Here is a 272,988-nt window from a genome sequence, read left to right on the forward strand (position 1 = left end):
GAGAAAAACAAGTGTCCAAGAGTAACGCTGAACACCACGCTACCACCACCATGCTTCACGAGAACATGCTTCGGGTCCAATGGGAAGCTGTACGCAGATATTTGAAGTTCAACAGTTCAGCAAAAAGGTCATATTTTGATTAGTTTTATTTCTATTAAATATGGGATTTTCAATTTGATGTTTTTCCAAGCGTTACTCAAGTCTTTATTAGTTTTAATGTTATTTAGTTATTTATTTCGGTATGGTTCTGTTGCTAGTGCTTTATACAATGATTTATTTTTAGACTTCTATTATGGTTATATTTCTACTTTCTTTGTTTTCTGCAGCTTTCCTTTTTAAAAAAAAAAAAAAAAAAAAAAAAATTCACAATTTTCCAAGTTAAAATTTTTTATCGTCTCAGTGTCCAAGGAGGCCATCAGTAAAGGAAAAGCAGCGAGCCGGCCCAAAGAACACACGTGGCCCCGATGTTGGCGCTGCCATGGAAACGGGGGCAAGCCAATTAAAAGCATCGTCAGTGCAAATAACATAATGGCCTGTAATCAAGCCAGCAGGAAGCCAGCGGCAAGGGCTGCCGAAATCACTCATCACCATAACAACAGCAGCCGGTGCTGAACACTCAGCTCACCTCATCGCCTCGGCTTTACGGCTCGGGGAACGTACGACCTCAAGAGCGTGACAGAATGATGCTCGCCGTCGTGACAGAATGATGCTCGCAGTAAAGCCTGCAGTGTAAGGGCTCCAGTGATCGTGAACAATGTGAGGCTGAAAAAAAGGTCACAAGGTCATCTTTGTGAATGACCTTTCTCTGATGAAAAAAAATGATATAATAATAATTTCAGAATTTCAAAATGACTTCCATCAGATTTGATATCCATTACAAAGATGTCGTAAATTATATGAGGTGTATTTTTAACATCAGTTTTACCTGGTGGTTTATCATTTTTACAAGGTGAGATTAGATTGTTATCAACTTTTATAGCTAATGGTGACATTTTATTATTTTTAACCATGTTTTCTCATGTTATATAGTATAATAGTATGGTGGTTTGGGACGTGACCCCAGTATGGCATGGCAGTACAGTGGTTTGGGACGTGACCCCAGTATGGCATGGCTGGATAGCGGTTTGGTACGTGATCCCAGTACGGCATGGCAGTATAGCGGTTTGGGACATTACCCCATGGCAGTATGGTGGTTTGGGACGTGACCCCATTACTGCAAAGCAGTATAGCGGTTTGGGACATTACCCCATGGCAGTATGGTGGTTTGGGACGTGACCCCAGTACGGATGGCAGTATGGAGGTTTGGGACGTGACCCCAGTACGGATGGCAGTATAGCGGTTTGGGACGTGACCCCAGTACGGCATGGCAGTATAGCGGTTTGGGACATTACCCCATGGCAGTATGGTGGTTTGGGACGTGACCCCAGTACGGATGGCAGTATAGAGGTTTGGGACGTGACCCCAGTATGGATGGCAGTATAGCAGTTTGGGACATTACCCCATGGCAGTATGGTGGTTTGGGACGTGACCCCATTATTGCAAAGTAGTATAGCGGTTTGGGACATTACCTCATGGCAGTATGGTGATTTGGGACGTGACCCCAGTACGGATGGCAGTATAGAGGTTTGGGACGTGACCCCAGTACGGATGGCAGTATAGCGGTTTGGGACGTGACCCCAGTACGGCATGGCAGTATAGCGGTTTGGGACATTACCCCATGGCAGTATGGTGGTTTGGGACATGACCCCAGTACGGATGGCAGTATAGCGGTTTGGGACGTGACCCCGGTACAGCATGGCAGTATAGCGGTTTGAGACTTTACCCCATGGCAGTATAGCGGTTTGGGACGTGACCCCTGTACGGCATGGCAGTATAGCGGTTTGGGATGTGACCCCAGTACGGCATGGCAGTACAGCGGTTTGGGATGTGACCCCAGTTCGGCATGGCAGTACAGCGGTTTGGGACGTGACCCCATTATGGCATGGCAGTATAGCGGTTTGGGATGCTACCCCATTATGGCATAGCAGTATAACGGTTTGGGATGTGACCCCAGTACGGCATGGCAGTATAATGGTTTGGGACGTGACCCCATTATGGCATAGCAGTATAGCAGTTTGGGACGTGACCCCATTATGGCATAGCAGTATAGCGGTTTCTGACGTTACCCCATGGCAGTATAGCGGTTTGGGACGTGACCCCATTATGGCATAGCAGTATAGCGGTTTCTGACGTTACCCCAGTATGGCATGGCAGTACAGCGGTTTGGGACATGACCCCAGTACGGCATGGCAGTATAACGGTTTGGGACGTGTTTAGGATGTCAGATAATGAAAAAAAGACTAACAATTGCCGATACATCAGCAGGCATTAGGGGTCTCTGGATCTAGACTACAAGACGTTTAAAAAAAGTGATTGTGGAAGAAGCGTGTTGATACCGAGACACATTAACATAGTGTTAAACTTTTCCCATGCAATCCCAAATCTGCTGAATTCCCCAGTGTAAATTCCGTTCGGAATATCGTGTGGTCATACACTAGAGACGCAGAGCTAATTTAGGACAAAGCGTAGAAAGAACCTCCATCATTCCTGCTCATGATGTGCAGTGACACAGTAATGAAGCAACAGCGCAGAAACACAGAGGCAGCAAAAGGAAGATACGACTCCATACATCATCCTGACAGTGTGTAATTTTAAAATGGTCTTTCCGGCTACTTTGAGATGGAGGTTCCACTACCGGGCTGAGTGGTGTGAGCAGACGTTTCTCAAGGTTACCCAGAGACCCTCCAGGAGCACTTTAGTTAAAAAGTATTTAATAAATAAAGTACACTGTTAGATCAAAGGGTTCCTTGGATAATTCACCCAGAAGAACGTGGACGTATTTGTTCATGAGGACGTCATCATTTATTTTATTAGATTAATTACAAGACCTCGGATTTTATGGTAAACACTTTAAATGATCGATTATTTTCCTACGACAGCGCATCGCGACGCGTTTTATGTCTTACCTGGCAACCATTTGCGAGTGATTAAACGAACGTGTACATTTTTGTCCTTTTAAAGTTGCATTTAATATCGTCAGATGTCCGTCGCTCGTGTTAAACCGTCGTCCCGTCCCAGGTCGGAAAACTTACCGACGGTTACAAAGCGTCGACACTGGAGACTCCTTCCTTAAACGTGAAATGAATGCCTCCTTACAGAAACGTTCACGATATCGTATCAGGAGCGTCGCGATACGATATTTCTGTCATATCGCCCACCCTCGGCTGCCACGACGCCATGAAGTTCAACCAGCTTCGTTTGGGAAGATTATATTTGACACACTTTCACACACTGGAATGATGGGAATATATATGTTTTATTCACATATGTACAGCTTTTAAAGGTAAAATTATAAATCGCATAAAAACACCCCATAAAGTCCAAAACGGAGATCAATCAATCTAGGTCATATCCTGACTCACTTTTCCTCTTCTTCGCCGTCTGAGTCTCTTCTTCATAGCCGCTTGCGGATCCTTCTGTTGCTGGAACGGCGTGCGAGTGTGTGACGGGGAAGGTCTGACCCGGACCTAGGACCTGTCTGACCGTCATGTTTATGCGTGACGTCTTAAGGTAAGCAGAACACACCTCCCAGTCTTTTTCGCACACGGTCTGGACGTCGTCGTCGTCGTCCGGCTCGTCCTTGCCGACGCGCTGGTCCAGGCAAGAGGGCAGGGGGTGGCCAGCGGGGGCAGGAACGATGCAGGGTACAGCGTGGTACAGCAAGCGACTGGAACCCGACATCACCATGATGTCACCGCTGCGCATGAACATGGCGGTGGGTGCGTCCTGCCGTTTAGTCCCGCCCAGCAGGAAGACCGCCGTCTGCCCGAAGCTGAGACGAAAGAATCGCTCAGATCCGAGTACATTTACGCAGTTTAACTCTTTTTAATATCAATTGTATTTTCACTACAATATATATATATATATATATATATATATATATATATATATATATATATATATATATATATATATATATATATATAAATGTTACCGAAAGTTATAAAACCCTCACCTAAAAGACACAAGAGGCGGCGTATGATCGAGCTCCGATTCGTCCACGTGGATGCCGAGAGAGGAATCGGAGCGATAGTAGTTCAGGATTCCCGCCTCCGCTTTAAAGTTGGGAAAACCGCAAGCCGCTGCTATTTTGTAGGACAGAGAGTGGAGGTCCTCAGGGAAAGGAGTGCAGTGATCAGGAGAATAGTTCTACACAGGGAAGAAAAGAAAAAAACAAAACAAAACAAAACAAAACAAAACAAAACAAAAACACAGCATGCGGGTGAGATTTCTGTATCTGTACACTTTCATTGCTGTTGCTCTTCACCAGGAGTCTCTGTCCTTCAGCGAAAAGGAAAACAAAACAGAAGTGCTGATTAAAATTCGCAGGTTGTTGCCAGAGATCTGGCGGTATTAAACCGAGATCAGGGTTAATGAATCCTGAGTGCAACTCCTGACTGATGTAACAGAACAGAAGCCTAAACGTAATTAGCATATAAACGAGACAGACGAGCGGCGGCTCTCTACAACTCCACACCAAATGTCCTGAAAGGAGGAAACAACGCTAATCAGATTTAGGACAAAGTGCATTCTCTCGGAGCGGAGCCGGCTTCGATAAAGGCCACGGTTTCCCCTCGGGATAATAAATCCGCACACGCGTTCACGTTCTCTCTTTCTGTCGGTTCTTTTGGACCTGGATCGAGCCGGAACTTCGCCGCTCGCGTCGAAAATGAATACGGGGTTTCCGAGTGGCGCGAGCGTATCATCCGGAGATGCTACGGCCGTTCGCGGATGGATGGATGGATGGGAGCGTAATTACACATGGGAGGGATGGCGTTACTCTGTCCCCTGTCAATCAGAGCTGAAGTAGCCGATCGGAGGCTTCTGTGAGCTCGCGTATGCGGAAGAGTGCAGATAGTGCGTCGGTCGAAAAATACGTACCGGCTTCACAGAGGAAGCACGAGCTAGCGGTGTTTCACAAGAAAAGCTAGCCAGGAAGTGTCACAGGACATCCGATTGAGACTAGAGGACAGGAATCGTAGTGGTTTAAATGAGATTACTAGTTCGTTTATATTTGTTTCAAAGCAGCTTTTTTATTTTGAGAAATAGATCCATTTTAAATGTTTAAATTTATCCCTAATGAGCAAGCAAGAGGAAAAAGCTCTTCCCCGTGCTGTAGCCTTCACTATTCAAGGTACCAACAAACAGCCTGCACCGTTTGATCGGAGTAGGCGTGGCAGGTCATAAAAGACCAAAAAGTTCGCTCAGGTACTGCGGCACGAGACCGTTCAGTGCTTTATAATTCAATTTTATAGTATTTTATACTGATTAGGAGCCAATGCCATGCAGATAAGATAGTGGTGATATGATAGCGGTCGTATCTTCTGGTTCTAGTAAGGACTCTTGCGGCCAGATTCCGGACTAACTGGAGCTTGTTAATGCTCCTAGTGGAAGATCCAGACATTAAGGCATTACAGTAATTTAACCTAGAGGTGACAAAAGCACTAGTGAACTAGTTTTTCTGCATCGTGTAGTGTTGTTATATTTCTTACCTTAGCAATATTTCTTGGATGAAAGAAGGCTACCTTAGTAATATTATCAACGTGAGCGTCAAACAATATAACCAACTATATTTGTTAGAAAATATCGCAGGCAGGTACGAATGCAAATAAAAACTGCGTGAGCAGGACTACATAAAATACAATTATGAACTAGAGTGATGTAGCTGAGGTTGAGGAACTGTCAGAGCCACAATTCATGGCCACTTCAGGTTTAAATTCAAATACAGACCCAGATCTGAATGCTTGGAGCAGATGCAGGTAGCAGTACCTTCGTATCCCAGTTGTAATGGTAACCCAGAGTCACCCAGCGGAGTTTCTCCAGCAGAGTCCTCGGCTCCCTCTGCCCTTTCTTCCTGCACAAAACGACAGCTAACGTAAATACATCCTCGGTGAGAATCTGAAAATACCGAACGGTTTCCTTAAAAGTGATAGTATTAATATCCTCACTTGATATTAGAGTGTTTTCACATACACAGTCTGGTGTGTTCTCGCTCTCTTTAAACACGTGACATGTTTAGGGTTACGGGTCTTGCTCGAGGATCCAAAATAGGTATTGTGGCGGTGCTGAGATTTGAACACGCAACCATCCGATCATTAAGCCAATTCCTTAACCACCGAACAGCCAGAAATCACATCGATCGCGGGTCTGACAGCGTCCGATCTAGGTAGTCTCTATCCGCTTCCAAGTATACTCTAGTGAAAAAGCGACTCGACTCTGAATCGACTCGACTCTGAATCGACTGCAGGAAGCGATTCAAAAATGCTGGGTGTTTTGATTGTTTCGTAGACGCGAGCTACTAAACCGAGCCACGGGACAGCTGGACGAGCTGTGAATATTCCTCCGGAGTATTTTTCTCCGTGTATTCACCTAATGCTGCCGACGCTCTTCTCCCAGATGTTCTCCGTCTCAGCAGGTGACATGTGCATGTCCAGGTTACACATGTTGGGTTTCTGTGTGTACGTTTTCAGACACTGTTTTACCCAGTAGCGCTGTGAGCCAGGCAGGAAGGGATTGGAGATGAATATAAACCCTGAGAGAAAAACGAATTTAAAAAATAGACCGTTAAAGTGGATAATTTTGATTTTTTTTTTAAAAAAAGAGAGAATTAATTAGTTAATTATGGTGTCAAGATAATCCAGTTATTGAGATTTGGATTCAGTGAAACCAATCAGAATGAAGAAAATCACAGAACCTTCTCCATACTGTTCGGCTCACGAGATGTAGAATCATTGACGTTTCAGTCGTCAGAAAGAAACTTCTGGCAATGTGTCAAACATCAGCAAGCTCAGTACCTGGATATCCCTGAAGACCAAACGCTCTCCACTCTTTAACAGGCTGAAGTCCTGCCCTGAAAGCAGCCTCATCGCTGACACTCCCATGGTTCAATTCGGCTGCGTAAACCTGCACGTGATGCAAAGAGGAACTCGTGTTTATCTTGTATATAGTGAGCTGATTTCCAACCAGAAGAGCTGTAGTAATTTAGTCATTCTGAACGTCTCGTCATAGTTCAGCATGATAAACAATTCCCCAGATGTAAGCCGTGTCTCGAATCACATACTACGTCCTGTACTTTTAAAGTATAAATCTGTCCTATATACTAAACTAGAAGATAAATAATATACGGTAAGATATTCACAAAGACTTGTATGTCAGATGTATTACATAATCTGAGCCTAATAAGGTATTGTTTAACAAAGAAACACGTTGACGTGGTGAAGTTTTCTTTAAGATGTTTATTTAACGTTTATGGAAGGAGTCTCCAGTGTCAGAGCTCAGTACGGCTTCCGACAGAAGAGTGCACGTCAAGAGAGGCTGGTGAGAGAAAGACTCGAGCTGCTCTATGGCAAGTGAGAACAGGAACTAACTTGCTTCATGGATGTTTTACAACATTAAATGCAACTATAAATGGTTAAAAAGTATGCCGCTTTGTTGTTTAACAAATTAAAACAGTGTAATTGCTTTGGTAGAAGACGATTTGAACACTTCAAGACAGGGTCTAATAGAAAAATAGGCAACTTTGGGTCATCACAGCAGACAGAGTATTTTATTTCTTACTTAATGTACACACCCACCCACACACACTCTCTACTGCCATCATTAATAGCCATGGTAGACTATTCCATTAGACTACCATTACAGACCACTAAACCACATTCAATACTTTTTAAAAGATGCACTACAAATCTATAGTAAATTCTGCGGAAGTCTAGAAAACTCTACTCCACGCTCGCGCCTGATCATCAAAACAATCCGCCATTGGAGCTGTGCACGGTGCTAAAATCAATTCGGTTTAACGACTCACCGTTTCATTTCCCAGTTTCTTCGAAAAATCAATGACTTCACTAAAATCCGGAGGCGGATTCCTCCGTTTATAAAACTTAAACAGTTTTCTAAACGCATCCTCCCCCTGCTCCACCATGGAAGCCGCCATCTTAGCAGCCATCACTGACCTATGAACTTTCAACTCTTGGCGTCAAAACACAGCAATATTTAATCGCAAAACGTAATATATCAATCCCAATCCATTTTAGATTCGATTCATTTAATTTTTGAATTGGTGTTAAAAGCTAAACGTAATGAGAGAAAAAATAAATAAATAAATTTAAAAAAACAAAAAAACTTGTATGTGTCACGTGATCTGGGTCATAGGTGAATTTGCCCCGCCCCCCCTCAAGGACGAACCATGGCGGCTTCTAGCAAGAAGGTGTTTGAGCTGTTTGTTTCAAAAGTCCCATGGACTGTCGCAACAAGTAAGCGGTTAATACGCGCTGCTGATATGCTGTGATTTATGGTGTCTTTTTCTTCTTTTTTCTTTGAAAAAAATGTGTTAAGTTATTACGATTATTCAGACATTGGCTAACCGGCTAACTGCACAACCATATGATTCACTTACCGTTTCTTCTAAGAAGGCGTACTTATATTTTAACACCCACTGCGTAAGGTTTAATTCCTAATTTAATCCGAAACAAGTCAATACATTTTTTTTCAAAAAATATCTAATGTATTTTTGTAGCAAATAATTCGCGTATGCCTTCGGGTCGTGAGTCTCTGACTCCAGGCATTTAGACATGGGAGTCGACTCTCATGCTTTAGAAGCTTTATAGTCGATTCAGTGCAGTGAACAAAGTTGTTATTGATTTTAAAAAGAAGTATCTGTTTTGTATTTTACGAGATCATTGCCGGTACGATGTTTTACTTTTTGTCATCGATGATTGGGTAGAATAGTGCGTGGAATCGACTCCCAAGACTTTGAATCACAATCAGAATCGGTTCATTTCTGCAATGAACAGGCCATGTGTTTGACAAATACGAACTGTGTGCTGATTGGTTAATTTCCCGTCGAGTCTCATCTGCTAGCCAATTGTAATAGAGCAGGTGGGATTTGTAGGTCTTTAGATGGTCCTTAATTACTGTTTCATATGTAAATATCATCACTTGTGTACAGCTTTACAGTTTATTTCTGTCCTCGTTTCAGAGGAGATAAAAGAGTATTTTGGGCAGTTTGGCCAAGTGAAGAAATGCCTTCTGGTTTTTGTAAGTATATTGTTGTTGTTGTTGTTGTTGTTGTTAAAAAGTCATTATGGTTGTGTATGTGACATTTTCATGGCGTATTTTTATTACCAGGACAAAGACACTGGCTTTCATAGGGGCTTTTGCTGGATCGGCTATTCATCAGAGGAAGGACTGCAGAACGCACTTCAGAAAGATCCTCACGTTATGGAGGGAAGCAGGGTACGTAATCTCAGGATAAACCACAAAACGTTCCCTGTTAATTGTATAGAAGTTCAGTATCAAACAAAAAAACAACACCTCATAAATCTATTATTTTAGACCAAAGCTGTAGCACCAACAGCATACATTCATATGTGTAAAGGTTTTAAAAATATATATATAAAAATTGGTGATATAAACTTGATAGTGTAATCCGTAAATAAAATCGCTGTAAATCTCCTTATGCGTTCAGTTTATTTCGTTTATTTCCCAACTAACTAATATTTTAGCGAATACCACATTTCTCATGTAAATGATTCTGACAGTGATTTCCGAAGAAATCAGTTCGTATCCGGCTCAAAAAATTAGATGTATTAAAATATCATTTTGTTTGGGATGCTTGCCTACAAACTTGTTGTCAAGAGAAGCAACATGTGAATATGAACACACAAAAAAAGCTTTATATCTGTTTTTTCTTTTGGCTTAAAGAAAATAAATGAGCAAATCTGAAACACTATTTTACCCATCATTAGTCCACAGCCTCCAGAGATGACTCCTATTTTCAGAAGGAGCGTTGTGTAATAGGAATCGCACACGTACTCCGTTCGGATATGGATAGAATCCAGACTGCTTCCTTTCATAGGAATTCGAGTCATTGATTTATTCTGTCTGAGAATCAAAGATACTGCAATGACCAAAACGGACATGCTTACTATGTAGTGTACTTGTATAGGGAATAGGAACTGTTTGGGATTCTTTACTCCTTCTGCACTGTATGTTTTCTGTTTTGTCCTGTTTTACTAAAGCACCGTAATATGGAAATTACTGCTTTCTCTCGCTCTCTCTCTCTTTTTTTATTTTTATTTTAACAATTGTATTGATCGACATTTGTACATTAATATTGATTTTTTTCTTCTTCTTCTCCAAATGCAGCTCCAAGTACAAAAGAACAGACGGCCATTTACGGGGAGAAAACCAAACAAAGAAGCTGATGAAAGCTGAACAGCAACATTGACTCTGTAATGTGAAGATTATATAATTATTATTATTTTTTGGTCCATTATTATAACTTATGTCTATGAAATTAACATTGTCTTTGGGGAAAGGTGACTTTGCAACTTTACAATAAACGGGCTATTGACAGAACACATGTATGTGGGGTTTGTTTTGTATAGACGCTGTTTTGGTTTTTGCTTCAGTCAAAGAAATTACATACAGAAGACACCTTTCTTTTTAATGAAGACACACTCATTCTGCATACATTCTTAGACAGGACTATAGGATAAGGAAAATAAGCTATTACATGGCTCTGTATGTACTGAAGCAGAAATGAGAGTTAAATGCTGCCATAGGATTCATAATACCTGGAAGACTGAGTGCATTTGTGTAATGTAATACATGCAACGTGAAATCCAACGGTACTTCAAGCACTGTGTAGGATTCTGCCTCATCCTTAATGTCTGGAATCAATAACAAAGACCTGGTTTTATACTGTGTGTGTGTGTGTGTGTGTGTATATATATATATATATATATATATATATATATATATATATATATATATATATATATATATATATATATATATATATATATATAGTGTATGTACATGTTGAATTCTCAAATCTAATACATGATGGACACTACGCAAATACGTTAAAGAATGTGTGGGATCGTTGACGTGAAGTTTTCTGATTAAAGTTTATGCAAGGAAGTCATGTTGTCACAGTCAGAGGTCAAGCTGTAACTTTTTCTGACATCAGCAGGACAGAGGAGTTTACATTTTCCTATTTGTCTATAGCTGTTTATAGCTGCTATAATGGAAGTATTACAGGGCCTAACTTGATATACCGCAAATTACTGCAGTATAAGAGGAATAAAGCACTTGAGGTCATGCTTTTATAATAATAATAATAATAATAATAATAATAATAATATACAGTACCAGACACACTACCATATCAGTCTCACTGAAGTTCTGAGAATGAAGCACCAGCCAAATAAACATATAAAAAGGTCTGGAGGGGGCTAATACTTATGGCAGGTGGTAATAAAAGGGCCAATTAGTTTGTAGTAGGTTATATTACACGCCTATCAGTATTACTTTCTGTTATTTTATTTTGAGGACGAACATAAATATATTTTATTGCGTAGGCTATATATGTAGCTACAATTTGAACACATTCACGCCTGAGGTAAAACTTTTAGCTCGTATTTGATGTCTTGAAGACACAAGCATAGCCTGGTGCTTGCCTAATTCTCTTTTAAACCTCGTTTTTAATTATAATTTGACACCTAAATGTGGCCGGGGGGGATAAATAAATACCAAACACGTAATGTGTTTCAGTATTAGCTAAGCATGCTGGCGGAAACGGAACGGCAAAGACACTCCAACTCCCATGATGCGTTGCGCGTGACGGAGGCGGAAGGACACAAAAACAAATGCCGGCGAGTGAATGACAGCGTGTGGACGCGTGCAGCCCAGATGAAGGTGAAATACCGAGATTAAAAAACAAAAGAGGACTGTTTACACTTATTGAATCAGACTGTACTGCGACAGAGTCTCTGGAGAACGAGTTTGGGGTACGAGCGTCTTTTATTTTTGCGACAACTGCTTGCATAACATAACAACATGCTGTAGCTGTAGTGTGTTTGCTTATTATTACGAGATGAGGTGCAGGAACGGTACCATCTAAAGTGCTTTATTTTCCTGAAGTGATTTTATTCCTCTTAAAACCACAGTGAGATGCCAAAGATCATACTGTAGCGTCAACAAAGCGAATTAGCCCCGCCCCCCAATGTTATAAAAACGCTGACACTGGAGACTCCTTACTTCTATAAACATAAACATCTCCTCACACGTCACTGTTGTACTACTATACACGTTTTTAGGTTACATAACAGCAAATTTTTGACTATATCTATTATTTAGTTTTAGTATACAGTGCGCTCAGGAAGTATTGGAATGGCATGGATGGTTAATTTTTTTAAAAGATTTTTTTTTTTTTTGCTATAGACTGAAGACATTTGGGTTTGAGATCAAAAGATGAACACGAGAAGAGAGTTTAGAATTTCAGCGTTTATTTCCTGGTATTTATATTTAGACGTGTTAAACGTCTAAATAGAACACGGCACGTTTTGTTTCAGACGTCTTGGAACACGCGACTGACGGGCGTTTCGTGTTACCCAGATGTGTTTCACCTGTGAAGGCTGCGCTTGTTGTTAAAAAGGATAAGCCAAGATGAAGATCGGAGAGCTGCCTATGGGAGAAAAGCGGGGTATTTTGAAGCGGAGATAAAGAAGGAAAAGCAATCGAAGGCACTGTAAAAACACTGTGCGTAGCCAGTACAACTTGTACGTCCTGAACGAAATATTAAGTGTTATTCACTTTAATTTACTTCAAGACTTATCAGTTCAGTTTTATTTATTTGTATAGTACTTTTAACAATGGACATTGTCTCAAAGCAGCTTTACAGAAAAATATAAGCACAGGTTATAGATTTTACGTGTGTGAATTTATCACTATCGACCAAATCCGGTGGTGAGGAAAAACCTCCCAAGATGATTTGAGGAAGAAACCTTGAGAGGAACCGGACTCAGAAGGGAACCCGTCCTCATCTGGGTAACGACGGATAGCGTGAAAGTAAAAGAACGCTTGTTATGGTGTTTATACGAAGTCTGTTTTGCTGAACTAGTCCATCTGTTATCTGTTCCAATACTTTTGCTCACCTAAAAATTGGATGATCTGACACAAAGGATTCTGTGTTAAGACATCTAAATGTACATATCAGGATGTAAAAGCAAAATGTAGGTTGTTAACAGTATACTTTTGTTGCTAAGCAACAATACGGGTACTTTTTTTTGGAGAGAACGATGGCTTAAGTGTAATACTGTGACCGTACTTGTACAATTACGTATATGGAGTGAAGAAACCCTCCGTTTTATAAAGAAAATGAACCAACACATTCCGACCAATCCGATTCCAGACTTTAACAGCGCTGTGGTATAATATAAACTTCGATTGTAAACAAATTTGTCATTACAGTTTGTTTTGTTTTTTCAAATTGCGTGTGTTTTAAACAATTTAGCTGTGAGTGATGTAAACAGAACGTGTTTAGAGAGTGGCGATTTATCGTTTGGTTTGTTTGCTTGTCGCTCGTTGCAGTGTCTCACATGGCCGTGCGACTGCTGAAAGTGTCGTCGGTTGCGACTACGCTCATCGCCTCGTCCGGATTTTACCTGCACTCTCAGAACTTCGACCTCAACGACCTCAGCATCGTCAGATTCGGCCGAGCGGCTGCTGCGGTAAAAATAACACTAACTAACCCTCGGCTTTCACCGATCAGAGACGGAGAGCATGATGCGCGGCGTGTGAGTGTGAGGAACATTGTTAGGAAGAAAACGGTTTGTTCAGTTCAGTGGTGTTCTCACTGTGTCAAAAACAGAAGTAAAACAATAAATAAAGATCAGTTCTGCATATCGGTTATCGGGCGCATGAACATGCAAATTATCGGTTATGATAAATCAGTATCGGTCGAGCTCTACTTCTAGTCGTTTGTAATGTGTCGATTTTTAAAGCGCGTTTTGCTAACACGGACTGGAACTTGTTCACGTTTTAGACGGCGGTCATCAGTTATGACTATCTCACCGCTCTGCGAGAGGTTCGGTACGGGACAGACGAGTACTGGAGCCTCAAATCAGAGGTAGGTTTTCAGCATTCGCTCCTGTAATGATGTCTCACACACACACACACACGCGCACACACACACGCACACACACACATACACACACAGGGCGTTCATAGCTGTTTAGTTTTTAGCTTTTAGTCAGTTTCCTAAAGAGTGAAATTTTGAAAAATAGAATAAAAAGAGAAAACAGCGTTGTGTCTGATCCATAACCTTTACATGATTTCTACTAATATTTATTTACCTGTTTATTTATTTTGATGTTTTATTTTCCAAGGCCACATTTTGGATCATTTTGCAGTGTGGAATTTACTACCGTGAAAAATATATATAAAAAAATACAATTTAAATAGAAAACAGCGTTGTGTCTGATCCATAACCTTTACATAATTTACATTATCTATCTATCTATCTCTACATATATTGGCACCCTATCTATCTATCTATCTATCTCTCTGTCATCTGTCTATCTAGCTAGCTAGCTATCTATATATCTATCTCTATATGTATTGGCACCCTATCTATCTATCTACAAGTATTGGCACCCTATCTATCTATCTCTACATGTGTTGGCACAGTATCTATCTATCTCTACAAGTATTGGCACCCTATCTTTATATCTACAAGTATTGGCACCCTATCTATCTCTACATGTGTTGGCACAGTATCTATCTATCTCTACAAGTATTGGCACCCTATCTTTCTATCTACAGTATATCTACAAGTATTGGCACCCTATCTATCTCTGCATGTGTTGGCACAGTATCTATCTATCTCTACATGTATTGGCACCCTATCTATCTCTACAAGTATTGGCACCCTATCTATCTCTACATGTGTTGGCACAGTATCTATCTATCTCTACAAGTATTGGCACCCTATCTATCTCTACATGTGTTGGCACAGTATCTATCTATCTCTACAAGTATTGGCACCCTATCTATCTCTACATGTGTTGGCACAGTATCTATCTATCTCTACATGTATTGGCACCCTATCTATCTCTACATGTGTTGGCACAGTATCTATCTATGTCTACATGTATTGGCACCCTATCTATCTATCTCTACAAGTATTGGCACCCTATCTATGTCTGCATGTGTTGGCACAGTTTCTATCTCTCTAACTATCTATCTATCTGTCTCTGCATGTATTGGCACCCTATCTATCTGTCCGTCTGTTCGTCCGTCTGTCTGTCCGTCCGTCCGTCTGCCTGTCCGTCTGCCGGCCTGTCTGTCTGTCTGTCTGTCTGTCTGTCTGTTTGTGCATGTATTGGCACCCTATCTATCTATCTATCTATCTATCTATCTATCTATCTATCGTTTTACTTTCCAAGGCCACATTTTGTACTGTGGAATTTAACACCGTGAAAAATATCATTAATTATAATTATAAATAAAAATATATAAAGAAAATGAAGAGAAAGAAAAAAGCAGCTAAACGAATTTGTTGGTTTCTCTGCTATTTTTTTTTGGTGACACTTTCTTCTTCTGAGGACAATAATGATTAATGTAATGTAAAATGTTTAAAAAAAATTTTTTTTTATGGACTATTAAAGCCACGCCTAACAGATGGAGACAAGGAATAAAATTTAAATAAATAACAGAAAAGCGAAAAAGTTTTGTTATAGTATATCAAATTGTGGTCTGTTTATTATTATTATTATTATTATTATATTTTTGATCCTGAAAAAAAAAATCAAAAAAAAAAAAGTTGGATAATTTGACTATCATTTACATAAACTCCACCTTCTAATGTTAGGCCACACCCCCTACATGGGTCAGATGCCATTCAACTTCAGCTGCTTCCTGTGTTTCTGCGACGTCGTTTTGTACGTCGTGTTTAACACACAGGTTTGATGCCAAACTGACTGCTGTAAGCTGTAAGATTATCCCGTACTCGTAGCTCCTGCGCTAAAGTAAAGCAGATTTTAGACACCAAATATCTTTGGGCTGGGAGGAAATCTGTGTACGTTTTATTTTGCTGCCTGGTCTGATCGAGGCTGGGGAAAGGTCAGTGTGTCTGAGCAGCCGGTGAAGCCTGACGAGCGAAATTCAGCCGTTCAGAGTGTGATAGCGTACACACACACACACACACACACACACTGTTTCCCCTCGGGGCCTGCTGTCAAGCCTCACTACACTCGCTGATTAGAATTAATGCAAGCCCCTGGTTTGATATAGAGAAGAGATTTGCCTCGTAATTATTATGAAGCCGTAGAGGTGATCCAGTTCGCTCGGTCGTACGATTTATTTCCTCGTCACAGCTGGAATATTAGCTATGAACAAATAAACAGATAGATGACCGCTGTTCAGGCGGGCTTAGAAAGGACAGATCCGACATCCGATACTTTATCACTACACAGAAATGTATTTCCTGGAAATATCGCGAGAAGTGCTTGATAATTCCAAATTGGCCAATTATATTTTGTCTACGAGCTAAAAATTTGCTCTCATGATGTTTTCTATATTTCACGTATCACGTAAGTGCAATTATTCGAGCTGACCGGGGTCGTCATAGGCCGGCGTACTGTATTTAAGCACGAAATTCAACATTCATCCGCTTTTAGGTAAATACATACAGTATGTTATAGGCTAACATTTATTCACATGCTCATTCCTCGGTTAGTTTGTGAGTTGAATTCTCAATTCTGATTGGTCAGGAGGTGCTGATTCATTTTCAATCACGGCAGCAAACTACATTTATGTAATACTAATAATATTATATTAACGCACTTGTTCCAACACAAATTTTCAGCTCTTGGCCAAGAGGAACAAAACCCTTCAAGACGTGCTGGTATGGTTATACGTTGGGATGGTAACCGAGACTGTGCTTCATCACGTCAAACCGTCCGTCGTTGATTATTCTCCTACTGCAGCACAACACCGAGACGTCCTTGTGATGACGCTCCTTCCGCACAAGATCTTAAATACACCCGTTTTCCAGCAAAGACACGAGCTGCTCGATCTCTAGCCCTTGACAGATTTCTCCCGCGGCCTCGTTTTTATCCGTCCGTGTACCTCGCGCCATCACGCCGTGAGCAGTGAGTAGGGGATTGCGGGTCGTGTCCCAGCTGCCGTGCCGCTCTGACGGCCCATGCCTTACGACTGCTCTTGTAATGAGGGCCGTTCCACGCAGTTAACCGTCCCTCGGCTCTCCGAAACCCGGGCCAGCTGCTCCTCGTACCTCTGAAAAGACTCCCGGAGACCATTAAACCATCGTCCACGCCTGTATTGTGTTCATCAGATGATGCGAAGTGTCTCGTGAGCAGGATTTAGCTTCCGCGCCGACCTGCTGTGGCTCATTCATGCGCGTGACGATGACGGGTAGTACTGTAGAAGGCCGAATGACGGCGGTTTTCTCGTCGTTAAGACGCACAACTTGTGTTGTTTGATGTAGTATTTTCACGAGTTATGGTCTGTTTGATTCTTTTGTTTGATTCTGTTGTAAATTGTCGCATTTAGCTCGACACAGCGCTCTTTCCTTTGCACACACATCAGAGAGAGTAGGCAGCCCTCTCGATTGGCAGGTGATTACCTGAGAAAAGTATTTTAATCCCGGCTTCACGCCCCCTGCTGTGTTTCCCTCACTCTATTTTACCGTCGTGTCATTGCGGTGTGTGTTGCTGTGTGTGTGTGTGTGTGTGTGTGTGCAGGGCTCATCAGCAGTCTGAGAAGAGAATCTTCCCACTGGTGATTACGACCACTGTGGAATAAACATTGACACCCATGTTCCCCATGCCAGAATAAATCTGCCGTCTCTCTCTCCGTCCACTTCCTCTGTACAATAGCGATCGTGTCGTATCTGCCGGAGCTGAGCGACGGCTGCTCTCCGGCCTGCTCTGATTACCGAGCGGGGAACACCTGCGGATTTAGACGACAGCGAGGCTTACACGCCGAGTATGAATAACGCATGTGGCAGAGGTAGGAATCCAGGTGCTCGCGCCACTCTCCACACAGATGACGTACGGAATCCGCTTCCGCGTCTCGGTACGGAGTAAACAACATTCCGACCAGCCGCTGTGGAGTCAGGAGTCGTGGCGATTCGATTCCTTCCATTCCATTTCCGTCTCACCCCATTCAATTCTGTTCTGTTCCATGCCAACCCCTTTCTGTTCCATTTAATCCCATCCCTTTCTTTACCTTTCCATTCCGATGCCCATTCTATTCCGTTCCTTTCCTTTCTCTGTTTATGATACCTATTTCCGTGACATACTATTCTATTCCAATTCATTCCTTTCCATTCAATTCCCAGCATACTCCATTCCTAATTTGGATTCTAAATTCATTTGCCGGGCCGTAAAGTAGTAAAGAGAGTAGTAACAGGTAACCGAATGAGTGCCGATGCGTCTCCATGCCATGCGATGTCCTCCAGCTTCTTCCAAATGCTCCTGTGAGCTGACGTTCTCTGAGCTTGTAGTTTTCACTTACTAAGGCATGGCTTGGCACCAGCTGCTCTTCCCCAGAGAGACGGGTTTTACCATTATTTCAGGTGGAATGCTTTCAGACTTGGACAGGCTGTTTGTATTTGTTTATGTGTAAGTATCTTGACGTGTGTGTGTGTGTGTGTGTGTTTCCTGCCCATCTGCTGTAGCCCTATCTCTGAGTCCTTGACCAGCCCTCACAGAGCATTAGCACAGCAAATTAGCCTTCAGCGAGGGGTTTATTCCGCACGACTTCCCCCCAGAGAAGCGCTGATGGGCTCCTCATGGCTCTCCTGCTCCAGCCGAGCAGAACCGCTGTCTGAGATTCTGATGGCTGGGGAGCGACTGAAGTGCGCACGCTACAAGGGCATCGCAAGACATTTCTCCTAAGTGCTGCTTATCCACCATACACACTTCCCCTCGGTGCAGATAAGCGTTCGCCTCAGTTCCGGGGTCTAAACTGGTTAATAAAATATGGTTCATGTTTTGCCAGTCAGAGGCGTGGCCTTAGTGTGTGTGATAAAACTGAACGAGGCGTGGCCCCTGTGCCTGTCATCAAAAATGAAGCTAAACAAAGGCATGGCAGGTAACGCCTCTGTATGCATAACACTGGGACATATCAAGTCCAAATAAAGGAGGCGTGGCCTCTGTGTGTTTCGTTCAGTTTAAGAAGGCGTGGCCTCTGTGACTTTCAGTCCAAATAAAGGAGGCGTGGCCTCTGTGCATTTCATTCCGTTTAAGAAGGCGTGGCCTCTGTGTCTTTCAGTACAAATTAAGGAGGCGTGGCCTCTGTGCCTTTCAGTCCAAATTAAGGAGGCGTGGCCTCTATGACTATCAGTTAAAATTAAGGAGGCGTGGCCTCTATGACTGAGGCGTGGCCTCTATGACTATCAGTTAAAATTAAGGAGGCCTATCAATCGAAGGGAAGAAGGTGTGGTCTCGTGCCAGTATTAAAAAATAAGAAAGTGTGGCTTATGTCAGAAAAAAACAAAGGAGGCGTGGCCTCTGTGGCTGTCAGAAAACAATGGAGGAGTGGCTTCTGGGGTTTTTAGAAAAGAATAAAAGAGCTGTGGAATCTGTGCCTGTCAGTGAAAGGGAAGAAGGCTTGGGATCTACGTGAGCCGTAAAAAATAAGGAGATGTGGCTTATGTGTCTGTCAGAAACAATGAATGGAGATGTGACCTCAGTGCCTGTCAGTCCAAATTAAGGAGGTGTGGCCTTTATGGTTGTAAAAATTTTTTTTATTAAAATGAATTCAAAATTGGGAAGACGGTGGCTTAGTGGTTAGCACGTTCGCCTCACACCTCCAGGGTTGGGGGTTCGGTTCCCACCGTGGCCCTGTGTGTGCGGAGTTTGCATGCTCTCCCCGTGCTGCGGGGGTTTCCTCCGGGTACTCCGGTTTCCTCCCCCAGTCCAAAGACACGCATGATAGGCTGATTGGCGTGTCCAAAGCGTCTTTAGTGTATGAACGGGTGTGTGACCGTGTATGTGATTGTGTGCCCTGCGATGGATTGGTACCCCGTCCAGGGTGTACCCCGCCTTGTGCCCCATGCTCCCTGGGATAGACTCTACGTTCCCTGTGACCCTGTAGGATAAGCGGTATAGCAGATGGACGGACGGATGGATGAATTCAAAAAATTCATGGTACTGTTTCGTTTTTAAAGACCGAACTTTTTAAGAGGTAAAACACACTATGAATCACGAGTCGTTTGAGTCGTTAGACTAACGATGCCTTTTAATGAATCATTCTTGTACTAATGGCTCAGAATAGTTTGAATCATTTCATCAAACACTATTATAAAGTATACGGAAACGTACGTGTCTGCCTGTACAAGGTGCCCTGATAAAACACCTCAGAACCCCCCCCACACGAAGAGTCATTTGTTTCTCAGCGATATCCCACAAGCCTCTCTGGCGCTCTCCTGATCTGGCCCCACCTTGTTAATTGGGGTGTTAAGCGGTAATTCATTAACTCCCTCTAACGGCCCCGTGGGGGAGCAGCGGCACTGCCGAGGCCGATAATGAAACGCCAGACATTTTTCCGCATGATTAATGGCGATGAGTCGAAGGTCGTCAGAGCCTTTTTATGATTATTTTTTTTTTTGCTCTTTTTGATTCACCTCAGCTCGTCCCTAAGCCACAGGATTCATCATATTAAGTTACACTCCGAAGGAGGAAGTCGGAACGTAAAAAGGTGATGATTTCATAATGAGCACCACTGACAGCAAGCAGGATGTTTCCATCAGCCTTGTCATTCCGACTTTATCAAACGGTCTGCACTTCCTATCGTAATGGAAACCATTTTAACGATTAATTGCAGTTCTACTCGGACTGGTTTCGCATCTCAAATAGGCCTGTTTTGGGGGAGAATGCTTATATTTTGAATCGATGGCTTTACACACACACACACACACACACACACACACACACACACACACACACACACACACACACAAAAACCCCTAAACATGACTGTTAAATCCTCTTAGATGGTCGAATATGGTGATGATGGTTGTTATTTGGTTTAAGTAACGACATGGAAAAGTATGTCAGTGATGGCAAGTTGCGGTGGTGTCGTTAGCCAATGATGTCCGACTCTCCACGTTGAGCCAGCTTCCAGAAAGAGAAAATATCTCTCAGACCGTGCGAGTGGAAAGGTGTTCTTCAGCTCCAGATTGTAATTTAATCCTGAAGGCTTGTGGGAATGCAGAGGGAAAATGACGACAGAAGTGGATTGCATGCATGAAGGAACGACGTTGTTCTCGTCAGTTTGCAGGTCCTCTCCGGCCCCCGGAAAACCCGAGCGTACGGACGGCGTCCGTTTCCGTTTCCTTTCCCCGGCTCTAACCTGGACTCCGTTCTCACCGCCTCGGGTGAAGAGTTTTAAAACATATTTTTGTGCTTTACTTTTGTGGCGTGTCGCGTGTTTGGTTTGTTTTTTGTCGTGCATTTTAACGCCGTCTCGGTGAGAACGCCGGCGCTGTCTGAAGGCCTGTGGGGAACTGTGAAAATAATTAGAGGCTGATTAGATGTTTAGAAGAATGTTCACTTCAAGAAGCGAGAGTTCAGAAACTGCAATTAACTGCTAAATTACACTGAAAGGCCACCATTAGTGCAATTTTACTTTATTTAATTTTTTATTTCATGTTTATCTGCCTTTCTCGTTCGCGCCGGAAAAACGAGACAACCGAATCCCCTTCCTCGCCGAGTCGAGTTTCGACTCCGTCGAAGGACGACGGGATCAGAGCGTTCAGAACATTTACGGGGCTGATTTATTTGGGCTGTAAATTAAACATCGACTTATCAATTCTCGCCTGTTAGCGAAAACTCCATTGTAGTCCAGGCGTAATTACGTTCACAGATATTGAGTTTTATATCAACTCGATAATTACCTTATCTTTTATGCAAGGAATAGGAAAAAAAAAAAATAAAGACCCCCCACCAAAACCTCAGGACGCGTCGTTATTGGAAAATAATCAACGAGGCGATGGTTATCGACGCAGCGGCCTCTTTCAGCAGGATAATGCGCCGTGCTAGACCGCAAACGTTACACAAAATCATCCAGGATAATGCAGACCTTCTTCACTGTAGCATTTTCTCTCTCAGGGACTTCTGCTCAGGGAATTGAGCGTCTCCACGGCTATTAGCATGTCATTAGGGCTAACGCGAACAGCTGATTCGCAAATTAAATGTAGCTTACTTAGCCTTAATGAATAATGCATATCACATCGGCGCGGACCTGCTGACACGCAAACATTATCGGAGGAGGGACGCGGAGACGCCACAATGTCAGACAGGACGAGGCCGGGACGTCACATTCGCCGCAAATTTAAACGGTATTATTATGAGTCAGTGGTAACGGAAGTTTCTTTCTTATTTATTTATTTATTTATTTATTTATTTCCCCTGCCCGCTGTAATGTTCCTGTCACTCATCTCCGAGTTGGTCAGGTCAAACTCGGAGCTGAACGGACGTTATGCGAGGGAGAGGTGGTGAAAAATAGAAAACACTTAGCAAAATGGCTGATGTTAGCTAGCAAAGTGGCATCCATTTCGATGAAACTGGCAGCGCAGCAGAAGGACACTCATGTACAAATGACTAAGCTTTCAAAAAGAAAGGGATTTAAAAAAAAACAAGTATGAGTTTGTACCAAATGCTAACTTTTTTCAGTTGACTTTTTCTAGAAAAAAAAAAAAGTCAATAGCAATTAATTACAGGCGTGATTACAAAATGGTGGCGTGCAGTAATCCACTGATCGAAGAATTACCCCCTACACCAGGGGCTGTTAATCAGAACGAAAAGAAAAGAGAGAAAAAGAACTAATACTTAAACGAATATAAACACAACTTTCTGTTTGTTTGTTTAAACATGACTCTCTTCGGTTTATCCAATCACGCGCGTTTTTATGTCAGTTATTTAGCCGAAGGCGGCTCACACGTATTTAGGCTGGATTTCAACGTGGGAACTCCGCTACGAGACACAACACGACCGCTTCGAGGCGATACCGCAATCGCGCCCGGGTCCGAGAACGTCTTGAGCGAGGTGGGGAACTCTAGCGAGAAAGCGATTTGACTCTGAATCGACTCGAAGTGAATCAAACATCAGCGAATCAGTGAAGCGTCTGCGAATCACTTACCTTATATATAGCGCAACACTTCCCGACCAATCAGAAGCGAGGACTGTAGTCTAACGCTGTATTCCGGGGGGGAGGGGTTTGAGGAGATCGTCCCGAGTTTGCAATCCTGGTTGAGGTGATGTTCTGTGGTTTTTTTTGGGGTTTTTTTCCTAGTCGGATGTTGGAAATTACGAGTTTACGATGTCCTGAAATTTCATCAGTAATTCGTCACAAAATTCCAGTTTATTTGACACAAAAAGCAATAAGATGCAGTTTTACGAGTTGGGGAGAATTCGAGAACACGTGAGCTGCTGGGGGAAAAAACCCGCCGTTTCATTTGCGGCCTCCGCGCTGTCATTAAACGCCACTTTGCTGTTGAGAAACGGTTTAAAAAAAAATTAAAAAAAAGGTTGCCAGGAGTCGCACAGATGTTGTGTTTGTGCTCTTCTTTTTAAAATCCCACCGATTTAAAGAGGGAGTGAAGGTGAAGGAAATGAGCATCAAGCGAGGACAAACAGTGCTGATTTTCTCTCAGCTTCTCAGCTGCACGGAAAAACCCGAACCGCGTGTGTTTATGTAACGCGCTTGATTTAGAGCTTGTCATTTTAATGCTGTATTTAAAGAGCTCAATTCACAGCACATCTGGAACACGCAATCATGCAAATGAACATCTGATACAGTACGTGTGCTTTCCTGTTCTCTCGGGTTTCAGCAATGATTTAGAGTTATAGAACTTCGTCCTGAAATCGGTCGTTCCTGAAGGAATTCTGACAACGCACCGACATTTCCTGCAGAAGGTTTATCTGATCCCGCTCACTCCAACAGAAGGTTTATCCGATCTCGCTCACTCCAACAGAACGTTTATCCGAACTCGCTCACACTCCAACAGAAAGTTTATCGATCTCGCTCACACTCCAACAGAAAGTTTATCGATCTCGCTCACACTCCAACAGAAAGTTTATCCGATCTCGCTCACTCCAACAGAAGGTTTATCCGATCTCGCTCACTCCAACAGAAAGTTTATCCGATCTCGCTCACTCCAACAGAAAGTTTATCCGATCTCGCTCACACTCCAACAGAAGGTTTATCCGATCCCGCTCACTCCAACAGAAAGTTTATCCGATCTCGTTCACACTCTAACAGAAAGTTTATCCGATCCCGCTCACCCCAACAGAAAGTTTATCCGATCCCGTTCACTCCAACAGAAGGTTTATTAGATCTCGCTCACACTCCAACAGAAAGTTTATCCGATCTCGCTCACACTCCAACAGAAGGTTTATCCGATCTCGCTCACTCCAACAGAAAGTTTATCCGATCTCGTTCACACTCTAACAGAAGGTTTATCCGATCCCGCTCACTCCAACAGAAGGTTTATCCGATCTCGCTCACACTCCAACAGAAGGTTTATCCGATCTCGCTCACACTCCAACAGAAAGTTTATCCGATCTCGTTCACACTCCAACAGAATGTTTATCCGATCTCGCTCACTCCAACAGAAAGTTTATCCGATCTCGCTCACTCCAACAGAAGGTTTATCCGATCTCGCTCACTCCAACAGAAGGTTTATCCGATCTCGCTCACACTCCAACAGAAAGTTTATCGATCTCGCTCACTCCAACAGAAAGTTTATCCGATCTCGCTCACTCCAACAGAAAGTTTATCCGATCTCGCTCACACTCCCACAGAAGGTTTATCCGATCTCGCTCACTCCAACAGAAGGTTTATCCGATCTCGCTCACACTCCAACAGAAAGTTTATCGATCTCGCTCACTCCAACAGAAAGTTTATCCGATCTCGCTCACTCCAACAGAAAGTTTATCCGATCTCGCTCACACTCCCACAGAAGGTTTATCCGATCTCGCTCACTCCAACAGAAAGTTTATCCGATCTCGCTCACTCCAACAGAAAGTTTATCCGATCTCGCTCACACTCCCACAGAAGGTTTATCCGATCTCGCTCACTCCAACAGAAAGTTTATCCGATCTCGTTCACACTCTAACAGAAGGTTTATCCGATCCCGCTCACTCCAACAGAAGGTTTATCCAATCTCGCTCACACTCCAACAGAAGGTTTATCCGATCTCGCTCACACTCCAACAGAAAGTTTATCCGATCTCGTTCACACTCCAACAGAATGTTTATCCGATCTCGCTCACTCCAACAGAAAGTTTATCCGATCTCGCACACTCCAACAGAAAGTTTATCCGATCTCGCTCACTCCAACAGAAAGTTTATCCAATCCCTCTCACTCCAACAGAAAGTTTATCCAATCCCGCTCACTCCAACAGAAGGTTTATCCAATCTCGCTCACTTCAACAGAAGGTTTATCCGATCTCGCTCACACTCCATCAGAAGGTTTATCCAAACCCGCAGGTATTATTTTTGCGTGTACCTTCTTGCCATATGTTCTACTCAATACTTTAGGATCTTTTTCCCAGCTTATAAACAAATTAGTAACATTAACCACAGCAACCACGTTACACCGCACGAGCAATCGCTGAAGGAATGAAACACTTGGGGGTGTGCTGTTATAGAAAATAAACCACGATGACTGGTGTGATGAAGCTGAAGTGTTTTATTCCGCTCACACCACACCATTTTAGACAACGATTCTGACTTTTTAAAATGAATTAAATCACGACACATTGTACTTTCTATCCATTTAAAGCGACATCTTAATGTTGAAACAGATTCCTTCCTGTACGTCACTTACGTTCTGTCGGAAATAAGCTTGCGGCTTTCCCTCCGACACTGGAGACTCCTTCCATAAATCCTAAACCATAAACAAACACCTCCTTCACACGCGTTTTTAATCCGTTCACGTGGCGCGTCTGCCGTCGACGTCCCCACGAACGAGCCGTTACCATAGAAACGATGACGTATTGGAATGCGCGCATTGATTCTGACCAATCAGAATGGAGAATTCTACAGCACCGCGGTTCGGATTTATTACCCTAATGCTGCATGAGGACAACTTTAATTAATGACGGGATTCGTTTTAAGACTTAAAAAAAAAAAAAAAATCTTTGTTTGTTTAATCCAGTAAATACATCAGCTGTGACTGGAACTCACTGATAATCACGGGCGGACACATCAAGGGCACATCGTTGCTCCCCCCCCCCCCCTTCAAGATTTTTGATTGTAAATATTGTTAGAAACACTAGATGGCAGCACTGTCTAAAAACCCCCCTCTCTCTCTCTCGTTCTCTCTCTCTCACACACACACACATGGAATTGTCCAAAGTCCAAAGCAAACACATCTACAGTGTAAATGTGAGCGCGTATATAGGTCATGTCCTTCGAGGGCTTGAGTGTTATATATATAACGTGAGGCTCTCTTGGGGAAGTATGGCGGGGGCGGGGGCCGGGGGGGGGGAGTAGAGCGTTTAACGTTTCTGTTCAAGAAATGCTGACAAGCCCCTTTTTCAAGCCGCGCACATAAATACTTAATACAGCTGTCGGATGTGTACCTTTATTGAATTTAAACCCTTTTCAGGCTTCGTCTTGCGTTTTTTTTTTTTAATTCTTCCGTATTCTTCCAGTAACGTGACGAGCTGCGCGAAGTTGAAACCAAAGAGAGGCTCTGTAACGTAAGTGATAACAGGAACCGACTCGTTTCGTGGACGTTCAGAGCGTTTAAACGTAAGTAATACGTGCCGTTAGTGGAAAATAACCGGAAAAGTGGACCGCTGATGGTTTTCCTTAAATGAAGCCGTACATCCTGAAGCGTTTTATGCTTTACATATCGTACCGCTAAAAGGTCTCGTTTACCGACAAACATCAAAATCGAGCATTTCCGGCGTGATTTGTCGATGCTTATCTTGCTCCGTTTACGGCGTCCTTATGTACGGAAGTACACAAACGGAACTAGCGCTCATCACACACGGCCATTTCGAGCATTAAGACGAAAACGCTTTTTTTTTTTTATTTTTACGACTGCGCTAATCGAGAGCGCTCTTTCCTGATTTATGTTTAACAGATGGTTAATGGTCAATTCTCCACAACGCACCCGCGACGCGTCTGTGAGCGGCGTGCTTTACAACAGAAGGAGATGTGTGCGTGTAACCTTGGACGCGACGGAATTATTTAACCGAACGCGTCAAACGTTCGGGTTTTAACGCCGTATTAATGTGTACCGGATATATAGGATAGGATTCCGGGAAAGGAATGAATGTGCACGTACTCGGTGCTTATCTAAAACATTATATTAGATACAGGGCGGACGTTGTGAGCTGTGATCCATAGTCTGAAGTCTTGTGCATCCAACCCGAGGGTAAATGTCCTGGATTATCAGAGGAGCGTTTCAGTGTTTCAGTGTTTCAGCGCTCCAGTGCGCATGCCTAACCGACTCCGAATTACTGAAGCAGGAGAATAAAACGCAGAGCATGAAATTAGCTGTGGCTCCGAGCTAAATTGCTCCTGTTCATTTCTCCTCTCTCTATCTCTCGCTCTCTTTTTCACGTGACGTTTTTTTTTTTGTTAATCTGGTAAATGTAGGTTCAGTTTGCTCTCAAAGAATAACACTAAGCATGGCATGATGCTCATGCAAGCTGCAGGTTTTTGTGGAAACTAATTATTCTATTTGTTTATTTATTTATTTATTTGAAAAGCACAGTCGAGGCAGCACATCCATCTGCACTCTCGGAATTTATTAACTCGGAGCTCGGCTGAAAAATAGGCAGATAATTGGCCGTGATGGCGCAATAAAGCACTCAGTGTAGGATCTGGCTTTTAGCTACTCTCTACGTTAATTAATAGAGATCTCCTATGATGGGAAATTTTGCAGGAGTCTTTTAAAACCCCATTTACGATCCCTGACTGCAGAACAGCCACGCTGACCAGAGAGGGAGGGAGGGAGGGAGGGAGAGAGAGAGAGAGAGAGATTTACTGCGTTTTGAAAGTGTGCATATTTAATCGCACTACAGATTTCATTAGCTTTGAGTACACGACCTGTCAGGAGGCTCTAAAGAGTGAAATCGGCTGCTGGTGGATATCACAATAATGTCGCACGGATAACATTCTTCCTCCTGGACCTCACGCATCTGAACACTTACAGAAAATTCACACAGACATCTAGTGTGGTGGTTTATAGATATGTCTCACATATTCTCACGTGTAGTGACTGACTGTGATTTAAAAAATAAATAAATACATTTGTCACACGATTCATTTATATCCACATGTAACGATTCATTTCTTATCACACATGACGATTCGTTTATTTTCATAGATAACGATTCATTCATCTCCACACGTAATGATTCATTTATTTTAATATATAATGATTCATTTATTTCGACATATAATGATTCATTCATCTCCACACGTAATGATTCATTTATCTCTACACGTAATGATTCATTTATTTTCATATATAATGATTCATTAATTTCGACATGTAATGATTCATTTACCTCCACACATAATGATTCATTCATTTTCATATTTAATGTTTCATTTATTTCAACATGTAATGATTCATTTACCTCCAAATGTAAGGATTCGTTTACCTCCACATGTAATGATTCATTTACCTCCACACGTAATGATTCATTTACCTCCATACATAATGATTCATTTATTTCCACATGTAATGATTCATTTACCTCCACACGTAATGATTCATTTACCTCCATACATAATGATTCATTTATTTCCACATGTAATGATTCATTTACCTCCACACATAATGATTCATTTACCTCCATACATAATGATTCATTTATTTCCACATGTAAAGATTCATTTACCTCCACACGTAATGATTCATTTATCTCCATACATAATGATGCATTTATTTCCACATGTAATGATTCATTTACCTCCACATGTAATGATTCATTTATCTCCATACATAATGATTCATTTATTTCCACATGTAATGATTAATTTATGTAATTATTCTATTATTTATTCATGTAATTATTCATTTTTCATATATAATTATTCATTTATTTCCACATGTAATGATTCATTTATTTCCACATTTACCGAATCACTTCTTTCCACATGTCGCGATTCATTTATTTCCACGTAATGATTCATTTACTTCCACATTTACCGAATCACTTCTTTCCACGTGTGATGATTCATTTATTTCCACGTAAGGATTCGTTTATTTCCACACGTAAGTAATGAGTATTATTGAATGTTTTAATTAAATAAAGCTCTCTCTCCGTGCTCTTGGAGTCCTCGACGCTCTGAAGTGGCTTATTATTATATGCGAGTTAAGAACATGACGCTTTTTACGGTACAGGACCGGAAAAAAAAGTTGCTGCTGCTAAAATTAGATCTGTAACAAGGCCAGATATTTAGCATTTTTACTGTTTGAATAATTTACTGACTCCAATAAATTCAATTAAATTCTTTTTTTTTAAATAACAAAAAAAAAACCCCGCTGTCCCAACATTGTCTTGATGGCTAATTAAATAAAAAAAATAAATAACTTTAAATTAAAAAAAATAATAATAATTTTTTACAGTGTTTTAAAACTGTATAATTTACAAGGTTTTTTTTTAAATAAACCATTTTATAAGTGTTTTTTAATTTTATTTTTAAGAATGTTTAATGAATCACTGTGTGTCTTTTTAAACTGTGTTTGGGTTTTAAATTTTTATTTTTATTTTTAAGAGTGATTTTTTTTTTTAAACTGCATGAATTCTTAAGTTGAGTAACTGCTTGACAAATTTTATGTTTTTATTTATTTATTTATTTTTGTTATAAAACTTGGATCAAACAGAGCCATAAAAACACAGTGCGTAAGGAGATGGATGATATTGATCAGCTGTATATAAAAAAAAAAAAAAAATCTCTATCATGGCCCAAACACATGTGCTGCTTCACATATCTGCCTTTAGTTTAGTCTCCTGGGGTTTCAGTCCATCACCGGACTTCATTGTAGTCCATTATAAGCCGAGGAAGGAGGGGTCAGACGATCCGGGAGATATAAATGGCGGCGGTGACTATCAGACCTTTAAATTACAAATCATCCTTGAGTGAACGGTGCGGTGATGGAGGGAGGGTTTCGTAATCACACGTCCCCGCCATGCTTGTGAAGCTTTGTACGTTAAGGCACGTTGTCTTTTCACCTGCTTAATCCTTCATGTAGATGGTTGCAATGTGTGTGTGTGTGGGTCAGGAGGAAGGAAGATGGCGTCTCCGCTCTGTTCTGCAACGCTGAAACAGGAATACGTCTCCTTCTAGACTTTTTTCGCCGTGGTGCTCGTTCACAGCACGGAGTGGAACAGTAAATCAGTCGCTGGTTAGGTCGCAGCAGTGCATGAAATGGCCGCCGTAATGAATTTCCGCAGAGAAACATTAGCACGCTCGTGTCCGTGTCGCACTCAGGTGTAGAGCAGGTGTTACAGCAGCTTTCTCTCCCAAAACACACAGACTAATTAGCTACTTAAAAAATAAAATCGAATGCAGGGATCGTCGGATTTTACCGCGCGTCGTTTCAGACCGTGGAACGACGACGTAGCGTTAGCGAATGCTAAACATAGCATTCAATGAGCAGTAAAACACTCGGCGTTTATGCCGTGATAGGAAAATAATCAAGGACGACGCGATGCAAATTCCTGTGGTGTAACCTTGTTATGTTCTCGAGACTCCGCGAAAGCGTAAACTCCTCCTGTCTTGAAAGATATCAGACAGATGTCAGATGGCTCACGGCTCTGACAGCAAGGAGATGTTTATGGAAGGAGTCTCCAGTGTCAGTCCTTCGTAAAATAGCCGGATGGCTGTTTTACGAAGGACTGACACTGGAGACTCCTTCCATAAACTTCCGGCTGTTTTACGAAGGACTGACACTGGAGACTCCTTCCATAAACTTCCGGCTGTTTTACGAAGGACTGACACTGGAGACTCCTTCCATAAACTTCCGGCTGTTTTACGAAGGACTGACACTGGAGACTCCTTCCATAAACTTCCGGCTGTTTTACGAAGGACTGACACTGGAGACTCCTTCCATAAACTTCCGGCTGTTTTACGAAGGACTGACACTGGAGACTCCTTCTATAAACATCCGGCAGCCCAAGTTGTGATTTGTAGCCGCGTTAATGTCGGAGCTGATGTTATAGAAAACGAATCAACACCTTCTGACCAATCAAAATCCAGACTCTAGTAGCGCACCGAAGGCTTTAATTCCGTCCGTTAATAACAGCTGTGCGTCTCCGATGCAGGAGGACATGTGTCTCCTCGCGGCTCCTCGCGGCTCCTCACAGCTCAGATGCTTTTAACAACCGTATGAAGGTCAAATCTCAGACGTTCCTGAAGGTCATAATAATCTCACTCAGCTCTTCTGTCTCTCTGTTTTCGGAGGCTCTCGTTTGAAAGGCTCTTCCCTGAAGAGGTTTCCCGGAGCAATTTTAAAGATTAAAGGGAATTTTCTGTATTTCTGCTTCATAATACAAACCTCAGGGTTGGCTAGCATTTTATTTCATGCTTATTTAAAAAAAAAAAAAAAAGGAAATGGAAAAATACTACATGTAAAAGTGCACTCATTGCCTGCAGTGATGAGAAACACTGAAATCGAAATTAAGAGTAAATAAAACCGAAAAATTGAAATAAAAAAACGCCTTGCAGTTAAAAATGTTAAGTTTTACAGCTGAAACGATGTTGTTTGATGACCATTTTTTTTTTGTTGTTGAAGTCATACAATCCGTAATGAAATTGTAAAATGTAATATTAAATAATATATATATATATATATATATAAAAAAATCAAATTGATTAACAAGCTGAGTAACTAATAAGATAAAACAAAATAAAATACTTTTAATAATAATAATAATAATAATAATAGACTGAGTCATTTAATATGTACTGCCATTGTCACATTTTATTCTAAAATAAAATCGAATTTATTTGTCCGTTTTCTAATAAATATTTAGTGCGTTCACTCTTTTTATCTACTTTCTATACAGCACTGTTTCCAGCGAAAATATTTTTAAGGATTTGCTGCTTGACGTGCTTAAATTTAACTTCTTGAAATGTAAAAATTCAGAAATGAGCATGTTTATTTTCTGACGATGGATATATTTACTTGTTTGCTTGCTTGTTTATTTATTCATGTATTTATTTATTTATGCAAATATGGCAAATATGGTTCTGTTGGCAAGTTTTGCCTAAAAATATGTCTTAGAAACTGCTGCCTGACGTGCGTAAATTTAGCGTCTTTAAAATGTACATTTTGCGAATTCGATTTGTTCGTCTGTTTCAACGTGTCACTACTATCTTCTTGGCACGTGTTGACCGAAATGAATTTTTTTTTAGTTCAGAAACTGCCGCTTGATGTGCTTAAATTTAGCTTCTTGAAATTTAAATCGCTAAAAATTTATTTACATAAAAAAAAAATAAAAAAAAAAATGTGGCACTACTATTTTGTTGGAAAGTTTTGGCTCTCTCTCTCTCTCTCTCTCTCTTGCGCTATATATATATATATATATATATATATATATATATATGTATATAATATAAACCCTGAATAACAGCTGTTAGGAATGTACGTTTCTTTTAGTCTTTTAGCGAAACTATCATGCCTGTTAGAAAACCTAAATATTGTGTATTTATATTCACGTATCCATTGTTGCTTGTTGTACCTTTTTTTGTAACTGCTATTTGGCCAAAATGTCCGTTATGCCGCTAGAACAGTATGTAAATACTACATATTGATGTTAAAGGCGTTACGTGTCTATAATAACAACATCATCGAAGTAATACGAATAATATCCGAGTTGAACGCGTTCATATCTGCGTGTCCGGTCAGCGGAAAGTCCCTTAATCACTTATTTAGAGTGCGCTAGGGTAGTGTACATGCTTCACTGGGTGTGACCTCGCTGTCCAAGTACACAAAACTCATTATTTATCCTGAGAGAGAGAGAGAGAGAGAGAGAGTTTAATTTAGTCTGATCTCTTCAAGTTTCCTTTAAACGAGGCAGTTGGAAGGAAAAGCGTATCGATTCGACTTGCAGAGCGAGTGAAGTGTGGGTTTCCGGATGATATCCTGTGATGTCTGATCTCATGAACGTTCTGTTTGCGTTTCGTTATTAAGGCGCTTATTAAAAGACGTGCGGATCTTTCGGACCGGTCTTCATGATCAGTAAGTGTCCCGAGATGTATGTATTAATATATCAAGCGGTGACGCTAAATATTTAAATATTTAATCCGTCACCGTGTCCACAATGCCGCCATGTCGTCGCATATTTAATTTACCGGAATGAAGCTACACTATCCGTCTGCGTCCCACTCGATTAAATCCTCGGCGCGTCTCGCGTTTCTTTCCGATCGCGCCGTTTGACCTCGTCGTAATCAGGCTGACTCGGCAAACAGGTCTGGATCTGACGACGGCGAAATCGCAGGGAACTTGTCGAGGATAATCCGGCAAGGGAAAAGGCGGAGTCTGTTCTAACCAATGTCATGGATAGCTGAGAGGATGCTAAACTGCATGACATCGTAGGTATCGATGTAGAAACGTTCATTTTCATGGTTTCGTTACCGGACACGCACCAGCACTTAATGCGAGGCCCCCTGGTGGCTCGGAGGTCCGAAACGACCGCTCGATACCACTTCAAACTCGAAACGCTCCCGATCATCTCCATCAAGATTCAATCCTGCTACTCAGGATGCAAATGCAGACGTGGTTTATGGTCACTCGGGTTTTCCGTCGCAACCCCCCCCCTCTTTTTTTTTTTTTTTTTTTTTCTTTTTTCCCCAGATCAAGCTTTACAGGTTTGAGCGCGACACGAAGATCATCTAGAGCTTATCTGTATCTCTCAGCACAGATAGCGCTGTTCTTCCGCTCGACTAGATGGGATCAGAGCTACAGGGATAAGAGCATCGGCGTTCCACTCGGGCGACTCATTACTTTATGTTAATTTGTTGTCACGGCCAGGAGCAAGCCAAACAGACCCCACAGCCCTCCATCTGGCTGCACAATTTCAAGCCGAGATTGGAGGTGGCCGAGTGTGTGTGCGTGTAGTGGGGTGAAGAATAAGAGTGTCTTTTTAATGGTCTGGTGTGCATTTATTGACTGCTGAGAATTCCCTGAGATTGGGCAGCCTCTAAATTGCCTGCTCCCCGGGGTTATTGATGAAGTCACAATGTAAAGCAATAATTGCCTGGCAATGCTAGATGCAATTTCTATGAAAGCAAATTCCCCCCTCGACGTCCAAAAGGAGCGGGCGACCGAAGCGGCGCGCGGCACACCAGGCGTCTTTTCACCGCGTACGCACGTGACTGCGGAAGAAGAAAAGCTCCGTCTGCCAGCATTCCGTAGCGCAATCTGATGAGCTGATGTCACAGAAACGCATAAAAACGTCGCGAATAAATCCCATCCCCTCACACTGGAGACTCCTTCCGTAATAAACATCTCCTTACAGTAAACGTCAGCATATCCCATATTTTCCTTAAAGTACAGCACATTTCTAATATTCATTATTAGTCTTAGATTATGTGGCGCATCCACCGTTCGAGTCCTCGTGTAAGTCGTTACTATAGAAACGATAATTACGTGTGTTTGCAGGTGTATGTTGTTTTACCGTTTAAACGAGTCGTAGCAGCGCCTCTCGCCGAGGTGTGATAGCAGGGACACATTAGAGGTCATTGATTAGCGCTTTTGCCTTAGGGCCAGCTTGCTATACGAGTAGGAAGTCAATGTAAAAGTTAAACTGAGCAGCTCGGGATGCAGTAGCAACACACCGTCCCGCGCTCGGAGATTATAAAACCGGCGGATGGACTTCTGGTTTTGTCTCAGGAATGACCCTGAAATTTGCTTCTTACCATGGAGCTAGAATTTGGCTTAATTATAACTCGTCCCCCTGATGAATCGAGTTAATTAGGGGTGTAAAGATTTACTAAATCAGTTTTTCGGTGATAGTGACAGGATTATTGTTGAACTTCTAGTGAAAGCGGCCACTGTATACGCGCTAGTAAAGGAGGTGTGGCCTCTGTGTCTATTAGTTACAGTGCAGGAGGTAGGTCCTGTTCCTATGTGTCTGTGTGTCCATGGTTCCAGTAAAGGAGAAGCGGCACCGGTCTCTGTGGTTTCAGAGGTGTGTCCTGTTTATTGCTTACAGTGAAGGAGGTGTGGCCTATTTATTAGTTTGTTATAGAGGTGTGGCCTATTTATTATTTACAGTTTACAAAGGTGTGGTCTTTTTGTTGGTTACAGTGAAGGACGTGTGGCCTATTTATAGGTTACAGTAAAGGAGGTGTGGCCTATTTATTGGTTACAGTTACAGAGGTGGGGTCTATTTAATGGTTACAGTGAAGGAAGTGTGGCCTATTAGTTACAGTGAAGGAGGTGTGGCCTTTTTATTAGTTACAGTGGCGGAAGTGTGACCTATTTACTTGTTACAATGAAGGAGGTGTGGCCTATTTATTGGTTCCAGTAAAGGAGGTGTGGCCTATTTATTGGTTCCAGTAAAAGGAGTGTTGCCTATTTATTAGTTACAGTGAAGGACGTGTGGCCTATTTATTGGTTACAGTTACAGAGGTGTGGCCTATTTATTGGTTACAGTTACAAAGGTGTGGCCTATTTGTTGGTTACAGTGAAGGAGGTGTGGCCTATTTGTCTGTGGTTACAGTAAAGGAGGTGCGGCCTATGTGTCGGTTACAGTTACAGGGGTGTGGTCTATTTAATGGTTACAGTGAAGGAAGTGTGGCCTATTTACTGGTTACAATGAAGGAGGTGTGGCCTATTTATTGGTTCCAGTAAAGGGGGTGTTGCCTATTTATTAGTTACAATGAAGGACGTGTGACCTATTTACTGGTTACAGTTACAGAGGTGTGGTCTATTTATTGGTTACAGTGAAGGGGGTGTGGCCTATTTGTCTGTGGTTACAATAAAGGAGGTGTGTGTAAAAAAGTTTAAAAAAAAACAAAAAAAAAAACCAACAACAGACCAAATGATCTCTGAAAGATTATCCTGTATTTTTGATATAAAGTACAAATGGGCTGCGGTACAGTGGTATGATAGACAGCAGCGTATGGTGATTATTTACGCTAATGATGAATAAGATGTTATGTATGTTGTGTGTGTGTATGTGTGTGTGTGTGTGTGTGTTATATGATGGCATGACTGTGGTTATTTTGTGCTCCGGAGAGGCCGGATAGTGTTAGAGTAACCTTTGCCTGCTCCTATTAGTGCTCTGGCAGCAGCGTGCTCAGAGGATGGCTCTACAAAGCTTTTTCAAAGGCCATCTAATGGCTTCTGCCTGCTGTGGAAATATGTCATTAATGCCTGTGTCGCTTATTAGGCTGGACAGACCTCGGGCATTGTGCCGCTCTGTGTGCGGATGAAAAGGATGGAGGTGGAGAGACGGAGGATGCGATGGAGAGGAGAAAACAGACGCGATGAGCGAATTCGGGAATTTATTTTATTTATAACGAAATAAATACGAAAGGAAGTAAAAAAGCATCGTGTGTTGAGTTTCCTATACTACGTCATAACCATGATGGTACGCGACAATGGCGTAATCAATCATATCACGATACGTTTTTCTTTTTAGGATTTATATGCATTCGTTTTTTTCGTCACAAGCTGATTGGATGCCACCGATTTTGATCTTAAAATCAGTCTCTCCAGGATTTAGCGATTTTGCGATCGTAGAAAAGAACGTAAAATCGAGCAAACTCCACAATATTCGGAGGGGCTCGCAAATTAGCTTGGAGTTTCTTGTAAGTCTTATTTCACCCTCGGGGCTTTCTGTCTTCTCTTCTGTCTCATCCTGGTCACCTTCACGAGCTTCCTCAGATGAAATTAATCATGTGGAAGATAATCATGCGCTCAGAAGTCTCCTCTCGCGTCCCCTCGTCCCGCTGCCCCGCTTTTCCGTCCTTCCTGCAGCGACGTCCTTGCCTTTATCGCTTCCTCCTCCATGTTCAGTTCAGCGTGTCTGTTACGTAAACGCTGCACTCGGAGACGTCACGGGTCGTGTTTGCGACGGGAATTTCACCCAGAGTGCGCGTGACGTGATACTCCGTCATACGTGATAGGAGGTGCCTCGTGGTGCTTCTGCGCCGATTCCGTCCTCCACGTCGACCTCGTACAGTACCTTGCACATTTGTCCAACATTTACCATTTAAAAAAAAAAGTGCTGGAAACATTAATTCATGAGATTTGTGGGAATTAGCCATTTTTTAAAAGCTGCTCTGCTGCCCCTAGTGGAGGAACTGTGCGTAACACTTTGACCCCAAGATGGAGAATTTGTTTGGCAGGATTAAAAAAGGGATCATACTTTATTTTCTTTCCTTTTCCTCCCACACACACAGAGCCTTGGGTGGAGTGGAGCTTCTGCAGCCAGGCTTGAGAGATGAGAGATCATTACTGTTATTAGCGCCTCGCTCCTCTCTCATTAGCTCAGCCTTCCTCCTCAACCGCATAAAGCCTGTTTGGGCCACATGTTTTCTATCCGCCGAAATGAAAAGTGTCATCTCATCTTCCCTCATAATTATCCGCCATCCGTCACATCCTGTCGGCGCACACGTGCGGCGAGAAACCGGGTTCTCGTGAGCACCGAGCGGTGGCAGAACGCCCAAAAAAAGGGAGGATTAGGATTAAATCCTGGCGCTCTACTATACATCGTGTTCGGATTGGTCATAAAGTTTCAAATCGAACATGTTAATGGATTATACAGGAGGCTTTATTTTGTTTGTGATTATAACCATGGAGTCATTTAGAGCTTGTAAACTCTTAAAATCGCAATAAATTGGACGCTTTTCCGTTCAAAAATATGTATCAACCCTTCTCAGGCCACAATCTCATTTCTTACAAGTTGTTGTTTCCTGACAGGATGCATTTTGCTCCTAAACGAGTAACAGGGTACGAGAAAAATTTCAGTGAGTCAAATCATTTGACTCGGCTCACCGGTAAGAGTCGATTCTTTCGGCTCCTGAATGACTCACCGATTTGTTTTTGTTTTTTAAATCTCTAAACGGACCAATTTTGCAGTATTATGATGAGTGATCGGTCTTTTTGCATTACTGTGGTCAGTGCAGCTGCAAATCCCAGGTTTTTATAATATTAACGCTCTAATACTTTATTGTTTCTATGGTAACAGCTCATTCACAGGGACTTGTGATGGACGCGCCACATAATCTAAGGTTAATAATAAACGGATGTTGCCATTTAACAGCGAAAAATGTATAATCATCGATTACGGTTATCATTCTACAACATTAAATGTAACAGTAAACGGATAAAAAAAAAAAGTGTGACGTGCCATTTAAAAAAAGTTTCCTACGTTTAATAAAGTAATTGTCGGCAAGTTGCTGTGGAGTAAGAGGAGTGAGACAGTTCAGGACACCTCATGTATTTGAGTCTCAACATTCACCTAAATGAGTCGACTCAAAGAACCGACTCCTTTGTGAACGACTCGTCGTCACGGCAGGCCGACGTTTCCGTATCGACACGATCTGCAGCAGTTCTGGTGTCTGTCTCACGTCACAACGATATTTCGACGCTACATGACGTGCGTCATGATATTTAGGTTTGAGAGCAAACTGCGAGCAATACAGTAATACCTGTTCGCTGAAATGAGTTATTTAACGTCTCCAAAAAATGTTCAAAATGTATTTAAAATTTTTTAAAAATTAAAAAAAAAAAAAAATTAACAATGAAAAAGAAATACAGACTCGTTAATAGGGTTATGAGGTCATTCTTTTGATGTTAGGGATTTTTTTTCCACATAATGTAGATCTATTCTCCTGATTAGTTGACGATGACTAGTTAGTATACGGACCAGGACGTACACACACACACACACACACACACACACACACACACACACACACACACAAATATATATCTATCACTCCCACACACACACTCCAGGCTGTTTGAGCATAATTAGCTATGTGAGGTCTTTGTGGTTTGAGTGATGATTTGAATGAGGAGCGTTTGAATCACAAAGGGAACGCCTTTTGTCGGGGTGAGGGGTTAACAGAGCTCATTTCACGCCACTTTATTCGCTCGGGTCCCAGAGGGACGTCCCTGTGTGAACGCCATCAACTCCACCAGCTGGCACCGACCGGCGTCTCAGACCCGCACCGACATCCCCGAGTCCCATTCAATCACAATTTAGGACAAATGAGACCACTGTGTGAGAGACACATGAGAGAGAGAGAGATGTTTGGGAATTTCACAGATTGTGTGTGTGTGTGTGTGTGTGTGTGTGTGTGTGTGTGTGTGTGTGTGTGTGTGTGAAGGTCCACAGACGCTCGGCTGAGAGGCTCAGAGACCTGTGCTGTGCGAACCGAGGCACGTTCATTAAGGTGGGGCAGCATCTCGGTGCTCTGGACTACCTCCTGCCCGAGGAGTACACCAGCACTCTGAAGATCCTCCACAGCCGAGCTCCGTCCAGCACCATGCAGGAGATCCAGCAGGTCATCAGAGAAGATCTGGGCAAAGAGGTCAGCTTCTCCATTACTGCAGACTGACACTGCTCTGACATCTCAGTGTTCAAAAAAAAAAAAACCCCAGCAAAAACAAACAACCAGAATATCATAAATAAATAACAATTCTAAATTTTATATATATATAAATTGTATTTTAAAATTCTAATATAGTGTAATTAGAAACTGTTGAGAAGCGTGTGTGCAAATCATGTTTCTATTATATTTACATATATTCTATTCTATTCTATTCTATATAAACATGTTTATTTCCATTTTAAAGTAGAATAAAAAAGTAAAAAAAAAATTTAATTATTACATCCATTTAAATTAAAAGATTAATAAAAATTATTTAAGTGCAGAGTTTTTACTGATCACCCTGAAATTCCAATATATTATTATTATTATTTTTATTAATAATAACAACACTAATAATAACAATAATAATAACACAACAAAGCAACAGTAATAATAATAATAATAATAACAATAATAATAATAAATAAATATTATTATAATTGCTTATACTGTATAATAACAGTAATTACTACAGTGATGATAAAAATTAGTCATTAATATTTTACAAGATTCAGTGATACACTGCTTTAATTGTTGTTTTATTTTTTTTTATCATAATAATGTTATAATTAAAACATTTTAGTATCTTAATACAAAAAAATCTAAATGGTACAAATATAATAACGCTATAATAAGTAATAAAAACAATTACTGTAATAAAATAGTAAGAAATATAGGTCATCATTGTTATGATGATAAAAATCGAAGTTATTTTAATGCTGTATGATAATAATAATAATAATAATAATAGTAGTAGTAGTAATAATAATAATAATAATAGCAGCAGCAATAGCAAATATAACATAATATACTTACATATTATAAAAGCTACTAATTGTTAATATAAAAACTGTTAAATATAAAAATTTGAATGAAATATAAATTAATATTATACTCAATGAAAAATAAAACAGTTTTACATTGTCGCATGCTAAATTTCCAGCTGCTTTAAAGGTATTTTTCATACAGTAGCTTATATCTTATCACATGACAGAACATCTTTCTTTCTTTTTTTTTTTTTTAAACTTCTATTTTCCAAATTTCTATCATCGTGACCGCACATCTCTGCTCTATATGTGACGTGCGACGTCTGTCGTGGATCGTCACGGTTCACGCTGTGGTAAACGGCGGGAAATCAGAAATGGCGGGAAAAAACGTCCTCTTCCGGCAGCCATTTTGTTTTTGTTTGCGGGTGCCCCTGTGTGAGAGGGCTCTGCCGCCAGAATGTTTTGACACGCTTTTAAACTTTATTTGGTTGAGGTAATTGTTTTGTTGCGAGGATATCGCTCTCTCTCTCTCTCTCTCTCTCTCTCTCTCTCTCTCTCACTCTCTCTCTCTCTCACTCTCTCACACACACACACACACACACACACACACACATTTCATGTAGATGTCACTTGCACCTTGTACTTTTCCAGTTTCCTTCAAACGGCCTTGAAGGACACACACTCGGTCGTTAAAGCGCGTTCGCGCCTCCCGCGACCTTGACACGTCTTCTTTCTGGCGTCTCACTGAGATGATCACGTCTTTGTGCTTTTATTATTGTAATTATTAGCTCTAATAGATCGCTCTTTTTCCGCTTCCCTTCCCTCCTCCCATGTCTTTTTTGTCACACACACACACACACACACACACACACAGTGCCTTTCTGGCTGCAGCATTACGTAATCGCAGCCCGGTCACAACTGGTTTCTGGAGGTTTTGGAGTGTTTTTCTTTTTTTTTCTTTTTCCCATCCTTTTTTTCTTTCTTTTTTTTTCACTGAGAGTGTGTGCTATGTAAGGAAAGGCATTTTCAGCCGCTCGGCATTGTGGGTCGGGAGGAGAGCGGGCGATGGACCCATCACGGCTCGTTGAGCTCGTCTCAGCCTGAGAATAATCTGTCTGTCTGAGTGCCACAATAAAAGTCTCTCCTCTTCCTGATTTTTAAAAATTCCATCTTCTCCTTATTGACGTCTTGTAAACACGACAAATCCTTGTTTTTTTTTTTTTTAAATATTATATTTTGCTGGTGTTAAACAGACTGAAAATCATTATTCATGTTGAAAACAGCCTCCACAGGGGGCATCGTTGCTGCCACAGCTTTGGGTTGGGGGGGAAAAAAAAGAAAAGGCACCCCACTCAAAGGTAACCTCCAGCATCTTCCTCCATGCTTATGTATGAGCAGTGGCATGACCACACACGAACACAAGCTGCTGCTGTGTCCTGGATCCATTTAGATAAGGAATTATTGATATCGCAGGAATATTTTGCAGGAGCCAAAAAAAAAAAAAAAAGTCGTCTCGGGTTCAGGATTTTCCACTCCCTCACTTCCCTTCACTCGATTTTAAAGCCGTGGATATCGTTTCCGTCAGACCTTCAGCCGAAATAGTAACGTCAGCCTGCTCGGAGTTTAGCTGTCTGAGAGTAATGACTGTTCTGAACAAGAAGAATAAATAAGAAAAAGAGCCAGAGCAGGAATATAATAAGAGAAACACGAACGTGAAAAAAAAAAAAAAAAAAACGGCAATAAAAATAGCAATTTTAGCAAAAAAAAAAAAAAAAAAAATTAAAGTAGCGGAAATAACAAAAATTGCAATTACAACGGTAATAAAAGAAGAAGAACAACAACATAGCAAAATTTGCAATGAAATATTATAGTAATGCTAAGAAAAAAATCCACGTGCAAAACTACAAATAAAAACATTAAATAAAAGCGAAAAAATGATAAGAAATACAACAAGATGCAAGAAATACAACAAGGTGATATAATAAATATATATATATGAAGGACAAACAACAAGAAGACAAAGATGAAAAGAATCGACTGTCCATCACCACCACAACAACAACAACAACAATAATGGGGAAAATAAGAATTTGGTCAAATCTAGACGATCTAGACGTTTTCAGCCTCTCAACTACATTTACATTTCTCCTCCTTGTGAAGAACAGCTCGATTCTTTGAAATTCTTTGAACCTCTTTAACGGCAGAAGTTTCTTGAAGCGGTTCCTCAGACAGTACTGTGCTGCGCGTAATTAAAACCATCTCGTTTAGCGTGCTTGTTAAGTGAAGCGCTCTTTTGCACACTCGCGCTGTTGACTTTGCGGTGTATTTTTAGCAGCTCCATTGTGACGAACGTTTCCGAGGCAGCAATTTGCCGTGCGAAGGAGAAAGCAAGCGGCGCCGGACTGATTATATATTTTCCCCGTGCTTATGGAGCGCATTGTCTTCGTTCCAAGATCAGAGCAGCAATTACAGCCGCAGATTTTTATCACTCAGCGGAGGCATAAAGCTTTACGGCTTTTTATAGATTCCTCCGGAACGTCCTGACGTTACGCGGCACGCGCGGACACGGCTCGGACTTTCATCTGTCGCGCGTCAGAGCCGATCGGGTATTTTCTCCAGATCGCGTTTTGAATTTCCTGTCCGTAGCCGCGCCCACTTTCCCACTTTTTGCTTAGCATGTGACTCTCCGTTGAGTCGTTTTCAGAGTCGACATCACGTCTCGAAGCGTTTTGTTCCTCTTACACGACGGCGATTTACGAATCGCGATTTTTTCATCGATAAAAGAAACGGCGCTAAAGAACGACGAATAATGGTACTTTTTTTTTTTTAATCCGTTTGTAGTTACTTTTAATGTAAATTGCTAAATCGATTCCGAAGCACGTCGGGTGTTGTGCTAGCAGCAGCGTAACCGGAAACTAATTACGGAGGATGAACGTTCCACGACATTTAAATGTAGCTATAAATGGATAAAAAGTATCATGTATTGGAAAAGAATCAACTGCGGCGTGGTAACGGTAACTCCGTTTCATCACCCCGTCGATTCTTTCCCTCTCACGACGCTGAAAGTATTTTGATAGTGTTTAAAATGTTCCCGTGAGACATTTCGGTGACTTTGCAGAGCACAGCGAGGTGTGTAATGACAGAACGCTCGGTGTTCAGTCAGCGTAGCTGAGCTAACACTCCATCCGAGCAGGTGGATCAGACCTTAACACTCACTTAACCTTCTGGGAAGAACCCATCAGTCACTTCCTTAACCTCCATCTTTGTTTTTTTGGGGTTTTTTTTTTCTTTCTTCCGAGTGTAAAAAAATAAAAAACTCGCCCCGAGTTCTTCGGTCACGGCGTCCTTGAGAGAAGAGGAAGAGGAGGAGTTTCAGGGAGCATTTTTGTTCTTTATAGTGAGTGAAATAAAGGCTTATTTTCATAATGCTGTGCAACCCCGGTGGATGGAAGGCGTGTTCCCGGGGTGCAAAGTCATCACGCCTCGTCATCCGTGCCGTCATTTACACCGCGTTATTCCATGCGTGCATCTTAAACCGGGATGCGATCCCCTGTGAGGTCCTCGCTCGAGACTTTCTGCTCGTATAAAGCAAAGCTGCATTAGTGCAGAGCAGCAAACAACAGATGGCAGACGAGCTTCAGCCTCCGATCCTCGAGTCTCTGCCTGGTTATATAACGGAGACGTGCGGGAGACAGGGGCGTGTCCGCGGGAAGCTTCTTCCCTCGCCGATGCCGCATTTTCAATTACGCTGCAGCCAGCTGAGCATGTAAATGTGCATGATTTCTCTAATGATGCGCAGGACGTGTGGATTCATACGGGGCGTTTACTTCAGCGGGCCACCACCAGAGCTTTGGCAGCTCACTTTCAGGGCAGACCGATGCATTAAGTCTGCTGGCAGCTGTGATTAATCTCTCCTCTTTCTCTCACACTGTCTCTTTCTTCATCTCTCAGAGGCGGATCCGTCTCCCCGCGCACGTGGCGCGTTACAGTAGCGCTTTCCGAAGCACGTCCGGCGATATTTTAACGTTAATGGTAATAAATCCTTTAATATTTCTTTACAGGAACATCTCGACAACTCCGTGAAACAAATAGTAAAGGTTCTATAAATGGACTGTACATGAATACGCAAGTCTTGTCTTCCTGACATTCCTAGTAGCTAGCCGGCTAATCAGCTAAGCAGGAACGGACTCGTTTCGTCAACGTTCCACAACGTTAAACGTAACTTTTTAAACGGTTAAAAATGACACGTTCTTTAATCAATTACAGTTCGTAATCCCTGCCGCGATCGTTGAGGAATAAAACTCTTCTGTTATTGGACAATAATCAACTACAGAGTGGTAAAAGTAACTCTACTTCACACCCAGTCACGCCACATCACACTATCATCGATTTATTTTATTCCCCCCACCCCAAGTAACCGCTCTCGTTACAGTGGCACGTGTAAAAGGGTGGGATATATTAGGCAGTAAGTAAACAAGCAGGTCTCAAAGTTAACATGTTGGAAGCAGGAAAAATGGGCAAGCGTAAGGATCTGAGCGACTTTGACAAGGGCCAGATTGTGATGTCTAGACGTCTGGGTCGGAGCATCTCCAATACGGAAGGTCTTGTGGGGTGTTCCCGGTATGCAGTGGTTAGTACCTACCAAACGTGGTACAAGGAAGGACAACCGGTGACCCGGCGACAGGGTCGTGGGCGCCCAAGGCTCGCCGATGCGTGTTGGGAGCGAAGGCTAGCCCGTCTGGTCCGATCTCACAGAAGAGCTACCGTAACAGAAACGGCTGAAGAAGTTAATCCTGGCTCTGATAGAAAGGTGTTTCTTGGATAAAACTATATATAAAGCAGGCCAGAAGATCAGTTACATTTGTTCTCGTTCGAACGAGACAGACGTGTAGCTTACTTACTTACTTTAACAGAGCAAAGAAGCATAGAGATATAGGAAACTTCAGCATTTAGTGACGGCATATGTAGTGAGAGATGACTTTCCAATCTGTGTGCTCAGCTCACAGCTCACAGAAAACGCCACAACGCTGCACTGTGCAATATGCTGCTCAACAGGAGCGAAGCCAATTCCATAAGGCTTTGCTTCTCCACGTGGAACATCGACTCAAGTCTTAGCCTTTTTTTTTTTTTCATCACAGTACAAGTTCGAATATATACATGGCAGGTTATGAAGACGGTTGTGGGTGTCATTTCAAAATCACACCCATGGTAGACAGAACTGCGAAGTGAAGTTGCCGTTGTTGGGACGGAATTGATTTGTCCACGATTGAGCAAACAGAGCAGTGTAGTGTGCAGATTTGGCCATGACGTTTTAAGTTGTTTGTCTCGGACTCGTACTAGGACAAACTCTAAACGAACCCACGATACGTTACGTGGTATACTTTTCCCACATTTAAAAAAAAAAAAAACGTACGAAAAACCGGCGATTTAAAAAGCTTCATTTATAAAGTTTCACCAGAAATCAGAAAATTGAGACCAGTGAATTAAAACAAGTAGCAACTTTCACCAGTTGAACATAAATTCAAGCATAAATCAGGTTATAAAGTTTGTCTTTAACCTTAAGTTGAGTGTAACTTGTGTAAAACTAGTGCTGTGTAGAAACTGTTGTGCGACACACCCGTAACTAGTAGCGATCGTAGATCAGAAGCTTGTGGCTGGAACGGTACTATACCATATAGACTGCACTGGAGCTACAAGGCTAATGTAGCTAACGAGGACTGGAAGCTTCAAACGTACTTCCTAATTAGGCCCAAATTTGACCCGATGGTGGCGCTAGAGCGTTGGCAGCACATGGCCCAAATTTGGCCAGAATGTTCCTTAGACCCGCCTCAACCGGTGTGCCGAATTTCACAACGTTTTACCAGACGGTTCTATGAGCTGCCAGATACACCCTTATCCAGAAGAAGAAGAGGAAGAAAAGGTAGAATAACAATAGTTAAAATATTTAACGTATATAGTTTAGACGTAGCGTTTACGTCTTACGTTTGACCTTTCGTTACAGCGAGACTGGAGGCACCAGAAAACAATGCCTCACTGAAGGGCGAGGACGCAGGACGTGAAAGTCGAATTTGCTTCTGGTAGCGGTTACCCCTTGCTTTGACTTTATCTAGGTGACTTTGATGAGTAAATTTGAAAGCCTTGGTCAGGTGAGCCTATAGAAAAGAAATGGGCGGGACTTAGGCCTCATTGGTCTTTACAAAATGGAGGTGCTGCTAGTAGCAATCAAGCCTGACCTCATTGTTTTCTTTTTGTTTCTTGGAACAAAATCAGCAGAAAGCTCTCTTGGTGATCGACACGTGCTAGGATTTTTGGTTGGATTTTTTGTTTTTCTTTCTGTGTGCTAGGGTTTTTTCGTTCGCTGAAATGTTGCCACCGTGCTACTTTAGTAAAATTAGCTCCAATTTGATGTTCATCTGTGTACGATCGGTGCTTTTAGACCGACGGCTGTTGATTTTACCACGTGTCCGCGCGTGTTCATACGTTTTATAGCGCGATGATTTACAATCCAGACACATTAGTCTAATGCAGTAATTCAGCTAGGGAAGCTCACTGAGGTAACTCATCACACAGGGCATCTCCGATCCTGTCCCCCTGTGCACTTAATGTTCAGGCGGCGAAAAACGAACAGCTCGGACACAATCGGAAAAGATTATACCGCTAATGGTACGCTCAAATACGTTATTTACACGTGCCTCACGTGCCTTTTAAAAGGTATTTTTCACTTTTCTGGCGTCCACTGGTTCTGGTTGTGGTTCTGGTCTGAATGGCAGGGTTTTAAACATGCTTGATGTTTGGTTAAGCATTTTGAGAATGCTCTGAGAAAACAAAACAAAAAAGAGAGAGAAAAATCACTCCGTAGTTCCACTACGGTATATATACCATATAAAAGACTAAATTCTTGTTTTTCCGGTAATCTCTCGTCAGAAGGCTTTTGTAAACCTCTGAATGTTTCTCATGTTTGAATGTATAAAAAATAACATGTCATTTATTGTTTCTCTCAGAAATATGCTGCATCACGGGGGAGGGGGATTTTTTTTTTTTTCTTCTTGGAAAATCTTAGGTAAAAAAATGTATTCGTATTGAGAAAATACTGGAATTTTTACGTTTTACGTTACAAATTCTTTACAAACTGGACATTTTGTACAAACTTTACATCTTACAAATGAAAGTCCCTAATATTATGGTAATGTTATTTTATTTTCATCTTCATGGAGTAAAATTATTGGATTTATTTATAGCTAATTCTTTTTTGTCTTATGTTATTAAGTTTCTATATATTTAAAAAAAAAAAAAACATTTGACAGCTGACACAATTTTGCTTCAAGTTAAGGCATTTATTTGCTTAAATTCGATGGTCCACCCCCCTTGCATGATCTAACAAAATTGACTACATTTCGAGAAGTTTGCACATCCAATTTCAAGTTATTAATGGTCACTTTAAAAAGGGATCACGGCTTTTATGTAGCTTTTACATGTTGGTATGATGTCCGTGTTACTACAATAAATCAAGTTAGCGCACGTACGGATTTCTTTTAAATGAGTTTAACATAAACCTGCCGTTATGTACCTGTTTAAACTCGGATATCGTACTTCAGTGGAAATCCTATCCTTAATGTGATGCAATGCATGAATGATTTTTTGGTTTGTGAAAGGGGGGGGAAAAAAAGAAAAAGTGTTTTTATATTTGCTGTATGAAATTAGGTTTTAAATTACGTTAGAAGCGGTACGAAGCAGAGGTGCCAACATTTACGGTTTAGCCGTAGCATTTAAAATTTTGACCTCTTGCTACAGAGATACGTTACACCTGAGAACTCGGCTTTTCTCTTTTTTTAAAAAAAAAAAAAATAATAATCTGTCTCGTATTCCTGCTTCGAAATACTTGTTAAGCGGGATTACCATTTAACTCCGCCTCTTCTGATGTTCCGATAACAGCCGAAATCTTAAATCGGAAAGTCTTTTGAAGTCTTCTTGATTTTTTTTACTAATTGTGACGAGGAAGTTGCTGGTCCAACTTTCCACACGCTGACATTTGGAAAATCAAAGTGGAAACCATTTGGCAGGGGTTGATAAAGAAAGGGGGAAAAAAAAGAGTCTGTGTTGTGGCTTTGTGATACACAGAGATGGGACGGAGGTTTTTCCAAATGGTGATAAAAATGAATAAAGAGTTGGCGCGCTAGTTCAAAAGATGATAAATACCATTTGGGTTTCTCTTCTATAGCTCGATAAGAGATTAGAACATTAGCATAAACACGCCGAATTTCTCCCTCATATCCCCTGCAGCAGAATGTTATCTCTCCATCTCTTCAGCACGAATATCCGCTCCATTAACAAGCTATTCATCCACTGTATATATATTGGCACCGCGCTGAATAGGAGCGTAGCACGGCTAAAAGTGATTGCTCTTCTTCTCTGTGTGAATGCGAGCGCGCCGAATGAAGTCAAAATTTATTGAGAGCCATGTACCATCGCCGCAGTCCCGTACAGAGCGCTGATCAGATCAATGCCTGGATTAGGACGTTTTCTCCGAAACTCAGCTATCCATTTTTGATTCCGTGTAAAAAAAAAAAAAAAAAACCCGGCCTTTATTTTAACAAAGAAATCCTTTACGCTGTGGATTGCATCACTTCCTACGATTAATAATGTCACTGAACGGTCCTTTAAAACAGGCACGTTATAAAAAACAAAATAAAATTAAAAAAAAAAGCGTGATGAATACTGTATCTTCTTCCGTAATGTACCCCCACTGCATCGGGGATTATTTTCATGGAACTGCATGCCACATTGTGTTATTCCTTAAACAATGCGGTACTTTGAAGAGTCCATGTTTTGACTTTTTCCCATCATTAGAGGGCCAAGCACGGAAGGTACGTAGGCACCCTATTGTTATTCTACCTTTTTCTTCTTATTATTATTCTTCTCGATTAGGGTGTATCAGGCAACCCATAAAACCGCCTGGCAAAAAGTTGTGAAATTCGGCACACCGATTGGGAAGGATCTAAGGAACATTCTAGCCAAATTTGGGCCGAGTGCTGCCAACGCTCTAGCGCCACCGTCGGGTCAAATTTAAGCCTAGTTCGGAAGTACGTTTGAAGCTTGCTGTCCTCGTTAGCAACGTTAGCCTTGTAGCTCCGGTGCAGAAATAAGGAAACAAACCTCATGCACTGAAGACATCTTTGCTGATTGATTCTGTTGCCTTTTTTTTGTAATGTTGTGTGTCCTTTCTTCACCTTCTCTGAAATGTATAGTAAAAAGAAAAGCACGATTGATTCACCGCAAATGCATAATCAAACAGCACTCCAGGCTGTGTGTGTTCCTAACCAGCGTCCCGATGATGCGGAAAATGAAGTCAGGTGACGTGAAAAAGGCCGCCGGAGTCAGAATCTCTTCCCTCTTTTATTTATTTATTTAATTTATTTTTTTTTATCACAGCTTGCTAAGTGAATGCAGCCTTAAATGCGGCGTGCTTATTTCACACACTGAAAAGAATGTGTTTAATCTTTAAAGTGTGAATCGTTTTTATTTTATTTATTTATTTTTTTATTTTTTATACCCACTCTGTGATTACAAGCAGCCCAGCTGTTCCTACTTCCTTATTCATACGGTGAATTTCCGTGACTTGTTTTACGGTTTCTCGTAGCCCGGTTTAGATTATAAACAAACCCGCGTCGTTGTCGCTCAGCTGACACTTCCCCGCTCTGCATGCAGAGGTCGGAATATTTTCTGCATCCCCTCCGTCGACGTGCCGCTGCTTTTCATTCCTGCTCGCTAATCTGATCCGATGCTCGGCGGGAGAGAGGCGACCGGCACAAGATGCTCCTCTTGAGCTGAGTTAAAAAGCGAATTATTCACCCTGAGGACTCGGATGGTGATCGATGAAGTCCCGCTGGTACCCTGTGTGGAAATGCACGCCATTAATCTGTTTGTTTCAGAAATGCAAAACTGCAGAAACGCAGACTCGGTGTCGGAGACTTGATTGCACTCGAGGCTCCATAAATCCACTGCGTTCCTACGAGACGTACCCCATCTCATGCCACTTCAATTTCTCGACGTTTTATAGGTTGGAAAGTGTTTGTGGTGGCACGGCAAGGCGACGTCCAAGTCTTTTTAAAGTAAAGCAATCAAAGCGAAAAGAATTGCGCGTGAAAAGTGATCAGACTTATCGGAAGTTCCGAATACATGCTGGTAAAATTAGGGTGGTGGTATATAAGGAACGAAATGCACGGGGTTCTGCCGTTACAGGACAATCATCAACAACGTGGTCATGTGATGAAGTCCACGATTTTCCTATAACACCACGTCCCAAAGTGTTTGATTCCTTTTTATACCACAGTACATTCATAGACAATTTTCAAAGTTTGACTTGTTGAAGAATTAAACATTCAGCCTGAATCCTTTGTAGATATTTTTTACTGTCGTTAGTTGGCGTTCTCACTTGTTATAGCAGCTATAAAGAGCTGTTCACTCACCAGCATCTCTTCAAGTTAAAAAAAACAAACAAACAAACTGCAAACTCCTGTCCTGAAGATTCCGGAAAAACGTAGTTACAGCTTTAGCTAAAAACATCTTGGGTAGTTTAAAGAGTCGAAAGTTTGTGCCCTCATCCTTTCTGACATGTTCATCCACCAACCGTACAGATGTAGTGATGCACCAAAAAGTTTTACAACAAATATATGATGTCGAGCAGGAGACTGTTTGGGTAGAGTTGTAGCATCCTGAATCGTAGTTTAAGAAAATATCAGTCATACCTTGTAGCTTGTAAAAAAAAAAAAAAACCTTTCCTTTATTATTATTATTATTATTATTATTATTATTATTACTATTATTAATTTTCTGTCCTCTTTCAGACGAAATAATGTAACGGAACTTGTTTCTCCTGCTACAATTCCTCTCGACCGCCGTGTTTTCTTTCACGTTCACGCAAAACCACTTTTCGAGTTCGCCAAACCGCGAGTAGAACGCTTTGTACCGCGGCGAGGATGAATTCTCAATTCTGATCGGACAGAAGTTGTTGATTAACATTTTTATAGTAACAGCTCATTCGCAAGGACTTGTGCAGTGGACGCGCCACATGAACCGATTAAAAAAAAACAAAAAAAAAGCGTGTAATTGTTGACGTGTGAAATTTTCCGGTTTGAAATCGGAATCTTCTGGGATGTAAACTCCAGCGTCAGAGGTAAAGCTGTATGTTTTTCCGACACGGGAACTTCACATTCTTGGCAACGTGATAAGCTGTGTGTTTTCTTTAAAAAAAAAAAATGTCATCAATAACAGGTTTTTCTACGAAAGCGAAGGAATGTAAGGGATACCAGGAACATCTTATGACATCTTGTTGTTGTTGTTTATTAAATACAGAATAGTTAACATTGGAAAATTGCCTTGATATATAAGCAGCGGAACACAGTTACGGCTCAGCGTTTAGGAAGATATCTGCCGTACACTGTTGCTAAAACCTTTTATTACCCAAAACAGACAAAATTATTAATGCTATTAGCAATAAAACCAGTTGAATAATAGACGAATACATAATAAACCAAAGTAAATTGAAACATGCTACTATGTTGTTGTTGTTGTTTTTTTTAATTAGATGAATTAAACGTGCTTGTTTAATGTTTAACATCGAGGCAGAAATTCGGCGAGTAAAATCCCTCGGGTTAACGTACACGAACGCGTGTAATGAATAATCTACGTGCAGTGGTTAAGAAAACATCTGTTCACAAAAGGCAAGGACAGGGAAGCGTCGTAGATCTTGAGTGCACTCATATCTCATAAACTGAAGCTCTTTTTACCCCGACGCTTAATTCATTAATTACGAGTAGGACGCTGAGGCTGACGTTACGTCTGGAAGCAATGAGATCATTGGCCTCTAAAAGGTGTTCAACCAGACAGTCTACAATGACTTCATACGATTTCTGAGGAATTTTTCTCACAACCGATGGAATGTTTGTGTTTTTGTTTTTTTTGTTTTTTTCCTCGTTCGTACTGGACCTGTTCAAGCTGTTGTGCTTTTATTATGATTGATAAGAATGACCCTTTTGTACTGTCGTATGATAATTTGGCCTGGTATGCTTTCGAATATTAAAATTCATCTGTTAAAATCCCTCGTGTCACTAGGATGCAAAAATTTTACATATAAAATGATCACAAGCGACTACTTCGGGACATTTATTTATACGGCCGTGCTAAATAGCCTTCCAGCTTTGATGAACATTTAAGCCAAAAAAAAAAAAACACCCCCCAAAACCCCAAAATAAACACTACAGACACAAACGTTTAGTTATAACTGTCAGTTCAATAGTTTTCGGTATTTTTCGTTATCTATAACGTTTTTGCATCCAAAAAATGAAAACAATTTCTTGGTCGTTTTCCGGAAGAAATCGAATAGGAATGATTAAATATGAAATGCTAAAAAATATAGACACTTCCTTAGACAATTTGCTGAAAGTCGAATTGTTTCTTAGACAAACAAACAAACAAACAAATAAATAAAAAATTCAGAATTTTTTTATGTTGAGATTCTTCTTTTTCTTTTGTTATAATGATTAAAAAGGGATTTGAACAGTGTTCGACATGGGCGAAAGTCATTTTCCCCAAGAAATCAGCGATCTCTGTATGATTGATCGAAAACTATGATTATATACCATGAAAGTCTTGGAGAATTTATTATTATTTTTATTTAAAAAAATTTTTTTTTGGTATTTGATTTTAGAAAAAAAAAAAAGAAGAAGAAGAATTACAAACCCCACGTTTGTCCTGAACTCTGATCTCTCTAGTTACCATGCGGGAGTCCACACGAGAGGCGGAACCCGTGTTCGGATTTTCAAGCATGATTACAGCACGTTTTAATTACAGCTCGGTGACAACGTTAGCGGATTGAACCCCCACCACCGCTATTACACTGTCGCTAGCGGCACGGCTAAAGAACATAGTCCGTTGCTTCTGATTGCACGTTACCTCACACGCCTTTTGTGTTGGGCTAGTTACAGAACTCCTTATTATCCAGCAAACAATCCGTTCCCTGGCCACTTTCCGACAACAGCCACCGTCATCATCCCTCATGAATGCACGCCGAGATCAAACGCGGATCTTCTGGAAATGTAAACGAGGACGATGTTCCGAGGTCGAGCGCTGGAACGGACGCTCTCGTTGAATTAGCATTTCCACCTTGGCTTTCAGCAGACCCCGTTCGCTTCATCGAAGTAAATTCTTGCCAAACGTGGTCTCCAGTTTATACTTCCTGACGTGTGAGGATGCGAAAGCAAACAAACCTTTTTCAATCCCGAATGCTCCAAATGAAAACATCGGTATTTGGCTACTTTTGTCACCTCGGCATTTATTTTTATCACGTTTTGTAATGACTTTCCGTGAGACCCCTCGCTCTGATGGATGTGCTATCGAACGCCGGGTCTAAGAGCTACTTAGAGCTTCCTATTAAAGCCTCGCCGTTTTTCCGCCGTGGAGCCGAGCTTCCACGTCTCGTGCGCCAGAGAGACGATTCCCTTCGAGATCTCGGCGTTCACTGTCTTCTTCACTCTTTTGCTAAATTATTAGCATTAAAAAGAGTTTGTGTACCGACGCTGTCCTCCGGGAACGATTGAAATACAGATGAGGAAAAAGGAGGAACACGACAAGCGACGCTAACGTAAAACTGGATCAGAGACGTTTCTTTTACATACTTTTACTCGTCTTTGACAGGACCTGTACGATATATTGCATACTATATTACCTGTGATTAGCAGCTGTACTACTGTCAGATCTACTGACAGTGAATCAACGTCTTCTGACCAATCAGAACTGAGAATTCAGCAGCGCTGTGGTGTAAGAAACCTAGCGTTAATACATAACCTAAGCCAGATTACACTGTATGTATCGTGTGTTTAAAGACAATACACTGGTGGAATTTATCATTCAAAAAAACAAACAGTGACATTACAACCCGAGTGCTTTAAAAGCAGCTTTTGTTACCCGCATCAGTTTCATTAGAAATCTGATTACCATCTGACTCACGTAGACCCGCTTATCAAATTACTTAAGTGCGTGTAAATGTCCGTATTCAAATCTGATCAAATCCGATTTTTGTTGTTGTTGCAGATCAGATATCGGCTTATTTCTTACGTTGTTTGGAAGAGTATCGATAACGCCTTGAGACAGTCTGCCTCGTCGTCCAGAGTCATGGCTGCGGGAACCGCTAACACGTCATCCTCGGTGCAATTCGTAAGAGGATCGGCTGAAAAGATTCAGGCCTGCTGGAGGCAGGGAGAACAGGGCAAGGTTAAGCTACGCACAAATTGCTTTTTAAAGCACCCATCTGTGTTAAGCTGCCCGTGTGGGTTTGTACGATAACACTCGCCGTGGCTTTTTGATTGCTGGTGGAAGATTTCAGTGATACTTCTGTTTGTTTTTTTTTCTCCTGGTGATCTCGAGATCTCATGAAGGAACGTTGAAATACATCGAGAACACGACGCACAGTCTGTTTGTTTATAACTGCCGAGTACCAAGTCGGGACGCACCGATACGGTATTGTTATCAGGTATCAGTCTTGAGCCGTACCGTCCATCCATCCATCCATCTATCCATCCATCCATCCATTTTCTACACCGCTTATCCTTTTCAGGGTCACAGGGAAACCTGGAGCCTATCCCAGGGAGCATGGGGGACAAGGCGGCGTACACCCTGGACAGGGTGCCAATCCATCGCAGGGCACAATCACATACACACTCACACACCCATTCATACACTACGGACACTTTGGACACGCCGATCAGCCTACCGTGCATGTCTTTGGACTGGGGGAGGAAACCGGAGTACCCGGAAGAAACCCCCGCAACACGGGGAGAACACGCAAACTCCGCCCACACAGGGCCACGGTGGGAATCGAATCCCACCCCTGGAGGTGTGAGGCGAACGTGCTGACCACTAAGCCACCGTGCGCCCCCCTTGAGCTGTACAGTTTATTTTTATTTTTGTTTTTTTGCATGACATAAAGCTAAAAAAGAGAACTTTAATAAAAAGCCTTTGGGGCTTCAAGCCAGTTTGGACCGTTCTTTTCTTCTGAAAATGATAAACATCGGACGTAGTAATTAATTTTATGGAGATAAAGGCGGGTGGTGTCACCTTTGGGTGGAATCGGTATTTCTTATAAAGTTATGCCCTTTACTGAGCATAAGTATACAAATATTTTTTTAAAAAGGTGCGTATTTTCTTTCAAACGTTACCAGGAAGGTAAAGTTAACGTTTCTCCTTAACAAAGAAACGACATTAAGCTTCACAGAGTTACACGCAGTTTTGTCAGGGTGGCACGGATCAGCTTGATTCAAAATTCTAACAAGCGTTGGGATTTTAAGAGTGCACGTTGGTAATAATACTGTAACAGTGAAGGAGGACGTGTGTAATATACTACAAATCTGGATGAAGATTATGAAGATACGAGTTTTCTAATGAAAACCAAAAATGGGTTTTTTTGGGCTCCCTAGGTGATCTTTTACCCCTGAAGTACCTCGTATGACTCAAATATTCCACCTTTGACATTCTTGATACGTATTTCGTACGCTTCGGAATCTCTACCGTCAAAGATGCTCCACGATCGTGTCATTAGATGTCACGTAATCCCCGGACTACCACGGACGATTTCTTTCCCGACGGTCTATCACGCGGTTATTCTTCCCCATTTCACATTAGCGTCATCTCTATTGCGTGCCCTATCAAACTCCATGACCAGAGCTCCAGCTCCATGGCTCAGAACTTCACGCGCTTGTAGAATGCCAAAGATAAAACGTAAACGACTGACACGTTCCCCGGGATGGCTTTCTTTGGCGAGGCTGAGGGCAAATTAACGTTCTCGCGCATCGTAATCAGGCGCAGTGCGTTACATTTTCACTCGAAGTAGAAATGAACAGCTTGGCAGAGAGCCGATTTTATGAGAAGTCCGTTTGTGGAGCACTTGCGGGACCTTTGATACAGGATGGCCTTTTATTGATGGTAATTATTGCACAATTAGCTGAATGGGATTAGTGTGAGCTGGACTGTACACTTAAAAGAAAACAAGGAAAAATCAATTCCCCATGCACCAGACTCACTTAAAATGGTTTAAGGTGGCCTTGAAGATGCTTTACCTGCTACTATGATCCCTGGTCAGAAGGGTGTATTATTCACTCTGAAATCCCTAGATCCCACAGGATTCTCATCTCCGTGTCTGGAATGTCTCCACAACAGACGACAGGTGATTCGGCTCTTCGTCAAGGCCATGGGTGTTTTCTCCATGGTGTCTGAAGTTCTTTAACAAAAAAGTCTTGCGATGGTCTCTTGAATGGCATCGTCACACAGAAGCCGACGCCTCGTTTTACTCTCCGCCGTACATCCTGAGACGCTGGCATGAATAATGCAGATGTGCTAACGTCTGAGCTTTAACATTTTTGACCCCTGACTATGATGATACAAGTGAAACCTGAAAACTACACCTTTCTGCCTTTTTAGTTGAATCAGATTATGAGCCAGAAGACTCAGATTTACTGTGATATCCTGACCTGACCGGAGACATTTAAATACTCCCCCCCCACGTGATCAGGACAATTTTATCCTTGTGGCAAGAATACTTATATAACATCGTCATTTTGCGCCAAGCTCTGTTCGAATCTTCCCGCAGTCCCGATCCCAGCTGGAATTACTCTTGGTACACCAGCGGTTGGTTCAGAGGTCACACTGTGTAATCAGGTCATCACAGACACCAACAGATTGCTGCTCCTTCAAGTGTGGCTTTAGATAAGCCTAAGCAAAAAAAGCAGGCGGCTCAGAACATCAGATCATTTATAGAGAAGATGGACCGCTTTATTGAGACGGACAAAATGACTCAAGAAAGGAGGGCAAGACGTGAAGATTATACTTGTGTGTGGGCGGGACATGACCTGGACTTGCCTAGCGTACTTCCCTGAAGGCCTGTGAGGAGTAACAGCGTCGGTTATTCTGCGAACATGCCGAAGTAACAGCGGCTGCCTTGGTCTCTGTGTCTCTCGGTAGGACGAACATATTGCATATGACACAGAACCGGGCTTCACTAATGACTACAGCTCTCCAGGGATTCCTTCTTAACCTCCCCACTGTCTAATTGCCTCCATTACCCCAGTCCCATGAGGGGAGGGGGCTGCATGTTCAGAACATAGAGACTCCATGCGGGGCTGCATTGCTGCTCCGGAGCTCTCTTTCAACGCTGCGTGTTACTCATTTGTTATAGTAACATATGGTCTGATTTAAGCTTTGTTTGAAATTGATTAGTATTCCGTGCTTGCCGAGAAGCTCAAAGCTTGCGATGAATAATAACACAGAGCAGAGAGGAGCTAATTTTATCCTACAGGTAAGTGATGCAGGAGAGTGAATCTGCTCAGACTCTGGGTCATTACGCATGAAGTTGCATAACTGCACGGGGTGAGAGCCTAAACGTGTGCTCTAGGGGTACCTCCCAGCTGGAAGCCACTGGGATCAGACAGCATCTGTCAAAATGTGTGGCTGTTTCTTCGGGGCAGGGCCTTCATAGGCAGGTGGGAACCAGCCACTAAAATTCAGAGCCCATCTGCCTGATTATCCACCATTCTACTTCAGGGTACACCCAACCTGTCCGTGGTGTGTGTGTGTGTGTGTTATGCTGCAGCGTTCAGCAAGAGTGGGCAGTATGATAATATACCCCTGGGAGTACCATCGGTAGTTCAAGAACGATTTTTTTCATCGAATGATTTAGATTAATTAAAACAACAATTAGAGTGGTCTAAAAGGTACTAAAACATGAGAAAAAAAGATACAAAAGTGTCCGATCGGTCAACCTGGTGGTCAAAAGCGGGCACGGTTTGTATTGTTTTCGCCGTTTTCACATTAAAAAAAAAAAGTGCGTTAAAATATTTAACACAAATTTAAGTACTTAATAGGAGTACCTTAAATAAGCTTTCACGCACGCATAAGAGAGAACCAGTAGTGCAGTTTAGTCCCTTTTCTATTTCTAAGCTGTTAGTCAACCTCAGAAAAACGACACATTGTGGTCCTCCAGCCAGATGTCTGGACTTTTTCGTACCTGTGCAGACTGGACAGATACCGTCTAGGTATCCCACGACTTTGGTGAGATGCCACCAGGTGAACCAGGCTGAATTTAGCTCCTGCAATGTATTAGTTCCTTCACCAGGGTAGATACTTTTTTGCACCCCAGGAACTACAGTACTGCGATGAAGCTTGCCATACCGAACACTGTTTATTTGGCATAGCTACCAGTCCAGAATGGCGACGGATAACAGGTTCCTGGCGCGAGACACGTGAATCCAGCCACAGCGTCTTCTTTGTGAGCAGCCGAACATCACAGGACAGGTGACTCTGCTTGGAGAAGAGTGAAAAGCTGTCCTCTTTTGTATACACAACAAACAGAAATGCCATCCTTCCACCTCAGGCTTTGGATGTCATGGATGGATATGACCAATGTTGAGACAGCAAGAAGATTTGCCCCTGCTGAATGGGTGGGAACTTTTACGATTTATTTGTTGTAGAAAGCTTATATCTGCAGTACGGTGGTAATGGGAACCAGGAACCTCTACAGGAACCGTGTAGTCCAGAATCCAGCTACATAAGGCATTTTTCTACTGAGGCTAAGGAGCTGTTTACGTTTAAGGATGAATTAAGGAGGAATTTTTAAGGAGGAATTAAGTGGTTCAGTGAGACAGAACTACAGCATAGTTCCTGGAATCTTCTGGTTGCACCAGGATTGCACCAAAAAATTTTCCATCCTAGAAGAGTCGAGTTTCAGCCCATCAAAAGGCAGATGGCCACAAAAAAAAGGCCGCATTCCTGCCCTGGTTCTTTTAATATAATCACCAAATATAGGATAGCAAATATTTTGTGGAAAGTTTGAGCACGGTGAGGTTTGTGAAGTGCTCAGAAAAAGCCTACGCTTCATTCCGTCACTCACTTGAGTTTGTGAGGCTTTGACAGGCGCGTTTTCACAAGTGCATTCCAGCGTAGTATAGTCTGTTTGACAGCTTCTCCATCTGCAGTGAGTTTGGCGAGGCAAGTCCTACGTCTCAATGCCAAACAGTGTTGCTCACCTGGCGATGTGAAGTGAAAACACAGACTGACTAACACCACATCAATCACAGGTGCTGATAAAATCCCACGTGCAAATTTGTGAACGTGTTTCACATAGTCCTCCGATCAGATTCTCAAGGTCGTCAAACCTAAAGTCGATTGTAGGGTGCACAATGACTAGGGCGTTGAAACATTTGGCACAAATATGTGGAATTTGGCCTCCAGTCCAGTGCCAAAGGTTACGACTATAGGGTTTTTGGTAACTGCATAAAATTGCCACTGACAGGAACTAGTGATATTCAGGAGTGTTTTCTGATTGGACAATATACTGTGAGGAAAAATATTCTGTTTCTTGGGGATCTTTGTCTCATCAAAAGCAGCACTTTGGGCCTGTTTCCACCCCTGTCCTGTGATTGGTCTCTGACTCATTGTGTTCTGCTCTTAATTAGCTTTGTCTGTTTAAAATCGAAAGTCTTACCGTGCGTTAGTGTCGTCCGCTTTCAAGCCGTTTTCCACGTTTCTAGTATTCCGTGTTTCCCCGGTTTGGACGGATTGGTTTGGACTACGAATCTCGGATCCGCCCCGTTATTAAATCTTCCAGCTTGTCATTATCATTGAAAAAACGGCCATCGAGACTTTTATGTCATAAAGATCATTGCAGCCGATGTGAGGAGGTTAACCAAAGGAACATAGTCAATCCAGGTTACGATGTTTGTGGAGTTTTGCAGGTTCTCCCCCTGGTGCTCCAGATTCCTCCTTGTCTTCTAGTTTCCTCTCACCACCCAACAACATGCCAGTAGGTGGATTGGCTTACTCTAAACGTGAATTAGTGTATGTGTGCTACCTTTCGATGGACCGGTGTCCCAGTGAGGTCCTATTCTCGCATCACGCCCAGTATTCCCGTGATACAGGCTTTGTCAACTTTTGTCATTCCTTGTCAGAAGAAGCCCTTGTAATTGTTGTGTTCACGTGTGTGAATGTGTTAGTAGTATTGCAGATGTATCATTTGTTCCCAACGTGGACATTTTCGGTACTAAAGTCATTATCTCCCCCCCCCCCCCCCCCCGAGAACGTTCCAATTGAGATTTCTGACTTGTTCATGAAACATCTCATTCCGCAATGTTTGACTGAATTGTCCCCTGACAGTGCCGTGGGCTGTGTTTTCTTGCCTGGTTGGATGTTGGAGTGCTGGATGGCTGAGTTCCTGCTGTTCCCGCTGGGCCACGCTGTCTGTTCAGATGGATGGCCTACAGTCACATGGGCTGTGTTCGAAATGCCCAGAGAAGCGGTGAAGCCAAGCTTTATGATTGATAAGTTTGTCCTCTTTCCTTCACGGACATAAGAGTGGTGGTAGGCCATGGCTTTTTAAGATGCTCAGTCTTTTGGAGAAATGCAGTGGATGGAGCAAAAAAAAAAAAGGGTGATGCTGAAGTCAGTTCATGATGTTAATCTTTTAACATTTAAATGTGTGAAGGTGACTTTCCAAAGCCTATTGCTGTCTTTATTGGTATTAGTTTAGGGGCGAAATCAGTGAGCGCTCACCAAGTGGTGAGATAGCTCGGATAGAACTTTTTTAGCAAGCTAACATGCTAACCAGAGACCTGGATAGAGATGATCAAACGGCATCTTTGGTCATTTTGCATCTTGGAACAAGGGACAGAGTAACTTAGTAGAGAAGGTGTAAACACGTAGACATTCAAAGATTAAAACTCTGTTAGCATGAGTTGTTTTTTTCTTTTTTAAACTTGGTAACTGCTATAATTATGATATTAGATTTCATCAATAACTAGAAAGCAAATCGAGAGATGTGGTTTTTGATAAATTAATCCGACTAGAACTTTAGCAAGCTAATATGCTACTTTTCTCTGGTACTTGATCTATTAGCTAATTGCTATAGCTTATGTAGACACTGTTTGAACTTAAATGAGGCTGTGAGACATTGTTGTTTGGTTCTGTACAGACTTTGTACAGGTCATAATGTGCTTTCATTTATTATTCTTGCTTTTTTTTTTTTTTTTGTACACTTATTTGACTTTTCCCAGAGGTGCGTTTACCCAGTCGGGAAAAAAGAAACGGTCTAAATAGAGTCACTCAACCTTCATTAAGTGCTGTTCACACGCATTCAAAGGTGGGTTGTGTTTGGTGACCGGCAAAGTGCCTCACTCATTTAGTAAATAACTAAGATTTCACAATGTTTCATGCGGAGAGAGAATTGCTCGCTCGTTGTATTGACTCGGCTGATACTTAGCAAACGGTGCAGCCTGCCGATGCCCGGAGTGCATTTATTAATGCTTTATTATTTCCCAGAAATTAGGGGAACCTGGTGTCACTTCTGTGTGGTGGTTACGTTACCAGTACCTGTCGTGCTTCGGGGAAATATTTTCACCGTCGGCAGCTGATGTCGTGAATTATGACGTCTTAATATCTTTGTAATGATCATGCTTCCCGTGTTTTATTAGTATCATTCACAAGTGCGTGCACAGAAGATGAAATCGTTCCCTCTTTTTACGTCTACCTGCTAACCCTGAGCCGGTCAGCCAGTGGTCATGTGATCATGTTGGTACGTATCTAAATTAGGGTCGTTCCACCTTTGTGTCTAAGATACATCGCTAGAACCGGCGTTCACTAGTTTATACACCACGATTGGAATAAAAGAAGCACATGAACACCAATAAAATGCACAATGACGCACTTTCCTCTCATGACCGCAGCCATACATCATTAAACAAGACCTAGGACTTGCAGGTTGTACTTCTTCGTATGTTTTCTACGTTATATCTTATTAAAAGATCTTTCTACCTATTTCCCGCTGAACAGCTGGACGAGTTGTTCGTGAGCTTTGAGGAGAAGCCACAGGGGGCAGCGTCTCTCGCTCAGGTCCACAGGGCCGTCCTGGCTAACGGCACGACGGTGGCGGTCAAAGTGCAGCATCCGAAGGTGAAGGCTCAGAGCTCCAAGGACATCGTGGTGATGGAGGTGAGTGCAGAACGAGAGCGCTGACTAATTCACCCTCTCTGTCACAGTCACAAGCTCACATACACACCTCCTGAAAGCCGGGTCTTATTCACCACACATTAGTATTTAAGTAATGGACCCCATCAGTCACCGGTTGCTTTTATTCTTGGGTTGTTCTTGAAAATGGCCGTCCAAGCATGACCACACAGTTTCATCCGTCTTACTGACCTCCTGATCACTTCATTTGATTCAGGACCATCTACGTGTAATTAATTGGTTTAGAAATGTAACCAATATGTTGTTTTTTCTTTTTTTTCTTTTTTTTTTTACTTTCTATATATTAACCCCGCCCCCGCCCAGGGTCCCTAAAACCTCCAGGAGCTATCAGTAATTCTCCGTTCCTATAGTTTTACTGTTGATATAAATACCTGAATTTTTTTTAAAAAAAAACCAACCCATCATTGTATATATTTCTTATCAATAACATTTGAATACTTTCCCTTTAATTTTTGGAATTTTATCTGAACACCTAGCGTAGATGAAAAGTAACTTTAACGTATAAAGAACGAGAGTGTACTAGTCAGTCCTTGTTCAAAGAGGATTAGTTGTGCTATCCATATAAATTACTATGGATTTAATTGGATATTTTAACTATAATTATAATAAAAGAAGTAAAAACATGCAGAAATACGTGGGAATCTCTGAGATTTTTAAAAAAAAAAAATGTTTTCAGTTGTTTTCGGGTTGTTTTTTTTTTTTTTCATTTGAATAAAACTACAGTATACTTTATATAGTTTATAAATGAAAGTAAAATCTACAGAAACCAATGGGGTGGAGGGGGGGGGGGATTAGGATCTTTCAGACTTGTACTGCTTTTAATTGCTATATATTTTTTTAATCAATAACTTGCATACTTTCATGCAATATTTAAATGAATTTTTTTTTAAAAAAGCAATTTTTTTTAAATTAAATTAATTTTAAAGAATTATGTGTAAGAGTATCTCTATAAATTGATTTAATCAGATATTTTTAAAATATAATTACTAAATGAAGTTCAAATCTACAGAATCTGCTGAGTCATTTTTTATTCTCACGTTGTGTGTGTGTGTGTGTGTGTGTGTGTGTGTGTGTGTGTGTGTGTGTGTGTGTGTAGTTCCTCCTGCAGGTGGTTCATTGGATCTTTCCAGACTTTGAGTTCATGTGGCTGGTCGAAGAGGCTAAACGAAACATGCCTCTCGAGCTCGACTTCCTGAACGAGGGACGAAACGCTGAGAAAGTGTCCCACATGCTCAAACACTTCGACTTCCTCAAGGTTTGGACAACACATACGCACCAGTGACTAAATATCTACAGTTTAACTGTAGCATTTAGGATTTTTGACTTGTTGCTACGGCGATACCTGAAAACTACAATTGTCTGCTTTAAACAAAGAAAAAATAAAATAAAATAAAAATTCACCTCTATCTTGCGACCTGATTGGTTGGGAGGTTAAAAAAATTTTTTTTTGATGTCACTCTGTGTCACTTTTCCATTTGTTGGGAAAGTTTAAAAAAAAAAAAAAAAAAAAGTGCCAAAAAAGTTTTTTAAAAATGAGCTTTTTACACACACACACACACACACTTACACACTTATTTATTTATTTAAGAAATTGTAGCTGAAGATCTCATTGCTTATATTTTATGATGCAATAATATCTGTTATTGCATCATAAAATATAACAGCCAATCAGGTTCCAATATGCAAATTACAATCCATATAACACTGTTTATAACTACGCTATTCATGGGAAAAAATAATAATCTGAATTGCTGTTTACTTTTTTTTTTTTTAAAGAACACATTTAAGCTTACTATAATATCTCAATGGAAAAAAATTTTGCTTCCAAACACGTGTTATTACATCATAAAATATAAGAGCCAATCCGGTTCCAGTATGCAAATACGTTCCATGCCTCACTGCATTTAATAGGCTTAGTTGAAGTTCTAATTTGCATTTACAATTCGAATGATAATTTCATCAAGACGATCCAAGGGAACGCCTCACCCCGAGCAAACCCCCCCCTCCCCCCCCGTCCCGCCGCCGTTTCTACCGCCTGTCCTAATTCATTTGTGTGAGCGACTCGTCCAAAATCGACCGTTAAACATCGAAAAGCGTGACGGGTTTTTCTTGTCGTTAACATCTAATTCGACTCGCCAGCTCCGGTCCCGTCTCCTCGCGAGTCGAGTCAGAGATGTTGGAGGAGTGCCGTGGTTTTTCCTTTAAAGCAGCTCGATACACGCGGTCTAAACTACAGCCTCCGTCGATTGGATTGTGGAAAGACGGAGCTCTGACTTTCCAAGACGGTTCTTCGAAGGTCCTGTCCAACAGTCTCATTATTCATTTATAGTTCCAGTACAACTGAATCAAAAAATCAATAGTGTTTTGTTTAATCCACCCCCGTGGACGTGTCCTCTTCCTGACTCATTGCTTTCGCTTACTGTTGCTGTAAGCGGAGATTCTGTGTGTGTGTGTGTGTGTGTGTGTGTGTGTGTGTGTGTGTGTGTGTGTGTGTGTGTGTGTGTTTTCTTTCTCTGAACTCTAGCATCTTTTATTTCTGTTTTTCTGATGTATGACTATGTCACTATAAACTGATCTCTTACTTCAGGCAGCGCTGCGTGAGTTTTATCGGGTCGATGGTAAATATTTTCTCCGCAGTAAATTTGTATTTGGCCGATGGTTTTACGTTCCGTCTGGAGTGAATTAAACCTCACTGTATTTGAGTTATTTCTCATTGTAAGTGTAAGCCGTTATTTGTGTAAACCCCTATTGTCAAGAGCACTTTATGAGGTAAATAATTCATCATAATAACATCCAAGTGCTCTCCCAGAGGCCTGGTTTATTCCTAATAAACTAACAGAGGTACATTATTGTCTCATCAGATTTTACTCCTGACATCAGAACGTGGACCTCGTTCTTTTCTGCTTTAATACGCACGTTTATACTACAGCGCTCTAGAATCCTGGATTCTGATCGGTTGATTAAAACACCTACCGTTTGCTGTAAGCAGCTACAAACCACAGGTTTGTATTAACGCGCTCGTATTAACGTGTTGTCATTAACGCAGGTTTTCTGTGACAACATGTAGGTAAGGAGTCTCCAGTGCCAGCGCACATGGCGTGAGGACGGGAACTTGTTTTGCGGACGTCCCGCAGCGTTCGACGTGACCGTCGACCAACTCGTTCTTTAATAAGTTTAATAAGTCTTTAATAAATCATCTGCGCATGGTTCTGTAGAGAGTTCCCCAACCAGGACAAGCTTGATAAAGCCTCCTTCGCGTATCAGGTGAAACCTTTTTGACGGGAAGTTCCCAGAAATGGAGGCGGTAAAGAAAAACGCCGGGTCACCGTGAGGTGTGTGTGAAAGGAGGTGAAGGTCAGATGAAGGTCAGCCTGGTGTCAGCTGGAGTGATGTAAGAGCAGATCAGTGGTGTTAGTGGTGGATGAGAACTTCACAGGCTGCTGATCACACCTCATCACACCGCCGGCCTGCTCCACACGGAAACCCCAACGCGCACACTGTCTCAGTGAATAAATCCTTTCCTCTCTCTCTCTCTCTCTCTCTCTCTCTCTCTCTCTCTCGCTCTCTCTCTTTCTTATTTCTCTCTCGCCTTCTTGTTTTCCTCTGCTCCCTCTCTTCTCTTATCCGTTCCTGTCTTGTTTCTCTCGTACTTGTTTTCGTCTCTCTCGGTCCATTATATTTAAATTCAGCGAGGCGCTAAAGAAAGAAGTGCAAAAAAAAAAAAAAACAAGAGTGCAGCTGTTATTTTTGTAAAATGGAGCCAGGAAGAAACACCCAAGTGACAGGTGATATTTTTTTTACCCGGCGTTCAGACTGTCAGTTATTTATTTCACTAAAATGTAGTAAATTACAGCGACAGGAAGCAGAGCAATGGGGCGGCGTGAAGTGGGCGGGGCTGGGTGATGCAATCGAGTTAACGTTTTTGCAAATGTTATTAGTAGTAGTAGTAGTAGTAATAGTAGTAGTTTAAATTCCTGTATTTAATATAATACTGTTTCATTGAGATAATTAATAACATTTAAAGTAATATAGAAACACGTATGATCTTATAAAAAATAATATAACACACCGAGTATCTATTATCTAAATGGGGGGATTTTTAACGAGCGTTTGGCAACTTGGTGCGTATATAGACCGTACAGGGTTAACTGGTCTAAATGTACAGGTTTTTTGGTTGATTTTTTTTTTGCTATTTGATTAAAGAACATCATCTTTTTTGCCCTGCGGTGTTTCAGTTGTCCATTTTGCATGCACAGGAAGGGAAATGACTCTCAGCAGGACTGAATTTCTGACTCTGATGTAGAGAAACCCTCAGGATCACCTCTACTTTAATTCATGCATCCCTGTTGGCCTCATGCTCTCGTTTTTGTCTCGCAGATTTTCCGCATTCAAAATCACGATAGAAGCTGGGGTATTAAAGCAGTCGAAATAAAACAAAAACACCAACAAGTAAACCCCCCAATACAATCCGTTAATTAATCTGCCAGTCAGATCAGCAGGATGAGAAGCAGGAATTATGGCAGAGATCAGCAGTGTATGTTCGAGTCCTGCCGCTTCCGTGAATCGGTTACGTTTCCTTCAGGTCCTGAAACGTCACTGTCGTCTTTTTTTTTTTTTGTTTGTTTCAGGTACCGAAGATCCACTGGGACCTTTCGACCAAGCGCGTCCTGACCATGGAATTTGTAGACGGGGGGCAGGTGAACGACCGCGAGTACATGGTGGCGCACGGAATAAACGTGAACGAGGTGAGGGAACCCTACGCATCACGAACGAACCCTCGGGCTTCTGCGCGTACGTTTCTAACTGCCTCGTGTCCCACTGTGTCGGCGTCAGCGTTCGATTTCGAGAATAAGAAGTGCTCGTGAGTATCAACGAATCATTAACGAGTCACGTTTGTAAAACAGCGCGACGTGCCGAGGGATTTTTCTCTTCGTGTCGCCCGCTCGGTTTTATCTTCTCTCTCTCTCTCTATCGGAGTCGTCTACTTAAGTTTCAAAAAAGTTGGGGACGTTCCTCGTATTCAGAGCCGGGTTACGCGGCCGCTTACGTTAAGCCGCTCCTTTCAAACGATAAACATCACCTGCGTGTAGGTCACGCCTTCGAGGTTGCCAGATTTTTCTTCAGTGGAACCTTTAAGCCTTTAAGCTTGAAAAAAAAAAAAAATAGAAAATGCAGACTGAAGATCGAAATATTTGTTTGTTTTTTTTTTTTCTGCTATCAAACGTAATACGATGCAACATCAAGGCGAATAAAAAATGTAAAGAAAAAAGTCCTATTGAACCAAATGGCTTCCAGGCTCCAGACTATTCAGCAACCCATAGAATAGCACATGATCCAGCACATCCTGCGCTGTGTATTAGATTTTGTTTTCTTGTTTGTTTTTTGTTTTGTTTTTTTCTTGAAGATCCCGAAGCCTTTTTTTTTTTTTTTTTATATCTGCGTGCACAGAAGGGGAAGTGGACGTGCAGCCTGACCTGACAGGAAATGGTATCGAGAATCACAGAGAAATGTTTAATAACGCGATAACAGACGAAGTTTAATATCTCCGACCGAGCTGATGGCACGAGAAGATATAACACAAATAACACGATGCAAATGTGCAGAAGCCAGCGAATATTACTCGCGTCGAACCCAGAACACGTGTCCCACGTCCTCTGCGTTACACAGTGACGTATGGCGCGAAGCATAACTACATTACGCTGCGTGTTGAAGCTCGGAAAATTACGACCGGGAACGCTTCCTCGCCAGGACGCCGTGCTTATTTAACAAATCGTCCCGGGACGCAGCATTAATCACCGAAACAGAATGAATAATGAGTCTCGTGTTCTTCGTGAATGCGCACTACGGGTTGTGTTTTTTGTTTCACGTAGGAAACCAGTACGCTTTGTGTGAATGGACAAAAGGGCTGCAAACCACAGCCTGAGAATTTACTGGCTTACAGGGACTCTGTGGAGAAAAAGCGGCGTAAACACAACGTCTGTATGATAATACGCTCGTTTAATCCTCACGTCGCACGTGCGATGAAATCCCCCTGCGTTCGTGCGTTGTGGATAAGTTTTCAAACCTTTCCCATCTTCATCAATGCACAAAAGTGTCCTGTTTGGAGAAAGGACGGTTACGGGAACGATCCCGAGGACACCGTCGTTCCCAGAGTCGAGTACGGAGGTGGGAGCACCGTGATATGGGGGTGATTCTCTACAGGCGTCACACGTCATCGAAGGAAACGTGAACGAAGTGTATTAGATTAGACGGGTTATAGCAGCATTTAATCTCGCTAGCCGACGTTTCAACAAGATAACAAATCTAAACATGCAGCCAGGATCCCTATGCTAATGTATGCTAATGTTACGGGCGCTGTTCATTTGTGGCATCTAAATATCTAAAAAACAAAACAAACAAAAAAAAACATATCCTTATATCATTATGCTTATGAATACATGCTTTTAAATTAAAGTGGATACTGTATATGGACAGGAAGTATTATCACTTAATAAAACAAAAGCACTGGGAACGCGTTTTCCTCTCGCTCCGTTCAGCTCATTTCGCTGCTCCACCCGGAGAAAACCGTCGAGACGGTGAAACAGATTCGGAGGAGAGGCGCGCAGACGCCCGGACGTCCTCCGAAAGCCGCAGGGTCGGTAAATGGAATCTCCCGCTTTTGTGTGACTCTCCCCGCTGTTCTGTTTAATCGGGCTCGATTTGTCTGTCGGAAATTCATTAAAAAAAAAAAAAGGGGGAAAAAAAAAAGCACATGCTGCGTATGGGTTTGTTTAAACAGCAACCGTCCCTTATCGCCGTGCGCGCAGGCATCAGCGGGCGGGTAAATACGGACCTGGCTCGGCCACGTGAGTCGATCCGTCGGAGAGAGTGAGAACGAGAGAGAGAGAGAGAGTACACGGGGACGGCAGACACGTCTCATAAGTTCCTCAGACATCCTGTGAGGATGAAAACACTACGTGGTGTTCCGTTACAGGAAAGTAATCAACAGCGGAGCGGCGTGACGACGCAAGGTTAAAGGTTACGGTTCCGGAGCGACCGCCAAAGCTACCGTTGTAGGAAACGAATCGACGCCTCGTGAGGACATGACGGTTATGACTCCGCCCCGTCTGTCTTACTCTTACGGCGGGAAAGTGCATGAAAAGCATGTATTACGTTCACCTCGGATGCGACTGGAATAATAAAGATGAAGGCGCGTTGGTCATCATCAGTGTCCACCGTGTCCTGTGTGCCCTTTACCACACTCGGTGCAGTTCTCATTAGTAATGTCCAGCTTATTCAGCGCAGTACATAAAGCGAACACTGTAGCCACGCGCGTTATCAGGCCTGGAGAGCGGCCCGGGCATTAGCCAATGATCAGCAGAGTTATTAGACAGCTGATGAGATAGATATGGAACCTAATAAATGACAGAGTCCTCCTTTGAAAATGGATAGAATTATTAACCGGCTGTGGCATCTCGGAGCCGCCGCGTGGGAGCTGGCGTGTAAGTAATCAAAAGATTGATGATGGTCGAAATAGACTTTTCTCTTTTCGCTTCGCCGCCGTGCTCGGAATGTGTGAGTGGGTGGTTTTTTTTTTTTTTGTTTTTTTTTTCCATCTCATCTAGAAAAGAAAAAAAAAAAAAAACCTTTAAAAAGGTTTTCGTGTGTTTCAAATAAAATTTGCAAAAGCAGGTGTTTATCAGTGTCCACATCACCACAGAGTTGTGAACTGTTGTGGGGTTTTGAACAGATCATGAAAATAAAATAATAACACTTTTTTATTTCTTATTGTTTATTAATGAATCATTTATTAGTTATAATTCTTTTTCATTCTTATTTTTTGTGTACAGTGACATAAAGTAGACACGTTTTGTTGCTGCTGCTGTTGTTGTTCCAGTTCTTGTTGTTGTTGTTGCTACTGCTGCTGATATTGTTGTTGTTGTTGTTGCTGCTGCCATTGTTTTTGCTGTTTTTAGTGTTGCTGTTGTCACTGTTGTTATTAATGTTGCTGTTGTGTTACTGTTATTATTGTTGTTGTTTTTGTTGTTGTTGCTGTTCTTGTTTACTGTTGTTGTTTACTGTTGTTAATGCTGTTGTTGCTGCTTCTGTTATTGTTGTTCTTGCTATTACTGTTGTTGTTGTTTACTGTTGTAAATGTTGCTGCTGCTGTTCTTGTTGTTGCTGTTGTTGTTTACTGTTGTAAATGTTGCTGCTGCTGTTCTTGTTGTTCTTCTTGTCACTGTTGTTGTTGTTGCTGTTGTTTACTGTTGTAAATGTTGTTGCTGCTGCTGTTATTGTTGTTATTGCTGCTGCTGTTATTGTTGTTGTTGCTGCTGTTGTTGTTACTGTTGTTGTTTACTGTTGTAAATGTTGCTGCTGCTGTTCTTGTTGTTATTGCTGTTGTTGTTGCTGCTGTTATTGTTGTTGCTGCTGTTGTTGTTACTGTTGTTGTTTACTGTTGTAAATGTTGCTGCTGCTGTTCTTGTTGTCACTGTTGTTGTTGTCACTGTTGTTGTTGTTACTGTTGTAAATGTTGCTGCTACTTTTGTTGTTATTGTTGTTGCTGCTGTTCTTGTTGTTGTTCTTGTTGTCATTGTTGTTGTTGCTATTGTTTACTGTTGTAAATGTTGCTGCTACCTCCGTTGTTGTTGTTGTTGCTGCTGTTCTTGTTGTTGTTCTTGTTGTCACTGTTGTTGTTGCTGTTGTTCACTGTTGTAAATGCTGCTGTTATTGTTGTTATTGCCGTTGTTGTTGCTGCTGTTGTTATTGTTGCTGCTGCTGTTTTTTTGTTGCTATTGTTGTTGTTCCTCTTCTTTTTCTTCTTCACCGATCAGGTTGAGCTTTGAACCACTGATGCCTCGTAACCCTACTTTCACTCTAGCACACTTATCTTCCTCTCAGCGAGGTGCTTCCTCTCCAGTGGTGACTGATGAGCGCAAAAGTTTGCACACCCTCCGGGCAGAATGTCGATTTATAGCAGGAAGATAAACCGTGCTGCCTCGATCAGTCAGGGTCTCTTTCGGGAGCCCGACCCGGGAGATCGTTTCGAAGAGTACCTCCGCGAAACCGGCGTGCCGAGAAGTTGCGAAGAGGCACGGCTTCGTAGTATCGCGCCGTGTGATCCGACGCCAGGACTAACACGACGCGATCGGTGACACGGCGACGTTTTCTGTAAGCAGACGTTTATTTCACGTTTATGGAAGGAGTCTCCGGTGTGAGTCATTTGTAACGGTCACAGGTAACGCTGTAACGTTCTGCTTTTCGGCATCTTCACACTTGACCGTAAATCTGTACATTTGTATCCCGGTGTTCTGCGTCTTTTCACGCACGCAAAACCCCTGATTGACTCGGGGACTTGCCTCGTCTTGTAAAACGATCGCTAAGAGTTATTCGTCTCGTAACGATACGAATAACAGGCGTTAGATAAGGAGAGTCCTCACAGCTTAAAATAGATCTGCGCTAAATCTTTTCTAGCTCTAAATTTCCAATGAAGCCGTCCTTAAAACGCGAGATTTTACAGCTGTCCTTGGCTCTGACCGACTCCGAGACACTAAACTTAAGCAGGCTACGTTCTGCTTGTAAAGTTTCCTTGCTTTGTTGTGACCGAGAAAATTAATCTGCAGTAATAGCCTTGGCTGGGAGGTCACGCAGGGCGAGCCACACACACACACACACACACACACACACACACGGAGTAATGACTCTCTGTCTGGTGTACAGGTGTGCAGTGTCGGTGTGTAAATGCGGGACGGTGTGTGTTCAGTGTCTGTCACAAACACACACTCGGAGGATGATTCATGTACCTGAGAGGGAATGATGTTAACCTCCCACAGAGCCGTTTTATCCAGTCTTTCTCTCTTTCCTCACTGCTCTCGTCTTTCTCTCTCTCCTCTCTCTCTCTCTCTCTCTCTATCGTAGGACCGTTCCACCCATTGACCTGGAAGTGCAAACACACCACGGACCCCGCAGATTTAGAAAGACTTTCGAGGGAAATCTTTTTTGCTTCCTTTCGAAGCGTGTCATGAAAAACGAGTACGTTTTGTCGTTTCCATCTTTCGACATTAACTCCAAATGGGAAAGGGGCGGTCCTTATTAACACGCTCGTTCCTGATCGCCTGGTGTAAAAGGAAAGAAAGAAAGAAAGAAAAAAAACCCCCCCACACAGAATATTAGCGTGTAGGGACGAGAACGTCCTCGTAAGGCTTTTTCGTACGGATACGGCGATGGGAAACGTTAAACGGACGAAATCTGGCGTGCGTAGAAATCACAAAACCCCGAGCGCAGGGAGCACGGAGCCGGTGTTTGTTCATTTATTTCACCCCCAAGTAGCAGACTTCCAAAGAGAACTGCTTTTTCTAAACCGGACTCGACATCACTTACGCTACGCGACACCGACCCTCGGCGTTTCCCCTCCCTGCAGCTCTTACTCAAAGCACACGCGGAACCTAATTTGCACGATGTACGTTTTTTTTTCAACATGGGTAACCGCGTGCGCAATCGATCACATCAGAGTCTTTATAGCGTGAGCCTGTGAGGATCGGTGCTCCTGTACGACACGTCCTCGCGCGTCACTGTCGAGCGTGATGACGGAGACGCGGATGCGTCTGACAGCGAGGAATAGATGGGCAGTTAGGGAACGCTCTCGCTCCTTTCGCGTACACAGCACCACCCAGATGAGTGTTTTGGCCGCGCTGAATGACAAATGGAATAGATGTAATTAATAGCCATTAGGAAAGGCAGGCGTCTCTTTGAGATAATTTGTTTGCCGTGCGTGTTGGCGGCTCGCGGTGCCGCGCGCTGATTAATGGGAAGCGTGGCTGCAGCTGGCCTCGACGACGCGCCCGCTTGTTGTTTTACATTAGCGGTGTGTAATGGAGGGGTTTTGTAAGATATTCAGTGCTGCAGGTATTCAGTCTTGTTTCTTTTCCTCTGTGCTGCTTTTCCCCAGCTGGTCAATAATACAGTGTGTAATTCTGATTATTACCCCCCCCCCCCCCCCTCCAGCGTTAAGGTGTTAGGATGGGCCACGCCTCGTGCCAAACACTTGTCAGAAAGGCTCGCAGTTGTCAGTATTTAGGTCAAACAGAGCCGTCCTAACAGGAAATCCCAGCTGACAAGCGCAGCCGAGGTGAGATATTAGAGGAGACAGCTTGCCTGAGACGAGATGACATGCGGACAGATTGAAACAAACACTCTTCCGAGTGCCTGAAACTCAGCGCGGGCTATTAACACAGCTCCGTCTTTCAGACGGTACGATACACGTTCCGAGACGTAGCGTACTGAGGTGTAACGATACGATAATACGTAGGCTATTGAGGCGTAACGATGTGATAATACGTAGCGTATCGAGACGTAACCATGCGATACGCATTTGGATACGCGGCCTATTGAGGCGTGACGATACGATACGCATTTCCGATACGTACTGGAGTACGTTGCGGTTTAACGATACGATATGTGTCTCGATGCACATGTTTGAGGGATGTAAGGATATGACAGACACGACAGTATGTAGTATATCAGGGCGTAACAGTACGGCGTATCGTACTGTATTGACTCGTCCGTTCTCTCGGTTCGATCCGTCAGCAGACCGCATAATCAAGTAGTCAAGACGCATGAAGTATACAAGACGCGTAATAAACATCGGGACCTAATCAAGCCCACGCGCCGTCCTCTGATAAAGTAGCTCGCGCTTTATCTGGAATCTCGTGAGGCTTTGGAGATTTAGAATAAGCACGCTTCTGCTGGTGTACTAGCGTATCAGATCAGCCCACAGCAATCAGCTGGAAGATCCCTCCAGATCTTTAAGATCCGTCGTACGTAAGCAGTCGGTCTTCCCGGCGAGTTTCGACAGAGCGTTACAGTGTGTTCGATGTGTTTTTTACGTACTAGCTATGTTTACCCTCTAGCCAGATGTCCCTCAGAGTAGAGAACCACTATATTGCGCTTGACAGAGATCAGGAAGGCTCGTCACACGAGGGAACGTATATCGAATGGTTGGGTTTTGATGGAAATATCAGCCCTGCTCCTATCACTTCTACTCCTGACCACTAAACGCCACGGTCCGTATGCGAAACAGAAAGAGTGGCTCGTCTCAGACGGGGTAGAAAGCCGACGAAAAGGCATTGTTTGGGTGTGTCTGGACGAGATGGAGTATCCTCACGACCCACGCGCCCGTATCTCCCGCTCAGATCTGCCAGTTCAGCCGCTCACGTGCCAACCTTGGAGCGCGTCTGATTAGATTTAGTGTCGCGCTCCGGTAAAAGCCTTTCTCTCGGTCGTGCCCGGTATCGATCAGCCCGCAAACTGGCCAGATTACGACAGGAAGGCTCGAATAAATCGACTTTTTTTGGGGGGGAGGCAGTTAAAACCCATGACAGTGACTTTATACTGCGTGTAAATAATCCCACAGAAACGGAGAGAAGGCCTGACAGCTTTCCGTGTGGGGAATTTGGGGAAAATAAATGTTTTCCCCCCCCCCCCCCCCGAAGAAACAGGTGCTTCCTGATTACAGCCTAGTTAAAAAAATAAATAAATAAACAAACAAATAAATAAATCCTCCGAGTGACATCTAACCACCGCTTCAGACCAAACCTCACGCTGGGTGAAGCTCCAGTTTGGTTAAGAAGCTGAGAATTGACAGGAGTCTGAGCGAACGAGGAAGAAATGGAGAAAGAATGGGGACGTTTAACGGGAAGAAATGTTTGTGGCTTTCATAGAGAGAAAAAAACAAAACAAAAACATTTCATAATCTTCATAAAGATACGTAATCACAGTTTTTAGATGGAAGCCTATCCAATTAAACATTAACCTGTTATTATTATTAATATCCTAGTTATCTTTATGGGTATTGTTTTAGATTTTAATAAAATAGTTACAGGAATTTTCACTTCGTCCCACGATGTTGCACGTAACTATAAACGGATAAAAAGTATCGTTTTTCCAGGAGAGGAATAAAGCACTTTGAGAGCGCTCGGGGTGGTAACCGTGACGCCGCATCATCACGCCACGCCATCGTTGATTATTTTCCTCTGACAGCGTGACACCGAGGGGCGCGTGAAGCCGAGTATCGCTAAAGCGTATCGCTGAGGTTTATCATTTTTTTGGCTTTTGCGATTTCCGTTGGAATCATGTGGTGGTGGTGTTTTTTTTTTTTAAGATTTCCCCCCAGTGTTTGTAAGTAAAGGTCTGATTTTGCCGTTTTATACCCTGCTGCGAGACTGAAGGGGAGCGCAGGTGCACACCTTCACGCGTGACCTGCACTTCCTGCTTTTCCCGCGCCGCTATTCGCAGAGATCGCGGCGTTCTGCCGAGTCCAGCCGGCCGAGCGAAAGCGAGAGAGCAACTTTGTTATAATCCGCTTTTGTGGACTGAACGTCGTCCTCGACACAACAGCCCCGATCTGAGCTCGGGTGACGGAGGAGAGGCGGATGGCGAGAGAGCGCTTTTATCCCGTGTAGCAGGCCGCAGCGGGTGTAATTGCATCGTCCTCTTCGCAAAAAATTCAATCTGCCGCGATGGAGCGTGGCCAGCTGTGTTCAGGTAGAGCGCCGAGAAATGATGTGCTGTAGCACCAGGTGGCTGTTTCCAACAGAGTCTCACACTCACACACTCTCACACACACTCACACACACTCACACACACTCACTCACACGCTCTCTCTTTCTGTCTCTCTCTTTGTGACACACTTTCTGCACTAATGGGGTGTCAGACTGTTGCTCTGGTTCTCTTCTTCTATATTTTCTTCTCTTCTTCTTTATTCTCTTCTCTTCTTCTTTATTTTCTTCTCTTCTCTTCTTCTTTATTCTCTTCGCTTCTCTTCTTCTTTATTCTCTTCTCTTCTTCTTTATTTTCTTCTCTTCTTTATTCTCTTCTCTTCTTCCATATTTTCTTCTCTTCTTCTTTATTCTCTTCTCTTCTTCTATATTTTCTTTTCTTCTTTATTCTCTTCTCTTCTTCTTTATTCTCTTCGCGTCTCTTCTTCTTTATTCTCTTTGCTTCTTCTCTTCTCCTTTATTCTCTTTGCTTCTTCTCTTCTCCTTTATTCTCTTCTCTTCTTTATTTTCTTCTCTTCTCCTTTATTCTCTTCTATTCTTCTTTATTCTCTCTTCTTCTTTACTTTCTTCTCTTCTCTTCTCCTTTCTTCTCTTCTCTTCTTTGTTCTCTTCCCTTCCTTTCTCTTCTCCTCTCTTCTCTTTTTTGTCTCCTTTACTCTCTTTTCTTCTCCTCTCCTTTTATCTTCTTCTTTTTGTCTCCTTTATTCTTTTTCTCTTCTCCCTTTATTCTCTTCTTGTCGTCTTTCTTCATTATTTTTTGGTCTCCTTTATCTTCTCCTCTCCTCCACAGTAACGTCGGGTCATAACGGAGCGACAGACGAAGCTGTGCTCTTCTTCTTCTTCTTCTTCTTCTTCTTCTCCTCCTTCACTTTTCTGCGCTGGCTATTTTTAGCTCGCCGCTGAAAGGAAGTGTCCTGTGCCTGTTCCCGTCGCTCTCTCTCTCTCTCTCTCTCTCCCCTCTCTGTGCAGTGTAGTGTGTGTGTGTGTGTGTGTGTGTGTGTGTGTGTGCGCGTGTGCGCGTGCTACACGTATGTGGATGTACGTACACGTCCGTGAACGCAGCGTGCTTCAGTAGCACCCACTCGTCCATTAAAGGCCTCTAGTTTCTCACTGTACACACAATGTAATTTGTCGAGTGTGTGTGTGTGTGTGTGTGTGTGTGTGTGTGTGTGTGTGTGTGTCGCCGCTTTGGTATGCGGAGCCAGCAGACTTGTCAGAGTGTACAGATCATCCGTCGAGGAAACGGACTCACCAGCCTGGCGAAATGGGACAGAAAGCATGATTTATTCCGTACATGCACACGCTGACTCACTCCACAGCCACTGCAGACTCCGAGCAGGCAACAGACGAGCGAAAGATCCCGGAAAACTCACGACGGAGGGAAGGAAAGCGGGAAGGATGAGCGGAGCGGCGGATGGAGAAGACCTTTCTCACAAGCTAATTTCGCACTTCATTGACGCGCCCTCTAATCAATGGCAAATATTTGTAGTTGCAGTGTAGCGTGTGTGTGTGCGCGCGTGTGTGTGAGTGTGTGTGTATGTAGCGTATACCGGGCCGACGGAGAACCACGTGGAACCTAAACGTGCTCGTTCTTCCCGTCGAACGCTTGGTAGAAATACCTCACACACCGGCTCACGTAAATAAACAACCGTGGTCACAAAGCACGGAGCAGACAGACTAGGGGCGTCTAGACGAGACCGTTAGAACAAGCGTGACGACCAGACACTGAAAAGCTAGAACTATAGATAGTGGTTCTACGAGACACAGGTGAGAGCGCTCGAGACATGTGATGTGCCGGGGCACCTGGGTAATGTAGTTCTGTGCCTCTTTGGTGCTGCCATGACTCTTGAAATCTCTTGAATCATGAAAATGATTTGAAAACTCTCACACGGACACACCAGCCCACTGATATTGCGTCGTAAACGGTCGCATCCAAATAGTCATATCTGTACCTGTATGTAGATCTAAACCCGGAGTAGGCGTGGCCTAAAGCGGAACCGTTGCCCCTCTCTTAGGTGTGTCTTCAGCAGTCCGATAAAAACTGTTCAACTTTATGTGCTGCTACAGAACAAATTCCGAAGCGCGGTGGTGGTAGTGTGTTTAAACAAACAAGCCCGAGCAAACAAAGATTTCCATGATTGCAGCCATTTGTCTTGTCTTCAGACAGCAGGTTGATTTTTGTACTCGTTACCTATTAATCTGCCGTTCGCGTCTCCGTGAGGCAGCGTCTCCTTCATCGAGACGTCTGACTGCTCTTTTTCTCTCTCTCTCTCTCTCTCTCTCTCTCTCTCTCTCTCCAAGGACGTTGTTGATGAGGTCCTTTAAAGCTGCATTCCAGAGTGTTTATTTGCATACTAAAACTCGTCTCGCAGCCTCCGCATGCTCAATCAGGCCTTCGGGCTTCTTCCGCCGTCCCAGCATGCATCGCTGAGCTCTCCGAGGTTACTATGGGGATTTGAGGACGGCCGAGTAACACTGCATGCACTTTTACGACACGGCACCCGATTTGGTCGTGACCGTAGCAGCGAGGTGTACATGTGTGGGGCACTGAAGTGTTCGAGCGGTCATGTGACGTGTAACCGTGGCACTGAGAGTTCAATCATTAAAGGTGCAGTAGACATTTTAAAGTAAAAAAGTCTCACTTGTGCAAATAACCTGGAAAAAATAACGTACGAGTGTATCACGTGGCTGAGAACGCTCGTGTGGAAATCTGCGTTACGTTCCCGGGTGCTGGTTTGTGTTTGGAGGGGAATCTTGTCAGTCATTTTCTAGACACGCCCCCCCCCCCCTCCCACCCCAACCCCAACGCTGGCGCTGCTTTTCCAAGATGTGTTACCGGTGAAATGAATCCGGACGCAGAACTGCTGGATTTTGTGTCCGTAAAGCAGCTTTGAAGCAGTTGTGGGCTGTGATCGTTTAGCTCGCGATGCTAATAATGCTAATCCCAGAGCTTAAACCTCAAAAGAAAGAGATAACAGCACAAGCACTCGTGATCATTCGGTAAATCACAGTGAGCCAAATGATGTGTGTTAACGCTATGATACAGTCTTACAGCATGGCTTTTAAGCAATATAATGGTGTGTCTTTTAGCTAGCGGTGCTAACGATGCTAACACCCGGGCTTAAAGCTCATGAGAGGTTGTTATGATGGAAAAAGCATTTGGGATCGTTGTCATAAATCAGCGTGAGCCGAATTTCACGTCTTTGTAGCGTCTGAAGCAGCCGAACGGTCTGTCTTTTAGCCAGCGGTGCTAACAGTGACAATGCTGTTCATCCCAGAGCTTGTTACAAAGGGAAAAGAACGACACTTATTCTCATGAATCGGGATTTTTTTTTTTTGCACGTTCATAGCGCCGTAACTCGGCTTTCGAGCAGTCGAACGGCCGACGGCGCTCAAACACGACTGATGTCACGACGTCAATTCCTCGCGAACACTAACTCTATTTGAAGTCTACGTTACTGACACTGGCGACTCCTTCCATGAATTCCGAATCGAATAGCTTTTAGTAACATGTAGTAACACGCAGTTATCGAATCGATGCTAATCTACGTCAAGTTTTTTAAATTTTTTTTAGCCGGAACGCACTTATAGTGAACGCAGGTGTTATTTAAACACCATTTAATAATAAAGACGTTAACGTTATTTGTGATTCATTTATACGGAGTGTGGGGGGGGAAGAAGTAAAAGAGATTCAGAACTTCAGAAACAGTTCTGCGTCAGTACCTCTCCTGGAAATGCAGCTAATTCTTTGGTAATTCCTGTGTAATTTATCGTGTTGTGCATCCTAAAAGCAGAAAGCAGCGAGGTTCGAGTGAGTCATGGTTATTTTACATTTTTTTGAAATGACATAACAGGTCCACTGAGTTCCTCTGTTCAACAAAGTAAATGTGCGTCACTGCTCGATAATTAACTGTGATTCATATTCTCTGCTTTGGCATGGACTTTGCAATAATGCAGCTCTGAGCTGTGTGTGTGTGTGTGTGTGTGTGTGTGTGTCGCTCTACGACGTGCTGCCTGTCACACTGGACTTCTCCACACACAATGGAAGTCCCGTGAGTCAGCACCGACGAACCAAGAGAGACATTTCTTTTTTTTTTTCTTTTCTTTTTTCCCTCCATATTGTTTATTTGAATTCGTTTCGACTTGGCTCTTGGAACAAAGCAGGAAAATTGGAACATGACACCGGATGGAGTGAGTGATGGCTGAAAGGACAGCCTCTTTCGCTCAGACTCCTCCGACATGACATTTCCATACCGTGCTCTACAGTCCCCGTTATTACACACTCTAGAGGAGACGCTTATCGCGGCTTATCTTCGGAGCCGGAGCCGGAGCCGGAGCGTGGGTGGAATAATTGCACCGGGTGTTGTTTCGTAACAAACGCACTCGGTCGCACCCTGTCGCTGTTGCTCCAACGTCCTCCTGTGGAATCGAACACTTCACACGTGTCATTTCACACGTGTTAATAAACGCTCGGTGCTAATAAACGTCGCCGGGTTCAGTACGGCGTTTTGACTCCGTGACGGTGAACTCGTCTTTGATTCTGATTTGATTGCTTGGAGTGCATTTGTTTTTGTTTGCAGGCTTTTTTTTTTTTAGTAGTTTTGTCAGAAACTCGGAAGAGACGGAATGCGGTATATATGAAGTGCCATGCAGTATGGAAATGTATAAATTAAATTAGAATGTTTACACTTATCCGTTTGTGATGTAGTTCCGGATCAATTTATAATGGGCCGTATTCAGAGCCGACGACTTAGGAGTGTAAAAGTTGTGTTAATATTTACAATTTACACAGGGAAAGTTACTCATCTACAGAGCCGAAAACTTAAGGTTGGAAGGTATGTAAATATTTACATTTACTCAGGGAAAGTTACTCATATTCAGAGAATTTAAGCGTAAAATTTAAGTGTAAAAGTTATGTAAATATTTACATTTATTCAGGGAAAGTTACCCGTATTCAGAGCCTAGAACTTAAGCGTAAAAGTTACGTAAATATTTACATTTACTCAGGGGAAGTTACCCGTATTCAGAGCCTAGAACTTAAGGTTGGAAGATATGTAAATATTTACATTTACTCAGGGGAAGTTACCCGTATTCAGAGCCTAGAACTTAAGGTTGGAAGATATGTAAATATTTACATTTACTCAGGGGAAGTTACCCGTATTCAGAGCCTAGAACCTAAACGTAAAAGTTACGTAAATATTTACATTTACTCAGGGAAAGTTACCCGTATTCAGAGCCGAAAACTTAAGGTTGGAAGATATGTAAATATTTACATTTACTCAGGGGAAGTTACCCGTATTCAGAGCCGAAAACTTAAGGTTGGAAGATACGTAAATATTTACATTTACTCAGGGAAAGTTACCCGTATTCAGAGCCTAGAACTTAAGCGTAAAAGTTACATAAATATTTACATTTACTCAGGGAAAGTTACCCGTATTCAGAGCCTAGAACTTAAGGTTGGAAGATATGTAAATATTTACATTTACTCAGGGAAAGTTACCCGTATTCAGAGCCTAGAACTTAAGCGTAAAAGTTACATAAATATTTACATTTACTCAGGGAAAGTTACCCGTATTCAGAGCCTAGAACTTAAGGTTGGAAGATACGTAAATATCTACATTTACTCAGGGAAAGTTACCTGTATTCAGAGCCGAAAACTTAAGGTTGGAAGATATGTAAATATTTACATTTACTCAGGGAAAGTTACCCGTATTCAGAGCCTAGAACTTAAGATTGGAAGATATGTAAATATTTACATTTACTCAGGGAAAGTTACCCGTATTCAGAGCCTAGAACTTAAGATTGGAAGATATGTAAATATTTACATTTATTCAGGGAAAGTTACCCGTATTCAGAGCCTAGAACTTAAGCGTAAAAGTTACGTAAATATTTACATTTACTCAGGGAAAGTTACCCGTATTCAGAGCCTAGAACTTAAGCGTAAAATTTATGTAAATATTTACAATTTACTCAGGGAAAGTTACTCATATTCAGAGCCGAAAACTTATGGTTGGAAGATAAGTAAATATTTACATTTATTCAGGGAAAGTTACCCGTATTCAGAGCCTAGAACTTAAGGTTGGAAGATACGTAAATATTTACATTTATTTAGGGAAAGTTACTCGTATTCAGAGCCGGTGACATAAATCTAAAAGTTCCATCAATGTTTACATTTACTCAGGGAAAGTTATTCATACTTAGAGCCAGCAGATTAAGCCAAAGGTCAGTGTTTACTCTTGGAAAGTTACTCATATTCAGAGCCAACAGCGGGAGTCTGTACGTTACGTCAGTATTTCCGTGTGGAAAGTTACTTGTGTTCATAGCTAGTAACTTAACTCTAAAGGCTGCGTCAATATTTAGGCATGAGGAAAGATATTTGGCATTTATATTCGATGCACTTCCGGCATTAAATCCTCACTGCGTTCGCGTCGCTCGGCTCAAAATACGGCCCAGTGCGCTCTGAGATAAACAACTACATAATGAGTCTGGATTTTAAAGTGACGCATAACATTCTAACCTTTTTGTCTTTTCCTTCCATCCGCAGGTTTCCAGGAACTTGGGCAAAATGTACAGTGAGATGATATTCGTGAGCGGTTTCGTGCACTGCGACCCTCACCCCGGCAACGTACTGGTGCGCAAGTGCCCGAAAAGCAATAAGACGGAAATTGTTTTACTCGATCACGGCTTGTATCAGGTGAGACATCGTCCGAGCCTCGCCGCTCACAACAAAGCAAATCCGTCCCATATTACAGGCCATTATTCACCGGCTGCCTCTCCGCTCTCAGAGCCTCCGGTGCTGCGGCGGCGTAAAAGCATTTCATTAGAGACAACCTGCAGCTCTGCCATGTGTTTTAGGACATCACTCCTACACACACACACACACACACACACGCTCACGCTGGCTCGCTTGCTAACGGCGACAGAGCGCAGAACCCTGTCCATTTCACATCCCCGTGCAGCATGTGTGTGGGAGCCGTAAATGCATTTGTGAAGATAATTTGGTGATAAATATGCACTACTGATGCTCGTGTATAAAAGAAGAGAGTGTTGGAGAGCTTCTCCACTCGTTCACCTCATAATGGAACCAATTTGCGAGTAATGACTTCAGAGTTTAGCGCTGCTTGGCCCCCGAATGTTAATTCCTGGCTGGAGTGTTATTTTTTTTTTTTTGTTCACAGTCAGCTTACTGTATGTTGTAGCCATATTAATTAAAGTGTTGGAGTGGTAAAGTGGTGCTATCCTCAAGCTGCATGTTAATGACATTTCGCTCTCTCTCTCTTTTTTCTTTCATTCTCTGTTTGTGTCTTGCTCTGTCTCTTTTTCTGTAGCTCTATGCATTTTCTTTCCCTCTCTCTCTCTCTCTCTCTTATCATATAATATAATTGTGATTTACAGTCTTGTCATGCAATGGATCTCACTAGAACATTCGAGCTGCTGTCGACATTTTTCTGGCCCTGAAATTAGCTCCGCCCCCGGCTGAAATGAAGCTACTCAGCCCCGCCTGTTTTCCTTGACGTTACAGTCCGCCTTATAGGCAGCAGAGGGCGTTAAAACTACAAACTGCTTCTTTAAAGATTTAAAATGGTTTACAAAATGTCACGTATGAGGGAAAATTTCTTTGAGCTTCTTTTCATTTCCGTGCGTCTGTGTTTTGTTTTGTTTTTTTCTGTCCAAGTTGCTGAAGCCTGAGTTCCGGCTGAATTACTGCAGACTGTGGCAGTGTCTCATAAAGGGAGACATGAAGGGTATCGAGCGCTACAGTAGACGTCTGGGGGCAGGAGACCTGTACCCGCTGTTCGCCTGCGTCCTCACGGGCCGCTCCTGGAGCTCGGTCAGCACCGGCATCAGCCAGACCCCTGTCACGAACGCTGAGGTATCGCACGTCCTACACGCGACCTATCCGCTCGCTAGAAATTCAGCAATGCGCATACGCGCATCAATCCTGTATTACATGTCTTTGACACTTGCTCTGAAACTGACGGTTCCGGTAACATCTCCGTGAAACACTTGGGGGGAAACCGTCTTTCGTCTTTGCAACTAGGACGATTCTCACAGTGCCATGTACCTTCCTTGAGGATGTGGCCGGGTTTTAGAAATTAGCCTTCAAGCGATTAGCATGCGGATGGGATATGAAGCTTTCGGGACAAGGAAAGGAGTGTCTGTAAGGTGCTGGAGAACGAGGCAAACGCAAGTGCTCATACTCAACGTGGCCTTTATTTGAGAATCGTAGTCCGTATCCGTAGCTGCGTTCGATGTACGTGTAGGTTCGAACAAAGTAATAATCCATAATCAGTAACGAGTCGAAAAGAAGTCATTTCTGTTGGACGGAGCCATGCAATCAACACGAATTTGCAAGGATGCTAAGGCACAACATAGACAAACTGATTAAGGACTTAACACGGAACAGGCGAACACAGTAGGGTAACTAGCCTGTGACAGGGCAGGGGCGGAGACAGGAATAGAACCAAAACAAAGGTCCGAAAATCAAGAGTTAACTTCTATGGGAGGAGGAAAGCGCTATCCGAAAGCTCACGGACGGCCACGATTGACTAGTTTCACTGCGATTGACGAGAGACACAGAGGACGCCCCTCCCACTCAGAGAGCACGGACAGTTTTAGGGACGACGGACGTGAGATCGTCGGGGATTCGAAATCGCGATCTCCAGACATTTTCTGTTGCGCAACTTGTGAGTTTAAGTGACTTATTTATTTATACTTCGACAACCACGTGCTGTTGTTACCGTTAAGTTGTTCTAGTGGACGTCTGCCATTTTGGAAGCGAAGAAGAAGTTTTGTTCCTCCTCGACCCTGCTCTCGGTCTGTCGGAAAGCAGCTGTATCGTATATCAGGTTATCAGATAGTGACTGAAGCCCACCTGTTGGAGTTGGAGCTGCTCTGCTGCCCCGCTGCTCCGAGCGCTAGTGTGTGCGAGCGTTAGGGAACGAGTCTCGGGCGGAGGACAAGCGAGCGCCAGGGCCGGAGCTTGCCCTCTGTGGGGGGAGGATGGGCCATCTGTGGACTGTCAGGGACATTTATTTATACATGCGTTACATAAGAGCACTCCGCTACACACACTACACACACTACACAGCACTTCACATCAAGCAGCAAAACGTACAGCGAGTCGTGTGCAGCAATATTCACGGAATAAAATATCTTTTTGCAGATTTCAGTCCCGCTCGTTGAATATGTCCTCCCAGATTTAAGGTTGTTCAGTCAAGTCTGAGACGCCCGAGAGCTGTTTCCTGCAGGTGGCTTTTATTTGCAGCTTCATTACCCAGAAGGCCTTGCAGAGATAATTATGGCCTGGTCCGTGGCTCCTGGTGTAGGATGTGCTTTTTAGCGAGCCGTGTTCCCTCCCTTCCAGCTTCGCTTTTCTCTCCGTCGAGGCACAGCGTCTTCTCACTAACACGCTCGCACACACACACACACACACACACACACACACACACACACACACCCTCCCCCTCCCCTCCTCGCTTCCACTCCATCAAATTACCAGGATGTTTTGAAGTAGTCTGGTCTCAGATAATTACAGGCAATTATAAAGGCTGTTTCCAAATGTACAGCTGTGACATGCGCAAAAAAAAAAAAAAGTGAGGCTGTCTCATTTGCATAAGAAAGCAGAGATAAGAACATATTCTATCACATGTGCAGGAAAATGGTGTGTTAAAAACAACAGACAAAGAAAAGAACCCAGTGTGTATTCTGTGTGTGTGTGTGTGTGTGTGTGTGTGTGTGTGTGTGTGTGTGTGTGTGTGTGTGTATTATGGGAGGCACTTGCATTCTTTCACATAGTATAATACAAATACAAGACAAAAGCTTAAATTATAGAAAGAAAAAACCTCACCTCAATATAAGCACTGGTCATAGTTGATGTATTTATTTATTTATGTAGTTATTTGTATGTCGATATAATAATAATAGTAATAATAATAATAATGATAATGACGGTGACAACAGCAATAATGATGATAATAATAATAATAATAATAATAATGATAATAATAATAATAATAATGACGGTGACAACAGCAATAATAATAATAATAATAATAATAATAATAGTAATAATAATAATAATGACGTGACAACAGCAATAATAATAATAATAATAGTAATAATAATAATAATAATAATAATAACGACGGTGACAACAGCAATAATAATAATAATAATAATAATAACGACGGTGACAACAGCAATAATAATAATAATGACGTGACAACAGCAATAATAATAATAATAATAATAATAATAATAATGACGTGACAACAGCAATAATAATAATGATAATAATAATAATAATAATGTGACAACAGCAATAATAATAATGATAATAATAATAATAATAATAACAATAATCATGATAATGATAATAATGACGGTGACAACAGCAATAATAATAACAATAATAATAATAATAATAATAATAATGACAGTGACAACAGCAGCAATGATAATAATAATAATAATAATAATAATAATAGTAATAATAATAATAATAATAATGTAAAACCGTCTTATGAAGCCTGGAACAACCTGCAATCCAAAACGTTGAGAATTTCAAAAATTTCATTTCATTATTATTCTTCACAAGACTTTGGTGCGTACAAGCCCAATGTTTCTTCTTTTTTCTTTCTTCAGCTCATACATACGGATCAACGCAAAGAAACGTGAACGTGTGGCTGACGATGTGCTAAACCTCTGTCTATTAGCAGCGGTAAATTTAGTGTGTGATTTTCTCGCCTCCTGAAACCAGGTGTGAATTAGCAGCAGGTGTGTTTCTCAGAGCGCTGTCATCTCTATAGCGAGCATTAGCCCAGGCGCGGCTTTCCTGCAGAATTCTGAAACTCCTGCGCGAGTCGTTTTTTTTCATTTCTTTTTTCGTCAATTAAATCGGTTCTCTCTCACTAGCAGCACGTGAGGTATTTTCCTCTCACACCTCGTTCCCTTCATCACTTTCTCAGCTAGATTACTGCAGAAATCTGCTTGAGTGAACCGTCCATCCATCCATCTTACATACCGCTTATCCAACGGGACTTCGGGGCACAAGGCGCTGCCAACACACCTCACACACATCCACGCACTACGGACAATTCGGAAATGCCGATCAGCCTACAACGCATGTCTTTGGACTGGCGGGAGGAAACCCCCGAAGCACGGGCAGAACATTCAAACTCCGTTGTTCACACAGGGCGGAGCTGGGATTCGAACCCCAAACCCCGGAGGTGCGAGATAAACGTGCTAACCGCTAACCCTTTGTTTACTCTCTAAAATAAAATAAAAAAAACAACCTAAAATTAGTTTATTTTCTTGTTTGATTCTCATACTCTCTTAGGAGGAGCTTTAATAAATAAATAAATAAATAAATAAACAAATAAAATCCAAAAACAATTCTTGTATGTATTGCTAGCAGTCATATTGTCCTTCGAAGCATGGAATATACACTTAATAAATAATAAATAATACACTTTCGTGACGCCTATTTGCGATAAACAATGCGGGTCGGGGAGGGGGGATGGGGAGGGGGTTATTTGGCTCACCCTCGTGTAAGAAATCACAGGATCTCATAAGATGCTTTTCTCGTAACGATGAGACGTTTTCTCGTAAGAATCCACGGCGTTTCTCGTATCGATTGTAACAGAGCGAGGCTCAGAAACCCACGAAAAGAACTAATCGTACAAAACTAGACGAAAGAAACAGACGTGCAAAGGCGGATTAACGAAGGGCGGATCTGAGAACAGGCGCGCACGTTAAGAAGCAGACCGATGGCGCGACAGGGGCGGAGACCGGAACGAAGACCAAAAAAAAAAACACGAAAGCACGTGTCGAAATAAAACGTAGCCACTAGCGAGCGCTCGTCGCGCCGGGAAGCCGTTTGTCGTCGTTTTCGCGTGATGCCGATGAGGATGTATTCTTGCGTAGCAGCGATGCGCTTGCATATTGTTGTGCGGTCGATTATATCGTGTGTTCCGTGGAAATTGGGATCACCGAGTAAAACGCTGCTAATTGCGCTGGTCTGTTATTCGCGTTAAAACTTAAACGCTGCGGCTCTGCTTTGTTTCTCCGCCCACATCACCTCCCACTGCACTCTCGCATTCTCGCTCCTGGATAAATGCATTGTAATACAGTACGCCGAGCTAAAAGCAGCCACGCAAATTACCTCTCACCCACAAGGCCGAGCGGCAGCTGTAATTGAAAAGATGATGCTGAAAGCGCGCACAGGGCCGGGAGATGCCCCCGTCAATCAAACTTCAAACCGGGCCGAGCTCTCTTCAGCTGCCGGCTGCTCATTATGGGGATTTGATGTCTACAAAGTGCGGCTCGTCTGAGTCAGCGGCGTGCTTTCGACGTGGACGTTTAATCTGCGTGCAGATGGAGAGCACAGAGAGAGAGAGAGAGAGAGAGAGAGAAACGATTCGTTCCTTTCAGTTCTCTCGCTCAAACACAAGCGGCCGTGTTCCAGCGTAACGACAAAGATGTCTAGAGCAGATTCGGGAGAGGAAGGGGACTGTTGCATTTCTGTTCTCTGCATGCACACACACACACACACACACACACACACACACACACCAGAGTATGTGTCGAGCTTTCAGTTTATAAGACTTTCAAACAGATTAGTTTCTGATCCCTTTTGCTTCTTTCAAACTACAGAAAGAGAAAACGAAAGAAAAAGACAGACTGAGAGGGACAGAGAGAGATAGACGGAGCGGGAGTTAGAGGGAGATGGACAGAGAGGGAGAGGTAGAGAGAGAAACAGTGAGAGAGAGAGGGAGAGCGAGGCAGATAAAGAGACAAATAAAGAGGGAGAGGGAGACAAAGAGAGAGAGAAGCAATGAAACAGAGAGAGAGAGAGATGGAATGAGACAGAAAGACAAAGAGACAGAGAAGCAATGAGACAGAGCGGGAGAGAGACAGAGGGAAAGAGAAACAGTGAGACAGAGAGAGAAGAAGACTGGGAGGGAGACAGAGAGAGATATGGTGATAAGCGGCATTATTTTGTTTTAATAACTTCAAGAAGAAACTAATTTTCCGCAACATTAAATGTAGCTATAAATGGATAAAAAGTCAAGAAAAAATGATCATCCTTGGCACATTGCTGTGGTATAAGACGAATAAAGTACTCCGGCACGTGCCGTTGTTGGAAGATCCTCGGAACGTCTGGGTGGTAACAGTAATCAATCAGATCAGCTTTTCTCGGTCTAATACTCCCAGCTTTGTGTGATCGATGGAAATGAAAACAGTCGCAACATTCCCGCTTTTCCGGCCGAATTTACGGACGTGATACATTTATCCGACCGAAAGCTCGCGGATAAATAAATATCAGTGAACTGAATGAATAGAGCTCGCAGTGAAATCAATAACACAGACGTTTCGGCGTCTCATCCCTCCAGCTGTCCTTAACTAACCGAACAGGAGGGCAGGTAGGGGGAGGCGGGACCACTCCAGCACTTTTGATAAACACATGCCATTAGTGTTGTAAAGAAAAGTGAAGCTCTGGTCAATATGGACCTGCCCTCTCGTTAGGGCCGACTCTGTTTTCCTGCGGCAGATGAAAGGCTCGTCTCTCTCCATCAGTCGTTCGGGTCTGCCTCGGCAATTATCCTCCGGCTCCCGTAGCCTTGGTTCTGTAAAACGCGGCCTCATTAGCCCTCGGTACGACTCCCGGCTGTGTGCTGAGTGCTCCGGATTACGCCGCTGTCTGTATGTCGCGCTCGCGCTCTGCCTTTTACAGCCGTCCGTCCGTCCATTTGCTTTCCTCCAAATGTGCTAGCTACAGGAGAGACGTAACCGAATACCTGTGTTCTAAACAAACACGAATAAAGATGCATTATTATTATTATTATTATTATTATTATTATTTTCATCTTCTATTTTTAGAATGCTTCGCTGAAAGTGGGACCCTTTTTTTTTTTTTTTTTTTTTTAACTTCCGTACAATAATCCGATACAAACCTTACGCGAGATATCGAGCTCGCGATACGAAGAAAAACCACGTTCGTTAACTTTTACGTTAACGACGCATTTACAGTGAGACTTTTATAGCGTTCGTTCATCCTTAGTAACTGCCTGGTCAGAGTCACGTCGGTTGAAATTAGGATACTGGTTTGTTTATATTTTGAGAAACAGAACGGACTAAAATAGTTAGGAAATGTCATGCAAAAAATTATTTAAAAAAAAAATAAAGGAAAAAAAACAAATACCTCCAGGCTTAGGCCACACCCACTTCAGTCTTAAATCCAAATACAGATATGGATATTTGGAGCAGTAAACAGGTACAGATTGCGGTATTGTGTTGCACCCCTACGCTACAGGCTACAATAATGATAATAATAATAATAATTATTATTATTATTAGGAATTAGATATGTGCTTTATTGGGACAAGACTCATCATCTAAGTCTGTAGCAGGGTCAAACCAGAAAACGAGGGAAAGAGGCAAGGGCCGGGAACAAGAAAATACTCTGTACCAAAAAAAAACTGCGCGGTAAAACTTCGCAAAATGCGAATGCGTAAACACGGAACAGGTGAACACAACCAGGCAACAAACCGATGTCTGGATATAGGGGGAGCGTGAGGATTAGAACAAAACAAACAAACAAACAGAAAAAAACAATCATGTTGTGTTTGTCACCATAGAAACCGTGACGAGTTTATTGTTCTGAGAATTATTATGGATGTTAATAATTATTCAAGGATTGGAGGAGGAGCTCTGTTTTTTTTTTTTTTCTTTTTACGACTATGCCCTCCTTCATATATCGACGTCCGCTTTCATTCTTCAAGTCTTTCTCTCAGCTATTTTACGCCGACTTCCTGAGCCGAGACGGACGCGCAATCGAGAAGAACGCCGAGCGACTGCGTTAACCGGAGTAAGTAAAGGCGAAGAAAGAAATAAAGAAGAAGAAGAAGAAGAAAATCTCTGCCTTGCAATCCGTGCGGCATGTTTCGTTTTGTTTACTCGACAAGTCAGGAACAAAAGTCAAGAACGTTATTGGTGCATCGAAATGAGTGTAATTTGCATTCATTGTGGTAGCGGAGCTCTTGTTTTGAGCTTGAATAGTGAACCGCAATCAGTGGCGCTGATGGTCGGGGGGGGTCATGGGAAAAGAGCGAGACGGAGAACGAGAGAGATTCTTAGTAAATTGGAACAAAACACCTGATGTCAGTCCGAAACGGTTTGCGGTCTGATTAAGCTCGCAGTCGGTGTATCAGGAGTGGTGCGTCTGATTATGCTGAGTCAAAGTTCAGCAACATGCGACAATAAAGCACTGAAATGACCTGCTTTGACTGAAAACCGGTACAGAAATAAGATGATCATAGCCCACTACTGCTTATATATACTGCGTATATATTATTTGTTCACTTGGAAAAGTATCTATGATGTTGGGGATTGGAGAGCTCTTCCCTCAAATCTATATTTATGAGGAAGAGAAATGCACTTTGTTTCATATTTTGTCGAAATTTTAATGTAGCCCTCGTTTCTTTAAAAAAAAAAAATAAATAAAAAAATCCATATTATAAGGAATCTCCAAGGCCTTCCAGACGTGGCAGTCTTTATCTTGGAAGCGTAATATGCTGCCTACCTAGGGACCTGCCTTCAGATTGGAGCACATTGTTTGTTTTCTCCGTGAGAGGACCGTCTTCTGCGGACGTCCCCGCGTGCACGAGTCTCTGCCGTGTCTTCGTTTGCCGGTCCGTCGTCCGTCATCTGAAATTGACTTTGTTCCGAAACGGAAAGAGAAAGTGGAAAACCGCTGGGCTTTGCTTTGAAGGAACGAGCGTGACGCGGAAATGGAGCCCTGCAGCGACCGTGAAAGGACGACGGCGAATATCCCGTCTAAGGTTCCCGGGTTTCTTTTTCAAAAACGCGACCGGTACGACGGGGCCTCGTTTGAGATGTAGTGAAGTTACCGTATAGGAGCGGGAATTTGACCTGACTACGTCACATGACTGTCTGCACCTGTTCTCAATCTCTCACTCATTACTGTGCACCTATAGAAGCCTCATTCTGTCACTGCATCCCATTGCTCAGTTTCCTTTAGAAACTTAGCGGGTACTCCGGTTTCCTCCCGATGGATTTGGCACCCCATCCCGGGTGTCCCCCGCCTCGTGCCCCGAGTCCCCTGGGATAGACTCCAGGCTCCCTGCGACCCTGTGTAGAATAAGCGGTACAGAAAATGGATGGGTGGGTGGATGGATGGATGGATTTATCTTTTTACATGCTTTATGTTCATAAGCAAAGACTACTACTTTAAACTAGCCTAACTAGCCGTTCTGGCGGTTGAAAGCTTCTGAAAAGCCTGCGCGTAAATAATGAATAGTGTTGGCAGGCAGGAAGAATATCCCTCCTGTGTAATTGCCTTTGTGTTTGTCTCAGGGGAGAGCTTATTTTGGACCGCTCGTACCGTTGTCCTCCTCGCTGATCAGCACCGTGCCTCATAATGGCTGCCCTGGAGCTGTTTTCACAGGGGGAGACATCCCAAATCAGAAAAAAATGGACCATCCCAAGTGTCTCGGGGGGGCGTTTGTATTTTTCCCCTCAATTTTCCTATGTCAGAGAGAACGAGAGAGAGATGTCTGAGTCTGGGCCTCTTTCTGAAGTGCTCTCGAGTAGCGACTGCCCACCACTTCTGCGTCTTCGGGGCTTTACGGCTCGAGTACTCGGCTAAAACCAAGAAGTTAAGCTCCTGCTCTGACCGTCTACAGTATGGCCTTTTTCTGGAGAAAACAGTGTCGTGGTATGGCTTACCGTCAAAAGGTCGCTCTGAAAATAGGACTCCGTCCTCAGGGGATGATGCAAGTTCGCAGTAAGCAGTTCAATCAAAGTTGCGACTGCCCAAACCTCCTGTCGCAAAAAAAAAAAAAAAAAATTACAAGTAAAATAAAATAAAAATCAGCAGGCTGAAACAGCTGACGTGAGAAAACACTCCGAGATATCACAAACACACACGCTGATACTGCAGTGCTGGGATTGCAACAGGAAGAAAACGTGTATATTATATACTAACCACACCTCTTAGCTCATTACATGGTGTGAAAACAGCGCCATATTATTCACTGTAGCGTTCAGGAAGCATTATGTTTTGGTAATTTATACCGATACATATCAGGCATTTGATATACCTCAAGCGTAACCTTTTGTTTCTAAGAAAAACAACCGAATCTATCGGACCTGCCATTGGTCACTCGGACCGAAATGTCACGACATGTTGGTATTTAAGCTCTAAGGCTGGAAATAATAACAAAGCTCCGTGCAGTGTGTTGTTTCGGGGTTGTCTGAGTTTAAACCCAGTCCAGTACTTGTTTCATTCACAACAGGGTTTTTTTTTTTTTTTTTTTCCCTCAAAAGGCGATACGTTAAGGGTTCGTCAAATTGTCCGTTCGATCAGTACGTAGAGTCTTTTAAGTGTGCAAATAATCCTTGAAGTCTTTATCGAAGAGTGCGCCATCAAGGAGTTTGGATTTAGACACCAGAGCATCGGTGCGATAAGTTATGCTACGCTACGCTCTGCTATGCTACGCCATGGAAAAGACCTACTTCAGGGAAGAAGCTGTTGGAAGTCTAGAACAAGCACATAAATGTCATCCATCAAAAATATCAAGCAGATAAACCCCCACGAAGCAGGACGTAAATCATCCACATAATGGATCTTGAATGTAATCGCGATCCGAAATAAATAATTAAATAAATACATTTTTAAAAAAAGAGCTGTTTGTGCATGACCGGGACTTTTAATTTGTCCTGGCTGGGAGGGATGTAAATATGGAGCAGGTCCATATCTCGGTCAAAATAAATAAATAAATAAATCCCTGGACGAAAACCAACAGCCAGAATAGATAAGGCAGCGGTCCAGGGAAGAAAGCCATTTGTGACTGAGCGAGGCCAAGCACACACACACACACACACACACACACACACACACACACACACACGGCTCATGCGTCTCTGTCTTTTTGTTGGTGTTGGAGTCGGGATTAGGAGTAGCTGGAGCAGTGTTTCAGATTAGGACGCGTGTCACGTGATCCAGTTTAATCCCAGCCATCACGCCGTCATGTTATTGGCACATACAACTTGGAGCGATTTAGTTCAGGCCCTAATCTCCTTCCTTCCTCTTCCTCATCTTTCTCAGGGATAGAGATTTACGGATTAGGAGCTGAATTGAACAGAGAATGGAGTCTGATTTTTTTTTTTTTTTTTAAAAACTGGTAAAATCACAGCTGTCTGTTCTTAAAGTGGTGCAGTGATGAAGGAGGAAATGAACGATGAGGAAATGACAAAGACCTCAGCTTTATTTATCTCATGAGTCATTTCTACAGAGACGCATATAATAACTAATAAATACACTTATTTAACAGCTTGCTTGCTTTCTTTCTTTCTTTCCTCACCATTTCTTTCTTTCCTCGACATTTCTTTTTCTTTCTTTCTTTCTTTCTTTCCTCACCATTTCTTTTTCTTTATTTCTTTCTTTCTTTCCTCACCATTTCCTTCTTTCCTCGACATTTCTTTTTCTTTCTTTCTTTCTTTCTTTCTTTCTTTCCTCACCATTTCTTTTTCTTTATTTCTTTCTTTCTTTCTTTCCTCACCATTTCTTTTTCTTTCTTTCTTTCTTTTTCTTTCTTTCTTTCTTTCTTTTTCTTTATTTCTTTCTTTCTTTCCTCACCATTTCTTTTTCTTTATTTCTTTCTTTCTTTTCTCACCATTTCTTTTTCTTTCTTTCTTTCTTTTTCTTTATTTCTTTCCTCACAATTTCTTTTTCTTTATTTCTTTCTTTCTTTTTCTTTCTTTCTTTCCTCACCATTTCTTTTTCTTTCTTTCTTTCTTTCTTTCTTTCTTTCATCACCATTTCTTTCTTTCTTTCGTTCTTTCTTTCTTTCTTTCTTTCATCACCATTTCTTTTTCTTTCTTTCTTTCTTTCTTTTTCTTTCTTTCTTTCCTCACCGTTTCTTTTTCTCTCTTTCTTTCAATCTCTTTCTTTCTTTCTTTCTTTCCTCAGCATTTCATTCATTCTTTTTCTTTCCTCACCATTTCTTTTTCTTTCTTTCTTTCTTTCCTCACCATTTCTTTTTCCTTCTATCTTTCTATCTATATTTCTTTCTTTCTTTCCTCACAATTTTTTTTTCTTTTTTCCATCTATCTATCTTTCTTTCTTTCCTCACCATTTCTTTCTTTCCTCACCATTTCTTTCCTCACCATTTCTTTTTCTTTCTTTCTATCTATCTATCTCTTTCTTTCCTCGTCATTCCATTCATTCTTTCTTTCCTCACCACTTCTTTCTTTATTTCTTTCCTCACCATTTCATTTCCTCACCATTTCACCTCTGTGTCTGTTGCTCTCACCGATGTCCCTTCTGCTCGTTGTTTGCGTTGTTCGGTCCCGTGGTTCCGAGGGTTCTCGGGGTCTGTTCTGTGATGTGCCTCTTTGTGTGCTGCTACATCTGTTCGGAGAGGGAGGTGGTGCCCTGTGGTGCTGCCGTCGCGCAGGTCGCGTGGACGGTGTGCACCGTACAGGCATCAGCCATGACTGGAACTGAAATTCGATCACGGCGACAGTCCGTGGAGGACTCTGCTAACCAGATCCAGATGTTTCTTTGTTCGATTTGTGTCTTTTGTGTGTTTCTTTTTCCGAAACCAATACAAAAAAAAACCACAAACAGCCACTCACGCACCAGCACAGGACGGCTGAATTCACACGGAGGAGAGCGAAGTACACAACAGACGAAGAGGAAGTAGAGCTTTCATCCCATCGACCCGCATCCACAGTTAGAGATGGCATGGTTGAGATTTTAAGCTCTTGACGACGTGTCAGACTTCATACAGTCGTGGGTTGCCGTTGTTTTGACGTGAAATTTTATTAGGAATCCAGATTTTCCATTAAATCTTGTAATCAGTATGAAAAAAATTGTATCCCCGTACGTACTGAGAAGTCATTACATCGGGGCAAACATTGTAAATGTCTGTATTTATCACGCATTTTAATGCCCCTGTAGTGAGAACAGATGCTGGCGAGCATATTCCCTCAGAGCCATGTTTGGCATAAAGACCCTCCTGCAAACCTGGCCTTATGCTTTGAACAGCGTCCTGTGCTCCTGTATGCTGTAGGGACTCTTCATCTGTCTCTGTGGGTTCCAACATTGTGTCTCGGCTCTGGGAGAGAGCAGAGATCAGGCCTCTGTCGGTCAGGTTCACTGCATCCAGAACTAGGAACCGGTCCCACGTGCAGGACCATTAGAGAAATCTGAATCTAATCTCTGTCCACCGTATGTGCGAGAACCACCGGGCGGAATTTCAGCTCGCATAGTTGTTGGTCTTCATCGATAAACGTTTCAAATATATGACAGTTTAATGATAATTCTAACCTACAACCTTTCCATCCATCTATTTCCTGTACCGCTTATCCTACACGGGGTCACGGGCAGCCTGGAGCCTATCCAAGGAGAGTCGGGTTACAAGGTGAGGGACACCCTGGACGGGGTGCCAGTCCAGCGTAGGGCACACACCCGTTCACACACTAGGGACGATATAGAGATGCCAATCAACACATGTCTTTGGATTGGGGGAGGAAACCAGAGTACCCGGAGGAAACCCCAGAAGCACCGGGAGAACATGCAAACTCGGGAGGAGGGCGGAGGTAGGAGTCGAACCCCCTAACCTACAACGATTACTCTTTAACTGTAAAGGTGTAACTCTTATCAAACTTGTCCTTCTAGAGTTCTAGATAACGTTCCTTAACATGACCCAAAGGAAAACGATACAGATTTAGAGCTTCATTTACAAAATGAAGAATTCGTGAAAGTCGTAGACCTGCCCCTTTTTTTTTTTTTTTGCTCCAGGAGAATGTAAGTTCTGTCTTAGCCTTGTTGGAACATAAGGGCATTATGTTCGAGTTCAGGGATTACTAAAAAAAAAATATTAGCTCTAGATCGTTCCTTAAATGTTACTGAGAAGTTCGCAGTCTCCAGGTAAGTTCTTTCAGTGTTCATTAACTAATAATGAACCGTTCCGAACCGTCTCCTGAATGGGTTGCAGTGTTGTTGGATTATACATAAATCCTTTCAGGGTTTCCCAATTGGAACAACCGATGAACCGTTAAAGGTTTATAATGTCACTATTACATGGCCATTATCCTGATTATTTACATATCTGAAAATTGTGAACTTCTCATTAACATTTAAAGTGACAGTTCCTGTTTTGTTTTTTTTTGGGGGGGGGGGGTTTTCCCCGCACTTTTTCTTAATTTAGAACTTGATTAGTTATCCATTATGATGCGCATAAGGCAACAAAACCAATAAAACATCATAAGACACATAAAACCAGTCAATATATGATTCGAAACCACCAAATTTGAGTTGGCTCACTGTTCCTTGTCGTACCGACACGCTATTAAACCGTCACACTCGAGTTTGCAAGCGCGAGATGGGATTGATTGCAGTCTTGTGGCTTTTGAACCTGATCATTGATGCATTAATGCAAAGGAAATTTATTATCGACGGCGTGAATAACAGCACGATCCACATAACAATAAGACGCTATACACTACAGAAGTGTTTTTTTCTTCTTTTTTCTTTTTTAAACGAGTGATGATGAGCGCTTACTTTTAAATAGTACACTTTCCAGACAGTGAGTCACTCTGAAGTGTAGGCTTTGGAGAAAAAATAAATCAGCATATGGCCGCTTTAATGTGCGAGCACAGATATGAGGTACAGTCAGAGATGGTGTGAGTAGAGACTGATTAAAATAAGACGATTATGTATTATGCAAGCCCCGCCCCCTCAGAAAAAAAGAGCCAACCGACTCGTTAGCAGAAAAGCAGATTGTTACGCTTAGACGTGTACAGATATAGGGTGATTTGCTCTGTCTGTAATGAAGAAATATGAAGACACAAAACGGCCCATAACAGAACACAGAAAAGCACGGTGGTGGTAGCGCCATGTTCAGAGTCACCCTTAGGCTCTTGATTTAAACTTAATATGAAATTTCATTGATTTTTTTTTTTTTTTTTACTACACGACCGAGCAGTCCAATTCTGCCCCTGATTATTATTTAACACATGCTAAAATTATAGCATATATCTCTCTCTTCTCATTATGCATTGCCGTTTTAAAGTCCAAAAAAGAAACACCGATTGAATTCCAGATGTTTCCATCAAACTCTCCTATCATAATAGGAAGGGATGCATGGTATTTTTACATTTTTTTCCCCCCAGGCTGAAATTTTCTCGGCGCTCAGACTTGGGTTACTGATGTCGAGAGCCAGAACAGCTAATCTTCACTGTCACGGTTTTCAGCCACTTAGCTTCTCAGTTTCCTGCGAAATAAGCTCCTCCGTTTCCTTCCCGCGACTCTTCTTCACTCTTCACTGTGGGTATTTCATGGCAGATGGGCAAGTCGTGTAGCGAGAGTTTCCCACAGCTTGTTTAAAGCTGATACACCAGCACACACTCACCAAAAATACTTCAGCCTGATGTGTTCGCTCGGGCTCGGTTAGGTCATGCTAAACGGGCTCCATGGTTAGCCTTGGTGGATGTGGTGGAAGTCTTTTTGTGTTTTGGTTTGATATGAAAGTAACGCTCTATTGGGGTTTTTTTTTTTGTTTTTTTTTTACATTTTTGCTAATTTGCTAGGTTTGCTAGCATCTGGTCCCATTTCTTCGACTGTTTATGACACCTTACTTCAACGTAAACAGACAACAATATCCAGAATAAACACCGTCTCGCATGTAAGGAATAAAACCCCAATAACAGCATGTCCCAACGTGTGTTTTATTCCTTTTATACCATTACAGTTCACCAACGATTAAAGTCTTTTATTTATTACAAAACAACATTTACTTTTTATCTGTTTATTTATAGTTCATTCAGGGTTATGGAACGTATGCGTTACTTCCTGTTACTTTCTGTTCTCACATATAGCAGTTCTAAACAGTTCAGCAGCCTCCCCCCCCTCTCTTTCACTCTTCCCTCTCTCCCTCGCTCTCTCTCTTTTACTCTCTCCTCTCTCTCTTTTGTGCTCTCTCTCGCTCTTGTTCTCCCTCTCTCCCTCGCGCTCTCTCTCTCTCTCTCTCTCTCGTTCTCCCTCTCTCTCTCTTTCGCGCTCTCTCTTTCACTCTCTCTCTCTCTCTTGTGCTCTCTCTCTCGTTCTCCCTCTCTCCCTCTCTCTCTTTTTCGCTCTCCCTCTCTCCCTCGCTCTCTCTCTTTTACTCTCTCCTCTCTCTCTTTTGTGCTCTCTCTCTCTCTTGTTCTCCCTCTCTCCCTCGCTCTCTCTCTCTCTCTCGTTCTCCCTCTCTCTCTCTTTCGCGCTCTCTCTTTCACTCTCTCTCTCTCTCTCTTGTGCTCTCTCTCTCGTTCTCCCTCTCTCCCTCTCTCTCTCTTTCGCTCTCCCTCTCTCCCTCGCTCTCTCTCTTTTACTCTCTCCTCTCTCTCTTTTGTGCTCTCTCTCTCTCTTGTTCTCCCTCTCTCCCTCGCTCTCTCTCTCTCTCTCTCTCGTTCTCCCTCTCTCTCTCTTTCGCACTCTCTTTCACTCTCTCTCTCTCTCTTGTGCTCTCTCTCTCGTTCTCCCTCTCTCCCTCTCTCTCTCTTTCACTCTCCCTCTCTCCCTCGCGCTCTCTCTTTTACTCTCTCTCTCTCTCTCTTTTGTGCTCTCTCACTCTCTTGTTCTCCCTCTCTCCCTCGCTCTCTCTCTCTCTCTCTCTCTCTCTCTCTCTCTTTCGCGCTCTCTCTTTCACTCTCTCTCTCTCTTGTGCTCTCTCTCTTGTTCTCCCCCCTCTCTCTTTCGCTCTCCCTCTCTCCCTCGCGCTCTCTCTTTTACTCTCTCTCTCTCTCTCTCTTTTGTGCTCTCTCACTCTCTTGTTCTCCCTCTCTCTCTCTCTCTTTCGCTCTCCCGCTCTCTTTCTCTTTTGCACTCTCTCACTCTTTCACTCTCTCTCGCTCTCTCTCTCTGTCTCTTTTGCTCTCCCTCGCTCTCTCTCTTTCCCACTCTCTCTCTCTTTTGTGCTCTCTCTCTCTCTCGTTCTCCCTCTCTCCCTCACTCTCTCTCTTTCGCTCTCCCTCTCTCTTTCTCTTTTGCACTCTCTCACTCTTTCACTCTCCTTCTCTCTCTCTCTCTCTCTCTCTCTCTTTCTGTTGAAGTTAATGTTCGAGAGAAACCTTAAAGAAGCGTAAACTCCTCTGTCCTGAAGATGTCGGAAAACTTAAAGTCACAGCATTTACCTCGGACTGTTACAGAGCGCTGACACTGGAGACTCCTTCCATAAACGTTAAATAGACATCATCGACTTTTAAAATCCGTTTACGCGCAGTGTCCCTGTGAACGAGTCGTCACTGTAGAACCCGCGGCCGAGCGCGTCAATATAAACCTGCTGCTGTTGTAGAAGATTAATCAGCACCTTAATATCAGACTTAAATTATTACTATCCTAGAGACAAGAATTTAGACAGATGTAAAGAGTGCGCGTGTGTGTGTGTGTGTGTGTGCGCGTGCGTATGCCTCAGGATGTGGAGATCCGCACGAACGCGACGCTCTACCTCCCTCAGATCAGCGAGCTGCTGAATCGAGTTCCTCGGCAGATGCTGCTGCTGCTGAAGACCAACGACCTCCTGAGGGGCATCGAGACGGTGCTGCAGACCCGCGCCAGCTCCAGCTCCTTCATCAGCATGAGCCGCTGCTGCACACGGGCACTCGCCAGGTAACACACACACACACACACACACACACATGCACTTGAAACACTGTGTCCTCACAAACAGACATACTTTTCTATCTGTATTGCAGTCTGGGAAAACCCTTCACAAGGTCATTGTCGGATTTTCTCCATCGGATGTTAACGTCTTTAAACTTTCTATCGTTTATACAGAGCGTGTTCTCGGCATTCTTCTCCGTTTTTGATGATGATGATGATGATGATGACGGCGGACATTTCGACTGATTACGAAGCGATCAGGCGTATGTTCCGCTTCATGTAGCTCCAAAACAATTTGATCTGCGCGTGTGTGAGGAAATGAAATCCCGGCAAGGTTTTAGAAATCTCTAGACAGACCGACTGCCATGTTTGTACATAACCTTTTCAACCAGAGACTAAAAGTAGCCTAAATAAAAACATTTCCACGTTGTTATGGGGGGGAAATCTCAAAGTATGTTTTGGTTCTTTTCTAAAAATCAGACACAGCAACATCTGTCAGGACTCTCTACCTACAGGCAGAACAAACACACACAAAAAAACATGCTAAGCACGTGCAAAACACATATTTGGAATATATCTTACGACTGAGAAGAATCGATCACCTCGAGATATGTTTTTAGCATTTGCATAACGTTTCGCACTTTTTTAAAAAATGATTTTATTTTTGAGCAGAGCATTTAGCTAAATGTTCGATGTAAACTTAGCTCATCTCGCTCGCTTATTTCGCCGCCGAGATTATTACTCTGACGTTTGCTCGAGAAGAAGGTTTTAAAGTTGTTACTTTAGCGCATTATAGTTCTTCGTCTCCTGTATTTAGCATTTCTGAGAAGACTTGTGAGGCACTCTCTGTCTCTCTCTCTCTCTCTCTCTGTGTCTCTCGCTCTCTCAGGGGTCACGTCATCTCTCAGACTTCAGTCTCAATCACGCTAGTCCCTTCACACACCTCATAAGGCGCCTCTTGGGACGCTTTTGGAGTATAGATAAGGATGAAACGTGATGAGGTGCTCAAGACCAACTCTTTTGGTCTGTTTGGTGTAATGGTCTGACTCAGTGACACGATTATTTGGTACTTTTCTCAGTAGTCGGCGGCCATATTGATTTATTCGCACCGTTTTAATGAAGAACTCGGCGACTGTGGGAAGATTTGTGCGTGCGTGTGTGTGTGTTGGGTGGGGATTTCTTGGGAGATGGTGATGACTGTAAAAACAGAGAGCGAGAGAGAGAGATTTGGAAAGAAAGAGGCATCCAGACATGAAACTCGATGTCATCCGGCTGAGTGCATCTTTATTAAAACCAAATGGCAGCAAAGTGCAGAATGCAGATCTAAAATCCATTACCAGCTACCGAACGCACAGGCGTCAGGACACGCCAGAGAGAGAGAGAGAGAGAGAGAGAGAGTGACTCGGACATGGCGGGTTTGTCACACTGATGTAGTTTGATCTGTAAGTATTTGTAGTATTATTATCTCTACTGAGCTGCGAGTCAGCCTCCGTGTGTACCGTCATGAGCTAGCGTCTGACTCCGACGCCATGTTTTTACAAACCACAAGCCTCTCATTGTAATCATTTACATTATGCTTGTAAATCGTTCTGAGGCAGCGCTCTGAGGTTCAGCACCATGATAGATTTCCTCGAGACAGCGCTAAGCTAGACCCGATCCTGCCGGACAGAAAATAAACCACCACCCGAATATCTCAGCCGCGGTTTCCATTGAAGGATGAGGTAGATGGGGCGCCAATACATTGCGCATAGCAACCGATGGGCTTAGAGTCAGTAATCGTACACCTATAAAGCGACCTGTGCGGTAGGTGTACATGACAAAATGACCAGTGTGTAGTGTGTAATTCAATACGCTGCTTTTAAATATTCATAAACGTACCAGAAAGCAGCAGGAGTTTTCCCTAAGAGACGCATCATTCATAACGTAAGCAGATATTCCACGGTTCGATACGAGACAGAAGCGTCGTGCGGATTGCGAGGGGGTCATAAAAATATCAGTCTGTTTATTAGAGCACTTAAGAAAGCCTTAGAAAAGGCTAGCAAAAAAAAAAAACAACAACAAACGAGACAAATGCAATTAAAATATCTGAAACGATACCAGTAAAATATCAGGCCAACTTCCTCTGTGCATATATAACGTATTGTTTCGTTTAATTGTACGTCTTCGTAGTTTTTCACTTAGCCCTGAGTAAAAACTTAAACGAGCATAGATGCCAGAGGTTACGGTTTAGCTGTAGCATTTAGCATTTTTGAGCGCTTGCTACAGCTATGCGGGAGACACCTGAAAACCACCCGAGCGAAATTCACCCGAAGGGAAAAAAAAGACAATTCACCGAAGGGGAAAGGACACAGGACGTGAAAAATGAGCCGATAGATGAAGAATTTAAAAAAAAGGGGGCGGGACCGTGATATGTTTAATTGTTCGTTCATAATAAATAACAGTCACGCTATCCAGGGTTGGACGATATGACAAAAATTGCGAGTTTTCGAGAGGTTTCTGCGATCCGATATATGCGATATTTATATCGCGATATATACGATTCCTAACAAATTAACAGCGAAACCGTTCTTAGTTTCGTATTTTAGGAATAAAAACGCTATCTCGGAAACGTGACGTAATCGATCACCGGTATTGCGTCACGATGACGTCACAGAGCCCTGACGTTATCGGATTTCATACCAGCTGTAAGAAGAAGAACTCCGACTTCACCCCGCGCTCCACCCCGGCCCTAACCGTAACGACTCACACCAGCTGGATTGTGTGTTGGAAATGTGAAAAAACTTCTCATCGTCAAAATATCATCAATATTCTACGATTCCCAGAAAAATGGCAGCAGCTTAAATAAGGACCGTGGAGAACGCCGCTTTTTCCTGACGCGTGGTTGTCGTGTCGATTATCCCGTTTCCGTGTGACGGATGGACCTTCTTACAGACGTGATTTTGTGCGGTGTAATGAAGTCTGCACGCCGAGCTTCCGCTAGCTGTCACTCGCACGCTCGCAGCCTTCTCCCAGCGCGCTCTTAATAATTCATCAGCTGCTCCCGAGGTGCTACCGACTCCTGCGTGTCCCCGTATGAAATATTGAACACGACTCTTTTCAAGCCTCGGCGAGTTACGCAATCGCGCTGAAGGATTGCTGGCAACCTAAAAGCGTGTCCGTATGCAGCGCGAGTGCAGGAAGTAAGCACGCGCGAGTGCATGCTCCGGTGAAAACCTGTCGGGTCTGGAGGTGTAGCTCAGCCGAGCTCAGCCTGGTTCCTCGCTGCAGCTCGCGTCGTGTCATCGTGTGCTCATGTGAAGCTCGGAGGGATGATGCAGTCATGGTGACACTTCAAACCCGCGTCATCGCGTTACTTCCATCAACGTCTCACGCGGGACTATTTTTCGATTTTGCTTGATCGTCGTTAATACGCTGAGAGCGCGGGACAGGTGAAAGGACTAAAGCGCCGCTGCATCGCTCGAGTTAGAAATGAAGCGAGGGCGAAATCGCACTGCGCAGCGATCAGCGTGTAGAAAGGGATGGTGCGTAACGGAGGAAAACGTTCAGCGAAGTACAAATAGAGCAGCGACGTTAATGATGAAGATTCACGTCCGTGTTGTTCAGGGGCGGAGTTTTCCTCGGTCGGGTGACGTTTATAGGACCAGACGAAACCTCCAGTACGCCGTACCTTCATAAGACGACTGACATAAACAAACACGGACGTCTTCGATTTTTACCGGCGCAACGTTACGTCGCGTTATATGGATTGCGTTTCCATGTCGCGTTTAAACCCCGTAAGCGACGCTCGCGTGTTGATGTCGCGTGTCAAACGTTCGAACCGAGCTCTAACGTAGGGTCCGAACTACTATATAAAACACCGTCGTGACGGTGTCATAGGTTTGTAAATGTTCTAAGTAGTAACCTAGCAATGTGTGACATCGCTGTAAAAAAGGGGCGGGGTTAGAATCGATGCTCAAGACGTGCGGAGCAACATCCAATCAAATCGCGTTCCCTGTAGACTCCCTTTAGCATCGACTCGTGCCGCGATCGAGCTTTTTGTACAGTACAGTTGTGCTTTTTCCAGAGTTACACTTGAACTTCTGTCTAGCTGAAAGTATTGGCGCCCGTGGCTGCAGGCCGAGAAACTCACCGCGTCTCATGTTCGGTGTCATGGGTTCTCCTTTTATCCGTTTAAAAATACAGGTTAAAGGGGCTTTGGGGGAATTCCGAGTATTTTACTAATACATTACGAGGATACATAACAAGCACTCGATTAGTCAGATAGTACAGCTCATCACTGCCTGATACATAAACGATCACATCTATAACACACACACACACACACACACACACACACACACGTCAGTATCTGATCTACAGTATTCTCTCATGGCCAGAAATGTTTCTGTTGTTTGTCAGTTTAAAGCTGTTTGGGAGGAAAGTGTGCGATAGTTTTTGGAGAATCGTGCTTTTTTCCCCTGAGGTCATTCAGCTCAACATTTCCCTCTCTCTCTCTCTCTCTCTCTCTCTCTCTCTCACACACACACACACACACACACACACACACACACTGCTGAACAGACTCTGATTCGCATCACTTGGACCATGAATCAACATGCAGTCAATTTACTTAATCTGCTGTAATCTCTCTCTCTCTCTCTCTCTCTCTCTCTCTCTCTCTCTCTCTCTTTCCTTCTCTCTCTGTGCCTCTTTCTCTTATTCTTGACTTTCCCTCCATCACTCCTCCATGTCTGTCTATCTATTGGTTTGCCTCTCTCACCTTTTCTCTCTCTTCCCTGATTCTCTCTCTCTTTCTCTCTCTCTCTTTCTGCTTCCTCCATTCCCCTCTCTCTCACCCCCTCTCTCTTTTCGTCTCTCTGACTCTCTTGCTCTTTCTGTCTCCCTCTCCTTCCATTTACCTCCGTCTCTCCCTCATGTCTATCTGTTTGTCTTTTTCTCTCCTTCGGTCTTCTTCTGCCTCTCCTTCCTTCCATCTCTCTCTCGTCGTACTCCCTGTCTGTCTCTCTCTCACTCTCCCCTGAATCCTTCTGTGTCCCTTTCTCTCTCTCTCTCTCTCTCTCTCTCTCTCTCTCTCTCTCTCTATCTCTCTTTTCTCCCTCTTCCTGTCTCTTTGTATGTCAATATTCTTATCTGTCTGTCCTCTCCTTCCTCATTTTACCCCCGCCCTCTCTCCCTCACTCCCTCACTCTCTCTCTCTCTCTCTCTCTCTCTCTCTCTCTCTCTGTCTCTCTCTCAGTTATAAGAGGAGTAAGACTGACTCGAGGACGAGGAGGCTGCAGATCAGCGTGTCCGAGGCGCTCTCTCTGTGTCAGATCAGTCTGTACGAAGTGGTTTTGTGGATCCGGAGCTCATTGCTGGTGAAGTGGATGTATTACGTGCTCGGCTGTTTGCCCTTCGCACACTGAAGGGGTTAAAGAGGGTTAAAGACGGACCGCTACACCGCCTCGCTGCCTCTCCTCGTCCTCGCTCTCTGACCTCTCATCACGCTACCAACACCACACGGCGAGACGAGGCGAGACGAGAAAACGGATCTACCGCGTGGAGTTAAATCTGTTATCGCTGTACGTCACAATATAATCATTCGACCTGTTATAGGAGTAAAAAAAATTTGGCATTAGCATGGACTTAAATACACGTCGAGAACCATATTCAGTAAGATGTGGAGTTGTATTTGTGCATGTAATAAAAAAAAATTTAAAAAACCACACACACAGACACAAATGCATTCGAATGCACACATACCGTATCATTCATCAGAGCGATTTTGCGATCGCAGAAATGCACGCGAAAGCAAGCAAACGCCGCGATATCCGGAGGAGCTCGGAGCTTTTCAACATCGCCGCAGACCTGACCCGAGACGCGTCACGTGACGTCATCGTAACGCAGCGCACGTTCAGCCAAAGCCCTCTTCAAACACGACTACAGCTCTGACTCACCAACAAACATCACTGCGAAAGCGCTTGCGCAACTGCGATTTCGCCAATCCGGGTAGTTTTCCGCCAAAAAAAAAAAACGAAACAAAACGACGACACAAAAACGTCGCGATTTTGACAAAAGCCGCAACAAAATCGAGCAGCCTCAGCCAAAACAATTCCAAAAATATTGGGCGGAATCCTGTACGAACTGATTTCCTGCGTCGCGGTTTTCGTTTTTTCGCTGGATTCCAGTCGACTGTGTTTCCAGACTAAGATTCTGACTCATATTCACTGCTACATAAATTATACTCGCTATTACTAGCTGTTACTGTTCGCCACCGCCGTCCTGATCGGAAGGAGCGGATTCGCTACCCGATTACACAAACTATTCGATTAAAAAAAAAAAAATTGAAAAAGACGAGCTCTCGAAATTTACTTCAACGTTTCATTCGCCGCTATGAAAATTTTTTCTGCGTATAATAAATACTTTTTTTTTCTTTCTTTTTTTTTTTGGTGCACATTTGTGGATTCAAATGCATTTCTGTTTAACCCCTCGCTATTTATTATGTTTAAAAAAAAAAAAAAAAAAATGTGCAAAATCCTTGTCAGCACACAAACCCTGCTCATAAATGACTCATTTGAGTGAATCAATTTGCATCATCGGTGTCTACATGGACATTTTTTTATTTTTTTATTTTTTTATTTATACCGAAATGGACTCCTTTTAATACCGAACATGGACGGAGAAGCATCTTCGTCACGTGGCGCGTCTTCTCATCGCGTGCTTCTCCTTCAGGACACGCGAGCTCCTTACGACGAAGCAGGAAATGTCTTCTTTTATTACAACACAACTTGCCTGAAATAGCTAGCGGTTTATTTTTGCCAGCGCACCTTTACTTAACGTTAACCAGCGAGTTAAAGTGTTCGTTCAAGTGCCTGCGAACGAGCTGTTACTATAGAAACGGTAACTGTTGTAGTAGCTATAATGTAAGGGAGATTGTAGTTTATTTGTTTTTGCAGAGCAGATATTTAATGGAACATAAAAATGACGTGCTGTTCTTTAATAAATAAAGCAAGTGGGTGGTGTAAGAGGAATAAAACACGTTTTTTTTTTTTTTTTTTTTGGGGGGGGGGGGGTCTAACAGTGACTCTGCTTCATCACACCACCATGTCGTTGATTGTTCTCCTACAACAGCACAACACGGAGTGCTTTATTCTTTACTGATCCCTTGAAAAAGATGTACAATATGTATCGGTGTATTTTTTTTTCTTTTCTTTATTCTTATAGTAAGAGTTGCTCGAATATTCCTGACCTGTAATGTACGTGTGTGGTATTTCAGGAAACTCAAAAATATTGGCGTTTAATTACGGAATCATTATGATAATTAGAAGGATGTATTGTATTCATTATAACGGTAATATTTTTTCCTCTTGGTCCTGTTTCAAACTGTGATGATTTGCTGTATTTTTTTAACATTCCTTCATTCTGTTTGAACCTGAACAGATTCTGAAAGTGATCGTGTTTACGTCTCAGTGATGACACGTCAATATACAGTGTGGTTTTTGTTGTTTTTTGGTTGTACGTGTTGCGTTGTTCTACGCTGCCGTTATTTAAACGTAATACGAGTGAATAGCGATGAATGAAACATAAACAAATACGCTGATGTGAGATAATCACACACTGACACTGTGTTCCTCAAGAAAATGTGTGGTTTTTTTTTTTTGTGGAGCGCGTGTGTGTGGGGGGGGGGGAAGGGGGGGAGTGTTTGCAAATGTAACGGCACCGTTACGAAGTGCCGTCGGTCGGCGATTTATTGATGAGCCCGGCACGGACCCGAGGGCAGGTAGAGATCCATTAAACTCTTTCTCTCTGCTTCTGATGAGCTCCTCAGGTGAGAGCGTGGAGTTGGATCGTCCCAGCAGGTCTTCGTGAAGAGCCCAAAGGCAGCAGCAGGCATCTGAGCGACTCCGATGAGTCTCTGAATCCCCCAGAGCGAAGACAGACAGACAGAGAGAGAGAGAGAGAGAGAGAGCTAGTGAGAACTCCCAGCGGCCAGCGTCTGCGTGATGGACACACTTATCTGCTCAACAGGTTTCAGCACCAAATGGCTTTCCGTACGGGCGGGGCGCGGCGTTTTGGCCTCGCAGCTGAAATGAAATCGTATAGACGTGGCTTCACGCTTCACAATAATGTGCCATTTAGCTGCCTGGAGAATAAATTCGAGCTGTTGCGGTTTCCAGGAAAGTGCTAGAACACTAGAACACAGGCAATTAATATTGTGCAGGGATGAAATGCAGTCACGCTGTGTGACTACATAATTCCACGAGTATATTATTTTGCTTTCGTTGATTAAAAAAAAAAATATATATATAGTTGGTCGTAGTGTAAATAATATTACTTTCCACACAGTGGCATTTTCAGGTATCCGGGAAGAGTTGTCGTCGTATATCACGTCTAGATCAATCAATAATTCACTAACGACCCTGCTGGAAAAGTATAAAGTAATAAAAACTTATCGTTTCTATAGTAACAGCTCGTTCGCATGCACTTATACAGCGGATGGTCCTAACGCTAATAAAACCGTATAATCATCGATGTGGTTAAACTTTATGAGGTAACATTTATGGAATGAGTCTCCGGTGTTCAGAGTCGGACTTAAATGTAAGATTTCTGATATCTTCGGCGTCGCGGTTTCTCGGTAACGCGACTCGCGAGTCGGAATTGTCCTTATTTGATCATTTCCTGAACGCGAAGAGAGAAGAAAGAAAGGCCGGCGATAGAACGACCGTTTGCAGCTGCTTTAACATAAGCGAGAACGGGAAAAGAACTCGTCTCGTGGAGGTCCCGCAGCATTAAATCTAACTATAAACTGTCAAACGAATGTTGTTTTAGAGTGATGGTTTTTAATGAACGTATTTCTTGGCAGTGTATCGATGCTAAAACAGTACTTGAGTAAATACGGCAGATTTGAGGGAAAAGAAAATGTTTCCGTTAGGACGCCAAAGCATGTCTGTTTGTTGAAAGTGTTAAGAATGGGGAAAAAAAAGTTATATTAATATTTCAAGTTTATCCGAACGTACTACAACGATAGCGGTGTACAAGCATCCTGTATGTTTTTATAGCTTACTTTTGATACATTTCCTGTCTTAGTCCGTTTGGTGTAGTACTCTAGGTGGAAGTGATTTACCGATGTATTAGCGTAGTAAAAAGCTGTAACACTTCCTGAATAGTCACATGTATCATTACTGGTTGAATTAAATAATTTATGATGATGTTAGTTGGGCAGGTTTTTAATTCAAGCCTACAGACTGGGCCTCGGTAAGCAGAGCTGTGGGGCCGGACCCTGACCCAGATGAAAAACACATCCATCTTGATCATGAAGTCGAGACTGGCATTGCCAAACGTAATCATGGAGGTAATAGGCCTGCGTGTTGGACGGCGACCATGTGGGGTGACTACGGTTTGGGCAAATATCCAACAATATGGATGCCTCACTCCTAAAATAACCCGAGGAAGTCTGAAAAAAAAAAAATCGAGTCATATCAGAAAGTCTTTAAGGACGTTAAATTGATCTTGTCCTGTAGGATGTATTCAGCACATGTCTTACATATCATCTGGCCAGCTGTGCTTATCGGGAGCATTATTCTAATCTTTAGCTGAAGGAACAGAAAATGGCGGCGGAGTAAATTAAAACGCCACGATCAATCGCCCCTACGTAGCAGAGCTTAATCTCATCTCTTTCCTCCAGCCGGATGGAGAGGAAACGCACGAGCCTGATGCTACAGCTGACTTCAGCAAACGCTGGAAATGTGCTGCGTCTTCATGCGACGTGAAAGGTGCCCATTACGCCGTCGACCCCGTGGCTCGTCCGCGCAGCACCAAAATTACGCTTCAAATAACACGAGATAACCGAGCTGAGCTTCTAACGCTCGATTCGATTCAATTTGTATCTGTACAGCGCTTTTAATAACAGACAAGACTCACAAAGCAGCTTTACAGAAATCCGGATGTAGATTTAGATCGTTAGCGAACAAACCAGAGGCGAGGAAGAAATCCCTCGGATGACGTTAGGAAGAAACCTCGACTCAAAAGACTGCGAATGGAATTATACAGCTTGCATAAATATTCACCCTCGAACTAGAACACGTCTCGTAGTGCTACAACGTGGAAGGGGAGTGAACGTATTTGGGAAATCTATATCGTTTGCACACTTATTTAGAAGAAAGAAAGAAAAAGAAATCCCAAAACAAAGCGTGAAACATGAAGCTTGTGAATACGTAAACGTGAAACCGCGAAACTTGTTCTGGTGCAACCGATTGTCGAAGAAGTCAAAAGTGTCACCGGATCTCAATATAACTCCATACACTTGTTCCTGGAAGAACCCAGAGATTGTTACCTGAAGGAACATCACAACAAATCCACAACGACACTCCGGAGAAGTGCCAATCATGGTCTGGTTATAAAAATACCCCACACTATGAACATCCCACAGAAATCCGCTATTTTAAAATGCAGCCCGTACAGGATTTCACCTAGCTTTTGTTGTTGTTGTTGTCGTCGTTGTATCGTTTTGCGCGGTTTTTCCACGGTGACGTTTGTTGGTAAACGAGACCTTTTAGATGTAGTCATTTCGAATCGAAGAAGGCTTTGGTTGAATGCGTCCCAAATCTGTGAAACATTTGCGGTCGGTTTTTTTTTCCGAAAGCGCGAGCGCCTCGGCATTTTACGGACTTTGTTCGATTCCGCGTTCATTTCCGCGATCGCAAAAATCGCGGAATCCTGAAGGGACTGAAAAGGGAAAGGATACGGAACAACCGTGACTCTGCCTAGAAGAGGACGTGCACCGAAATCCAGCGAGCAGCTAAAGAGGAGATTAGTCAAGAGTCCAGAGGCAAGTACGAGTCCAAAGGTCATTCTCAACATGGTGCCACCAGCATCGTGCTTCACTGTCAGGACGGTGCGCAGTATGCTTTTAAGCCAACGTCGAGGAAAACAGACGATTATGTTCGTTTAATCGTCGTTATATCAATTATTATTGCACTGTTATCGAACCACTAAAATTTATATTGCAGTAATTTTACAAGATTTTTTTTTTTATATGATTTGCATAGAGGAAATGTTTTAAATCCATTAATAAATCATGGAGAGAATATGGAACAGCCACGACCCTTCTGGTCAACCTTTGGGCCGTCCACCAAAATCCAGTGACCAGGTAACGAGGGGATTAGTCACAGAAACAACCAAAGACGCCAAGGGTACCTCTCGACTCTCATCATACAACCACCACCATGCTTCACTGTGAGGATTTTTTTTTTTATCCTATTTTGTTTGCATTCATGACATATAATCCCAATTAAGTTCACTTAAGTTCCAGGTTGTAACACTACAAAATGTAGAAAAGCTCAAGGCAGGTTGAATACTTATGCAAGACACTGTAATATTTTTCTTTATTTAATAATTATTATTATTTAAAAAAAAAAAAAAAAAAAAAAAAAAGGATATGAGGTCACAATTTACCCTGGAAAAAAAAAAGTTTTCTCAATTGTTTCTAAACAGTTTAGAATTTTGAAGTGTATAACGATAATGTATAGTGTAAATGCTAGTAGGCTGTTTATTTATTTATTTATTTATTTATGTATTTTTTAAGTTTAGGCTGAATTGAAAAAAAAAAAATGTTTCCAATGAATGTCGCTGTTGTTTTTTTCTTCTCCATAAATCACGCCGTTCCCGAGATCATCAGCGTATTTTAATGTAAAAATGATATCAGCGTATTTCAACATAACACGAGATCCGCCCCATTCCCGAAATCCAGCGGTCTAACGCGGCGTAGCTCTCATTGAGCCGTGCGATGTGCAGACTGCAGAGGAACGATCACTGCTCTCTGACATTTTGGGGTTAGAAAGCGGGAAACGCCGCTTTACTGAGCACAGCTCGGGATTTAAGTGGAAAAGCAGCCATGAAAGACATTTTTAATCTGCTAATGGAAAATCACATTACATTTTTTTTTTTTTTTTCCCTTCAATTTTGCTCTACTGTGAAGTAATATTATAGACTCCGGGCTCGAACGGCGGCGCGTTTTTATTTTTACTTTTGATTTTTTTTTTCCCCCATCGCTGTCCACATGTTTGAAATGTTAAAGCCCGGCATTGGCGACGGAGATTAGTTCTCTCCCAGGGAGTAAGTCTTCCATAGGATTATGTTCGTTTGTCCTTACGTAGCCTCGCCGGCCGGCTTCATCATCCGTTATTCACCGTTATTCACCGATGACGAGGTTAATGTGTATTAAGCGAGCTCCCGACAGCCCGAGCGCTTCTGTAACGGGTTTCGGAGAGCACATATGAAATGTTTTATTTAATGGAGATGATGGTCGCTTTATGCTCGTTGCCGATCGCACAATCGCAGAGTTATTTAGGCCTAGAGTTTTAAAAACAAACAAACAAAAAACACCTTTTCAAGATTAAAACGTCTTAACTCATCTCCATTTGAACAATCTCATTATGACCATGGTTCTTTGTTGAATTGTGCCTGCATTTCGCTCTTAAATGAGTAACAGTGTTGAGCTTTTTACCAAACAAACAGCAAATACGTATACGGAAGGTCTTTAACCCGTATCCATCTTAACAGTGTGAGGACGTTAAGGAAAATTCGAACAGCTTACTTACTAGTGACTCTCATTAAATTCATAATTCACTCATTTAATCTATACTTTGCGTGTCAGGGAATCCAAAGTGACCTCGTCTGTCTATATAATTGCAAATAACGTAAAAAAAAAAAAAAAAAAGAATGCGAGAATGTCACGCTACAAAGGATACGGAAGCAAGCACAGATCTTCAGACATTTAATAAACAAACAAACAAACAACAAAACTAAGACAACTAAGCAGGATACTGTGGCTAAGGCTAAACAAAAACTAGGAAACAAAACATGGTACAGGGACAAAGGTGAAGTTAGACGATACGTAAGACGAGGAAGCAGTACAAACAGTGGCTGTATATATGAGTGCTTGTTAAACAGAAACACGATACAGGTGCAGGTGATCATGTGACAGTGATGTAGTATGGTGCAGTGGCTGCTGGGAAATGAAGTCCAGAGTTACCTCCTTGATATATGACAGAGAACATGCTTTCCTTCTTCCTTGAATCTTCAAGAAGCTTGTCTTAAACTCCCCATGAATTTCGTGGCTTTTGGTACGAATATATCAGCCTTAAGCTAGTTTGCTCCAAACCAACGACCAAATTCGTATTTAGAAGATATACACATTGAAAATGTACAGTCTCTGTCTACCACCGATACGGATCAGCGATTTTGAGCTATGTACACTGCTGTACAAGTCTCTGTGGATGGGCTGTTACTATAGAAACGATCACGATTTCGTTATATAACGAGTGTTATAGAAAATCAACATTATATACGTTTGGTTGTTTTTTTTTTAAGTTCAGACCTGGTTCAGAATTGTCCAGAGTGTAAAACTGCATTTGAAAGGGAAAACCTGTGTTTATGTGTTTATAATGATCTGGAAACTGAGACCGTTATCGATTCGCGCGAGCCGTAGTGGCAGTTAACTAATCACCTTCGGACTCGCTCCTCCATCAGGACGCCCTCTCAGAGCTCTCTCGCTATCGATAGGTGAAATCTCCCGAGGATCTCGGAGACAATGTATTTCATTTGAACGTAATTAATGCTTGTGCGTTCAGTTTACTCGGCTTTGCATAAGTAAGCTCTTCTTTGATTAGCGCACTCGGGAGCGATCGATGGCGTGGCGCTGAGCCGGTCCTGAGATCAGGGAGACAGATAGCGTGTTCTGTTCTGTCTCGTCTGATAATACCGTGTAAAAAAAAAAAAAAAAAAAAAAAACCCGTACAGATGCTCCAGTGTAAAGAGCGAAGGCAGGCTTTGTAAATTTGCGTCATTAGTGCTGGTGTGTGGTGTTTAAAACAACATCTGTGGAACGTAAGTGCCCTGACGCTTCATTTTGAGGAGGTGCAGCAGATGTTCGAGTGATTCTTTGGGTTATTTCACAAGAAATAAACATAGTATTGCTGGGGAAATTGAAATGAAATAATAATTCTCACGCACGCACGCACGCACGCACACACGCACACACGGATGTAAATCCTGCAAACAGAAACACGGCACTGTTGAATTCTAGATTCGGACTGGTCAGAAGGCGGAGGTTTAAATTTTCCACCACGGCAGCGAGGAACGCAATCGATGACCCGTTTCACGGACGTTCCGCAACGTTACACGTAACCGTAAATGGATGAAAAAAGGATGACGTGTCATTCTGTAATAAATAATAACTTGTAATCATTGCCGTGCTGTTATGGGAAAATAATCAACATCAGGGTAGTAGAAGTGACTCCGCTTCAACACACCACCCTGTCGTGGATTATTTTCCCATAACAGCATGTCACGTAGTTTTTTTTTACTCCTTAAATATTTCATCTGCGTTTATTCTCTCTCTCTCTCTCTCTTTTTTTTTTTGGAAAGAGCTGCATGTTTTATCCTCGCTGCTGGGAATCATCATATCCTCCTATAATTGAATTTCACACTTTTAAATAAATTAACTTCCCACTGCAACCAGAATAGACATGGGAACACCTCACTCTCTCTCTCTCTCTCTCTCTCTCTCTCTCTCTCTCTGTCACACACACACACACACACACATACTGAATTTACTGATCTTTGATTATTTTTGCCATTCTTTTCCCTTTCCTGTCCCTGTTTCCTGTCTTTTCTCTTCCATATTTGCTGTGTGTGTGTGTGTGTGTGTGTGAGAGAGAGAGCGAGAGTGAGAGAGAAAGTGTGTGTTTGTGTGTGTGTGTGAGAGAGAGAACAAACTACAGATTATGTAACTACTACAACAAGTTGTATATTTATTAATCGTGACCAACTTTTGCACCACTAGCTAAAGAGATTCATTGATTTGTTGATTCACTGATTCATCCATTGATTCGTTGATTCATTGATTCCTTCCTTACTTCATTCATTCATTCTTTACTTGTCAGTAAAAGGTTTAAGCAGGTCAGAGTCACAGTGGAGCCGGGGGCCTATTCTGGGAAAATTGGGCCATACGCGTTATGTACAAACAAACAAACAAACAAATAAAGGTGTTATATTAATTATCAACATTAAAGGAATTATAACAGAGGATTTTAAGGGTTCTTAGCTTTCTAAAATGCATACACCTCAATACGTAAAACACACTGGTCCACGTAGAACCTTTAAAGGATCCGCAAAAAAGGACACGCCAGTGAGGTTACTGAAGCTTGGAGGGGATGCCAGAACATCGTAACACACACACACACACACACACATTCACATTTATGTTATGTCATGTTATTAGGAGTTTGGAGGAACCCTGAGAACCAGGATGAAACCTGAAGGAGAAACGGGCAAAAGTGCTTTGCTTTATGTGAACATTGTGACCCTGTTGCTCTCTGGGGTACGACCTCCACTCTGAGACACGCCCATTAGCTCTCGTGTTGCTACACAAGCAGGCGTTGGACGTGACGTAACAGTAACACGTTAACGTCACGTCTCTGACCGCTGCTCCCGTCTCACACTTCAACTCCCAGAATCCTCGGCACATCAAACACATCAAAAATGATTCTAACAGTGTAAGAATGGGATTGAAAAGAGAGCAGAACCCTTGACACCACTTCATTTCCTTTCCCTGCTTCACTCCTTCGCTTCTTTGCTCCTCCCACTGAGGAAAAATGACACAAGGACAATTCTACTTGCTAACTGGGATGTTCTCGCTATCTACATTAATAACTGCAGGACAGATTTGCACATACACAACATTAATTGATTACACGCTAAATTATCCTTGATTAGAATAGACATCACACTCTGAACTCAACAAGATTCTCCTCATCACCTGACTTCTTTTTTTCTTTTCTTTTTTTTTAAAAAAAATATTCAATTGACCTTCATGCAAAGATTTTATTTGAACCTATTTGCCTATCGATTTATAAATAGGTTTAAATAGTTATATCGGTTTACAAGACCAGCCTCATCACCTGACCAAGTCACATGACTCCTATATCTGCTCACAGTGTCCTGATTACTAATCACACACACCTGTCTCCCATTCACAAACTCACCACACACACACACACACACACACACACACTCTTCAGAAAATCTCGCACAAGCCTTTTCTGTGTGATTCCATGTGTTTGTTTGTTTGTGCTACTGTTAAAGTTTTGGGTTTTTTTTTTTCTTTTCTTCTTGAGTTTATTTAAGTCTGTTTGGAGATTACCTGGCCTGGTTTCAACCGCCATTTTGGATTTATCTGATTGACTACCTCCTGGCTTTTAAAACCCACCCTGCTCCTTCTTCCCTCCAGCTCCCTGCTTGATACCTGACAGGTAATTACAAGTAAAGAGTAAAACTAAAATAAATAAATAAATAAATAAATAAATAAATAAATTCATGATTGAGGAGCCATTTGTGTGTGTGTGTGTGTGTGTGCTACTGATGTGTTACATTTACAAATAGGTTTATAAACTAAAGGTGAAATACAGCTAGAACATGTTTAAACAACAACTTTAAACCTGTCTATTTCAGATAAATGTCTTAAAACATTAGTAAAACCTCCGCAGCACTTAAAAAAAACGTGTCTAAATCATTAAAATAACTCGAACGTTAGTAAATCATTAGAGTTGTACTGATGCCATTAGCATGGATGCTAGTTAACTAATATTATGTGTTTTTGCTAACTCTATTGCTATTCTAATTCTATATTTCTTCTTATGTAAGACTCAAAAACCGTGTAAGAAGTGATTTTGGGTTAAATGCCACAACAGTTATGGAATCACTAGCATGAATCAATTAAACTAATTAAAGCTAACTAGCAAGCCTGCCTCATTAGCAAGCCAGGTAAGCTGCATGGTCTTGCTATATTAGCTAGCTCACTTTAACCCAGTAGTAATGTTTTAGAACCATAAACAGGAAGTAAATGCTAGCTGGATAGTTTGCTTAGCCATTTTCAAACTTCCAAATAATATGGAACCTCACAGGCTACCTAGCGAGTTAGCTTCGTAGCACATGTTTGGGCTTTTTTTTGTTTGTTTGTTTTTTTTTGGAAAATAAGAGATTTGTTACATGGCAATCTTCTCTATATCTCATCCCAGTGTTCTCTTAACATCTTGCAGTATGTTTCGATTCTTCTTTTTCTTCAGTTATCGTTATTAATGCTGTCCTTTTGTTTCCCTGCAGTTTGTTTGCTGGACTTGGCGTCATTGTGCCGTCATTTTCTGAGGTAAGTCTCCAGCGTCACTGGTCCTAATCGATTAAAAAGAGAGAAACTTGTAGTGACTCTTTCTTTCATCGTACTATGATCATCTCATTCTTGTCCCAACCTTCATGTTTTGTACAAGAACTACACGGCTAATGTAAATAAGTAATAGGACGTTATAGCTTCCGGTTCAGCATTCAGTCCATGTGTGTGAGCTGTTGCTATGGAAAGGAATATCGTATTAGGACTGTGGACACTTCAAACTATTTGTTCAACAAAGAAGAGAAATTGTTGTATTTTCTTCTCCTTTTCTTGAAGGAGAGGAAGAGCTTAGCCCCTCTGGCCCATTTACACCAAGACGTTAAATATAGATATTTTTAAGTAAGGTTATTTGAAAGGAAAAGTTACAGGCTCTCATGCTGTTCGATGGACTAAATCCATCCGAGCGTTCATTTTTCATTAAGTCTCACAGTGCATCAGATATCATAATTATGGCCCATTATTACCACCGGAATGGAGCTGTCTGCGTTTTACAGGGAAAAAGATCACTGAATGCTGCTTTCATGCCACTTTATGTGCCAAGTGTTGACGGTTTAATTTTCGTATTGATTTAAAGTTAATGCTTTGCGTGTCTCGTGAGCCTTTTGAGATCTGAAACCACACACGTGATGAAATGAAAACATGAGTCAGTAGTAATAATGACGCTGATGATGATGATGATGATGATTAGCTTTGTTTATAAAGCTGTTTTCAGGCACGTTCCTCGGATTGTTCAGTAGTGGCTGTTAAAGGATAGAGTAATGAAACAATGTACAAGGATAAAATAAAAAGGGAAAATATAAGTACAGAAGCATATAGGGAGAAAGTACTGAGATGGGATTAATTATTTTAAAAAATGAAGTTTAATGTAAACAATCTTAATTTTGCAAGAAATTGTTGAATGTAATTTAAAGATAGTATACTACTTAGACCTTACCCTGCTGCTACTCCTACTCCTAATATTCCTACTCCTAATACTACTACTACTCCTTACTACTACTACTACCCCTAATACTACTACTCCTTACTCCTACCCCTAATACTACTACTCCTAATACTACTACCCCTAATACTACTACTACCCCTTACTACTACTACCCCTTACTACTACTACCCCTAATACTACTACCCCTAATACTACTACCCCTAATACTACTACCCCTAATACTACTACTCCTTACTCCTACCCCTAATACTACTACTCCTTACTACTACCCCTAATACTACTACTCCTTACTACTACTCCTAATACTACTACTCCTTACTACTACTCCTAATACTACTACTCCTTACTACTCCTACCCCTAATACTACTACTCCTTACTACTCCTACCCCTAATACTACTACTCCTTACTCCTACTCCTAATACTACTACTCCTTACTACTACTCCTAATACTACTACTCCTTACTACTACTCCTAATACTACTACTCCTTACTACTCCTACTCCTAATACTACTACTCCTTACTCCTACTCCTAATACTACTACTCCTTACTCCTACTCCTAATACTACTACTCCTTACTCCTACTCCTAATACTACTACTCCTTACTACTACTACCCCTAATACTACTACTCCTTACTACTACTCCTAATACTACTACTCCTTACTACTACTCCTAATACTACTACTCCTTACTACTACTCCTAATACTACTACTCCTTACTACTACTACCCCTAATACTACTACTCCTTACTCCTACTACCCCTAATACTACTACTCCTTACTCCTACCCCTAATACTACTACTCCTTACTACTACTCCTAATACTACTACTCCTTACTACTACTACCCCTAATACTACTACTCCTAATACTCCTACTCCTTACTACTACTACCCCTAATACTACTACTCCTTACTCCTACCCCTAATACTACTACTCCTTACTCCTACCCCTAATACTACTACTCCTTACTCCTACCCCTAATACTACTACTCCTTACTCCTACCCCTAATACTACTACTCCTTACTCCTACTCCTAATACTACTACTCCTAATACTACTACTCCTTACTACTCCTACTCCTAATACTACTCCTTACTACTACTCCTACCCCTAATACTACCCCTAATACTCCTACTCCTTACTACTACCCCTAATACTACTACTCCTTACTCCTACCCCTAATACTACTACCCCTAATACTACTACTCCTAATACTCCTACTCCTTACTACTACTACCCCTAATACTACTACTCCTTACTCCTACCCCTAATACTACTACTCCTTACTCCTACCCCTAATACTACTACTCCTTACTCCTACCCCTAATACTACTACTCCTTACTCCTACCCCTAATACTACTACTCCTTACTCCTACTCCTAATACTACTACTCCTAATACTACTACTCCTTACTACTCCTACTCCTAATACTACTCCTTACTACTACTCCTACCCCTAATACTACCCCTAATACTCCTACTCCTTACTACTACCCCTAATACTACTACTCCTTACTCCTACCCCTAATACTACTACTCCTTACTCCTACCCCTAATACTACTACTCCTTACTCCTACTCCTAATACTACTACTCCTTACTACTACTACTCCTACTCCTAATACTACTCCTTACTACTACTCCTACCCCTAATACTACTACTCCTTACTCCTACTCCTAATACTACTACTCCTTACTACTACTCCTAATACTACTACTCCATACTCCTACCCTTAATACTACTCCTACCCCTAATGCTCCTACTCCTACCCCTAATGCTCCTACCCCTAATACTACTACTACCACCCCTAATACTACTCCTACCCCTAATACTACTCCTTACTACTCCTACCCCTAATACTACTACTACTCCTTACTACCCCTAATACTACTACTACTCCTTACTACCCCTAATACTACTACTCCTGCCCCTAATGCTACTACTCCTAATACTACTACCCCTACTCCTAATACTACTACCCTAATACTACTGCTACTACTACTCCTACCCATAATACTACTACTACTGCTTACTACCCCTAATGCTACTACCACTACCCCTATCCCTACTACTCCTCCTAATGCTACTACTCCTAATGCTACTATTATCCCTACCCCTACTGCTCCTACGCCTAATGCTGCTACTACTACTCCTATTACTGCTACCCCTACCTCTCGTACTACTACTCCTCTTACTACTTCTACTCCTAATACCACTACAACTCCTTCCCCTACCTCTAATACTACTACTCCTACCCCTAATACTACTACTCCTCTTACTACTTCTACTCCTAATACCACTACTACCTCTACTCCTATTAATACTTATCCTCTTACTGCTCCTATTACTCTTACTACTTGTACTCCTAATACTACTACTCCTCTTACTACCTTTACTACTCCTACCCCTTCTACTACTACTCTTACCCCTACTACTAATCATACTATTACCCCTACTGCTAAAACTATTACTACTACAAATAATAGTATGCGAATAAATCTGAGCTGTAAATACCAAGACGTTAAGTACTTTCAATTAAATGGCAAATTGCAAAGCTGTTTTAAAATGCTTTATAAAGTATGGTACAAGTATATTTATATTTAATATGAACACTTAAATATGCTTGAGATATAAAGACTTGATATATAGAATAATAATAATTAACTTGAAACCTGTAACTAATTAATTGAAAAACTTTAATTGCCAAATAAAGAAAATTAATAAAGGAGATGCTCCTCTCAGTTGTATGGAAAACCCTGAAGAGTCTCCAGCTCTCGTGTTTCTCGTCTCCGCACTGAGACATATTTCCATCAGGTCTTTTTCCTGCACACTTGTCATGCATTATTGATGCGGATCTTCCTCCTGGATGTCAGGACACACTATTCTCCGAGCACGGTGGCTCTGCGAGGCTTGTTTTTCCTCAGCTGATGCAGGTTTACAATGAGTTCACAACTCTTACCAATCCTAGCTAGTGTCAGCTTACGAACTAGCTTAGCTTGTCACGTAGATTAGTTTCGGTTCAAACGACCCGTTTGGCCGTCACTCTGCAATAACTGTCTCATTTGCATAAAATTGAATACTTCCTGAACAATGGAGCAATACAGTAAAAAAAAAAAAAATCTATAGCTATTTCGCGTCACTTTGTTAGTGTACTTTGGAGACATCACGACTGCAGACAATTACGCTAACAGCTTGCTAACATGATTTGGTAGAAAATTGTTTGCATCCCAGTCTTGTTGGTCCCGTCTCTGAAAGAATAGATTATACAGCAACGGATTTAGAGCTTCATTTACAAACACTCTGACTGAATAATTCATGAAGACATCTTCCCCAAAAAAAAAAAAAAACAAGGTTTACATTAGCGTTCATTGAGAGAATTCAAGAAGTGCCATTAGACATCAGTTGTAAGAGATTTTGCAGTAAACAAGTTTTGTTCTTTTCTCTGTGCGGGGAAAATGTGTGGCAATTCATGTGTGGTAAACAGAAAACGCTGGATTAATCCTTTAATAAAACAGCTTTTGGTTGTTTAATTTTGCTTATTGTAAAAGATCAGAAACGCAAAATCTAAGTAAGATAAAGTGTAGTTTATTTGTTAATATAGTATTGTTGATGGTGTGTGGTTTATAATGAAAACCAGGAAAACTACTTTTAACTTTTTAACTTTAATTTAATTTTTTTTTTATACATATATAAACTCCTGAGAGACTCCCAGATGTTTTAAAAACAAATAGAGCCTAAATGTTTCCTCTTGTTTATTAATGTTAGGGTTTGACAGAGGTGTAGCATAGCATTCGTTAGCAGTAGTAAGTCATTGAACGGTCCTCACAAGGATGGGAAAACAAACGTGAGACCTACGGCCGGGTGATAAACTGGTCTCTCAGGGCGAGTAGCCTGTAGTCATGGTTGTCTGAAAGTTGTTTGGCCGGCCACACACTGAGCCACTGATTCCTATGGGAGCAGTAAATCCCGAGCAAACAAAGTGCATTAAACACTCTGACTTAACAACTGGTCAAACAGCATGCAGATGATCTGAGCGGCCTCTGTGTGTGTGTGTGTGTGTGTGTAAACAGCCGGTCCTATTTACTCTCCATCACTTCCTGCAGGAGTGAACATGATGCAGAGCTTTACTTTGAATAAATATTCAAATATATAATAGTCAAATTTGTAATAGAGTAGGTGATCCCAAGAATCCACAATGATGCAGTAGGCAAGAGAAATTCTGCTGATTAATACGGCAACAATTTCCAAAATCCAGGATTATTAAAAAGCCTGGGTTTTTTTTTTTTATTTGTTTTTAAATTGCATTCGGGTTTTTAATTAAGAAACAAGGTTTTGAATTTGCTTATATTTACTGTTCCTTAATCAAGCTCATCTAAAATTTAAATAGGTAAGGAGATTAGTAAGTCAAGTGTTTAAAACAAAAAAAAAAAAAGGTAGGTAAAATATTTACCCGTGTTAGTCAGTATAGAAATGAGATGAAATGTTAATGAGGCTGTTGAGCGCTTTCTGACCAATCAGAATCCAGAACTCTTTGATTCATATCTTAAGAATCTGTACGTCCTGCAGCGTGCCGTAGACTTGGGAAGCGTTTCTAGCTCCGAGTGCTGTGTGTTCGTGCAGACGTGACGTTTGTCTGTAGGATGGTGTAACGTCCTGCTGAGTTCCAGCCCGAACGAGGCACGACTGTGGTGTCGCTGGAGCGAGTTAAAGACGAGCGCTGACTCCGAGTCAGCATCGTGACTGAAGCGTGATGGAAAACAATCTGCTTTTACTCGTGTGGGCGGCTCGTTCACGTCAAACATGCTGCATCAGTCATTGTGTCGTGTGTGTGTGTGGTTTTGCTGTAAAGCGGTTTAAATGGGGATTCATTACCTGTAGCCGCACGTCGCTGTGGTATTCCCGGGTTAAAAGATGGATCTGGTCCGAAGCTGGATGGCTCTAAGTGACTGTTTGTTTGGTAAAGGAGGCGATCGTCAAACACACCATTATTAAAGGTCATACGATACACTGCAATAGGCATTGATGTGTTTAGTCAATGGTTTTTGTGTGTTCCTGAAACATTAAACCTGTCGCAGCACTTACACCCCCTAACTTGGTGTATTTGGCGTCCATTTGCCTCCCTTCTCAGATATATGGCATATGGTTCATGGCACAACTCCTGTTACTGCCCACAGATATTTAATTACTGTACACAACACCAGGGTGTTGCAGAAACATTTGCTTTTTTCATTAATGATTAAACACCATGGCCGGATGAGTGTTTATAACCTTGACTCGTGTCCCCATGTTCAATGTGTTCAGGTATGTAATGTCTAACACAAGTCGCACTGCTTGCTTGTTTTTATTTATTTTAGGTCGCTAGCATGAGATCTGCATCGATGAGTTCTTCTCAGTTTGAAAATTAATAGCCACGTTAAAGACTGAGCCAGTGAAGACGCTAGAAGATGGCGTTGTAATTATTGCAATTAGCGTGAAGGTAGGAGGACAGACAGAACAGGAAAGAGAAATCGGAGAAGCCTAGCAGCTGTGGAACACTGTCTCTCTCTCTCTCTCTCTCTCTCTCTCACTCACACACACACACACACACGGTTCATACACCACCCTTTCACGTCTGTAGGATCCTGTTGGCGCTCGATTATTGTATGTATTTTGAGTATCAGGATTATGTAGATATGAGACATATAAAGGAGATGCAGCTGGAAATGCATCCAATTAAAGCGTTTAAATACTATTAACTCTCTCGACGTTCACACGGCTTGTCTTTAGGAAATATCTGGATGAGGTTTTCTTCACGTTTGTTTACACTTGGCTAGACAAATTCTAATTGTATTGATTTGTATCTTGTGTTAATGTGAAAATCCGCTGATTTATATTCAACCAACAAGTTTTGTTTCTCCTTTTGAAGTGTTATGCAGAAGCTGGTTTCTACATTAAACAATGTTTTTAAAATGGTTTTAATGTTTGGTGATGTAGGACGGGGTTCGGAGTATGATGTGGGAAGGGGTTTGGGGGGAATGATGTGAGGTTGGAACCAGGTTTGGGGGGAATGATGTGAGGTTGGGTCAGGGGTTTGGGGGGGGGGGAATGATGTGAGGTTGGGTCAGGGGTTTGGGGGGGGGGGAATGATGTGAGGTTGGGTTTGGGTGGGGGGGAATGATGTGAGGTTGGGTTTGGGGGGGGGGGAATGATGTGAGGTTGGGTTTGGGGGGGGGGAATGATGTGAGGTTGGGTTTGGGGGGGGGAATGATGTGAGGTTGGGTTTGGGGGGGGGGGAATGATGTGAGGTTGGGTTTGGGGGGGGGGGAATGATGTGAGGTTGGGTTTGGGGGGGGGGGAATGATGTGAGGTTGGGTTTGGGGGGGGGGGAATGATGTGAGGTTGGGTTTGGGGGGGGGGGAATGATGTGAGGTTGGGTTTGGGGGGGGGGGGAATGATGTGAGGTTGGGTTTGGGGGGGGGGGAATGATGTGAGGTTGGGTTTGGGGGGGGGAATGATGTGAGGTTGGGTTTGGGGGGGGGAATGATGTGAGGTTGGGTTTGGGGGGGGGGAATGATGTGAGGTTGGGTTTGGGGGGGGGGGAATGATGTGAGGTTGGGTTTGGGGGGGGGAATGATGTGAGGTTGGGTTTGGGGGGGGGGAATGATGTGAGGTTGGGTTTGGGGGGGGGGGAATGATGTGAGGTTGGGTTTGGGGGGGGGGAATGATGTGAGGTTGGGTTTGGGGGGGGGAATGATGTGAGGTTGGGTTTGGGGGGGGGGGAATGATGTGAGGTTGGGTTTGGGGGGGGGGAATTGATGTGAGGTTGGGTTTGGGGGGGGGGGAATTGATGTGAGGTTGGGTTTGGGGGGGGGGGAATGATGTGAGGTTGGGTTTGGGGGGGGGGGAATGATGTGAGGTTGGGTTTGGGGGGGGGGAATGATGTGAGGTTGGGTTTGGGGGGGGGGAATGATGTGAGGTTGGGTTTGGGGGGGGGGGGAATGATGTGAGGTTGGGTTTGGGGGGGGGGGAATGATGTGAGGTTGGGTCAGGGGTTTGGGGGGGGAATGAGGTGAGGTTGGTGCATTGGATTTAAATGTTATAACTGCACCTTGAATGCATTTCCACTTTGCCTTGGTTCTGGCATAAGAGAATATATTTGCAGTGTTTTGTATCATGTTGGCTAGATATAATATAATTTTAGTTGATATGGAACAATTCTGATGCACCTTTTTTTTTTCCTTTTTTTTTTTTTAAATCAGCTCAACACGGGAAGCTTTAAATGTATTTGGCTACAGTTTGATCAGGATATAAGATGCGTAATCTGATCAGGTGTAAACGTGATCAAGAAACAGATCTGACCTTTATTTATTTATTTTAAATAAAGGATTCTTGAGGCAAAGAAGGATGAGCATTAGTGTTGGCTGTCTGTCCTTTTTGCTGGCCGTGCGCGTGTGAATTGTGCCTGAAAGCAGGAAAATCTGGAGTGATATAATCTCCACAGAATGGCTCGAGGAAATTTAATGGGAGACGGAGCAGTCTGCTGGAAAGACATGTCTAGTGGAATGCACTCGTGATGACAGTGTGACCATGGAGGTAATGAGCTACTTAGACATTAAGGAAATGAAGCTTTGATAATGTGTCTATTCTAAGAAAACCATGAACAGCACATAGCACATGCTTATAAAGGGAAAGTGTGTGTGGGCACGGGTAACTGGTACTATAATTATTTATTTTTTAATTTTATATCAAGGTATGTACAGATACTTTAGGCCAGGTAGCGTGCACTGAGAGGCTTGTTTTGCTTTTCTTGTAGCATAATGAAACTTTAGATTATTTTTTATCAATTGGCTTTCTTAAAAAAAAAAAAAAAAAAAGTATTTAAATATGAAAATGATGTAATGGGTTAAATGGGATCATTTGCATGTCATTATCCTGTTTTCACCTTTGTTTTATTATTCATTATAATAGGGCTTTTATTTATTTAAAAAAACGCCCAATCGTCAGATGTTCACACTTTTATATTTGTATTCATTAATGTGTTTTTTTTGTATATATTGTCATGAGCAAAAATCATCATGTCTTGAGTTATAATACTATCTAATGCAATAATTTAAAAATAACTTCACATGACTGTGACCTAAAATCAAAACTACTACAAAAAAAAAATCCATCAGTTTGCTTTTACAGCCTCCTTTCTTTTAACGTAGGTTCTTTAATGGTTCTTTACAGCACCTTGGGTTCTGCAAAGAACTTTCTTTTTGTCAAGAACCATTTTTCATTGTATAGAGTGAGTTGAGCTGTAGGGTTCTTTGATTCATTATCGGTTCTTCAGAGCAGGGTATTGGTTCTTCAAGTTATCATCCATTAACAGGTTCACGTGAGAACCCTATGAGGTTCTTTGTGGGCCTGGAGAAGGTTCTCCTAGCAGCACACTCTCTTAAGAACCTTACTTTGGATCCCTGAATTTATTTTTTTAAGAGAACATCTGATAACATGGTTCCTTGCTGTGAAGAACCATCTCTGGGTTCTTTAACGCACCAGTAACTAGGTGGTTCTCTAAACAACGTGCGAGTAAACGGTTCCTTGTGCAAGTTAAGTTTTCTCCTGTGGCCTCAGGCTGAATTAAAAAAAGTTCTAATTGGACCCTTTTTATTTTTAAGAGTGTATGCATGTGTGTGAAATGATGTGGATCTTTTTGAAGGCTGAAAATGGCTTTCCGTACGGGATTATGTCTGGTTTCGTAGTCCTAAACCTATGGAAAAATTTGCCCTTGAACATAAAATTGTGAATCATTACATAATGTAAGAAAATGTCTGTGCAAGGAAGGGAAGGAAATGCGCCGTTCAGAACTGTCTGATGCAATGGGTAGAAACGTTAACTGTTTACCTAAGAATGTAAAAATGACAACAAACTCTGCATAATGACGGGAAGAGTGATTTTTGTGGAGCTGTGAAATGGGGAGAACTCGGAGAGCTCTGGGCTGGAGGTCTGGGTGGCTTCTGGTTCTCGGTGCAATGCCACGCCCTCCGTTAGAGACTCTCAGGGAGGAGAGCGTGAGGTGGTGGGTGCCAAAATTTTTATCATCAGTAGAGAAAGACGGAGATGGGAATTTATGGAACGTGACCTCGGAAGGAGGTGGAGCGTCAGGTATGGTCTTTTTATGGTCCGGACTTGATGATGATTCTAGGCTTGCTGTGTCGGAGTTACAATGTACAGAGGTATGAAAGTTAGCTAATATGGTGAAATAATTCCTATGATTTCTGTACGTTCTCCTCTGAAAACTAAATCGAAAAGCGACACGACATTGTCAAAGTAAGTTCTCATCTCTACAGAAGAATTTTCTCAGCCATCGTTGTTTAATTTAGACTATGCATGCCTGGGCGTTGCAAAAATGTTGTCCCCCTGCTAAAGAATTTAAAAAAAAAAAAAAAAAACAACTTGCATTTCAACGTGATAATGATGGCTGTAACGACAAACTCGATTTCGGTCGCGAAAGAAAACCAAGAACGTCGTCGCCGCGAGTCCGGAATCCGTCCGGATCGAAGAGGAGCGACCAGAGGAGTTTTAGTGTCGTTAAATCTGATGTTTTCCCTCCATTCGTGTGCAGTTATTCACCTCTGCTGCTCCTGACGCTCACGGGAGGTGATATGTAAATGAACCGTGATTGCACGCCGCTGCTGCGCTCCCGCTGTGGTATCCGAACCAACTCGCTTTCACTAACCTGGTGCTAAATCTCGGCTGGCGCGCTGTGAAACTTCACACCCGTGGAAAAAAGGAAGACTGTTATTTCCTGCAGAAGCGGCAGGTTTGTGTAGTGTTGAAGTGAAATGATCAGGGCTTGAAATTAACCTGATCATCTGTTAGTGTGTAATAGACTGCCTGTTACTGTACAAATTTGTCAGCCAATCAACCTTTTTAGAAGATCAAACCACCATTTTGCTATGCACTCTATGCCGCTTCTGTTTGTTAGATGTAAATAAAATGTGTAGGTATGTATTTGTATGGACATAATATGCTTTCTGGTGTTATACTGTACAAAGCAATCAAACATGGAAATGAAATGTCATACTGTATGACAGTTTCTGTTAGCACAAGTTCCATCATCCTGGAGTTGTGAAGATCACAGGAGTCCTACAATGATGATTTCAAAAAGCAGATTTGAACCAAAAGTCCAGGGTGAAGTCCTGCTCCTCCTACTCTGTAGAATTGAAGCTGAAGTCTCGGTAGAAGCTGAAGTCTAGTGGGTGAAGTGGGACTAGGTTCAGTGGGACTCCTCCTTCCTGGGAGGAGTCAAACCATAAGTCCCAGGGCGTGGAGTTGGAATTGATGAAGCTCCTCCTATCTTGTGTGAAATTAAACCCAAAGTCAAGGGAATGCAGTCTGACCAAATCCAGATCCTCCTACCTGGGCAGAATTGAAGCTGAAGTCCACAGGGTGGAGTGGGACTAGATTCAGCTCCTACCTGAGAGGAGTCGAACCCTAAGGCTGGGGGATGGAGTTGGAATTGATCCAGCTCCTTCTACCTGGGTGGAATTGAACCAGATGTTCAGGGGAGGCAGTCTGACCCTAATCCAGATCGTCCTACTTGGGAGGAATTGAAGCTGAAGTCCAGAGGGTGGAGTGGGACAAGATCCAGCTCCTCCTACCTGGGAGGAGTCAAACCATACAAGTCCAAGGGGTGGTGTTGGGACTTGATCGAGTCTTGCTACTTTGGTGTAATCGAATGAAAAGTCCAGGGGATGGAGGTAATCTGAAGTGTTTCAGTCTGGATAAATGTTTGTTGTTTTACGATGTACAATGTCTCGTACATCACTTTTTTGGTTCTGCCGCTATCCCGTGCTTTCCCGCATTCACGCTGCAGTGTGAACATGGAGTGGTTTTTACTTCACATTCACCTGTGTTCGTGTGGACTAGTCCTCAGGGTTTATGTGGGCAGACTTGATTAGATGTCAGCAGCATCCAGAAAAAGTCATCATCCGGAAGATGCTCCTGCACTCTGTAGTAGGCTGTCACATAAACACAACCGCGAGCCGCTTGAGTGCCATCACCCTATTGTTAACCTGAATCTGAGGTTTAGAAAGGGTGGCATGAGTGTATATGGTTTGGGGAAGTAGCAAGACAGCACGAGAAATACTGTTATAGATCTGGTGTTTCTGTTCAGTCTAAAATTGCAGTGTGTGTAGGTGAAAATTTATGCTAAAAAAGGAGCCGAGTGAGTCAGAAAGCCTGGTAAGAGTGCGAGCTGAAGCTGGATGTGGGCTGTTCTGCATCTCGAGTGGTTTTTTTTTATTTTTTTTTTATTTTTTTTTGGTGGTGTGTCTTCTAGCTCTGCACTTGCTCGCACTAGGGTCCTTTTTAATATTATACATCTCTCGCACTCTGTGTCTGTCTCCTATAGGATTATATCAAGAATGTTCATTACCTGCTGAATCTATATATGGACTTTAGCTTTTTCATTTTGGTGCCGAATTGGTTTTGTCTTTTGTCGTCACAAAGCTATTTGCTTGTCTCTCTGATATCCATAGATATTAAACAGACTCATGAAGTAAAGACTAAACGCTCCTTTTACATTTATCGCTTAAAAAAAAAAAAAAACATTGTTGTACTTTTTATCCATGTACGCTTACGTTAAAATGTTCTGGAACGGCCAAGAAGTGAGTTACTTGTTGTTAGCGCTTACATTATAGCAGCTTTAAACATTTATTCCCTAGTGTAAACGCCTCTGATTTCCAAACATGCTGGAAAACTTAATGATGCAGCTTTAACTGTGACCGTTACAAAGCACTGACACTGGAGACTCCTTCCAAAACTGTTAAATCTCCTCTCGGATAATATAACCATATCAATTCTTTTTTTTTTTCTAAATTATTATATAAATCTGTTTGTGGCGCTTCCACCAAGTCCTTGTGAATGAGCTGTTACTATAGAAACAATGTATTAGAACGAGCGTGTTCATATACATCTGGGGTTTGGAACTGATGGGCGGCTGGTGTTATTGAAAATGAATCAATACGTTCTGAGCAATCAGTTTTGAAGAGCAACCCCAGCCCATGGTGAATCCGTGTCTCACCAGCTCTCATTTAAGTCCGTGTCAGTGTTCGTGATGGAGGAAGCTCCGTACGCAGTGGCTCTGGCTTGGTCAATATGTTGACTCCAGTCAATCGGACTAAATCTGTACTTAACATGTAGCCGCGGGTGCTGAATTGATCCACTTGACCCAGGTGGCTTCCAGGTTTAATTGAAAAAAAAAAAAGAGAGAGAAGTACACCCAGGACCTTTGCGAATAACTGCGGAAATCGATATTTGCAGAATGGCTTCCACGTGAGCCGATTCAGAATAAGGTAAAAGATGCTAAAACAAATACTTTTAAAGGAAAGGGGAAAAAAAAAAAGTCCCAGTCGAGTGATTGTTTTTTTTTAACGTTATTTTTCTAAAAAGTCTTTACAGGCAGGCTGTGGAGCGCATTAGCATACCATGGCGAAACTCTGCAGATCAAACCGACACCTTGATTGAGGAGTACATTTGCAAATCTAGGTGAGATTCTCACCTTGGAATCTGTCATATTTGTGCCCGGAGATGTTCCGAGGGCGTTCCACGCTCCAGGTTCATCTTTGTACAAGTCTTCTGTGATGAAGCGAAATAAACGAGCTAACGTAACAAGGTCACGCGGTTATCTTGTATAGCTTACTTGATAGCTAGTCTGTACTTTTATTCAGCAAACGGTAGTCTTTGTGCGTTCTATCTGCTATACCGTATAGCTTTAATGGCTTGTTTTTTTTATTCGCAAATGGCTTGGGAATTTAATTAGTGCGGATTCGTGGCGATTCCGCAACACGTAGATCTTGCATTTCTCCAGGAGTACTCCCTTTTTGGATTGTGGGTGCAGCTTAAAAAGTGGATCGATGGTAGGTGGGGATAGATGTGTGGTCTTGTGGTGGGGAGATCATGAATGTTGTGTACGATGTGCTAGCAACTGTGCAAAAAGTGCAAGAAGCTAAGCGTTCCAGCCAAAGCTGTACTGATATGTTTGGCTTTTTGGATAATGTGTGAACTGAATTTTAAAGCAATTCAAAGGTGATCGAGTTCACTCACACACACCCCACCCCCAGATAATTAGATAAGAACTCCAATCATTGATGCCTCTGATTTGAACTTCTGTCGTTTGTCAGCTTCAAAATGGCTTGCTTTTCTCCCATAGACAGCTCTCTGGTCTTCATCTTGGTTTATCCTTTTTTACTAACAAATGCAGTCTTTACAGGTGAAACTGAAGGCTAAAACCAAGAGTAGACGTTCAGAGCTATTTGTTTAAACAACCAGGATACACCTTTGGTAACAAACACCTGTCAGTCACGTGTTCCAATATTTTTGCTCGCCTACAGATTTGGTCTTCTGATACAAAACGTGCTGTGTTCAACCTATAAAAACCGGACATAAAGGCTGAAATTCTAAACTCTCTTCTCATAATCATATCTTTATCTCAAACCCAAATGTCTCTGGTGTACAGCAGAAATAAATGAATTGGCCTTGCCGTTAAAATAGTTTCGGAGGGGGCTGCGTGAGGTTTATTTAAGGCATTTTAATGCACTATCAGCCCGTTTCATGACCTAAAAAGGAAAATGTTCTTTCCTGATGGGAAAGGCTTGAGTATGGGTCAGCTGGAGCTTTCATTTAATTAATAACATGAAGATCTTTAAGGCTTTCTCTTCCGCTGTACTTCTAGTCAGTCATCCTCATCACGCCGTCGTTTTGCCTCTCTGCTGTGTTCGAACTTAATTAGATGCTTGTTCTTTTATTTTACGAACATGTATTCAGCTTGGCCAGCGTTTCCCATCTGTCACTTCTTACCTCATCAACGTAAAAGCTGCATACGCACTCGTACACTGCACCGTTCCTGATTTCCCGTTGATGGATGCGACATTTTGTCTCACTGTCCTATCAGTGTATTGCAAATCAGACTTCGAAAGGTCTTACGTTTACACTTATTTACGTTTACGGCATTTGGCCTAAGCCCTTATCCAGAGCGACTTACAGAAGTGCTTTGAAGTCTATGAATGAATACATCGCGGTACTGGGTCACAGACTAAGAATACCATCAGTCTTAACTCTGTTGGGAGGTAATATAGTATGAAATCAGACCATTTATTTATTTTTTTAAATGAAGTGCTAATTTAAGTCCTTGAGGAAGAGGTGGGTCTTTAGACAGTGACTCTGCTGTATAGACATCTAGGGGAAGTTCATTCCACCACTTACAGTAGGTGCCGGAACAGAGAGGGGTCTTGATTCAGGCCTTCCTTGTACCCAGAGAGATGGTGGTACCAGTCTAGCGGTGCTAGAGGTTCGGAGGGAGCGGGGTGTGATCAGTGACTTGAGGTAAGTGGCTGCTGGTCCATGTTTGGCTTTGTAGGCAAGCATCAGCATTTTAAATCTAATGCAGGCAGCTACAGGAAGCCAGTGGAGGGAGCGTAGATATGGGGTGGTGTGGGAGAACGTGGGAAGGTTGAGAACAAGTCGAACAGCTACATTCTAGATCCGTCGTAGAGGTCGAATGGTGCTCGGAGGAAGACTTGCCTGTCGCGGTAGTCCGGTCTTGAAATGACGAGAGACTGAACCAGTACCCGAGTGGCCTGTATGGATAGAAATGATTCTCGAGTTGAGCGTGGAAGCACTGCTTAATTCGTAGGACGTGAGGTAGAGGTAGGGAGAGGTGATCCAGCAACTGAACCGGGAGGGAAAAGATCGCAGAACATACTGTATAGACATAAACAGTACTCCAATATTCCCAACTTGTTTAAAAAAAAATATATATACTGCACATATAATCTGAACACAGATCAATGGGGCTTCCTTATCTTGCCTTATTATTCAAATTACTCCACAACGCAGCCATGTAACTTGTAGTGTCTCGTTACAAACCTCAAAGGTCTCGTCGTCGTCTTTCATCCAGCCGAAGACTGTATGCTACGCGTCAGTCAAAAACGAATCAAAACTTGTGCCAGATCATCGCCGTGACCTTCTCATGCAACGCAATGTACTTAGCGCTATAGCGATCAGTGTGTTTAAATATAAACAAGCCGCCAGACTGCAGTGTTGAAAAACGTTTCAATATCCTGGGGTAAGCAAAGACTCGTATAAAAGGACTTGTTTCCTTTACCTCCCTAGACATGAACGCCATCTAATAATAAACAAAAAAATGACTAAGATTAACTGGCTATATATCTTATAACTCTAAGTTCGCTTGATTTCTTTGCTAATGACGGGTTAGACTAGCATCGATTCCAGGAGTCAACTTAAACTGCTAGGTAGTTTATCAAATCGGTCGTCTTCTAACAAAAGTTCTCGCGCTTCTCACATGAAAACGTGACATTAGCATCATTAAGAAAACAAGCGCGTTCGATTTGACGTGAATAAATCCTGGGATGCCGTCGCTTCAAATCCGAGAGGTGCAGGATCTCCTTCCGGCGTGATCCGGCATATGAAAGGTGACGTTTTGACGGTTTGTTTGTAATTGGAGCGATTGTTCAGTCGTGATGTGACTGAAGTGACCCACGCCACATGGTCCGGGTGTGGGCTAAGCGTGGGCGCGAATGGACAGGAAACATGAGGAACTCTGAATGAACAGTCTGTTTCATTGGCCTCGTGTGTCTGGATCAAGACCTCGTAACACATGGCTCTCGAGGACAGGCGCCAGTGGCCAAGAAGTGTGAGATTGTCGTGTGTGTGTGTGTGTGGATGGAGTGAAGTACAGAAGCATTTTCTAATCTAGCATACTTAAAGGGAAAGTCCACCCTGAACGATATTCATATTAATCTTTGTGATCTTCAAAGATTGAATTTTTAAAAAAAAGTATGCTCTATTTTCATGTGTGTACAGTTGTCTCCATTACCCACAATGCCTTGAGTCTCCCTTCTGAATGTAGTGAAGTGGGATTTAGGGCTTGTTGTTTTCTGCCTAAAAAGAGTGATGCGGCGGTGCTTTGGTCCTTTTAGTCTGTCCGGCGCTCTCACCTCGTTATCTGTACGTTCTGCTGAAACTGATCAACTTCCGATGCTTCATCCTTCAGGCTAATACCTCAATCAACGCCGTCGCGCTTGTCATAGTGTAGATCGCGAACTAACCGAGCCGAGTCTCTGCCGCACCGTAAAGCTGCGTTGCATTCTGGGACATCGAGTCACGACTCCTTTTTATACGAACTATTTCGCATGAAATAATAATTCGCATCTTATTAGCTCTAATGCTCCATGTTGGAGCTTTAGGGTCTAGGTGGTGTCAAATAGCTGCAGTTCGTGGCTTTGAGGCGGTCTGTGAATCAAAGGAAGGCTGATTTCAATAAATTAGTCAGTATGTCAAGTAAATAAATATTAATATGAACAATAAAAGGAAGAAACTGTGTAATCTTGAACCAATACGAGTCAAAACTATACCGGTTCCTTTAACGCACGTGCTACTAAATGCTGTACGTGTTCAGTCTAAACGCGGAGTTGGAAACGAGAGTTCAGGACCACGGACAGCTCATGCATCGCACCATCTCTCGATCGAGGGGAAACTCTAGACTTCAATTAGATCCGAGATTTTATTTTTCACGCTAATCGGTATTCCCGGGGAAAGACTGTGGATCCGCCACCTCTGTGACCTTTACTGAAGATGAGCGTTTTATACACGTGCGTTCTGAGAGTCGATTGAACCGTCTGAAAAAATGACTTTCTTTCCTGCTTGAAAATGATTTTCCTCAGAAGTGTTCTTCAAAACGTCTAAAACGACTCTCGTTAATTAGCCACGGTTGACAGTACGCCGGCCAGCCCGGATCCACTTCTGTTTATTTTAGTCCGGTTAGTTCTCTTTAAACCGTAGGAGTCTTAAATGGGTTCTACTGGCAACCTTTTCTTAAAGGGTTCTTACTAAAATCTGGTGCGTCGGGGTTCTACGTGGAACCTTTTACAGGTTCGACCAGAAGGACAAATCGTAGCGTGCGAGATGGAGTCTTAAAATGTGTCGTTAAAAATCAAATGAGTGTAGATTTTTACAGAAATTGACTGGTTATGGTGGTTGCCTGTAAAGTACTGTAAATATTTACTGTAAACTTGGAAACCTTTTACAGTAAAGCGCTGTAATGTTTACACGGGATAAAATTACACGTAATCCAGCGTATTTGTTCATTCGACTACGACCGAGCTGAAGTCGTATTGAAGAGGGCCCAAAGTGTCGTCTTGTTCAAGGACCCAGTCATGGTAGTTTCGGTGTGGCTTCCACCTCTTCTACCTCAAAATTACAGCTCAGAAGGTTGTGTTCAAATCCCAGATACCACCATTCTGCCATGGTTGTGTCCTTTGATCAGGACCCAGCTCAGTCGTATCCAAATGAGTAAATGTACTGGATTGTTTTTGTTTTTATACTTTGTAAGATATTACAGCACTTTACTGTACATATGATTTTAGTTGTTTACTGTAAATCTTTACACTACTGCCAACTCAAGTTGGTACTTTATATCAAATACACACTCAAGGTGAAGATGTCTCCTTAATGTTACCACCCCAGCTACAAGCAAAAGTACCTTGGTTGGTTGTTTTTGTTTGTATACAGTGTACTGAATAATGATTGCATGTATGTCTTTTTAAAATGTAGCTTAAAATAGCTAGGTCTCAGATATGAACACTAAAAATCATGCGCTCGGAAATAAAGGTACTGTGCAGTACTTTAGTACTGTTGGTTGTTGCTGCGCTACATCAAGGGGGCATCTTTAGCACCTTTTTTAGTATGTCAAACTTTTTTTTTTCTTTCTTTAGAACAAAGCTGTAAAAGGTGAAGGAGTGGTCGTTGATGTAAAATGATTTGCTTTTTTTTAAATTCTTTAATATTTTGAAAGGTGTAAAGGTACACATTAAGGTGTCCAAGGACGAGGAAAAGTACCTTTTGGTACCTATATTTCATAATGTGTGAAGTGTAGGGAAGGGCAGTTGCGGTGTATGTTCTAAATGTAGATAAACAATAGAATAGTGAACTATATTTTGTCTCTCACACACACACCCACACACACACCCTTTCTTTCGGATACTGAATACACCTTTAAATGGAGAGTTTGGCAACGAGAGGAGGGGCGGAGCCGCGCGCAACACGAGTGTGTGTGTGCGTCGTGCGTCGCGTGCGTGCGTGTGTGTGTGTGTGTTTGCGTGCGTGTGTGGAAATCTCGGGATCGCCCATCAGTCAGTGGCACCGGAGCTTCACACGGGTCCAAATCCCCCTTCACATCACCGCCGCGTTTCCTCCTTCTGATGAAGTGAACTCAGAATACAGAGAAAGAAGAGCGAGAAATCAAGAAGGAAAGAATAAAAAGAGAGAAAGAAAAACATCCCTTCAGGAATCTCATGCGGATTATTATGCTTTGACATCTTTCCGGTGGAATCTGAGGTCAGTCGTTTGTCCTTTTTTTTTTTTGTTGCTTCTTTTTTTTTTTTTTTTTTTGTAGCGTACACACACACTCTCTCACTCTCTCACTCTCGTTCGCGTGGAGAAGCTTGAAGTTTCAGCACCGAATTGTGGACAGATCTCTGACTCTTTTGGTGGCGCGGAAACGAAATGCGCGAGGCGCGGAAACGAGTTGGCGAATGAGCGCGAGCGCGCGCGTTACGAGTTTCCCCGCTAACGCGAGCGCACGGTTCGAGTTTTCTCCCTTAAATAAACGTCTGATTTGATGCGTCTTGATCCGAGGGACTTGAAGGTTCGTCGTCTGAGCCGATTCCAAAGTGTCTCTCTCTCTCTCTCACTCTCTCTCTCTCTCTCTCTCTGTACACACACCTCCGACTCGTGAGACACGGTAGGCACAAAAAATACCAACCGTGCACCTTGCTGTAGCCTGATGATCTTTATACAGTTATAGCTGCTCTTGCTGTAGCCTTAATTTTTTTTTTACTCCATATATGCAATGCATCATGAGTCTGTAATATATAGATGTATAGGATGTGTATTATTACAACCGCGAGACTTGATATACTGATATAAAAATTAATACAAACCCATGACCGTTACTTTTATTAATAATTTAACTAAAAAACAAACAAAAAAACCAAAACCGGGCCTTGTCTAGTTATTAGCCGTCAATAAAACAAAACTAAACACTTTCAGAAGCATGGATGTGAATGATGTGTCTGATTTATTTATTTATTTATTTATTTTAAAGAGTGCATTAATTTTTTTCATTTATTTTTTACATTTTATTTATTTATTGTGATCTCAAGTAGTCCCTGAATAATGAATATCTAAATCAGGTTGCAGTCTGGACACACGCCGTACAGGAGGAGGTTCATGTAGAGACACAAACACACACACACACACACCCCAACACACTCAGCACTGAACCTCTGTCTGATCTGTCTTTTTTTTTTTTTTTTGGTAGCACTCCTGTAATTTTTCGTTTTGATCTCACCCCCACGTGCTTACATTTTAATTTAAACCCAGGCCGCGTTTAATAATAATAATAAAAAATAAATAAAATGCATGCGTCATAGTAGATGGTGTTTGTTGTTTTTAAAGATATCAGAATTAAATAAATTCGGATGTTTTGATTCCGATTAATTAAGCACTGTTTGAAATTGTGCAAATACATCCATCCCTATAAGGGTGCTTAAACGCTCACCTCTTAAATATGTAATATAATAACCTACCACAAGATCTGAATTCAAGATAAAAGGCGAGAATTATTACGATTTCATTTTTATTTCAAATATTGTCGCTAAAACACCCGCAAATAGGTTTCTGCTCGAATGCGGGTTTATTTATTTATTTATTTATTTATTCGTTCCGTATTGCAAAGTCAGACGTATAAAAACACGTTCCCATCAAATTCAGTGCAGATTTAAATGCGTTTTTAAAATACATTAAAAAAAAGAAAAAAAAAGACCTGCATTTGAGCGGCTTTGGAAATAATCAGGCATCGAGCAGAAGGGGATTTTCTTTTCTTTCTCTTTTTTTTTTTTTTTTCTTTTTTTTTCCCCTCCTTCACCTCCAAACCCTGCAGAGAACCCGGTCCCATTAAGCTGTAATCTCACCACCACAGACTGAGCAGGATCTGGATAAATGTGCTTGATAGGAACATGTGCCACAAGGCTATAAAAAGCGAATAATAATAATAATAAATGATAGGAAATGAGAAAATCTTTGAAATAAAGCCGCAGTTTTTGCTCTGATTTGCATTTTGGTGCATCTCAGACGCGCCGTCTTTTATTATTATTATTATTATAATAATAAGAGAAGAAGGGGGAAAAAAACCTAACAGGAAGGAAGGTGTTGAGTTATTTTTCGATATTAATAAATTCTTGGATATTGGTAGCGCTGTTTATTTGTTATTAATATCCGTAGCCATGTCCTAATGAATTCAAACGCGACTTTGGTGTTACGCAGTGACCTCTAAATAAATAAATAAATAAACAAACAAATACATTTAAAAAAAAAAAAATCCGTCCTTTCCTTTTCTCCTTTGTTTGACCAAACACGAGCGCTGTCGAGTGTGTGTGAGAATGTTTTTGCAGGCTGTCATGTCGGATAAGGCCTGATTAAAGAATTTCATCAAGATGCATTTGGTTTCTTTCTGCCTTGATTTTGACTTTTTTTTTTTTTTGCTCTGAAAAGCCGACACGCTTTTTAAACGGACCTGAAATGTCGCATCGCGCTTTTTTAAAAAAAAAAAATATATATATATATATATATTAAAAATGGAATTTTAATGTAATGTGTTTTTTAAAAACGCGACTTTAAACTCACGCGACGTGTATGCTTTTTCTGTGTATTTATATATTTAAAAAAAAAAGCATGGAAATGAAGGCCCCCACCGCCCCACCCCACCCCACCACCCCTCTCCGATTGGTGCATTTGAACCATTTTAATGCAGGCAATCATTTACCTTGCGTTGTATATTTTATTTTAATTTTATTTTTTTTCCTCCCCTCATATTTAAAATGTCTTCCCAATGAAGTGAGAATTTTTATTTTTTAAATTTTTTTTTTTAAAAACACCTTTTCATTTTTAATTTTTTTTTGTGATCAGGCATAAATGAGTCACAGGATGATTTCCTGGAGATGATTTCGTTTCAGAATCTAGAAATGAATTGGTTTATATTTTAGAAGAATGTTGAGGTGTGTGTGTGTGTGTGTTTATGTTAAAAGCGATACGATCATAAAACTTGATAAATGAATGTTTCTGATGGCAGGCTGTCCCCCCCCCCCCCAAAAAAAAGAAAAGGAAAATGTGTGAGATGTTCTAGCTGTAAGAAGGAAAAACACCCCCCCCCCCCCACACACACACACACACATACGCAACGTCCGCAGTGTGACGTGATGTTTTTGTCGTTTTGGCTACACACACCCAACACCGTTGACACCTTTTACCACAGTGGTGCAAGCGTACGATGAGGTGACTGTGTTAATCCTGCGTTAATGATTTTTGAGCTGATGGGTCTGATGGTGTGTGTCTTTTGTAGAGGGGGGCGGTGGTGCATTTGGAGGGTGATGTAATGCAGGAGGTGATTGGCGCAGAGGGCTGCAGTGGGCTCGGTGGCGATGCTGGCGGTATCTCAATCTCTGCAGGGTTTTTTTATTTTTTTATTTTTTCCCCCCTCGTCTGGGAAAGCCTCATTGGGTGCAGGTAGGCGCTCTAGAACTTCCCCGGACCGTCGGCCGGAAGCGCGGGGACGAGGCGGGAATGTCACGTGGACGTGAGCGTATATCGTTGAGGTCATCCTCCCTGACCATGCGTTCTAATTTTGGAGCGATCTACATGGCTTGGGCGTGTGATGAACGGGCAGGACTGCTGTCGTTAACGTAGCTCGGGTTGCTCATCGTCGTCCGTCCTCCCCGTTCAATCTCCTGCTTGAAGTGGATCTAAATGCATGACCCTTTTTTTTTTTTCTTTTTTTTCTTTTCCCCCTGTGTGTTTTGGCGTGTGGCGTAGTCACTGGGGCATGACTTTCACATATCAATGAGGACAATGATGTGTGCAATTTAGCCTTTTCACCTCCCTCCTCCTCCTCTCTTCAGAATACAGGACCTTGCTTGACAAAAAAAACAACAAAAAAACACCACCACACATGTACGCGAGTACATTTTGAGGTGCGGGCACGAGCCAACATGGAGTATCTGTTATTAGCAGCCAGGCTCGCTGGCTGGCTCGCTCTCTCCCCTGGCCTGCTCACCAGGCAGCTGTGTGTTTGTACGCATTGTGTTTCTGCTTCATGGCAATTGTGTGGCTCGACAAAAACTATTGTCCAGCTCTACCTGCTACCTGCGTTCCTGGCAGCCGCACAGGAAATATTAGACGCCTATTAGGTTACACCTCACATGCTGCTATGTAATCCAAGCCTATTCATCTTTGTGGACTCATGTTAAAAGAAAGCAGGTGCTGCTTTTAGACGCACCCAGAGTCCTACAAAACGCCGGTTTCATTTCGTTTCTGGTCACCGGACGACAGAAAAGGGTTACGTGCATGACTACTCAATAAATTCAGCAGTAGTCTTCTAGAATTTATGAAACGCACAGATATTTTACTTACAGGGATCATAAAACATCATACATGTATATCTCATATCATCTAGGTAATGCATTCAAATACTATTAATTAAAAACAAAAAATTAGGTTAAAGCATGGGTAATTTCATTGTATTAAAATTCTTTTAATCAGATGCACTAGATGTACAAGGACCCACACTGTTTATATATCCTCAGATATGACATTTTTAATGATTTGAATTTTTCTAGCCATTTTCAGATATCTATTATATATTTTACTTGGAGATAATTCTTGAAGAAAACACAATCAGATGTTTGCAAGGATCTGTTCCTGTAAATGCATTGACCATATTTTTATATATATATAAAATCTCTCTCTATATAATCTCTCTTTCTCTCGCTCTATATATAGAGAGTGATGGATATATATAGATTTTATATATATATAAAATTAGATGGAGAGAGAGATGTATATAGATAGATGTATATAGATTTTATATATATAAAATTCTCTCTCTCTCTCTCTCTATATATATATATATAAAATCTCTATATATTTAAAATCTCACTATATATATATTTAAAATCTCACTATATATTTAAAAATCTCTCTCTATATATATATATATTTAAAATCTCTATATATATTTAAAAATCTCTCTCTATATATAAAATCTCTATATATATTTAAAAATCTCTCTCTCTCTCTATATATATATATATATATTTAAAATCTCTCACTATATATATATTTAAAATCTCTATATATATTTAAAAATCTCTCTCTATATATATATTTAAAATCTCTATATATATATATTTAAAAATCTCTCTCTCTCTATATATATATATTTAAAATCTCTCTGTGTATATATTTAAAATCTCTCTCTCGTGCTCTCTCTCTCTCTCTCTCTATATATATATATATAAAATATATTTATTTAAAATCTCTATATATATTTAAAATCTCTCTCTATATATATATTTAAAATCTCTCTCTCTCTCTCTCTCTCTATATATATATATAAAATATATTTATTTAAAATCTCTATATATATTTAAAATCTCTCTCTCTCTATATATTTAAAATCTCTCTCTCTCTCTCTCTCTCTCTCTATATATATATATATATATATATATATATATAAGATCTCTATATATCTCTATCTCTATATCTCTCTATCTCTATATCTCTCTATATAGAGAGACGGATAGATATATATCTCTCTCTCTCTATAGATAGATCTCACATCACTTATTATTTACACTTATTCGTATTTCTTTGCTTCCTGTTTGCACACAATGCATATTTTAATTTTACATAAAGATGTATTTTTAATAAATAAACGTGATGTTTTGCACGGAATGTAAGGAATGTTTATTTTTATACTTGTGATGTACGTTGATTGTTTCTCTCCACGCGTCGTTCCTCCTGGATTCGATCCATTTATTTTCTCCACGTCTGCAGATAAGTCGGGTTTAATGCTACGCTGCTACCGCTGGAGTTTGGCGCGAGTATAATTTCAGTAATTTACCCAGCAGATGACCGATAAGGCAGGACGTCGTGGGCGTGTGTGAGAAATAAAAACGGCGAAGATTAATTGAACGACAGTGTGTTATCTGAATAAGTTTGAAGGATTTAACGCCGTAACGGCACCTGATTTACTTCAGAGCAAGTCAAAGCAAGTTAGATTTAAGATCCTGGTTGTTTTTTTATAAAAGTTGAATTGCATAGGCTTTACAGATTGATTGATTTTTTGGAAACGTAACGCTTTTTTGTTTCGACAGGGAAAACCCTGGGAATACGATCGCTACGCTGGACTACGTTCCCCACAAGTCAACATGACCGTGTTTTCCTCGAAGGTGAAAAAGCGACCATAGTGGGACTGGAGTTTTTCAACTCGGAGGCGAAAATCTTTTTCGAGGAAAACCCCGTCTCGTGATTTATTTTTTATTTATTTATTTTTTGAAATTTTGTTTTATTTATTAAATTTTTTATCTCGCAAATCTGTGCCGTCATTTGTGACGAATAAAACTGTCTTCTGACAGATCAGACTGTTCAACAAAACCGGCCTTATGACTGTTACTTAAGACTGTTAAGACTCCCTTTCTACTGTCCTCCGTTCACTTTTTAAGGATTTTACCGTCGGTAACCTTTGAGGTCAACGTCCCGTCTATAAAAAAAAAAAAAATTTTTTTTTAAATAATAATAATAAATGAAAGATCTTTTACGCTAACCGTGGGATGTACTTCGGATATACAGACCTTTTGAACCAAAGCTATTTTTTTCCAATGCTTTTCTATTGCACAGGATTATAAACCCCCCCCCTCACCCCTCCCCCCAACCCCCCCTCCCCCCCCTTAAAATATCCAGCACTTTCACGATGACTCTGCTCAGATACCCGGTCCAGCTGCAGCTGCTGCTCAGTACTCTGCTCGGCTCTTGTTTGGGTTTGGAGTTCCCAGGAGTGCGAGGACAGTGGGCCCGTTTTCTCCGCTGGGATGCCAGCACCAGAAGTGACCTCAGCTTCCGGGTCAAGACGGACACGTCCAGCGCGCTGGTCTTGTACTTCGACGACGGAGGCTACTGCGACTTCCTGCAGCTGATGGTTGTGGAGGGCAAGCTGCAGCTGCGGTTCAGCATCGACTGCGCGGAGACCACGCTGGTTTCGGGTAAACGGGTCAACGATAGCAGCTGGCACTCGGTCACCGTGAGCAGGTCCAACCTGAGGACGGTGCTGGGCGTGGACGGCGAGAGCAAGGCCGACGAGGTCCGACCTCAGAGGCAGTACATGAAGATCGTTAGTGACCTCTTCCTGGGCGGAGTCCCCCAGGACATTCGCACCTCGGCTCTGACCTTACCCACCGCCAAGGACCTCCCGCCTTTTAAAGGAGTTATCAGGGACCTGAAATACGGCAACAAGGAGCCTACGCTACTTAGCAGCCAGAGGGTCCGGATGGACACGGAGGGTGTCTGCACCGAGAATCCGTGTGAGAACGGAGGGATTTGCGCCCTAGTGGACGGGGAACCGCAGTGCGATTGTTCCAAGACGGAGTACGTTGGCCGATTCTGCAGCGAAGGTAAAGCGACGTAGATCTTAAGTGCTGTGATGCTAATTTGAATAGTTTTCATGTAGTAGCCATGTGACGCGTCAGCTCTTCAGGACCTGGTGCATCTCGTCACTTCATTCTGCACCATCTGAGTTCTGATTCAGTCCGATGAGATACCAAACCACGCGTAAAGTAAAGTGTGTTTCATTGCTAGGTGTTTTTTCATTTGATTTTTATCCACATTAACACAACATCCTCCTGAGAACGCTCATAAGATGGAAGGTGTCTCTGATTACATGTGTAAGAATATCAGCTTTGATTCATTCACAACCATCTGTCTCTCTGTGTCGGTCTCTCTGTGTGCGTCTCTCTCTCTCTCTGTGTCTCTCTATGTGCTAGGTTTTAATATGGCATTCTTGTACAGTAGCTCCTACAGGATTAGAACATTATCTATTTCTGGAGACGACATGTTGTTGTTGTTAAACGTTGATGTGTATTTGTGTCTCAGCATTCCTGCTGTAGCCATTTTAGATTCTCTGGGGAGTTCAAGGTGGCTGGTGGCCATTTCACAGCTTTATGCATCTGATGTTGCTGGTTCAATACGACAACGTGAGATCACTTTCACGAAGGTCACACTGACGTTGTACTAGAATTCGTGATTCATTTCTGAGCGACGAAATGACCACCGGACGACCGACGCGTCGACGTGCTTTTTAATTGGCACTGGTTTTGATTTGATCATTTATTCAGTGTGTAATATGGACAAGAAATGATTTGTGTTTGACATTTTATTTTATTATTTTTTTTAAAAAAGTTTTCCTTAATGCACCTTTAGATCCTGGTGCATGATCCCACCACTGCAAGGTACTCATAGTTGGTTGACTGATTTGATTTTTTTTTTTTTTTTTTTATTTTTATTTCTGAATTATTCTTGTTGTGCTGTATTACTATTATGCATATCTAGATCTATCCTCTGAACACTACAATGCTTTATTTTATTATTTTTTTTTAAATTAAATGGGAAATCATGTCTATTTTTGAAATACTAACTGAAATGAATGAATTCTGCTAAGCAATGGTTTAAAAAAAAAAAAAAAAAAAAAAAAAAAAAAAAGGAAAAAAGATGTTTCTGAATCTTAGACCCGAGGCTTTTTTTCCTTCAAGATTGAAGCGTTTCAGTTGGGTGGGTGATGAATGGGGAGTGTGCCGTGCCATGTTGGTAGTTCTCCTCACTGCAGACACGAACCTCTCCAGCACTGCCTGGAACACAAAATGGCTGAATACCGATTATGCTTCGTTGAAACGATTTTGGTCGACGCGGAAGCTTTGTGTCCGATGTGGCAATTGTGCGCCGCGTGTGGGAGTCCGCATGCGGTTTCTGGATAAGCGAGAGATGGAGAGAGAGAGAGAGAGAGTGTCCTTTTTGTCTCGCTTATTTATTTATTTATTTATTTGGTCGCTATCTATGTAGAGCAGCGCTCCGGCAGAGATTATATCCACTACGGTGCTGGCAGCCGAGTCGCTCGTACGGGCGCTCGGCTCAAATTTATAGTCGAGGGGGAGGTGGGCAGAATTTTAGCCTTGATTTATTGTTGTCGTTCCTCTCCATCTTGTTTGTCTGGCAGGGTTTTGTGGTCCAATGATACGAGCCCGTGCTAGTAAAAGCAGCTCTGATTCCTCCGAAGCCTGAGCGAGAGTACGGACCGTCGTAAAAGAATAAATAACCCAATTTACGGGCCCGGGCGCAATTTATATGGATCCGCCGGGATGCCTTTTTTTTTTTTTTTTTTTTAAAAGTCTGGCCTAAAGATCATATCGCATCGCGTCACATCTCGCTCGCTTTGAAGTTATTCAAAAATGGATGGGGGTGAAAATATGATATAAAAATCAGATCCTTAGATATTTAGAAGTTTTCGTTGCAACACATCGCACCGATCCTGCGTCCGTAACGCGTCACGAATGCATTCGTGACGGTTATAGCGCCGTAACGCGTTATAATTCCACGTGTGACCCTGTATAATTACTTGCATAACACGCAAGGAAGAATAAAGATGGTTTCGCAGCACTTCCCATCAAATCCTGTATTCATAACGCGTTATGAATGCGTTTATAAACGGTTCTGTAGAATACGTAGTACAGTACGTAATAGCATGCAGGACACTCAAGGGAGAAACGGAGAATTGGGCATCCCTTCCTATTAATCCTGTGTTCATAAGGCATTATAACTGCTTTTATATAGAATACACAGTACCCCGTCTGTATGAACGCTATATAAACAAATCGTGACCTAGCATAGCCTAAAACTTAATTGGTAACGGATTATGAATGCATTTGTAACCGCTGTAGTATTATAGCTTGCGTAATTAATATTAATTAATTAATTAATTAATATATTATACAGCATGCGTAGTAACTTAATTAAAGCTGTAGTCAAGGCCACCATTGTCAAGTGCAACACCAGGACTAGCTACATCTATAGAACATGTATAGACAGGACACTTAAGATGAGCATGTATAAATGCTCATAAGTGGTTATAGTAATGTGCGTAACAAATCTAAAAATCATATTTATATGACTTCGTACGCCATGTTTTCTTTACATACCGTATGCTAGAACACCGACTCTGGTTTAGTGTCCTTATCACTAGTTATAATGCAGTGTCTTCTGTTATAATGCATTATAACACAGTAGTGTGCATGTACAATGTTCTTATGAACGGATATAATCAGTTATGTAACCCTAACGTCAGGAATTCATATACTCGTGCTTCGCAGCGTTATACGTTTATAACACGTGTGTATGACTTAATAATGTTGGGTTACGACCTAATGGTCATAAGAACTGTGTATATACATGTTACGAATCGTTATAACGGTAACAAACACTCTGCAATTATAAGTGGTGGTGTAGATACCATACAGGCACCCGTGTTATATAATGCCTCACATGGTTGTTATGAGCAGATGTTCTGAAACCTGACATTATGAAGTCATGTAGACTTGGTTTGTAGTGTTTTATGTAGGTTGCTATAACTACTTATGAGCATTTATACAGGATAATGTGGGCCATAAAGCACAAGTCTGAGCTCATGGTATACTTTAAGGTTACATAACGCATCATCACGTCAGTTCATAAGACCATCGTACATGCTAACGTTATAATGCACTACAGCAAAATGACCTAATGTCTTATGTCACCTGACTTTATAAAGTCATAGTTTGTAGATTGTTCTGCTTGTAATGATGCCTGTTAGTTATATTCGTAGCATTGTTTATAATGCGCTTATAAACTGTTAAAGATTGTGTTATAACTAGTGCTTATAATACACGGTGGGGCTTGCTGAAATAATGCCTTACGAACACTACTTATAATGCATCCTTATAAGTAAACAATTCATAATGCATAATAAAAGTCTAATGCATTTTCATAAATAATTATAGCGGTGCATGTTGCCTTATGAAGGCATTATTACCTGGTATGAATGTTCATAGTTAATCACAGATGTGACTTTCATAGAAAGAATGTAATCATGACGTTATGAAGTCATACAGCATGGATATAGTTCATAGATCGTTACGCATATAACGAACTATTCGTGAGCAGTTATGAAGAATTGGATTAGGTGTTATAAGGTACTATGGATTCTATGTAATGCATTATAAATGCATTCATACACATGGGTAGATTTGTTTGAGAATGTGTTAGACTTTTATCGCTCTTATGCTTTTATAATGCATTATAAGTGGTGCTCGTTGCACGTTACGTCACCGAGCCCCACTTTGCCTAGCGTGTTATGAGAAGATATAATGGTGATATAGCGTGTTATAAGCACTACTTTTAAATTATTTATAAATGCGTTCTAAGCAACGCGACAAACCAAAATGTCTCTCCCTAAATAATTTAAACGACGTGTGTAATGCTTTATGAATGCATTATAAGGTGTTATGTCGTTATACGTATGGCCTTTATACATAGAAACGTGGTTTCCTAGAGAGGTTTCGTGCATTGTGGGAGGAAACGCTTTTTATTTCAGGTCCATATGGCGACACTTAGTCAGCGGTGTTGAAATTAGCCCGCAACGTGTGTTGTGGAGAACACATTCGTTTCCAGACGCAGAAACGGCAACAGGAACCCGACACTTCGCTCGACGGGCAGATGGCTAAAATGGCCTCGGAACTATTTACTGTTGCTGTAGCGTATGTTCCTCGCTCAGTGGCTACGTTATGCGCGAACGCGCGTAGTCTTTTGCAGGCTCGGGATAACAAACAAATTTCATCTGCCAAACAAACGCTCCGTCTGTTCCGCCTTCCCATGTGGATGGCGTTTGACTTGAACGCGCTTGGACTTTGGATTCGATCCTGCCGAAGATCAAATTATTAGCCGTTGGAGAAGACGACTCGCGGTTACGAGTCGATGACGGATCCCGAGGTTCTGACCGGACAAGCTGCTGGGATGCTTATCGATCTTGGGGGAAGGAAGAAACCGGTTTCTAGCCTTACAGAGGAACTGGGTCAGGGGAGAAATGTGAGAACAGCTTGAGAAGAAGAAGAAGAAGAAGAAGCAGCGGCCAGGCTAGACGTTGTCAGGCGTGAGAAAATCAGACGTGGCATCAGACTGAACTTCAGTGGCTGATGAGAAATTCCATCTCCTTGGCGTTTATAATATCCGAGAGCTGGGTTTGTTAACAGGCAGAGCGGACGGATGTACCTCTCTGTGCTATGATATGACCTGGAAATAAGTTACCACGAAATTAGTGTGCCATGCTTTTTTAAAAAAAAAAAAAAAAAAAAAAAAAAAAAAGTCCGTGTGACTAAAATGGTTCACGCTATAGCTCTGATTAGCATGAATTAAAACTGACTAATGAAGATGGAATGAAGCACAGATCATGATGTTAAACTACTTTTTTTTATTTTTATTTTAGTGAGATTTTAATCCAGCATTTGATGTGTGTTTAGCAGAAAAAAGTATTGGCACAATCTTTATAAAGGCTATATAAAACTGTATAACAATATAACACACTAGCTCATAATGTCAGGTTACATAATGCATTATTACAACGTCTGTTCATAAGAACACTATGAACATGTGCCCTGTTTACAATGGAACAATCGCGTCTTATGAGCATTTATAGAGTATTACAGTATGTTAGGCGTTGTCGTAGCTTATGTATGCTATATAATACGTTATAGATGCCATATATCTATCTATCTATCACTATGAAACATTCTTTAGAAGAACTCATAATGTCAGGTTACGTGACATCTGTCCATTAGAACATTGTACATATATACCAGTGGTATAATAATCACTTATGAGCATATAACTTGTATAGTATTATGTATTAACGTTTGTATACGAGTTAACGATGTTGGGTTACACAACGCATAAATCGCACAGTCTTTATAACAAAATTGAATGTTTTATCAAAGGATATCATGTTTATAATGCGTCCTAGTCAACTTTTGTTTTGCAGCGCGCTTATGAACGGGTATACAGAACAAGATACAGAACAGGCTACACAACTCATCATGTATACAAATGTTATAATGCTTCATAAAAAGGTTATAGTGTATAACATGATCGTTTCTGTTCATAAGCACATTACGAACAGTACTGTTATGTAACCTGATTTTTTTTTTAAAGCGTTATATAGATGCTTTGCGGATTTTTTATTTTTTTTTGCATGTAAATATAACGACTGATGAGCACTTTTTTTTTTTAGTACAGTAGTATTTTAGGCATTATAAGGTGTTATGCATACTGTTTAATGTTATGAATGCGTCACACTTTATAAAGCATGAGCATATGCGATGGGTTTACATCGCACAATTACGTACCCTTCATAAGAACATCACTGTATACGTGCTCTTTCTGAGCAGATATTATAATGCATTATGTAACCTGACCTTATGAACACGTCGTTATGGGTCATAGTGTCGTGTATGTAACTATTACTACCCGTGAGCGTTGATGCAGGATCTGTATAGTTGTATACTAGCTAGTGTTACGTAACCTGATATTATGAAGTCAGTCTTGATTTGAAGAGTGTCATACATGTAATTATAACAAGTTATGAACACGAGGTTATGTATTCGGTTATGTATCATGATGTATTTTGTATGCTATACATTGCGAAGGCATTACGCTGAGCCAGAGAACATAACGCCGAGTTACATAACGCATTATTATATTGTAATGTTATAATGCATTATAACAAAGGCTTGGTCCTAATGTGTAATTCTAACTACTTATGAACATTATGCGATATAATAAGAAATGACAAATACTAAAATAAATGAATAATAAATTGAGATTAAGGTATATAAATGTGTATTGCAAATTATAAATGAATGATACGTATTTAATAAGTAATTTTAGTACTTAAACGCTCTATTGGTGGTAATAATAGTGCTGTAACTAAAACGATCAACGTCCTGTCTACCTGTCATCAACGATCAGGTTAGAGCCCGAACGGTCCTCACGATCTTGCTAGGGTTTGGGACGGAAATAGAGAACCCCCCCCGGGTAGAGGAACCGGTGCTGGAAGAGGAGGTTTGTCTGCAGTGGAGGAGAACTCTGACAGGCTTGACATCACGTGGACTCGAGTTCCACGTAAGCATCAGCGTCTCGTAAATCCACGGCCCTCTCTACAGGGAGCAGGTTCTGTCCCAGTGCCTGTTTGGATTTATGGTTCAGACGAGGATGTGGGTTACAGGAAAGCGTGTTAACCCAGGAAAGCACGTAGATCTTTCTGGTTCTATGGGTCAAATGAATAACGTGTGTGAACATGCACAGGGCTGTTATGGAGCCTCGTGCATGCTGGCAGGTGTGCCGCGGTTTGCATGATGGATTTCATGCAACGACGATGAGAGTGGACTCTAATGTCAGAAATCTTTCTTTCTTGTCTCTTGTTTGTTTTTCTTCCTTTTTTTTTTTTTTTTGTCCCCTCTGCTGATTCTCTGATGCTACGACCAGAGGCCAACAGCATCCCAGGTGAGTTCACATAGGAAACGGTTCTCACACCAACAAGAAGACGCGTTATGTGCGTGTTTGTGGTAACACTTTCTCCTGAGGCCATTTCTGTACTAGACTATGAACACATTCTTATGTTATAACACCTCTATAACACATTACACACACCTTTAAACCTATTTATGTATATCTAGCAATGTTTATCCATTATGGATTAACCCAATTAATTACAAGTAGTGCTTATAATAGAGCACCATTAACACAAAAAATAGAGGAACGTTTCTTTAGTCTTGATATGTTATCAAAACGCTGCTTATAATGCGTTTATAAATGCGTTACGAACATTGCTACAGTATAATGCCGATTATAACAATGTGAATAATGACATATTTTAACAGGTAATGCATGTACTCGTACAGCAGAGCGTAATACATACGGCCTTCGTCGGTATCATAGGTCATAATACATTTATAAGGCCTTATACACGTTATAGTTATGGTTATTGGATATTAATTCTACTTCATAGTCATGATGATGCAATTGCACTTTACAGCAGTGTCTATTATACATTGGGATTTTTAATACTCTATAACGCATTATAAGTAGTGCGCATAACACAGTAACGCTTAAAAAAATATGAATAATATTTTAGAAATAATGTACTAATGTATTAAACATCTGTTAATGTATTAGTTTCTTACATTTGTCAATTACTCTGTAGGTGTTCTAGTTATTAAGACATACAGCTATAAACAACAGACGATTCAACATGAAACGGTCCCTTTGCTGTTAGTGTTATAACGTTACGTTATAGACGCTACTTGGAGTACATATTTCATAACGACGACGATCAACACTGCTTTGAAGTGTAACGCGTTTTCGTTAGATGGGATGTAATGCGTTATAACGTAACGTCATGGAAACGTTCATAGTCCATTACGTACTGCGTTTATGGTCGTCTTTGAAAGTGTTGCCAACAGAATGAGTGCATGATGAGTCTTTCTTTTCGCCAGGTAAATAGTCGGATAACGGGCTAACGTTACGTAAAGTTGTGTTAAGAACTGTAAAACCAGGCATTACTAGATTAGCTAATCATATCTAAGGGCTCAATTCTGCATTAGCCAGATAAATAAAGTCAAATGCTGTCAAATGCTATAAGGTGTTTTATTATTTAAAAAAAAAAAAAAAGTGTTGAACTGTTCCCATGTGAACAGCTTACAACCTGTTAGCAAGCTGTCGATCGCCGAGACGGGGGTTACCGAGGACATTTTGTAGTTAGCTAACTTGCTAGATCAGGTATTCGACCCTTAATATCGATCTCTAATTGTGCACAAACAAATTTATAATGAATAAAAAAGTTATATTATTAGCATCCAATTTAGTCATGGGTGCTTTTTTTTGTGCTGGAGGTTTGGCTTTGCTTTATCACACCATAGCCACGAATTAAGGAGAATAAAGGCTAACACTCGTTAGCATCCTTGGCTACTGGGTTACACTGTGTATATTAGTTAGCTTCATGTTGGTTAGCTTGTGCTAGCTAGTGCTTGGTTTTATTGATATCATATATATGATAAGATATAATACTTGGTCTGACGTTAGCCAGAATGGATAGTTACTAAAGTCGGATAAGATGGCTAGCTAGCTTGCACTACAAGCGGCTTGCTAGCTTAAATAATGTTGCTAATTATGGCCAATGGTCTTTCCAATTGGGTAAAATGCTCGTGAAATTTGTTACAGGACATTTATAGCATTTCAAATACCACTGAAATACAGGTGTGTGTGTGTGTATATAGCATTAACACTGATTTCTGGTGACTATTTTGTTTTGTATTGTTAAAATACAAACGTCTTGACAATGCTTTGCCTTGTGATTCAATGTATCATCATGATACATCATGTACAGTGTGTTCTGAGATCTCTCTCCCCCTCTCGATTTCTTTCTCTCTCCATGTTTGTCTTCCTCGAAGGCTTGGCACACATGATGATGGCCGAACAAGGTACGCTTACCTTTCCTTTTCTGAAACGCTTATACTGTGTAATGCATTCGCTGCGTGTGTTTTTTTAAATGCTAACTTTTTTTTTTTCCTTCCTCTTGTAAACGCCGTCCTTTTAACGGATCTTCCTGCTCTCCTCTTTCACCTCTCCCTTTAACTCCATTTCAGGAGCCAAGGGCAAAGGTATTGCGCTCTCTCTTTTTTCCCCCCTCCTCCTTTGCTGTGTGGTTTGAGAAGTGAAACATCTTCTTGCACTGGAGTGTGTTTGCTGTGTTTCATTTAGCGTTCTTTGCTAATGGCTGCTCAGCATGCGTACCTGGATTAAGCGGATAATTAAATGGGCTTTAATTGAAGGCGAACGCAAAGAGGACAGCTTTAACTGCATGAGTGAATGGATTTAACCGCTTTACTTCTCTCTGATGGAATTATGACAAGGGGCGCTTGGGTATAAACACAATCTGTTCCTCACAGCTGAGTGTGTACGAGTTTGTGTGTGTGTGTGTGTTTTGTTGTGGATTCTGAAGGGAAATATGAGAAATGATATGATGCAATTTGAAGCCTCAGCAAAACTCTCCAGCCCAGCTACATCTTGAAAAGAAAAAGTTCGAGCGGTGGGAATGCATTTTTCTTCTTTCTGTCAGCCTTTGCACGGGGGAAACAAGGTCACAGCGGTGCACACGTTTCTGATTCTCAGTATCCGCAATACACCTCCTTATTATAGTCACCTGGTTTAACGTTTACCCGCAAACATCCGCAATCTTTTTGCGGTGTCTTACAACAGAAACGGTTCTGTACATCACGAATACACTTACACGTTCCCTTTGCTTGCCATAGCTTGTCCCCCCCCCTCCCCCCACGAAGTCGGTTAGATTTCATTCCGGTTACTTGTAACTAACTGAACTTGTACAATTTGCGTAAAAATCCCAGCCTTGGCAACCCTGACTGAAACACGTACACGGTCCTGCAGTCAGGGCGGCTAATTGACTGATGTAAGAAGAGTGATGAGCTAGCCTGACAGAAGTGGAGGCACATACTTCTGTATTTAGTCCAGCTGTCCTCTGTGGACATGTACAGTGTGTGTGTGTGCTGAGAGAGAGAGAGAGAGAGGGAGTGAGTGTGTGTGAGACACGGAGAGAGCTTTTCTCCACTAAGTAATAGTGTGTGGTCAGTGCAATCCGTGGCAGTCAGACACTTCTGTAAATTCAGCCTGATGTGTTAGTGCTTATTTTCCAGCGCTGCGTCAGCGGCCTTGTCATATTGTACGTACTGTAGTCCCGTCTCCAGTCTCTCCAGTTAATCCTTCAGCACGAGCGCGGACATTATTACAAATCAGCCTGGCTGTCTGCCTGCATTAAGATGACGAGGGGGCGGGGCTTCCAGTTAGGAATCTATTTGCGTTTCAGCTGTGCCACTGGAAAACGTTACTAAAAATGTTTATTCATGCGCAGTCGACCACTTTTTTTTTTTTCTTCTCCCCCCCCCCACTCCATTGTTCTCACCTGTCAGATGGTGTGTGTTTGTGTGTCTGTCTGTGTGTGTGCTCGGCGTCGTGAAATTCTTTCCTCCTTCGTTTCTTTTCATCCTTCTGGATCGACACGGAAAGCTGAAAAGAATACAAAACAATACAGGCCTCTCACGCTTCTAGTTCTCCGTGAACGCTGTGTACGGGTGGGGTGTACGGGTGGGGGGGGGTAGTCCGGGGTGTGCATATTTAGGAAAATAATCAACAATGAGATGGTGTGTTGAAACAAAGAGGATTATTTTCCTATAGCAGGTCATCATGAAGTTTTATCCTTCCTCTACCTGAGCATAATGATTTGCCATGGATTTTTTTTTTTTTTAATTATTTATAATTTTTAAAAAATTTGTTAAAGAACATGTACATTTATTTATTTATTTATTTATTTATTTATTTATTTATTTATTTATTTTTATACGTTTATAGATGTGTTTAATGTTATGGAATGTTCTGTCACTTCCTTACTAGCCACTCATTTGCTATTTCTCTGGAAGATAAGACATTTAAAAAAAAAAATAAATAAATAAAAAAAAAATAAAGAATTGCAGTCATGTTACTGCAGAAATTCGGGAATTCTGCCATCCTAAAGATTTAAAAAATGTACACATCTCTATCTATTTAAGTTGTAATGTGGCCGATCGGGACTAAAGGCAGAGAATTTTTAAATAAATAAATAAAACGAATAAAATCTGCGTTAACGTTGATCTTGTAGTTTACGTTAATATTCCTTTACCCACAGCCGCCGTCGTTCTGCTGCTCCTCTGTTGTTGTGTTGTGTGGTTTTTTTTGTTTTTTTTTTTAAAGAGGCGTTTCTGTAGCTGATCTTTTGAGACAGTAGCTGTGGAGAAAAAGGAAAATGGTAGATCATGCCAAGACTGATGAACTCGCATCCCAGATAATGAATTGCAGACATTATGCAAATAGCATGCTAATTATCTAATCAGATTTGATTCCATTAAGGATGGGACCGGCTCGGTAACCTTGAGCAGGCCCTGATAATCAAGCCCTGATCATCTCTCTCGTCTATATTTTTTTTTCTTTCTTTCTTTTTCTCTCTCTCTCTCTCTTCTCCCTCTATCTCTGAGGACAGAACTCCCAAAATCCCACTGGCTATTTGTCCTAGACAGGGTTTTTATTTAGAGCGTCTTAAGAACAATCGTATTGAACGGCGCGTTCTCTTGAGACGATCTTAATTGCTTCATAGTAATTTGTATTTACTAGCAGACGATGATCATGGGGACGATCAGCGTGAACTTATTCATGGGGAGTGAAGTAGACAGTGAGGTCTCGCAAGGTTTCGATGAACTTCATAAGGGTAGATCATTATACATTTAATATCTTTATGTACAATCCATGTTAAAAATATTTATTTATTTTTTAAATAATTTGTCCCAAACTAATATCGCGACTCTCATTCAGCTAATAGACCTTTGCACTGGCGCTACAAGGCTAATTTATTAAGAAAAGTCAAATGGTGGTGTAAAGTACACTCGATTGTGTGTGTGTGTGTGTGTGTGTGTGTGTGTGTGTGTGTGTTTCTGTGAACAACGGACAACAGAGCATCACTGAGCTACAAACTCTCGTAGCTCTGCCTCGAATAATTTTACAACGGAGGCGTGGCCTCGAGTTCGAAGACCGAATTGGACATTAGAAGTAGCGGACTTTTGTGTGGACTTTGTTTTAATAAATGTAAAAAATTGCTTTGAAGAGGTTTAATATTGTAAACAAATGGTGCCACAGCGTCACCATATCTTTAATAATAATAATAATAAATGAATAAATTCTCTTAAATTGTTTGAATGAATAAATAAAGTCTCTGATCCGCAGAAAATTATCGATTGAAACATGATCAGCTCTGTAGCAGCACCTGAGGTGTCATTTTAACAAGGAATAGAGCTCCAAACTTGGCTAAAATGACCGGCTTCTGCACCGTAGATCACGGTGACCCAGGGCCGGTGACGTTTGAAAGCTAATATATCATCATTATGTAATTGTATAACATATAATGCGTGTCTGTCGTCACGATCCGGAGCTGTCGGGCCCGGCGTGCGGGTTGCGCTGACTGCTACCTCCAACCAGTACAACCAGTGCAGTTCCATTAGATGCGCAATTCATTTTCCAACCATGAGAATCAAACGTTCCCACGATACACATGGTGACACGATGCATCATTATTCCCCTAGCTATCGATAATTTGTGCAGGTCACGTTGAGTTCTAAAATGGTCCGTTTCAACCCGCAACCAAAGAGTTCCCGTGTGCTAACGGTTTGCCGAGGAAGTCGCATCCACGAGTGAATTTGACTGACAGGTCTACGAAACACGACTACGAAATCTCTAGTATTTAATATATATATTATACATACTGGTACAGTTTAGAGTAAAAAAAAAAAAAAAAAATCCCTAATGCATCATAAGAGAACGTATTTGGACCATTTTTCCAACTCTGAACCCGCAGTTCTTTGTCCTGGGATGTGTCACGGCCTCTAATCGTCCTCCTCCTCGTTAGAGCTAGCGCTCGTGCTCATTAGCATAGCTTCCGGAGACTCGCTCTCTGAGAGGGAGGTGCCAAACGCCGTGTGCGAGACTGAGATAATGAAATCTGCATCACATGTTCGGGAAGCCTGTAATTCCGTTTGCTCTTTTAATCCCTGACTCGCTTTGTTTTGCCGTCACTCAGCAAACAGGATGAGGTGACGGTGGCTCCTCGCCAAACTGCGAAGTGCAAACGTTTGCACACGGGACATGAAGTCAAAAGGGGTGTGACGGAAGCACTGGGACTGTAGGTAACGCGTCATATGACGTGTGAATGCATCCATAACACGTTATAATGTTTGTAAATAACTTGAGCACTGAATATCAGAGTATCATGTTTCTTTGCTATTAGCGTTATGTTACAAACATGACTTAAATTGCATTATGTTAACCGTTATTCATGGGCATTAAAACATTGTGACCTACCTATGTATATAATGCTTTATTAATGCATTAAAACAGGTTATGCACATGTTGATCGTTGAGTATGTACGATACGTGGCCTTCATAGAAAGTGTTATTATATATTTTAGTACATTACAGTATATTTCACTTTATAGACGGTCATATAAGTAGGATCTGTCCAGACAAATGCCTGAATATTTTATTTTTTTTTCTTCATACAGTACGTGTGTCCGCAAATTTAATACCTGCCCTTTAGTTGTATTGCTTTCGTGTCGCGTGTGCTAAATGAATCTTTCTGCATGCGTGTCGTCTTATTATTTTAAATCTTTTTTTTTGGCACGTTTGTGTAGAAAAGTGGGCCCTTTTTTTGCTAAATTTAGATTTAAAGCCCCACACTCATTGTTGGAATTTTGTTTTCGACGGCTTCTACGACTCGACGTCTTTTTCCGCCCCTGTTGCCGTTTGTACCGAGACTTCTTTCATTTATTTATTATTATTATTATTATTATTATTTTTAAAATGGGGCAATCCAGAAAAAGAAACAAAAAAAAAAAACCAAACGCTGGTGGTCTGGGGCTTTATTTACTCAACTCTGTGAACTGTGTGAGAGCACAACTGCTATAATAATACATTTTTTTAAAAAGTGCCTATCGACAAATTAGGGACCGTGAGAAATATTTCAGTGTAAACATAGATAATGTGTTTCAGAAGAAATGATGTGTGTTCTGTAATATGTAAACAAACAAGAACAATGTTTCCCTGCACAGCAGAACTGACGCGTCAAGCTAATCCACGTTCTTGTGACGTTCTGCCCCGAAAGAACCCAGAATCAGGCCTAGAAATAAGCCCTGCCCCCGCCAGGCATCCGAAGATCCTAGCCCCTAACTGGGTAAGTGACGTGCGGTTCTGAGGTTGTACGCTGGGTGTCCTGGACCTCTCCGGGCCTCATCGGGGCATCGGCAGCTCTTGCTCGTTCTCATATGAACGATGGCGCGAGTCGTGCGCTCATCAGCGGCGCCATGTTGCCACTCGTGTAATCAGGACAGACAGCACAGGGTGCCCTCCATCTCAATTATCCTCATCACGCTCTATTCTGTGCTTCCCGCTGTAACCGAGACCACGCAAATAAACCCCGCCTCCTGCCTCGGCCGTCCAATCGAAGCCTGAAGCTCGCTCGCTCGCTCGCTTGCTTGCTTGCTCGCTTCCCAACCCCCAAATCCTGAAACCTGGAAAAAGCCGACTTTTAGACATGGACACACACACACACACACATACACACACACACGGGATTCATGATTGCCTCCATTTCCTTGAGGCATGTCTGATAAATTCAGCTACTGTACACATAGGTTCCTTTTTTTTTTTTGGCCCCTGAGGGACAAGTGCCATTTGATTATGACTAAATGTGATTCTTGTCCCTCTCCGAGTGTACTGTGGTGGTCTTTTGTCTCAGGGGACACGGCGGGGAAGAGGGCAGATGGAGGGGAGTGGGGGGGGAGGGGAGGATCAGGGGGATGAGAGGGACTCCCTGATTGCAGCAGACTGGCTTGACTTGAAAGCTGCCAAATGAACAGCAAACTGATAATTATTGGCTCAAATAGGCAATCAGCTGTGTGTGTGTGTGTGTGTGTGTGTGTAGCACCAATCAAATGTCACCCTCTTCCAGAAAGGGTTTGGTTATCAAGTAGCATACACTGGAGCTGGTGTTTGTGAAGAGAGAGCAATCAGGACGAATACAGTTTTACGGGAAAGTTGAGTGAAATAATAATAACATTTTAAAAACGGAACGATCCATAAACAGACGCAGTTTAGCCTTCAGTCTGTAATCTTAGTCTATAACACGTTCTTAACGTTTTCGCAATCCGTTCATAAGGCTTTGTAAACGTTCTTAATAAGTGCGTATGAAAATACGCTGACGTGTACTAGCGTATACGAGTCGTGAGCGTTATAAGTAGCGTTAGAATAAAACTCCATCCCACTTTGCTTAATGCTTAATATTATGCTTGGTCAGAGTCATTGGGGTTTTCATCGGGAAATAAAACCTTGCCGTCGGTTTAATTTTTTCTTTTATTTTATCACATTTGTCTCTTTTTACTCCCAGCTCACATGTACAACTTCTAAAGGATTATCATTAGATTATAACGTCGTACGTCTGTCAGTAACCTACCCCCATATACGGTATGATACAGTAGGTGTAAAATGCCGTATAAGATATGTACTCCTGGGTCATTATACTGTCCTTATCGCCTTGATATTTATTTATTTATTTATTTATTTATTTATTATTGTGCTGATCGGTTTAGATTGTCTTCGGTGTGTTTTGGTCAGTCGGGGGGTGGAGACGCTTGATCGAAAGCGTCGTCAGTCCACGCGACCTGCCCCTTCGGTCTGGATGACGGCGCGGGAGAGCGAAAAGGTAAACGGTGTGACGTCGTAGAGCCGAGTCTGGGTTAATAGATCTACTGAGTGAATTGTGGCAGGGTTTTAATGCTTTTAATACACGAACAGCGCCGCATCAACGCGGATTAACTCGGCTTCAACCCACGGCTGTTTACTCTGATCCTTTAAATCTCAGACGACCCTCCGGAGGTTCGTCCTCGCTCGGTTTTCACCAGTTTTCTGATCCGGTCACGAATACTGACGCACCACTTGCTCTTCCCGCTTCAGCCCGTCCATCCGAACCTGCAGTGCGTCCGCTTTCGTTTCTATTCTATTGACCTCTCCAGTTCCAAGCCGAAATGGAAAAGAGGCGATGAGAGTATTGTTTTTTTTTTTTGCGGGTTGTCATGCAACCCGTATCCCCCCCCCGTAACCGTGTCGTGGCATCGGACTGATATCTATCATACGAAAAATGTCACGTTGGTGTAATGGGAATTGATTCAGAAATGACACGACTTGTCTTTATGACTTCCACAATGTCTCTTATGTAATGTTACATAAGAGACCTAATGGAGCGCCCTGCTTTTTTTATTTCTTTCTTTCTTTATCTATTAACCTGAAACGGACAAAACCAAGAGCAAGAAATGAGATGTTATGTTATTGACAAACCTACCGTCCGTCAAATGTCTGTAAATTAATTCTTCTTCTTCTTTTTTTTTTTTTTTTTTTAAACATTGTATTATTTCAATTAAGGGGTCAGGGGATCATGTTGTGTAACCGTAAGATGTATTTACAATACGCATGTTTTCTAGCAAAACAGGAAAAAACAAACAACCACCAAGAAATAAAGTAAAAGTTTATGTAATGTTATGCAAACACCAGTGGACATGATGGCAAAATCCCACCATAAATATAAATATTTATATACACATTTAAGTTCAAGAGCTTGTATCTGGGTATCGCGATATTTCGTATTTAGAGTCTCTAATCAGTCATGCTTTTGGACGCTGGGAGGAAACCGGAGAACCCATGTGGACACTGCTAGAACGTGTGGAACCCTCTGCACCACTGTGCCTTTCTTATGTAATGTATATACATAACGACAATATTATTTGACCTTAATCGCACGTGTTTATTCCACTCCGTTCCCGAGGGACCGCCGTAGCGCACGGAGCTGATCTGAGGTCAGTAATTGTGTTTCTGGACGCAGGAAGAAGTGAGCATATGGCGCCTGGGAGTACTCGTATTGATCCTCATTATGCTACGTGAAGGCAGGAGATTGAGGTCTTATCATCTCCATAACCGCTCTTTAATTACCACGTGAATAAAATGAGCACGTTTATGCCTCGTAACGATTATTGATGAGAGAGAGAGAGAGAGAGAGAGATGCCTTTGGGAAGTTTATTAAGCTTATGTAAAAAGCTATTACACCATTATTATTCTAGCACTTTCTATGCTCTTTAATGTTATAATCCATCCATAAGCTATACCAAGTTATAGCTGTTCATTACATTTTTATATGTTAGGGACACATTCAAAGGTGTTTTGTAGGATGCGTTACCCTTTCATGTTTCCAGCTGTTTATAACGCGTTATAACCACTGTTATAAAATGTAATGCATTTGCACAAGTGATTATACCAGTGACTAAAATGCTTTATAAATGCCACAACATGTCCTTGATGTATTTGTAGGTCATTATACATATGACATCCATAGAAATTGTTACCCTTTTTTTTTTTTTTTTTAAATCTTTAGAACAATTCGTATACCCTTATAACCATTGCTGTAAAGTATAATCATACGTCGTTATAGCAACGTGTAATATCGAATGTGCCATAACATGTTAGGAATGTATTCATAGGTCGATATGCGTACGCGTGACCTCCGAAAGCATTAGCTTTGTATGATTACGGCAATTCGTAATGCATTATAAGCATTGCTAATAAAGTGTAATGCAACTTTTAAGTATACGAATGAACCCTTTGAAAGTTAACGTGAATCTTTACATCCAAAAGTATTTAAGGTCTAATCATAAGGTCTAATGTCACAGCAAAATCTCATACATGCTAATTTTATTTTGAAGCGGCAGTTCATGATTTTTTTAATTATTTTTTTTCTTTTCAGTCCTCCGCTGCCTGTGAGGTGACTTGCAATTGCATTTGGAAAGTAAATACAAATATCCAACCCCACCCCACCTCTGCTGAAACTTTGTATGCCCTGTGAGTTACTAATGCTGGGGGGCGGGGCTTATTTCTGGGCCAGAAGACTGGGGGGGGGGAAAGGAGACTGAGAAGTAGAGTTGACACAGAATGATTGCGTTTGAAGTATTCCAAATCTGTTTTTAGTTACAAAAGCTTTGCAATTACGTGATTATTACAGGTCCATGAATAATTGAAACATTATAAATGGATTCTTTAAGAACATATTATTATTATTATTATTATTATTATTATTATTATTATTATTATTATTTAAAAGCTTCAAGCCTTGCTTAGTGTAGAATTGAAACACTTCTAATATTGTAGCATTCCATGAGTCACTGTATATTACAAGGTGGGGTCGTGTCAGGGTGCGCAAACTTTTTTTTTTTTTTTTTTTTTTTGGCCCCCCTACCCCCTTCTTTCATTAAATACACCTACCTGTAGTAGACATGGCTCTCTTGATGTCATGTAATTGTTTGTTTTTCTCACTCTGAGACCTGAATTAGCTCCAAGCAACGCTCGCTGGCTCCGTTCTCTTCAGGCATTGAGTCAGCTTTGTGACGCACGGACCTCCATTAGCAAAAACACACGGCCATTTTGCGCTGAAGGATTTAGATCTGCAACGAGCTGCCGATTTTTCCCCAGTTAAATACGTTTTTGTGTTAGGCGTTTAGCAGTCAGCCATGCGGGTCACATCGCAGTGCTGTTGAATTCTCGATCCTGGTTGGTCAGATGGTGTTCGCTCCTCCTTTTCTGTAACAGTGTCTCTGATGCGTGATCACTCCTGTAGTAACGACGTACGTCATCGTTGATTCACTAACGTTGTTTTTTCTGTAAGGAGGTTGTTACTTAACATTTTTGGAAGGAGTCTCCAGTGTCGGCGCTTTGTAACGTTCAGAGGTCTTCAGGACGGAGGAGTTTCTGCTTTCTGATTACGGAGGAAAAACGGATGTTGAGGGAGCAACTGCTTATAGCCGCTTTAATGTAAGTGCGAGCAGGAATTGGCACATCTTGTGGACTAGGATCATATTCATATACTGTTATAAAGCTTTCATAAGGTGTTATAACGTTATAAGCACTACTTACTTTATATTTCATTGTGCTAACAGTTCATGATGCAGATTGCCAGATTCATATTCGTTATAACATGCATATAACATTCGTATAACGTTGAAGCCATTGCCGTTCAGAGCAATGCGAATAATGCCTTATGAATGCATTATAACAGGCGATGAACGCGTCCATTGGTCCTGATACATGTGGCCTTCATAGAATGTGTTAGCAGTACGTTTTAGATGGAGTCATTTGGCGGTGTTTACGACAGCTGGAGGAAGCCTTCATAGGCGTATGAAGGTTAATAAAAGGCATCTTGAATGGGTTGTATAGGTGTCATGTGGCTTTATAAACACTGCCCCATAGGAGAATAATAATAATGACGGGGAAAATTCCTTGTCTTGTGATTATTTATTTATTTATTGAAAGAATTTCATAAGCAAGAGTACGTCGTATCGCTTGTGTTCGTGGTTTGCGGGTGTGGCCGTGCGCGCCGTGGTGCGCGCCGTGACCCGGCGCATCGTCACGTAATTGCTCGGCGTCGTCTCCTAGCACGGACGGAGTTACAGAGTAACCGGTGTCGGTTTCACGGCAGGACAGATGCAGCGTAGAGCTTCAGACTGATACCTCTCAGCGCCGTCGGAGCCCGAGCTGGTAACCTGATCCGTGCTGCATGAGAAGAGATGGAGTTTATGACCTCATGCCAAACGCGATGCCGTCCAACAAGAACCGGGCTAAACACGAATGGAGATGATGGCAGTCCGTTTCGGAAAGCAAGTCGGTGTTTCCTCCGATGTCGACGAGCCTTGAGCCGTGAGGTGACGCCGGGGTGAAACATGCTGAATATGAGCGTATGTTTTGGATTGCGTCGTTAGGTTGGGTTATAGTCGTATTGTACTGGGCATGTATGTAGGTCTTGTCCCTGGGTGTTTTGCTAGTTGCTGTCTCATAAAGGTCACGGGGGGCTTTATTTATTTATTTATTTATTTTTTTATTAGAATACATTCACTCACACCACTGTGAAGATAGCAATAAATTTTAGAACGATATTTACCGTACTGATCCGATCTACGATAAGGGCTTAACATAATAGTTCAGGAAAACAAGAATCCCCCGTTTAGCCATCGGAAATTTGCTTTTTAGTGTCGCATTAAATTTCCACTGAACAGTTTGCAGGATGGCTGTGCTGGAGTAGCAGAGTTTCTGACCCCGCACACACACACACACACACACACACACACACACACAGCTTGAAGAGCTTTTACTCAGGAGCGTTACACACACACTCGTCACAAATCAGTCAGTCGGGCTACAAATAATAGCGTGTAGCAAGTTGGGAGAAAGATCAATAATAATTATTTCAATAATAACTGTAATACGTAACGGAGTAATGCGAGGAACAAGGGTGAGCGGTCGGCTCAACGGTAGCAACACGGGCACGCGCGCGCTCTACGAGAGAGCGGCGAAGGAGTATCTACGTCATTGTTCTCTCAGGGTGAACAAAGCTTGGAAATTGGTTCCACCATCACTGAACTGAACCGTGAAATATACCAAAACAGATTAAATAAACGATTACGATCTCATTAGAGAACAGCGGCCGTTATCGGGATTGTCGTGCGTCCGTCGATCCGTTTTTCCATACCGCTTTATCCTACGGGGTCGCAGGTAGCCTGGAGCCTATCCCAGGGAGCATGGGGCACAAGGCCGGGGACACCCTGGACAGGGTGCCAAGCCATCACAGGGCACACTCTCACACACGTTCACACACTACGGACAACTTGGTAGACAAGTCGGCCTACGGCGCGTGTCTTTGGACTGCAGGAGGAATCCGGAGTACCCGGAGGAAACCCCCGAAGCACAAAGAGTCCTTTTCCGTTAGAGTAAACGTCACCAAATCACCGATGGAACAATCCATAGAAACGCTAACGTATGAGAACGTGAACCTGCTCTACCGTCAGAGCTGCTGTGATTTAGGGAGTTCGACACCACCTCCTGACCAATCCAGACGGAGTACGTCTGGGGCTTTGTGCCGGGTTGAGTTTCACCAGACCGGGTTTTAAGTGCTTACAAAATGGCTGCTCAGGCCCACGGCAACTTCAGGAACAAAGCGGTGCAGCGGCGTGGCTTTAATAGCGTTATGACACGAGCAGTCGTTTCAGTAGACCAGTCGGGAAATCCCATCGGCCCAGAGGAGAGTTTTACTTCAGGCAAAGTCAGTAGCAGAGGGCAGAACATAATTCATTTCCTGTAACGGCTCGAGCGACAGTACGAGATGAAACGTGGAGGTTTTCAGCTAAGGTAGCACTTTTTTTTTTTTTCCGCTAATAATCATCACTGAGTAGGTGTAAAATGTTGGTGTCCTACACGGTTCATGTTCCTATCAGCAAGTGACGTGCCAGTTGTGTCTTGTGGGTGTGGGCGTGGCCTGTCCAGTGTCCAATGAGAAACGGGTGTTTGATTTACCGTGTACGTTACGGGTCTCGGCTTCGTACTAGCTTCCTTCTCGGATTAGATTAGCAAAGCGAGCTAGCTTTTCTAGCTACTAACGCACACTGGAGCTGCACCAGTGGTCTCTGCTACTTCCTTCCTTCCTTCCTTCCTTCCTTCCTTCCTAGCATTATATTCCTTCCTAATGTCTCGCGTCCTATATGTAGAAAATGGATGCTCGCCAAGTCGCTCGCTAGTTATGAACGCAGGGAAGCGCTATATGTTTTTAATTTGTTTTTTTTTTTGTTTTGTTTTTTTCACTTGTGATGCACAAATCTGGAAAAGTCTTTGCCCCCCTTATTTATTTATTTATTTTATAAGCTAAAACTCCTAGGCTTGATCAGCATAATCGAGATCCAAAGCTCATCGATTCTACTTTTTTTTTTTTTGTCTCTAAAGGTACAGATCAGTGTTTGAAAGCCGTTAGCTGCACAGCTTCCTTCCATTTATGCACTCGGAGGCGCAAAAAAAAAAAAAAGAAGCATCCGCTATTAATAAACATCGTCTGCCTTCATCTCTCCAAAAGCTCTATTTATGAAATGAAAGACTTCAAAGGTGGCGTTGTGCCCTTTCATGTTCACAGCCAGAGCCGATTAGCGTTCGCTCCTGCGCTCCAGGTTCGGGGCATGTTACACACACACACACACACGCACACACAGGAAATGGGTTCTGATGTGTGTGCAGGTCTTCATGTACCCATGAAGTCGGCTTTATGAAACACACACACACTCATTACACCGGGTTATGGATGTATCGGATGATTAATGACCGACCGAGATGTGTATAATGTAGGAGAAGATTGTACAGATCAAAGTCTTTCCTTTCTGTTCCTCACTTTTGTTGGCCGTCAATTATAATTCCTAAGATTTCTTAATTTATTAACGTGTATTCATTCGAAAAGGGGCGGGGGGGGGGGGTGAAGAAATAAAAGATCTTGTGAAAACTCTAATGTTATACTTTTTTCTCTAATTAGTCATTTCGAGTATTAAATGTGTAATTTTTTTTTTAATTACATAAAAATTGTAATTGAATTAGCGAGGCTTTTTGCGTGTTTTAATTTTTATTTTTTGGGTCACAGCAGATCCAATTTAATGTTTTTGTCCAGGAATAACTTTTTTTTTTTTTTTTAATTATTATTATTATTCTTATAATCTTCTTATACATATATCTTATGTAATTTTCTATATTTATGTATTTTTTTCCCCCCCGACCAACCAAATTTAAACCAAACGATGCGCTTTTATTTTGGCATTTCTGCGGAACTGATGAGAACGAGGCTGTTCTTTTAAGCACGTCCTGTATGTGGCACAGCAGCGATCTAGTCCTGCAGCACTTACATCACAGCGAAGATCTTTACGTAATCTCCACCGCTCTCGGGAGAAGTTCCGCGTGAAGAGAGAGACTCACGGAGAAAGATACAGCTCTATTTAATTGGCTCTTTACAGAGAGGAGGGCGGGGTGATGAGTGCTGGTGGGTTTATGATAGAGGTCAGCTGTAATGTTTAACTCTGCCGCAGTGAGAGTTTGCGTCATATAGAAAATGATGAAGTGCAGAAAGAGTGTTTAATGTACATTCCGTTACGTTGCACAACGCCATCACGAACGGATTCGTGGAGTCAGCAGAGCTTTACATTCTGACTCACTCGCTTTAAAGGACCGTGGACTGAAATTCCTCTCCAATCGAACTCTGCAAATCCGACGGTCTGTTTTAAATCTCCATTTATATCTTCTGATTAAATCTGGATTTAAAAATAAAAATCTACGTAGACCATATCGTGAGTCACGAGTCTTGCAGTACGACGCCCTGCTCTGTGTTTTGGGCCAAATTTAATTAAATAATGTTTGACTTCTTAACGACGTTTCAGGACCTGGTACCAAAAAAAAAAATATATATATATATATATTATATAAAATAATCTGCATATTTATACAATGCTAGAAAGTTAGAACGCACAAAGAGAAATAAAATTGCAGTTATTATATACAGTATGTTGTATCAAAATTCAGCTTTTATCCAAATTTTTTTTTTTTAAATTCTTTTAAAACTTCCAAAAAAATTTCTTTTTTACAAATTTTTTTTTATGTATATATATAATATATATATATGAAATGATGCAGTATTAAGACAGACCTTGACTATTTGTTAGAGACTCGGGGTAAAAGGGGGGGAAAAAAAAAAGTGTGACGAGTTTAAAATGAAATATAAATAAGTGAAAGATGAATGAATAAATAATTGAATAAATGTGTTATTGTTTTCCTTTAAAAACTAAGAGATGCAAAGAAATCTTTTTTTTTTTTTTTTTTTAATTTATTTTTATGATGTTTCGCGTCACGAGGCTGTTGCTTAGTGAAATTGGGATTTTATGTTCATGCGTAACATTTTTACAACGCAAAATAATGCTTTTTATTGAATTGAAGTGAATTTCGCAAATGTGGCAGTGATTCCGTTTATCTGATTGACGGTTTTTAACGTTTGAATGTTTCAGATGCAGCTATTTTGATTTCTTCTGAACAGTCGTCAGTTTTGTCGTATTTACCGCTCCGTTTCTTTCTACGTACGTTTCAACACGTGACGTAGTCGTCACTTCAGCCTTCGCTCGATTAATGCTGGATTTTGCTGGATGTCCAGTAATGGACCTCCGTGTAGATTCTGCCGGAGTGAAACACACGCGTCCTTCACTAACCACTGAACTCGGATCTTTTGATGGAGTCATGGTCTCTTGGCCGGGTGGGGGGCGGAGGGGGAAATCACGTTTCCCAGGACTGATTGATGACCGAGTTGTCGTCCTGGTGAAGGTTCGCCGCTTTGATCGGTGCCTCGTTTTGTTTACGACGCATCGATTTCCGCCGTCGTCTTCCTCCGTTACTGAGGGTGATGAGGAGAGACGGGAAAAGCCGCTCGGGGCAAGAGCAGTACAGGCGCCATGATGATGATGATCCGATTTCACGTTTTTCACGTGTCTGATTTGCTTCCAGGGATTTTCTGGCCTGGTGTTTTTGCGCTGCGTGAGCGCCTTACGAGTTAAACATGGCTGATCTTTGGCTGGTGACTTGGATAAACTCGTAGATTAAGATAAAACGAGGGATATGCAGATTTAGCCGTTTTACAGATTTGCGATCGGCTCTCTGTTGATGTGCGCGGCGGCGTGTTATCGGCGGTCCGACTCTGAGCAGGATCGAGATGCTTTCGTCTTGCTCAAGGGCCCAACAGTATCAGCTTGGCAGTGCCGGAGCTTGAACCCCCGACCTTCCGATCAGTCACCCAGAGCCTTAACCGCCAAGCCACCGCTGCCCCCTAAAGGCGTCCTTACAATTTATATTTCACACAGCGTTGTTTTTAATTCTCGCTTGTGATTGGTCAGAATTTTCTATCGCTCTGATAGTTCCTCTAGCCGTACGACACATCTCTGATACGGTATCGTTTCCATAGTAACGCCTTACAAAATGGTGCTCGGTGAACATTCAAAATGGAAGCAGGAAAACCAAAGAAAACACTAAAATGCTTTCCTGCTTTTAAAAATAAATAAATAAATAAATAAATAAATCAACCGTTGACTCGTTTTGAATCGTTTCGTCGTGCGTCACAACACCAAATTCTAGAAATCAAACGTTTCGTTAATGTAAATATGAAAAAAAACAAACAAAGAAGGGCTTGTACTTTGGGAACTGAAGTGAAAGTCAGCTATGGTACGGATTCATCTCGTAAGAAAAAAAAAAGAAATATATGAAAATAAAATCAAATAAAGGATCATAAGTGGAAATAAATTTCGGGTAATTAAAATGCGTGTCAGTCTCAGCACCTTCTGAATTTTTCAGCCGTCATGTCATCCGATTTTTCTTTTATCCTCTTGCTATTTTTTTTTTTTTAAAGCACATTGTGATGCTTATTAATATAAAAGTTTTTTTTTTTTTTGTGTGTGTAAAATTCATCTGTATTAAAAACCAAAACCAAATTTTTTAATGTTATGTTGTTATTTTCCCCCCCCCCCATTTTGATAAGAAAAACGAATGAATGCACAAGAACGCGTTCTGTTTTGGTGTGCGTTTTGTCACGTTGCTTCACGCATGTTATATCGCGCTGTTTGAGGATGCGTGTATCATAAAACACCGTCGCGATCACCTCGGATGGCGTCGACGTACGCCTTCACGACGCGATGCTCGAAACGCCACTTGGAGCGTGTTTATTATGTGGCGTCAGTGAAGAACATGAGGCAGGCCTCATTTTCACTCTTATCCTGCGTATGTGGCAATTAAATGTGGTGATTGCGGGGGGAGGTGGAAACTAATGAGGATGTGAGAAGTATGAAAAATAACATGGCGCTGGAATGAATCGGCTGAATCGATTCGTGGAATATGATCCGCTTGTTCGCTTGATTCATCACCATGTCGTTTTTTTTTTTGTTTGTTTGTTTTTTTTTTACCCTGACGCATCTGGTATCGTGTTGAATTTGGGTGCGTGCACGTGTTAGGGTTTCATCTCGGCTGTTTCGCTCGACATATTTGAAGCCTCCGGCGTCAAAGCGACTGCTGGCAAGACAAACACAGTCAGTCCAGTTGATGATCCAGGACACGGTTTGGACGGCCAAATAGTTTACCTCCTCCTCCTTCTCTCATCGTCCTCCTCCTCCTCCTCCTGCTTTTCTATTTTTATTTGGCAAGCTAATGTTAACAGTTTTGTCAACTGCGCTGCGCCCGAGGCAAAAAGCGCTTAAGTATATCTTTTGCAATTTAAGTGACCTGCTTTCTGGCTCTGGCTTTTCCCATTACCAAGAGTGACATTTCATTTAGGCGCCATCATTCATCTTCTCCAGCCTGGGCTCGGGCCACACTTGCTTGAGCCCTCGCTCTGCCTCCTGCAGTTCGGTGCACACTGTCACCAGTGTGTGGACACACACACACACACACACACACACACACACACACACACACACACTCTTATGGCTTGGGCTCTGAATGAATGTTGTTTTTTTGGTTGTGTTAGTGTATGCTTCTATAATGTACTCCATGTTGTAATCTACAGTGTTAAAAATGCTTTACCAATACTGTTTTCAGCCCTCGTCATATGATCTTTAACCCAGCTCATATTCTGTTTAGTCTTGGTCATGTGACATTTAACCCCGATCATATTCTGCTTCGACCTGGGCATGTGCTACTTAGCCCTGGTCATGTTCTGTTTGGTTATTTAGCATTGCTTATGTGGCTTTTTGGCATAGGTTATGTTTAGTTAAGCCTGGTCATATCCTGTTTGTTTTTGTTAAGCCTGGTCATGAGCAGCTTGGCCCTGGTCATATGATGTTTAGCCCTGGACATGTGTTGTATAACCCTGGTCATATTTAGTTTGTCTAGTCCTAGTCATGTGCTATTTAGCTCTGCCTATGTGTTGTTTAACCCTGGTCATGTGTTATTTAGTCCTGGTCATATAATGTTTAGCCCTGGTCTTGTTGTGGTATTTAGTCATAGTCATGTGGTATTTAGTCGTGGTCATATATTGTTTAGCCCTGGTCATGTGGTATTTAGTTCGGGTCACATACTGTTTTAGTCCTGTCATATATTGTTTAGCCCTAGTCATGTGGTATTTAATCCTGGTCATATAATGTTTAGCCCTGGTCTTGTTGTGGTATTTAGTCGTGGTCATATATTGTTTAGCCCTGATCATGTGGTGTTTAGCCCTGGTCATATATTGTTTAGCCTTGGTCATGTGGTATTTAGTCATGGTCATGTATTTAGCCCTGGTCATGTTGTGGTATTTAGTCGTGGTCATATATTGTTTAGCCCTGGTCATGTGGTATTTAGTCGTGGTCATATATTGTTTAGCCCTGGTCATGTGGTATTTAGTCGTGGTCATGTATTGTTTAGCCCTGATCATGTGGTGTTTAGCCCTGGTCATATATTGTTTAGCCTTGGTCATGTGGTATTTAGTCATGGTCATATATTATTTAGCCCTGGTCATGTTGTGGTATTTAGTCGTGGTCATATATTGTTTAGCCCTGGTCATGTGGTATTTAGTCGTGGTCATATATTGTATAGCCCTGGTCATGTGGTATTTAGTCGTGGTCATGTATTGTTTAGCCCTGATCATGTGGTGTTTAGCCCTGGTCATATATTGTTTAGCCTTGGTCATGTGGTATTTAGTCATGGTCATATATTATTTAGCCCTGGTCATGTTGTGGTATTTAGTCGTGGTCATATATTGTTTAGCCCTGGTCATGTTGTGGTATTTAGTCGTGGTCATATATTGTTTAGCCCTGGTCATGTTGTGGTATTTAGTCGTGGTCATATATTGTTTAGCCCTGGTCATGTGGTATTTAGTCGTGGTCATATATTGTTTAGCCCTGGTCATGTGGTATTTAGTCGTGGTCATATATTGTTTAGCCCTGGTCATGTGGTATTTAGTCGTGGTCATATATTGTTTAGCCCTGGTCATGTTGTGGTATTTAGTCGTGGTCATATATTGTTTAGCCCTGGTCATGTTGTGGTATTTAGTCATGGTCATATATTGTTTAGCCCTGGTCATGTGGTATTTAGTCGTGGTCATATATTGTTTAGCCTTGGTCATGTGCTATTTAGCTCTGCCTATATGTTGTTTAGCCCTAGTCATGTGTTATTTCGTCCTGGTCATATAATGTTTAGCCCTGGTCTTGTTGTGGTATTTAGTCATGGTCATGTGGTATTTAGTCGTGGTCATATATTGTTTAGCCCTGGTCATATATTGTTTAGCCCTGGTCATGTGGTATTTAGTCGTGGTCATGTATTGTTTAGCCCTGGTCATGTTGTGGTATTTAGTCGTGGTCATATATTGTTTAGCCTTGGTCATGTGGTATTTAGTCGTGGTCATGTGTTGTTTAGCCCTGGTCATGTTGTGGTATTTAGTCGTGGTCATATATTGTTTAGCTCTGGTCATGCTTTGTTTCATTGGTCATGTGGTATTTAGCCTTTACAGAATTGCGACGATATCCATTACACTATATGACTAAATCGAATTGAATCAAATTGTATTATTTAGCTTTGGTCATGTGCCGTTTGTCCGTGGTCATACTGAAGTGCTCTCTGTGGTGTTAAGTGATCAGAATGCAACAAAATATGGTTTACATTTCTTAATTTTGTTATTGTCCAAAATTATTCTAGTTCGTTTACACCATCACCAACCATCACACCGTGGACAGTAGGTAAATCTGTGTTTATGTATGAGTGCTGGGGCACATGACGTGAAACACCACTCGTCAAGTGTCGAGTGTATAAATGAACATACTTTTCAGAAGGGCGACATTTCTGTATTATAAATTCTTTAATATTTTGAGATACTGGATTTTAGATTCCCGTGAGCCGTAAGCCGTAATCATCGAGATTAAAACGAAAAAGGCTCGAGATATTTCACTTCATGTGTAATGAATCTAGAATATATGAAAGTTCCACTTTTTGACTTAAATTACCAGGGGGAAGAACCCCCGGACTTTTTGAGGTGCACCTGTATTAATGACAAATCCATAAATAGCTGCTTCTTATTGGTTATATACGCTCAACACACAGGGTAAGTAGTAGTGCTGAACCTACATAGTGCCCAATAAAATGCCGTCTGACGGTTCACCCTTTACCTTTTAGAAAGAGAAAAGTATTGGCACCCTCGGTTTAGTTTGCATGCACTTTCCACCGTGCTAAAATAAAAAATGCACCTGCACATGGATTCCTTTTTTCTTGAACGTAAGCCAAGAAGAAGCGCTTTGCTTGCACAGCTGATTTTAAGGAATTTTGTCCAAAATGTCGTCTACTACATTTAATTTTTACTACGTCTACACTTCGGAGCACGCTGAAGATTCCTAGATTCTGAGATTTCAGGGTGGAATTAAGCAATGAGAAAAGTAATATGCCACAGAGATTCGTTAGGACATTTTTATTGTTTGTTTTTTTTTTTCTCTGTTTTTACAAACGATTTAAGTGTAAGACGTACCGTTTAGAAAGCCTTTGTTGAAGATAAATATTAAACGAGACATCTCGTATTTGCACCAGTTTTTTTTGTTGGTGGGTTTTTTTCTTTTCTTTTTCCTTCCTTACATATGATTACAAAGTACATATTATCTCAGCTAATTCGCGAAAGAACCACCTTATTCCGGTTTCTGCTGACCTGAGAGAGATGCAGCATCAACACTGTGATTAGAAACACGGCCAGACGTTCTCAATTTTGAGTTTTTGGAGAATAATTTTTTTTGAATGGGGTCGATGGGTATAAGTAGATACTTTGCATTATTTGAATCGGCCGCTCTTATTCCTGTTATTGGCTCCAGTTTGCGATTGGACAGAGATCTTTTGTTTTGTTTGTAGTCTCGGCTGAAAAAAGAGCTTCTGGGAGATACTTGAGATTTACTGGCAGAGATATAAAAAAAAAAAAAAAAAAACAGGCGGGTCAGCGTAGTACAATGGCCTGCTTTTCTTTTCCTCATGAGGATCCTGAGAATATGCCTTGACGGGGAACTGGTGTGTGTGTGTGTGTGTGTGTGTGTGTGTGCGCGCGCTTCTTATCTTTGCCCTCTGTCTGAATGTGTGTCCTTGTTCAATTCCAACCTCCCTGCGTTCAGCCTGATTGAGGTGAATACTGCAGGGCGCAGTGCATTCTGGGAAGTGATTAGGAGCGATAGGATTGATTCTACAATAGGGGCGCCATTTCTTTTTAAAAAAAATAAAAAAATAAATAAAAATTCCGAACACGCGCATTCGACTAATTTATACACTTTTAAAAGTTATTTATTACAGTTTCTTGTCTACGTTTTGTTTTAAAACGAATGACACGGTTGAGTTTTAGCACTTAGCATAGCGTTAGCAGACACACACGATGCATTTGCTAACTAGCGTCCATGCTAATGGAATGACGACAATAAGAAGAAAGATGTTGTTTTTAATGAATGATTTTATACTTGATCGGGTAACCGTGTCGTCCTTTTTAAAGCAGCCTCGTCAGTCAGTATCAGGATACTAAAACGACGACGAGTGCAGATATTCTCCTTCCCGGGATCTTCAGGAAATTCAGATGATGCAACTTCCTGTCGAGCATGACTTGTGGAATATTCCAAACACGGGGCGAAGCGGTAGAGTTATTCATTTATTAATAAAATAAGTCGGACTAATCAACTCTAGGGCCGTAAGAGTAACGATACGTCAATTCCTTACTTAACAGTTCTCTTCTAAAAGTATTGGCACCCTCATAAACATGCGCCTGTAAGAGTCGATAAAATAAATAACACCTGCAGTAATTTAATATGTTTAGCTTTGTTTTGTTTTTTTTAGATTCATAAATTGTACCATTTTTATATTACATGACTATGAATTGGCTACATTTTTCAATCATGTGCTGGCTCTTTGTGTATTTTGAGAATGCCAGAAGCATAAGCGTCACTTTGGCTGCGCTTCAGAGAAGAAACACGGTGTGTGTTTTTGGATTCAGGCCATTTTCAACATCGATGTCTACGCCCTCGTCGTCTAAGCCTTCTCTTCACCCTTCACCGTCTCGCGTCTAGCCCCGAGCTCGTTCGGCTGTTTGATGATTCGCGAGACTGTTTCTGGACGGAACGAGGTGGGCGTCCGTGGGCTTCACCCTCAGTCTGTAGTGCCAACGACGCCGTCCTTCCATCTGTCCTCCGATACAGGGACATGTGGAGCTCCGAGATCTCACAGTGCTGGGGATCTTCCACGTTGATTCCATGTTCATAAAGAGTTGCCCTGGGTTTTGTTCATAATGCGTGAATACAAAGGAAAAGCAGAGACGCACTCCTCGGACATCCATTACAGCAGGTTTACTTTATTATCTCTGCTCAAACTGCTTAAAATACAACACACTGCATATTTCATGTTAAGACATGTTAGATATAGTATTTAAAAGGCTACAAACAAGTGCAAGCACCTGCGCTATAACTACATCTCTTAGCTAGGCAAAAGTGATGAGTATGTTTAATTTATCGCCTATTAGGAGCATGAACGTAATTAGTTGCGGTAGAGAAGACTTCATGGCTCCGGAAGCATCCGTGAAGTCGGTCTTAGGTTTTATTCGACACGTGTTTACACCTCATTGAAAGTCATGAGAGCTCAGACCTCTGTACAAAAAAAAAAATAGCCATAATTATCTCTGAAAATGCATTAGAGTATATATCGGTCGTTATGGCGCATTATGAATTGTCGTAAAGGTAAAACTCTAGCGCTTTCTATAACGCTCACGAGTATAACGGCCTGTGAATGCTTTCATCACATTATAATTCATCTACAGTATATAGGGGTTTAACACGCGTAAACTATTGCACTTTACAGGAGTGGTTATAATGCATTACGACTTGTTATAAACGTTAAAGAGCAACTTTAGGGACATTGACCTATGAATATGTTCATAACCTTTAACACTGGTGCATTTAAAAGGCCTTTTACGTATTACTAAGAACACTTGTGTAAAATGTCAAATGCGTTATGCTTTACCGCAATGATTATAACGCGTTATGAATGGTCGTAAACGTAAACGAGTACGGTTTTATATGAAGGTCATGGGTATAATGACCTACATACAGTATTTGTTGATGATGTTATGATGCGTCTATAAGGCGTTTAACACATCGCTATAATTACTTCGGAAAATGCATGATGCGTTACAGCAGCGCTTATAATGCGTTACGAACTGTTGTAAGCGTGGCATGGTATCGCTTTCTGTAAAGGTCACATGTATAATGATGTATGGATCTGTTCAGAGCATGTTATGATGCATCTATAAGGCATTACAGGCGTTTCATTAAATACTTATGTAAACGCGTTATACTTTTATAGCAGTGCTTATAATGCGTGACGTGCTGTCGTGAACGTGAAATGCGAACACCTTTCTACGAACGCGTATCGATCATAAACGACGAACACGATGGTATCATGTAAGAATACGTTAGCGGGGCATTACGCACCTTGTTGGAACTGTTGACGAAATCCGCGTTAGTTTATAACCATCTTTATTACGCGTCGTGAACCGTTAACGTTCTGTATTATGCACACCATGGTGGAATAACGAGTCAGAATTCAAATTCATGAATTTAAAAGTTCTTAGATAATTATTTAAAAAAAATTTTTTTTAATGTTCACATTTTGTAAATAAAACCCGGGTCGCCTTCCGACGTGAAAATAAACGAGTCGCTTGTTTGTACCGTGAGCATGCCAGGGTACACGGCACACCGCCTCACACTCGCCTCGCCTCGCCTCCACTCGGCTGGTCATTTAACCTCCTCGTTCAGGGCAGATTATCAGCTCCCCTGCTCTTGGCTTCTTCGTTTGTCTGGAGATGATGAGGCTTTTCCTTCAGCATCTAGCCACTCGCCGCTGATTTCCTAGGATAGCTCTGATGAGTTGTGTCTGACCTCGCCACTGTAACACACACACACACACACACACACACACACACACACTATATCCATCTTCCATCATCCATTTCAATTCACTGTGCTTACTGATCCTCTGAGTGTGTGTGTGTGTGTGTGTGTGTGTGTGTTCTGGGTTACCTTTTGCATAACATAATTAGACGTTCCCGTGCTGGAAAGCGTTGCAAATGCTACTGACGGTTACAAAGCGCTAACACGTTTTTCCTTTGATAAACCACATGACTTAAATAAATGAAAAAATCCATTTATTATTAGTCGTAGGTTACGTGGAGCGTCTGCCGTACAAGTCCCTGTGTGTGAGCCGTCGCTATAGAAACGATGACGTATCGGAACGTGCGCTTCAGCGTTAACACTTCGCTCGTGCTCGAGCCGGAACTAATGCTTTTATATGAAGATAACGCGATGACCGATTTAACTCGTCAGCGCCGCTAAGTGACCGCGGTATAAGCGGGATGATCCACGGCTAGGTGTGCGTTACACCGTTTGAACGCACGATGCTTTCCGTCAGGCGGGTCTTTTTGTCGTGCGTTATGATCGCGTATAATCACCTAGCCATGGATTATCCTGTACATATTCTATCCTGAGCTCAGGTTACCACACGTGTGCTTTCCTCTAGAGGATTGGTGACTCTGCATTGACCCTAGGTGCGTGTGTGTGTAATGATTTCTGTGAGGAAACTGGCTTTTTTAACATTGAAGGAAGGAGTCTCCAGTGTCAGCACTCCAGTGACAAAACGACTGTTTATAGCTGCTATAGAGTAAGAGATAAGAGGAAACGGCTTGTTTCATGGACCCTCCCACGTTACGTTCCGCGTGACTATAAACGGATAAAAAGTACGACGATGTACGTCATGCTTTAATAAATAAAATGTCGTCATTGTGGTGTTTATTTATTTATTTATTTATTGGTAAACTGCGGTACTGTAAGAGGAATAAAATACTTGTGCTGTTATAGCAATATAATAAAATTCGGTAGCCATGGTAACAGCGACTCCGCTTCGTCACACTACCCCGTTGTCAATTTAAATTTTTTCTCTTGCAGTATAACAGCACGACTTTTTTATTTATTTACATTTTTTTGGGAAATTTTGCGTTCTTGCTTGCACTTTGCTTCGATTTTAAAACCTCACGCACGTGCTTGGCCTTTGTTCGGCCGTGCGCTCGTCATTTCAACATCCCTTCTTGGTTTTTTTTTTTTTTTGTGCTTATTTTTTTATTTTTGTGTGTGTGTGTGTGCGCACGCCGCATGCTCAGACAGCCCGAGGCTGTTTTTATTCAGGAAGTCAATTCAAGCACACAGACCGAGAGGAAATTAACCCAATTATGGCCATAATCAGTAGGCTGCACCTGCCCAGAAGAGTCTAATTGTGGGCCACGTTTGACGCTTTCAAAAGTGGGGTGGCGGTCCACTCCTCCTCCTCTTCTCCTCCTCTCCTCCTCTTCTCCTGTCATTTTTAGGGCCCGAGACGTCACACAAATGCTCAGCCAATTACTGTAATCAGGCCGCAAAACATTGTTTGTTCAGCTCGAGGGGAGGCCGGGTGAGAGAGTGCCTCTAAATTTACCTCATGCAATTTATTCTCCCATCGCATGAAAATAATAATAATAATAATAATAATAATAATAATAAAAGGGTTGCCAAGTCATGCAGATTTGGGGAACCTTTCATTGTGGCAGTATTTCCTGAGATAGGAGAGATGTGATAATGTATAGGATTATATACCGTACTGTACATTTTTACAGGAGCATTTCTGCCGTGTGTGTGTGTGTGTGTGTGTCTGACAGTGTGAGAGATCTTCAGCTCGTGAACTGCTCACACTTTCAGTGTTGTATTTACAGCAGGCTCGCATGCTTTGCTGAAAATCAGTGTAACTCATGCAGTCAGCACTTTTATTTCTCTAGCATTCAAGGTGTGTGTGTGTGTGTGTACGTGGTACATGTAAAAAGAAAATGTAAAAAACCACTCTGTGCTGTAAACGTTGTTGTAAGTCTATATTTTAACGCGAAATCGCTCTGCGTTAATCCGAATTCAGCTTCTAGACTTGCAGTAGGAGTGATGTGGCTCACGTCACGGCGCCATCTGATCGGTCAGAACGGGGTCGATTAACGTGCGGATTTACATCAATTCTATAACCAAAGAGGACGTTCCATGTGACGTAAGCGTAATAATAAAATGTGAGTATTTACCAAAGAGAATTCTATACGGTAATCGTTATGGATACGAGGAAACGTTTATTTAAGTTTACGGAAGGAGTCTCCAGTGTCGGTCTTGTTTAAAAAAAAAATAAATAAATAAAAAATAAAAATCTTACGCTTTCTGACACGGGAAAGCCTTTGGGAGTTTACGCTGAAGGACCGTTTCCGTGAGCGGGAACTCGATATCGCAGACGTTCCACAGCATTAAGTGTAACTGTAAATGGATAAGAAGTACAGCATGTCCTCGGTAATTAAACCAAATGTAATAACTGGAGGAATGAAAGAGTTTGTCGTGTAAAGCTGTGGTTTGGTGCCGTGTTGAATTTCTCCTCTTTATGGATTTCGTGACGGAAGCTTGCGCGTAGCACCACGAGCACAGGGCGCTTTATTCTGCAGACTTCTCTTTGTTTTTTTTAAAAATTTAAAAACAAGTTTTGTTAAAATTGATTTCGACGACTTGGTTTTAAGGTAAAGTTTTTCATTGCCAGCCTTATCAAAAACAACTCGAGCTCCAGTTTACACACAGCACTGTGTTCTGTGTCTCCTGGGCCTAAATTCAATTTGCCTTGTGTGCACCACTTTAGACCGTTATGTAATGTGTAATGTGGAAATGGTACAAACCACAAGGCTCTGTCTCTCTCTCTCTCTCTCTCTCTCTCTCTCTCGCTCTCTCTCTCTCTGACTCTCTCTCTCTCTCTCTCGCTCTCTCTCTCTCTCTCTCTCTCTCTCTCTCGCTGTGGGACAGATTGAGGGATGTACACTCTGTGTTGAGTACAAACGGGAGGATTTGAATTAGAGGAAGGCCGTGGGAGAAAAAGTGCACTTTATTGAGAGAGAGAGAGAGAGAGAGAGAGAGAGAGAGAGAGAGAGAGAGAGAGAGGGGAAAAGCCTCTTGTCTCTTTACATCACTGAAATCTGAACAGACGTAACTAAGCAGAGAGTCGGCCATGTCAGCTTACGTTTGTGTTATAACAGAGGTTTACTGCAACCCATAATGCTTCAGTTATTTAAAAAAGATTTTTTTTTTCTTTTTTAAATAAGTGACTTATGCAAACGATCATGGAAATAAACGCCACGCGTCCAGATGTGTTCGTCAAACAACGTTCGGGTCTCAAGTATTCGAACAAAAATGAAATGACGTAATGACAGTTTTCAAATTTAAAAAAAAAGAAAGAAGGTTTAACCCGTTCACGCCTAGCTTTTTTAAAATAATAATAATAATAATAATCCAGATTTCTACCTTAAAATTGCCTGTCGTGAATAAAAGAAAAGGGGGGGAAAAAACACGAATATCCACGCTTTTGTGGAATACCGTGAGGTTTTAAAATAAGGATAAAACTGATTGATTTTTTTTTTTTTTTTTTTAAATAGTCCAGTGTGCTTAGAAACAAAAATGGTTCCCATTCATGTCTGAAATATTTGAACATCTCGATATGTACAGAAAATACACGATCTAGGATTAATGTGTGATGCAGATGTGCTTAATTGCATATCCAGACGATTTTGGAGGAAATAAATAAATAAACCCTAGTTTTAGAAAAGCCAAAGTGTTCATTCGAGAGTGTGTGTGTGTGTGTGTGTGGAAAGATTGTGTAGATATAGCAGAACCAGGCTGGATTTCAGAGTCGAGACTAACAGAAACCAGGTTCATGTTCTATGATGTGATTTGATTTGGAGGTGATTTACCTTTTGATCTGTTTTTGTAAATCCAACAGCTGTAAATGGACCGTCCGTGCGCGTGGACACTGTGTACGAAAGGGCCCGTGCACCGGTCCTGCGTCCGGCTCGGTGGGATTTGGGTTGAATGTGAAAGTCATGAATTGTGCCCAGCAGCAGCGATCCGCTTTCTAGCGTTCTGCCAGTCCTCAGTGTAAGAGCCTGGGAAAATTCATGTACCATCTTTGTCAGGTAAAGGTCAGCCCGAACGCCGGGAGATGACCAGATGTTTCCAGCAGATACGCTTTGCTTTTTTTCTTTTTTTTTTTCTCTTTCCACATCCCTCAGTGCATGTTACAGCTCCGTCCTCCGTCAGAGCGAGCGCGCGGTCGAACATGGCCGCCGAGCGCTCGCCTCTCGTCTCTGCTCTCTGAAGTGGCCGTTATGTAAATTGCGCTTCAGATGTAATTAAAGTCGCTGAAAACCTTTTGACCAAACCTGCAGGATCCAGTCCAGTCTAGTTCTAGCAGCGGTTCGCTTTTCAGAGCCCGATACCGTCACGAGCGCAGCGCGCACCGCCGTATTTCAAAATACAGATACTCGCACGTGTAGTTATATAAGCCGTGAACGGAATTAAAACGACGCGTTAAAGAAGCGGTTCGTCATTTTTGCAGCCCTCTGACGCCTGAGAGGTGGATTGCAAACTTTTCCTTAATCCCTAATTGACCCCACCCCCCTCTGGTGAAACCTCATAGGGGCAGAGCTAACGCCGGGTTTTATTTCAGCTGGGGGCGGAGCTAATTTCAGGCCTAGGAATTCTACACAGAAGCCTGAAACGAAGGAACCGGGTGATGTGACGAAGCAGAGTTACCGTCTCCGCCCCGTTGTTGATTATTTTCCTACGACGGCACGTCCCCAAAGTGTTTTCTTCCTCTTATACCACAGCAATTCGCCAACGATCACGTTTGTTTATTTATTTATTTATTTATTTATTTATTTTACACTTCATGGTGGTTGTTTTTTTTTTTTTTTTTTTATCCATTTAAGGTGGTGGAATGTTAACAAAGCAAACGATCACTTGTATTTCAGCAGCTAGAAACAGTTTCGCGTGTAAAAAGAGAAATTATACAGAACAGACTGTTACTAAGGAACCTTTCGATCTGGATCCGATCCGAGTGATGAATCCACAGCGCTGTTGGATAATGACGTGCTCCATGTTTCAGGTAGCTATAATGCTAATGTTTGCTAACAAGTAAGGGAAGTTTACAGGCACAAGTTTTTAAATAAATAGAGACTCATTCTGCTATTTTATGAGCGGAGACCACGCATGCCCTATGGAGTAAACCGGCTTCGTTTCATTTTTGTCCGAATTGTGTGGTGTTTTTTTTTTTTTTTTTTTAAACCCGTATACCCTGTGGTAATAAATTTGATTACCCGCGCTGTTGACGGTCAGGTGGCGTCTTGAGTGATCTGTTTTACGACTCCGTACAAAAGACCGACACTGAGCAATATTCAAATAAATTGGTCATCTGTGTGTGTGTGTGCGCTTTTTAAAACATTTTTTTTAATGATCCCTCATGTTGGAGCTCGAGGGCTATGAATAAACCCATAAACAAACTGCGGTGTCCAGGCTGAAAACTAAAAAAAAAAAAAAAAAAAAAAAAGGCGAGCATATTCAGGTCTCGGTGGTGGAAAAACTAGACTCGGGCGGGAGGCAATCAAGGCGGCGTGTGGAGCGTCACACACGAGTGGCTTCCACTTACGCAGGGTTGCCCGTGTCCAGATGGAGGAGAGCCAGAGCAGCTCCATCCTTCAGCTCGAACATGGCCGAGGGCTACACGGATGGAGGGATGGCAGGATGGTGGGGTGGGGTGGGGGGGCGGGAGGGGGTTGATGATAGTGATGGTGATGGTACAGCCCAGGCCCGCTTTGTTTGGTGCTGTTTTAATGAGAATAGTGCTCAGGATCAGGTCATGAGTGAATATTGCTCCACTTCTGCCCTGTTCACTCTTCACTGAGCTTCAGCCCCGAAAACCTGAACACCAGCAACCAGCCTGACACAAGCAGAGACCAAACGTGCGCGCGCACACAACTGAAAGCAATAATAATAATAATATCTATAATAATAATAATAATAATAATAAATAAGTAGTAGTAATAATAATAAATATAATATGGAATATAATAATTATAATAACAATACATATAATAAATATAATCATTGATAGTAATAATAACAATAATAGTAATATATAATAAATAATAATGGCAGTGCACTCGACTGCGTAAAATCGGGTACACAAAATTTCTCAGTTAATAATTGTTACTCAATAATACATAATATAAAATGTTTATGTACCATGATATTATATTATATATCAGACAATATAAAATATTATACATCATAGTCCTCTCTTAATTCTTTGCCTTTTCAAAGAAAAAGTGCAACACATGCACTTAAATCCCATACAAGCGTGTATTAAAGAATAAAGCATTACCTAATAATTATTTGTTTGTTTGTTTAAAACCCCTTATTTTCTTTGACCTAAAATTACTTAAGTCATATATATATATATATATATATATATATATATATATATATATATATATATATATATATATATATATATATATATATGTGTGTGTGTGTATATATGTGTGTGTATATATATATATATATATATATATATATATATATATATATATATATATATATATATATATATATATATATATATATATATATATATATATATATATGTGTGTGTGTGTGTGTGTGTGTGTGTGTGTGTGTGTGTGTGTGTATATGTAACATTACACTGGTTTTAAAATATAACAAATTAAAAATGTCTATTTAGATCAAAAAAGCCTGTAGGTTTAAGATGACCAATTCTTAGAGAATGTCTTGAATTGTAATTGTGGTTTATTAGTGTAAAAACAAAAAAAATATATATATTTTAATAAAGCATTTTAATGCATCGGTTGTTGTTTCCGTGTCAGCATCATCCGGCGCAATGAATATAAATTCCTCTGAGCAGATGAAAGGATGTCCTGTTTTTGTGGTGGGGAATGGAGGCCATATTTTGGAGAGTGGTGTCTCGGGGCTGTCAGGCGGAGAGGGCGATGCAGTGTGAAAGGACGTGATTATGGGCTGCCTGGGGACTCTTTTAGTCTCGTCCCCATGAGACAAAGGGTTAAGAACACTTAGCCCGGAGGGGGGTTCTATTGGAGAGAGGATGGAGGGACGGTGGTGGGGGGGACGAGGATGCGGCCGGGTGGGGGGGACGATCTGCCTCCTCTGTTTTGGTTAATATCGAGACAAAGCGTTTGTGGAGGTCATGGTCTTGAACATGAGCTGTTGAGGAGATCGCCCTCTGCTGTTGGATTAAGGAAGTGCGATTTGCTAAGAATAAACCGACACTGATGCTCATGTCAGACCTCTTCGACAGTCTGGGATTTGATATAGCTTTAACATAAACGACCCTGAAATATAAACTAGTACTTAACGGTACTAACGTTATAGTTTGAACATAACTAGGCTATAATTTTGCGTGAAAATACGATAAGTATTTAAAAAAAAAAACTAGCTTTACACTTAAATACCCTAAAATATCTGTGATGTCATATTTTCACCCAAATACTATCTCCATGCTGTATAATGCATTAAAGATTTACAATGCATGATAAATACAGCATTAATAGAAAGTGTGTGTGTGTGTATATAACACAGACACACCGTCAGATCTTAACAGTATCCTTATGAAATCTTAAATCCAGGATTAATAATATGTAAGCTGATGTGATGAAGTCAGAAGAAATGGGAAAGGTTCCGTTTAATAAATGCTTATAAATAGTCGCCGTTACACCAATATACTTGAATATACATCATGACTTGATGCCAGGTTACATCACACATTTTAATATCTTTGCAGAGTTCTGAATCGACGGAGTCACCAGTGTCGTAATGCGTTCATACAAACCTGTTGGTTAGGCGGTATTATCTAGCTCGTCGTCATGATCTGTAGAAAGGCATGACCGTTTATACTAATAATTATCAGCAGTGTTTAGAACAGCCGGGTCTTACAGGATAAGCGTTCACTCGTACAGTGTGTCATTTATTTGCTACATTGTCCACGTTACCCTAAGCACGTTACATACCGCGTTCTGCACCGACGTGATTTGACCACGCCCATCTTTACCACTACGATTCAATCCACTGTAGATACGTGATAAATAATTTTACCTCTTAAGAACTCCTAAAGAGCATGTCTGATCTAATGTCCTGAGTTAACCCTTAACACTATCTTTTTTATTTATTTATTTCATTTTTCTTTGATTTTCTTGTCAGTAGCCATTTTTTTTTTTCTCCCCCCCACTACAGACTGAAACTATTTTAGGTCAGTCTACCTGCGACTCTTTCTGTAGCAGTGAGTGGTGAAAATCTATCAATGTCGCTATAATTTATGTTTCTCGGTTGATGCCTGTTGGCCTGTGGCACTTCAGTGGGCGTCGTGGCTCTCTCCGAATCGAGGGGGGTCCAATACTTTCATACAGGCCTGAGGGCAAGACTGGCATTTCACTTTGTCACAACAGCCAAGCCTGCCAGAGTACCGAGGCTCATTCACTGTGTGTGTGTGTGTGTGTGTGTGTGGTGTTGCATTGCCAGGCACGGGTATGAATAATGCTGTTATTAGGACTCTATGTTTACACCCTTCTGTGTCTTCCTATATTATTTAAGAACTCATACTAATGCATATATATTATTTAAATCCCACACGCGTCTCTCGGATTTCGCGTGTGCGCGCGCGCGTGCGTTGCTTCAAATTTCAAAGTCTTGAAAGACAAGAAACCCAGTCTGTAACCCAGCACTTCCTATGAATCCTCTATTCGCAATGCATTATAAATGCCTTAATACCACGTCGTATAGCATACATAATACCTCCTAATGCTTAACGTAGCGTTTATGACGTACCCCTCTTTTTATAAACGCGGGGGTTTGTGGCGTCGTAAAGTCGGGTCACTTAACACGGTGTCATACCGGAGGCGTCGACGTTAGAGTAAACAGCTGTTATAATGCGTCTATGCTATGTATTGTCATAGTGAACTTGTAATGCATGATTAATGTCATTCAGGATTACATTAAAGGAATGCGTAAGGGTTAAGTACTGACGCATCATCAGAACCTTTGCTATAGTGCGTTATAACGTTTGTGATGAGTGTTATGAACAGGTTTTATACTGCATTTTGTGACCTGGCATGATGAAGTTGTGTATTCTGCTCTATAAAGCGTGTTGATGTATGTATAATGATTTATAAGCATTTATACGTGCTTAGGTGTTACGTATGCTAATGCTAAACGTTCTAAAGGCATTTATAGTGCATTATAGATACAGGATTAATAGGAAGGCACGACATCGATGTAACGAGAACTCTATAAACGCGCTGTATGTTTATACACGCCAGGTGTTATGTGTGCTGTATAATGCTTCATAGATGCATTTATAACGTGTTATGAATACCAGATTAAGCGTTTCCGAGCCGTTGCGTTTGTTTGTCAAGGCCGCCAGGTCAGACAGCCGAAACATAACGTCACCCGGCGTAAGAGCCGTTTTTTTTCCCCGAACGAGACGTCTGTAATTACGCGGCGTCCGAAATAACGGCGATAATCTTTTGGAACCGTGATCGCTGCGGCGCTCGCGCCCGCTGCTTTCTGTTCTCGAATCCCGCAAATGAAATAACGTTCAGGAAGGTGACTCCGCCGCATAATTGAACCCTTTCGACTCCGTCGTCTCCGCGCAGGACGCAAACGGCGGTCGTTCCCGTCCCGCCGTTATGACATAACCGTATTTTGACACGTTCGCTGACGGGGAAATTGGTTTTGACAAAGAAATTGGAAACGTAAAATGGGGTTGCGGTGGCTCGTCAGACGCAGGTTTAATACCGGATGACCTTTCCATCCGACGGCTAATTGTTCAGCACTTCCCTTTACGCTCGTCCGTGTGTACCGACTTTAAGAGCGACACCCCCCACCCTCCCACCACCCCGACGCCGATATCCGTAATCCGGTACAAACAGCGAAAAATCCTTCGCTAAATTAGTTTAACATTTTGATTAATCTTAACATGTGTTATCTCTCAGGTCAAAATGCAATTAGTTTATTTCTCGGGAGAGTCACTGGACACACATTATGAGATATCACGGCAATAACTGTCAGGGTGAGGATAAACTGCTGTCTTTCACAGAGGCAAATTACACACACACACACACACACTGGAATCGTCACCAGGGTGACTGATATGGTCCTAAATTCCCATTTTTCCATTTAAACTATTTGTTTTAACACTGATGTTTAAGAACGTCTCACAAGAGCTCGGTTCGTGACGTCACAACTTTGAACCAATGGCGTACTACATGCAAATTATTACAGGATGACATCACGGCGCCTTGAAATTTTTTCCATGGCTAGCTAGCTTACTTAGCAGTTGTTGGTTATGAACAGAATCGCTGCTGAAACGGTCCGGTGCAAAATGACGCTCGGGGACTTCGGAAGCAGGCGACTTTTTAGTAGCCGGCTAGCTTTATGGCGGGAGGGAGTTTAAACGCAGGGACGTTCTGGGCGTGAAAATTCAGGCATGAACGAAGCTTTAATGAGAGTAAATATGTAGAGAAATTCGCAGGGAGGTTTTGGTGTTTTTTTTTTTTGGGGACGGCGTTCAAGGAAATAAAATCCGACCATTTATTTGTCTATCCACTGGGACTGTTTTGAGTACTCGGTGTCTTTGGTTCTAGGGCATAGACAGGCAGAAAGCGGAGCTCAGGATCGATCGCTGGACTTGAAACACTTCCTTTACGTGAAATTGCCCAGAACAAGAGTGAAGTTGCGAGGGCGCTACTGTGAGAACCAGGACCATCTTATACACCGAGTCAGTGTATTAGGCCAAGTACTAGATCCCGATTTGGTTCCTTCATACAGTTCTATGCAAATGATAGAATGATCTTCGGTAACCGCGTTATCCTGGACAGGGTGTCTGTTTTTTTTTTGTTTTTTTTTTTTGTTGTTTATTTAAAGTTAACTGCTTTTCATAGCCGTATTTGGTGACTCTCAAAAATAAAAAAGTTTTATTATTTACGTTTGTGTTTTATTTCTTTTCCGGGGGCGCACGGTGGCTTAGCGTTTAGCACGATTGCGTCGCACCTCCATGTTTGGGGGGGGGTTTGAATCCCGTCTCCGCTCTGCACGTTCTCCCTGTGCTTTCGGGGTTTCCTCCGGCAGTCCAAAGACATGCGTTGTAGACTGATTAGCATGTCCAAATTGTCCGTAGTGTGTGAGTCGGGGTGTGATTGGGTTGTCCCCCTGGGATAGACTCCAGGCTCCCTGTGACCCTGTGTAGGAGAAGCGGTACGGAAAATGGATGGATGGATGGATGGATTTACACACGGCTAAAAAGTTTTCACCGTACTCTACGGTCAAAAAACACGCTTCCAGTGTCGTTGGCTTGATCATATGATGGAATCATTTCTCATTCTGTTGAGGTCCCAAGTAAAACCCTACCCTATTTAGTAAACTATGAACTTTGCACGTTAACCCCTAGACGACGGACGTCCGCGGGCTTTTAATTCTTAATGCCGTCCTCCTCGTCGGTGGACAGAAGGACACACGGATGGATGGTTTGCATGCTTGAGTGGATGGACGGATAGTTGGATTTCCAGACGACAGATGGGTCTCACCAGTAATCGATCTCCCCCTCGGCGTGATCCGGGTTAGTTAGACATGCTGCGTTCGTGAGTGGGACTTGCTTTGGCTGTGTGTATTATGAGCTTCGCTGTGCACTAGAAGTCTACTCGCTCTTCACGGCGAGCTGTAACGTGTACGCCCCCGAGGACGACGCCAGATCCCTGAACGATTCCCGTCGGTTCATCTCGTATCGGACGTGTCACCATGTATACCGAAAGCGCTAGTACTGAAAATCATCTCTAAATGGAAAAGTTTGCTGATTTGCAACATATCGACCGTTAGCTCGATCGTCAACGCCGATGCTATTTGCGACAATTGTTAGCTAGCGCTTAGCAAACACGGTTACACGATAAAGCGGTTTTGCTAATCTTGCTAACTAATGAGATTTGTTGGAATCGTTAGCGTAACGTTAACGGACTTGCTAGCAAGCGCCTAATTTTCATCGCACGTTACTGTACCATGGTTAGCCGAAGAAATGTCTGTAACAGTCGGAGGTGACGCTGTAACGTTACGTTTTTTTTTTTTTTCGGACACGGGGAAAGTATTATGTTTGTCTTATGAGCTTCGAGAAGGGAGCTAACTTGTTTTCACTGACGTTCAACACGACTAGAAACGATAAACGGTTCGCAAGAAGTTTTCGAGAACGAAGGTTTAAATTGGAAAAATGTGAAGTTTAGCGTTGACCGATTTCAGATCAGACAGGTAAGAGCAGGCAACCGTTAAAAATGACATTTGCGAGTTTATGTGAGTAAATATGAGATTTTATGTATGTAATAATATATGGTCGCGGTTTTCATGCACACTGAGTGTAGGTATATATTTATATTGTGTGTGTGTATGTATACGTGTGTGTGGGGGGGGGTGTTTGGCCAAGGGACTGTGCTGCTTCCTGAAGCATGTCTCCGAATCCCTGGAGACTTTCATTTACTCCCAACATAAGACCGTGTTATTGGCCATTATCTCTGCTGTCAGCCGCTGCGTTGATATCTAATGAAGGGGCATCTATGTCTGGATGCCATTTTTCAGCGGCGCGGCGTTGCCGTGGAGACGTGCCAGGCGGGGGCAGCGGGGCCCGGCACGCCGCTTTCTACTCGAACCAGATAAGACAGGCGTTTAGTGCAAGAGCCCAGGTTCAATATTTATTTTTTTGCGAGCTTTGTTCATTTGCATTGTGCATATTTCAAATGTTACGTCCTGCCAGAGGGAAGGTTGTGTGTGTGGGGGGGATAAATCCGACTGATCTCATCCGCCATCTCCGATTCACGATTTAAACACGTACGGGGGTGTTTCGTTTGGATTTCAGTACTTCGAGACGAGGTATAATCGTTTAGGAACGCACATTTATAGCTACGAGGAGAATCCAGGACCCCAAGCGTTAGAGAAACGACTGGTTTAGGATGTCCAAGCGTGCATTTTGTGCAGAAATCACAACGGGTCATTGCCGCAGCATTTCCACTTCCTGTTTCAGCGAGCCCAGATTATTTTCCTATAACGGCATGTTTCAAAGCGCTTTATTCCGCTCGTACCGCAGGTGCATGACGACCTTTGGTTTGTTTTATTTATTAAAGAATGACCGCGTTCTTTTAGAGTTACGCTGCTGTTCTAATGTTGTGGAACGTCCGCAGAAACAAGTTTGTTCCGGTTCTCGCTTACGTTATAGCAGCTATAAACGGCCTCTCTTTCTCTTCCTGCCTCGATAGATCGTCGATGAGGTAAAAACACGCAGCTCGTCATGGAGACGTCGGAAACCGTAAACGTTAAATAAACGTCTCCTCATGCAGAACGTCACAAGCTATCGATCGTGGATGTGGAGCGCTGCTCTCAGAGCTGCGCTTATAGAACATGCGTGTCCATCTTCTGACCAATCAGAATCCAGGATTAAAACGGCACTCTGGAATGCACTGGAATAAAGTATAAGAAACAGCAGGCTGGTCGCAGCACTGTCCTCGAATCAAAATGGCCGCCGCCGTCGCAGTGTTTCAAAGAGCCGAGCTCCTTGTGTACGCCCATGTTAAATTCCTCGACACGCGGCCGCCGCGCCGGTCACGGCCGCTAACAAATGAGGAGTGGAGTGTGTGCAGAAATTGCTGATGCCTATCAGGGCCGTGCTGCGTGGAAAAGCGTTTCTCTCCCCCGCTCGTCCTTCCTCTCGCGCTCCGTTTTCTTTGGCTCGTCCACCCTGATTGTGGAACGCGTTCCGTCATTCATTTCTCTCGCAGCGTGTTATCTTCGCATGTGATCATCTGGAACCTGTTTTGTTTTGTTTTTGTCCTCAGACGATTTGCATTGTTTTTGTTTGTTGGTGTTTAATTATTTTTATTTATTTTTGTCCTGGCGTTAAGGTGCTTATCATTTATTCGAGTAATTGCAGTAGAGAGAACGAATAGCGCGCAGTCGGCTTGGAGGAAAGTAAGAGAGTGCGAGTAACAACCCCCCCCCCTTTTTTTTCTTTTTTTTTTTTTTAAGCGTGTGTTCCTATATGATTAGCCTTATAAGTAAAGCCATACGGTACGTCTTTTTTAATGAACTAACTAACTAAATAAATAGGAATTTATATATGTAAATGATTAAAGGGTTATTTTTGTTATGTTATAATGCTCCACCTCCTGAACCTTATTATTATTATTATTATTATTAATTTTTTTTCTGTGGTTGCTCTTATAATTAAAGGCATTATGCACTGACCGTAGTCTAACTGGCCAAAAATTATTATTATTTTTTAATGTTATGTCTTATGAAATTCAGCGTTTAGCATTTTTGAAGAAAAAAAAAAACTGGAACGCAAGGGTTTGTTTTTTTTGCGTACGTAGCCTTATAACTAGCCATCGATAACCTCTCTTTTTTTTTTTTTTAATACATTTTTAAAAATGAATTTTATATAAATTGTTTTATATATATATATCTGAAGCTAATTGATGCATATTTTAATATTTCGATTATTCTCACCTTGTCCTCTGATGATCGCCTTGTTGTTGTTGAAATCTTTTTTTTTATTATTATTTTTATTTTATTATTATTATCATTTTTTTAATGACAGTAAACCGAATCAAATTACACAGTCGGCTTCGACAGCGCATGTCGTATGAGGTGCGAAAAGCAGGACGTATAGGACTTTATCCATGTACACGATGTCACAAAAAAAAGTCATTTTTGGTCTAATGGTCTAATTTCGTTTTCTCGCTCGGCCCTCGTGTCCCAGAGCTCCTCGTTGCAGTCGTACCTGTAATTGAAAATCGGAAATAATTAATGAAATACCGTTAATGGGACAGATTTAAAAAAAAAATTAAAAAAAAAAACAGATGGAGAGTTGAACGAAGCTGCCGATGAAATGACTTTCTTCAGATCGTGAACGCGACGTTTAAAACCTGCAGAACGGAATAATAAGTCTGTGGAGGAGAGGAGGAAGTGTTCAGCTACACCTGCTGTCTCTGATGTGGTGTCACGTTGGGTCCTGCACACAGGGACCAGCTCGAGCGCTTAAAGGCTGAGGAGAACATCAGTGCAGGGTTTGTTTCGCTTTTTATTTTTATTTATTTATTTATTTATTTATTTTAAAAACAAAGACAAAAAACTTTCCCAGGAAAAATGACATCATTTCTCTTTTTTATCTTCTTTATAGCACCTGAAATTTCCTATTACAGTGCCCTCCATTAATATTGGCACCCTTGGTAAATATGAGCAAAGAAAGCTGTGGAAAAATTGTCTTTGTTGTTTAACGTTTTGATCTTTTGTTCAAGAAATTCACAAAAAAAAAAAAAAATTGCTCTGCTCTCATGGGTGTGAAACAATTGGAAACAAAATACAGGTTTGTCTAAAAAAAAATATATATATATATATATGTATATTTATAATTTGTTAAATATCGGTGTGCATCAATTATTGGGTCTTCAGTCGATACTTTGTGCTAGCTCGCTTTACCAAGATAACAGCTCTGAGTCTTCTCCTATAACACCTGATGAGGTTGGAGAAGACATGGCGAGGGATCTGAGACCGTTCCTCCGTACAGAATCTCTCCAGATCCTTCACATTTCGTGGACTCTCCTCTTCAGTTCACCCCACAGGTTTTCTATGGGGTTCAGGTCAGGGGACTGGGAGGGTCATGGCAGGACCTTGATTTTGTGGTCAGTAAACCATTTCTGTGTTGATTTTGATGATGTTTTGGATCATCGTCCTGCTGGAAGATCCAACCACGGCCCATTTGAATCTTTCTGGCAGAGGCAGTCAGGTTTTCATTTAATAATTGTTGATATTTGATAGAGTCCATGATGCCATGTATCCTAACAAAATGTATCCAGGTCCTCTGGTAGAAAAACATTCCCAGAACATTAAAGAACCACCTCCATATTTAACCGTGAGCATGAGGTAATTTTCATACGGCTACCTCTCTGTGTGCTCCAAAACCACCTCTGGTGTTTATCACCAAAAAGCTCTATTCTGGTTTCATCTGACCATAGAACCCCATCCCATTTGAAGTTCCAGTAGTGTCTGCACACTGAAGACGCTCGAGAGTAGAGGCTTTTTTCTTGAAACCCTTCCAAACAACTTGTGGTGATGATGTAGGAGACTTCGGATTGTAGTTTTGGAGACTTTCTGACCCCAAGACGTTAACCAACATCTGCAATTCTCCAGCTGTGATCCTTGGAGATTTTTTTTTTTTATCCACTCGAATCATCCTTACTCGAACTACTTTTTCTCTCTTTCTTTTTTTTTCCTCCTCCTACCCTTATCTTTCTTGCTTTTTTTTTTTTTTCCTTATCCTTCACATGGTTTTACAATTTTTGTTTGTTTGGTTTGGTTTTTCGGTGGTGTGCACTGTAGTTTCAATCATCAGATAAGACAGACAAACACTCTAGTCTATGTAAGAGATTGGTGGACTTTGTTTTGGTCAGACAGATGAGGTCATTTGTTTTTCCTTTCGTTCGTTCGTTCCGTTCTTCTTCCTTCCTTCCTTCCTCGCGATGCGCGCGTCCCTCAGAGGAAGGAGTAAAAGAACAGAATCGGGAGTTTTTATCGGCTTTTGAGAGCAGACCTGCACACGCCGAAGCGAGCCGAGGGGTCGTCAAATCTAAGAACCGCTAAAAGAGGCAATCCTGCACTCGGTCCTAATACGCCGTGGCCTTTAAACTTTGCGATCATTATCGCGTGATATTAATGTTATTCAGTTTGCACAATAGAACGCGTGTAAAAATAGCGAAAGTGCAAAATACATCACGGCTACGCGTCGTCTGTCGGCGATCCGCACGCAGTATGGTGAAAACGTGGCCGGAGATCATCGCCAAGCGTTATGACGTACGCAATTAAACGCTCCGCCGTCTGCCGGGCGCCTGCAGCTAGTCTAGTAAAGTTAAAATGACATGATGGTGGTGATTTTAAAATTTCTTTCTTCAGGATGTAGTGCATAGAAGAGGAAAGCAAAAAATAACAAGTCAGCATGTTGGAGCTAGGCGGGGTTTAAATTGTAAAAATGGAAAATAAAATGGGATTAGGTCAAATAAAAATATGCAGCTAGGTGAATTGGTGACTCTAAATTGCCTTCGTGTGTGTGTGTGTGTGTGTGTCCTGTAGTGTAGGGTGTGTGCATGGTTGCTATGTTTATCAAAGGCATCCAGCAGATGGTCTGTGTCTTCTCATACCTGGTCCAAGTCCATATCTCCCTGCTGTTCTCACACCCACTCTTGTCCAAACCCGATACATCTCTCTGTGACACACACACACACACACACACACACACTCGCGTGCTAACATTCACACATCATATTCCATATGGATGACATTCTGGGAAGATTAGAGAGTTATTAGAGATTCTCATCTATGCTTTGTACTTCACTGTGTTACTCACTGAGTGTGATTTAATGCTAATTTGAAAAGGGGAAAAAAAAAAAAACCGCTAGCGCACATGCTAGCACTCACACACACGCACACACACACACAACCAGAAAAGGGAAAAGCTAATAGTAGCGACTATAAGCACTGCAGAAGGGTGGAGCAAAGCAGTGGAGCTGAACGAGGATTGCGGCAGGCAGCAGGCCTCTCCTCCAGAAAATGGTTTCCGAGACACAGTCTCACACTGACACTGTCTGGAGAGATAACACACACACACACACACACACACACACATGTGGAGACACAAAATCTGCCATGGTTTCAGATAGAAAATGGATTCCTTTCAACATGAGGTCAATGGACCGGCGTCCAAGTCCAAATCCATTTTAGGAAATTTGCATGACACAAACATTTTATATGTAGAAATATTAAACATTTTATATATATATATATATATATATAGAAAATATATATAAAATGTTATTTTATGTCCGAGGAATAGCGCTGCAGCTTTACACTCGTTACAATAAATAAGCATAAATATACGTTTGTCTATATTTGACTTCCAGTGATTTATTAAACAGTAGCCGGGCCTGTCCGAATTTCATGTTACCATGACGACGACGACTCTATTCATCACCGAAGTGAATGACCAGCTATTGATTTCACTGACATTACCCTGGATGCTTAGTGTAGTAATCATTTTTGCACCACTAAAATTGGACTGGATTCTACAGTAAATTATACAAAACATTATTCTTATAAAAAATAAGTCCACATACTATTACTACTACTACTACTACTAATAATAATATTCATTTGAAGAGGAAAAAATGAAAGAACAGCTGCTATATCATAAGTGATAAGAAGTTAAATGGATTAATTAGTGCAAACGAAACCTCATTATTGGTTAATTTCTGCGGTATATGAGCAATAAAACCCTTCAGGACATGCTGTTGTTATAGAGGGGGTGGAGGGGGGCGGGGGAGTAAGTTTTACACCACTTCATTGTTGATTATTTTCCTAAAACAGCACGACACGGAGCGTTTTATTTCTTCTATGATAAACACAACAAGAGAAAGCTGTCGGTAATGGCATTTGAAGCGGTGTTTGCATGTGCCGTGGTATTTTCCAGGTCGCCCTCGGGCAAAATGTCGAAATTCTAACAACGATAATGATTCGTGACAATACGAGTTGGATGCTTATTAGAGTGTGTTGGTGTGTGAGTGGTGCGTGGTAAGTCATTGCTCTGCTGCCGGACGGTACGTCGGGGTCTCATCGGGTCAGGGTAGAGGAAAACGGTCACACACTCTCTCTCTCTCTCTCTCTCTCTGTCGTTCTCTCTCTCTCGCTCTCTCTCTGTGTCTCTATTGATCCCACCCATCAAAGCATGACAGATGCTTGGGATACACTGTCTAGAGGACACCCCCAAGGATTGCAGCAATGGAATCCCAGAAATGCCTGCAGTGTGTGTGTGTGTGTGTGTATATAAAAATACACACTTGCCTCCTGTACCTTTCCAAACAAAAAACAACGTATCTAATTATGTATGCCTATGAATATCATCCCAGGGTCCAGGAAATGACATCATTGATTTTCATCTGCCAAAAGTGTAATGGATTTGAAATGAAAACAATCGCTTAAATGTCTTTACAGAATAGACGCACGTTGGTTATACATTCACAGGTTGAATCGTGGAATAACTACGTGGATAGTTAGCAAAGTCGCTCCATAGCTAATGCTGCCCAGGCCCAGCTACTGACGGCTACGTACCGCTAACCTAGCTAGCTAGCTACTTGCCCTTTCTTCAGAGCTCGAGCAGAGTACATTATGTTCTAACATAAACACTTTAGTGATTATAGATTGGTCAAAAAATGTGTACGAGGCTATGTTAGAAAAGGCTATGCTAGAAATCTCCGAAGCGACCCAGTGCTTATTTTCTTCATACTTCGGACTCATGCCAATCAGCCCTAAATTCCCACTGCACATTCGGCGATGCTTGGAAAACTTCACAAACTGCAAAGACGACAATTCGATGACCGCTAGATGGTGAAAGAGCACGTTCTAAGCTCGATGTGCGCAGAATTTTCCAGTAATGCAGCTCAGCCGTTGCCTCACAGCGGCTTCCGTAGGCACACGTGAACATCTTCCTTTTCTGGAGTGCCATTACTTTTGCCCTAACTGAATAGCTGGTCTTATCTTAATTGATGAATTTGTCTCGGATTGCTTCTTCGGCGTCAATCGGGCGCGTGTGACACTGAAGAGGGCGTGTGTAATTGTACGTAAACGTGACGGTAGGTTCCGGATGCGCGTCGATGACGGCGTTATCTGTTATATTTGGAATATTCGATCCGTTAGCTTCATGTTCGTGCGTCTTTTTATGTCGATACACACTGGTGTGAATGCTCCTGATGACATCATGCTCCTGATGACATCATGTAAATAAATTCAGTGCATATCCAGCATGACAAACGAGGCCCAGTGAAGACACCCGGCCCGGTGGCGCCGAATCTGCACTCGCGAGTCAGTCCGACGACCTATTCTTAGCCGACCTGCTCAGCATTTCCTTACCTCCTCACTTTGATTATTTATGAGCTGATTATTTGTCTCCCATGCCGACCGTATTACCGCCGCTGCTCGCTCCCTGTTTGACATCACGCCTTTGATGATGACAAGCATTTGTAGCGCACCCCCATCAAAGATTCAAGTGGGAGTCATAAATCCGTACAGAGAGCACTTTCTGGCAACTGTCCATTTTGTCCTGCGAGGGCTGAAAGTGCAATTGATCAAAATGTTGCCTTCGCGTCGAGGGCTCTCGTTCTGTAATGGCCTCCCTCCTAAAGCCGCCTGGATTTATGGCAGCCATAACTGCACTACTTCTCGTGTGCTCCAATGCCTCTGGCATCTTCCACATGTTCCTCTCTGTGTGTGTGTGTGTGTGTGTGTGTGTGTGTGTGTGTGTGTGTGTGTGTGTGTGTGTTAGCAAGAAAACCACACTAGAACACCATTACCATTATGCTTCAATAACAATCTCGGTCCCCGGTGTCCATTCAGACGTATAATGATGTTTTCATTAAGATTTCATAATTCGGCACGTCGGCTGTCCGGCACACGGCCCAGCGCGCTCATCTCCGTCCGTTTTACCATTATGGTGCAGATTAAAAGCCCTTTGTCCCCTCCTAGTACGGATTTTCATAAAAAGAGAATCTCTAGAGATAGGTTTGTTCGGGAGCTGAAAGGGCGCCTCGGGGAGAACCGCTGGTCCATGATCAGTTCTCACATTGCTTTCGTTTTTGTGCTTTCAGAGAATGTCATTTCTCTCATACGGCATGCGGCACTCGTCTCTATTATTATACACTACATTCCACTACTGCTGAATCTCTCTCTTTCTCTTACACACACACACACACACACACACACTGGTGTTAGCAAGTCTGTGGGTTTTCTGCAAAAATGTTGAGACCTGCTAGAAAATACATAAAATAATAGAGAGGCCTTTGCTTTTCTTTCACCAGCTATGACACTCTTTTAAAAAAAATATATATATATATTTTATCATATTATAAAATTATCCTTTAATAGTCGAATTTAATTTCTCATTTGTAAATGACTTTCTTCGTCATATTTTTTTGCCTGTTTTATTATAGTTGATGCCGATTCTGTGTATTTATTTTAATTTAATGTTTTATTGTACTTATGTATGTGGTGTTATTATTATTATTATTATTAGTAGTAGTTGTAGTAGTAGTACCATATTTTGTTCTGTTTTTTTTTTTTCTCTTTCTTTCTTTTTCTTCTTTACACATTCACGCTGACGTGCATAAGTGTCCACCCCCTTGATCTTTTCCACATTTTGTACCATTACCCAAAATATCCCATAACGTTGACGTCGGGGAAGGCCGTCCAGCAAAAATTCCTCGAGGAGGAATAAGACACTCCAGGGCGTGCCGCTGTAGGAAAATAATCAACTTTAAGTTGGTAACCGTAACGCTGCTTCATCACATCGTTCCACTGTTGATTTCTATTTATTATTTTGCTATTATCCATTTATTTTTAACACAGCGTGACACGGCGCGTTTTATTCCTTGACTTGTACTACTTAGGTTACTTTGTGAATATTAGAGTACAGTTTCGCGATAACTCTAAGTGCATTGTTTGTATTGGACTGGGCGGATTTGGTCACCCTACAACCACACACACACACGCATGTGCGTTCTGCCATGTTGTTTCTTGTTCTGTGATGTGTAATATCACTTCGGACCCTTCAGCGTGGGCAGTCACTCATTAAGTATTAAGCGGCACTGGATTAATAGCGGAGGGAAGAGCAGCTGCTGCTAAAGTGTGCTGGTGTCTTTAGTAAAAAAAAAAAAAAAGCAACACTCGCTTTAATTAATAATTGATCACTGCTCCATCCAGAGAGACTCCCGGTGACATTTGATCTGTATTAAGAGATCAGTGCGTCTCTGCTGACGTCCCGCTTTGCTCAGAAACTCCCTGCTCCAGACTGAGCTCAGGGTTCGTGGCTGTGGTGTAAGCTTAGTTTTTTGTGTGTGAATGTTCAGATATGGATTTTGAGATCCGTTTCGTTCTTTACTTATTTATGAGCAATTACTACTGAAGCATATGTCTTAAACCGGGCCTGCTGGGAGTCTGTGCTTTCAGGAAATGTTCTGTAGCTGATACTATATAATGTGAAGGATTTCAGACACAGGACACAGGGCGGAGGTGGCTCGGTGGTTAAAGGCTCAGGGTTACTGATCAGAAGGTCAGGTGTTCAAGCCCCAGCACTGCTAAGCTAGCACTGTTGGGCCCTTGGGCAAGGCCCTTAACCCTCAATCGCATAAATGGGATAAATGTAAGTCGCTCTGGATGAAGGCGTCTGCCGAATATGCCGTAAAAAATAAATAAAAAAAATTGATCACTTGGCCACATATTCCTGATATGACTCTGGGTCCATTTTGGGAAGAGCACTGAGCCATTTTCAGCTTTTAACCAAATGTAGTTCGATCGCACAAAATGAGCTAATAAGTGATGACGTGTAATAGAAACACACGTTTTGTGCCGTTAATACTGAAGATTCGGGGTTTTTGGGAAGCTGTGTGACTCAGTTTGGCCAAATCCCATAATCTCTACTGGCTCAGTATTGTAGTGGAGGCTAGCCCAAAACGAACGGACTTGGGTAGAGGAGTGGGATTTGCACGTAGATCAGCGGAAGCAGGCCTCGGTGACACGTGACTCGCGTCCCGCCGTCAGCCAGCGCAGACTTTCTCTGTCGGAATTTCAACTCGGAACAGTTTTGCGGTCAAAACGAAAAAAAAAAAAAAAAGGCGCCAATATGTTGCTTCATTTTTCTCCGTACTGACAAATGTTGATATTACAGCCTTTTGTTAATTGCACGTATGCCACACGAGCGGCGTTAAGAGACGCCATCTGTGACATAAATCCACGACACGAGTCCAAAGATTCTCACTATTAATGCACGGAACGTTAAGTGTATTCAGAGATAATTTACTGGACTCCTTATTCAGATTATGCAAATTACCTGAGCGTAGTTCATGCCTATGATCTTTATTTATTTATTTATTTATTTATTTATTTATTTTTCATGACTAGATCACGTATAAGCAAGTGCTTGTGTTTAAAGCTGTCGGTCTAGATGCTTTTGAGAAACCCCGTCTCAGAGGCTTCTACTTAAGAAGCATCTGGCGACCTCCAGGACATGAAGTACACACGGGTAATTTACACGTCCGGTAAATCTATTCAAGCACACGCTTAACACGTCTCTGAATACAAGACGAGTAACTTCTCCAACATAAACATTGATGTAGCTTTTTTTTTTTTTTTCTTTGATTAAATACTTCCCGAGAACATGTAGACCGGTGTCGAGATGAAAAACGCTGGAGTGTTTCTTTAAATAAAGAATCCATTTCTAGTAAGAAGTAGCTTGTTTTGCATGGCATCGAGGATGTGTAGTTCCTAGTTGCATAGGGAAGTATGAAGGATTGGCAGGTGTTGGACGCCACCTGTGTATGTACTGCCGAGCTGCTACACGGCTGGCTGTACCGTTCACATTTCCATGCAAAGTGCATCACAGCTGGATGCCAGCGCTGGCCATGATGAGCAAATCAGCCCCAGTGCTCGAGAGCCACCAATCAGCTTCCGCGCCAGACGACCAGACGGTAGACGCATGCGTTCTAGGACAAGGCCGTTAAACCGGTATAACGTAGATGTTGATTAGTTAGGACAAATATATCGTCGGATATATTTCATGTGTTTAAATGACAAATATCTAATCATATCCATCGCTAAGGATCAAGTGACGTGTGGTCAGTTCTACCGATGATTTCCAATGATCTCAACTCGACCAAAGAATTCTTTAGTTGTGATTATTAACTTTTTTTTTTTTATTGTGACCTCAAGATCATGCCAAATATTAATAGTAAACCTTTCTTTATAAACCGCAGATGCAGAGTTCTGTCGTTTTTTTTTTGTTTGTTTGTTTTCTCAGACGCGTTCAAGGTCGGTCCTAATCCGTTTCGGTTCTCTTCCAGCCCGCGAGGAGAACGTGGCCACCTTTCGAGGCTCGGAATACTTCTGCTACGACCTCTCGCAGAACCCCATCCAGAGCAGCAGTGACGAGATCACGCTCTCGTTCAAGACCTGGCAGCGCAACGGGCTCATTCTGCACACGGGCAAGTCGGCCGACTATGTCAACCTGGCGCTGAAGGACGGCGCGGTGTCCCTGGTCATCAATCTCGGTTCTGGAGCCTTTGAGGCCATCGTGGAGCCGGTCAACGGCAAATTCAACGATAACACCTGGCACGATGTCAAAGTGACACGCAATCTCAGACAGGTAACGTTAAATAGACGACGCTTCTGTTGGAGGGTTCGCCGTTCTAGCGGTCATCTTTATCTGACGTTTTTTTTTTTGTTTTTTTTAAGATATGATCTCCTGTCCTCTTTATTTACCTCCACTGTTTATGATTTTCTAGACTAGCTGTCTTTTCCCAAAGTCTTTACTTTCCACCTCATGTAAAAAAAAAAACAAAACTTTTTTTTAAGTATTAACCGCCGTCATAGGCCGTCAGTGGTGTGATGGCTTCAAGAGGTTGCCTGGCTCTTTTTCTAGCTCTCCCGCTCTCATCCTGTAGATATTCTCTTCACTCGGGTGAATAGTGCTTCTTATCAGGGTGGCATGGAGACGCTTCAGCCAAGCTCAACCGTGCCATTTACCCACAGCCAATTTTTGTCGGTTAAACCGCTCGGTGCACCGACTGCATTTTAAAATATGTAAATGTTTCGGGGTGGTTTTGCTCCTCAGCAGTGGATATTTTTGGCACGGGCAGATGCGGAGGACGTGGAGACATGGCGCCCCCTGAGCTCCATCCATCAAGCTCAACACACGTCTCTCTGTTTTGTTTTATTCGCACTTTATGTAATGTGTTTTTTTTTTGTTTTTTTTTTCTTTCACATCTTAGCTGGAAATTTAAAGGCCGTGCGTATCGGGAACGCATCTGCCGGTTATCACATCTCCAGTGTGATGTTTGCAGAAATGTTCAGTAGGGGGAATGAAATCCACGACACGCGTGCCGCTTGACGTAAAAAAAAAAAAAACCCAACAAAACGCTACAGTTAAGACGTTGTTGCCGAATACATTTGGTATTTATGAGCCTTTTTTTTTTTTTTTTTTTAAAGTAAGTACGATCTGTTTTACACGTTCAACACACACAAACTGTGCTATTTTAGGAGTAGGAGATAAACGACACAGTGATAGCCCTGAATCTTGGTCTCTTTCTTTCTCTCTCTTTCTCCCAGTTTCAGTCTTTCTTCCTTTGCTGCTCAATGGAAACTAACCACTCATGGAACGATTTTGTTTGACTAACCGTTACCTGAACGACTAACGAAGCTCCCGAATTACTCACCATTGGTTTTTGTTTTGATTTTGACGCCATTTTCTTGACAGCTCTATTTTGTTCACTGTTTAATTTCCTTTCTTCCCCCCTTTTCACAAAGCATTCAGGCATTGGACACGCTATGGTAAACAAACTACATTGTCTGGTAGATATCATTCCTATTGTCCTTTTTTCTTTTGGTTTGCCGTGTGCTCTCCTCTGGCCCTCTTCCTTTTTCTTCGAGTTTCTTTCTAAACGTCATAATCGACTATCGACCAAAAAAAGGAAATGGGGTTGGCCTTCTAGGTGTTCTTCACGTTCTCCTTGTCCTGTTTTCTTCCTCCTCATGGCTTTTTTTTTTTTTTTTTTTCCTTCTGGCTTACTTTCTCTGAACTTCCTCCTCCTCTCTTCAAAAGACCTTGATATGTGATTTTGTAGGCTGTAGTGGTTTAATAAAAGCCTTTCTGTTTGCCGGATACTGTCGACGAAACTGGCAGAAGCTTTCCACCAAGAACCAGAGTGGATAAATATGCAATAAGACCAGCTAGTGGGCAGGGGAGCTCTGACAGTTGTTTCCAGTACAGACTTGCATGGCACGCCAAATCCTCTCCATTTTCACCGCAGCTTTTTTTTATTTTTATGATCTTCGCCACTAACAATCACATCACCCGTTACCCTTTAGCCATCGTGTACCGTGCATCTTCTCATCTTCCTCGTTGCTTTCACATCGATGGCTTTTCCTGTTCACGTGCATGTGTGTTTACAGTTTGGCTTTGCATGCTGCCTTAGGCTGAAGTAGCACATTTAGCATCCGTATCCCTCATACGTAAATTAAATGTCATTTAAGAACCCACCGATAGCTTAACTCTGGCTTGCTCATCAGTAGTAGTAGTGATCCATGCAGCACATTTTGGAAGCATGCTTATCAATGTCTGAACTAACCAATCAAATAAAAGTTTAAAAAAATAAAAATCCAACACAAAACTCCATGGTTTGTCACATTGTACTAACCTCCCAGACCTAACCAAGATCCCGAAGTAGGGAACCATTTCTTACGCCATCAAAGATAAAGAAAATATGCCGCAGAAGTATTTTCTTTACCTGCAAGAATAGAACTGACTGATAAGAGCCCAGTGCTGCTGATTTATCCCCAGTGTTACACCAGACAACTGCTCCTACTCCTACCAATGGCGTTGAGAAAGTCACGGGTTCAGAGGGTCATCAGTGGATCTCTCCCCTTCCTTTCTGTCATGTCCACCCTGACAGGTCACTATCTCCGTGGACGGGATCCTCACCACCACAGGCTACACGCAGGAGGACTACACGATGCTGGGCTCTGATGATTTCTTCTACGTCGGAGGAAGCCCGAGCACCGCTGACTTACCCGGTTCACCCGTCAGCAACAACTTCATGGGCTGCCTCAAAGAGGTAAGTGGAGTCATAAGTGGTTAGATGTTGGATGAGTTTCTTAAGGGTTCGGGGTGGGGGGGATCACAGTCCAAATCCACAGCAGGGGTTGGATGGGAAATCATAGGCTTCTTGCGGTTTGTTTTGCACGGAACAGGCGATATAAGGTCAAACTCGGAAGCCGTCGGGAATTAAGCGTTGAAAGGGACTCACGATAGGAAACGTGACTTGTGAAACCAGGTAGGAACGTAAAACCATTGAAGGGAAACGAGAAACCATTCAAAATCAGGCTTTCTTAGAAATAAAGGGTTCTATCTTGCACACTAAAGAGACTAACAGTCCCTAACTTCGAACCAGACTTCATCAAGACTTCCTTCGGTTCATACGCAACCTTTCTAAAACGATTCAACGTGGAATTCTTTGGGGTTCCAAGGGTTACCATCTGACCAACGAAACCATCTGAAGAACCCTTTATGGTGCCGGATGGAACCCTTAGCACTCCATTCAGAAAAATCTAGAATCACAGATTATCCAAAAACAAAAAAAAAACAAAACCCTTCCCCCCTTTAAGAGTGCATAAATCTATCACAGAATAATGAGACATAATGATGCCATTAACTACAAAACCGGTTCAGGTGATCACGAGTGCTGGTGCCAGAATAGGGCAGAATGTGCCAAAACCCAAAGCTTTTTGGATGGGTCGGTCGGTGCATTCGCCAGGGAAAAGTTCTCTCCTCTCACTCTCCATCTCCGTTTTGCAGCACATCTTGAACCCTTGTCAGAGCAACAAAAACGGGACGAGTCGGAGTGGAAAGTCGGACCAGTGTAATAGATTTAATAAAGCTCATCTTCTGAAGAAGGGCCGAGTGGACGTCGGTTTCCGTGTAGCCACCCCTATAATGAAATTCACTGGACTTCTACGTTTTCTCGTGACATGAAATGGTTTCAGCTGCATTTAATTTGGCTTTTCAATTGCTGTAAATCATTTGATTAAGGTCGCGCTAGCTCCGAGAAGAAGCTGGGATGATTGGACGAGATGAGATTCCGCGTTCTAGTGCTCGTCAAGATTGCGACGCAACACGAGTGAGTGGGTTGGTGTGAGGGGCTGTAATCTTTAGGGATGAAATCGCCAAGTAGAATAACTGTACTAATCTTATGAGATGAGCTTTATGTAACAGATCTTTTACAGTTTTGAGGTAATGCTCATGTCCCCCAAACATCCCCCCCCCCCCCCCAACTTTGGACAGCTAGTCTTTATGGTGAACTTGATCTCTTTCACGCCTGGAGGCCGTGATCACTAAATGGATCATTCCTTAATTTAACTGAGAGTGGGTAGCTAATCTATAGCCAGATTAATTTGAGGATTTTCAGTAAACCTTAGCCGGATATCATATTACACTGTCTGTCGCCTTTATGATGTCTGTAAAAACCTAAAGAAGTCCATCGATCACCGCGGTCACGTGATGGAAGCACAGACGGAAGCAAGTGCAGGTATGGTAGTTTAATAAAACGACAAGCCAAAGGATCAGGAGGAGCTCTATGAACATATCCAGGCAGAGGTCAGGCGATCAGGCAAACAGTTCAAACTAGGCGAGGCAGAGAGACACTGTCGTAAACGTGAACAAAGTTAAATCCAGAACAAACAAATACGGTATCAAGGCTTGGTAACGGCAGAGACAAAAGGCAACTGCGCACGTTTGGGAGTTGTAGTCGTCTTCGCACGCTTTTTCATGCGTTAAAGATATCATAAATATAAGATTTTCATTGTCCTTTTCATGGATCAAGACCAACTTGTGGTCAGAAGGCTTGGGAACTTTGCTTATGTCACCAGGAGCTTGCTGCCAGTAGGGCCACCTTTGGTTTACAGATTTAACGCAGGAGGTCAAAGAGTGGTCCTAACGGCCCCCGTTAAAACGCACAAAAAAAAGATTGTGTACCTGACCCAGATCAAGGTTATCAGGACCCACCCCTGGAGCCAGGTCTGGGACTGGTCGTGTCCACAGGCATTCATCTAGTGACCGGGCCACGCGCATTAATAACCTGGGTGGAGTCAGCCCAAAATGGTGACTGGAGGTATCTTGTATGTTATTGGAAGTGATAGCTTTCCTAGGGCCCTTAGACCTTAAGGCTCTGAGATTATAGGACTTGGGGAAGATAGAACCCTGGAAACAGGGGTTTATCAGCCTTGGGAACACAGGGGTCTAGGAACACGGGTATCAGTGGGTACCTTTGACAACAAGGACCCTCTGAACATAACAGGCTATAGAGTCGAGTCCTGAGAACAAGGATTCTGGGAACGTAGGACCCTAGGAACATAAGAGTTTAGAAACACAAACTGTGATGTCATGTGTTGCCAGTTTTAAAGGGTTTTAAAGATTTTTCTCAGCCATTCTTATGGAATGTATCTGAAGCTAGCTGTTTCAAAATTCAAACATTCAAAATGATCAAATATTTGTAGCAAAGAGTTGTCTTTGACCCAGATCACTGACTGGGGAACCGCCGTAAAACTTTTTCTTAAAAGAAGTCCTTCTATCACCTTACTTTTTTTTTTTTTTTTTTTTTTAGCAACAACCCAAGTAACAACTCTAAACGTGTCACATCTTGAATGTCTAGAATTTGTGAGTTTGAGAGTGCAGTCAAAATAAAGCAAGGCTGCCGGACAAGAAGTCCCCCCCCCCCCAAAAAAAAATAGGACAAACGAATTACTGATTGAAAACTGTAAGCCAAAAAAATAACATTAGCTCGTTTTCCTGGGAAGCGTGAAGCAGTCAGAGGAATCGCTGTGTCTTTACTAGCGTAACGGCAATAAACAAAACTGTTAGAATTTCCTGAACGTTTTCAGTACCAGCGTCCCTCCTGAGTAGAACACATACCAGTTTTAACATAAGCAATGCTGGATTAAAACCTCTGCACCTTTTGTAGTGACCCTCACCTAACCCTCCGAGTAAACTTTTAGCTCGCCACTAGAATATATTTAGTTTTGTATACAGGTTGATGCATTGACTTTTTTTTTTTTTCTCTTCCCCCCACTAAATAATTTTTTTTTTTCATGGTAATTTGAATAAACCCAGTGCACCTGGTAGAAACTACAGACAGATCATTTGTTATTTGAAGACCACTCCACCTTGTGGCTCGGGATGCCAACTGCAGCTTAGTTCATCTGCACAAAACCCCACAATTCACAAAGGCCCTGTTCACACCTTGGCATTAACATGCATCCTAGGTGATGAGTCTTGTATAATAATGAAAAAATGGATCAGTGTTGGCTAATTTCTGCGGTATAAGAGGGATAAACCAGTAACGCCCGCTTCATCATACCACTCCGTCGTTGGTTATTTTCCTAGCGTGACCCAGAGCATTTAGCTCTTTTGTGTATTTTTATTGCTTTTTGGGTGTTAAACAGTAACAACCCACACACACACACACACATAGTCACTGCGATACGAGTCCGAAAAGCATTCAGAAGGATACATCCGTGTGTGTGTGTGTGTCTCCAGCAGCGCCTGAGCTGGATTCCACATCACACACTCTGACATGTGCATGTTGGTGCTCATTTATCACCATGTTGGTCTCTGAAAACACACTCCTGTCCCGCTGTCCGAGCCCGGCGTCCTGAAACCTGTCCTGTTCTCCAGCTGTGAAGTGGGTCAGAGCAGTCGAGGTTTGGACAGATGGGTCAAACCACTCTATGCTCCACGCAATCCCGCCCACCCGCCCCCCGCCGTCCCCTCCAGCTGTTCCGTTTGGATAAGTGGTGTTAGGAGAGGGATATCTGGCACGGTTTCAGAGCGAGAGTGACTGAGGAATGTAGCCAGCTCCAGAAACAGCTGTACCATTTTGCCACCGCTGTCACACTGATGGTTGAGGGTTGTAATGAAATAGATATGCTACTTAGAGCCGCGTTAACTTCGCCAAAAGGCACACTGATTAGAATTATACACCACTTAAATAGTTATTGTGGAATCTCTGTATTTTGTTATAATGAAAAGGTTCTTATAAGGAGAGGGGCTTAGTTGTTAGCACGTTTGCCTTGCACCTCCAGGGTTGAGGGTTCAAATCCCATCTCCGCCCTGTGTGCGCAGAGCTCGCGTGTTCTCCCTGTGCTTTAGGGGTTTCCTCCGGGCACTCAGGTTTCCACCCCAGTCCAAAGACATGCACTGTAGACTGATTGGCCCCAAGTCTGCCGGGATGGTCTCCAGGCTCCTCCACAACCCTGAGTTTCATCATGGATCAGGAAAATATTGCACGAAGTTAAACTAATACTCGGGTTAAATGAGTGCAGGATGAAATGATGATGATGGGATTTAACAGCAATATCCAAAATTCAAACGATGTCGAACAATTACGTGAAGAAAACGAGTTGGCATCGACTCAGAAATGTATTCAGGGTTTAAGTGGAAGCGAGCTGTCTTCTTTCAGCCCTGAGCTCTAATGCAAAGCACCAACCAAGTGCCACCTGGCACCCTTGACTGGTGAATAATCTATACCAATTTCCAACTTTTCTCCAGCTTGACCTGGGAGCCATTAATTCTAGCAGAGTGGTGGGCAGGCTCTGTAGGCAGAGATTTATAGTACGGGCAGACAGCTGTGGATGATGAATTGGCATGTCACTGCAGGCCCACCGCAGACGGAGTGGGGGCCACGGGCACGCACAGACCCATGCATGGTCATTCTACCGGCGCCCACGCTCCACGCCAAAACCGAACTGCCAGTCAAAACACTAACCTACAGCCCTTCACTCCTCCACACTGTTGATGGCCTTTCCGTAGTGCCTTGATTTAATTGAACGTTCCAGAAATGGTCACAAAGCAGCTTTGAGATGAGACCGACATCCAGATGTAGATTTTGATCCATAATGAACAAACCAGTGGTGACGATGCCGAGGAAAAGACGACGTTAGGAAGAAACTTCAGGAGGAAGAAGACTTGAAGGAGAACCCATCCTCTTCCAAGGATGAATTATTACAGCATACAGGAGTAAACAGTTTAGACAAACAGTCCGTCATGCACCAACGGTTATTTATAGACACACATTAATGAAGCCGTGAGATACCAAATCGAATGTGTGCAGGATGTAGACTGTCGTGTCGTCCATTTGATTTACTATTTTGATTTTGTTAATATAATAAAATAATGTTTTGGTTAATTTGAAGTGCGCTCTTTTTAAGAAAGCATGCCCGTAGTTTGAAGGATAAGCTGACCCAGCACTCGTCTGCTATATTTACAGCACAATTTAAGTCAATTCATCACGGGAAAAAGTTTCCGTACTCCAGATCAACGACGTCTGACTATAATCCGATGTCTCCGATCTCCGACGTCTTCATAAACGGGCACGTGACTCGCCTGTGAATATTGCGAGTCCAGAGTCGTGTGACGAGTCCAGGACAGACGTTATGAATACAATAGCGGTCTGTGTGATCGTATGATAATTGGCTAGTGGGATAACCCTGCTCCTGTACAGCTGAGCCTTACCGCGTATAAGATTTTCAGCTGAAGCTTCCCGTGTGCTACACCTCCACCCCCTTCCCTTCCAGTTTATTTCCAAGCGAGCCTGCGGGGTAAGATAACAGCTTGATGAAATTCGACTCCACATATTCAAACAAGTTTTATTCGGCCTTCGCGCTCCGTCGGCCTTCGCATTCACTCGATCCGTTTCATCTACAGACTTGAAATAGGCACACGCTCGCGCCGAGTCTGTTCCCGTCCGTCTATAGAAGAAAGCTCAATTACTCTCCCTTCTATTACCCCGTGTCCCGGCAGACACACCTTACACCAGGTGCTGATAGATAAAGCGTCGGTATTCCATTCAAATGTCACGATGGCGCCGCTGCTGTTTTTCAACACGTCCTCGACTCGCCAGTCTTCGCACCCGAGGGGACGAATATTTGTTCTCGGCAGTGATGTTTTTCAACCCCGAACGACGCCGGTAACCTTTCTGCGACGATTAATCACCCCTCTCAAAGTCAATTAATTCAATTTGGTGCTCTTGAGAGGATCGTTTTTGACAAACGGTTTAAACGCTTCGGACACATGAAATGTGATTTCAGAAGTCCAGAGCGGATCGGTTCAGAGAGGAGGACGGACAGTTCACGGGCAGCGCCCCAGCTGGAATTAGCCAGCTGACATTTCAGGTGCCGTTTGAGTTCATCAACGTGACAGCGCTTTAGGACGGTTTAAACCGAGGAGGATCGGCTGTCTCTCGTGATGAATGGAGATTACGGGGTGGGGGGGGGGGGGGGGGGGGGGTTTGGAGATGATGCTAAAACAGAATGGAAAATAAATCAAGAAGGCATCCGAGAACATAAATAAGAGTGTTAAAGTTACCCCTAATAGAGCGCTACCAACCCCCCCCCCCCACCTCAAGTTTTCAGAGGGTGTGAAATTTCCAAGACTGCTTCTACAGTAGATGCGCTGGTTGTCAATTAGAATGATCACCACGACCGGCACTGAGCTGAGAAAACCTTACGAAAGAGAGATTCTGCTGAGGGAACGACTGTTTGTGAGGACAGGAATTAACTTGGACAGTAAATGTAAAAGGATTTAAAAAAAAATACGAAGTCATTCTTTAATAGATTGTTGGAAAACGACTGCGTGTACATAAGAGGAATAAAACACATACTGTTATAGGAAAAGAATCGACTTCAGGGCGGGAACGGTAAATCGACGTTATTGTTCGTTTTCCGATAATAATGGCACCCTGCCGTGACTTATTGCTTATATAAACGTTATACCTTACGTCAACATTTTGCCTTCAGGCTTTGTGTGCGAGATTTTAACAGATGCCGTGCAGGTCAATACCAGACCTCAATACCTGACCGAGGGAAAGTGCGTGTGTGTGTGGTGCGTTTGACACAAGAATAAAGATGGCAGTAATCTGTTTCCCCGTCCTGAGGAAGTGTGTGTGAGAGTGTGTGAGAGAGAGATACATTGTGTTTGACCTATGCATGGCTGTGCTTGAGGAATGGATCACTGCAGGGATGATGGTATTTATGATCCCGCCGATAACGGCTGCTAGAAGAGAGACTCGTCGTCCGCAGGGACGGCAGACAATTCTTCAGCTCGGTCTTTCCTCCAGGCTGCCGGGAGAGCAATGGCCTGATTTTACAGCCAGGATTATCTATAATCTCAAGGCTGGGAAATGTGGCTGATGACTGCGACTAATCCGAGAGTAAATCCAAGCAGCCCTGCGGCCCAGAAAAGATCTACATTCGGCGAGGAAAGCTGGTGATTTTGCGCCTCGACAGAATCTGACGTTGCAGTTCCAAGGTGTTGCCGGTGTAGAAGTGTGTGTGTGTGTGTGTGCTCGCTGTAGGTGTTGACAAAAACAACCCCGAGCCGTGACGTGATATTTTGAAACGAGTCGAAGGGAAAGTCTGGTGCTTCTGCGCCCTTTGTGATAGTGAGAGTGCCATCGCAGCTTTTTTTTTTTCTTCTTCCCCCTCCTTCTTTATTCCGTGTATTAGCATAGCTATCAGGAAGAGCAGACGCAGATGCGCGCGGTACCGCAGCTGTAGTCGGTTACCATTCGAGAGCCGTCCATTGTGAAGAAATGACCTGACCTATTGGTATTAGCTCTGGTCTTGCGAAGTCCTGCTATTCAGCACTCTGCACAGGGAAACTTCTGTTTCGAACTTCACCACGTACTCTTTTCACGTGTTCACCTGGCGCGTTATTTTCCCACTCCACTTTACATCGTCGAGAGAAATAAGAATAATCAGTCGGAACGAAACGAAGGACCGTATGCAATTTAAAGTTTAAACCTGAAAACCTTTTTGCGTAGGAGCTCTGAATTTTTTAAAAAATTTAATTTGGAGTACTCTGCTATGAAAATGTAAGTGCATTGTTGTTTTTTTTTTTTTGATGAGCCAATCAATATATAGATCTAGAACGATTGACGGGAAGCCCCGGCCCTTTCCGTCAGCTCGCATTTGTTTTGGACAGCGTTCTTGTTTCATTTCGGTTAGACTGTATTTATTTATTTATTTATTTATTTTTTTAATGTAGTGTTTACATTTTTCTGTCGTACTACGTGGAGAATGTTTTGAGTTAATGTTAATGCGAAATTAGACGAGTAGCACGAACCTCATCAACCAAAAATGTTTAAAATAAAAAAGACGAAATATTCTATATTTAAAATATAATATCGAATATATACGAAATATTCTAATAATTTTATTTAATATTTCCCCTAAAGATTAGTTTAAAAAAAAATCATAAATTGTCTTTTGCAAATGAAAAGTTTTTTGAAAATTCAGATAAAAAAGCAATAATAATAATATTAATAAATAATAAGTATATGAAGAAGAATGTCCACGTATTAATTCATAAAATCCAAAATAAGCACACTTGGTGCTTTTATTACAACAGTTATTAAAATGATGCCCCTTTTTTTTTTTTTTTTTTTTTTTTTTTTTTTAAGGCCACGGGTTTTTTTCAGAACCCTGGTAGTGACCTCGAGTATGAATATTACTACACGTGTCGATGTAATTACTTCTCCCTGTCGATGTAGGTCATGTACAAGAACAACGACATCCGGTTGGAGCTTTCTCGGCTGGCGCGGATCGTGGACCCTAAGATGAAGATCCAGGGAGATGTTGTGTTTAAGTGCGAGAACGTGGCCACGTTGGACCCCATCTCGTTCGAGACACCCGAGGCCTACATCAGCCTCCCGAAGTGGAACACCAAACGCATGGGCTCCATCTCGTTCGACTTCCGCACCTCCGAGCCCAACGGCCTGATCCTGTTCACGCACGGCAAGCCGCAGGACAGGAAGGCGGTGGGGAGCCAGAAGAACACCAAGGTGGACTTTTTTGCGGTGGAGCTGCTGGACGGGAGTCTGTACCTTCTGCTGGACATGGGCTCGGGTACCATCAAGGTCAAAGCCACGCAGAATAAAGTGAACGACGGGACGTGGTACCACGTGGACATCCAGAGAGACGGAAGATCAGGTCGGGGTGTGTGTGTGTGTCTGTGTGTGTGCGTGTTGCAGCTCGGCGTGCCTAGTCTTATTTATTTATTTATTTATTTATTTATTTTTATTCCAGCAATACGTTGATTTATTTATTTATTTATTTATTTTTAATTAAAACTGCGTCTTCCTATATCTTCCACCGCTTATTTGTGGCACGACAAAATCCGCACTGTGCGTTATCAGCGCTTAACAGGAGATATGCGAAATAAATAAACAAACGAGCTTCGGCGCTAGTTAATTATTCGCAATTGAACAGTTTTAACGGAATCCGTACAAACTCGGATTGTGTGATTCCAGGCGGATTTACGTGACTCTCACGGACGTTTAGTGAAATATTTAGCACCGAGGGACAGCCGTTCATGCTTACATCGTTCCTTCCTACATCTGTTTTTCCCCTCGTTCACTTTCTCACATGCTCTCGCCTTTTGACTGTCTGCACACGGCCGAATCGATCAGTAACGACTCCGTATCAGTTCGTACCACTCGCTTGTGCGAAAGGTCTCGAGGGATATTAATAATGCAGCCGACTAGACGGTGGTGTTCGTGGGACCGGGCCGATGTCACTTCTGCAGAGATTAGCTGTATTGATCCTTTTCTCTCCACTCCACTGTGTGTGTGTGTGTGTGTGTGTGTGTGTGTGTTTATTAAAGCCAGCTTTACACAATTCGCGATTGTTTTTATCTTGCCGTAAGATACTTTAGGTCGGAGTTGATTTGGATTTGAAGCGTAACTACGTAGGGAGTTTGTACTGTAACACGTTTCTCTCTGTAGGTACTATATCCGTGAACAGCCGTCGTACCCCGTTCACGGCCAGCGGAGAGAGCGAGATCCTGGACCTGGAGGGCGATATGTACCTCGGTGGACTTCCTGAGAACCGCGCCGGGCTCATCCTGCCCACCGAGCTCTGGACCGCCATGCTCAACTACGGCTACGTGGGCTGCATCAGGGACCTGTTCATCGACGGACGTAGCAAAGACATCAGGCAGATCGCTGAAGAGCAGAACGGAGCGGGAATCAAACCCTCCTGCAACAAGGTGCCGGGGAAGCAGTGCGAGAGTTACCCGTGCAAGAACAAGGGGGTGTGTAAGGAGGGCTGGAACCGCTTCATCTGCGACTGCACCGGCACCGGATACTGGTCGCGTACCTGCGAGAGGGGTGAGTCGCCATCAGTGTTTGTCTAGATACTGATACGGGGTCGTACGATGGTATGCAGACTCTTTGGGGGGGGGTTTATCGTTCAGATTTTTGTATAACTATAGACACACTTTGATGTTTATAGTTGTGACGCTAGACTAGATTTCCACTAATCACTTGAGTTCATTTCAGCGCGAATGGTTTTTATGGTAATCGTGTATTATTTACACACGGCCTTGTGTCTGTTTATTCAGCTTTTAACCTTTAAAATCCCACCAGGTGCCATTTGTAAACAGAGGATTAGCGACTTAATCGTAAAAATAAATAAGCTCATTAATCTCCCAGTGTGGAGCGGAGTGCAGCGGTAGACCTGAGCTGCATTTACCACTCGGTTTTGTTTTTTTTTCCCTAAACTGAAAATAATTAGAAAGTAAAATAATGTAGGATTACTGAAATACAACAAGATAAAATAATGAGTGATGCCTGAGACGTATTTTGGATCTAACCCGTTATGCCGCCCGGCTCGGATCCGATACGTACGCCTGTCTCTGACCTGTCATGTACGCCCGTCTCGGACCAGTCACAAACGCCTGGCTCGGACCCGACATGTATGTACGGCCCGTCTCTGACCCGACATGTACGTACGCCCGTCTCTGACCCGACATGTATGTACGTGCGGCCCGTCTAACCCGACATGTACGTACGGCCCGGCTCGGACCCGACATGTATGTACGACCCGACGTGTACGTACGCCCGGCTCGGACCCGACACGTAGGTACACCTGGCTCGGACCTGTCACGTACGCCCAGCTCGGACCCGTCACGTACGTACGACCCGGCTCGGACCCGTCACGTACGTACGCCCCGGCTCGGACCCGTGACGTACGTACGCCCCGGCTCGGACCCGTCACGTACGTACGCCCCGGCCCGGACCCGACACGCCGCTCAATTATTCCTCGACTGCACGCTTTAGATATTTTGCCCGTTTGATAATTATGTGCTTTGTTTCTGTGGTTTTTCTGGGGGGTGATTTCCAGGACTCGGAGTGAAATGTTATTGAGTCTGTAGATGGAGAGTATATTTACAGTAACAAGCTGTAAACAAGATACTCATGAATAAAATCATGAGTATTGATCCTGTTCCCCTCTCTGCAATTTCATGTCAGTTTGATTAATACAAATGCAGCCATTCTATACTCCAAAGTGCTCCCTTAGGCTGATTCTACTGAGATTCCTCCTGTGATGCATTACAAACTGAAAAACAGAAACATTCCAATAAAACTACTCCGACGTGTCCGAGTTCTCTCTGAGGGACAGGATATACACTTTACCATGACGTCAGCGCTTGTATTCCGTATTATATCTTCCTTCTGACCTGAAGCTTTTAGGGATATCATAGAACACGAGCATTTAAGGATGTAACGATGATGATCAGGATGTTCAACACTGATGCTGCTTTGACCTGTTGGTTAAAATGATTAATACAGTAATGAATTCATTAATCCATACTTCAGCACATTACTCAAATTCCAGGTAAATATATACCTAATAATACTAACTTGTGAACTCGTAACTGCTAAGATACGACTTGATCGTTGTTGTGCTTTTATTTGTTTACTGTTGAATCGGACTGTAAGGAAGAAAACCGGTCTGTAAAAACTGCCGTGTTTTATAAGTCTGTCAGTATCTGGTGATGACGGTCATGTGACCTTCACGCTACGGCTTCATCCGAATTCTAGACGTTAGTCCAGCTGTCATGAATTATAAATGAGACTATTTGATAATTAGGGATGCGGCTAAATTTATGACCCAGAATATCCATGTATGACCAATAATTAAAGGTTCAATGCTTATTCCGAAAAAAAAAATAAATTAAGCCCAACATGTAATATAGTTGATATTTAGACCGTGTGTTTTTCAGTAAAACATTATTAATTAACAATAAGTTTTTAAATGATAAACTGCTCCTTTAATTCATCCTGGGCAACATGTAGCCATTAAAAAACAAAAAAACAAAACACTAAATATATAAATTAATTCATTAGTCAATTCCCAAATTATGATTTTTTCAGTGGATGAAACATATCAAATTAGTTTCACTGTCTATTTGTGTTTTGTTTTGTTGTTCAAAAGTGCTGTGTGTGTGTGTGGGGGGGGGGGGGGGGACGGGGGGGGCAGCTGCCCAGGGCACTTTGTCCCCGTCTTGTCTCTGTGGACTCCACATAGTTGGCTACATCACCTGATTTAATCGCTATTGATTCAGATGGTGTGAAGGCCATCAGCAATGACCCCTGTGTGTGTGTGTGTGTGTGTGTGTGTGTGAGAGAGAGAGAGAGAGAGAGATTTAGCATCATTTCACACTATTCAGAGTAGTCCCAGCTCAGCGATGAGGGATTATTCTAGTTTTACTGCCTTTGTTCTGTGGAATGGTGGGTTTTTTCCGGTAACTTCCAGCCTAAGTGTCATTCAGATAATGTTTGAACACAACATGAAATCTGCCAAAAGCTATGCAGTGATGATACATGAACTTTTTTTTTCCCCCCCTCCTAAAAGCTCTCGGCGTATTGATTTCGTGTTCTAACATCCCTGATTATGTTGGAAGAAGCAGCGAGAGATGACACCCATGGAGGTTTATCTCATAATTACTCTTTCAGACCTAATCTGCGTAATTATGTCTGTGATTCCGCTTCTTTCTTAGGTTGCCGTTTCTTTTGATTGCCTGTGACTTTTTTTTTCTCTCTCTCTCTCTGCCCTCTGGAGATGATGAGGATGAGGAGCAGGATGATGAGGAGTAGGAGGATGAGGATGAGGAGTAGGAGGATGAGGAGTAGGAGGATGAGGAGTAGGAGGATGAGGAGTAGGAGCATGGGTATGAGGAGCATGAGGATGATGATGAGGAGTAGGAGGATGAGGAGTAGGAGGATGAGGAGTAGGAGGATGAGGAGTAGGAGCATGGGTATGAGGAGCATGAGGATGATGATGAGGAGTAGGAGGATGAGGAGTAGGAGCATGAGGATGAGGAGCATGAGGATGAGGAGCATGAGGATGAGGAGTAGGAGGATGAGGAGTAGGAGCATGGGGATGAGGAGCATGAGGATGATAATGAGGAGCATGAGGATGAGGAGGAGCAGGAGAGCAGGAGGATGATGATGAGGAGCAGGAGAAAGAGGAGCAGGATGATGATGAGGAGGAAGAGGAGCAGGATGGTGATGAGGAGGAGCAGGAGGATGAGGAGTAGGATGATGATGATTAAGAGGAGGAGGATGAGGAGCATGATGAGGATGATGAGTAAGAGGAGCAGGGTGATGAGGAGCAGGATGATGAGGATGATGATGAGTAAGAGGAGCAGGGTGATGAGGAGGAGGATGAGGAGCAGGATGAGGAGGAGGAGGATGATGAGTAAGAGGAGCAGGGTGATGAGGAGCAGGATGATGAGGATGATGATGAGTAAGAGGAGCAGGGTGATGAGGAGGAGGATGATGAGGAGGAGGAGGAGGATGATGAGCAGGATGATGATGCGGAAGAGGAGCAGGATGTTGAGGAGGATGAAGAGCAGGATGATGATGAGGAAGAGGAGCAGGATGATGAGGATGATGATGAGGAGGAGGATGAAGAGCAGGATGATGATCAGGAGTAGGAGGATGAAGAGCAGGATGATGATGATGTGGAAGAGGAGCAGGATGTTGAGGAGGATGAAGAGCAGGATGATGAGGAAGAGGAGCAGGATGATGAGGAGGAGGAGGATGAAGAGCAGGATGATGATCAGGAGGAGGAGGATGAAGAGCAGGATGATGAGGAAGAGGAGCAGGATGATGAGGAGGAGGTTGGGTCTGTGAAAGAGACGCAACGATTAGATCTCTCTGCTTTGAAGGTTTACATTCGTCCCTGCGTGTGACCTTGTTTATAGGTCGTATTCAGAGTTCAGTTACGTGTGTATTAATTAATGCAGAAATATATTGGCAGACACAGACTGTAGACAGACAGACATTCAGCCAGACAGATAGGCATTCAAATAGACAGATTGAATGACAGGCAGACACAGACGACAGACAGATAGACAGACACAGATAGACAGGCAATCAGACAGATAGGCATGCAAATAGACAGACTGAATGACAGGCAGACACATAGACTGTAGACAGATAGATAGACAGACAGGCAGATAGATATATAGGCAGACAGACAGCTAGGCAGACAGACAAGCAGAAGGCTAGATAGGCAGGCAGGCAGACACATGGACTGTAGACAGACGAGCAGAAAGGTAGATAGACGGACAAGCAAACAGACTTACTTAACCAACAGATTTACATGAACACACACACACACACACACACACACACACACTCTCCCTCCTCTGCTTCCCCAGCAATCTTCCTGATTTCACGGTTTGTAAGAATCAGCTTGCATTCTGCTCGTCCCACCTCGTCATTCATCCGTGTTTGAAAAGTCTGTAATCAGGCTGAATAGCCAATCAGAGCCGCGCCTGAAAACGAAATAAAGAAATAAAGAAATAAAGAAATAAATAAGAAGCAGCTACTTGGTGGAGAAAATGCGCGTCCTTTCAGTCAGACGCAAATAAAATCCGCAGTGTTATGCTGCACCACTGATAAAGTGCTTTCAAATGTTACGCACACACACACACACACACACACACACACACACACACACACACACACACACACTGCTTCATGCATTACTTCTGGGGCAGATCTGATATCGGATATTGGAAGCCTTTGTGGATTATGTTCTTCCTCTTTCACTCACGTCTGCAGTAGAAACTGTTTCTCTGAAACGTTTTTCCGTGAGAACACAGTTTCAACTTCCTGTTAAATCCGTGACGTAACGAGACGACTACATTTTAAGCCTCGTTAGGCGGGCTTCAGTCCCGGCGCGCCGGACGTTTTCTCGATGTAGGCACCGGAGGAAGGAATAATCAGAAACGCGCTAAAAAGATCCAGTTTTGGATTGACTTTAGGGGATAAATTAATTGTTGACGTGTGAAATCGCGCAAAAAAAAAGATCACGCTGGAAACGCTTTCCCGACAAAGCGTTGGAATTTCTGTCATTCTTTCGCGGTGATGTTTGTCGGTAAACGAGACCTTTTAGCTGTACTCGTGAATCGAGGAGAGATTCGGCCGAACGCGCGTCGTGAGATCACGTGACGCGTCTCGGCTCGGACCTGCGGCCGTTTTGAAACGTTGCAAGCTCCTCCGAATGTCGTGGCGTTTGCTGGATTTTGGCGTCAATTGTGCGAGATCGTTAAATCCTAGAGGGACCGGTTAGCGTGCCGTAGTGTCGTAGGAACGTAGGGGGCGGAGTCACCCCGCAAATCGATCGTTTCCCTTCAACAGCATGTCCAGAAGTCTTTCCATCCTCCTGTACAGCACCGCGGCGCTTTCCCGAAGATCGCATCTTAATTCATTAAAGAACATCGCGATTGTTATCCGTTCATAGTTGCGTTTAAAGTCGTGGGACGTCCGTAAAACTAAACCAGAGTCGGTTCCTTTTCTCGCTTACGTTACAGCAGCTAATATAAACAACGGTGAACGATGGTCCAAAAAAAAGTTTTCATGCCCTTACCGGCGTGATCCGTCTTCGGTTCGCCGTCTTTTCTCACTTTTATCAGTTTCTCTAAGGCGAAAGAGGCGAGAGATCCTCCCGGCGCCGGGGGGGGGGGGGCGCGAGTCCATCAGATACGCCGCGGATCTTTTTCTCCTCTAATCACACTGAAAGCTCGGAAGATGGACGAGCCACGGAAGGCGTGGTGCGCTGTTTTCCAGCGCCCGCTCTTTCCGACAGAGATGAAAGACGCTCAATTTGTTGCTGCCGATAGTTTGTGCGCGTTTCGTCCAATAAAGAGGAAAACAAAGAAAATAGGAATGGACGAAAAGAAGGGGGGGGGGGCGAGGCGAGGGTGGAGAAAGCTCACAGATTCCTATATACAGTGTGTGTGTGTGTGTGTAATCTGTGTTTCACAGACTGCTGATATAACTTGACGTGAACTGCATGTATAATGATGGGAGGAGTTTAAGCCTTGTTTAGGCGGGGTCAGACCCCTTGTGATTCGCACCCTGGTCTAGCGTATGCCGTTAAAGATAAATAATCACCTCCAGGGTGGTGAGAGTAACTCCCACCTTCCGACTCCCATGCTGCTGAGTGTTTTGATCATTACAACAGCGCGACACCAAGGATTAAATGCCTTGCGTGTATAAATACTCTAATATTTGACCGTAAACACGATAAACCTTACAGTCTTTCCTTCTGGTCAAGAGTGAGAAGAATAAGCTGACGTGCGTCTTTCTCTTTCTCGTTCTCTTTTCTTTTGTTTTATTTATTTTTCCCCCCCTGCAAGGCCCCTGTGATAAGATCAGAGGAAGGATTAGCCATTTCTTCTTTAAGCTCTGTCTGCTTCCAGCCTCCCCCATAATTATGTGTCAAGGCCATTTTGTGATGTATCACACGCTCCTGTAATCAGACTGCAGGAGATGCCGGAGGGAGTGTTTGGGAACGGGGCGGCGGTGTGCGAACGCGCGAAAGCGAACGCGGCTGGTTCGTTATCTTTGCATATCGTGCGTGGAGGGAGCTAAAAAAAGAAAAGCTTGTTAAACTCCTTCTGCGTCGGTATTTATTTCTTGTATGATCTTAGAGATCGGATGTATATCCGGTGTTTAAATCCTCACTCGGACTCATTTTACACGTAGAGGTGGGTGATGTCGTTATGTCGTTATTACTGGAGTATCTCTGGGATTTTTTTTTTTTGTCTAGTGTGAATCACGCATGGCCACGCCCCTTCAACAAGCGCAGTTTCGTAGTTTGTAGTCTGCATGGACGTTTTTTAGCGCGGCGATAACGCTAATCTCGTGCGGGTCGATCAGTACGGACGCCTTCCGATGACTTTGCTTAACGGAAATCTAATCCGATCCGAATCGTACTCAAGTTATACTGACGTAATGTGAATTAGCCCATCAGTCGAGAGTCCTCCTCCTAGCTTGTTTGTTCCGCCTCCTTCATCTCCGAGCCTTTCCTCGTTCAGACGCCCGGACGACACCGTCGCTCGTTCCTGTCCAGGCCGTTTAGCCGTGCCGGAGGTGCAGCCCCTCCTGACGCCGTGCTGAATATTTCACATGCTCAGGTGTGGCCGGTTTGCACAAAAAATCTGCAGGATTGAAGTCGAAACACAGCCAGGGCACAGACTCAATTCTGCTGTTGTCATAGTAATCAACCTCCCCTTGCCTCCCTCCATCCTTCACTCCACCCCGCTTCTCCCCCGAGAAACGTTTAAATGAGCCGTGAAAGGACGAGAACGAGAGAAGCGCAGTTGAACAGGATATAAAATGGCTACGCGGGCATGTTCCGGTTTCGACACGAGGCCTTTTTTTCGCCGTCGATTCATTCGCTCTTAACCGTCATGCCGCCGATAATCCTGTCTTAGATTAAAACGCGGATTCAAACTGGACGGTCGAAGACTGGAAAAACCTCGTCGGATCTTTTTCCACTCTTCAGCGGTGACCCTGCGCCCACTGTAGCCTCACATACCTGTCCTTCACTGGCAACGTTCTACGTGTTGTGCTTTCCGAGATGCTTTCCTGCTCAGCATGGTTGTAAAGAGTGGTTATTCGAGATACCTCAGCCTCCCTGTCAGCTCCTTTCTCAACAGCGCGTGTCCTGCACGAAGACCCGGCGCTCAGTGAAATGTTTTTCGTCTGTGTAAACTGTGTGTGTGAAAATCCCAGCTGGAAAACCTGCACGACTTTCACTCACGGATAACTGCATGAATTCAAACGGGCAGGCATACGGGTGTTCCTATTAAAGCGGCCGGTCAGTGTACGTGGTTTTGTGTAAGTAGGTAGGCGTCTGAATCTGATTTGCTCTTTAAATCAGCACACCAAAAAAACGGAAGATGATTTATGAAGCAAGAAGTCACCTAATATTACATTTAGGGTTGTTTATTTATTTATTATTTTTTTAATGAACTTATCAACTGCTATAAAAATTTTAAAAAATTGATTTTCTAAAATATTGGGTTTGGGGGTACTACCTTCAAGGATATTAAGTGAGTAAGTAACTGGACTGCTGTTAGACCCTTGAGGCTTTGTTTTGGGAGACTCGATCGCAGGATTTTCTGGGCTTTGCCTCCACCTAGTGGACATTATGGGATTTTTTCCAGTCCTCACATTCTCCTAACTGAGACCCAGAGGACATTTTAAGAGCGTATGAAATGTACACGGTGCATAAACACAGCTACAGATGCACTTTAGCTCTGTTTGAAAAAGAATTATGTTCAAAGCATGAACTGCGGCACCAAATCGCTTTCACATTTTAAAAAATTTTACATGAATCGTTTTATTATTATTATTATTATTATACAGAAAAAATGCAACGAATATCAATTTTACCGCAATAAAATCGTTTTTTTTATTAAATCATGGCATGAAAGCATGAAGCATTCCTGACAGTATAATCAGCGTTATAATTTTTGTCACGTTGTTGATTTCAATTCCCTTTCCGTTTCGACTTTGTCTGGAATTTCGTTTCTTTTTTTTCTTTTCTTTCTCATTTTTCTGTCAGCCTTTTCTGAAAATACCAAAAAAAAAAACAACCAAGCAAGCGCTCTGTGTTGACAGGGAATCATCACTGCCTTCCCGTTAATAACACCCTCTTTTCATACGCGCTGCTTTGTGCAATTATGCAAACCGAGTCCGATTTTACTGTCGCACCTTCAATTCTCTTCCGTTCCCTCTCCTGAATTCTCACCGAGCAGAAAAACTATCATTTCGGAGGCGTGAGACACGACGCACGTCTTTATAGCCGGATACGTTGACGTGCGTTCTATATGATCGCCTCTACAGGATCTACGGACCTCCTTTCTTCATTTTGAGCTTCTCTTTATGCTAATTGGCCCCGCCCCCAACCCGAACATAACCGCGTAACCCCGCCCGCTCCTCCGTCAAACAGGACAGAACAAGGACCACCTAGCTTTAATGGGGCAGGTGTGTTCGTGGAAGGGGAAGGGGAACGTTTAAAGCTCGAAGCGTTCCGTAAGGACGTGTTTGTTTCGAATTTATGTTTCGGATATATTTACATTGATAAAATCTAAATTATTTTATATACAGAATAGTTTCCTGTTGATAGTGTTTCAGAAACACTATGCTCATATCTCTGTCTCTCTCTCTCTCTGTGTGTGTGTGTGTGTGTGTGAGAGAGAGATTTGAGCCAGGGCTGTACCCTTGCTTAGCATGTATATAGTTAGCCTAGCTAGCTAGCTACTCAGCTATTTGACAGCTCTCCGCAAAACTTGAGTGAAGTGTAGGTAACACGTCGCGTCGATTATAAATGACCGAAACGTTTATTTATAACTACATATGACGAAAACCGTTCAGCAACTCCGCTAGCGATAATTCAACTAATACAGTTAGCCTAAATAGCTAGAACTTAGCCAAACTTGAGTGAAGCGGGTCATATGTTTTAGCTTTAATATAAAAGAATCAGTGAGTAATATTATATTTACAGATAAATATGGCACTAAAAAGCTGTCGGCATGTAAACCTGGCTAGCTGTTTGCTAGCAGTTCAGTGAGCAATGGTAGCTAGATAGGTACTTGCTAGAACGTAGCCAAGCTCGAGTAAAGTGTATGTTTTAATTATTATTATTATTATTATTATTATTATTATTTTAAGTAAAATGCTGAGTGATTCGTATAAATATATATATATATATTAATTATTGCGAAATGTGACGGCGTTTAAAACATTTTTTAGCTTAAAAATAACAGGTCCGCAGTTCAGCTAGCGATCAGGCAGCTATTTGAAGTAGCCTAGCTAGCTACATGGCCATTTGCCAGAGTTTAGCGTGACTTGAGTGAACCTTGGTGATGTGTTCGAATTGTTTGAATGTAAATGGCTAGGATTAGAATTTAAACGTGGCTAACGTATTGTTTGTAGTTAAATATTAAGAAACGTTAGCCTGAAAAACAGGCTAGCCGTCTCACTGCTAGCGTTCTATTGAACCATTCTGTATGAAACGACTCCTTTATTATTTTGTGAGTTTATTAAGTAAGTAAGTAAATAAATAAATAAATAAATAAAATAGTATGTATGGCAGGAAAATAAATAAATCAATCAATAAAACGGTAGCGCTTTCTATAAAGGCCATATGTACGACGCCTTATGAACACAGTCATAACATGTTTCATGCATCCTTCGGGCATTATGTGCGTTGTCGTGATTAGTTATGAAAAGGTATTATAGATTGTGGCATTGTTTATAATGCTTTTAAAGTTTTTAAAAAGATTACGCTATACGTGGCGGTTAATACACATTATATCACCGTCATACCAGTCTCATAATGCACTACGCAACGTGGGGCTTCACGTGACATGACGTGTTATGAACAGTACTTATAATGCATCGTGTACATAGATATAAAGTGTACCGAATTCCTTATGAATGCGTTATAACGTGATAGGAACATGTTCATCGTTAATAAACCGTCGATATGACCTTCATAGGACGTGTCATTAAAATCACTTTACTATCTGTCTGTCCTTTCTATCTGTCTATCTCTTCTATCTGTCTGTCTCTTCTATCTGTGCCTTTTGCTGTCTGTCTCCATTCTCTTTCTTTCGCCTTTTCTTCGTCACTCATCTCTCCATCTCTCCTTTGTCTCCTTTTCTCTGTCACGTTATTCTTTCCTCTAATCCGTTCCTCTAAGTCTCTCTATCACTTTCTCTTCCTCTGTCCCTCCATCACTTTTTCTTTTCCAGCCCTTGTCATGTCTGACCATCTGTTTGTGTCTTTCTTTCTTTCTTTAACTGTCTCTTTTTCCTCTCTCCATCTTTCTCTCTCTTTCGCTGTCTCATCCTTTTTCCGCCTCCTCTATTTTTTCCTTCCACGTCGTCCTTTCTTTCGCTGTCTCTATATATCGATCGGTCTTTTCTTTGTGCGTCTCTCTCATCTCTTTGACTATCTATCGCTCCTCCTTCATCTGTCTCGTCTCTTTCTTTTCTCTCCATATCGTCCTCTCTGTCCATCTCACTTTCACTATCTGTCTCTTCTCTATGGGTCTCTTTCTCTATCTGTAGCTCTTGATCTGTCTGTCTCATTTTTCTGTCTTTCACTGTCTATCGCTCTTGCTTTTTCCGTCTCCTCTATTTTTCTCTCCTCATCATCCTTTCTTTATCGGCCTCGATATCTCTCATTTTCACTATCTGCCTTTTCTTTCTTTGTCTCTCTGTCCCTTTTCTCGCCAAGTCTTGTCCCTCTGTCTCTTCTCTTCTCACTCTTTCTCTATCTGTCTCTCCTTCACTATAAGCCTCTCTTTATCTGTCTGTCTCTCTCTATCTGTCTTCTTTGTCCGTCACTTTGTTCTTTCCTCCTGCTAAGTTTGGTCTCTCTTTCTCTAACTGTCTCTCTGTTACTCTTTCTGTGTCTCTCTTTCATTAAGAACCTCTCTTTATCTGTCTGTCTCTCTCTGTCTCCTTGTCTGTCACTTCATTCTTTCCTCGAGTCTCTGTCTCTCTTTCTCTGTCTCCCTGTCTTTTTTCTTCTCTGCTAGGTCTTGTCTCTCCATCTCTTTGCCTGTGTCTGTCTTTCTTTGACTGTCTCTCTCTTTCACTCTCTTTCTTTCTCTACGTGTCTTCACTATGTCTCCACACGTCGCCACTTCTTCTCTTTATCTCTCTTTCACTATCTGTCTCTGTCTCTCCATCACTATCTGTCTGTCACTTTTTTTCTTCAAGTCCATGATGCTGTGCTTTTCCTAAGACGGCTGTCAATATGGGGTGTGTGTGTGTGTGTGTGTGTGTGTGTGTGTGTGTGTGTGTGTGTGTGTATGCTGTCACTCACACTTATCCCGCTGGTGTGAATGTGTCAGTGAACATCGGCTCGCTGCTCAATAACACTGACGCTAAATCTCTCTGATACGCTCACTCACTCAACGCAGGCCAAGAGACTAAAGGTCACAGCTCTCTCTCTCTCTCTCTCTCTCTCTCTCTCTCTCTCTCTCTCTCTCACTCTTTCTTTCTTTCTCCTTCTGTCTCCACTTCTTTCTCTGCCTCTCTCTGTTTTCTCGCTCTGTTTCACCCTCTATCACTTGTCCTTCCTTGTATGTCTTTTATGTCTTCAACTCTTCATCTTTATCTCCTTTATCACTCTTTCTCCCGTCTATATCTCTGTCTTTTTCATCTAAATCCCTCACTCTTTCATTACATCTCACACTCGATCACTTTGTTCTGTGCAGCCGCTGTATTCGTATGTCAACCGGTCTCACTCTTCTTCATCTCCCTCGGTGTTGCCTTCTCACCCTTCTTTATTTCTCTGTCTTTCTGTCTCTCTGTCTCATCCTCTGACACTTCTGTTATGTACCTGTATCTCTTGCTCGCGCTCTCTCTCTCTCTCTCTCTCTCTCTCTCTCTCTCTCTCTCACTCATCCCCTGACACTTCTGTTATGTACCTGTATCTCTTGCTCGCTCTCTCTCTCTCTCTCTCTCTCTCTCTCTCAATCTCTCTCTCTCTCTCTCTCTCTCACTCTTTCTTTATCTGTCTCATCCTCTGACACTTCTGTTATGTACCTGTATCTCTTGCTCGCTCTCTCTCTCTCTCTCTCTCTCTCTCTCTCTCAATCTCTCTCTCTCTCTCACTCTTTCTTTATCTGTCTCATCCTCTGACACTTCTGTTATGTACCTGTATCTCTTGCTCGCTCTCTCTCTCTCTCTCTCTCTCTCTCTCAATCTCTCTCTCTCTCTCACTCTTTCTTTATCTGTCTCATCCTCTGACACTTCTGTTATGTACCTGTATCTCTTGCTCGCGCTCTCTCTCTCTCTCTCTCTCTCTCAATCTCTCTCTCTCTCTCTCTCTCTCACTCTTTCTTTATCTGTCTCATCCCCTGACACTTCTGTTATGTACCTGTATCTCTTGCTCGCACTCTCTCTCTCTCTCTCTCTCTCTCACTCTTTCTTTATCTGTCTCATCCTCTGACACTTCTGTTATGTACCTGTATCTCTTGCTCTCTCTCTCTCTCTCTCTCTCTCTCACTCTTTCTTTATCTGTCTCATCCCCTGACACTTCTGTTATGTACCTGTATCTCTTGCTCGCAGTCTCTCTCTCTCTCTCTCTCTCAATCTCTCACTCTCTCACTCTTTCTTTATCTGTCTCATCCTCTGACACTTCTGTTATGTACCTGTATCTCTCTCTCTCTCTCTCTCTCTCTCTCACTCTTTCTTTATCTGTCTCATCCCCTGACACTTCTGTTATGTACCTGTATCTCTTGCTCGCGCTCTCTCTCTCTCTCTCTCTCTCTCTCAATCTCTCTCTCTCTCTCACTCTTTCTTTATCTGTCTCATCCTCTGACACTTCTGTTATGTACCTGTATCTCTTGCTCGCGCTCTCTCTCTCTCTCTCTCTCTCTCAATCTCTCTCTCTCTCTCTCTCTCTCACTCTTTCTTTATCTGTCTCATCCCCTGACACTTCTGTTATGTACCTGTATCTCTTGCTCGCACTCTCTCTCTCTCTCTCTCTCTCTCACTCTTTCTTTATCTGTCTCATCCTCTGACACTTCTGTTATGTACCTGTATCTCTTGCTCTCTCTCTCTCTCTCTCTCTCTCTCTCTCTCTCACTCTTTCTTTATCTGTCTCATCCCCTGACACTTCTGTTATGTACCTGTATCTCTTGCTCGCAGTCTCTCTCTCTCTCTCTCTCTCTCTCAATCTCTCACTCTCTCACTCTTTCTTTATCTGTCTCATCCTCTGACACTTCTGTTATGTACCTGTATCTCTCTCTCTCTCTCTCTCTCTCTCTCACTCTTTCTTTATCTGTCTCATCCCCTGACACTTCTGTTATGTACCTGTATCTCTTGCTCGCGCTCTCTCTCTCTCTCTCTCTCTCTCTCTCTCTCTCTCTCTCTCATCCCCTGACACTTCTGTTATGTACCTGTATCTCTTGCTCGCGCTCTCTCTCTCTCTCTCTCTCTCTCTCTCTCTTTCTCTTTCTTTATCTGTCTCATCCCCTGACACTTCTGTTATGTACCTGTATCTCTTGCTCGTGCTCTCTCTCTCTCTCTCTCTCTCTCTCTCTTTCTCTTTCTTTATCTGTCTCATCCCCTGACACTTCTGTTATGTACCTGTATCTCTTGCTCGCGCTCTCTCTCTCTCTCTCTCTCTCTCTCTCTCTCTCTCTCTCTTTCTTTATCTGTCTCATCCCCTGACACTTCTCTTATCTACCTGTATGTCTGACTCTTCTTCCTTATCTCCCTCTGTCACTCTTTCTTCCTTATTTATTTTTAGGTTAATCTCTCTCTCTCTCTCTCTCTCTCTCTGTCTCTGTCTGTCTCACTCTTTCTTTTTCAGTCTCACCGTCTGTCACGTTGCGCTTCTCTTATTTACCTGTATGTCTGGCTCTTCTTGTTTATCTCATTATCCCTTTATCTTATGTCACTCTTTCTCCCTTCTCTCTCTCTCTCTCTCTCTCTCTCTCTCTCTCTCTGCAGTATGTAGTCTGTAGTGAGCAGGGTGTAAAATGAGCTTTGGCGTGGCCCCAGAGACGCCTGAAAAGCGACCGATCTCACACAATACCACGCTGATGGCTGTGTAATTGCAGTTTGTCAGCAGTTTGTTCGCGGCGCTCCTGAAGTTTTCGCAGCTGCGGAGGAACGAACGAATCTCTCTCTCTCTCTCTCTCTCTCTCTCTCTCCCTCCGCTCGATTCAGTTCATTCAGAGACAAAGCGGAGCTGCTTTTTTTTTGTTTGTTTTTTTGCTTTGTTTTAAGGTTCGAACTTGTCCGACTCTCTGTAATCAGGCTCGATTCGGTCACTGAGTTGAGACGTCACTAACGTTTCCGCGCGGAGTATTGCTCTCATTTCCTCCACGCTGGTTTAATCTCAACTCCGTCCAGACGCGTCGTCTTTTAAGAGAAGCATCTCATCCGATCGATCCATCTTTAGCTAAAGATATCGGGCCGACTAGCGTTTATATCGACGATACGTTATCGTTTCTATAGTAACGGCCCGTTCACCGGGACTTGTACGGTAGAAACGGATTTAAAAAAGTCAGTGTAATTGTTGACACGGTGAACTTTTTTTTTTTGTTAACGTTTATGGAAGGAGTCTCCAGTGTCAGCACTTCGTAACTAGCTATAACTTTAAGGACCAATGAGTTTGTTTTTGTTTTTTTTTGGTTTCATCATGAAGAGGTGTAAGAGGACTGGTGTAAGAGGAATAAAACTGAAGATGAGTTACTTGAAGGACGTTTTTAGACTTTAACTCAAAACAAATCTTCTAACCAAAGCGTCGGTTCTTACACAGAGGCGTCGATCCTGAGCTACGACGGCAGCATGTACATGAAGGTGGTGATGCCCACAGTGATGCACACCGAGGCCGAGGACGTGTCCCTGCGCTTCATGTCCCAGAGAGCGTACGGCCTGCTCATGGCCACCACGTCGCGCGACTCGGCCGACACCCTGCGCCTGGAGCTGGACGGCAGCCGCGTCAAACTCACCGTCAACTTAGGTATCGTATACGAGTCCCTCCTCCCTCGGGATGCACTGACTCCTCCTGTTTTTCTCTCTCTATCTGTTCTCCATCCTGTTTTTTTTTTTCACCGCCCCCCCTTTCGCGCTCCTCCTCACTCATCTATATGAAAAGACGTGTTCTATTTTTTGTGTCTATGCATGGACGACCAGATCACGATTAAATGCATTCGATTTGATATTTGATTAAAAAAAAAAAAAAACATTCGATGTACATGTTGTTTTTTTTTTTTTTCCCCCCATTTATTTATTTAATTTTAATTACATTTCACAAATCTAACTCTTGACATGAACTACTAATTATCACGATTAACATTTTCGGTCCATCTTTTGAGCTTTTTTAAACCTTTTCATGGTTGTGGAGAAAAAAAAAAATGAAAAAGATATCGAGAGAGTCACACCACTAGTTAAGACGAGCATACTTTTTTTTTTTTAATTTTATTATTTTTTAAAATATTTTATAACTTACACGTTTTTAACGTTACATTCTATATCCGTTAAAGTGTTGTGACTTTCTAACGATCAACCTAACACGAATTAATTCTTCTCACAATTCTTTGTCTCCATCAGATTTAAGTTCCTGGTTGCTTTTTTTAAAATTTTTTTATTTTTTGTGTTTTGTTTTGTTTCTTATTCTTTTAAATCATTTCTATTTCTCAGATACACATTCTCCATGCTTTGTCAAAAGATGGTATTCACCCCTTCAAAGGCCTTTAGCCTGCGGCCCGGTCGGCAAACAGCCCGATAACAGAGCGCTCGGCTGGACCTGCAGCTGGTAGCACGTCACCGTCCTCGACTTTTACCGCTTTAGCGCTTGATTTTTCTGATCCGAGTGTCTTATCTTCACAAGCCGTGATTAGTAGACAAAATCCCGAGGCACTTCAGGTTCAGCGTAAGCACCGTCCAGGCGTCGGCGATGAAGAAATCGACGCTACACGTACTATAATACGAAGGATATAACTATACAGTCCTAAATTGATCTCTTAAATACGGCGTACAGTTCAATCAGATGAGCTTAAAACATATTTAGCACTGTATTATTATTTGCATACGCAGCTTACGCATCACTTTAAATGCTTTAAATAAAAAAAAAAGTCGTAAAATGTAGGATTTGTGATCATTTTATAAATTAGACGCGTTTTTTATTTATTTTAAATTTTTTGTCCCCCGCGTATCATGGTGCGTAGCTGGAGTAGGAGGTACAGTGGCCACTGCACGGTGCTGGTGCTAATTGGATCGAGGCTGTTTGCTCCCACTTTTCTGTTGCGGTTGACGACACATGAACGATCCAGCCACATGGAGCCCCGCCCAGATCACGTGACGCTCTCGATCACGGCACGAGCGGAGAGATTACGTGTTCTAACGGTGACGAGGGAACAAACTCGCTCGTCGCCACGTCCGTGCTGAACATCAGACGGGATTTTAATACGCCGTTTGGCCGACGAGTCCGGTGTGGGGACGAGGGTCGAAATTTTCAGTTTTAAAATAAATAAATAATAAAAATAAGAAACAGAAAGATCTGGGTCAGTGTATCCATGTGGTTGGTAAATTATAAGCGGCCATTTTACGAATGTAGAATCCACTCAGCTTGTATTAAACGCTTGATTCAATCGATCAGGTTGCTATATTGCTGTGGTAAGTAAAAAAAAAAAAATTATAAAAAAATTTGAAAAATGCATACAGATACAATTCTACATAAATACGCTCAAAACAATGAATTCAACATTTCTGCTAGAAACATTTCTATGTCTGATGTGATGAAATGTATAACGCTTACACATACATCAAGCACAATCGATTCCATATGTGTGTAAGGAACGCAGGTTAAAAACGTGTGTGTGTGTGTGTGTAAAATGGCCGCCGCACTGCATGTGGACGTCCCCGGAAGGGTGGAATTCTTGTTTTTGGATGTCTGCAGCTGTAACCTTGAAGGATGCAATTTCATCTGTCATTTATTCTTCCCCATCTAGACTGTATCAGGATTAACTGTAACTCCAGTAAGTTAACACTCAAGTTTCATTTTGTTTCTAATGATTGTTGTATGTACTGCGTCTCTTGCTTTCCCTGTTCCTTAGCGGTCGGACGATGAATCCAAACTCTCCGAGTGGTGACTTAATAATTAATTATTAATCGGTAACACTCGACCCGAACGGAGGTGTCCGTAAGGCTGTATGACGCCTGCATACGCCCTTCGCGATGACGGACGTACGCCTACGTGGACGTTTAGGAAGGCTCGTTCCGGGAAGACTTTGATGTCGAGCCGACGCGGCCGCGGAGCGACGTAAGGCATGCGTTACGACGGAACCTTACGCCGACCGACTTTGTAGCTTACGTCAGCATCGTGTCGTGTACGTCAAACGATAATTAAAGTCGAATTAAACGCAGAAATACGAAACGTTACACGACTCGCACGACGCAGTATGTCGTGCCGTTAAAACCTTATGAGTAGAAATAACTTAGAAACTCACTTTGTTTAAGGTTTAGAGAAACAACTGCGTTACAACCGTCACTATGTCAGCGTTACAAAGCCGGTTTTATTGTCGAACTATAATTTACAGCCTGGCTATAAACAAGCCATAGCCATTATGTGACTCATGACACGACTAATTAAAGGTCAGTGTCATGACGTTGCTGTTACATATTTATATTTCCTTAAAAAAAAAATATAAGTAGAAATAAACGTCACTATGTCACCCATGCCACGGGGTTATAAGGCTGGTTTTAATGTCGAGCTATAATTTACCACCAAGCTATAAACGAGCTGTGATTGACATAACATCATGACGTTAAAAGCTTATGAGCAGACATAAGAATCTCACTTTATTTAAGGTTCAGAGAAGCAACTGTTACCACAGTGTAATCGCTCTTATAACCTTCAGTGTAATCAAACCTGTTTTTTTTTTTTTACGTTGCGTCATAAACAAGCTATAAGCATTATACGACTCTGCATTGCACGGCACGGCATGTCACGGCATCAAAACCTTATAAGAAACCCAGGAACAACGGCTTTTATTGCAGTCTAATGACCGATCGAACCCTCTCTGTGTCACAGTGTTATAAAGCAGGTTCTCACGCCTAGCTATGATTTACCACCGAGCCGTTATGCTTACGAAGTTCGAACGTAGGTCCAAAAAAAATAAAAAACAACCGTCCTAACACGACCTTCTGTCAACTTGACTCACATCCACTCGATATCAAACCCGGAGAATACGGAACAAGCCTCTCTAAACGCGCGTGTTGTTTTTCTCGTCGTCGGCCGTCACGACAGGTCTACGTAGGTGTTATGTAGCCCTTACGAACACCGCCAAGGTAAAGAAGTGTTACTCATTAATCTTAATAATGAATGTTGTGTACAGAGTACTTTCTTGTTGTAGTGATAATCGAGTATATTAGGATACTTGCTAAGGAAGACGGCTTTTAAGTAAGTGCATGCAAATGAAATGAGCATATGTACAGTGTGATAAATATCTTTCCGTATGTATATTTTCCTGCATGCTGAAATACTTGTGAAGTATACAGTATCTCATTCTGATATCTGTGTTAAGGCCTAAACAGGGATCGAGGTTTTAAATCCGATTATGAAGTCACCACTTGTCTTTTAGTTCCTCTTGTAATTCGAGGTTTCTTTATTTTATGGCACACGTTTATTTGCCTGTTTATTTATGTATTCGTTTTTAGATTTAGCGTTTTCCCTTAATGTTATGTTAGATGACATGGAACACTTATATACTAATTGATATGTATTATATAGCGCACATTTTCAGCTAGGCTAACTTATATATAAATTCAAACAGATTATGTTTTAGCAGTAAATTAATAGTTCTTCCTTTTTCAATTTTTTTAAACTTTTTTTCTTTCTTTCTTTCTTTTTTTTTTTTTTTTTTAACTTCGGTTCCCCGGCTGCGTAAAAAGCCCATTATCTGTACTGTACATTATGTGTGGATTCATCCACGTGCCCTTTTATAAGTCATTATAACTACCTAAATCTGCAGCTTTTACTCACGAACAGGTTTTGGATACCCTCGCTGAAAATTTAGAAATCGATGAACTGATTTGGGAATGTAAAGAGTTTGACAATCCGTGTATTCATAACTCGTTGTAACTGTGTTTATTACGTCTTTATAAAGCTTTTTATAGCTCTGAAGCTCTTTCATACCGTGCAGCGCCGTTGATTTCTGGGTCGCGATTGGTCAGAAGGTGTTGATTTTGTCTTCTACAGCGGCAGCCCCGACGGTAAAGCTGGTTCGTATTAACGCGCGTGTCCGTTTCTATAGTGACATATAGACGTATTCAAAAACGGATGTGATCACATGGTGAGGTTTTCCGTGACGAGACGTGTATTTAACATTGTATGGAAGGAGTCTCCAGTAACGGTCCGATGTACGTACTGTTCTCATGCAGGGACGTGTACGGGGACTTTAAGTAGCTATAAATGGATAAGAAGTCCGATGCGTCGTTCAGTAATACAGTAAAAATTAGCACCGTTATAATGATTTATGGATCCAGGCTTCATGGGAAGTGTCACTGGTGCGTCTGTGTCTTATCCTAGACTGTGAAGTGACATTACAGTACAGATTTGTCTTAGTTTAGTGTTTAACCGGGATGAATTTATGTAAAGGTTGTAAGAGAGAACACGTGCAACAGGTTGTACTAATCTGTTAAGAAGCCTGGAAGTTCATATCGGTGTAATTGGAGTGCCCGAGCGAGCCACGCGCGACGTCCATAATTCGGGACTCATGAACTGTCGGCATCAATCACACGGCGAGACGAGCGGCGAGGGAAATCCGCAGCCGTCGCCACGCTAGATTAGTCTGGTGTCCTTCAGCTCCATCACCTCGTAATTTCCACCTTTCATATCGACAGAGCCGCGATGAACTCGCTTTTAATTACACTAATCACTCCTGCCCGTCTCCACACCCAGCTGTCTTACACGCTTACACACTCTCACTGCAGGATGGACAACTAATCCCACAAAACTCCGGAGTCTTAAGTCACGTCCGACCTGTTTGTAGACATCTTTATTTATTTACTGGTTGATTTTATGGCATCGTTCATACGAAGAAGAGCTTCGGATTTCTTTATAGGGAGAAAATAATGCTTAAAGGACGTCCATAAAACAGTGCTTTGGTTAAAAAATTAATTTTATAAATATGAGTTTAAAAAAGTTGCATATTAAAGCATTTATTAAAAGAATTATAGCAACAAAAAAAATTTAAAAAAACTTGATGGAAAGCTCATAAAGTAATTAAAGAATAAGAATAAAGTAGCTTAAAATGTTATAAAGAAAGGAAAAATATATAATAGAGGTACAAAGAATAATAATAATTAAAAAAAAAAAACAGAAATCATGAAAATTATAATGCGAAGAAAAGATTTTAAGCTAAAATAAGTCAAATACAATAAAAGCAAATTAAGGAGCGTTGACAAGAACGCTGATAAAATGTAGGAATTTGTACAAAGCAGGTTCGTTAAACGACTTATTTTCATCGAGTTAAAGGTCATAGAGATGAAGTATGAAATACAACCTTAAGCACGTTAAATCAAAAGACGCATTCGTTAAAAATAATATAAGCTGCGTTTAATTAAAAGTCGATAAAACCACTTAAAAGATAATGGCGCGCATTAATTATAAGCTAATTATAAGAAGAAAAAAAAGATTTTCATTTAAAAAGTAAGTTCATAAAAATAAAAAATATCAAGTCTTTCCAAAAATGGGTAAAAAAAAAAAAAATAGAAAAAGAGTTTTAAGAGTTTTAAAAAATTAACGAGCGCATTACTAGAAATAAAACACACGCCCACACAAGCAGACTCGCAAAAGAATTTTTAAAAGAGAAATAAAACCGTATTCCACTGACGAAGAGAGAGAAAACGAATCAAAACTTTAGCAGCTGCTACACCATTAAGGGTCTTAAAAACAGAACTGGACGTTTATGTAAGCTGTCTGGAGCAGGTGAGCTATTTCAGAGATCTAAGTGACAGGTATGATTATGCTTCTAGAACATACATCTGCTTTTTTTTATACCGGGATCTAATTTGTCACCATGGGTTACTTTTCACACCATCAATCATTTCCGATTTAATAAGATCTCACTGTGACCATTGCTGCTGCCGAGTCAGTCATTATACCAGCAGTGTGAACTTGAATCAGAGTTTGATGTGAACAAATGAAACTTCACAAAAAAAAAAAAAGAACATCATGGAACTTTTTAAAAAGCTTTGAATTTTTGTTGAAACAAAGAACTGACTGACTTCAAGTTTTTTTTTTTTTTTTGTTTTTTTTTTCTCGGCCTTCTACTAACTGCTTAGCAATCTCAGTTCGACTTGGTCAGGGTCTCAGCACGCTGATGTTTCCCGTGGGCATCTAACGAGTCTTGTTGGACTCTCTACAGCTAAACGTTGCTACAGTGTTGTACGAACGTTAAGTTTGTTCATGGCGATGCTCACAGAAAACTTAGGAAAAACTCGACACCCCAATGTTCTTCAAATGGTCCCAGTTAGCATTTTTATAACTAACAACTTTAAGTAAAAAAAAAATTTAAAAAAAAATATATATATATATATATATATATATATATATATATATATATATATATATATATATATATATATATATATATTTTTGGCAGAACATTGTATGAACGTTTATAACATTTTAACAGGAAATCTTGACACAATGAATGTTCCTACAACCAATCCGGAACGTTCCACAAAAGAATAAAAGTATTGCCGCAGCGTTATAGATAGAATTCTTGAACTTTTGTACAACGTTCAGTAAAAACATGGCGCCCAGAATGTTTATTTTGATTTTCCTGCAACGTTTTCCCGAACACTTATAAACTTCGAGTTCACATGTTCACAGGAACTTCACAAAAACTTGACATCCTTACGACCGAAAGTTTCCAGAACCGTCGTCGACTCAAATTCTGCCGCGACGTTCTGTAACCTTGAGCTAAAATCGTTGACAGATATTCAGAAAAACTCAACATACTGACCGTTCTTAATTTTCCAGTACTAAACAAATGCTACTTTAACGTTACGGAAATGTTTATAGACACGCAAAACTGGATAACGATAAACTGTTCGACTCATTTGATGGACACATTGCTGGATAGCCCCTGTTATGGGTTTTTTTTATTATTATTATTATTTATTTATTTTTTTAAAATCACTTTCATGCCTTTAAGACACAATTTTTCACCTCACTTCTTTAAAAATGTATTTGTGGCAGTTTTTTTTTTTCTTCAGATGATTCATATTTAATGATTCTTCAACGTCTGCCTGAACCCCTAGCCTGATCTGATACGTCTTGTGATGATGGCGTCGAGAAGAGTTTCAAAAGCTTAAATGAGAGAAGAAGAGTTAGCAAGAGTGGGCGGAGCTTGAGATCAGTCAGTTGCATTGTGCACTATTTAACCAAGTGCTCAAAATCCTAACTCACGCATGTAAAACTTAGAAGGTGCATCCGTTTCTGGCTATAATGCACGGAATTGGTTAGCCTCACTGTCAGCTGTCTTGAGTTTATGGATTGAATTGTCTGGCCGTTTTGTTGCTACGTAGGGATTTATTTATTTTTTCCGTCTTCATACAGTATATCCATCCCTCACACATGCTTTAAGGAAATGCTGGCTAAAAGTAGTCTTATTGTTAGTCTCTTGGGGGTTTAAAGTGGTATAAAGGTCTTGCTCAAAGTCTGAACGTTTCTATGACATGACAAAGGCGATCTGTCTCTCGGTAAATCCCAATCTTGCCGACCTGTACAGCTCTACGACTTGAACTCGCAAGCTTCAATCACAGGAGCTTGTCTCTGATCCACTAAACTAATGCTTTTCTCTTTGATCATGGTTTATATATTCGAGAAATATTGTAGGAATGCTCGGTGAAGTCTATTCTAATGACGCGTCCTGTCTGACTGAACAGGTTCGTAACTAAAAGTAACCTTGCCCGGGGTCACATTTGGGGTGCCCTTGATTCTCAGCAAACTTCGTTTAAAAACTCGGCTAAATAATAGCCTTGTGATGACCTGTGGAGACGAGCAAGACTGGTATCTGTTAAGGAAGACGGTAAATAAAGCTCGGGTTAAGGCTCCCAGTATGGCCACCGTTGGTGAGCAGATCTGAGGGGCAGAATCATATAAAGAGCGATGTACCCTGCCCGGATTAGGGTTAGAGGAACCCATACCGGGGACCAGGCCTTAGGGTGGTGTCTTCAGTCAGGCTCAGTCTGAAATTTTGATGTGGAGCCATCTTGTTCGCGCACCAATTGTTCGATTAAGGGTTGTCATTCATGTAATGGACCCTCTTAAATAGACTAAACCCTTCAGAATTTTACAACAGGAAACGTATATTCACATATTTCCGAGTGAATTCTTGTTCGGATCGCCAGGTTGTTCCGCCAGGTTTGCGAAAGCTTTCATAAACTACCGAGATTACCTACGCTGAGGAAGACGCGTGTAATACTGCCTTCAAATTCGGCCGAAGTAAGGCCGTTTCGTGGGATTTAACGCTATTCCAAACCGGTGCCTGTGTGTGAATCGGTTTCCAATAGGAACCCGCTTGAAGTTTGGATGTCATGGAGTGCGGTTCGATCACCAGGCACTACCCATTTTGAGAAGGCTTCTTAGACCATTTTGTTCGGAGACACAAGGTCGTATTTCCGACGAAATGGCTTGAAAATGGAATCATACCTTCTTGTCGAATCCCAGTGGTGGAAACTTCTAGACATCCCATAGACTCGAGTCAATAACAAGCATCATTAAGCTCACGCATACAGAATAGAATATTTTATCTCGAGTCCGTCGTGTGATTCGGAAGTAAGAATAATTCACGAACGTCCTCATTAGATAGTAGTTTCGACTGATTTTGTCTTGTGCTATAAAGGGAAAATAAAAAGGAGTGGGTGGTATATCAAACCTCTTAATGAGTAAAAGCCATGTAGTTTGTTGAGGTAGATTTCTTTGTTTAGCAATACTGCATACTTTTCAGACGAATGTTTCTTTTCTCTCTTTTTTTTTTTTTTTTTTTTTTGCAATAAGAATACATTCTGAATCAAACTTCTGCTTTCTATTTGAATTCTTCCATCATTTTCTCGTGTTTAAACCTCAAATATCACAGATACGGTAGAGCTAACCATAACCCTTTATCTGTATATCTATCTATCTATCTGGCAGATTTGTGTTGATTAATAATAAATTACCCCGCCCCCCCCAAAAAAAAAAAAAGCGATAGAAAGCAAAGGTTCGATTGGGAGTGATCGATTAAGAATGGCATTAACTTTTCATGACCGTCATTCTCAGGCAAGGGACCAGAGACACTGTATGCTGGACAAAAACTCAATGACAATGAGTGGCATACGGTGCGGGTGATCCGGCGCGGTAAAACCTACAAGCTCACAGTTGACGATGACGTAGCTGAAGGTACTTCCCTTGGTTTTGAATCTGAAAGACAAGCGATTTCCTCAACTACAAAGCAAATAGTATCTCAGGCTGCTTTCTTGTTAAGATTGATAGCAGTAATGGCAGAATTCTCAAAATGGTGCTGGAAGTGGAAAAGTATTAAGAACCCAGTTAAGATTTTAAAATAAATAATAATAATAATAATAATGTGCTGGCTATTGATGGAACAAGCCACGCTCTCAGATCAGGGTGTTTCTCTTCAAGGTTAGAAAGAACTCCTGTGCATGGTGGGTTCTTTGCAAGGGTAAAAAAAAATTCCTAAACTACCTCAAGGGTTTATACGATACGTTGTGTCCTGTGTTCCAATACTGTTTTTTTTTTTGTTGTTGTTTTTTGACGCATCTCGATCGACTTCCTTTCGCGACTCGGAAGTCATTGACGGAATAAAACGTAAAGCATGCTCGCTGCATTTTTTAAAAAAATAAAAGATTTATGGAGACTACAAAGTAGCTCTGTAAAGCCCTATTCGCACTGGATTAGGTGTACATAGCAAGGTGGGATCATGTAATTATCATCAGAGTATCTCCAGGGTTGTAGTCCCTCCCAAAAACATTCCATCATTATCCCGTGGGATGAAAAAGAGAGACTTTCTTCAGGATGAAAACACTCCTCGAAGCAGTAATCTCATTCCTAATCTCATCTTGCACCAAAACCAAAATGGAAATCAAGTTTAAAAAGAAGAACAATAAAAATATCGACGGTGTTTTAAAAGGAACCATCTGTAGTAGGGTTCTACATTAGTACATAGTAAAGAACATTTTTAAAAATATATTTTTCTTTTCTCCATGTCTTCACTGGCAGTCCTCTTAAAAGGGGTGGGACTTTGTACTTCTTAAAAAAAAAAAAGAAAGAAAGAAAGAACCCTGACTGCACTTTAACTTGGACAAGGACAGATGTCTTCATTTATTAATTCATTCATTCATTCATCTGCAGTAAGTGTTTTTTTTTCCCTATTAAGGGTGGGGGTGGACAGACAGGGAATGGGCATGTCCCGGGAACACTGGGCGTAAGCTGGGAACACACCCTGTATGTGATGCCAGTCCATTGCAGAGCAGCATATTTTCAGTCAAATGCTAAGAACTCTACGAAAGCTAATGCTAGCAAGTAAATCGCTTTAATTCTAGTTCACGATCATAAGGAATTACATGTACAAATGCTGATAGCTCAGCGGTACAGCGACAGTCATGTGACTATGAGCATCGTCTGGGCATCGTATCGGTCCTATGTCCGTGTATATCCTTGCACTGTTACAAATATACCTAATAGTGCATCATCCACTATATTATTGTAAAGGCATTCTGGGTAAGTTCTGCTCATAAAGTTTAGTCATGTTGCCTTTATCACTTTGGCTTTCAGGAAAATGCACTTGCGCTACTATTAGGATGAGTATTGCGACGATGATGGGGAATTTCCCAACGCCAGGTCAACGGGGGCGATTTAGAAAACAGTATTGGAACACAGCCATAGAGTGTGCAACCTTAAAAAAAATAAATAAATAAAAAATACTTGAGCTGCAGTTTGAAGTCGGTGGAAGGAAGAGTATAGCTGCCTTTTTTTCTTTCTTCCCCTCTTGTCCCAACCTGCTTGGGTTGCAGGTCAGATGGTGGGCGACCATACTCGCCTGGAGTTCCACAACATCGAGACAGGTGTGATGACCGAGCGCCGTTTTGTCTCGCACATCCCGTCCAGCTTCATCGGCCACTTGCAGAGCCTCAGGTTCAACGGCCTGCTCTACATCGACTTGTGCAAGAACGGCGACATCGACTACTGCGAGCTGAACGCACGCTTCGGCATGCGCTCCATCATCGCCGACCCGGTGACCTTCAAAGCCAAGAGTAGCTACCTGAGCCTGGCCACGCTGCAGGCCTACACCTCCATGCACCTGTTCTTCCAGTTCAAGACCACCGCAGCGGACGGCATCATCCTGTTCAACAGCGGCGACGGGAGCGACTTCATCGCCGTGGAGCTGGTGAAAGGGTAAGACGCAACCTGAAGGTCGGATGGACTGAAATGACATGCGAGAGATTTGCATGAGGGTTTATGACCAAAGCCAGGATAACATTACACACCTTTCACTTGGTTTCACTTAAAAATGAAAGAACTACACTTTCAGAAAAAAACGGGTTTGTTAGTGGAAAATGGTGGTGTCGTGGTGGTGGAATGGTGGAACCATTATTTGCATGGATAGCAGGTTGAGTTTTTTTTAAATTTTTTATTTTTTATAAAGAGGTTCTACTTAGAACCTTTCCACAAAGAGAGATAATATTAAACCGAATTATGCTTTCGTGTGCTACATTTTAATCTGTACAAAATACAAACAAAAAAGGGTTCGTCACTGCATACCTGGGATGGTTAATGGTTGTAGCGTTCAGTGTATTTGGAACCTTATCTGAAAGGGAAAACCGAAATTGTAGAGGATGTACAAGGTATCTTGAAGGCCTACCCAAAGGGACAGACCGAAGAACCGTTAAGGGTACTACATGTAATCTGTCCTTAAGAAATCTGAGGAACTGCACTCTTAAAAAAGCAAGCTTTGTCAATGGGAAGCATAGTTACTGCTTTTAGCGTTCTAAAGAGGTGCTAACCGGAACCCTTTCAGAAATGGTCTATTATATAGGGGGCATAAAGTGTACTTTTTAAAGGTTCAAAAAGGACAGTAACACCGTGTAGTACCATATACTGATCGATAACTTAAATCTGGGCGATGACTCAAACCACAGATTTTACTACCTTCTTCGAAAAGAGTTCATCAATGGGAACATTTGGATGGTTAATAGAACCCCCTATTGTAGAGTTCTACTTTAAACCTTTTTGGACGGTCTTCCAAAGAGATACAACTGCAGTCTTTGGGAGGAAAAAAAAAAAGAATTTCTCAATGGGTACTTTGGACAGTTAATGCTTCTAGCTTTCTAAAGAGGTTTCATTTGGAACCTTTCCTGAAAGGGACACCCTCTATTATAGGGTTCTGTCTAAATCTCTATACAGTACTTTGCCAATGGGAACCACGGTTCTGGCGTTCTAAAGTAGTTCAATTTGTTCCTGGAGTTAACCCCAACCAATCAGATGAAGAGAGAGAAATAAATTCAGGTTCTCCTGATCTTAAAAATGTGCAGACCCTCATGGTCCTGATATAGGCCGGCTATTGTTCTCTTGTATATCCAGCTACAATTAAAATTAAGAACATTTATTACTATTATTATTATTATTATTATTATTTTAACATAACTCAAGAACTATGCATAGTAGAACAAGTACGCAGTCCTATTCTTTTCCTAGTTATTTAAAACTTAAGCCGTTGATAGTGAAGACAGACGGTTGTTCTTTGTTTTTTTCTTTCCCCACCCCCCCCACCCCCCCTCAGGTACATCCATTACGTGTTTGATCTCGGCAACGGCCCGAACCTCATTAAAGGCAACAGTGATCGAGCTCTGCATGACAACCAGTGGCACAACGTGGTCATCACCAGAGACAACAGCAATCTGCATACCCTCAAAGTCGACGCCAAGGTCGTCAGTCAAGTGGTTAACGGTGCCAAGAACCTGGACCTAAAAGGTACGTGAGCAGAACCCGGTATCGTAACGCGAAACTTTACTCATTTAATACAGAAGGCTAAAATAATAGATGATATTTATTCATTTATACTTCATGTATAACATGTTTCAAACATCTCTTATTTTAATATCGTATTACATTTGACAGCAGAACAAAAAAACAAAACGAAACGAAAAAGTGACCCGCTTCTTCGGTCTGCGATTTCTTTGCCTGGTTTTATTTATTTATTTATTTATTTTTTTCTGGCTGGACATCTTTGGGCAAGACGAAGCAACGTCGTGAGTGTGTAGCAACGAATCTATTGACTTTTCTCCCCTCAGGTGATCTTTTCATTGCTGGTTTGGGGCCCAACATGTACAACAGCCTGCCCAAACTGGTAGCCTCGAGAGAGGGCTTTAAAGGTTGTCTGGCGTCGGTGGACCTGAACGGCCGTCTGCCGGACCTGATAAACGACGCTCTGTTCCGCAGCGGGCAGATTGAGCGTGGATGCGAAGGTACACCCTCTTACAGCTCGAGCTCAGGCAGCCCATTCTTCCTCATGAATGCTAACAGTAGCTCCATTAGCATTTCACTGAGCCATCAGTCCATCCTCCTGACCCTGCTCATCACCTCTCTCAGCTGTTAGACCCAGTGGCTCGCATAAATCCTGCCCTTATATATTCCACTTTGGTCTTACAGTCAGCCGAGCCCTGGTTTTTTCACCCTAACGAAATAATCCTTACTAATATATGATTGTATTATGACAAGGTCTGTGTATGTAGTGTTTTTTGTTTCGAAATGAAAGAAAAAAAAAAATATATATATATATAAACGATATGTTTCCGGCTTTTTAAAACAGTAAAAGCTCTCGTGTTTTTTTTTTTTCCTTCGCTTGTGTTTCAGCGATTAAAATTCATAGAAGATCTTGAACGACGCAGATGTGTAACCGCTAGCATTGGTGCTACTCCCTGATGTAAAAATAGCTAAATGGTGTTCAAGGTTCTGCAATTTAAAAATATTTTAATAACCCAAATTTCATTTCATGTGTATATATATATATATATATATATATATATATACATACATACATACACACACTATACTGTGCAAAAGTCTTAGGCACATGTAAAGAAATACCGTACAGCAAAGATACCTTTAATTAAAACGTTCACCTCACGCCTCCAGGGTCGGGGGTTCGATTCCCACCGTGGCCCTGTGTGTGCGGAGTTTGCGTGTTCTCCCCGTGCTGCGGGGGTTTCCTCCGGGTACTCCGGTTTCCTCCCCCAGTCCAAAGACATGCACGGTAGGCTGATTGGCGTGTTTAAAGTGTCCGTAGTGTATGAATGGGTGTGTGAATGTGTATGTGATTGTGCCCTGTGATGGATTGGCACCCTGTCCAGGGTGTACCCCGCCTTGTGCCCCATGCTCCCTGGGATAGACTCCAGGTTCCCCCGTGACCCTGAAAAGAATAAAGCGGTATAGAAGATGGATGGATGGAATGTTTCTGCATTAAGAAAATATAAAGCACAGTAATGAACATTTAATAAACGAAACAAAGTCAGTGTTTAGTTTGATGACCCTTTGCTTTAAAAAACAAAAACAAAATTTGTAGTCTCAGGTACACTTTCCTGTTTCATAAGGAAATGAGCTGTAAGTTTGTTTATTTATTTATTTATTTATTTTATTGGGCGTTTTGGAGAACCAGTCACGGTTCTTCTGGGGACTTTTCCTTTTGCACTTGTTTCTAATTTTTGCAGCAAAACATAGCAGCCATCATTGTTTTGTTTTGTTTTTTTTTTATCTGAAAAGTGTTCTCTTACATAATACGCTGCTTTCTTTAAAGATTATATATCAACTCTAACATTTTAATTTGGTAGAAGTCATCATAAAAAATTTTTTTAGGGTGCCTAAAACTTTTGCACAGTTTCAGCGTAGTTTTACCTCATTTTCATTCCGAAACGAAAAACCGCCGAACGCAGACCTTACGAGAACGTCCAACGCTTTAGAGTATTTTGGGGCACGATGGAGCTGATATGTACATCCGTTGCTTTTCATTTTAAAACAGAATCTTACACAAAATAAGTCATCAGTTTCCATTTCAAAATCCATGAAGGTGTTTACATGTATAAGGTGCTGTGAAAATATTACTCACTTTCTATGAAGCCTGTATTTATAAATCATCATAACTGTCAGTTCATAATGAGTGTGTGTGTGTGTGAGCATTTCATAAACTCGTATAATGTCTCTCATCGCTAATGATGTGCTTGAGAAATGAAAATCATGTTGCTATGAGGACAGTTTTAATGATTTATGAATATGGGCATCGTGTAAAGTGTTCATCTCGATTGCTTTGAATAAAACAAACAAAAAAACAAAACAATATGTATTACTGAATAGTGTTTGCAAAAAACATTTACAATAATTGTCTCATTTTAAATCCCTGAAGATGTTTACATGTATAGGGTGATGTGACGTAATATTTTTTTTTTTAGTTCTAGTTTAGTCAAAGTTGTACGTTTTTTGTTGTGTTGTGTTTTTTTTATTTATTTTTTTTTTATTGTATCTGTGACACAAAATAGTGCTAGGATATCGAACATATTAGGCTGATTTTTTTTTTGATTTATAAAAAAAATTCTTATATTAATTCTGCACAGTGTGTGATAATTTCTTTCCTGGCTTTTCAAATAACGTTAAATAGTAAATACACCGCACAACTCAGTCCAAAGTCTAAAGACTAATCCACTAATATATCACGGGTTTATAGCCGATACTGGCTAGTTTATGGTTAGTAGATCGTCCATACACGCTCTGTAGACTCTATAGACTATTAATTAAATAAAATAAAATTAAATAAAATACCAGCATGACACAGAGTGGTTTATTTCTTATATCATAACCAGTGTCCAAATTGGCACAGGTCTGAGCGGTGTCGTCATTTGTAGCTCAACTGCAAAGAGAGAGAAAAACCGTCAGGGGTGCACAAACTTTTGCACTCGGCACTTTCGCACGCGGCAGATTGAGCCGGCGGTTTATTAAGAGCACAGATGTCTACTGTACGCACTCTAGTAACGAATAAACTGGCAACGTCGTGTGTGTGTGTGTGTGTGTGTGTGTGTGTGTGTAGATATTCATTTTTGAATCTAAATCTAAAAGTTTTATTCCTTCATCTATAAATAAATATCTACGCTTTTAGCTTCCGAAAATAAACTTTATTTCAGCCTCATACATGAAAACGCCAAACATTTTTATCCTCATATCATATCACTGCATATGACCTGCTTTAAAATGATGTACATCATATATATTAGATGTTTTCTGTAAATGCTTTCACTCTCTCTCTTATATTTATTTATTTATTTATTTCTTTATTTATCCCCCCCATCTCCCCCCCCCCCCTTCCCCGAGAACGTCTCATTTACCTTTTCGTTGCTGTTCCTGTTGGAAGTGATTTGATTTGTGTTTGACGAAAAAGAAAGATATCCATCACATGTTGCATCATGTCACGTTTTTTCTTCTTTCTTTCACCTCTTCACTTTTTTTTTTTTTCCCCCCCAGAGAAAAAAAAAAAAAAAAAAAAAAAATGAATAAAACACTGTCCTTCTGAATTGTTTGGTGTTCTGTTGTAACTGGATGAACTGTTAATGATTTGACCGCTTAAACTCCCAGCGCTTCCGCTCCTTATTTATTAATCTCGCCTTGTTTATTGAATTGGAAAAAAAAAAAATTAAAAAATTTTGAGATACAATAATAATTCATTAATGTAATATGTAAATATGTTTTGAGATGATGACTGAATGTTAATCTGGGATTTTAAGGTGGTTAAATATGAACGAACAAACAAACAAACAAACAAAAAAGCAGAGATAAATAAAGGGAGAGGTAGATGAGCGTAGAACCGACTAGATGTCAAGAAATGTTTTTGTTTTTTTGTTTGTTTGTTTTTTGCGATTTTAGCTTAATTTTATTGCTATTGTTTCAGCCGAGTGTCAACTTGAGGGTTTATTGAAAGAAGTTAAGATATATATATATATATATTTAAAAATATACCTATATAGCTACATAAATTGCAAGCTGACATGAAATATCCTTTGCTGTATTATTTTCGATGTAAGGATTGTGCGTGAAATCATTTCCATTTCCATTAAAAACGCACCGCTGGCAGCGTTATCCGCTCCACACACACACACACACACACACACACACACACACACACACACACACACTCTACTCTACCATCTGCTCTGTTGCATTTCATACGTGACGAGCGCCTTCTGTGTGTGTGTACGTGTGTGTGTGTGTGCGCGTGCGTGTTTTGTTGTTTTTTTTTTTTACGTTTATCTCTCCTGCACAGCATCGAAAAGCGAACGTGAGTAGGCTTTTCTCTAAAGTGGCGAGCATGATCGAGCCTGAATGTGCACCTGAGAGGACTTTATGAGAATGGATCTGAGAATGGTTTTTGGTTGAACGTGGCTGATTTTGTTCATTTATTTATTTATTTGTTCATTTCGATTTCTTTTTTTCCGACTCTGTGAATGTGCGCCATGTTGTAATGGGGCTTTCCATTCACTAGATGGCAATGATGCACCAGCGCTTAGGAAGGATGGAAGGAAGGAAAGAGGGACAGGAAGGAGGAGGTGGAAATGATGGAAATGGGAAAGATAAATGCGAGTAAAATACAAACGGGAAACGGAAAGGAAGATCGTCCTTTAACGGATGAAACTGTCGATTGTGTACAGGAATGTCCCGTCTCTGTCATGCTAACAGCTCATCTCAAAATGATATAATTGTTTGAGAAATGGTCATTTCATTTATTAAAATCTTCATACTGCTTCTGTCGCAGTTGTTGCAGCTGTCAGATTTTCTTTAAGGCCAGACACTACAGGTGAATAGGGTTAAAATTTGAAAGTTATTCCTTTGTTTGTTTTTTAATTTTACGTTAGATATGGCGATGTATTTTTTTTGCCCGTTGGTTAGTGGATATCCTAAAAAACGAAACAAAAAAAAACAAACGTATTTGTTGTTCTGATCTGCAAACTTCGTAAAGACTGAATTTTTTTAAAAAAGGAAAAAGTTTCAAACGAACAACAACAAAAAAAAAACCCCAATAAAAAAGTTGGTTGAAATATAATTTGTTTATTGTTTAACCATGGAGAAATAAATAAATAAATAAATAAATAAAAGTTTAATATATATTTTGTTTTATATTTTGTCAGTGCAAAATCGGATGTTCCGAGTATAAGGTGGGGTCGTAGGTATTTTCTATACCTACATATTTATTTAAATATGTAAATTCACATCGTTCATTACAGAGTAGAAAATAGCAGATGATTTCTTTATTGATTTTATTTAATTAAAGAATTGAATTAACTTCATTGCTTGATGTAAATAATGAATAAAATACTACGTCCTGTTACCAAAAAGATTTTTAGTTCTGAATATGTGGAGAGAAAAAAAGAAAAAGTTTTATATCTAATTTTAAAAATACAACGTGGTACCGTCCACTGTATCTAGCGTGGTTTATTTGGTTTATGAAGGAAGTAAACACGTACATCGTAAAGACTTGACAGGATTGTGAAGTGGGCGGAGCTTAACGCCGTCTTGAAACTTGCTAGGTTTAAGATAATTCTAGTGATTTTTTTTTTTTAACTAACTCTTCATCACCATGGCAACCTGTAGTGTCTTGCCTTAAAAGCGTAGCCACTTTTTCCTCTATGCTATCGTTTTGTGTTATTTAACATCAGTAGACATTCGGGACACCGTGTCGCGTCTCGTCCCATCAGTCTGACGCCATACGGTCTCCTTTCAGCCATTTAATACCAACTCATCCTCCCTAACCCATCGTTAGCGTAGACCTTTAATGCAAACCCCTTCCTAAGAATGGTAGAGCATGCCTGTTAGTAAAGCGCTCGCTTTATTAACGAAAGTCATTGACCACCTACTAACCTGTTTGACTGTTTTTTCTCGCTTTTTGTTTCTGTTTTTTCTTTCGCTAACAAAGTTGGTTTCGCCAAAGCAGACCTGCAAGGTAGACGGTTCCCTCTCCATTCTGAGCTTTGGCTCAAAAGCTGCTCTGTGTGATGTATCGTGTCAATTTATATATTATATATATATATATTTTTATTTTATTTTATTTTTTAACTTTTTTTTTTTTTTTTTTTTTTAAGATTTTTTTTTTATTTTCAACACCCAGACATAAAGCTGTCTCGCTTCAATGTAACAATGTCTTGGTATAAAATGGTTCACTTCTTTAGAAAAAAAAATTAAAAATGAAATAAAAGGAATCTGAAAGATGGCAGCTGCGAGGGTGTGTAAATAAAACATCGGACGTTTGTGTGTAATTACGCTGCCAGATGTTTGTTTGCTGGAGCTCATCCTGGTCTCCGTTTATGCTAATGATGGTCACATCAGAGTCGTGGGTTTCTGCTCAGCCTCAAAAACTCAACGCTAAATCATGTTTCGTCTGAAATTCCAATAATTCCACTTCGATCAAAAAATTCAAAGCCCACGTTATGGTAGTTTGATGCACTTTATCTTAACGCGCCGTGATATTGACAGGCAAATGAGTTTCTTTGTGAGATTTTTTTAAAAAAGGGTTTAGATTTTTTTTTTAAAAAGAAAGAAAAGAAAAATTAACAAATTAACTTATTAGAGCAAAGACCCGAACCATTTGGACTGAAATGGAGCTGCTGCTTCAGATAATATATCTGACTTTTTTAAAAAAAAAAAAAAACGTTTTAGGGTTGTTTTTAGTCGTCGTTTGTTTGTTTTTTTTTACAATTTAACTGCACTATTTTTATTATAATGTTATTGCTTTTTTATATAAATTTAATTTCTAATATTTTTATTGTATAGAGCTTTAAAAAATTATAAATTTTATTTGTTTATTTATTTATTTATTTACACTGCAGACGGTTAAACTGTATGTCGCCGCGTTAGTGTTCTGTTATGTTTTTGTGGGCCGATTTTCAAGCATAAGAACGAACACGGTATATAAAACAAAGCCAAATCAAATAATAAATAAATAAAGAAAGAAAGAAAAGATTGAATTAGGGGTGAATCATTTTATGTTTTAACATAACATCTTCAATTGCACTACGCATTACACAAGAACTGCACTTTTGGTATTTTTGTCTTCTACCTGTTTGTGTGTGATTAACCCTGTTTAACACGAGTGTTGTGCTAAGAGCACTTAAAGGTGCAGTATGTAGATTCTTGTTGTCAAAATTATTATTATTATTATTATTATTTTAAAAAATTGTCACAACTTTCTTTCAGAACAATGGACTTCTACTGTAAATGTATGGTGGAAATACTGTGATTCTTGATAATTCAAGATAGTCTGTTTCTTTGTGTTTATTATTCTCATATAAAATCACCTAAACTGGAATATGAAAACATAATCTGAAACATAATCTAAAACTGAAAGTAAAAACAAAAAAAAAATAAAATGCACAATGCATAGCAGGCTCTGAAATACTGAGAATCGATCAGTTATTTAATTTCACTTGTTTTACTGTAGAATTATCGATGACGACGAAAACTACTAACTGCACCTTTAATTACACTTTACTTGCGGTTATTAATGTTTACATGGTGTTTTTTTTCTTTTTTTTTTAGAATGTCTTTTAACTTTAGTACAATGAAGAAAATGTATCAAAACTCTTGATGATTAGAAACCTAGTCATCCATGGTAATCTGTGGAATTTCTTTGTTTGGAGCAATTTTTATTTTTGTAAATTATAATTACCATAGGCATCTTTCTGGGCCAGAAAAATGCAAATAAATGCAAAAAAGAAAAGAGAAAGAAAAGATCCGCAATACTGAAGAAGCCATTGAAACACTGAGAATCAGTCACTTGCCGTTTTCCCCTTTCCTTTTGTTGTACAATTTTTGATGGAAAAAAAGAATAATAATGATACTAACCGCACCTTTAATTACAGTTCACGTGCGGTTATTAATATTCACACCGTTGTTTTGAATTAGTAGAATTGACTTTTCACTTCACAATAGTGAAGAGAACGGCAGATTCTTAGTAATTCATGGTAATCTGTGGATATTTTTTGTCTGGAGGATTTTGGGTGGTTATAATATCGGTGTTTTTTTTTTTTTTTTCTGGGCCAGAAAAATGTAAAAACAAACAAACAAAAAAACCCCCAACAATTAAGATCCACAGCACATAGAAATCTTTGAAATACTGATACTCATGCACTTGGATTACTGCATTTGTTTTGTGATAGAATCATTTATTTTTTCCCCCACAACAAAACATACCAATTGCACCTTTAATCACAATGTTTCCAAAGTTATTTATTGACAGAATGTCATTTATTATTATTATTATTATTATTTTACTCTAGTGAATAAAACACGCTCCTATTTGCTCCATAGACACAGAATCGCTACGCACACTACACTAATTTGCTATTAACTGTTGATTATATTATTAACTCCGTCTGTACGTGGCGCCTCCTGGCGAGTTCTGCCTGTGTGTGACCCGACCCCACCCCACCCCCCTCGACCCGACCCCACCCCGCCCCGTCTGAAGCCACGTTCGGGAATGTCTGCAGCGCTGTGTTTTGTCTACCTTGTTACTAAAACCTACTCGGAGAGAATGCCAAGGCTCAGTTTGTATTTGTTTTATTTTTGTTGTAACCTTTTGAGAATTTTTTACTACTAACCTTGACTGCATGCCAACTTGAAGTGCATACCTGCATGGCACCTAACGGCTCGCCGCCGGCCGCTCTGCCCCGCTGTTACAGCCCTGTGCTCTGCCGCCGTAGGTCCTAGCACCACGTGTCAGGAGGACTCCTGCGCCAACATGGGTGTCTGCATCCAGCAGTGGGAGAACTACACCTGCGACTGCTCCATGACCTCCTTCACGGGCATGCACTGCAACGACCGTAAGTCTCCTTTCTTTCTTAAACGCACAGTGATACAGAACCCTCCAGTACATCACGTTGTATCGGCTTATTAATCACTCACACGACACACACTGCACACATCCAGAAGAATCCCTTACCGTGAGATCAAAGGTAAGTGCTTGCTTTTTCTTTTTTATATACACACACACACACACACTGCCGGTCGAAAGTTTGTGGACACTCGACTGGAATGTTTCTCGTGATCTTAAAACCCTTTTGATCTGAAGGTGTGTGATTAAAACGTGTGAAATAACTTCTAGTATACACTTTGTATAAGGGATAATTGCTAGCTTCAGTAACCATGGTGATTACAAAAGAGCACTTCCTAAATAATTGAGCTTATCTTAAAGGAAACACGTTGAATATGTTATCCTTGAGTTTTCTGCTTGTTGGTTGGTGCTACGTTTTCTTTTATTTTCGTAAGAAGTTAGCCATGCCGATGTCCCAGGCGGACATCTCGTTACCACGGTAGTCAATAGAAAAGGGTGGGGGGGGGGATCATTTGCGATCTCAAACGTAACGAATAACGGTCCGGTTTTGCCGTTAGTGCATCAGACAGAAACCGACAAGAGCTTCGTTTGTCACTCGACATTTTCTAATGTCATATTAATAAGGAATCCGGAGTAAAAGTAGTGGAGGTGAAGCAGTCAGTGATGTACAAGCTGATGAGAGCGATCATCTCAGAAAAGACGAAAAGGACTAAAGCGCCGCTGCATCACTCTCCTCATAGACGCTTTCCAGCATGTCATTATAAAGGATTTATTCAGTGCTTATGAATGTATTGCGAAGGCTGTATGTTTCTAAACTATTAAACGCACACAGTCAGAAGCCTTTACTCGTGATTTAACCACAGGGAGTGACTGAAATGAAAGATTTGTGGATGGCTTTGTTGATTCTTTGAGATTAACACCTGGTTTAGTGTCACATCGCGCGAGCTCGTGTTCTGAAAGGTTTGGATTTAATTACGCGATCAGTGAAGTGCTATCACGCCTCAGTAGAGGAGCGATGAGATGAAACTCATCAGTACAATTGGCCACGAGCGCCCGCGTCTGGCTTTACGAACGAACACGATGGGTACACGCTTATGATGTTTATCTGATGATGCTAGTTTTTGTCTGTGATGCCTTTTTTTTTTTTTTTTTTTTCTCCTGAACGAGCACGGAAAGACAAGGAAAATATTTTCCTCACGTTCTGTACATCTGAATGTTTGATGTTCAGCCCTCACATCGAATACGACCTTTGAAGGTCAAATAATCAATGAGGCATAGAGATAGATGGAGTGCATCTTTTATCGATCCCACGAGGGGAAACTTGGTATTGTCCTTTATATGCTGTTCATCAGAGGGAAATGGCGTCTAGTCAATGTTCATGTAAAATTAGAAGATTTTTAGATACAGGGTAATTAATGTCAGTGTTCATCCCTGGGTGTAAAAACATCTTCGGGGATTTTTCAGCATCCGAAGTTTTCAATAGTGCAATATTTTCAATGTTTCCGAGCTTAAAGTGCAAAAGAAAAATGCGTCTCTTTGTAGAATTCTGGAGAGTGCCAAAACTTACCAAACTACCAGAGAGAGAGACAAAGACAAAGAGAGAGAGAGTAAGACAAAGAGAGAGAGAGTGAGACAGAGAAAGAGTGAGACAAAGACAAAGAGAGAGAGTGAGAGAGAGAAAGACAAAGAGAGAGTGAGAGAGAGTGAGACAAAGACAAAGAGAGAGAGAGTGAGACAAAGAGAGAGAGTGAGACAAAGAGAGAGAGAGTGAGACAAAGACAGAGAGAGAGAGTGAGACAAAGACAGAGAGAGAGTGAGACAAAGACAGAGAGTGAGACAAAGACAGAGAGAGAGAGTAAGACAAAGAGAGAGAGAGAGTGAGACAAAGAGAGAGAGAGAGAGAGTGAGACAAAGACAGAGAGAGAGAGTGAGACAAAGACAAAGAGAGAGAGTGACAAAGACAAAGAGAGAGAGAGTGAGACAAAGACAAAGAGAGAGAGTGAGACAAAGACAAAGAGAGAGAGTGAGACAAAGCGAGAGAGTGAGACAAAGACAGAGAGAGAGAGTGAGACAAAGACAGAGAGACTGAGACAAAGAGAGAGAGAGTGAGACAAAGACAGAGAGAGAGAGTGAGACAAAGACAAAGAGAGAGAGTGAGACAAAGCGAGAGAGTGAGACAAAGACCGAGAGAGAGAGTGAGACAAAGACAGAGAGAGAGAGTGAGACAAAGACAGAGAGAGAGTGAGACAAAGACAGAGAGAGTGTGAGACAAAGACAGAGAGAGTGTGAGACAAAGACAGAGAGAGAGAGAGAGTGAGACAAAGACAGAGAGAGAGAGTGAGACAAAGACAGAGAGAGAGAGTGAGACAAAGACAGAGAGAGAAAGAGAGACAGACCGAGATTGAGAGAGACGGAGTGAGAGAGACAGACCGACCGACAAAGCGAGAGAGAGAGAGACAAAAGAGAGAGAGCAAGAGACAGACAGACAGAGAGAAGACATGTGCCTTATCATGTAATCTCCTGTCAAAACAACACAGTTGACCTTCTGATGATTGAAGACTGACACCTGGAATGATAACGCTCATCTGCCTTCCTGACATGTTGTACTTTTTTCTGAATCAGAGGCGTGTTAGATGAGATAGAAAGAGACCAAATGGAATGATACGTGTGTGTGTGTGTATATTACACACACGCAGGGTCATGTGCTTGTCCTGAGCGACCGCCGCGTATCGGCTTCCTCAGATAGCAAAACCCGATATGATTAGAGATCATTTATAATGAAGCATGACACAGAGAAGAGAGCGAGAGAGAGATGTGGCAGCTGCTTCACATAAATGGTATGTGTGATCAGAAAATGGCTCGGATGTTGTTCAGATGCTGTGTGTGAGCACTAGGTGGCAGTAATGCATTACATGCGGTGTGTGTGTGTGTGTGTGTGTGGGGTAATTCCTCTGGTGGTGTGTTCGGTGGTGATTTCCATCCTCAAAGTCAAACTTCACTTTAGCCTTGAACATAAATTTACGGACCGTACTGCTGATCGGTCCATATTCTAAACGCTTTTTATATTACATCACAAAACACACCAGCGCTTAGAGGCTGTTCTCATATCAAAAGCTGCTTATGATGTGCTTTATTATAAATATCTATGCATTAAGTGTGTATGTTCACTCCTCTATAGATCCCTCCATCGCGCAGGAAGTGACAGGAAGCCAACGGAGCACCGCGAGAACGCGTTTACTCCGACCCACACCTCCGTTACACACTTATCCATCCTGCAGATAAGGAAAAGCAAGCCGACCTCGCCCGGCCGCGTCGTTTCTCAAACGCTGCTGAAAATCTTCGGCGTTCCCTAACAAATTTCTAATTAAATTAACCGTCCTTCGTCTCTTACCCTCAGAAAGGTCAACCCTTTCCCGTTCACGATCGAGCTCCCAGCCACCCCAAATTGAATTATTTTGTAATTAGTCGTGCTTTCGGTCACGACCGGCGACGTGACATTTCCGCGCCTGGGGCGTGTCACGCGCGGAGTTAGAAACCCGCACGCCTGTCGAAGATATCGACCGAATTTACGGTCGAGTTCGGCGAGGAACCATCTCAGGATTACGAAGACTGCGGTCGTAGTTATGATCGTCTACGAGCGTGTCCATGTCGCGTATAAAAAGCGTACAGTGCATAAAGAATCCGTAAGGTATTCTACACGGGGGTGTAAATACTTATGAACACGCGTGACGCTTTGTAGCGGTATTCATTACGCGTGCTGAATTGTTTACGTAAATAATCAGCGCTCGTAGCGTTCGAACACCACTAGTAAACAAACTGAGCTCTTATAAACTGACAGTGTGTTATAAACAGTGCTTATAATGCATGCTGTTAACAGTTTATACACTTACATGCAATTTAAGTGTAATAATAATAATAATAATAATAATAACAATGTATAATAATAGATACTGGACTTCTAATCAGAAGGTCATGAGTTCAAATCCCAACTCTGCCAAGCTGCTAGTGCCGTGCCCTTGAGCGTGAGATGAAACGGAAGTCGGTCTGGATAAGGCCTCGCGGTAAATTCCGTCATCGGCGTGACGATGTTTTCTATCTGGAGATGTTTGTCACATTTGTGGAAGGAGTCTCCAGTGTCAGCACTTTGTAAACGATAGAGCTAAAGCTGTAACTTTTGCATTCTCGGATTGTAATCGCCGGCTGTGGTTCTGTACAAGAGGAATAAAACGCTCCAGGATGCGCCGTCACGGGTAAAAAAAATAATCCGCTTCATCTCACCACGCCGTCTTCGGTGAGTAACCCGTGACGGCGTGCCGTGTTTGTGCGCCGACTCCGAGTACCGTAAGACCGTCAAGCAACGCGCCGGGATGAGTTATTGCTCGGGAGCGTTAGAACCGCGTTCTTCGGACGACGACAGGAATCCGCCTCGTGCGTCTCGGACGTGTTCCTTATTACCGGGAGCGCGCTAAGCAATCCCGCTGATCGAGCCGTACTAATAAACGACTCGTTAGCGGCTTCATTGCCCGTTAAACGAACTTGCTCTAAATTAATATCGCATGAAGGTATTGACTTTCCTTCGCTAAGCCTTGCTTTCTTTTTCTCTCTTTCTTTCTTACAGTCCTTCTTTTGACCTTTCTGGCGAGCGCAACCCTTCCACGACCTTCACGTCCATAACCATAAGCGATCCACTTTACAACCCGTTTATGTTTATTTCTTAGAAAAGGAAAAAAAAAAAAAAAACCAGGCCCGAATTTCCCGAAAGCACCTCGGGTAATGACTTTCGCAGCGTCTCCCGTCGCCGCGGTGTCGCTTTTCGAGCGACTTCGTGCCGCGCGGTCGGACTTCCATTTCCTTTCCGGCACTTTAAGCCGTAGATAGGATCACACCCGTAGCGCATATAAACACGCGTAAAACCCGATGTCCTGGAAAATCTACGACGCTTTCGCTTCCGAGATGTCGATTTTAGGATCGTGTAGACTACACCTCATGCTGCTACAGCGACACGTATCTGTACGATTTATTTATTTATTTATTTATTTATTTTTATACATCTCCCTAGCACGAGATATTGATTTTCTAACCGCATTAATTACTGAGATTAATATGAAAAATATCCTCTTCTATTGCGCGTAATGGCCCAAAGGGTATTATTTCCTCTTCCATCTCCACCGTGGTACAAATATATAAATTAAATCAAAGATAGATGCGCAACTAGGGAGCCGAGAGGATGGATTTGTTTTCCTCCCAGCGTGTCTGACACGAACAGGAGCGCCGTAATTAAGGAGCATCTTTTTCCTCCTCCTCCTCCTCCTCCTCCTCCTCCTCCTCCTCGCGGCCCTGAAACTTCATTTTCCCTTTTCCTCCATTAGAAACAGGAGAACCTGTCGCCCGAACAGGCCATCAATTAAAGCAACAACAAAAGCACAGGACGGGCTTTCTCCGCTCGCCGGAGAGTCTAATGTAGTGTCGTACGGACGATACTTCTCTTCCCGGCGAGATACACATTACGGATGAATACGAGATCCAGCGCTGGCTTAAGTAACATTTGTCTGGGGAAGGAAATGTTCAGAAATTGAATTACCAGTCGTTTTTCACGCGCCTACACCACCACCATGCATTAACACCGTGGAATGATTTTCTTCTCGGCTGGAAATATTAAATAGGTCTTTTTAAATGTGGAAATGCTGCTGGTTTTTTTAAAAAAAAAAAATTTTTATATATATATTTTTTTAAAATGCATAACGTAGGTGGAATATCTGTTATGTAAGGAATATAAAGGAGTTCCACCACAACAAATTTGATTATATTGCTATAACAGGACGTCCTGAAAGGTTCGATTTGTCTTATTTCACGGTAATTTGCCACTGAGACTTACTTCCAGTACTCCTCTGTCCTGGAGATACCTCTGTCCTGGAGATACCTCTGACGGTTACAAAGCGCTGATCCTGGAGACTCCTTCAGTGAAACGCGTCCTTTTAGAAAAACGCCATCGTATCGACGTTTAGTAACGGCTGCGAAAGCCGTTACTATAGAAACAGTAACGTGTCAGAACGAGCGCGTTAGTATACGTGTGTGTGGGTGTGTGTGTGTGTATATATATATATATATATATATATATATATATATATATATATATATATATATATATATACGACGTGAAACATAGACATGAGACGTGAACGTTGTATTAAATGACTCGAATTTTATCCAGACTCACGTTTTTCAGGCTTCATGACACCTGAATAGACTTGTTTGTTTTTTTTTGTTTTTTTTCCTATAATTTTTTATTAACTGGAATCTTTTATTGATTAAAAAAACGAACGAACCTGGTGAATACCTGAGAAACGAGTAAAACTTATAAAACGTTGTCACCGGGATGAATTTTGGAATGTGGATTTCTCCGAATATCGATCCTGGTTAGTTATTCCAACTAATTTGGTGCTTATGGATCAGAAATACGTGCGTTTGTTTATGAAAATAAAGATTATAATTACATAACCAAAAAAGATCAGAGGCCAGCGTGGTCTACTATATCATTCATAACAGAATTTCAAACATTATGCCTTTTTTTAAAAAAAAAAGAAGATTTTCAACACTATGATTGGGTAGAAACAGCCGTTCCTGACGAACTTGGCTCGGATTGGATAATAATTGGACTGAGATTTTCATTTCCAATCAAAACCCGAAGCGAAATGCGCTTCTCTGGAAGCACTTAAAGCGACGCCGCATCGCTTCCACAAGCCGACGCGTATATAAAACCAAATCTAGTGAAGTTCTTCGCAGGAACCGTAAAGATCCCGGCTTCTCCGAGATCTCCGATTGAGTCCTCAAACCGCAGCCGAGACGGGGCGAGTCCTGGACGAGACGCCTCTCCGGCGCTGAGGTAAATCGGCTGCTTTTGATGAAGGGCCCAGGAATCCAGGGAAGACGGATGACTCGCGTGAGCTCGTATTCATCACTCCGCTGTCTGGCACTTCCGCCTTAGCCCGTGACACAAGATGAAGAGCGGTGGGACGCGCAGAACGACCTCGGCTGACGGCCTCGAACAGGAGCAGCGGCACAATAGGGACGCATTACAGGAGCTCTCGAGAAATATCGCCGCGCCGCGTTTTCACGAATAGCGCGATGTGCGGCTTGGCTAAGCTCGGCTCGGCTCGGGCCTGGCACGCGGGCCGAATCGAAAGCGTTTGATTATTTTATTGTGGTTTATGGAGAGCGCACGGCTGTGCCGCTCTGGGAGAAGAGCTGTCTAAAAATATATGAGCAGATCGATCCGCAAAGGTTTAATGTCTTTCATTTCTTCCCATCGACCGCGCGGCTCACTTTTGTCAGCAGTGCCATATACTGTATGACTTAATGCAGTGTGTTTTAGGTGTGTATTTCCCCTCGCATCCTTTTCCTAGCATTTGGACTCGGTGTTTTCGTGTTTCCACTGAAAGTCACCGCGATAATCTGGAGCGGTTAAGAATCCGGTCCGAAAAAGACATTTTTACGTAGAGATTTAACCCTGCGTTCACTCTAGCGAGTGATGAGTCAATTGTGGGTGTGTACGTTTATCATTTGTGGGTGTGGCCTGTCCTGAATTATTATTATTATTATTATTATTTTTTAAATTAATAAAAAATTGTATTCGCTATATATATCTTCTAAGGCTAGCTAGTGTGACACAAATTAAAACGCACGCTAGTCAGTTGGCTGTTTTGATGTCATGTGGTCAGCTTCGTTCTCAAATTAGCAAAGCATGCTAACCGTACGTACTACCTACACGCTACTCTCATCAGAGGCGCCAGCGGTCACTGGTGCTTCCTTCCAAGCTTGACTTTTCTCACTAACGCCTCTATGAACCACGGTTTTACGTTGTATTTTTTTCCCCTCCTAATTTTGTTGCGTAGGTAGGAACTGAAGATGCGAATGGGGAACCGAAGGAGCGTCGCGCCGCACGCACCGTAGGGTCGGTCCGAAGCAATCGTTCGACGTCGTCGCGTCGCACCTCGTTGACCTAGACTTCACTGTAGCCGTCACTGAAACGGCAGCTCCGTGTCACGCACCCGACGCTGAATCTAGGAGGTCATGCAGCACGGCAAAACACTTACCACGTGGCATGGCTTTAACTTTAAAGGTGCAATTTGCAGAGCGACGCAAACACAGGGCAGAAGTGGGCTGTAAAAAAAAAAAAAAAAAAAAAAAGTTACAAACCGCCCCTTTAATACAAACTGTAAAGTCATACAGGACATGTCCAGATATTTTGTGGTGCCGTGTACAGTCCAGGTCATGTGTGGGGATGGAAAAAAAAATACAAAAAATCAATACTATTATCCGAGTCTTTTATCTGATCATCTCGGAGGAGACACTTTTCGTTCGTCGTCCACCGACGGACGCGCTCGACCCCGTCATCGTCATCATCATCATCATGAACACAATGCCCTGCCACTTCATTTCGAAAACGAAAGAGTGTTTAAAAAGATGCTTTTTTTTTGTTTCCGTTGGATAAAAGGTGACCTTGGTTTGATGCGGTTCTTTGCTTTAAGGTCTAATCGCTCAAGTGGAGCCATCCATCACCGCACGTTTCCAGGAAAAACAAATTACGGGCCTCCGCTGGCACATAAACATGACCGATCAATAGGCGAGCGCCCTGCCCGAAATGCCACCTGTATTAGATCATTTCTAATCATCTTGTTGTCTTTCCACTTGTGCCAAGTCAATGGTGTGTGTGTGTGTGTGTGTGTGATGGCATTTCTCTGAAAATATATCCTATTTGAAAGCAAAGAATCTGTGCTGACGTTATGACGTATGCTGTACGATAGACAACCCCATATAACACACACACACACACACACACACACACAAACGTGCGTGTACACACCTACATGCACATTTATACTCTGTACAATAACACACTCCAGGCTGTTTTAGTATGGACAAATGTTCATAACAAACACACTACACACACACATTATAATTCCGAATGTGTTTCTTTTTTTTCTGTTTTTTTTTTTCTTTTCTCTCCACTTTTCCCTCCTCGGGGAATTAACTTTCTTTTTCAGCCGTAGTGAAACCACTCGTATAATGTGTGTGTGAGCTTCTCGTGTGTCTTTAGGCGTATTCTTTTCTTTTCTGCACACTCTCAAGTGTTTGTCAGTGTGGGAAGTTTTGGCTGAAATGGCTGCAGAGATTTTCATTCTCATTCACGGTTTACGGGTCAAGACGATTTATAACCATCGACGTGTGTGCGCGCGCGCGTGTTGTATCTACTTTACAAGACGATCCGGTTCCAAAATGCTATCATATCCGCTATCTTGCATGACAATTAGCTAGCTTTCATATTTGCATGCTATCCGACTAGCTAACAAGTTCATGCGCTAATTAGCGAGCCTTGTGTTTAGCTAAAGATGTAGGCTACGCCAGCTGTCAAGCGCAGAGTGAGGCATTCATTTCTTACAATCTAATTGAGCTATAGCATGCCAAATGCGATTATATCAGCTTATCTAACCATCTAACTACCTACTGTAACTAACCAACATGCTGATTAGCTGCATTGCTATTTAGCTAGCATAGTAAAGTCATTTAAAAGAAGTTATTCAGCTGCCTTATACGGGTGGAGGAAACGATTTCTTAAAATCCACAGTGTATATACAGTATAACAAGTCAAACACCGCCTGATTGGCTTGCTTACTAACTAGATAAGTAGCTAGTGTGGTAATTTGCCGAATCGGTACGTAGGTAGCGGAGTACAGAAATGACGTCTCATGTTGCCGTATGTTAAATGTGCTTTCGTCCTCTCAGTTTACATAAATGAGAAGCTTCGTCCACCACAGATCGCCGGTTCATCGACGCGCGTTCGGTCGGGTCTCGGAGGACTCGTCTAACAAACTTCACTCGAGATGATGAAGTATTGAACGATGTTTAAGACGGCGATGGCGATTCCCTCGAGGGGAACGGTGAAGGTGGGTTTAAAACTGGATTGGAACACAGCCCAAGTGTGGAGCAGGAGCAGGAGAAGTCAGTCCGTGAGAGGGACTAATTTGCACGTTCGTTGAATCGGCGTGCTCGTTTGCATATTAAAACGTGTTGCAAGGTAGAAGAGTTTCACCAGAATAGACAATAATAGATTATAAGTGGGATAAACAATGGTGACCAGTGATTTCATTTATTTATTTATTTTGTGTTCAAACAATGGTGATCTTTAATTAGTAATCAAGACAAACTGTATTGATCAGTGATTAGATGTTGGGGAACAATGGTGATCAGTGATTGGTTGTTGGGAAACAGTGAGTACTAGTGATTGGTTGTTGGGAAACCATGGTGATCAGTGATTGGTTGTTGGGAAACCATGGTGATCAGGGATTGGTTGTTGAGTATTAGTGATTGGTTGTTGGGAAACTGGTGATCAGTGATTGGTTGTTGTGAAACAATGAGTATTAGTGTTTGGTTGTTGGGAAACCATGGTGATCAGTGATTGGTTGTTGGGAAACCATGGTGATCAGGGATTGGTTGTTGGGAAACCATGGTGATCAGGGATTGGTTGTTGGGAAACCATGGTCATCAGGGATTGGTTGTTGGGAAACCATGGTCATCAGGGATTGGTTGTTGGGAAACCATGGTCATCAGGGATTGGTTGTTGGGAAACCATGGTCATCAGGGATTGGTTGTTGGGAAACCATGGTCATCAGGGATTGGTTGTTGGGAAACCATGGTCATCAGGGATTGGTTGTTGGGAAACCATGGTCATCAGGGATTGGTTGTTGGGAAACCATGGTCATCAGGGATTGGTTGTTGGGAAACCATGGTCATCAGGGATTGGTTGTTGGGAAACCATGGTGATCATTGATTGGTTGTTGGGAAACCATCGTTATCAGGGATTGGTTGTTGGGAAACGATGGTTATCAGGGATTGGTTGTTGGGAAACCATGGTGATCATTGATTGGTTGTTGGGAAACCATCGTTATCAGGGATTGGTTGTTGGGAAACCATGGTTATCAGGGATTGGTTGTTGTGAAACAATGAGTACTAGTGTTTGGTTGTTGGGAAACCATGGTGATCAGTGATTGGTTGTTGGGAAACCATGGTGATCAGTGATTGGTTGTTGGGAAACCATGGTGATCAGTGATTGGTTGTTGGGAAACCATGATGATCAGGGATTGGTTGTTGGGAAACCATGTTGATCAGTGATTGGTTGTTGGGAAACCATGGTGATCAGTGATTGGTTGTTGGGAAACCATGGTGATCAGTGATTGGTTGTTGGGAAACCATGGTTATCAGGGATTGGTTGTTGGGAAACCATGGTGATCAGGGATTGGTTGTTGGGAAACCATGGTGATCATTGATTGGTTGTTGGGAAACGATGAGTATTAGAGAGTGGTGTCTGGGAGCAATGGTGATCACTGATTGGATATTGGGACAGACAGTGGTGATTAGTCACCAAGAACAAAAGGCCACTAGATTTGTTACTAGACCTTTTTTTAAATAAAGACATCTAAAATGTTGCCAAACCTAGCCACAAAGTATAAAAGAATAAACTGGCTCCACTGCACACGTTGTCCACACGGAGCCTTTTCCATCCATCTATTATTTTCTGTTTCCTTTTCTTCTTGTTTAGTTGAACAACTGTGTATTGATTCCGGAAATAACTCTTGGCTTTCCACCTTATATTAGATTATTAGCTTATTAGAGTACCTTTGTTGGTAGGCTGCGCGAGAGGATCGAATCCTATTGATCATAAAAACAAACGCATCTCTCCATCATATTGGATATTAACAGCCCTCTAATATTACACAAGCACTTGTTTGGTGTGTGGTTAGTTTTTTTTCTCTCTCTATCTCTCCTCTCTCTCTCTCTCTCTCTCTCTCCTCTCTCTCTCTCTTTCTTTCTTTCGCCCTTTACCTGTATGTCATGCTGATGGGGAAATTGTTCCTGGGAAGACAGGCAGGATTTCTGGAAGGCATTAATTACTAAGAAAACAGGGCTATCAATCAAACGAGTGACAGAAGACGCTACAGAGACTGGAGAGGGACAAAAAAGACTCTCTTATTGGTGTTTAAAAAAAGACTCTGATGTAATTAAGATGTATTGGCTTTAGGGATGTCATTATTGCATGTGGCCCACACAACGAGGGACCTAACAAGCCTTCCGTTTTCTCTCATCTCGGATGATTCCCTCAGCACGCTCGGTGCGGAAGGTGTTCGGGAATAACGTCGAGGATCTCCACGCACGAGTCTGTTGCACAGTAGCACCATCGACTGTAACGGAGAAAATGACACCTATTTTCATCTCTCGGTAATGCTCGGCAGCGGCAGGTGTGCGATATTGTGCGTGTAAACAGCTGCTCGGTATAGTACACCAGCCAAATTCTAAAATACACCCATCATACCTGTCAGAGAAATAGTCTTCCTGAAGCTCGTTCCGGCGGATGCCGCAGTAAATATGATTACGTTTTTATGAATCCTGTATTTCCTAGCGAGGATTTGATTCGTTCTGAAAGGCCCTCTCAGCACTATCGATAACGCCACGCATGCAGTGTGATGGAGTGCCTTAATACTGACCCGAATCGAGCTCTTTGACTGTCCTGAGTCTGCCTGAAGCTAATTAACCTCACTAATGCTCTTCCTGACATCTCACTCCTGACCGCCGCGTCGCCGCGCTGTACATCATCAGCCTGTCTCTGCAGTTTCCCGTATCATCAGTGGATTCAGGGTTATAAATGAACGCTTCAGTAACCTGGCTTTACTTTACACGACATTTCCAGATTGGCTGCTTCAGTTTCTCTGTTTGTCTGATCAGGAATAGATTGTCTTTTGCGTTATGACGTCGTAATTCCGGAAAAGTCTTTTTGACTCAATTTGAACGGTTATGAAAAAAATTACAAAGGATCATATCCATGATTTAAAAACATTTTTTTAAATTTTTAAAAAAATTAAAAACAAATACTTAGTGCTTTACCTCCAATTAAGTCAGCTGTACAGTTCATTTTATTTGATCAGGTTTTATCTAATACACATTTTTCTCAATTAAATCAGCTCCAAAATTCGCCTTTTTTTTTTTTTTTTAAGAACAAAATTTATTAATCGTATATATTTTTTTTTTTAACCAGTTAAGTCGGCTCCGAAACTTTTTTTAAAATCAGATATATATATATACATGTTAATTTTTTTTTTCCAATTATCTCAGCTACAAAATAAATAAAATTTAAAAACAATAATTAATACTCAGTTTTATTTTTATTTTATTTATTATTTATTTTTATTTTATTTATTTTATTTTATTTTTTCGAGTTAGTCTTTTACGCCAGTATTCCTTTTTTTATTTTAAATACAAAAGTTAATATTTATATAAAATAAAATTCTATTTATTTGATCAGTTGAATACATTTCCAGTTAAATTATATTTAAAAAAAAAGGATGTTAATTCAGTTACAAAATGTATTCTATATAGTTATAAGATACTTTGCCAGAAAGAAACCATCAATATATTTCTCCAAAAACGATGTTTACTTTGTCAGTGAATGTAAGCTGAACTGTTTTTTTTTTCCCTCACCTTATTTCTGACCTTTGATGAGGACATTTTCAGCTCCATAAACCACACGGACGAGGTGGTTTTTTTTTTTTTTTTTTTTTTTTTGGTTAATTTAATTCTGTGCAGCGTGAAATACCAAATACCAAACGAACCAAAAGTACCGGTTTCGCTCTGCTCCGGTCTCGCCAAACTGACTAAGAGGTGTGAACGTGCCCTTAGAGGTTCCGAGGCCTCTAAATAACATGATTTAGTCCTTGCCAAATAGCTCCATTCTCCGTTTCCCTGTAATGAATGAACGTCCTTGTGCATTCATTAACACTTTTACTGAGGTCTCTGCCAAGACCAGCGTCCCTTCTCGTTTGTGATTGTATCATCTCCTTTTTGGAGCAGCTCTCCGGGGTGTTGTCGTTGTCTTCTTCGCCGCTTGTATCGGAGGCTCGGGTCGCATCCACGCCCATGGCGAGCCTGCTGGTCTGATTTACAGCAAGCCGCTTAATGGCTCCTCGCGTTGGAGCTGAAACTGGATAATGAGTCCACGATAATTAGCCGAGCTCCACCGAGCGCCGCCAGTAAAGGGCCAGCTGGTGTGACTAATTACAAAAAAAAAAAAAAATTCCCTTTACCTTTACACGGGAACCGGAGAACCGAGTAACACCTCGATGCAGAGTCCATATCATCAAAGGTGAAATACTGAGCGCTTAAACCCCCCGAAAAAAAAGCTTCTTTAAGGGTTATTTAAGGTTCATTGGATAATTAAAGGGGACTCGTCTTGTTGATGGAGCAACAAGGCAAGAATGATGGGAAATTACGGACGCGTGTGCTCTCAGCATCTAAACGAACGCGTTCCGTCAAAGTTCTTCTTAAATCTTTTTCGCATTGTTGTACGTTTTCAATATTTGGAAACAAATCAAAGGCGTATAAAGCCTGCAGTGCCTTGCAAAAAAAGTATTCAACCCCCTGAGAAGTCATCAGGATCATCTGGATTAAAGGTGACACTTACTGTACACCGATCGTTTTCAGACAGTGTTTCTTATGCAAACCAATAGGCTCTTAAAGTCGTTAATTGTCAGCGGTGAAAAATGCTGCTTGTATAAGTATTCACCCCCTTCAGAATGGTACTTGGTAGATCCACCGTTGGCTGCAATAACAGTTTTAAGTGTGTTTGGGTCAGATCTTACCAGCTCTGTTTGGAGTGATTCATTTGACCCATTCTTCCTGACAGATTTGCTCCAGGTTCTTCAGGTTGGTTGAATTTTGTCTGTTTACCGCGGTTTTGCCACAGATTCTCATTGACCACGTTTACATGGACAGCAGTAATCTAATTATTGACCTTACTCTGAGTAAGACGATATTCTGATTAAGGTGTTTACATGAGTCGCTTTTAGAATACTCCTTTCATGTTCCTGTTTCACGTGTTCTAGAACATAATTAGATTAACGGCACACGTCATTACGTCACCGCGCCACGCCGTCCGACGTCCCTCCAGAATGTCATGCATCGACATACGGTTCGTCTTCGTTATGGGACCGTATACAGTTTTGGGTGTTTTGATTTATTTATTTTTTTTACGAACGCTTTAAGTGCGGTTAATTATTTGTCGTGCTGTACATGCAAATAAACGACCGCTTGAAGCCGCGGGCCGCGTCTCAAACCGTATACTTACCGTCTATATAGTAGCCGAGATACATGTATTTTTGTCCCCACTACAGGCCTATAGTAGGCAAGTACGCGGTTTGGGATGCAACCGGACACTCTTGTTCGCCGTAAAATGTTGAGAACTGCCGTGTGTGATCGTGTCCTGTCGCAAAACGCGGTGAAGACTCTCACACGACGTTGATAATGTGATTAAGGTGTGTACACGTGTGTAATACACGTCCGTAATGCAACTAATAGGAGTACTCCACCTGTCTTAATTCCATTTGTGTGTACTTCGAGTATGACTTTAATTAGATTAAGGTAAGTAAAAATTGCTGTTTACATGCTAGTTTCTTAATCAAAGTATGGTCTTAATCGGGTTCAGAGCGGATTATTGTCGTCCATGTAAACGCAACTACTGAGATTCCAATCTGGACTTTGACTTGGCCACCGTAGGACGTTAACCTCTCCTGCATTGCCTTGGCCTTGTATTTGGGGCCACTGTCCTGCTGAAAGACTCTAAAACTCCCAATCTTTAGTTGTTTTTTGGGGGTTTTTACGCGAAAAGCATCCGCAGAGCATGATGCTGCCACCACCATGTTTCACCGTAGGGATAGTGTTAATTGAGGTATGGCCTGCGTTAGGTTTGCGCCACGCGTTGCGCTTTGAAACTTGTCTCGAACAAATATCTTGATCTTGGTGCTTTCACACAGTATGACTCTTCTCGAGTTTCATTCTTTTTCTTCTTTTCATTTTGCAGAGCTCTCAAACAGGTATTCATTTTGTTTTTGTATATACATATTTGTGTACTTACCACTATAGTTTTTTCGTTTTGGTAGAGTATCCCTAGTTCATCATTTTTAAAGTGCATCATTTATTCAAACAGGGGCACAAGCAAAGCATCATACATTGTTGAAGATCTTCATGAAAAATAGAAAGCAGTCCTCCGAGAGACCCCCTTTTTTTTTTTTTTTTTTTTTATTCTCTTCTTATGGTGCATTTAGAATGTTTAGCTTTCAGCGAATGTGTCGTGATGTGCTAAATATATGGCTGTGTAGTGTAAGGTTTCACATCCTGGCTGTCAGCTCGGGTTCACTTACGTTTCAGATCCTACTGAGGGTTTCTTTTCTCTTTTTTTTTCCTTTCTTTCAGTCTTTTTTTTTTTTTTTTTTGGTAAGGAAGGAACAAGTTAAGATGAAAGCCGGAGCCCTCCTCCAGGATTATGTACAATGAATAATTGAAGAGAGACTTAAGAGGGGGGGGGAAAATGAAAACTCAATTCTGCTCATTGTTTTTCACGTGTCTGTCATATTGGCTAATATCTTAACTGAGCTCGAATGAAAAATCCGGCTCTTTTTGGAGGCTTCTCCACGTGCACTTTTAGTTGGATTTACGGCTAATTCTGTGAAAATAAACTTGAACCCTTAAACCTTTCTCTATAAACGCTTATCGTTAACGTGAGCGTAACACGTCTTAAATCACACACTCTTATAGCTACAGTCTAAAAGTAGTAGCTACGCAGTATACAAGACGACCCTTCTTTGCAACTTTCGTTGCTTAGTGCTCCGTTAAATTTGGAAACCTGCCAAAATATAAGTGAAATGATCTAGATTATTAAATATCGAGTTGCCAAAACAACCACAATTCATCCGTCACTAAAGTTTACCGAATAGTACGTACAAGTGTCACGTGGTTATCCTTTAATAATCAGCACGCTCAAAGCGATTGGTCTGTCTTGTGACATCACAAACCGAGCACACCTAAATACAGTTTTAAACCTTATAACTTCAAATACAATGGTCGGGAGGTGGGGGGTGGGATGAACCCTGTTTCTAGCTGCTACGACGTAAGTGATGCGGATCTTTGACGGCGTTAAACGTCACTTTAAACGGCTAAAAAGTACGACGTCACTTCTATCAAGTCTAAAATCGTAATCGTTAGCGACCTGCTGTGGTATTTGGGAAATAAAATGCCTATGGTTGTCATGGTAACCTTACAGTTTGACAGATTTGTCTGTTTAAATTTTTTTTTTTTTTTTTTTTTTTAAATATATACAATATAATTGTGCAACTTGAGATGTTGAAATTGTTATGAACATGAGGAGGATTGCGAATAGACAGAATAGTATTGATCAGAATGGTGAGGATATAGTTGCGTTGTAAATTAGCATATTCATGCATATTCATTTTTTTTTTCTCTTTTTTAAAAGCTCAGATGTTTCTCTTCTCAGACGTAGTATTCTACATAGATGATGGTAAATTCTTTCACAATCTCGATGAGGACGATCACACCACCCCGTTACTGATTTATTTTCCTATAACGCCACGACACGGAGTGTTTTATCGGTTAACGATTGCGAAAACCACTCCTGCATATCAACTTTGTCGGCGTACAGGAGCGATCTATGACGTCGATCTACGAGTGTTTCTTTCTTTTTTTTCTCTTTTCGTCTGCGTTATCTGTCTGAACACGTTCTCTTTGCTGTAAAGAAATTCCAAGCCACGTTTCTGGCAGACGGCGACATCTTACGCCTGCTGCTCCTCATTCCGGCGTCAGGTGAGGCGGAGGATCCCGTCCGCTGCAGGGCGAAAGAAAAGGACGCGTGTCTGGATAGTAAAATGATTCAGTTGTTTTTGCCATATGGGGTGGTGTTTTTTTTTTTTGTTTTTTTGGGCCAGAGGTTGTTTTTTTTTTTCTTTTTTTCTCTCTCTTCATAAGATTGATTGATGATGGGAGGGGAAAAAAAAAAGCAAAGTGTTATTGCTGATGAGGGAGGATGAGAGAGACACGGACTGAGAAGTGATTGTAATGTGTAGTGGATGAATGCAGCATGATTAGTAAAGGCATCTGTCTGATTTTAATGCTCTGAACAGCAAAGTTACTTTTTTTTTTTTTTTTGGCTTTCACTGCCAGGAATGAAAAAGTCTGGCTGACTCTTTTTTTTTAATCACTTCTATCCATGTCGCTGTTGGCATGCCTTCGCAAGTTGACAAATTTCACAGCTATCTTATTGCCACAACCGCTGTATTATTTGTAACTGCACCACTCAGCACTTTACAGAGCTGTGAGGTTTTTCTTTTTTTTTTTCCTTCTTCTTCTTTCCTCTCTCTCTCTCTCTCTCTCTCTCTTCCTATTTCAGGGCTGTATTTAACTCCTGATAAAGCCTTGTCGAGTTCGGCTGTTTTGTCTTATCTCCAGCTCTGTGTTGGGCCACTTTTATGGACCGTAATCCTTCTCTGTTCTTTTGTTGTTGTTTAATTGAAAGTGTCGATCTCTTGTGTTGTAAAATATCCCAAGATCTAGATCGGGAAATCAGGTGGTCCGTTCTGTTATTTTTATTATAGCACGTTGTCGAGCCTGAGGTTGCGGATAAAATCCCTGTAACCGCACGACGTTGACGGTCCTTCCAGCTGAGATTCGGACGCGAGAACGGTTTATATCGATGTGCGCGTTCTGTGTTATCGTTTCTATAGTAACGGCGTATTCGCAAGGACTTACGTCACTCAGAATAAGGCAAGCGTAATAATAAACAGATTATCCCATTTAACAAAGGAAAAACCTGTAATCGTTGACACGGTGACGTTTTCCGTAAGGAGGCGTTTGTTCATCGTTTACGGAAGGAGTCTCCAGTGTCAGTTACACTTGGGGTTTTTTTTTTTTTGTCTTATTATTTACAACAGAGAGAGAGAGAGAGAGAAAAACGAGGTTAATTCATTACCGGCGTTTAGCTTAGGAACGCTTTAATCATTTGCGTGCTGGACGTGATTGGTCTGGTTTGTGACATCATCGCTTGAGCTACCGTTATATATGAGGTTAATACAGGATTACAGGGGACGTTTCTCCTTTACGCGCCGTGGAGAGAGAAGCTGGCGAAGGAATGTTATTGTTTCTAGCTGCGAATGGAAGCGATATCGGGAGCCAAATTGTTACGCAGATGTTCCACAAACACAAAAAGGAACTCTAAAGGGGAATACAAAGGACGACGCTGATGAATAAATAAAAAACTTGTAAGCTGTTGTGTAAGAGGAATAAAATCGATCTAAAGAGAATCCGCCTGGTATCGGTAACTCCGCTTCATCACACCACGCCATCATGGATTATTTTCCTATTACAGCACACCACATCTTTATTTATTTATTTATTTATTTATTTATTGCTTACTTATCCGTCTTTCCGTAATAATCCTTTCTTTGGTCAGTTCTCCCTTGTGGTTAGACGATAAACCCGAGCAAGCTTTGAAGCCTACGCTACAGCTCCCGTCTCTGCTTCCTGTCCTGTCCTCTATAATTCACTTATTGTTGTTGTTTTGTGCCGTGAGCAAAGGGCCCGTCATGCGCGGCTCCTCTGAGAGCCTTCAGCTGGATGCCGAATGACTCTCGGCTTTATTTCTTTCCGGCGCCGGTGTTTGGGTGGTTATTGGGTGGCTCAAGCCTCGTGTGTGTTTGTTTTCTCTCTTTGCTTGAATAATGCACAGTACGGATCTGCCTCTCCTGCTGTAATGAGAGAGAACGGCGGAGCGCCGAACCGCACTCGGAGCGAAAAAAGCTCTTTATGGATGGAGGCCAAAGCATCTCCCTTTCCATCCCGGGGAGCGAGAGAGAGAGCGAGGGAGAAAGATGGGGACAGAATGAGGCTAATTTTAGCTCGAATGTCTCACCGCTAGCCCCATCCAGCCCTTGTGCTCAGTAATAAGTCCTGTTTAAGCCTCTGCTCACTTCTGCCCCTGCTCATTCCTCTTTAAGAGGCTTTATTTTACTTTTTTTTTTTCTTTCTTTGCTCACCCACTCCAGTCTCCAAATGCATTATTTATCAAGTGCAGTGAAATTGGAGCCCGTAGGCCTGTTTTTTTTGTTTTTTTTTGGTTTTGTTTTTGTATTTTAGAGAATTTTTATAGAATACGACAGCCCTGTCAGATCAATAAAGGCAACAATGGGAAGGATGAGACTGCGGGCCAAACAAAGGAGCTCGAATATCAAAAAGCAGCGCTATCAGTTTTGGTCTTTGGATCGTTACAAAACGCTACTAAAAGTATTCCAAACTTTAAGGGGAGAGAACGGAGTTAGACAGAGAAGCAACCAAGACGCCAAGGGTGACGCGTAACATGATACTACCACCACCATGCTTCATTGTGGACTATTCAACATTGATTCATGATAAAATCCCAGTTATGTCCATGATATAAAATGTAAAAAAGAACAAAGGGGGGGTGAAAATTTATGGAAGACGGACTCTTTCACCTATATAGTCTTTTTTTTTTTTTTTTTCCTCTCTTTCTCGTCAAATGTTTTCCAGACGCTGATCCGGAATCTTCTTCCTCTCCGGAATTCTTGAAAACTTACCGGAAAACTTTTTCAGATGCCAAACAGATTTTAATTTTTTTGCTTTTTAAACCTTATTTATGCCCTCGTTATTTCCTCTCATTACCGTTCGAGGAAGGCACCGACCTCCTGCTCCAGAAACCGCACCAGACATGGATGCACATTCGAGGGACGTCTTAATAACAGCCTGCAATTATGTAGTTTTGGAAACGACAACCGAGCGCACGGGGCGGAGGAATCAGACAGCATGACCCGAATTTTACTTTTTATTAGGGAGGGGGAAGAATAAAACCGCTTTCCTTCTCCTTTCATGCGTTCTAAAGCCAGACTGATTGTGATACTGATCTCGAACGAAGCGTCTGCACCCTCGCTTATCCGATCATTTCATTTCGTCATATTCGTGTTTATTATTTATATACAGTATTTGAAGTCATTTCCAGGATTTTCACCCTTTTTATGAGGGTCATATCTATGATGACGATCTCCGTTGACATCGTTATTTACACTTTATAGCTATGTTTATAATGCCGTATGAATGAATAGAAAACATCGTTGTATTAGTCGTTCCGTGTTGCCCACTACATTATAAGATCAGATTCAAATTAAAAATACAACTTCTGCAGTATTATATTTATAATACTAATAACGTTTAAAATATCATGCGGGTGTAAGGCTCGTGTTATAAACGCCGCTGTGAACTACAATGCCTTTTCATAAAGAATGATAACGTGGAATTCATGGGTCATTATTGCTATGGCCTTCATACGTATTGTATAATTGTAACATTGTATAATGTCTTACGAATGCATCATAACCTGTTTATCAACGCCTTATAATCACTGCTTTAACCCTTAATGCCATTTCATAAATAAGTATAGCATGTATAACGACTTATGAAAGCATTATAACTTATGAATGTATTCGTAAATCATTATATATATATATATATATATATATTTGATGTCCATATGAATAATGGTCATTATAACACGCTTTATATGCATTCTAACATGTTAACACTTTATAAATACATTATAAACATTGAGGTATACTGTGACGCTTTCTCATAAATATGTATTAAATGTATAATGCCATATCATAGGAATGCATCATAACTACACACACACACACACATATATATATATATATATGTAT

The 272,988-nt window shown here is 41.8% G+C and overlaps 4 protein-coding genes and 1 long non-coding RNA gene across 7 annotated transcripts; 4 read left to right on the top strand and 1 right to left on the bottom strand.

Annotated features, from left to right (window-relative positions):
- Window positions 1-1,985: 1,985 nt before the first annotated feature.
- alkbh1 (alkB homolog 1, histone H2A dioxygenase) lies at window positions 1,986-8,276 on the bottom strand. Its single transcript, XM_053633159.1, has 6 exons — window positions 7,904-8,276; window positions 6,894-7,002; window positions 6,469-6,631; window positions 5,869-5,953; window positions 4,055-4,248; window positions 1,986-3,871 (listed from the first exon to the last, which is right to left on the bottom strand). Exons 1-6 carry the CDS (start codon window positions 8,042-8,044, stop codon window positions 3,436-3,438), a joined length of 1,128 nt encoding a protein of 375 aa, XP_053489134.1. The 5' UTR covers window positions 8,045-8,276; the 3' UTR covers window positions 1,986-3,435.
- Window positions 8,256-10,458, top strand: slirp (SRA stem-loop interacting RNA binding protein). Its single transcript, XM_053633160.1, has 4 exons — window positions 8,256-8,351; window positions 9,077-9,135; window positions 9,226-9,333; window positions 10,246-10,458. The coding sequence occupies exons 1-4, from the start codon at window positions 8,285-8,287 to the stop codon at window positions 10,312-10,314; spliced, it is 303 nt and encodes a 100-aa protein (XP_053489135.1). The 5' UTR covers window positions 8,256-8,284; the 3' UTR covers window positions 10,315-10,458.
- A 1,303-nt stretch (window positions 10,459-11,761) lies between these two features.
- On the top strand, window positions 11,762-107,553 carry adck1 (aarF domain containing kinase 1). Of its 3 annotated transcripts, XR_008386794.1 has the most exons (12): window positions 11,762-11,894; window positions 13,477-13,715; window positions 13,931-14,014; window positions 39,240-39,443; window positions 62,138-62,296; window positions 63,429-63,587; window positions 66,961-67,077; window positions 82,412-82,561; window positions 83,543-83,740; window positions 100,356-100,549; window positions 100,718-100,877; window positions 105,780-105,831. XR_008386794.1 is itself a non-coding variant. In XM_053633155.1 (11 exons), the coding sequence occupies exons 2-11, from the start codon at window positions 13,485-13,487 to the stop codon at window positions 105,946-105,948; spliced, it is 1,665 nt and encodes a 554-aa protein (XP_053489130.1). In that variant the 5' UTR covers window positions 11,762-11,894; window positions 13,477-13,484; the 3' UTR covers window positions 105,949-107,553. The 3 variants fall into 3 exon arrangements, 2 of the variants coding, with proteins under 2 accessions (XP_053489130.1, XP_053489131.1); XM_053633155.1 differs by lacking the exon at window positions 100,718-100,877 and having other exon boundaries at window positions 105,780-107,553; XM_053633156.1 differs by lacking the exon at window positions 100,718-100,877 and having other exon boundaries at window positions 13,477-13,616; window positions 105,780-107,553.
- Window positions 107,554-116,584: 9,031 nt separating this feature from the next.
- LOC128612769 (uncharacterized) lies at window positions 116,585-143,497 on the top strand. The gene is made up of 3 exons (XR_008386795.1): window positions 116,585-116,835; window positions 117,686-117,728; window positions 142,952-143,497. It is a non-coding gene; the product is annotated as an uncharacterized LOC128612769 (long non-coding RNA).
- Window positions 143,498-143,544: 47 nt separating this feature from the next.
- On the top strand, window positions 143,545-243,359 carry LOC128612500 (neurexin-3a). The gene is made up of 12 exons (XM_053632771.1): window positions 143,545-144,244; window positions 153,155-153,184; window positions 201,109-201,410; window positions 203,716-203,877; window positions 212,365-212,803; window positions 213,598-213,981; window positions 229,255-229,458; window positions 231,449-231,475; window positions 238,771-238,890; window positions 240,525-240,906; window positions 242,291-242,481; window positions 242,802-243,359. Exons 1-12 carry the CDS (start codon window positions 143,548-143,550, stop codon window positions 243,104-243,106), a joined length of 3,243 nt encoding a protein of 1,080 aa, XP_053488746.1. The 5' UTR covers window positions 143,545-143,547; the 3' UTR covers window positions 243,107-243,359.
- The last annotated feature ends 29,629 nt before the right edge of the window (window positions 243,360-272,988 follow it).

Source organism: Ictalurus furcatus, chromosome 9 (assembly GCF_023375685.1).
Source record: "Ictalurus furcatus strain D&B chromosome 9, Billie_1.0, whole genome shotgun sequence".
Classification (NCBI taxonomy): domain Eukaryota; kingdom Metazoa; phylum Chordata; class Actinopteri; order Siluriformes; family Ictaluridae; genus Ictalurus; species Ictalurus furcatus.

Coding starts and splice junctions, on each gene's coding strand:
- alkbh1 (XM_053633159.1), bottom strand. CDS start 8,044: ATGGCTGCTAAGATGGCGGCTTCCATGGTGGAGCAGGGGGAGGATGCG. Junction 6,632..6,893: donor TGGTCTTCAGGGATATCCAG/GTACTGAGCTTG, acceptor TTTTTCTCTCAG/GGTTTATATTCATCTCCAAT. Junction 3,872..4,054: donor CCGCCTCTTGTGTCTTTTAG/GTGAGGGTTTTA, acceptor CTTTCGTCTCAG/CTTCGGGCAGACGGCGGTCT.
- slirp (XM_053633160.1), top strand. CDS start 8,285: ATGGCGGCTTCTAGCAAGAAGGTGTTTGAGCTGTTTGTTTCAAAAGTC. Junction 9,136..9,225: donor AGAAATGCCTTCTGGTTTTT/GTAAGTATATTG, acceptor TTTTATTACCAG/GACAAAGACACTGGCTTTCA. Junction 9,334..10,245: donor ACGTTATGGAGGGAAGCAGG/GTACGTAATCTC, acceptor CTCCAAATGCAG/CTCCAAGTACAAAAGAACAG.
- adck1 (XM_053633155.1), top strand. CDS start 13,485: ATGGCCGTGCGACTGCTGAAAGTGTCGTCGGTTGCGACTACGCTCATC. Junction 14,015..39,239: donor ACTGGAGCCTCAAATCAGAG/GTAGGTTTTCAG, acceptor GTGTGTGTGAAG/GTCCACAGACGCTCGGCTGA. Junction 39,444..62,137: donor GAGAAGATCTGGGCAAAGAG/GTCAGCTTCTCC, acceptor CCCGCTGAACAG/CTGGACGAGTTGTTCGTGAG.
- LOC128612500 (XM_053632771.1), top strand. CDS start 143,548: ATGACTCTGCTCAGATACCCGGTCCAGCTGCAGCTGCTGCTCAGTACT. Junction 201,411..203,715: donor TGACACGCAATCTCAGACAG/GTAACGTTAAAT, acceptor CCACCCTGACAG/GTCACTATCTCCGTGGACGG. Junction 229,459..231,448: donor CAAACTCACCGTCAACTTAG/GTATCGTATACG, acceptor TTCCCCATCTAG/ACTGTATCAGGATTAACTGT.